The sequence below is a fragment of the Trachurus trachurus genome, assembly GCF_905171665.1.
Source record: "Trachurus trachurus genome assembly, chromosome: 10".
Lineage (NCBI taxonomy): Eukaryota > Metazoa > Chordata > Actinopteri > Carangiformes > Carangidae > Trachurus > Trachurus trachurus.
Window position 1 is genome coordinate 15,275,842 of NC_139894.1, and position 243,793 is coordinate 15,519,634.

At 41.7% G+C, this 243,793-nt stretch overlaps 4 protein-coding genes across 9 annotated transcripts; 1 reads left to right on the forward strand and 3 right to left on the reverse strand.

The window, feature by feature from the left end:
* Positions 1-63,870: 63,870 nt before the first annotated feature.
* fgf13a (fibroblast growth factor 13a) lies at positions 63,871-161,835 on the reverse strand. Of its 4 annotated transcripts, none has more exons than XM_083980577.1 (7): positions 161,725-161,835; positions 159,733-159,895; positions 112,686-112,853; positions 85,422-85,532; positions 79,697-79,800; positions 69,262-69,460; positions 63,871-65,863 (listed from the first exon to the last, which is right to left on the reverse strand). In XM_083980577.1, exons 2-7 carry the CDS (start codon positions 159,779-159,781, stop codon positions 65,727-65,729), a joined length of 768 nt encoding a protein of 255 aa, XP_083836703.1. In that variant the 5' UTR covers positions 159,782-159,895; positions 161,725-161,835; the 3' UTR covers positions 63,871-65,726. The 4 variants fall into 4 exon arrangements, with proteins under 4 accessions (XP_083836703.1, XP_083836702.1, XP_083836704.1 ...); XM_083980576.1 differs by having other exon boundaries at positions 161,620-161,827; XM_083980578.1 differs by lacking the exons at positions 159,733-159,895; positions 161,725-161,835 and adding an exon at positions 139,635-139,726.
* Positions 161,836-171,666: 9,831 nt separating this feature from the next.
* On the forward strand, positions 171,667-175,186 carry f9a (coagulation factor IXa). Its single transcript, XM_083981347.1, has 8 exons — positions 171,667-171,784; positions 172,020-172,201; positions 172,286-172,310; positions 172,533-172,646; positions 173,087-173,221; positions 173,311-173,633; positions 173,734-173,857; positions 174,352-175,186. The coding sequence occupies exons 1-8, from the start codon at positions 171,679-171,681 to the stop codon at positions 174,939-174,941; spliced, it is 1,599 nt and encodes a 532-aa protein (XP_083837473.1). The 5' UTR covers positions 171,667-171,678; the 3' UTR covers positions 174,942-175,186.
* A 45-nt stretch (positions 175,187-175,231) lies between these two features.
* Positions 175,232-198,371, reverse strand: mcf2a (MCF.2 cell line derived transforming sequence a). Its single transcript, XM_083981440.1, has 30 exons — positions 198,085-198,371; positions 193,194-193,262; positions 192,917-193,031; positions 192,414-192,504; positions 190,773-190,892; positions 190,172-190,288; positions 189,699-189,848; positions 189,248-189,363; positions 189,000-189,114; positions 188,714-188,833; positions 188,408-188,599; positions 188,096-188,287; positions 187,766-187,937; positions 186,448-186,524; positions 186,186-186,271; positions 185,979-186,045; positions 185,778-185,893; positions 185,358-185,427; positions 185,170-185,262; positions 184,883-184,975; positions 184,623-184,748; positions 184,284-184,505; positions 183,253-183,345; positions 182,835-182,913; positions 181,930-181,993; positions 180,531-180,631; positions 179,126-179,238; positions 178,101-178,213; positions 177,747-177,850; positions 175,232-177,640 (listed from the first exon to the last, which is right to left on the reverse strand). Exons 1-30 carry the CDS (start codon positions 198,194-198,196, stop codon positions 177,600-177,602), a joined length of 3,339 nt encoding a protein of 1,112 aa, XP_083837566.1. The 5' UTR covers positions 198,197-198,371; the 3' UTR covers positions 175,232-177,599.
* A 1,197-nt stretch (positions 198,372-199,568) lies between these two features.
* Positions 199,569-243,074, reverse strand: atp11c (ATPase phospholipid transporting 11C (ATP11C blood group)). Of its 3 annotated transcripts, XM_083980993.1 has the most exons (30): positions 242,491-243,074; positions 226,565-226,684; positions 224,999-225,088; positions 220,325-220,405; positions 219,047-219,154; positions 218,152-218,280; positions 217,311-217,399; positions 216,640-216,690; positions 216,158-216,222; positions 215,953-216,034; positions 215,714-215,864; positions 214,052-214,249; positions 212,893-213,063; positions 211,955-212,154; positions 211,711-211,782; positions 211,535-211,608; positions 211,338-211,441; positions 211,067-211,248; positions 210,084-210,350; positions 209,816-209,993; positions 209,606-209,708; positions 209,353-209,498; positions 208,979-209,038; positions 208,082-208,209; positions 206,675-206,810; positions 206,502-206,567; positions 206,292-206,395; positions 206,019-206,175; positions 202,619-202,650; positions 199,569-202,340 (listed from the first exon to the last, which is right to left on the reverse strand). In XM_083980993.1, the coding sequence occupies exons 1-30, from the start codon at positions 242,515-242,517 to the stop codon at positions 202,304-202,306; spliced, it is 3,408 nt and encodes a 1,135-aa protein (XP_083837119.1). In that variant the 5' UTR covers positions 242,518-243,074; the 3' UTR covers positions 199,569-202,303. The 3 variants fall into 3 exon arrangements, with proteins under 3 accessions (XP_083837119.1, XP_083837120.1, XP_083837118.1); XM_083980994.1 differs by lacking the exon at positions 202,619-202,650; XM_083980992.1 differs by lacking the exons at positions 199,569-202,340; positions 202,619-202,650 and adding an exon at positions 204,300-205,160.
* Positions 243,075-243,793: the final 719 nt, after the last annotated feature.

Consider the following 243,793-nt stretch of genomic DNA (forward strand, 5'->3'; position numbering starts at 1 on the left):
CTTTTTTAATATTGATGCTTCGGGCTCCAAAAAGCTCCTCCAACATTAATGTTGCACTAACTCTCTGAACCAGTATACGTTACTGTCAGCCCTGCCCCCCTTATCAGCCATGTTTGTTTTTGCTGGTGTTGTGCTATCAAAGGCTAACTGCTTTACAGCACCTCCTGGTGCTCCCCGGGAGGAAACTCTTGCTTTTGGAATAAAGAGTGCACAGATTTAAAGGTAATAACAAGAGTCTGTTTCGCTATGTGTGAAATTTTTATTATATTGTTCTTTCATAATTTAACAAAATGGTGTGAACTTGTGATAGTATTGTTGAAGGGAGACCGTATCTGCCTGAGTATGGGGCCTTTAAAATAAGATGTGAGGGATTGGGCTGATGGCTGTTGGTGTATTTCCAAAGAACACCTTCACACATTCGGCAAGTAACTTCCTGCTCACTACTAATGCCCTTTAACTTTTTTTTTTTGGCTAAGCCTTGACTATATGGCAGATGGAGCATTAACTGTGACATGTCTTTTTTAAGCAGTAGTGTGGAGTACTTGTTGTCCAAGAAAGATACACTGTAGTGTGGCCTTTTGCTCTGCAGCTTTGCTTATGCTCTGCTTTGGTGCACTTGTTCTGTCCTGAGCTGCCTGTCCTTCAAATCCAGGGCTTAGTACGAGGTGGGGCACAGAGGCAGGATAAGGGCTGTCACTGGTGCTGCTGGGGGTGCCCACACCAGCAGTGCATAGGAACTAATAGAGACACACGCTGGCAGGACCCTGCCGACCAAGCAATGAGATGTCACCATAAACAAGCTGCAGGAAGTTGGCAGTCAACTCCCTGGTTATATAATGCTGACCCATATTTTACTGAGAGGAGGATTGCAGGTCTCTCTCAAGTGTACTGGACAGATCTACTGTATGTGTCTGAAATTCTGAATAAAATACAACGATCAATATCACTGTGCGGTAAGAGTCTCCAGCTTCTTTTTTCACATCTAGGTTTATTTCTATCATTCTATCTCAGTAGAGATGGTAGACATTTTCTGACATAGCTGCTAGGGAGTAAGGTGTGTTTTAAAAACACGTGCCAGCTACTGAATCTCCTCACTCACCAGTTGCATTTGCTCTTTCAAACTTGCGTGTCACAGTCCTTCAAGTAAGCAACAGCTCCAGCAGTAAAACATGCTCAGGTCACATATCATGTGTGTCATCTCTGCAGATATTGAGTGACATACAGCAGATATGTCAGAAAGTGAAGCATGGCAGCGCTCAGCTCAGGAGAGTGTTGTGATGTGATGTGTCATGATGGAAGGACAGATAATGCTATATCCAAAATATACATCAGCAGTCAAAATAGAGCGCTGATAAATAACAAATAGCTGGCACAGATATGACTGCATGACTCCCAATCTGAATGGAAATGTTACAAGTCGCAGGAGAGCAGAAGCGGAAGAGTATCAACTATATTCAAGTAAAGATGTCGGTTAGTAAACTACAAAATATTTATATTTCTGACAATTATTCTCTTATCAAGTCATTTTTTAATTTACTCTTTAAGTATATATACCGTTTGATGAATTTTTCTCACAAAATATCTTATTTCAGATAACCTATATCATAAATGTGTCGATAAAGTCCAAAAGCAGGAAAATCAATCATGGGCCTAAAATATAAAGCTGCTTTAATTTGACGGTGTGAAATTGAAGCGCCTTTGAAGAACATGCACAAAACCCTATTCCCTATTTATTTCTCATCAGTGGTGCAGCTCTGACACGTCTCTTTTGTACAGTAGAATTGTAGCTGGGCTCATTGAGGCTACATTTAAAGAAATATGTGACCAGGACCTTCAGGTGAATCAATTTAAGTGGACAAAATGAAAATGGGGGCCTCTGTGATATATTCAGGCCTCCGACTTCGTTTAATGCTTTCTCTTACAGATACTGACACCGTGTCCACAATGCTCTTAGTCATGATGATGATGATAATGATGATGTTGATGATGATGATGATGATCATCATCATCATCTGCATCCTCTTTTCTGTGGATTCTGATTGTTAACACACACTTAATATCTATCGTAAAACAAAACGAAACAAAATAGTTCATATGTGAAAAATAGTCGTTGGGAAAAAAAACTGATCGTTTGGATAAACAAGCTCTTAAAATAGTAATTGATAATTGTGATAACAACGATGTGTTTTCGCTTTACATTAGCAGCACCAAAAGTGTAAGAATATTTATTTTGAAACTTTTAAATGTATGGTGTTTCTATAATGACGAAAACATCAAAATACGAGTGCAGCATATCAAAATAAATAGTGACAACTTCAGTTTAATTTTTGGGATAAGCAGTAAACCATAACCAATGATTTTATATTAATGTATATGTGGAAAATTAAATGAAGACACATACGTAATTAATTTGACATTTGTAGTTTCATTTAAAGCTGTTGCTGTGGTGTATGGAGTTTTTGTTTTATTTTAGTTTAGTTTATGTAAAAAATATATATTTTTCAAAATTAATTTGAATTAACAATATCATAAAAAAATTAGTTTTATTCAATATAAAGATGTCAATTGAAAATACAAATCAACTTTAGGATGAAAGCAATGATAAAAAAATATCTATTTTAGTAGCATATATGTTCAATTTTTATCCTATTTTTAGACATGACAAAATTATTAATTAACATACTAATACGGTAAGTAACTCTTTTCTTTAAAAAAATGTAATTATGAAAATTATTGCTAATTAAAATTAAAACTTTATAATGTCAGTGTCAGAGTAAGTTTGCATGAACTTGATTTTGATCACTTACACACACCCAAATACTTTTTTAAATGAAGAGACACTGTTATAAACGGCTGAAATAGTTTTTTTCCCCTGATTTCAGCAGATGGAGAAAAGAAAGTTATCTGAGAAGTTTTCCAGCTTATGTCAGACAAATACAGTATCTGCGAGAACAATTGCAAAGTAATTATGCATACTTTGTGTTACTTTAGCTGTTTGTTGAAGAAGCCATCTGTTTATAAGTTTCTTTGTAATTCTTTTCAATTGTTTTTACATTTGTGAAACTTCACGCGCCACATCAAAAGACAATGAAATTCATTAGCCCCCTATTTCAAGGTGGTATCTAATTGCCAGAAGATTCTTTTATTTCAAGTCTTTTATTTCTTCAAGGAACATTGTCTAGAATGGAAGGCTCTCATCATAATCTAATAATATGCAACGATAAATAAGAACCAGGGTTTTTGATCAAAAACTGTGAGTCAAATCAGATGTTTCTCTCAGATTGAAATGTGAAACTTCTTTCAGCTTGCAGAATGAAAGGCCACCATCTGTTTTTCATATGTTCATCAGTAGAGAGGACATTGAACTGTCAGCAGTGTCCCTCCTACTTATCAGGACACTTACACATCCCCACAACACAAATCGTCAATTGTCTACAAGTCTTTTGTGTTGTATTTACATCACTGGGTCAACAGTGCTTAAAGAGTGAACTATAAACATTTGCCTGTTGATGGAAATGAAGTCGATAGGAGTCATTTTATTTGAGCTTACAGCTGTCATGTCTCTGTAAAATTTTATTTTATGTTAAATCTGTTTAAATACTGATATAAAGTTGTCCCTGCATTTTTCTTTCTTTCTTTTCTTTCTTTTGCTACCTTAACCTTCTTTGACCTGTCAAACTTTAAACATTATAGAGCACCCCTCCAAAGCACGTTCGCCACCATAATCTAAACTTTAAAACCTGACAACAGGGGGAAGGTATGCTGGCAGAGAAAGTTACCAGTCTTATCTTATCTTTAAGTCTCAATTACAAAGAAAACTATCTCTCACATGATTTTCCAAAGTTAACCTAACACACGAGGAAAAAAAAGGTGGGTGGGTGGGGGGGGGTTTGAAGGCTTTCCTTGTGTCATACTATGAAGACTTTCAACTGCAACGAGTCAAACAGACTTTCATATGAAGCTGTCACATTTTACTCATCTCATAACTCACAATTCTGGATGAAAATATTTACGTAGTCACTCATTCTAACACTGCAGTCTGCTGAGGTGTGCAGCATTGTTATTTACACATTTTATCTCTAAATTGTGCGAACTGTAAACAATGTCATGCCAAGGAAACTAAATTGCACATTTTAATAGTCAACCTGAGGCTGTAATGTCAGGAAACCTTCGAGAGTGTGAATCGCTCGTACAATACAACACGCACCTGAAACTGTATTTCTGAAGCTGTTCAAACGAACTGCGCAAAATGAGGAATTCTGCGAGCGTTATGCGATTTAATGTTCGTCTATGATCTATAAAGTCAGCTGTGAATGTGTATCTTTCATGCAGCATTCAAAGACTGTCAGCTCCATCTTCTTCCTCCCCCTGTTAGCTTAGCAACAGCGGCCATTTTGTCTGCATTTGCATTGGTCCAAATGTCTTTCTCAGGTCACACCACATTTCTTTGAAATTCCGGTCAGGAGATGGTTATTTCTTTCAGATTTTGCAGGAGCGAGATCTCTTAATTTGCACCTTTAACCGCGATGCACCAGTGGAAAATGTGGATTATATCAGGCATGCGCTGTGCATGCACCAAGCTGTATTGCTTTAATTTCCTGCTCTGAATGTACCAGACAGTGTTTAGTATTAGCCACATGGCTGTCAGACAAATACACATGCATACAAGACCTTTTCGTATGCACACAGAGTGGGTGTGCACACACACACACACAGATGCACGCACACACACACACACGCACACACACACACATACACACACTCATAAAATAGGATGAGCTGATCCCTTCCTTCGAGTCTGCATCAACCACCCACTGCTCCCACCACCACATACGTAGTCAAGCAACCACAGGATGTATAAACCCAGCTGTCCAGAGAGCACCGCACCTTGTTTACTTGTCTGGAGTGGATGCACAGTGGCAGAGTGGACCACCACCATCCACAACGGTTCGTCTACCAACGTGCATTCAGCTCTCACCTCTTACTGGAGCCCTAGTCATGCTGTATGGGTGAGTAGCACAATCTGTACTTTTTACCCAAGTCAGTTGCACCAAAGAGAAAACCCGTGATGGACAGACCTGCTGAAGACTGTGCTCTCTTATGTCTTTCAACTCTTTGAAAATCTGTAATTTACACACACGTCATCAATTAGTCATAGTTCTACCAATTAGTGTCTTCCTTTTCAACTTTGGCAGAATAATTCACTGGAAATCAATACATTTTTAATCTAGTGTTTCACAGAAGCAGTTGGCTTGGGCTACCAGGAGACTACTGTAAAACACTTTCCTCCAACACTTTTCTCTGCCTGAAATAGAAATGACCACACTGTATATCCTGGAGAAAGACAATTTCCTGCACAAGATCTTTTTTTTTTTCAAAATCACTGCATCTTTATAAAACTCCCTCATAAAAGCACAAAGATCAAGAAAATAAACACTATTATATCATAATGAAAAAGTGCTGATGTGTTATCTGTCTCTGCCTTCCAGAGGTCTGTGGGCCCGTTGTTACTTCACAGGCCGAGCTGCCATTCCTCGCCATTATGACGCACTTACATGTACCAGGTACTCATTCATCGGTGCTGTATGTTGTTGCAGACAGCCGTGCACGTACACAGACACACACACACACACACACACACACATACACACACACACACACACACACACACAAGCCCACACAGACACTCACCTCTGCACTGCTGAAACACACCACTATGGAAACACTGGAGCCTCGTCTGACTCTGGTAAGGTCCAAAACGTCCATGCACTGGGTACAGAGGGGTAGAAAGACTGTCTGGGAGTGAGGCCCGGAGACTGGGCTTTCTGTGTTCCCAGAGAGCTGCCCTGACCACCCTGGTAAATATAAGAGAGCAAATCCTTTTCAGGTTGAGAGTATGACACAGGACTGCCACATAAATCAGAGCAGGCCCAGCCCGGCACAGGCTGGGAGCACCATGGGAGTGGTAGGCGGCTCTATGGTGAGGTTTTTGGTGAAGGATTATGGATTGAGACGTACAGCTGGGAGGCTAAAGTTACACTTTTCATTACCACTTCGAGGGGGTCTTGGCTGCCTGGAAGCCAGTCAGATTTGTGAAGACCTCTTTCTCCCCCTGGGATGGTTGTAATTCTGCAGGCACATTCTTCACCTGAGGATAATTGTTTTTGATATGGCAAAAACAATTTGGCGAAACGCACTGGGAAATGCTTTTTTTTCTCTTCTTTTTCTTCTTTTTTTTTTGCCGACGGAAGAATGAAAAAATAAAGAAAGAGGAGAGGGCATTGTGAAAAGTCCTCATTCACTAAAAGACCAGAGTAAAGAGAGAGCAGTATGCCCCCTTCTGGCTCTTTTCTTCTCTCCCTCTTTTCTTCTCCTTTTTTCTATGGCGTCTGGAGATGTGAAGAAATGTCTTTTGATCAGCTCTGACAGAGCCTGGGCCATGTGAGGAGGGTGGCTAGCGGGACTCTGCCAATCCATGCAAGGCAAAAATGTTCCTAATAAGAGAGTAATAAGCTAACGAGTGCTGTGTGTCTGTCTGATCCACATTCTGGGTACTGTTTGTGCCAGCACACACAGTGCCTTCTGACGTGTACCCAGTTCTCATCTGTCTTTGGGCTGTTTGCCAGGTCACTGCATTTCACCTGGCCAGTCCCATATGCTTTCACCAATGCTGCAATAGTTTGAAATTCAAGAACCTTGTAGGCACCAGAGAAATGAAAGTGGGAGTATTCCTGTTTCTGATATTACACATTTTGCGGGATAGTCGGCGTTCAGAATGTCTGATATATTTTGTATTTACTTTGCTGTAAGAATATAGGTGGAAAAATAAAGTACAGGGTTGGGTTTTAGCAGAGCAAATGTGTCTCACCTTGCCCACACAACATCATCTTGGGGCTATTTCCACAACTGACTGCTTCCATTGTATGTGAGGGTTTGAAGTGGTCACATATCAAAGGGCTCTGTCTCTGCAGGGTGGATTCTCTGGTGCTCTGTACAGCACAACATGGAGATAGTTACCTCTCACAGCTTCTCACTGCAGCATCCCAGCCCAAATAAACACATCACCTCCACTGCAGGGGGAGGAGGACAACAGCACAGCTGCCAACCCCCTCTCTCTTTTTCCTACCCAGAAGCAGTACCAGCCAAGTCCACAGTGCTGCAGGGCATCCTGAGTATGAACAGGTGCTGTCTTGGTGGAGCTGGGCTTGGTTTTGGGCCTGTCTCTGGGCCTGTGCTCAGGGCTGGATGTGTGAGGGCTGCTGAGCTTGGACTGGCCAGACTCTAATGGTGTGTTGGTGAGTTCTGGGCTCAGCGCTGGTAATTATGGTGGAGAGAAGGCGATTAGGCAGTGCTAAGCAGCCCAGCGAGGGGGACGGGCCCACGCCCAGCAGGGAGGGGAGTCCTGCCACGGGAGGGACCAATCAAGTGTAAAGCAGAGCGCAGACCCTGGGCCTTGGTTCAGTGGGAAAAGGCTTGGCCACTGGTTCAGAGCACCGCAACTTTCACGGATTAGTAGAGACACTATTCTGAGGACTGAAAGGGGGAACACAGCACGGAGGCAGCATCAATGCATGTGTGCACGCACACAAACACACGGTCACACAGCCTCTCTCTTTCTTTTTCTGTCTCTCTCTCTCGCACACAAAACCCACCAACAGCTGGGAGGAGGGCCACAGCCATTGCCATATTACCATAGCAACGGCATATCTCACATTTTAGCCCAAATGAAGACACTTTGGGCTGCAAGACGAGATATTTATTCTTCCAGTTAATGGAAGTATTTTAATAATTACTCTCCGTGCTTGTGAAACGCTTTCCCCTGAGTTAATGAGCTGCAATTGGAGGTGTTTGGTGCATCAGACAGGCATCTTGTCATTTTGTGAATTGCAGGATCTCTACACCGCAAATTTCACTTGTGTATTTATGTGGCAAAGGGGCTTCCATATCTGCCGCAAAGAGTTTCAAATTTTGGTTAATCTCCATTACTTCCTTAGGTCCACTGTGGGATTCAGTGCTAACAAATGGATCGCATTTGAGGGAAGCAGTGCTTTCAAGTAAAGTGATTGCAGTTTGCTCAAATTAAACATTTTTCACTGTTCAATGCCTTTGGCAGGTCCAATAACTTTGAAGAATGATCTTATGCTGTGCTCCACATGCATTAGATCGTTTTGTCAATTTGGTTTTTAAACGTAATTCTTGAAAAGCAGAACCTGGAGAGCTGTTAAATAGTGGGACTGGGCGCTCTGTGAAAAACAGGCCTTAGTCATGATTAGGTGACAGAATTACTTAAAGAAGATTTGAAGAAACCAAAGTGTAAAAGTGATGCAAACTGCGTCAGATGCAACACTTCTGAGCAGCACACGACTTATCTAGGAGTCTTCTTCTGACACTGTTTACACAACAAACAAATTAAATAGACCATTTCAATCATTGTGTTGGCAGCGTATTGCCAAATCACACCGGTATACCGTACGCTGAGTTAGTGAGGCAAGCGTATTTGCAGTCATAACACAAAGTGTAACTTTCACCGTAAACATCTGGCCTTGACTGCTGTTGTTGAGGGATAAATTGGAAGCTTTCATCAAGCATGACAGCGTATTCAGTTTTCTTCGGTGTGCTTATTTTCTCTGACTGTTTTGGTTCAGTTTTGTCCTCATTTTGGAGAGAGAGTAAACACGTAAATGGTGACTCTGATTTGTTTCTAGATGGGATTGGAGTATGAGAGCTCAAAGTCCTATTCTATTCTCTCTAATGGCGTCTCTTCCCCAGACAGCCCCTGTGTGTGTATGTGTGTGTGTGTGTGTATGTGTGTGAGTGCGTGCAGATGTATGTGTGTGTGTGTGTGTGTGTGTGTGTGTGTGTGTGTGTGTGTGTGTGTGTGTGTGTGTGTGTGTGTGTGTGTGTGTGTGTGTGTGTGTGTGTGTGTGTGTTTGTGTGTGATTTAGCATTCTTTGAGATGAGGAGAATACGCCTGTATCCAGGGGCCTCCTCCCACCTCACCCCCCAATCCCATGCTTGCTTTGGGTACTGTCATCCTGCAAAGCTCTCTCTTTCTCTCTCTCTCTCTCTGACACACACACACACATACACACACTTCCTGTCTCTCTCTTGGTCTCTCTCTCTCTCTCACTGAGCATTTCTCATCATGCTTCAACTTTGAAGTCACAGCTTTCTCTTCCCCTTTTTTGTCTCTGTGTGGCTTTGATGCACTAACATTCTGTGAATAGTTCCTCTAATGCCTGGATCCTTGTGCCTCATTCTTCCTCCTCTGCCTGAGAAGGAACGGTGAGTCTCTTGCCTTTGAAACGACGTCCATAAATTACAACTTGTCAAGTGTCATTTTCCTTGTTTACAGCCATTTTGGGCTCCCACTCCCTTATGTTCCTCTCTTGTGTTTCACATTTAATTGCACCAATAATGTTGGTGGTGTTCACCAAGCTCTGCACATGCAGCTTGTTGCCGCTAAGGGGGTGCGGAAACTATTAAAATATTTTCCAGGCTTTGCGAGTTTTATGTGTGTAATTTGTGTGGATATATCCCACTGTGTTACCACCAACTAGGAGAACAGAATGAGATTGTGCTGTGGCCCACGTTACAATGGTGAGAGGAAGTCAGGAAGAGACAGAGGGAATGGGCTGAAGGTGAAGAGAAGGAGTGAGAAAGGAAGAGAAGAATAAGAGAAAAAAAAGAAAAAGAGAAGGAGACTTAAGTCTGTACAGGAAATCTGCAGTAAGTGTTCCTAAAGAGCTTGTGTTTTTCCTCCCCTGCACAAACAGCTTAATTTATTGCATGTCTGCTGAAGTCAACAGCCCTTTATAACCCCACAATAATTTCCCATATGTTCCATATATCACCGCAGAGAGAGAGGGCAGAGGAGAGAGGGAGAGCAGCGAGAGAAAAAAGACTGAGGCAGCAAATATGTTCAAGACCCTACACACACTCATCCACACACACACACACACACGCACACACACACACACGCACACATGAAATCTGGCCAATTGCAGCTGGGACAGTACCCTCGTCTTAATCAGATCCGCATTGGTATGTGTGGATGTATGTGTTATTCCCCGCGCACCACTACACCTGTGGGTGGGCTATGAAATATTAAACACTCTTGTTCTGGTTGTTTACTTTCATCATTAAGGGAGAGTCCTTGATAATAGAAAACTTCTCTCCTCTGGATCTGCAGCAGGGAGTATCTTGTAAGGGTCTGGCACAACCTCCGCTTCTCCAGCAGGACCAGTTTGTTCTTGTCAAAACCCATGTGCCACGACGAGGCTGATGAGGTGTAGGTGTTCTAAAATAAGAGGGATTTGAGTCAGCAGCCCTCCAAATCTCCTTAGTTTCAGTGTTTGCAACGAGCAGGGATGGGCTGAGTTCTACCTGCGTTCTGGTGATAGGCTATGAGTAATGTGGGTCTATGTGTGTGTGACTGTGAGTATTTGCATGCATTAATATACATGTTTGTCCACTTTTTTTTTCATTTAACTTAATTTCATTGCAGGCACATAAATAGAAAACACATTTGACCTATTTTATTTAGCATTTAGTATCTGACCTTAAACAAGCTATAATTTTGCTGTAGGCACATTTTAAGAAACATGTTTATCCGTGTACGGCATTTATTAACAATATAAGAACATCTCCTTTGAGCACATTTTATATCATTATATAACCATGTTTGACACAAGTATCATTAATTATCTGTTTTTTTCAGCTTCCACATCCCACAGGAGGAGTTATTGACAGATACAATATATTAATAACACCTCTATCTGATTACTACACTATATATACTGTATATAAACTATATATTAATTAATTATTAAATGTACACAGTAACCAATAAAGTAGGAATGATTTTTTTTTTTTTTACTTCAACTCATGAAATGATTGTGACAATGTCATTTATTCTTGATAAAAAGTGTATATCTTCTCAAAATATTATTGATCAATCTCTTCCAAACATATCACTGTGAATAAATAGAGGAAAGTGTCTGAAAACAAAATGATTACAACTGTATGGGCAACAGTGTATAGCCTACTGTATATAGTCTGTTAAAGAAGAATATATCTTAATACAGACTAGCATAAGAAAGTGTTTTATTTGACATTTAAACATGTGATACATGAAAGCAAGCAATAATGTGACATAGTATCATGTCAACATTGTCTGCTTGTCAGCTATATTCAATATATTGTTGTAAATAACATATTGCATCTGTACATACAGTAGGCTAGATTTGGAAAGACAATAGTTTATGGTTTGTGGGTTTTTTTCTTCTTATTATTATTTTTATTTTGGAACTTGTGTTTGTATTAGTGTCCTTTGCACAGCTGTGTAATTATATGGATGAGCACTTGACCCACACCAGTGAAATGAAGAAACAGGCAGCCCCCTGTTGGTGTGGCTGATACAGACAGCGACGGGACAGGATTCTGAAGGTGGGGGCCAGTTGGTGGGGGGTGAGGTTGTGGGTGTCAGAGCACCGATCGATCCCCAGCTGCAGGTGGCCGAGCAGGAGAACAGCGGCAAGCACTGCAAAACCTGTCCTGACTACCAAGGAAACTGCATACAAAGGCACACAGACACACACAAAACAGCGCATATGGAGGGACTATACGCTCCAGCAATCATTGGATCAGACAGATGTACTGACTTGAGAAATAGTTTGGGGTATGAGAGTTGCTTGATTCAATGGTTTATTATGATCCTCATAGAGAGCGCCTGATAGTTTGATGACTTCATACATGACAACAGAGCAACAGCTGTAAGGAACCCTTGGAAAATAGCTGTGTGCATGGCAAAAAAAAAACAATGGGATGTCACTGTCACTGCTCAAAAATAATTTAACAATCACAGCTTGAACTACAGACAAAGTCAAATATCTATGAAGACTTCAAGTGAGGCAACTGGACTTGGTTTTGGATGCTTGAAGATGCTTCACCCTACTTCAGTTCTTGTGATTCATGATTGATAACAAAGCTCTATTGTATTAGTCATTGTATGTTTTCAAGCCCAGAAAATTCCCCCCTTCAAATACTGGATGGAAATTGTGTTTGGAAATCGTAGTTCTCCTTTTCGCAGCGCTATACACCACAGCACCATCATAAATAAGAAACATTATAGCTGATCATACACATAACATCTATCAGCCAGTGATAAAAGAGTTAAATCTATTTCCCTCCACTTATCCACAAATGAGTGAATCATCAAGTTATACGCTGAGAACAGCCCTATCCCCTGCAACTGCTTCTTCATAAAGAAATAGGTTAAGCCTTGATGTTTAAATCACAGGCAGAGTGTAAATCTCCTAAAATCCCTTCATGCTTGTTAAGACAAAAAGGGTCTTGTTTGGGAATATGTCTTTAAGATCATAGTTTGTAGTGGCAGCAGCTTCGTTTGAATCAATATACGGTGCAGTGGATGCAAAGCTAAAAACAGAGGACATGAGAAAGGAAGGAGCCAGACAAGACGAATGACAGCAGTTTGCTTTAAAGTTTGTCTTCCATGAGAGCTCTGGCAGCTCTGCAGACTTACAAGTTAGCTTAAAATGAGAGAATGATTTAGTGTTTGGGTCCCTGGGGATGGAAACTGTCTGGACACAGTGTGCTCAATAGCAGATCAATATCTCTACAGTATCAACCAGACCCAACCTGGCTCCCTCCTTCCACTACCCAAAGCCCAAACAACATGAAATGAAATTTTATTTGATGTTGCTCTGTCGGCAAATGATTGAAGGTTGCCTTAGGCTAAAGAGGATTTGGCAGGAAAAGAAAACTTAAATACGTGACTGGTGCTTAATGACTTATTGTATTTACAGGCTCTGCAATGAGCAAAGAGCACAGATGTGTTCATCACAACAACTACCGTATCCTAATTCAGGTCTATTGCTGTTTAGTCTTGATGTAATATATTACCTTGTTATTGTAGGCCTGTGCACTCTGGGCCAGGAGGCAAAGGGGAGTTTTACTGCCCCTCCAGAATCGAACAAACAGGCTTTATTTGCCCTTTCCTACTGACACACAGGGAACTTATTATCCCTGACGTGCAGCAGTGAAGAATTGATATTTAAGCAGTGATGAATCCAGTATGTTACAGCTGAGGCTACCAGTCTGGCTCATGACTTGCTTACAGGAGTTAGAGGGAAGGGGAAAAATCGGATCCTGCTTGAAATCCTGTCTGCTCACTGGATACTTGATGAAAGCCATATACTCTGAAATTTATATTTATGCCCCCCCTAGGAAGGTATGAAGATTCATGGAAGAAATGTTGCACTGGCTTGAAAGGATTCATATGCAGCAACTACCACTTGCCAGATAAGAGGTTTTTTCTACTCCACATCACTGTAGGATGGATTCCTGTAACATGTAGAAAACAAAGAGACAGAAAAAGAGGGAAATGGTGTAGTTGATTAGAGGAAATGAATTAAATGTCAAGGACTTCCCTTCATTACCAGGAAGGCCTTCTCAAAACTCTTGCTGGTGAAAGAGCTCGTGTGAATAGGCTGCAGCATTCACCCACTATCCTATGCAAACAAGTTGTCCAAGTACCACATTGTTTCAAAAGACCTTGTGACACACACAAAAAAGCGGGCAATGTCTTGGACACACATGCTATCCCAGACTCTTTCACGCCCAGGCTAAACGTTTAGCCACCCTGGCTAATTAACTGCTGTGAAAGAGCGCGCATCAAAGGGAGGCAGAATTTGGAGTCTCTCTGACCAACCCTCGGGTCCAGAGGTCAGCCCTCTCCAAGACAGAAGTTAGAACGTCCTGGCCCCAGACCTCTGGACGCTAACCCTTAACCCCTGCTAGAGCATATCAAAGCTCGGCAGCAGAGAATCGCACAGACGTCCCCCAACAATAACAGGAGGACATCAAAGAGCTGGTTGGAAAAAGACGAGAGGAAAAAAAATAAAAGCAAGCCAATATCAAATTCCCTCTTATTCTGCAGATATTCCAAAAGATGAATATAATTAATCTCTCCAAGTTGTCATGGGTCTAAAGGGCCCTTGCTGTGCTGCAGCCTCCTTGGGGCACTTGAGGAGAATTATGTGATTAAACAGACCTGTGAATTCTGGACACAGGCGGAGAGAAGAAAGCTTCAGTCCTCTTCATAATGCCCCTAATGAAGTGGCTGGTGGCTCCGTCATCCCTGGCTGGGCCTTGTGCAGCCTGTTCACAATCTGTCTAATGACAGAGCGGGGGCTGCAGAGCGCACCAGTGCTTCCCAATGAGCCACAAAGGGAGATCACAGGCTCCATTGTGGCTAGGCACAGGAGCTTAGCACTCATCAGGCCCAATAAACCTGTCTCTAGTCAGGGTAGGACACACCCCTCCGCCGCCAGCCAAGAGCCCCACACAGCACACTCCTTCCGTCGCTCACTCTGTCATTATGACATCAGGGTGACACGGCCTTATCACCCGCTGAAATACGATGCGCACCCTCCCGCACTACTGTTTATATTTACATGTTGACACTGGAATAACAAGCCTTTTCTCTCCTTTGGCCATTGCGGTTGTGTGTACTGTAGTGCAGATAATGTATGGGTATGTATCTGCATACACTGGGTGTTTACTTGCCCGCCCTTTCGCCCCCATTTTAAACAGTGCCGCTCCTCTTGGCCTGGGCTGCCTCCCAGAGCTCCTGCCAAATGTATGCAAATGAGCATGTCCACAATGGTGCCCACAGCTGCACGCAGTCGGCCAAAGACAGAGGACAAGGCGGCCGTCCCTTTCATCCGTAACCCCTGATCCCCTCTCAGTGACACGTCATGTTCACCCCAACACTGGTCCCCGCCAAACAACCATGTCGCCTCCCAGCCCAGTTACCCACACCCCTACAGCCTTTCTCCACACACACACACACACACACACACACACACACACACACACACACACACACACACACACACACACACACACACACACACACACACACATAGATGAGCCTTTGGCCTGGCTCTTAGGAACATTGGACAGAGAGTGCAGAATCTGCTCAGACGTTTTGCATCACGATCCACATACCTCCACCCTGTCGATGGCCCTTGAACCTTTGTCAGGCCAAAGTGAAAAAGGAAATGTGGGGAAAAGTAAACAACTTGTGTCTTTTTTTCCCTCCACACTTTCTGAGCAGGCTTTCCTCTGTGGTCATTATTTGGGTTAAAATGACTGTGCCGGGCGGACGAGGACAGAGGGAGGGAGGAAGGGGGAGGAGGAGGAGGAGGAGGAGGGTTATCCAAAAAGAGTGGGGGTAAAAAACCTGATTGCTTTAATCTCAGTGCTCGCGGCGCACCCCTTTTCATAAAGCTCTTTGGCCGTGTGATTCAGACCCAGGCCCCAGTGTTCTGCGCCCCACTATTGTTCTCACATGAAAATCAATTCCCTTGAAGACCCTCCTTAATCCCGTTTTTGGCGTCAACAATGGCCACTTGTGCACGGCCCTGATAGACTAAGAGCTGGGATGATGCGGCTGTCTGCTCTGATTCCAGCCCATTCAGGTAATGGCGGCCTTCATCACTTTGTAGTGCCAAGTGCAGGACTCAACAGGAAGACGTTTGCGATCATAATTTCCTGCAGAGCAGAGGCCCAGGCACCCTACACACCCACAAGACTTTTAATTAGGGCAGACAACCACAGAGATTAGAGATCAGTCTGTAACAATGACTGTCCCTTTGAACGGGCCTCAGCCTCTGTCCCCACTGAGCCCATATGGAGAGCAGAGTGCCATGATCACGCTAATAACGATCACCACAGCAATAGCACAGAACAGCCGTCTCCACACCGGACCACGTATCAGCAGATCTGCGCAGCTCTGTGAATACCAAAAATAACAGTCATATTGGCAGTCAGACTCAGTACTGCCCAATAAACTCGAAAATGGGTAAAAAACAGTGTAAAAGAAAACACAAGTTATTATTTTTTTCCCCCATCTAAATTTTCAAAGGAGGATCAAAGCTTCTCCCGAGGTGTCTTAAGGACAAGCCAGAATGGCTTCCTGCAGGAGTCTGTTCATAATTCTGTTTTTTTGGTTTCAGGTAGACTTTTAGATCCTGAGCTGTCTGCAAGCTGTTTGTGTCTTAAAGACAAAAACAGTCATGTCTTGGCCTGTCAGGTACTGGGTTTCGACAAGTTCTGATGTCCGCTGATCTTTTTTTATTGGTTTCATACATCAAAACAGTACAGTTTTTGTGATTGCTGGACTCCAGATATAAGCTTTGATGCAGCCTTCCTCTAACTCTCCAAAGACCAACAGGAAAGGCAGCAGAGAGCAGCATCACAGCAACAATCCCCCTTAATTACAGTCAGAGCTATATCTAAAAATCCTGATGAGGGATACAAAGGCTTAAGTCTACAGAGGAGATTTCATTACTCGTTCCTCTCCTTACCTTTTCTGTGTTTGGCAAAGAAAAGGAACAAAAGAGGAACCCTACTGATTGAAAACTAGCAGAACAGTGAAACAACAGGACACAACTGATCGCTCATGCATGGCTGGGATTAGGATAAAAGTAGAAAGAGCATGGAGAAGAAAGCACACAACAAAAGAAACAGGGGACTGACAAACTTTTTTCTTTTCTTTTGTGGTGAAAAGGATGGAATGAAAGGTCTGGTCATATGAAAAGATAGAGAGAGAACGATTACCAAACAGAGGCAGTTCTTTTTAGCCTCTGTACGCCTCCACTCTCGTTTCTTTTAACCAGCTACATGAAAGATGAAGCTCGGATCTCTGGTGACCAATATGAGACAAAAACACTAGATAAAAATGAATTGTTTATTGTCGTGATATTAGTATTTAATTCATTCATTATTTGTTTAAAGGCAAGTCAGATGTGTGCCAGCCATCTTCAGTGTGAATTTCTAAAAGCCCAAGAATGGAACGCTGTGATTCCCATTGACCAACTGGCTTGTGAAAGTTGTTCATTACACACTAACTAACAAGACAGCACTCTTTTCAGCCCCTGCCTCCACGAAATGGAGATCATCCAACAATACTCAGAGAGCCTATCCTGCCTTTGGCCTCGGTTCAAATTCTATTCTATTCTTTATTTATCTCCCTCAACAAAAAAGGAGGGGAAGGCAAGTGATTAGAATTTCTGTCTTTGACTTCTCCTCGTTTAAGGGGTTATTTGTGAATGTGGGGAGGTGATGGCTACGCCTCTATTGCGGCCGGCTCGTTTTAAGTGGTGCACCACTCATCCTCCCTCAGTTTGGACCAAGGGTTAGTGAGGATGAGGAGGAGGGGGGACATAGTTAACTTGTCTGGAGGTGAATGAGGTCACGGTGTGAGTGTGAAGTGGAGCACAGGCTTCCTAGATAGGGGTTGAAGAATTTACAGCTATTGTCAGGATAAACGCAAAGACTTAACTCACATCTGAACACAGCCAAGTGCTTGTGTTCCATTAAGTGGAGGGTTTGTATCCAAAATAATTGGGTTAAACTGTACTATACTATACTCACACTGAAGCAGACACCTTTTACTGTTTGTCAAAGGGTTCACTGGGCCTAGAAGTGATAAATAAGACTTGTCACAAGATATTGGCACAGTGTCAGCCAATTTGACCTCAAATTTTGATGCACTGAGGACCAAAAGAGATATAACTGAAATACTTCCCCTAGTAGAATTAGACATGTACAGATATCTAATATGATGTACAAGTTGTGTTTTGTTGAAATTGGCTTTACCTCCTTATTATTTGTAGTCCCACAGATTCTACTGTTGCATGTGTAAAAATAATAACAATAACTCCAATTTCCTCTGCCAAATAGTGGTTTCTTTTCCTCTGACCTTATTAACACCCAATATGTAGAAATGTATTAGTGTTGCAACTCTTCCCTTGGTCACAAGCTGGACTTGCACATTTGATAACAAAATACAGAAGTCGCCCTTAAGCATTATCCCTGACCAAAATAAAGACATATTTCTTGTATAATACGGAATGGGTTATATATCTATTCATTTATTAACCTACATCTTACTTACAGATAATAATACATGTACTACACTGTGTTATTTGTGAGGTCAGTCAGAGTTCTGCCAGCACAGATACAGAGAATAAAATTAGAAGCTTCATAGAGGATGAAGCAGATTTTTTACCCATGTCTTATTGTCAAGTTCCTGTGAAATTGGTGGGTTGAGGGTTGAGATGTGGTTGAACAGGGATGGACACTCTCAGTGCTGTTGGCTGACATTGGCCATGACAGAGGTCTTTTGAGGCACATAGGAAACCTGCAGGAAAATCATGGTTAAAATTACATCTTCAGTATCACAGCGAAAAGAAAAAAAAGCATATACATGAAAAGCCATGCAGTTACATGAACATGAATTTGGGTTATTGATGAGGTTAGAGTAGAATATGCAGTGCACATGTCTAACTGTCTTTCTTGTGCTTCAAAAAACTAGGGAAACAAGGCTTTGGCTGAAAATAACCAGAGTTTTGCCCGAAAATATGAAAGTATCTCCAGTGAGCATTGACCAACGTGGAATAAGACAACAATAGCAGAGACCTATTTGATGTCGTGTTCAGCCCCATCGCAGTGAGTCTCTGGAGCACATAGAAATCCTAGAAATACAGTTCAGAATAAATGAGGAAGATGAGATCATAAGTAGTTGCTGAGAGAGAATCAGTGACCAGCTGTGGATGTTCCTGTCACAAATACACACCGCAGTATGAAGGCTTGCGTGTGGTTTGCATTTGCAAATAATAATTACAGGCTCACACTCTAAAATATTTTCAAACATAAAAAAAAATCCTGATCCAAGTTTTTTTTGTTAGCTCATCAAAGCTATTCTTGATAGAGTAACCACTTTTTTTATGTAAGATTTCTTTCATTTTGACATCTGTATGTACAAACTGTATGTACAAACATCTGTATTTCAACAGTAAAAGGCTCACCTGCACTAAGCAATAGCAATCAGTGGGCATTTTTCTGTATCTAATATGATAATCATGTGGGTTATTCTCATTTGAAGAAACATTTATTTAAAAAAAAAAAAGAAAAAAAAAAGACCTAATCATGCAGCCAAAGTACACGTCCTTACAATGTATGAAACCACTGATGTGACCAAAGCAAACATGCACAGACATCAATCAAAACGCTCCAGACTTTCAGTCAACAGGGGAGACATTGTTGCACGTTATTCATATGTTTGCTTAAGTGCTCCTTTCTCTATTGAGGAAGCTCTCCCTATTATCCTGAAATATAAACCACGCATGTTGTCAAAGTGGCTTTCTGGAAAACAATAGTGTCTGTCCCCGAATGCCGGGATTCATACTGGATCCTCCTGTGCCACCCCCGATTCTCTCGCATCTTGTAGATGGCTCCTCTAATCACCATGACTGACTGACCTTTAGGCCGGTCCCCCTCTGGGATTTACAGCTTTCACTGGCTTGACCTTTGGCACCCAACACTCCTACAGACACTCCCTTCACGTGAATCCAGCCCCGGAGCTGGACAAGAGCCACTGCTGGCCGATGTGTAGGCAGCTATGGCTACCTCAGCATGTCAAAACCTCTCTAGGTGGTATGATTCAGTCGGTGGTTCATTAACCCCCACCTCCGACCACCTCCTCCACCCCCCACCTCCACAAAGAAAGTTTCCCCTTTTGGCCTGGAGCAAGGTAGACCTGCTTAAAGCTCGGCCTAATGACGTGTGCCATGGTAGAGGAGGCTAAATGCCACCACCACATGTGGGGATGATTACAGGAAGTGGTGCAGAGTTGCAGGGGACATAAGGACTTTGGGGGCGGGTGTGGGTGTGGGGGACTCAGTTGGGGCACAGAAGCGGTGAATTCCCAGAGGCCATTGTATGGGGCAACTCAGCAAAAGCCCCATCCTGGCCAGGTCACGCAAATTTAGGACCCTATGAAATTTAGGTCTGATGGGGGGTCATGCTCTCTTAATCTTTAATTAAACAGCCCCCACACTTTGTCTCAGCAGATTCTGAAAAGAAATCACTGATCTTCTTTTAGGAGGACGTCGATGCATAAGTGGGACAACACTGCAGTTTTGGAGCTTTTGAATAAAACCCACCAGGCTCAGTGTCAGGTCGAACTTCTTATAGTCTACAACCTTACTCAGCGTAACGCTCTTGGAAACAGTAGCTAAAGTAATACAGCATTTCCTCTTTGGGGGCCAGTTAATCACCACTGAGCAAGCGTGTGTACTGGAGTGTGAAGGCACCGTTTCTTGCACACTTCATAATGAACCTTGTTTTACTCCACTGCCCCACCCTGCCACACAGCCACAGCAGTCCACACAGCCAGTCCTGAGATGGCTTTTCTTAGGCTGCCCACACTCATTGGAAGAAAAAACAAACGGTCAACTTGAATTATGATAAAAAAAAATAATAAGGATACCAGGGTTGTCCTTTGCTCAGCAAACAGTTTCAATAAGAAACATCTCCAACACCTTTTATTTAGACTTGGCACGGTGAAGCCTGCTCTCCCCACCTCTCAGTCTATGAGACTTAAGACTTCAAAGGTCACAAGTTATTATTTATTGCCTTGTTTGACTGTGGCTAATGAAATCCCCAGTGCCTTAATAGAGCAAGTTGGTAACCTCCTACCCAATGAAGTGGTCCTTTCTCTCTTTTCTCACAGACAAACAAAAACAAAACAACAAAGGAGAGGCGGTACATAAAGGAGCTTTGGTCAGATGGGTCACATGCTGTCCATTGAGTCTCCGGTCCATCAAGACCATTCAGCAGGCTCTATAAAACCGGCAGGCTGCTTAAATACCTGACAGTAAGAAAAGAAACAAAAACAAAGAGAGAGAGGGGGAACAACAGATAAAATAAATAAGACAGCCCCTGTGACTGATGTGTATAGATGGTGCCGGAGAGTCACTGACAATTCAAGAAATGTGGCTGTGGCCACAAAAGGCGGCTGGAAAATACTGAAGGAGCTCGCTGGGCACATTTTTTAGGCCTCTCCCACTTGGACCCCCTTTTGAGTCTTTGTCTCTGGTCTGGGTCGATGAGAAAAGTCAATCACAAACACTTGGCTGTAGAGTCTTGGTTTTCCTTTCCTTCCAGCAGTTAGTCCCCCAGTATTAAGCCAAAACCGAGATATGTTTACATAACTAATTAACGATGGGGGATGTCTATTCCAGCAAAACAACAATGAAAGGAACTAGTAGAAATACAGTGCTTTTCCTGTCATACCCTGATTAAGATGTTACTCATATTTTAGCCTGAAAATATGGCAACATCAAAAGATGAGTGGAGAAGAAAGATAAATACTGGGCAGTGATTAAAATCCATATTTATGCAGCCCAATTTTCCTTGCGAGGGAATTCAATGTGTTGGTTAGCTGGCTCCATTTGATCTGTGCTGAGAAAAGAGATGTCTGAACCTCGGGGGCCTGTGATCCCAGGCTAATTCATGGGCAAAAACAGTCAATTATATTGTAAATTATGGGGAGAAGGGCGTCAAAATATTTGAACAGCACAGTTTTTTTTAATGTAGATTTTTTTTTAAAAGTCTGTGGAACACAAAAAAGTGAAAATAAACAGGTTGGATCAGTGAGCATTTGGAGAATGTGATTTATCAACACTGACGTTTAATCATAGCAGGATAATCACACAGTTTGTGCGACAGTGCAGCTCTGCTCAAGCAAACAAACAAGAAAAAATGACCTGAAAATACCTCCTATACCTCACACAGCACACAACGGTGACACAGGAATTCTTCCACAGACTTTAAAGAGTGAAGTTTACATCAATGCCTCTACAATTTACTTCTTTGTCTACATCTATTTATTTATTTTTTACTGTTGCAAAGAATAGGCAAAACAGTAAGATGCTGTTTATATCTACCCCCCACCCCCCTCTCCCTTTAACAGAGCCCCAGAAGAATTCAGGCGCTTCCACTACTCTGAGCAAAGGTTTCACAGCCTGCGAAAATAACAGTGGTGGCAAAGTTTACTCTTTATTTATTTGAATGGGAAATGTTTTCATGTTCAAGCCAAGGAATAAGTGTATCACCACCCACTCCTCGTCCTCCTCCTCCTCCTCCTCCTCCCCAATACTCCATGTTCTTGCAGTGTTTGCTCAGAGTGTCAGAGTGTGTGTGCCCTTGGGCTGTGTGAAGAGCACTTACCCTGTGTGTCAGGCTGAAATCCAGCTCAGTCCATGTCAGATATCAACCCTGTAAATCACAAATATTAACAGAATGTTGCTCCGGCTGCTGTAAACCAGTCTGCAAGAATTCACACACACATCTGGGCTGTATAGTCTCACCCTCTAATCCAGGCTGAGGCATCATTTCCATTGCACTATCATCTCTCCACAGTGAGATATAAACGGCAAGACTTCATCAATACCGCATGCAATGAGATATTTTGTCTTAAATTTCATACTGATTGATTGACAAGCCCTTGACTGGAGTAATAAAATTATAAATCAAGCTCAGCGGTCATACAGTAAATTAAACAGTGCGCTGGTGCAGTTTAATTCCTGTGGTCAGAGTCATGTCAAATTTTCTTCTTGCTGACATCCTGTGAAAATCACGTATCTCCAGATTGGCCACTTTTTCACATGTCAAGGAGAACTGCACTGTTTGCAGCAAATTAGATTTAATTTTAAAGGGCTGCGCTTTTGTAAACTCATAGGAACATCTCTTAACTCAGAATATAAACATTTGGAGATACAAATTCTTCGCTGCATCACAATTTTATGCTTTCATCAAAAGCACGTCTCAGATTTAAAAAATTTAGTGCGCAGACACAATTGAAACCGACCAAAATTCAAGGCAGAAAATAGCAGGTTGAGAGGACTGTCTGCATCTGGTCGACCTCAGACGAGCTTCAGAAAAGACAAATGATGATGTGTTCATACCTTCATTCCACTATTTTCCTTCGTTCTGCTTTTTCTTGACATGTGTGTTCCGAAATTGAGATTCCACTTTGTCACTGTGGCCAGTGGGCAAAAACTAAATACCAGTTAATTCTCTGCTTGAAATAGCATATACATGAGTAATCATCTGTCATAATCTTGGCAATGTTTTCCAGTAATGGAATAGATATTATGTTATTTCTTGCATGATGAGATGTGGTTGCCGCTTCCTTTGATCTCGTGCACTCACCAGGAAGAAGTACATTAAAAGGTTCATGAAATCAAAATAAAGCCTGAATTGGTTTTTAGTGGGGCGCTTAAATGAAAACTAAAAAAATAGCTTTATGCAAAAACATCAGGGGCGCGTGCACGTGGTGGCAATACCAACAGCTGTCTCAGTCTCATATAACCTGCTTTCTGATGTCCTCATTTGAAATGCAGTGCCAGCCAGCCGGGCACACTTTTATTAGGGGATCACGTGTAACCTGAAAATCCACACTTTTAGGTTATGCTTTTACATGTGCTCAGAGATCACAGTCTATAAAATAATAAGCATGTCTTTGGTCATATTGCTGTGTGGTCAGAGGAAAGATGAGGGCTCCTTTTAGTGCAGGGCTGAAGTCAGGGGGTGGCTATTTGAAGTGAGCACAGAGAGCTGGGTTTGATTGGATAAATCCAGGGCTTCACAGAGGAGCTGCCCCTGGTGCAGGAGGGGGAGAGCAGATCTTTTTTTTTTTTTTTTCCTGTGGCACTTTTCCCCATACAAGAAAAAAAGATGGGCACTGGAGCTAGGCTGGAACGTGATCATAGGCCAGCACCAGACCAGAGAGCTCCCCATTAAGGTTTTGGGTTATAAACAGCATCTGTTTCAAATGGGGCTAAGACTAGAGGAGCACTCGGTCCCTCTTTCCCCCTGCCTGTACCACAGATCTGGCACAAACCATCAAGTCTCTCTTCTCTCCCCTTGCTTCTGCCGTCTCATCTCCTTGCGTCTCTATTCTCCCTCCTCTTTAGACTTTTATACGCCTCCTGCTCATTATGGCCTTAAAAGAAAAGGATTTATTTAGTGCAAAAAAAAGCTCAGCGCAGCATAGGCGTGCATACTGGTTTGTGTTTTGTGCCATAACTTTCAAGAGTAGTGCTGCCTGCAGCTTACAGAGCAACACAAGTGACAACATAAACCACAAAATCACCAGCTTTCTTAACTGGTTTCTGTAACCTTGTCCTTATCCCTGTAAGCACAAAATAAGGGGGACAAGGACAGTGAAAAAGGGAGTGAAATGTGGAATACAGTGGAAAATAGACCTTACAGGTTCTTAGGTAAATAGCCTAATATTACAGTATAAGCAGCTTTTCAGTTGTCTTAAACTGTGGAGTTCTCTCGGGAAGGCTCTGAAAGAGGCTGTGTGCCGCCCTCTGCTGGACAAGATGTGCAATTGTGTTTGTTGGTACTGAGTATTTACTTAAGGAGATAATGTGTGTTTTTTGTTTTGTTTTTTTCAGTTTACTTGCTCTGATGTAGACTTAACTGTTTCAGTCTATGATTTATTTTTGATTGATCTGATTTGATTAATGGGAGGTTCATGCATTGTGCCACTTGGTTTGGAATGAAAAAAAAAACAGCATTATTGTGTCAAGTATGTTGCATCCACCCTGAGACATTATAAAGCCAGAGAAAGGCTCAAGAAGCCTCTGCCCAGAGTAAACAGGAAGTGTGTTATATTTACACCAAAACCCCACTAATCCTTCCTCTGTGAACTGGTATCATTAGGGACTAGCATGAGAGCGTTCTTGGCAAGTTGCCTACTCAAATAACAGCTATTAGGGTGCTGCATCGTTTTCTATCCGACACCAATGGACATTTGATGCTGGGTTCCTCCAGGAAAATGTAACTGCAATTATTTGGACATTCAGATTCACTAGGGAAAGAAAGAAAGAAAGAAAAAAAACTGTTATTTTATTTAAATCCGCTGTGCTTTTGTCGGTAAGTGATAAGGTAGCTGATTTCAAGTTGAAAAGCTAGAGAGAAGGTAGAGGTAGGCCTTTGTTCCCACTTTGCTGAGTGTGTGTGCAGAGCTCTAAGCTGCACCTATTTGAACACTACGTATTAATGTTTAGAGCAGCTTGAGGCCCCCGGAGTGAGAGAGGGAGAAGAGAGGGGGGGGGAAGAGAGAGAGAAATAAAGAGTCTCCACAAAAAAGTCACTGCTTTGTCTACTCAGAAATGACATGACACAAAGTTGCTGCTTTGTTCTTCGCCTTTTACGGTGTGACAGCTGAGCTGCGATAAGAAATTCGTATGGGGGAGTTCGTATGTACACTCAGCCACTCTCTTTCTGACACCCATGTCAAAATAAGCTCTTGCAAAACACATTTTTACCCCTTTGGTTTCCTTCAAATCAGCCAAAGGAGGAAAAAAATGACAGCGTGTCAAATGGCCCACTCCATGACTTAAAGGACTTTCTAACAAGACAGGTCTACCGCAGTGTATTAGATTGGCCATGATGCTTGGCACGAAAGGTTGGGGGAGGACTGGCTTACACTATCACAGGACACTGTCTGGACTGGGACTGGCAAACAGATGGTCACCTGGATTAATAGAGTCAATTAATTCATCCCATTATGTAATTAAGGATGGAGTCTGATGAGCGGAGTGGGCCAGGCTTGGCCTCCTAAGATGTTAAGCATCTGATTTATCTCCTAAAAAAAGCAAAGTGGCGCCAGTTATCTATCAAACAGCACCACGGTGAGGGGAACAACTGTTTAAATCATTAGAAGTTGAGGAAGGCCACACCTGACCTGTTCAAATTACAAATTTTTGAATTTTATTTCACTATTTGCCTTTATCTGTCATCTGGTAGGAGGTTGAAATTACCTAATGAGTCTAGGTTGGTCAAAAAATATAGAACAAAAGTCACTGTAGACAAATGTAGACACTCTGTGCCCTCTCACAAAGGGGTCTTGAGTACCACACCCTTAAATATGAAGGAAGATATTGCTATAAATATAATTGTTGTGAAAGGAAAGATGAATAGACAGAAAAATAGATAATCTGCTCTGACTTTATGTTATGCTTATTACTTTATTCGGTCCATTACTTAGTGTCCTGCACAGTAAATGTAGCATTAGTCATAATCACATTTGCCACTTTGCTACTACAGTTTCTCCACTAGAGGGAGCCCCGATGATACAGCTGCAGCTCCTATGCCTGCACTGAGTAGGTGAGAGGTGCAGAGAGGATCTGAGGTTAAAACAGTGTTTTGAGGCCACGGCTGATGAAATGTCGGATCACAGCGCGAAAGGGGTGACATGAAAGTGTTATTGTCTTTTTGTTCACTGCATGCCTTCCTTCCCCGCGATCTGTGAGCACATCCATTACATCTGGATTCAGACAGAATTAAGTAATCTTCATTATGTGGCTTCCTGTGTTATTGCAATTGCTTTTTCAAGTGCATGCAAGTCAGCCCGTGTGTTTCAACTATTGTATAATAAATGTGGCATTTACTCATCTGTTAATGATTTATAATGAGTATCGGTGCTGAAACAGTCAGTGTGAATTGATTTCCTGTCAGGATCAATACATTTGATCTAAAGCTGTCACTGGTTTTCTAATGTTTAAATTATGAATCTTAGTTCTGTTCTGATGAAAGATCCCTTACAACAGACAGACAGGATGAAAGCAATGCAACACCAAACTTTATAAAAGCTCTTATACTTTTTCTTTGTGTAACAGTTACAGAACAAAACGTTTCAAAAGCCAAAACATGTAGCTGCAGCACCAAGAGGCACGTGTCAGGTGTAATCCCTTTGTTTCAGGAGTGTCTACAAACGTGACATTGTGTTACAGTAATGTGGCTGAAGGAGGACAGATACAGAATACCAGGAAACCACTCAGATTGTGTCTTTGGCCAGACATCTCTCAGTGGGGGGCACAGTCAGTGGGGGTATGTCCGGCCGAAGACCTCCTGTGAGACTGGGGGTCACACACACACACACACACACACACACACACACACACACACAACACACGTAGACACGTAGACACAGACAGGAGCATTTTGTAATCTCAGCTACTTCTATTAATTACCGCTGTGTAATCTCCCAGGGTTTTCACACATATCAAGAGTTGGCCCTGTGCTCATTTAATTTAATGTAGGTTAGTAAGAAAGGATAAGAGGCAGGACAGTTAAGCTGATCTCTCCCGCCCCCTTTTCCTCAGTAGCCCACTGAAAACCCAGCCCAGCCAGAAAAGAGGATGCTGTCTAAAGACATGACAAACTCTTAGTCTAGCCGGGTTGCAAACTGTTAAATGTCTAAGAACAATGTTGGGTCTGGATCCGCTGACCTCTCTTTGTTTTTGCCCTAAAAGACAGTCATTTTGGGAATGGCTGGATTAGACGGCTTGTTTATGAGTGTGTGGAGCCTCAAGGTCTGAGTGATGCAAGGAAATAGCCTGGCCCTCAGTATAGCCAGTAGGGTGTGTCTCAACTGCCCTTTGCTGGATTGCATTTGCTACATCAAAGAGCCTTATAGGTTCTCTGTGCTTATCCCAGAGCAAAGCTATCCAGTACAGAGTTTAGTTCTCACTGGGGAGCATGGGAAAATGAGGTTAGTGCAGCACACTCTGGAGGTTAGAGAGGAGAGGAGAGGAGAGGAGAGGAGAGGAGAGGAGAGGAGAGGAGAGGAGAGGAGAGGAGAGGAGAGGAGAGAAGCCAAGGTGGCATGAGGTGACACCATATTTACACACTATATTTTTAGCTTTCACTGTTCAAAGCCAGTCTGTGAGGCGCTGTAATTAAACATTTCAAACTTCACTTGGCACTTAACATTCCTCAAATAGAAACTTAGCTGCAACATGAAAGCTTTTACCCAACCTCAGTAGAACAGTTGAAAGACAAACCTGTCTTCCTTTTTGTTTTGATCCTAGGGAGATGTGACAGCTGTGTAGAGTGAGTAGAGACGTGTCTTTCAAATGCCAGCTCCGTGTTGATCCCAAGTCTTGCTATGTAAATACAAACTGTACCAGGTGAGATAAGACATATCACATTTCATTTCATTTCATACATTTAACAACTATGGGTAAGTCTATGGTCTATCTACAGTTCTGTACCATAACAGTGAGACACATAGATTTGCATTTTTTCTTTAAATTCACAAGGATGTCACACACATTTTCCTCATAAATTAGTTCCATGTTTTTCTCAGCAGATGGCAGCATTGCACATAAAATGCAAACACCAGAGAGGGAACAAAAAATCAGCAACTTGTCACAGAGGTTATAATTAATTCCAACTACCTCCTTGATGTATTTATATCCTCTGTGTTTTTGTTATCATCGAGCGACAAATGACACAGGTTCTTTTGTGGCAGCCAGATAATTTTTAATGCTCACATAACAATGACAGAAAACAGAGAACATGTTTTGACATGAGTCTCATGGGACTGTTACAGCGTGCACCCTGGTCCCCTTATCATCTCCCAGTGATAATATCTTTCTGGGAATAGACAAGCAGAAGCTGCCGTGGAAAATGTACAAATATAAAACATCTTAAAAGAGGTGGAGATGTGTTTGAGATCCCTTGCTGCACAGAAAACAACAAGAAGAGTTGCTGGCCTATATTATTCAGTGGTCCTGTCTTTTCTTATCGCCCCACTTGAACTGAACAAAGTAGTAGCCGAGCCTTGAACCTTCCACATGCAGCCCTAAAGCCATATACTAAAGAGCCTTTACTTGCTGTTGCGTTTTATCACATTGGGCTGGTTATTGACCCTTCAGTGTGAAATGGATCGGCCTGATAGGCTGTAACTCTACAGGGAACATTTCCACTTGTGAGGGCTAACCTCTGGAGCCACTTTGTGAGCACTAACACAGGCTGTGGTTGACTGTGTGTGGATGACTAATGCACCCAAAAGGAAATAGGGGCCAAGCCGAATCAGGAAGTTGGTGCAAAAATGAGATGATGTGATTTTTCTGAGGAGGTGGAGGAGGAAGAAGAGGGAGAGGATTGGCACACTGAACTAGTGGAGGAGGTGTGGAGCTGTTAAAAGAAACATGACCCTAGGGCATTTTCCCATTGCAAAGACCTGTGTAAAGTGAGATAAGCCAGACCACAGGGGGCATTAACACTAGAGTCTGTGGTGTCAGAAGTTGATTGACCAGGGTTAAACCCAGAGAATATCATTGGATAAGACAAGGTGAGTCAGGTGTACACTGCTCCTAAACAGACACAGTTCATTTTAGATAACCTCTAAGTGGCTTTCTGCTTCTTCTGGGGTCATGCAAAAATATGTGTCAACCTTCTGTGAAGAAAGGGAAACAAGACAGATTTGCTTGTCTCTCCTGTATAGGCAATCTGTGTGGTCTTGCTCTTACAAAGGTTATGGCAAGTCAAAAACTTTAACTTTTGACTAACGAACCTTGCAATAACACTTTTTAAAATTACCCTTAGGAGAGATTAAGGGACTCCTGATGTTGGTCATAAGCACAGCATGGATTCAATCTATCACATATAAGGTTAACTGCAAATGACAAGGGTTTAAGCATAACTTGAATGTACACTTTCTTCATTTCTCCTGTGTCACTATTCATTTTGCCCTCACGGAAGATGAAAAGTACTGTAACATCAAACACATTGCCCCCCTCCATCCATCCATCCATCCATCCATCCATCCATCCATCCATCCATCCATCCATCCATCCATCCATCCATCCATCCATCCATCCATCCATCCATCCATCCATCCATCCATCCATCCATCCATCCATCCATCCATCCACCCATCCATCCATCCATCCATCCATCCATCCATCCATCCACCCACCCACCCTGCCAGTCAGAGGATTGTACTGAACTCCATTTAAAAAAGACATTTTCACACACACTCCTCACAGCTCTGAACTTTTATCATTTCTGACAAAATCATTCACACTGTTCAACAAAGGAAGATGGATCTGTTTCACTCCTGTTCTTCTTGTTCACTGTCAGCAGAGGCTGGCATGACCCAATGCCCCGGTCTTGGCCCCCGATTCCTCACTCTCCTGCTCTTTTGAACATCCATGATGTTGAACTCAAATTAGTTTTCTTGTCACCAACCTGTCGTAGATGAGCGATTGATCACGATATAGCACGATGATACACAGCCACACTTCACATCCTCCCTGATTGATCAAAATGACCAGTCTTATGTAGAGGGTGTAGCCTTTTCTCTCAGGCTCACAGACGCTTTCAGGTTTATAAAAGAGATCTACGTATATCCGCAACCTGACATCCAACGTTGTCAGCCTCCACAGACCCGGCATGCTGTGATTACATAACCAGAATCTGAATATGGGAGAGAAGACAGGGAGGAACAGACATACTGTACTGATGATAATGATCTAGCACTCCATCCTAGCACTGTATCAGCCTCTGATAATACTGGATGAACAATAGATCAGAGACACCAACTTCAAATTCAGATTTCTTTACATTCTTTGAAGGTTGAATAGATAATATATCTTTTGATGGTGACACTAATACTAAAATTGTCTCTGCCAATGCAAGATAGCACCTCTGCAGCATTTGTAATGACTTTTTAAATAATGGCTAATCTAATGAAGATCTCCCTCTGTGATCCGACTGCAGTTAATAATTAATGTGCAGTTAATAAAACAACGGGTAGATAATTCAAATTACAATACAAAGATTAGAACGGTCCTCATTTGTGTGAAAACTCGCCAAAGACCTCAAGGGTCGATTAAAATTCACACAGTTGCCCTTTAATAAAGCAGTGGCAGTTGAGATGTGACCTCGACATCTAAGCTGAATAAGTGCCTTGATAATTGATGAATACATTACTTATCGAGCTCAGATATGTGAATTTAAAAACCTCCAAAAAAACAAAACAAAAGGAGGCTCCATTGATTTCCTGGCCTGGCTTTTGTCATTTCTTTGAGGAGCAGTGGTGCATTTTTTTTGTTTTTTGTTTTCTGTCTATTGATTGATGACAATAACTTTCCCATCTAGCTTAGCCACCTGCCATCTGGCTGAAGTAAAAATGAGCTTGTGATGCTGTTGTGGGAGAGAATATCTCTTTGCTATTTGTGAAAATGCCAAATATTTATACTGTGTGAACAAATGTGAATTCAGGCCACTTAAACTTAAAGTTATCTCTCTGCTCTGGAGCCAAAAGAAGATAAACTTTATGCCTTTACACTTTTACACAGGGCACACTGGCTCCTCCAGGAGTCCTTTTTATGGGCCTGACTGTGTCTGATCATCATGTTGTGTCCTCCTGGGAGTGATGAGGTTGGGGTTAAGTGCTGTCAGAGGTTAGGTTAGGGTGAAGGCCATGGGTGACATGACTGAGCTTGTAAATCACATGAAGGAAGCAATGAGACAGAAAGAAAGTGAATACCAATCTGTGTTGAAGGAAGTCAAGCATTTAATGCCTCCTCTGCTAACTGTAAAACTCTGTGACCAAAGGCTTATTGGTGCTACAACAGCTTAGTGGGCCAGATGGAGGGAGAGAACAGAGGGACTGGCCTGTGATGTGTCACTGAGGAGCGGACAACACTGACACGGACCCCTGGTACGTCCCCTGTGGAACTTAAAAGGGCTCCAAGTCAGCGACAGCACCATTAATTTCCGTCCATAAAGCTGTAACAGTAGGTTTCTTGAATGGAGGGCGGCTCACTATTTAAAGTCTACAAATTTAAGATTAAATCAAAATGATCACCACTGACCATGTAAATACTTCCACATACAGACATCAAAAATAAAATCTAATAAAAACAATTTAGGTCATACTGTGTGCGTGTTTGAGCATGCGCATACACATGTTTGTGCTTTCAGTGGCAGTGACACAGAATGTTTGTGTTGTGGGCTCTGTCAACATGATCACAGTAACTACTGACAACCTGAATCAAATTCCTCCTCGACAGAAGAGTAAAGCAGGTAAAGATATAACAAAAGCAGGATTTAAAAAACTTAACTGGAATTGATTATTATTTGTGTTTGCTGTCCCATAAAGCCACCTTCGGTCTGCAAACAGCATCTAGAAGGAAAAGACATTGTGAAAGTTTCCCCCTCCTGACATCACTGATATGGCTCACAACAGAACATGCGGTAACAGGGAGACAGTATTTCCACAATCGTCACAGGACATCAGACATATTATTAGAGATTTAGCACACTGCAGTGGAAAAGAACAAAAGGCTCCAGGTCATCTACACGATGTCATATTGTTCTGTTGCATGAGCTGGTTTCCACCAAGTGACTAATCCACAAAGGGAAGAGACAGCCTCGCAGTAATATTTGCAAGAACACTAAAATCATCTCCAACACCGTGGTCACATTCAGGTACCGTAATTTTCAGCTTTTGTGTAAATTGTGTCTTTGTGCCTGTCTGGTTTCTTTAGAGTCTCGGAACATTTTCTGTCTGACCACGCCCAAGCCTCACTCCCCCCACTCCTCGCCTCAACCCCTCCATCCTCTGCGCCGCCTTTCCCTCCCACAGGATCAACCTCCTTCTCAGTGTCTCTCACGGTGGCTCCTCAGCTCCTGTGCATGTTGTCCTGGGTGACATGAATTAATGATAGCAGCAGAGGCTTCACAGAACAGGCTCGTCCATTACATAACCCAGGCAGGTCTGCTGCAGTTTCACACAGTTTTTTGACACTTAATGCACAGCACTGTACCACCACACCTTCCACATCTGACCCTTTTTATCCTTGTTCCTCGTCCCCTCCTCTTTACCACTGCACACAACATATGGTGCAATGGGTATGCAGCCATATGGCAAGTGTCACAAGTATTTATCCAGAACCTGTGCGATGGATATATTTTTGAACACAAAAACTTGGCAAATAGAGCACTGCAGTATATGAAGAGAAAACTGTGTATATGGAGTGATTTTAGAGAAAAAGAAAAAAGAAAAACTTCTACAATTGGTCACAAAGGCAAGCATACTATTCTGTCGCTAAGGAGATGAAGGCTCAATTTTGCTACCAATTTGAGGGGTGGGAATCTGCAAGTCATCTCTCTAGTGCCATTAGGCAGCAGAAAGCTATTATGTGTGATCGTTAATAGAAATTCACCTAGGGGAAGCCTGAATGCCATGGGTCCTCTCTGCACCTGGATGCACCTTATTACCTGTACTCTGCAAAACCACACAGGGACAGGGTAACTAGGCACTCAGCAGTTTTGTTAGAGTCCTTTAAAACACCAAGTGAGCTGGTAAATTCTCAAAAATATCCACCCAGAGGTTTTTCCAGGCAGTTAACAGAGTTTATAACATGTAGTCTTCAGAACTTTAATAACCCTCAATCATGATAATACAGTTCTTATCCTGACTAGACTGAATAAGATGAGTGGTAGATGAATCTCCCCTTTGAAAAATGACTTTTTGTGAAGTATGAAGTGTTTTATAGCAGCCTGTGCTGAGCTGTTTGGTCTAACAGTTCAAATTTAGCATTGTTGTCGGGAATGTTTTGATTCATCCCACTTGCACAACAACCTAATTAAATATTGAGTAACTCCTTGCAGAATAACAAACCTACACGCTGCCCGCTTTTGTTTTTGCTTGCACTCTTTCCTTGTTTCTTGCATGCTGGACAAAGTAAGTGCACTGATATGGAACAAAATTGGTGCACTCCAATACTGGGGATTACAAAACCTACAACAGATGTAGCAAAACACCCTACTATTTCGAAGCTAGATATCAGTAGACATAGGATCCAACTGAGATGGGTACTGGCACAGTCTGCAGAAGATGCCTCAGGAAACTGTGCTGTCTGCCAAGAGAAGAAAGAAATTGTACTCTTATATTTCAGTATGGTGAATTTGAAAAATAATGCAATAGAAGAGCTGGTGTGACAGTGATGATCCAGCATCTTAGATGATCAGTCACCATCAAATAAGTGTGTCATTTTTTTCTTTTCTTTTTTTCAAATTTCTCCCGGCCTCTTGTAGTTCTTTACCTAAATTTCTGACGGACTCCCTTCTCTTTCTGTCTCGCTTCTGTCCTCCTGACAGTCCCTCTTGCTTCTTCTCTCTCCCCCCACCCTCTGTCTGCCCCTCTCCTCCCCCCCTTATCCAGATTCACAGTACAAGGCTGCAATTAAAGCTGTGATAGGCCATTAACAATGGATTAGCCGTAACAATTCCATTTCCTCTCTCCTCATGTGTAGTTATCACAGAGTCAAATGCTCCAAACCTCTAATTATAGGCTCTTTGAATCATTGTCTCAGGACAAAGGGCTGGGCTGAATTTGAAGGTGTGTGCCAGTTTTAATTTTTAATACTCAGGTTACTGATTTGCATATTGTATATTATTACAATATTTACAGCGGTTGTGTATTCATCTAATCTTTCTGTTTGTTTTGTGTTTCTTCTTTTCTCTTTCCTCAGGTTTCCTGGACATGCAGTGCGCACTGTGCAGCCCTGCACTCACCTCAGTGATCTTAAATTCAAAGGGCTTTTAATGTACACACTGAAGCCCAGGTACACACACACACACTTATGCCAAAAGAAAAATGATTTTAATCTATTCGGACCTCTCCCATGATGTCAAGTTTGCACAGCTGTTAAAAAGTCGGAAAAGCATGAAGAAACACTGTGGCTGTAATGGAAGTGTCATAAATAGTTCATAGCAGTTTTCCTGCAGGCAGCAGCACCTTGCAGCCTTTGAATTGCTGCTTGGCTTTACAGTGGGAACTCCTCCAGAATTACATAATGCACCAGAAGTGTGTTTTGTTTGCCAATATGCTGGCACACAATGTGAGAGGTGCTTGCATGACATGAAATTAGTGCTCTCTCATTCTTACACGCTGACATAAACATATGCAACACAAAATTCACACGCTCGTATATATACACACTTGTCTTCTGTCTTCTGCCCTTTTAAGCAATAAATAAGGTCTATTTGTTTTTGCAGGAATATGACCTGGCTTTGTCTGTGTGTGTTGACTGAGCACAAAAGCCGGAACACAAAATCACATGGGTCTGTGTATGCTTGTGTTTGAGACAGTAAAACAAAGTTATCTGGATTTATCTTTCCAATAACCCCTGATTTGTGAAATAGATATCCGTATGTGATTCCAGCTGAAGTGCCCACTTCAGTGCAAATCTCATCACTGTGCATGCTTGGAAGACATTATAGAATCTAAAGCTGTTTATGCTGGAGACAACAACCTGCAAATGAAGCAGGGCATTTAAATGGAAGCTGTGCAGGAACACAACTAGTGAGCATGTAAGCCTGAATCCCCTGTCTAAATATTTCCATTGGACAAGCCCTTATTTAGACATCATTTGGGGAGGTGCCTTTGAATGTTTGCCTGAATGCATATTGTAGAGTTAAATCACAACAGAGCGTGAAAGAAGTTAATTGAAAAGAAGAGGGTTGTTGGAAAAACACTACATTGCCTCTGTACCGATTCACTGCTTCCCCCTCTTGTTGTCTCTGCCAACACTGAATGGCCATAAACAGCCACTGAGATGCTGTTTGGAGAGGGAGGACATTATGAAACCAGTCCACTCAGGGCTAATCACATTTCATTTAAAGTGACCAATCACCAAGATGTACATTTACAAATTTCTTCAAAGTGTAACCCCCTGTGACCAGCAGGGGTGGTCGTGATACATCACGCTCTGTGGATCTTCCCCTTTGCATCTGGTAAGGGAGGAGCTTCAGTATTTCTAGGATTTGTTCATATTCGGGCCTACAAATGCACCAGACTGTTTGTTTGCAGATCTATGCGCCAACCATCATCTGTGACACAAATTTGAGGGCGGGGGTGGGCACATCTGGGCTCTGGGCTGGCTTGCTTCTTCTGCGGCCACTGCAAACCAGAGGCTGCAGATGGATCAATAATTAGATACCCAAATAAAGAATAATCTTGCACACCACTACCAGACTAAAGCTTCAGCCTGTAAACAATTCATCCTGCTCACAACTTTCACAGCATCTTGCCTTAAAGGCTGCAGTGTTGGGTAAAGCTAAAGCTGTGTGCAAATTGGTTTCTGCAAGTCGTTAATTCTGCCTTCGAAATGACTGGACCCAGGCTTCAAGCATCAGCCAGGATAAAATGCTCTTCACTGTACACTGGTTATGTGAAGAACAAGCAATGAGCACATCAAATATTACATTTTGGAGCTGATTTCAACACAGTTAATGAAGCTAGGATGGATATGGATGAGTAGGATGAGCGTTCTGCCTGACGAATGAAAGAAAAAATAAGGTAAAAAAGGAATTGCCTATTTTCATGTCAGCATTTTTTTTCTCCCTGAGACAATCTGGTCATTGATTTCCACATTAAGCAGACCTTTACACTAACATTGTTCCCAGACGCTGCTCAGAGAGCTTATTGATTGTGGTGGACAGCCAGACACCACAGATGCATCCTCAATCACCAATAGCAAAATTAAACATGTCCTTAGAAATTGAAGGGTATCTAATTCTAGTTTGAGCTCCGGGGGACAATGAGCATTGGTGTGTCGAGAAACAGATAGACAGAGGCAAATAGATCCTCTGCACATTTCTAGGTGAATCACTCCTGTACAGTGAGAGGATAGTGTGTGTGTGTGTGTGTGTGTGTGCATAACGATGAATGGTCTAAATTGGTTTGAATCGTCTAATGTTTGGATGGAGTACAATTCCAGACAAACATTATGGGATTTCAGTCATTTTCCTCCACAGAAGCCTGACATCAGTTGTCGGCTCGTGTCAGGTCACAGGATGTAAGCACTGTTTACACACATTCACAGTACTGTGGAAACTCACCAATGGTCAACAGACAGTCATGTGATACTTTGCAGCCAATCTCTCCATGCTGTCAGTTCCTCCATGGTTGAATTGTTGATTATTGGATTCATCTGTTCTTCTCACAGAGAGGCTTCACTGTGATTTATGCTAATTACAAGAACATTCTTGTTTATCTTTGGGCAATACGACAGAACAGTTGTAGTTTCACTTGGAGAGCTGCACTCTGTCCTGCACACTCTGTCTACAGTATGACTGTGTCCACGTCATCGGGCTTCTGTTTCCTTCCAGGCGACAGGATGCAAGGAAGTTGTCACGTGTATTGGTTACATAAAGTTGTAGCTTTACTTAACCCTTAAACAGGCAGGAGTGGAAAATAAGATGCAAAAAATAATGTTATGTTATCACTCATCTCTTTAGGCCCTAAGAAAAATATTTCAAAATTCAAAATATATATATATATTCAATATTTTGGATTGGATGGACAAACTGATTAATCCAGGTGTGCCTGACCATTGTTGTGAGGTCAGACACACCTGGATTAATCAATTGGTCCAATAATGTAAGACAGGAAATAAAGGAGCGGGCTTATTTCAGGAAGTTGTGGAGCTGTGCATAAAGCCCATTTGCAGTCAAATTGTTTTTCATCAACAAAAATTGATCTTCATTGGGTATCCCCCCTCCCACTTTACATTGTACCGTGACTATTTCATATCGTGAGCCCTATGTCGTATTTCGTAACGTATCGTGAATTGACTATTTGTTACACCCCTAACTACATACATACCACCAGTTATTATTTATTTTTAGCTATTTATAGTCCGTATTTATTGTTGGGTTGTGTGTGACTGGTTCTGTGACAGCAGTTGACCACATCCTTTCTTTTCCCATAAAATGACCTAGCCGAGATGCCCTGCTTGAAAATAAAAATATTTATTTAAGTAAAATACAGTTATCCTGTTGTAATGGGCAAAGCTGTGCATGATAATATCTGATACTGCAGTAACTATTAGCATGCCTTCCAGTTTGAAATTAAATTTTGAATAATGAACATTGACCAAATTTCTACCCCTAATCTGGCAACGTATCTCATGGGATACATACATTTCAAAAGCTGCTAAGTAACACCACAAACACAGTTGGAACATTTTTTCTTCATGAGAATGTTTAGACAACTGTTCTAATTCATTTTAGGAATTTAGATTGTTTGTTTTATTGAAAATAAGTATGACTAATATATGATTAGTTCCACGGAAGGAAGCAGGTTCTCCACCACCGGCAGCCATGATGTTTTCAGATCAGGCTGACAAAACGATGAAAGATAGCCTGAACCAAATCATATCATCTAGATGCTAATACCAGACAAGACTTTTGATAAATGCAAACTTCATTAGTGAAAACCTCCCAGCACACCCCCTACAGGATGTTAAAGTGGGTGTATCTCCTGGTGCACGTTGCCTGTTCATCCTATGTAGACAAGCATGGTCCTTGGAGACCTAGATACACCTAGCACTGTCTGTCTTCCTTTACATTAAATGGTTTTTGGATTACAGTCAAGTGTGGCTGTGTTTACTAGTCTCTAGCCATTAACATTAATATATCTAGTATACTATGAAATATAAATCTGGATGGATGACACCATGTTTTATGTAATTTGAGTTGAGTGTATCCCCAAAGGGAAAAGAAGTCATGCTCCATTTACAGTGTAAAATACATCATTGCAGAACACAAACATAGACATCATCTGACATACACATTATTCTCAAGATACACTACATCAAGACTGAAAACAGAAATGTGAGGAGTCAACTGTGGTCTCCATGACAGCGAAATCCAAAGGTAGGCGTCGAACTATTCACCAGGGATTGGCCCCCGCAGTGTGACCCTGATCAGTGGAATCAGTGGAGCTGAGCTACTCGCCTCCGTTGCCCCGGACTTGAAGCCAGGTTCTGGGATGCCCGCTCCTCTGCTCCAGGCTACAGCCTTCTCAAAGGCATATTAAGTCTTGGGTTGTATTATTAAGGAATACAGTCCATACACAATTATAGTCTCTTGCATGCTGTTTAGTGTAGAATATAGAAGCCAGTGGGCAGAATGTGTGGGATTGGATCTGCATATTGTACTCCACTCTCTGTGTGTGAGCATGATGTGGTTAAAACTGCTTGACATATAAAATATGCATTAGTCTTTAAGTAGGTCATGAAATGAGAGAAGATTTGACAGGCTTGCAGATGTTTTCACTCTGTGCATTTACTATATTGGTGTCTGTGTATGTCTCTGAGTGAGTGTGTGTCTATCTATCTATCTTTTAATGTGGCATCCCCAAGATGCTCGTTTTGGAGCTTTAAAAAAACAAAGTGGTTAAACCACTGGTATGAGAGTTGTATATGTGTGTGTAAGCATTTAGATTTCACCATCAGATGACTGTCTTCTATGTGCCCAATTGGCCTGTACTACAATATTTCTCTATGCTTTATATTTGCACACGTGTACTACAGGTATCACATTACCTAGCCTTGATCGGGAGAATGTGACGGAGCATCTGGACGGATTGCTTGGCGAGCTGGCTGTTCAACCGAAGTGGGGTGATCGACAGGGGTGTGTATCGACCCCCTGTTGAGGCGCAGCAGGAGGGTATGTAAAGGTGAAGTTCTGGGTCTCAGGGTCCACAATACAGGCCCCCCGGGGAGGGTAATCACCATGAGGCCAGCAACAGTCATCACAGCAGTGGCCCCTCGTCACAAAGACTCTCCTCTCTAGAGACATGGCTGCGCCTTTGTGCTCCCCCTCACTCTGAGTGTGCCCCACTCCAGGGGGCTTGAGAGGCACCACAGGGTGCCCATTAAACCATTAGGAGTGGAGGATAGCCTTGACAGCCTGATACACAAATATGCACACACACACACTCACATACAAATACACACAAGCGTTTGAAACCTACACATGTACTGTAAGTACACAAATGCCCTGAGATGACAAAAGCTAAGTATTGTTCACTTAACATTGCTGTCAGCCATTTAGAGCTTGAATGGCAGAACAATCTGTCATTTCTGTTTGCTCACTCTCTCACTGGGATGGCTAAGTCACTCACTGACTCACTGACTGACACGTGCTCAACTCTAATAGTTTATTGCCATGTCACCCAAGATGATTGAGATTTGCCTGTCACATTGTACTGAGACGCAACCATACATCACAACTTGATCACAGCAGAGAACACCATTATGCAACATCAAGCCAACACAGGATTTCAGTCAGTGCTGATAAAAAAGAGACCATACTTGAAACAGTCTGTTGATCAGCTGTTAAATTACTGGGATGTATTTGACAGCTTTAAGGTAAGTGCCGTCTCTAGATTAGGTTGGTTGCACTTGAAGCTCTACCTGCCTGATGTGTTAGAGAGATCATAGTTTTTTTTTCTTTTCCTTTCCTCATTATTGCAGACTTGTTACAGGAGTGGTACTTATTCTGGGTTTATTCTGGTGGCCATGCCAGTGTCAAACAAATGCGGAAGCAGTGAACACACTTTTAATTAGTTTGTGAGACATGATTATTGGGTTTGACAACTTGTTATCCGCAGTGACTCAGTACATCAGAGACACAACAATACTTAAACTTAGAATTAAAGTCGTATCAGAGATCTTGTGGAAAAATTAAGGGTTTTATCTTTCAGAGCAATGGTTGCACAAAGGAAAATTGGTGAAGCACAACATTGGAAAGATGTTTACTGTATTAAACCAATATGTCTGTATCTTGTTATCAAACTAGGTGATGTAATTTTTCAGGCACTCAAATAAGTACCTATACTTAGAGAAAGCAAGAATCTTGGTGGGTTGTATTGGCTGTAACACACTGGCAATGTAGCCGTGGTGTTTATTTGGCAAAGCTGGGTTCTGGCTCCATGTCCTGAGATAGTAAAAAGTAGGTTACCATTAACGAGAGAGGGGTGGGTGGTGGCTTAAATCAGTTCCAAATCTGCAATAGAATCCATTAAAGAGGCATTGCATATTGGTATCATGCTCTGTGATATGTGCAAGCCTTGACACCCTTGACATCATTGCCCTGTAGCTGTCTCTAATTTGTCTTTGTCACCAGCTCATGGTTTTTGTTTTCCGCAGCCTTTTGAAATTCATAGCTCAGACGTTTACCCCACCAAATGCTGTTCGCAAAGACTTCATATTTCTCTCTACAAAGCAACCTGACTTCAACCTGCCATGTTGTTGCTAAAAACAGTTTTAGTTCGACTGTGTACACTGAAGAGCTTGGAGAGCTTTAGTTGGAATATCACAGTGCCATGTCACTTAAGAGGAGTCACAGTCTCTTATTATCCCACTATGGCCAATACATGCACAATGTTGCACAATGCAGCTGTCGCTCCCCATGTGTATCAGTGAGCTTTGGCCGCCCATGAACCTGTCGCTGGTTCACCACTGTTCCTTCCTGTGATCACTTTTGATTGATACTGACCACGGCAGAACAGGAACACCCAAGAGCTGCAGGTTTTGAGATGCTCTGACCCAGTTGTCTCGCCATCACAACTGGCTCTTGTCAAATTGGCTTAAATCCTTACACATTTTTCCTGCTTCTAACACATCAACTTTGAGGACAAAATATTCACTTGCTGCCTAACATATCCCACCCACTTACAGGTGCAATGATAAAAGTGTTATTCACTTCACCTCAGTAATCATAATGTTATGCCTGATTGGTGTTAACACCAGTCAAATGATCACACCCTGCCCCCATAATAAGCCCCATACTGCACGTCCCAGTGGTGTAGTGTGAGAGCATTAACGATACTATAGACTGGTTAATCATATTAATTATTAGTGGTCACTGAGACGTCATTTTTTGGATGTTGTTTTGCATGAATAAGGTTCATATTTAATCATACCCATGTAATGATATTACAGGATTAACGATAATTACAATGTGAACCAGGATAGATTTAAAATGGTGGCTTATAAAAGAATAGCAAAATCAGCAGAAATTATATATGCCTGTAATTTTTATGGTGAAACAATTTCATACTCATCACTATTTTGCATGATGTAAGAATGGAAAAATGGTGCACGTTATGCAGGTGGGGGCTGGCTCACTCATGTGTCCCATTATCTCATTGATGACACCCTTAGACTTCATAGTAATGGCTAGTATCTTCTAAAGCTGTGTGAATAAAAGCATATAGCCCAGCATATAAAACAAGATAATGAAAATGGAGGGGACATGAATTTTGTTGTTCATTTGAAGCTTTTTTCTCAACAACAACAACAACAACAACAACAACAAATAATAATAATAATAAATAAATAAATTGATACACATTTTGCCTCCATAGGCCTAGCCTACTCTCAAGATTTAGATTAAAAACACACAGAAGTAGAACAATCCACACTTGTGAAAAATAACCTAATATTTTGCCAAAATTAGCATGTTATTGTATACACATCTTGCATTCTTGCGCTTTAAAAAACAAACAAACAAACAAACAACAACCACATTTTTTTTTAGAACAACACCGTAACACTGACGAGCCCACAGGAAGTGTAGCCTACAGGAAGTGTAGCCTACTGAGAAGCAAAAAAAAAGAAAAAAGAAATCCCTCTAATTGCTACAGGTGGACGTCACGTGTCAGACGCGGTGGACTACAAAAAAAGTTTTTTCACTCTGGCTGGATTGAGGACTCTTCGGGTTTGGTTGTCTGAGTTATTCTTTCTGGGGCGAAAGCCTCTCACTGCCAATATGGACTAAGTTAGCTAACGTGCTATGCTTGCTGTTACTTGAATGAAATGGATTTTAAAGTCGCTAGTCCAACTTTACAACATTTATTAGCCTCCTTAACGTTATTCAAGAGCCACGGCTGAAGACGCTTGGTCCCAGCGGAAGGTGAACCAACTGTTGGACTAAACCATGTTGACTGCGGCCGAGTGTGTTCCCGCAACCAGTAACAAAAGGTCAGAAGATGTCACATCTCGTGGATCTACAAACTGTAAGTGCAACGTTTATTTTCTTATGTTTACGTGCTGCTGTTTGTGTTTGTTGGCTGCCGTGCCAACTTGGCTCATTGTTACAGTATGACCTCTTCACTTGTGCATTGTGTGCAGTGCATTTCGCTGTGATGTGGCTGCTGAGTTGTCCTGTTGATCAGTGATGAATCTAGTTCTTATTAACTGAGCCCATGGTTTAACAGATGGATATTGGCTGTGTTTTTATTTGCATTGTGTTTTGCAAACCCATTTCTTCTGACTCTTTGTGAGATCCTCCATAACTAAATGTGACACACACACACTGACTTGAGATTAAAGCCAGGCTTTATATCTAGATGAACTATGCCTGATTATTTAAAATTAAACCACCTCCTGCATTGTTTAGCCAGTAAACTGCAGCTTTGGTGAGCTTTTGACATGTAATATGACCATGAGAGATGCCTGCTTGATTGCCACTGTGTACATATAGCATGGAGACTTATGTATGCATGGATAATAATCCATTGCTTTCAGTCATCTTTATGAAGTTTGTCAAGAATATAATTACACAGTAACAAGCAGTGACAGGGTGAGAAGCGTTGTCTGTAATTAAAATTTCATAGCTTAAAGTTTTAGAAGCTTTTTGCTTTTTGCTACATTTTTCAGTGTCATTCACTGACTCTTAAGGGCCCCACTCAAACACACACAGACGTACACAGTAGTTTGTTCTCCTGGTCTTTTATCATCCTTTGATTAAACCTATTTTTATATGTTTGACATAAGGTAATAGAGGTTGTTTGTGTTTTAAAAAAAAATAGTTAACATGCCGTGCAGCTGATAATTTGACTGAATTGGCATTTGTTTCACTTCATTCTTGATAGAGGTCACTGGCACCAAATCTTGGTAAATAGGAGAGGCAAACCTCAAGAGTGCTTTCATGGTGTAATTCAAGTTTCAACCCCCCCCCCCTTGATTGTTTATCCTGCTCATGTCTCCACCATTTTGCATTGAACCACATAAATGTAAAGAAAGACAAGGGTCCGGTCATTTAGAAAGAAGATGAGTAATGAACAACAAAAAAGGCAAGTAGCCAAGGGACTTGATTGATAGGGCAATAAAGATTATCTAGCAATTTTCATCAAAAATGCATGATCGGAAGGTTGGAATAAAACGTATAATGTTGTGCTATGTGCTCCACTTCCATAGGGGGCAGTATTTGACCTCTTTGCCCCCATCCTGTTAATCCTATTGTTGTGTTGCTTACATTCCATTATTTATATGTGCATTTATTGTTGATATTGTTAAAATTGATAGCAATGACACAACCGTGGCTAAAGCAGCATGTACAAATAACATAACGAAATACAACAGTAAAAATAAATGCATTCGCTGCTGTGGGAGAAAAAGAAACAACTGTGACAATTTCACAGTATCTGAAGATGAATGATGTTCACTCAAGGATTGTGCCAATTGCCAAAGCAATAGAGCAATACAGCTGGTGAAACATAATAATCCATTTAAATACACATTTAGTCTTGATTTTGACACAGTCACCATTTTACTGGTGTTTTATGGTCACTGTGTTGAGTGTTTTCATATCAGTGAATAGATTATTTTGTGTTCTGTCAGTCTTCTGACACCCACAGGAAAAGCAGGAACTCTTCTACAGTAGGAAATAAACTCTCAAAAGGCGCTGCCAAACATACAATATTGTCACACTCGCATCCTTTTTATTTTGGCTTTTAAACTGAGCTAAAATAGTAAAAGCAAAAAAGAAAAGAAAAAAAGAATTTGTGCCATTTAAAAAAATGTGCCTGATTAGTCAGTGTGGCTGTAACCTTTATCAAATGGCAGATTGTTTTGTTTGGTAACAAATTTTAGTGCTGATGCTAACAATGATTAATGATGACATCATGTGTTGGCCAGTCCTGGGTTGTTGTGTATTTACTGCAGGAAGGAACATCTGTTGACTAGTAAGCCTTTGTGTGTGTGCATACAGTATGTGAGTTTGTGTGTGTGTGTTCGTGTTTGAATATGTGATGGATGTGGTCCGTCACATTGTAGCTTATAACATCAGGTTGGTTTCAACTGCCTATGTAGGTCATTGCCTCATTATTACGCATGATCTTGTTTGTCACAGTCTTTGGCTGTGTGAGAAGTTGGACCCTAACTGACTCAGTTAAATACTTTCTTTTCTTTGTTTATGATAAAAGTTACCTAATTGGATGCTGAAAAGAAGATTTTTCAGATCAGTTTAGATGACTGAATACCACAGGATGACTGTATATTAAGTTGAGGAGAGAGAAATGTAATGTAAAACAACTCTATTTTCCTTTCAGACTTGTTTTAGTATAGATAACATAACAAAGGTGGCTCTCTAGGAGCTGAGCTGAGCTGAGCTCTAATTGCACATCTATAGTAAGAAATCATGGGAATTTCTTCTGTGACACAAACAGAAAAACACTCAATACTTACGAATATATCCTGTCAGCTGGTATTCTACACGGCGTTAAAGCAATTCCTGCTGTGGACAATTACAGACCATGATGTATAGCTGTGTGGTAAACGCATTGCACTCTACAGAAATGATGAATTGCATGCTATATTCTTGGGAGTGAATCAATACATTGAGTACATAAAACGGTGTCGTGCAGCACAAGACATATTCAGTACAAGTTTTGCATCACCGGTTCATTTTATACTCTGTCTATATACACCGCCACTAAAGCTCTGCTCTCGCTCATTGTTAAAGTGTAGTTCAGCATAGCCAAGCAGCAGCCCGACGCCTGTGGTTAATTTTTTCAGTTTAATTTGACTGGCCTCTTCCATCTCTGTCATCGGAGCGCTGTTTTTGGACCTGGCTTCCACATTATTAATAACACTGATATATTCTCATTTGGCCTGCCAGGGGAAATGAATAATTCTAATGGGCATAATTCCACCGTCGCTCCAATTCCCCCTGCTTAGCATGTGGAGCAGGATGGATGAGGTGTGTGATTGAGTGGTACAGTGACATGGATGCAGCGATTAAATGTTCTTAAGCTGAGCTATGAACACGACTGAAGGACCTGTATTTGCTGTGTGAGGAAAACATTTGCACACACACACACAGCATTCACATCAGAGATTTGTTCAATCTAGCGCAACAAGAGAGCCAGCATTGGGGGTAGTGTGCTGTTCAATGAGTAATCAAGTCATAATATAATGAATATTAATTAGCTTATATTAACAAGGTTCCCTCTGGCCAAACAATGTTTTAACTGTTCAATAATCTGTGGGAGGTCAGCCAACTCAGTTCTTTCCAAACACAAAGAAAGCTTGTTTATCATGATGAAGACTCTATTTCCACAGTCGTCTGCATTTCATTCTGTGTTTTCCATCTCTCCTTCTTTTGACACACTCTCTCTCTCTCTATCTATCTATCTATCTATCTATCTATCTATCTATCTATCTATCTATCTATCTATCTATCTATCTATCTATCTATCTATCTATCTATCTATCTATCTATCTATCTATCTATCTATCTATCTATCTATCTATCTATCTATCTATCTATCTATCTATCTATCTATCTCATCACTCTTTCCAGCCAGTATTTTGGTTAAAGATAACTCAGCTCTTCTCCACCCAACTTTGACAAATATATATAATCAGGCTTGGGGAGTAAAGGATTACATGTAACGGCGTTACGTAATCAGTGTTTGTGTGCTGCCATCTTGGCCAGGTCACTCTTGGAAAAGAGGTTTTACTGTAAATCTCAATGAGTTTTTTACCTGGTTAAATAAAGGATATTGATCAGGATTTAAAAAAAAAAGGTAACTGTAATCTGTTACAGTACGGGAAAAGCAGACAGGCACAGTGTGCATGCATATCAACACTTTACGACACAACACGTGTTGTGTTGTAAAGTGTTGATATGCATGCACACGTGAAATGATCCTGTAGCCTCCATCTGTGTGTTCTCTAATTTCCACACACCGTTCTGTCTCCATTGTGGTTTAGCTCCGACTGTCGGAACAAACCATCCAGAGCGGCTTGAGACCTCAGATCACAAGGTCATGGGAGCACCACCAGCTACTGTGATAACAGCAGCTATGTATAAAGTGAGAATAAAATGTAAACACCAGATCACTTTGCCTTACTGGGGTTGATTTGCTGTTCATACTGTATATTATTATTTTTTTACTTTCTGTTTGTGTTCTTGCAGAACGGATGTTTCGTATCATAAGTCCTGTCAGCTTTAGAACCCTCTGACCGACCGTTGACTCGTGGTTTGTGCCGGCGGCTGTAACTAATGTTGACGTGATGATTTTACAATCATGAGTTTCTCCATTGTCTTATGTTTTCTCTTACAAGTTTTGTTCAGCGAGATAATCTTCACATATGAACACCTTTTATACCATATTTGAAGCTTAAATGCGATCGCCAGAAGTAATGGCTTTAACGGACTACTACACGGTCGCATGACTTTTGACGTCACCACCACTGCTTTCGACTGCCAGCGCTCTCGCCTGTTCGGGGGTGATGACGTTTAATGTCCCAGACAGGGTTTGTAGTCATATTGAGCAACTTGTTAATAACTGCCTTTTTTTATGACACGTAAAAGCTTCAAAATTCACAAGTAGGGTATTTACTGACATGCTTTATGTCGTAGAACAAAACCTGAAACTTGCTTAAGCTTTTGTTGACCACAGACCTAATTTGAGGTATTTTACCAAATCCCATTCAAAAAAACGTATTGACTTTTAGACGAGAGAACCGGAAGTGCTAAAAGCGCTAACAGAGTTCCAGGTTTACTGGCAGACTCTATTGTAGAGTGGAAATAGATTTAAGAGGAAAAATAAGCTTGGTATAGTATGCTTTCATTTTGTCCTTTTCCTGCTCACATGTTTACACTCATACATACTATACCAGTCAGTATTAATGACTTAGGTATTTGGCAAAGAGTTACCGTAGATAGAGGGTGGTAGAAGTTTTTCTGTGTGTTTCATGTCTCATGCAGTCTGGCTATGTTTAGACTTATCTTACCCAGGGTGAGAGCACAGGTCTGTGAAGTTATTAAAGTTCAGAGTCGTGGGTTCAGTGATCCCGTGGTTATTGTTTTCAGCTGCCTCCTCTGCTTATCTCTCTTTCTCAACTTTAAAATAACACCATGCACAAGCGCACATGAACATGCGCCGAGTTGTCCTAATTGTGCATGATAACACGTTAACCTAAAAGCACAGCAAATACATGTCTTGGTACTGGAAATGGATGGGTGTAATCATGCATGTGTGTTATATTTATGTTCATATGTTAGTTTTTTTGCATATTTAAAACATAGTTTCAAAATATTTTGACTTTTTTTAAGATCATGATGGTTTATGAGCCTGCAGATATAGACATGGCCCTTTGTCAGCCAAACAAAATTAATCTGAACAAAGAAGTACATCATTCATACAGTAACTGCACTAAATAGGTTTGTGATATGATTGCTTTTTTAAAACAGTGGAAACAGTTGGTAGTGGTCACAGTTACAGTAGGTAACTGGTTATATTGATCAAGTGTGGGACAGAATAATCTCTATACAAATTTTGGTTGAATAACTCTTATCCCTTTTTGGATATTAATTTGTACTTAAAGCAGAAGTGAGTGGTCCGGTCGTTTTCGCTAATGCTGCGTTCCAGGCAGGCTTTTGAAATCGTAAACTACAGCTTCAAGTCACAACTTACGACTTTGTAGCGTTTCAGGCAACCCACTCGTGTTTTTCCGACCTGTTTTACCGGTGAAAGTCACTATAACGGCCACTCGTAACTTCCGACCGGTGAACTCGTACCAGATTGAACTGGTACCACTTCACGGTCGGAAAAATACGAGTTTCCTTGAACGCACCATAACAGTCCTCGTCCCTACGTCGCCACATTCACGGCGTTCCTTGGCTGCACACACAGCCCTGCATGCCGTTCTCTCTCCTCATTGGATAAAAACTGTAGGATACGATAAATGTTTTCTCTTCGGCTCAGAGCAGAGCAGAGGGACTGAGAGACCCGTGTTTCAGACCAAACACTCTATGTAAGTGATTGCTGTCGGAAGATATACTGTAACTATTTAAGACTTATATTAACACAAATATATCACTCACTTCTGCTTTAACAATGGAAAAATCATGCTTCTGCACATACATGTTTAGACTTCCAAAATGTACTCTATGTAATAATTCTCAGCTTTTTATAGGCAGGTGTGGATAGAGCAGCATGCAAGTCAGGGAAGAGTTTAACAGTACATCACATGGGGTCACCTTGGTGAATAGATTTGCATACTTGCCGATTCCTGAATCAGCTTTGTAGGCATTTTCAGCACTAATACTGGAACCAGAACAACTCTTTTTGGATCAGGACACTGTATTTCTTGTAAATATTTCAAATCAAGTATCAAGGTCCTAAGTCTCTGCCATTTTGGTGGAGACAATGCTGCCACATAAAAGGCTAAAGAACCTGCTATGGTCCAGCCATAAGTCCCTACAGAGTAGACTGGTGTGTGTGTATGCTTGCACGTGTGCGTGTGGACAGGATAATGATGACAGGAATGATATGACACATGTAGGCGAGGGACAGTGCCTGTGTGTTCTTGGAAACCTGCGTTGCTCCATCTGCTGCTGTTAGGCAACCAGCTGCCTGCCTCCCATTGGCCCAGCAACACCAGCCACAACTACTCTGAAACCATGGAAACCGGCTCCTTTTTGTGGGCTGCCCAGAATGACTGACCCCCCCCCCACCCCCCTCCTTTTTCCTTCTTCTCGTGCTCTTTTTGCAAATAATGCCAAGGGTCTTTTATTTTGAAGATTTATATGAACTCCTCTCCCTCCTCTTGATCTGCATTTCAATTGTTACAAAGACAAATGTAATCCTTTACTGTAGCCAGTAAAATGGGCTCAAATTAAACACATTCACTGTCAATACAGTGTGGCACTAAGAATGAACATGCTTTAACCAGGCGCATCCACATTACACACCCACTCAACACAGTGTCCTGCCTGCTCGCAGGCTCGCTCGCAGACGCATCAATTCTAGCCATACGCAGAGCCCTGTTAACTTTGAACCTAACAGTCGTCTTTTCTCCCTCCGCCTGAAGTAATCACGACTGTGAAGGGTCCCCTCCATTCAGTCAGGGGTTCTCTTCTCTCCATCTCCTGTTGAGAGATTAATTATCAGCAGTCAGAGCTCCAGGGACCCCCAGGGCCCCAACCCACCACCTCCTCAATCCTTATCACCAACAGAGATTTCACATTCTTTACTTTACAGTGGACATCGGTCCACACAGTACACCAAGCAACCAAACTGGAAATGGCAAAAAGGCACAGAGCATCTCTGCCTCTATTCTGAATCTATCTAAATTTCATTTATTTTATTCTATGTACATATGGGCTTTCCATATGAATGCTGTGTGAACCCCCCCCCCCCCCCCCAAAAAAAAAAACAATGTGACACCTTGATAAACATTGTTACAATGCCCAGTCTTAACATGTTTTGCAAACTCCATCCTATAATGCCAGATGCATTAAAAACCCTTGTTGTGAAATTCTGTTGAATATAATGGTGTATTACTGTAACTATAAGAGACTGTGAGGTGAGCTCTGTAGCCTCTAATGCAGCTGGATGTATCGTGTGGTCAACAGTTTCTGAGATTTGGTGTCCAGCACCTGTATCCTGATGGTGATTAAGAGCAACAGCTGACGCTGTTTTCATAAGCTGTAATTAATGAGCATCTGGTTGTGTTACAAACAACAGCACTATTTAGTTTATTGCAGATATGGGTAGTGCTTAGACATTACGACCGGGAAATACACAGTACAAATGCTGTTGGCTATTAAGCTGGCATTTCTGACATTAACATGATGAAGGTGCATTTAATAAGATGTATTAAACAACAAGAGCAAAGCAATTCTAGTAAGCACTTTGACAGGCTAATCTTTTATTAATTTTCAGTCATTGCTGAGCCTTGTTATTCAGAGAAGGCCCCCTTAGCATGCATTGAGTTATAATGAAATCAAGACAAATGCATCATAATGCGTACACAACCACTTTCTTTGCACAGTCTTCCCTATCCCAGGCAATACAAGACAGGTTTAGTATGCATTCATTCTTAACAAACATCTGTCATCTTCTCAAGCACATTTCTTCTTGTTGATATTTTTGTGAATTTAGCTTGAAACAAAACAAAAGAAAAAACGATTTCAAAATTGTATTTTGCAAGCACTTAATCTCGATTTTGTGATGATTAATGTGGACTGAACCTGCTTACCTGCCAGACCTTCAGTGAACATAACCACTGACTACAAAATGGTTGCACCAAATGTAAGAAATGCAGTAAGAGCCTAGAGTGGAGAATACGTCCTTAGACGTCCAAGACAGTGGAAATCAGTGTCATCACAGTGTGACTTGGCATGGCACCAACCCAGGCCCAAACGGAAACCCTGACTACCGTTCACACAAGACAGAAATATTTGATCACACTTCAGTCAGACATTGGACTAAATAGCATTTTTTCCCCCAACAGCTGCCAATGGCAAAACATCTGCTGTTACTTCACTGTCTGGGGTGTAGCCAGATTTGCAGTATGCTTAAAATTTTAAACTCACAGCACGCCCCGAGTTTGTCTGCCATATGTGACTCAATGTTGACAACAGCATCTTTATTAAATTGGCAGAGCAGATTCAGAAAGACAAATGTTATGTCATCACTCAAGAGTAAGTGGAATCTGCTTATTTTAAAAGACACTGATTAATTAATAGTATGTATCTGTACTATGTTTTACTATGTTGTTACATTCTCTGGTGCGTGTGCCTGTGTGTATTCCCTGCATTTGTCCTATATAGACACATATCCCTAAATTGTCAGGCTAAATGACACTGACGATGTTGGGCAGTCTTTTATGTCTGTGTGGGCCTGTATTTGCAAATCTTTGTGCACAAACGTACATATGTGTCGCTGATTAGCAGTGGGTGGCAGAAATGCCTTCTTCTTGCCAGCTCACCCAGTGAGGCTGGCAGACAGTGCTGCCTCTTGGTGAAACAAGCTAAACTCTCTGCTTCCCAATGTAAACACTTGATGGCATTATATTGGTGCAAGAGCAAATAATTCACAAATCACATCTCATTTTTATATTGTAAATAAACAATGCATTTTCTTCTCAGAAAACTGTATTTTTTATAAAACATTTTCTGTAAAGATAGATGGACTCTTTAAAGAAATCTGCTATCTAGGTGCTATGATTGATTTTTATATACTGTGAAGCACGGTAGTAAATTGCAGTACAAAGTGGAATTGGTTCTTTCCCTGACATTAAATTATACTGTATTTGATAGTAATTATTAACAACAGTCCTTTTAATGGGGATAGTACTGGCAACTGAGAGTTAGCGATTCTGTGAGTTTCATTGAATACTGTTAACTTATTCCCAGCAGATTTATGGGTCTCCACAGGCTGCTGGCTCCAGCTCCACTTAGAAAGCTGATGGACAGTTGGCCAAGATATTGACATCCTGGTTCATTTGAGCTTAGAAGCTGAGCTGTTAATGGGCATTTAAGCCACAGAAATCTAAGCATGTGCATTATTTGTCCTAACCACAAGTCCCACTATTGACAAGTGGAATCAACACAGACTTATCAGACAGAGGAAGGGGAAGGTAGACGGGATGAAAGCAATTTCCACAACAGCATGGAACTGGTGTGAAGCACAGAGACAACAATCACTCCAAGATGAAGACTAAAGATATGAAACGTGTGTAAAGAACAAGAACGCTTCAGCTGGAGGGAGAGAGAGAGTCAATTGCACAAGCGATAAGACCAGGAGATAGCACAACACAGAGTCGTGAGAGAAACGGAGAGAGGGAGTCTAATGGTGTGGAAGAGTAGGCAAGACGGTGGCGAGGTGTGTGATTAGAGGAGGAGAGAGAGAGAGATAAAGATGAGAGAGGAAGAGAAAGATCTGCTGTTACGATTGTTGGACTGATTTCCCCGACTGGGTCTTTTCAAGCAAGGACTATATACCATTGACAATTAAGAAATGAAATGGTTCACTATGCAATGTTTTGTAATTGTTTCCATCATATTCTAGTCAATTCCAGATATCACAATTAAAATAATTTTATTGTTGATTTTTCTGACCAGATTTAGGATTGTCTCAGGCATGAGCTTGATGAATGTTTTGAGCACGAAATAGCTTGAAAATGGTGAGCACTGCAGTGTTTTTGGATAGCACTGATCATTAATTGAGATTTCTGACCAGTAAATGAATGAGTTTATGCATTGTGCAGGTGCACATCATTTGGATATGCATGGTATGGGTAATTACATGAATAAGCGCACGTACAGTTCATGAAAATAAGTTCACAGTGAGTGTACAAAACCTGTACAGCGAATGCGATGGCACAAACACAATGGAATTATACAGGTTTAGAAGACCCATAATAACCTGCAACATGCTCCCCTCATACATCGTTCAATTATTGCAAACAGTCAAACTGTGATGGGGTTGAGGACTCCCCTACAGGGAGCTTTTTATGTTGCCCCATTTTTCCATTGTGTTCATTTTCTAATTTGTGTCCCCTCCCTTCATCGCTTTCCTTCCTTCTTTTCTTTATCTTCTGTTCACTTGCTTCATTCTCCCATCACATGCTTAATGTCAAGGCCATTTACTTGTGTGGGGGTGTTGCTGGTATGCATATGCAGAGGCGGAAATAGCCTTCACAAACTGTCATGTTTTCTAAGCAGAGCAAATTGCTTTCCTCAAATATCAGATCAGTAAATCACACATCCCACCAATATGATAAGGGCAGCGATATTGATTCATTCCTGGACCTTGGCTTGTGGCAGTCAATTCAGCAGGACATTAAAGCCTTTCTTGTTGTTTTGACAAGGACAGATACTACATCTTTTACTCATTCTGTTTTAGTCCTGCTTTTTACCACTGATCCATGTTTAATGTAATATCAAAACATTATGACACGCATTTCATTATTAGGGGGCGGGGGGTTGCGCATCAACAGTGATGATACTCAGAGTGCTGAACCCAATAATCCAGTAAATGAAAAATGGTAGCAGATCTCAAATTGCCAAGTTAAGGAGGCGGACAATGTACTCACATTTTACTTCTTTTAATAGCTCACATCAAAAAACAAACACTGACGCGTTTCGGCACATGGCCTTCTTCAGAGCATTTGATATATACAATCAATTCAGTCATTTATACACAGACACACACAACAAACATTTTACATTTTTGGAAAGAAGAGACAAACTTAACCCAAGAAGCTTTTTAAGTCAATTTGGTTCATAGTATTGAGTGTGTATATCCAGAACATTTCTCTCTGAGCCAGTCTCTTTAAGATGTCACCTCCTCTATTGGGCATCATGACTTTTTCAATCCCACAGAACTTCAGAGAAGGTGGACCATGATTGGCTTCAGTGTAATGTTTTGCAATTGCATAGTCCATATTACCTGTGCGGATTGCAGTTTTGTGTTCTGATATTCGTTGTTTGAGGGGTCTTTTAGTTTGTCCTATGTATGAGAGACCACAGGGACATCACAGCATGTAAATCACGTGGGTTGTTTTTAGGGCTGGGACGATATGCTTTTGTCTCAATTTGATTTAAATTGCGATTTGAATTTAACCAAGTATTGCGATATATTCTCCACGACACTGTAGGGACGGAGATCTTTGCATATGAAATGCGCAATTGCTGTAGTTACCCTCAACGCCTTGTCTGATCCTGGTGATTGAATTGTCTTGGGGATCTCCTGGGCCATCCTCTTTCCTCGTTTTCCCTGCCTCATTTTCCTCACATTTCATTATGTGATGTCAGTCACTGATTTTATTAGATATTCTGAAGAAATCCACTCTCGCATCTGTCTGCTTGGATCTAGACACATTTTCTGGTCAGACAGGCAGTTATCTGAGTTCTCATATTCCCACAAGCTCTCTTGTTTCTTGTATCCTGTAAATATACTGTTATGTGGTGGTTGGGATGGGGGGAGATTGGTGCAGGAGTGGATGATGCATGATGGAGGACTGGAGACAAAATGTTTTCCCCACACGGCCATGCTGTCTATGTTAAAGAATTTCACTTCCCTAAAGGTCAATCCCTCTGAGTTTATAGTTGAGAGCTCATTAGATGTCTGAACTTTGTGGTCTGGCTCTCAGAATTGAGGTGGCATCACGCATTATGTTGTGTTGATGACTCTTCTGTTCTCCTCGATCGAGCCTAATAAACTATTTCAGTATAAGACATCCAGGACTTCTTCTTCCTGCATCACCTCAGAATTTCTCCCTAGCAGTCTACTGTACTGTTGCAGCCAGGGAAGGGGAAGAATGCATTTATGCTGCAGAGGCTTCATAAATATTGAATGCGGCCCCTGCCTGCCTCTCACCGCCTGCCTGATTGCTGGACTGCATGCTAACAGAGGTGAGTGCTGGTTGTCTGGCTCGTTCGCTCCCTGTTACGTAATGCCTGACCTCATCCGCTGCAGTGAGGCAAGAGTTGGGATTCCCTCCTGCTCATGGAAACAGGCAGCGGAGAGAATGGAGGAGCGAGACGGACGGGAGGGAGGGGGGAAAACATGCGGCAAAAAGAGAAAGATGGGGGGGTTATTAACAAGAAGAGTGTAGAAAGGAAGAATGTGAGGAGAATGTGTTCTGATGGAAAATGAAGAGAATGTGATAACAAAAATCAGTAATACCAAGAAATATGTACAGTATTGTATTCTTCACTCTGTGGTGGAAAATATGAATTGTGTTGTTCAGAATTTGAGTGGCTGATTATGTTAAATTGAAGAGGTGATTCATCGTGACTGAGATGATATCATGGGTATGTTAGTCAGATAAAGGGAAATGAGTAGTACAGCAAGTGTGTTTCCTCTTGTCCTGAGGGAATGACTTTGCTTTGCAGGAATGAGATTTGAATAAATTGAGGTTGAAAGTACTGAAGCAAATCCAGTTGGAGCAGGTAAAGATGTTGCAAAATCAAAAAACAGAAACATTGTTGAAATGTACTGCAGTTGCATAACACTCATGCTGGTTGTTTGGACATCTCCTGAATGAGTAGAATTTCAAATAGGGTTTCAAGTGGCAAAATTAGTTGGTGATGTCCCTGTCTGTGAGAGATGATGACATTTATTTATATCGCAGTGTGGCAGGTAGGTGCTGCAAGCTGTAGAGAATATAAAATTGAACAACTTAGAATAAAGTAAAAGAAATATGGTTGGTAGGTCAGACAGAAGATCAGTGCATAGTGCCTACACATTAGGTCCATACAAACATCTCAAAAACATGACTCAAAAGGTGCCATAAATGTATTATTAAAGTATATAAAGTAAATATAACTATATTAAAGTAGATTAAATGTTTATGATCCTATTCTCTTATGACTCACAGCCATACAGCCCCAGGCACTTATTTGTTTTCTCCAAGTAAATTGGCAGTTAGCACTGAATATATAGGACACACAAAGTCTCAAAATCACTTACACCCCAGTTCAGTCAATATTAACCTTATTGCACTTCTTCATTGCCATATCTCGTATCACTCACAAAAGGCAAAGTGCATAAGGAACAGAACAGAGAAAGTTGTGTTTATACACCTATACTAAACAGAAGCACCACACGTAACAATAGGCCAATTCTGCTTCAGTGCTGGATACACAGCATATTTCTCATTCCCTTGAAAGACCAGCCTATCACAGATAATGTCATATCACATGAAGATGTCTATGGATATTCTCATTCATCCAGGTCATCCTTATCTCTGGGCAACAAATTGAATTGAAGGCACAACGTTTCGCCTCGCATCGGTCTGACTAGTCCTCACTAGTCTGACCAAGACTAGTGGACTAGTCAGACCGATATGTTGCGAACTGATGAAGCCCCTTTGATAAGAGGTGAAACGTCTTCCTTGACAAATACAAGTCCAGTTGCCTTCGATTCAATTTGTTGCCAAGAAATCACATCAAGATAGTTTCACAGAGCTACAATATTAAGTCTTTGGCACGGAAGTTAATCCAACGTCCCTGCAGTTAACATCAGGCTTTAGTGTCAGTCCCTCGGATTCAAAGAGGAAGAAATTCTTGCCAGACAACATTTCACTGACATTTAATAATCCTTCAGGGAGAACTGCATCATTAATGAACCAGAGATACACACTCTCTCTAGACTTTAACCCCAATAGACCACAGTATAATACAGCAATAGTTGAATATTTTTGGCTGTATTAGCCTCCATATTATTCCAATTTTGTTATTTTTGTGCAAAAGTAACTTGAGGCATTTACTGATCACTTACTGATCATGGAAAGATCGTTGTTATTTTACTAAAAGCAAAACACCCACACAACTGTTGTTTTCCTGTGGTACAGCAGATCTGACTTCAATTCCCCTCCATTCTTCATGCATCTATTCTATTTTTATATCACATTTGAATATTTTCAGAGAGCTAAACATTTCATTATACTGCAATTTTACTCAGGTCAAAAACATATAGGTGTGTACAGGCATCCTTGATTGCTTTTCACGTAATTTAGAATCACATTTTAATCCCTATACAGTAGACAGAGTTTGCTGCTAAATGCATCTTATATACAACAGTGCACCTTTAGCTGACAAAATGGAGATTGAGTAGTTACTGTAGGTAAAACATGTAAGACTAGATGTTAAAATAACCGTAGTATAATATATGAATATCCCCCATCATCACCTCAACACCTTTCCAAGTGATAAGACAAGCATGTCCAGAGTTTACATAAAACAATACATACAGACAACAGTTATCCGCTTTTATTTTTCTCTCTAACCCTGGGCCACTATGTAGACAGTAAAACCTGCAATGCAGCAACCACAAACAGAAGGTAAAATATCCATTGTTTCCTCTTTACATTATTCATAATTCATGTCCAAAGCTGCTCTTCTACTCCATGTTATTAACTGGGGACTGTTCATTAAAGTAATGGGTTGATCTCCTTGTCTGGATTATAATAGTGTTAACCGGACTTTCCTGCCTGAGACAGAGATCACTGATTGGTTGGTTCTAACTCTACATCCACCAATGATTTTTTCCCCCTTCAGTCTAATAACTCTGTTTATATAATCTTTGACATCATGACTGGTCTTTTGCGTATATGATCCAGGATAAAACATCCTGAAGGTCCAGATGTACAGCAGAACTGACAGGTGTGCGAATTAAAATGTAATCACAGGATTTTTGCAAAAGTTACTCAGACCAGACAAAGGGCTTTTAATAATGGGTTTTTTGCGTAATTCATTATACCGTGTGGTCTAAATCTGTTATCTAATACAGTGAAAATACTATGTAATGCTGATGCCATTTTCCTCTGTCTAGCGAAACATCTGTGGATGTTGAAATGGTTACCAACAAAAACAAAAAAGCTGAGATTTCCTCTTTTGAAAAGTGATACTTGAAATAGGATGGCTCAATCTTTATTAGTCTTTGACAGCATTGTTCCCTGAAGACACAGACACATATACTGTTTATAGGAAGTATTAAGACAGTGGGTTTTTCAATGTTTTCATGCTATCCATCTGTCCGTCCATTGGGGATAACGCTGATCTGAGGCGGTGTTGTGGACAGAGGGACGTAGGGCCAGGGTACACCCTGGACAGGTCACCAGTCTATCACAGGGCCAACAAATAGAGATTGACAAATTCACATGCTCACATTCATACCTATGGTGAATTAAGAGTTGCCAGTAAAACTAGTGTGCATGTCTTTCAACTTTGCATGGAAGAGTCTGCATAGGCACAAGGAGAAGATACACATTTTCATACCATATTTGATTGAAATTAAATAATGACAGTTCCTTTTGTCTTGCATACCTAGAGCTTATATGAATTTTCTTTCCTAAAATTCATGGTTCCCAGAGACTGAATTCCATTAACTTTGGTGATTTTCATCTCCCAACACCAGTGACACCACGTTTTATATGTTCTATGAAATATCTCGACATCAGGAATTAGGAAGATGGATTTGCATTTTGTACAGACACTTACAGTAGGATTCCTCAAAGCCTAATGACTTTGATGATCCTCCTGCAGCACCACCACAAGATTGACTTTTATGATTTACAGTGACATGTCTCGACGTCTGTTATGTCATCACCTGACTATTCATCGGGTCATAATTTTTTTTGTTCAGTGCTTTTGGCACCAAAAATAACTCAACCCCTGGGCCAGTTGCAGTGCTGAGCCTGCTGACAGTAAGGAAGTGAGGAAGAGAGCATTTGTCTTTATGTAAAGCACATTGAGTTGCCTTGGTATGAAATGCGCTATATAAATAAAGATGCCTTGCCTTGCCTAGATAAGTGAACTATGAAATACTCACAATCTCTCTACACTGTACATAGTCCCAATGTGGCATTCCAGTTATCCTATACAACAACACATCCAAAGTGTTAAATACTGCTCAAGTGAGGAATGATTTTGACCACCTACAGTAAGTAAAATACCTGACCCCCCCAGTGCATCCAAGTATGTTGTGTCCTTGCTAAAGAAGACTGGGGTCAAAACATGGCTCAAGGAAGATTACAGGTAACAGGTTACACACCTATGTCTTGACTGTGAATGGTTTTCTGCATTACTTTCTTAAATAAATTAATTATGTAAAGGGCCACAATTGATGTGCTGTTTATCTGATGAAAATGTAACTACGGTCAGATCAAGGATTAAGTGTTTAATTTCAAATCCAGTGTGATGTGCTTGAATACAGAGCCAACACAGGACAAAACTTTCACAAACTCCGTGTTCTGATTTCTTACCTTTTTTAAAAGTTTCTATTTCAATAATCACAAGTGGGTTGATCTCTAACCCTAACCCTCTCTGACAAACAATGCACATTAAATCCAACTATAGCTTGAAGAATGAGCAGGAGGTGACACCCCAGCTGTACTGCACCTCTAATGGGTGAAGCAGTAACGTCCAATGCTATTTGTGGTAGATGTTATCAACATGCGTTCTATGGACAGCGTGTCTTTCCCATCTTTTCCGCCTGTCCCTGGTGCTCTGATGTGCTGGTAGCTTCGATAAGCAGAGGTGTGAGACACTCTGCAATCAGTTGAGAATGAAGCTACTGCATTTTCTGTGCCAACCGGGGGCTCACAGGAAGGATGATGGAAGAGAGGTTGTTAGAGGAACAAATGGGAGTAAACTCTATTTGGATTCTTGGCTCCTAGAGACCCGGGTGTTAGGTACTGAGATGCCCAGCGAAACAGGGTTAGCTGCAGGGTATTTCATTCAGTTTCATCAGCTTTTTCTTGAATGAGCTGAAGGAATGCAGAATGTTAGTGAGCCTACACCTGTTCTTTATTTATTTTTTGCTGTGCACTGATTTTACACAATGACTAAACTATTAGGTGTCACTCATTTCTCCCTGTTTCTCCCCTAGGAGGTCTTATATTCAACTCTATTTACTAACACTTACTGTCTAGGTTGCTGTTAAGCCTTCCTATCCTATCTCTTTCTCCTCTCACATTTTCTTTGTTACTCCGGCTGATTTTTTATTGGTGCATGTCTCCAGGGTGTAAGAGCCATATAGCAATTTCTCCCAGCTGTTTGTCTTAGTAAAGTCCAATTTTCATTTTAATTGGAACCTGTAGGTATTGACAGTAAAGCTCCATGTTCCAACAGACCAAACATGTCATTGCCTTTTCCTCATTTAAATTTTTAAAATAGCATATCAATGTATAGAGCCAGACGACTGGTAAATTGTCTACAACCAATGGATAAAGGAGGGGGACCAGTGGAAGGGAAGTAAATGAAAGCTGCAGCTGCCCCTCGTAGGAGGTTTCTGCGTCAGCCTGTCAATTAAATTTAGTTGTCTTAGGTTGTACAAACGTCAATATTTCTTGGTAGCTGCACTTAATTCAGTTTCCTGTATGTTAAATTGTGTGCAAAATGCAAGGAGCAAATGAGTCTGGCTTGTTTCATAATGAGTATAATTTCATGCAGTGACTTCTTGACTGGCAGGTGGGAAATTGTTTTCTGTGTAATGCAACTCTTGTGACAACACTGTTAGGAAAAAGAAAAGGAGAAAAAAAAAGGATCATAGAGTGCAATAAGACACAACTGTAACATCAGCACTGAAAGTGGTGGAAAACTCCAAATCCCAGTGGCATGGAAAGAATATGAACAATACAGAGATTTAATTTCATCTTTGACTTTAAAACTGTTGAGTCTAATGATTAAAGCAGAAGTGAGTGATCCGGCCGTTTTCGCTAATGCTGCGTTCCAGGCAGGCTTTTGAAATCGTAAATTACAGCTTCAAGTCACAACTTACGACTTTGTAGCGTTCCAGGCAACCCACTCGTGTTTTTCCGACCTGTTTTACCGGTGAAAGTCACTATAACGGCCACTCGTAACTTCCGACCGGTGAACTCGTACCAGATCGAACTGGTACCGGTCGGAAAAATACGAGTTTCCTTGAACGCACCATAACAGTCCTCGTCCCTACATCGCCACATTCACGGCGTTCCTTGGCTGCACACACAGCCCTGCATGCCGTTCTCTCTCCTCATTGGATAAAAACTGTAGGATACGATAAATGTTTTCTCTTCGGCTCAGAGCAGAGCAGAGTGACTGAGAGACCCGTGTTTCAGTCCAAACACTCTATGTAAGTGATTGCTGTCGGAAGATATAACTATTTAAGACTTATATTAACACAAATATATCACTCACTTCTGCTTTAATAGAAACATTTTATATGCCATGTGAAGGGGTTGTAAATTGTGCTTGGTAGATTTGGCAATTTTTAATAATGGTGTCTTTGCTGTAACTTTATATTTAATTGCTGATATGTAAATCTTGATGAATAATTTGTTAAATATTGATACAATAAATAATTAAAGAGATTATTTTATGAGCCTTGACGTTCAAGGCATAGCAGTTTATAGAAGCATTCATGTCATCTCTGTCCATGACACATGCACTGAAAATGAAAACAAAGCACCCGTGCATTTGTGAAGGAGATGACAAAGACAGAGAGACAGGAAGGGAGGCTGGGTGGGGGAGAGGAATGGAGCCAGTCAGCCTGTGCTGGCAGTGATAAAGGGTAATGAGTTATAACATTCACAGGTACACAGTGCTCACATATCACAGCTCCATCAGCTCTGTATGATTAGTGACAGATTATATCAGACTGCTTTTGCTCAAGATCTCAAATCCTTACACACTGGAGTGGCAATAGATCTGCCTCACACGTGTGTTCATGTGAGTGGCAATGTGTCTGTGTGCATGAGACACCATCAAGATTTGCATCTGATATGATCTTTTTTTTGGGGGGGGGGGCTTCATGACGACTCATTAGTCTGACCAAGTGAAGGGCAGAATAACTGGTCAGAGAGAGAGAGATAAAGAGAGCACAGTGGCTGCTCCTCACATCACCATCTCTGAAGACGGCAGGCAGCCTCAGTTAATAAATTGGACTGTCCCATGCTAATGAATGGAGTCTAGAGATGGGCAAAAGGAAATGAAGGGAGTAGGGGGATGTCAAACTACATGAACGATGAAGTAGCTCATATCAGGGCCTATATTACAGGGGCCTATTAGTTCTCCTGTCTTTGCCGGCAATGGGTGTAATGAGGCAATCTCCAAGGACCAAATTGATGCCTACTCTATAAGAGAGAGTTGTACAATAGGCTGTAGCAACCAGCCTCTTTTGCTCTTACACTTTTGTATAATGACATGACTCACTGGCTCATATATTTCTATGCCTGTTTAAGGATACTTGAAGTTCATTCTATATGTGAGCTACAGTACTGTATTTGTCAAAGTCAGATTCAGAACAACAACCTACCTTTTATCCATCGCACTGCACCTTATGGTTCTGTGTTCTTTGTCATGGTCCTTATCAGTGTTCACAGGTCTAGATGCTAACTGTCTTTTTGCACATTTGTGGCTCTCTGGAGAGAAAATCTAAACTTTCCAACTGCATTTTATGTGTGCAGCTGTACAGTATGGTGCTTATTGGATTTCTTGGATCACAAAATACACACAGACTCGTAACTTATGTTCATAACTTTTGTCAACTAAGAAAGATAAAGTGGTAAATGTACACTGCTAGCAAATATCTAAATTGGCATTATGTACTGTAAGGTTTTTGATGATGAATGTGATCTTATTACAATTACAGCCATTGTCGAAAGTAGGTTTTTACCACTTTAATCCATTGACATAAGTTTTTGCATTTTCTTAAATTAGGCTTTTATTGTTTTGCTATTCATATTCTTGCATTTCCCATTGCACCCTGCAATAGTAATAGCAGTCAGTCTGACTTTTTTTTATGTTGCGTATTCTCTCTCTCACATTTTGATACCCTTTACCCTTATCGTTGCTGACATGCACTGTGCAGAGTGATCATGAACAAAACCCCTCATTAAAGAAAGTGCTTCTTTCCGTGATGACAGAGACAGTGAGAGAGAGGGCTGACCTTATTAACAGAGCCTGGTAGGTTAAAGCAGTGTTATGGCATCATTCAGATCAGTCTTTCACAGCTTCTCTTAGCACTGACTCGCCAGGTAATTACTACCTCATGTCACCTACAAAGACCCTATAGCGCTGAAGTGTTCTAATTTTACCCATCAAATAGGATTGTTGTTTTTTTCTTCTTTTTTTGGTACTTGCTTAATTAAGTAAAGACACATTTGAGCTTGAAGTTTCCCTCACTAAGATGGATTCCTGAGGCTGTTGGGTCTTGGTATGTGATCTTGGCCCACTCGTGAGTTCTTCCCTTATGAGAACATTTTCAACATTTTTACTAAAACCAATCTCAGGGCCAGCCTTTTGGGAAGGAAGTGATTTTACCTACTATGTGGTGTTGTTGAGCCAAGGCAACAATGATACGGAGACAGGGAAGAGTCACTGCAGCAGAGCAATTTCCATGTATCTAGTCTTCGGAGGCATTGATTTATTAGACAGAATGGGCCTTACAGACCTGTCCACCAGCCTCCACTCTGAGGCAATTATATGGTTATATCCCACCTCTATGTGATATAGTACATTGGCATCCACAGATGGGAAAGTTGCCGGGCATCAGTGTATGTTCAGGGATTCCCCGTGGGAACAAGCTTTTTCAAACTAGGATGCAGCACAGATGATTCCCACCTCCCTACCATCTACACCACCAATTATTACAGATCCTGCCAAGTAAAAACTTATTCCCTGAACCCAGTTTTCTCTCTAATTGCGATGGCTGACTCGGTTGAATAAATAAGACCACTAATAGGACAAAGAATAAAGTCTGACACATTTTAAAAGTATATCTTAATATAAACATTTTATTCAGTGCATTTTTGTGTATACAACAAATAATAAACAACTGGAAGTTATCAGACAGCCACAATGTCTGCCTGTATATGTTGTTTTATCAGATTTAGCCTGGTAGTTTGGAACACATGATCCAACATGGGTTAATACACATAGCCTACATCATGCAGCTCTAGACCAGAATTTCCCTGCTTTCTCCCATGCAACAGATAGGTTCACCTAATACAAACCACCTCCGGAGGAAACCAAGAAAAGAAAGCCTCCCAGAAGCATGTACCAGAAAGAAGTTATGTAGCTGAAGGGAAGAGTACATACTGTAGCCCACAAAAAGGGTCCTTTTTGTACATAATTGTGTTTGTACATGCCCTGTGCAAGAAAGGGAAGATGTTCGTTTTTGTATGTTTTTTTGTGTGTTTTTTTCACTTTTACAAATATGACGTGTCCTATAAAATGTTAAGCCACCTAAAAGTCCACAGTATTCTTTTTTTAAATATAGAAAATATTGTCACCACAATAAGTTACTCAAACACATAACAAGCATCCTGGGAAGGGGCTTGCACCATATTCCTATGGTGAACTTTATCAGTCAATAGAAGCTGACAAAAAAGGATGGCGAGGGGGTGTCGAAGTATGACACAAGCACAGAGGGAAGTAACAGATCACGAGGACAAGAGACGGAGACATTGTGAACACAGCGGTAACAGAAGGGAATGGGGACATAGAGTAATCGTTTCATACTTCGATCATCGAGCATATCAGCAAAAAGCACAACATCAAGCACGCTGCCAACTCCAAAGTGTTTAAAATCACTTCCTTTGTCCACTGTTCCTTTTTTTCCTGCAAAATCTTTGCTTTCTTTCATCAAAAAATGTACAATGAATTTTTTTTTTCCAGCTTTGCCTCTATACTGGCTTGGTTTTCAGCGGCTTAAAGGGAAACTCTTTCATTCTGTCTTTGGTGTGCTGGAACCCCTTTCAATGATGAAACGGCAACAAAAATACAAATACTGAACAATGACAAGGGAAGAGAACAAGAGGGGACAAACAAAACCAGTTATTAAATAAAAAGGTCTGCTAATTCAGAAAATTAGCAAAAAAAACAAAAAAAAAACAAGGTGCAGCTGTGGCATCTCTGAAAAAAAGAAAAAAAAAACTGCAAGAGAGCCACACTGTCCCTTATATTTCAGGTCAGCTGAACATAGGCTTCATTTTCCCATGCTAGAGAGCTCAGTCTCTGAGCGTGTGCACTAGGACGCAGGAGAGCTACCGTCTGGCTGGCCACAGTCCCAGCAGCTCTAGGCTGTGCCACACCAGGGAGTTTATAGGCTTTGTATTCACAGAAGCATGGATGAGACAGAGATCAGGGCTTGCACTGTACCACTGTAGCCTTGTAGACCAGCACCTTCACTGGCTGCCCTGTACGCCTACATGTCTAACTTCCTGTCCCTGTCTTTCAGATGCACGAGTGCTTGGTGTCTACATGACCTAATAAAAGTTACTATTTGCAGGAAATTAAGAAAAATAAAATAAGACAACGATGAGCTAAGTGGTACGCAATCATCACTGGAAGAGAGTGATCAAGGTAATAAATAAATAAATGTCAAGCCCGAAAGAAAATGTTTTAATTTGTTTTTTAAGTCCAGAATGGTTTATGTGCTGTTAAATCTCTTACTTTTGATGCTGTTTGAGACAGAAACAATGATTGACTAGGATGGAACCTAACTGTGTTTTCTTTTTTTATTGATGATGTCTTGGTGTTTGTGTGTGGTTAGTTGTCGTAGCTAGTCCTGAACCGCTGATCGGTGTGAGAAGTCTGCTTGGATTCACGCTCTGCTGGAGGTAAGGTTTCGTGGTTCGGCCACAGGCCTGGATTCAGCTACCGGGCTACGTCGACTCATTCTGGCTCACGGCTTTACCCCCGTTGAGCACAGCTGAGGCACTCCGACTCTTGGTGGGCGTGCCGCTGCCGGAGCGGGAGAACTCTGTCAAGTCATGGAGGGATGGCTCTCTGTACATTGCCACTGTGGAAACACAAGACAAATCAGAATCAGACAAACTGACTTTTTTTTGAACATTCGACAAACTACAACAGAAAACTACAACTTTGACTGTAGATGACATAGATGGCAGTCCATTTGGTTATCAGCACAGGTCTTCCGATAGTATGATATAAGGTTTCACTTATAGTTCCCTGCAAACTGCTGAATCAAGAGATTCCAGCAAACCAGGTTGGTGCTGATTTGACTTCATTCACAGCACGACATTATAAATTCAGGAGTTGCTAGTGCTTTAGCTTTGCTGTGTATGCAGCATTGGTCCAATATGCACCTCAGCAGTGGCTTTTCAGAAGAAATATCAGTAATCTGAGGTTCACAGTCTTTGGTTTCAGGATGTGTCAACATCATTCTGCCTCGAATGCTATTTGATGTTCATTCCTAAGGGAATCTGTGGCTGAAACAGCAAATGCAGTCCTTCAGACACTTCACTTAGCCCAGCATTTTTTTGTTACAGCAGCAATCTAGAGACCATCCTTGTGTATACACGTCAATCAATGGCAGGGAAACTGCTGATGATTGGTTAATAACAGTATTGTATTATTATAATGGTGGGCAACTGACCTCAGGATTACTGCATCCTCTCCGCCACACCACTGATGCTGCTATTTATTTTTAAACATAAATCATCCACCTAGTCATTTTTCACATTCTTCCACCCAAACCTCACTGTCTTCTTTGACAGACGCCACTTGACAGACTACTGTACACGCTATCCCGATAAAGAAAGCTCTTTGTGTTTGTCATCAGGGCGTACTGCAAGAATTCTAAGAGGATTTTCCTGTTTGGGTTTGAATGACGTGAGTTGAACTTGTTTCATCCAGAGGAAGACAGAATGAGAGGCTGTGGGCTGAGGCTCACAGACTGGAACCAGAAGAGTAGTGAGTAATGGCTGGAGGAGATGCCACTGCCAATGCAGAGACAGATTCTTAATTGGTGCCCTATAACACCGCTGCCTGTGAATCTTTATGAGCTGCTGGAACAAATTCTGCTTTATTTCTCTTCCGCTCTCTCTTTTCCTCACAGAGCTGTTTCCAAACCACCAGCTACATTTGGAATTTACATTATGTAAAGGGTTTAGTAAACACGGTGCAGTAATGGATAATTTTAAGTTTCTACAAAAAGATGGGGTGGCTCACAGCAGAAGTTGGATATATAATTCAGTTCATTTTTTTAGGGGTCACACGCAGTGAAGCTCTCACATTGTGTTTCTATTCCTTCTAATTCATAATATTGTTCTTCATATTATGCCTTGGGAATCTATGGTAGCCCCCACAATTCATTAAATCATTAAAAAAAGTTTATTAAATTGGGCCAAATGATTCCTCGAATGAAACTGAGCTCAGAATCACATGGTACATTATCAGTTTTTGCCACACTGGATTCCCTGCATTAATGGCTTTCATAGGAAAAAGTTTTTGTTGGTACTTTTGACAAGATTTGGCCAATTGTAATCAAAATTGTCACATATGGTCTTCGGACCAACCCTGACAAAACCTGTTTATTGATTTCTTTGATCTGCAAAAGCATTCATCCATCAGACCCAAAGGTGCCAAACTAGAAGGAAACTTGCTGTGAGTGCTAACAACCCTGTCCTTGACATCATGTTTCCATGAAAACTCTGCCATACAGGGCTGATTGGCCACCACATGGCAAAAATACTATATTTCAGCTCTTAGTTAAACTACATAAAAGGCAACTGAATGACAGTGGTTTCTGGAATCTGTTTGAATTTCTGTCTCATCTATCCAATTTCTATCTATTCTTATTTCGCATTAAGCAAGGCAATCATTCTCTGACTATTGCTCGTAAGTGTGTTTGAGACCCTCCTACATGGCCTGTTAAATGGAAGTAAGAAGCTATTATAGTGATCTCGGAGGGAAGACATGGATTCTAAATGAGATGCTGGTTGGTAATAAGTTGTTAAGACGTAAGAAGGGGCAACATCAAATTAAGAATTTTACTCCAACGTGCTGTGAAATCAATACAGAATATCCAGAAACCTCTCACTTAAATAGAAGATAGTTTTCACACAGATGTTTCACTGTGTGAGAGGGATGTGTCTGGCTAAGCAGTCATTTAGTGTTTTGTTTTGATTACATTTTTATAAGAATAGAAAAAATATTGTACAAAAATTCGTATTTAAATTTTCATAGTTTAAACTTTACCCAGTTCACCTAATCCTGAATCCTTATACTTTATCTGATAACATTGAACCAAATGGTTAGACTAGGTGCATTATCTAATTATTGACCTAGGCAGATACCAGTAATAACCCTGCAATGCTACTGTAGTAGGCACGTTAATGTGAGCACACACAAAAGAATGTAGTGAAACTAGAGCCCCATGTGACAAATCCAAGCTACTTGACAATCAACAATTGTAAAAAAGAAGAAGAAAAAAAAAAGACCTCTTTTCATCATTGTCGAAGTATTTTGCACTGCAAGGCTTTCATTTATTACACAGAAAAAAATGATGAAAAAATCTCTTCTTTTATCCCACTGAAGTGGAAACAGACTCTTTCTCTGTGTCTCCTTTCTGTTGACAGGTAAATCTGTGTCTTGTTGAAGATGAAAGGACTGTGGCCTTTTCAACAGAGCGAACAGAACCATTTCTCCATCTCCCCACCCTGTTTCTTCTGTTCTCTATAGCCATACTACCACATGCACTTTTTTTTGAATGGGAAAGGTTCTCTGCGACTTAACTGTAAATAAAATAAAGTCCTAGGTGCTACTATTCAAAGCTTTTAACCATATTGTTCCTGCTACGTGTGCTCACAGACAAAAGCTTGACCTCATTCTGCAGTGTCATATGGAAAACAACCCATTTAGTATTTAGTAAAAGGATGTCCACATGAACTGAAAGCGTAAGGGAGGGGGGCTTTTTGTGGTGGAAAACAACTCCTTTGCCAGCTAGAAAAGTGACTTTGCTGAATAGTCAAGAAAAATTCTTAATAGATTTTGTAGTTACAGCAACTTTATCTCTGATGCTGAGCACCACTCTTCTCAAGTTGCCAGCATTTTCCATCAGATCTGCTTCTTGGATGGTCTAAAGTAAACAGTTTCAGAAACACCCCTCCCACCATGAAGTCCCATAAACAGCAATCAGGCACTTCTACTTGCTTCACACTGTGATTGGTTAGCTGTGCAGACGTGGAACAGTCTGACTGCCTTCCAGAAGAGACAATACTGATATGGTGTCTGTCCTCTCTAAGATAGCCGGCTTTTCACTCCCTCTTTTGTAGCCATTATAGACACTTGATTTCCCACATGGTTGGACAACACATTGTTCAAACTACTCGTCGAGCATAACCTGATTTGTAATGTTGAACAGCAAAACGTCAAAGTCGATCTGACCATGCTTACCCTTAAGAGGCTTGGGAAGGAAGTGGGCTGCTGGCTTGTTCTTCTTGACATGATTCCCCTTCATGATTTCTCCTTCCTTGTTCAGACCGAGGTACCAGCCCCTGCCCGACTGCTGCTGCCGGTATATCATGGAGGAGTATGTCACGTAATAGTTCTCGAACACTGACTCCTTGAATTTGCACTCTGGTGTAAAGTGTTCCTGGGAGGGGGAGAAGAAGATACAGTGTATAGTAGTTGTTGGACAGTAATTCACAAGATCTCAAGAGTCTTTGACATCCTGTTATGAAGAGAAGCAGTTGAAATGCAATAGTTAATTACTTGAGTGCACAACTTAATAACGGTACATTGCGCTGCACGTCCAACGCACACTCGTGCAGGAAAAGAGCGTAGGAGCGATCTCAAGGTTCAAGCCCTTACTTTAAGATTTTTATCTCTTGAGAATCTTCTAAACCTATTCATTCCATTTACTGTCGTGAATAATGTAGTATAGAGCATAGATAATAGTAATATGACAGATGCAGAGGAGCATTAATAAAAACATAAAGCAAGATGAGTACTGTATATTCTCATTTTGCTCCTAGCTGTTAATTATGTATGGACAGTTCATTATCTCAGTTCATCAAGTATGGTCAACTGGATTTGTGATTCTTGTTGGGAGGTATTATAGTATTTACCTTTTTTAAGATATAAAAATAATTTCAATGCTTTTACAAAGGGGATTCAATATTATCTTGCAACCCATGTGCACATGGGTAGTGCATGCAAGGTACGTGTCGACCTATCTTTGTATGCTGTCAGATTGCTTCCTTATCTCCTTAACTAATGAACTCGCTGTGGGATGACTCCTTGGAGACATAATTTTGCTGTTCATTTTCTAGACTCCATACTGTGCAAGAGTTCTCATCCTTTCTGTTTGGTTTAGAATCTGGTGCCTATATAGAATTTGGTCATTAATGCGACAAACACGTTGTGGCTGACGTTTTATTTCCCCCGAGGCAAGGTTTTCATGATTGTGTATCTAATTTGTAGAGCTGTTTGGGCAGTGAGTCTACAAAACAGTCTGATTCGTTAGAAGAGAGTTCTCCTTGAGAGAAATTTAGGGACAACACACGAGGGAAAGGCAGCAAATGACATGTGAAGCTATGAGCAGTTAGTTGTTTTTGACACGCTGGTAACATTTTCTCCTTCGTGTGCAAATAAATAAAAAAATACATGCAATATACACAAACATCACCATAACACACAGTTGGAATAACCAACTCGATGTCAAATCAACTCAATGAATTTTACAGAGTGAGCTGTCTTGGAAAGAGAAGGATGAGTGCCTCTTTCGGACTGAAGCAGGTCTATCAAACACATTGCTTTTGTGGGTGCGGGTGTGAGTGGTGAGTGTGATGACGTGTCCTCAGGGCCAAAGACTCACAGTGAGATCATGACAAACAACATGCCACTAACAGACAGGGAGTCATCTATAACAGCCTCTCTGTTTTTTTTTTTTTTTGGTTCAACAGCATCACTCTTCATGTGCAACGCTAACAGGACTTCAAAAGACTGAATGAGGTTCATGTCTGGTGATAATGTGCTTTGAAGCTTTTGTCTACAAAGCAGCTAAAACGTGCAAAGCAGTGAAGGGTAATGGGTTGAAATGTTCACTTGTTGAACTTGATAAAAGACCAATAAAGCATATTGCTCTCTCATGTAGTGGCTTTTGTTACGCCGAGTTGGATAGCCCATTTAAGACACAAAACCCAGACGTACATAGAGTAACAGGCGACCATCATTCGTCAGCCTTTCTCACTGATGTTGCCTTCACAGACCTCACCAGACAAAAATCTCTGACAGAAATGGAGTGAAAGTCACAGGAAGCTTGTGACATATCACATCAATGGGATACATACTGTTGGCTCAGCCTTAGTTCTCAGTCAAGCTGCAACATCACAGGGGTACCAACCACTCCACTCAAATAAATGCTAAGCCCACAAGGACGGCTGGAGAACCAGCTGGGAGCTGTTACAGATCAGTAAGAAATTTTCTCCTCAATCATTTCCTAATTTTATCCAAATAGTTTTAGCTCCAGAGCTGAATGTGAAGATTTTTCCCCCAATAGGCTACGGTACATGTAAAAAAACAAAGAGAGACATTAGATCCAGTTTGACTGAGACTGCACATCTTTAGTCTTTGTGCTTGGTTTTCAGGAGTTGAGTATCTGTGTTGATGCATGTCTGAGCTTAGCTTTGCCTTTAATCTCTGCTTCAGTCCAAGATTGCTTGTGTGCCTTGTCTGTGTCTCCAACTTGCCCCTTGGTGCCTTAAATAATAATTTAAAAAAGAAGATCTGGTTGTATCGCCAGCTCTGATGCTACTCTCCCAACGTATTGCAACAATTTTGCAGTTGTAAAAGAATAAGCAATTATTTGCTGCATGTATTAAAAGAGCCAAGCTAAAGAAATAATTCCTGTTTTGGCCCTTCCCGTAGGCATCTTGGCATTATCCTTCTAGTGTGTTGTCTCTTTTGTATCCCTCAAATGATGGTGTCTTTGAAAGAAAGTCAGTCAGATGAACCATGGTCTGTGAGTTCTTAAGTGGTTAGCTACTAGTATTAGACTGCTTATCTAGTCTTTGTACTTCATTGTGCAAACAAGTTACACAAAGATGACAAATACACTCTATTTACATGTTTCTGACGTGCTGTTCTTTGCTGCACTTTCAACTGCCAGGTCAAAGCTTTTGTTTAAACCTTTGTTGTTTTCTCCCTCCTTCAGTCAGATTCATTCGCTTTGTCAATCACACTGTTAATTTCTTGACTGTTTAACTTCGTCATGTCCTTCTTGCTGTATGACTGTTATTCAGCCTGATTAGCAGCAGCAGCAGTCTTGGACAGGCTGGACAGCGTCCATGTCAGTTATGCACGAGCAGCAATTGGAAGCTACACAACTGCTGCTCAGTTGTGGAGCCAGCTCTCGAGCCAGGAGTTCTGTTCTACCTCTAATAATGAGCTTATGTGGATTTGGCTGGTTACACTCGCCCTGGAGAAGAATAAGAGTGTATTGATAAACAGACAGATACAGGCACATTTGGAGCCAAGATGGTTGGGAGGCTGCTGGCGGGCACTGCTGTATTGGAGTTGATCTGTGGAGAGCAGGCTCACTCATACTGACACGAGGAGGGGCCACAGTGGCAGGGGATCCCCCAATTCTATTCTAACAGGGCTGTGATAGACAGAAACATTCAGATGCTTTTGAATGGGGTCCAGTAGCAACTTCGTCAGTCAACAGCATATCTATTGTTCACTGAAACCAGTCTCCCAGTAAAATAAAATAAAAAATCCCACATCACTTTAATCATGGCTCCGGTGCCAGATGGAGCAGGAGGAAATCACTTTAGAAGTAAAAAAGCAGGACACTATCTGCATCGAAACAATATCCGCCTTGTCATCTCCCTCCCCCCATGTGTCTAAGGTGGTTCGGCTAAATGGACTTTTAATGATCCCATTACACTACATGGACTTTTCCTTGAAATATGCATTTATGACACATCCTTGTCCAAATGATGCACAGCTGGAAACCTCACTCACCAATATCCAGACAAGCGGTTTTGGAAAGAAAAGAGAAATTATTCCAGCACTGTTTCAGCATATTGTGTTAGGAGGTGTACCCCTCTCATATAGAACCGACTGGGCAAAAGGAAAATGAGTGCTATAAAGGTTTTTATGGAACGTACGAGTCTGAGTGTGCCAGCTCTTCCTATTTCTGTAGCTATGAGAAAATTTGTAGTTGTGCTGATGGGAGCTGTGCGATACATTTTGCCAAATTTTTATTGGAAAGGAGTGGGCAAAATTCACAGTCCATCTGTATTCATTCCTCTTTTCTCAAGCATCAGTGTGTGGGTTGAGCAGTGTTTTCATTTAACTTTGTAGACCTCCCCTATCTTTACAAGAAAGTGAACAAGAGGATGAAGGATTGAAAACTTTACTGTAGCTTCTCTTCATGTTCTTTACCAGCTTCACTTCAGTTGGCTACCTAATACAGTGCCAATAGTGACATGTACGTTTATCTTGTCTTCCTTAGCACTTATGTATCAGTTATATCGGTTTATTGTTATTTGCTACAAGGTGACTTACATATCTGTGTGTGTGTTTTTCTCATCCTTATCTGGGGCTTGGGATGTCAGAAACCTACTTTAGATTCCACTACAAAGCAAATATTCAGAGTATGTCTATATTTAAATTATGTTTGATTTACTTAAGTTAAAAGCACAAAAGCCTTCTTTCTTTTTTTTTTGTAAATTTACTGTGTAAACATTTTCAGTCAGTGTCACCTCCAAATATGTCTGTCTGTCTGTCTGTCTGTCTGTCTGTCTGTCTGTCTGTCTGTCTGTCTGTCCAGCACATATCGACTCTTGTCTCTATAAATGAAGTGAATTGTCATCTCTTTTGCAAAGACCAAACACAGGCAGAGACTCTTATGTTTTACAGCTAGGGGGAATCCCTGCTGAAGTTATGGCAGTATTGCCTGAGCAACTTTACGATGCAACTGCCTATGGGGAGAGACAGTTAAAGAATGATGCAAGTGTTGAATGTAATATACTGAATAATGTTTCCCTGTCATTTGAAATGGGATTTAAACTCACTGCGCTCCCTATCTGCCAGACTTTGTGTGTTTTAGCACGCAATTACACATCAGCCTTAGCCACACCAGCCACATTACCCTTATCACATCAACGGTGATAAAGGTAACTATCAAATGAATATTCCATTAGCAAGGCGGCTATGTCAAGAAAACCCTCTCAGTTATGATGCACTCTCAAACAGCATTCTGTTGGCTTCTGGGGAGTAATTACAGCTGAATAATGTTTTCCTGATCCAATCAGCAGGAGGAGAAATACTAGCATAATGGATCTGATCTCACAGTAAAGATATTGGCCGGACTTTTCACAAGACAAGCCAAATCAATGCTGCGTACTGCATCATGTGTATTCAGCTGCCATATCAAAACTTAAATGACACCAATTATGCCAATGGAATCAGGGACTGAGTGCTGTTCTAGTTTCTTTGAAGCCACATCAGTGATTGTGAGACTCACAAAAGCTAATGCTATGGCTGGTCAGTGAAGACAAATCTTGCTAAATCCGGCTTTTCAATTTCCCAGTCTTTTCAGTAGAGTGGAAGTGGATTAAAAAGCACCTTTTTCTTTAGCTAAAGATAAAGTACTCATGGAGTTCATTTGTTTGGGAATAAATTGGAGAGCTTTAAGCTTGTGGAAAAGACCCTCACAAATACTAAATACAAATAGACAAACCCACACAGGGTACACGCTCAGGCCAGGAGCGCACACACACACGCAAACCAGTTAATGACACAGCTCAATGGAGTGAGACCTTGCAGCAGTGGTTATTTACCAGCGGCATTGTGCTTGCTAAATGGTTGAAAAGGTATGGCTGTGAGCCAACTACATATCAAACAGGAGCACACTAAAATACATGATGTAAAGGCACAAGAATATACAGACTTCTTTTATACCTTTCAGCCTGTATTTTCTACTGATCCTACATGCAAACAATGAATAATATTTCATTGTTGTGCCGTGCGTGCCTTCTTCTTCCTTAATACACAATTAAAGTGACTCTGTTGACACATTATTTGGAAAATAGATTTCATACCAAACGCCTAGACAAAAATATCAGGAATATACACTGACTTCATGGATATAATGTGAGTGTTGGCTTTGCCTAGAAGCCTTTTCTTATCTTCATCATTCTTTTTCATCTCTGCACTCTCCACATTACCTTTTTCCACCATAGTCCTTTAGATGGGCATACTGCATATCCAAAGTGCTTTTATAAACAAGTGAGGATGTGATGGGTTCAATGTTTTATGTAGGAACTCTTTCACAGGATGCATAACCATGGCCACCTTGTAAACCTCGACACCAGCCTGATAAATATTTCCTCCCCAGCAGCCCTGAACTCTCCATTTTACACAGACTTGCGCAAAGCAGTCGAGACGAGACTCAACTGGAGCCTCAGTGACTCACACTAATTCAAATGTGACCCGCCAGGAAATTAATAACACCACTTCAAAGGCACCTCATAAGATATGTGGACACCACTTAGCTCAGGGTCTAAAAATATAGCCACAGACCTGAAAACATATCAAGAAAGTGCAAATTAATCTATATTTGTTTCAGATTCAGCATAACTGCACTTCTGTTCATATGTATAGAAGGTGTTGGATTATTATCTGTATTCTCTTGCAGAATATTTCAGATAATGCTGACAACATGTAGCACACTTTTTTTTGTCTAGAATAAAATAACCCTTCTATAGTTCTGCTGCTGAACTTGCATCACAACTTCTGGAAAAGTAGAAGGGCAAACAAGAAAACAGAGGATAGTAAAATAAAAATACATATTAATTGGCTCTTCCTCTCCCACACATTGATACTGATGGATGAATTATTTTCACTGGTGCATTCTGCCTCACCCACACATGTACACTCTTTTTCTCACTCCTCATTTCTCTCACTCTCCCTCTATCTTGTTCTTGGTGTACATTCCCTGCTCTTAAATATGGAACTCACAGCTGTATCTGAGCAGAGAGCTTATATGCATCATGTGAGAGAACTGAGTCTATGTTGTAAAAGCCTCTCAGATTAATGCCAGCAAAGGAGATGCATAACATTATCCTTAATCTAAACATACATGTACATTCACGATCTAGCATGCATTGTCGTTAGTATGATAGAACTAAATTGACTATGCATGTAAATCATCTGAGTCCTATGTATTATATGACACACGTTCACTCACATTTCCACTCATGCATATTCTTATGCAGACACGTGTAGAATAATGGTCGACATCTAGATCCCAGCAGCAGCACTCCCCAGCAACCCGACATCCTCCCACCCACCCCACCATCCCCCACCCAAGATACGTCATCTGTTGTCTCTCTACTGTTGATTGGGAATCTCCCTCCATACAGTACGCTTCCAGCTATTGGCTAGTTTTAATGTGTGTGCTTTTAGGCAGCACTTTACCATAGCAGCAATCCCAGCAAGACAAGGCACTAAGGCAGCAAGATACACATTCAATTTAATTCAATTCTCTCTCTAATTTAACTGAAATGGGGAGCTGTGTAACCCATCCCCCAACTGCATTCCTCCAGTGTAACACACCTAGAAGATATACTGTATTGTTTTTCCCAGGAAGACTGGAATTAAAGCAGCATAGATGAGTCGTGCATGCAACCAACAGCATTATCTCTGGAGTGTAGCTTTGTAAGATCACAATTTGACTAAAATAAGAACACATTTATACATCAGAAAAAAAAAAACCTAAATAGAGTAAAAAGCTAATTTGCTATTAATCTTTATTCTCATTCTGTTGACTGCGTCTAGTGCTTTTTGAATCCTGGTTCCAATGTTAGGCCAAGATATCAGTGAATCTTTATTCAACTTGGTCTGTATCAATAGCAATAACATTAGACTGTATTACGTATATACATAGCATTTTTATAATGGATGTCCAAAAGTGCTTCCAAATCAATGATCAATGCAAAAATAAACCAAGCAGTGACACAATATGATATGTAAAAACAAAACAAAGGCAGTCTATACTGGCACACTGTGTGCTGCTATTTACATATAATGCAATTATTGCAGTTAAACAAATCTTTCAAGTCTCATATGTGCGAGTTTAACATTTTAGAAAAAAACCCAATCTCAAATGCAGTGACTCATTTAGCCTTAAGCTTGGAGCAAGCTAAGACAATGGGAACATGGACCTTAAATCAAGATAGGTGTCAGGTTAGTCCCTTTTAGATGACCTACAGTAGTCAAAAGCTTTGTAGTGACACTCTCAATCACCAAATAGTTACTGTCTCATCTTGAGATACAATAGGCCTATTTTGGTTAAAATCAGATGTAAAACATAACTGGATATCATCTGTACTGCAATAACAAGATCTAGCTCAGTGCAAGGGGGATTATGTAAAAGGCAAATAAAGTAGTAACCTAGATAGAACCGATACACCATAAGGCAAATTGCACACACACAGTGAAGAGTAGCAACTGAGAATCTGTAGGACAAGAAGGTGTATAGGGTTTTACCCAGAGATACCAAACCACTGCCCAAGTCCCTCAGAGTGGAGTACCATAATCAGCAGTGTAAAGAGGTGCACTCAGGATCCAACAGTGCCACACTACATTACTGTCCTGCGGCACTCTGCATTAAGATGTCAAGGAAGACTGTGAGGAGCTGTTTCAGTGAAGTGTAACAGACAGAAGCAAGGATGAAATTTAACATGAATATAATGCCCATCTAAAATCATTGTACTCTTCTTTTCCTAAAACCGTAGCAACAAAAGACAGTTGAGAAATAGTGTACCGTACTTCTACCACTGCTTCTCTCTTGCTCGTGGAGCCTTTGTCAGCGGGATCCGTCTTTATTAAATTAATCCTACAGCTTGCTGCATGTGCTTAATTACTGACAGCCCAGCTCATATCATTAAAATCACTCACTGGGAGCTGTGGACTGCTGGAGTGCCATGTTAAATACAGTGCGTGAATGTGTGTGGGAAGGAGTTTAAAGAGTATGTTTTATTTCAATTATTCCTCTATGTTTCCCGCAGGCATTCTTAGCTAGGGCAACCCACATGGATATGTTGTCAAACAAATGCTAGCACTCATTATGAGATGTAATTATAGACAGACAATGCAACATTCACACTAGGCCGCCGTGATTATGTTGTCAGTCTTTTGGTATTACAAGTATTGCACTTAATGAGATCCCTGTGTCTAAACTTAACTTTTAACTAGAAATTTGACTTTTATTTTGAAATGGGGATTTAGTAACAACATGACAACAGGGTGCCATTAAATGCTGAGTGACAGGTAAAACAACACAAAAGTGTTTCTTCAGCTGCAATTATGTCTGTGTTCAATCTGTCAGATAAAGCCCGACTGTGTTGTACTGTTGTAATTGCATAATTGTTTGTCTACAAATTAAAAGTCTCCAATCTTAAAATCATGCATATGTGAAAAATAATGTGGCACATCTGAAATGTACCAATTATCAGAACACAGGTACATGTTGACAGAACAGTTATTAATGTAATGCTACTGATTCCATGCAGAAATAATTACCTATTCATTCCTCCAAAAGGAAGGCAGAGAGAACAACACGGTCTGGAACACAGCCTTGTGTTAATTACAGTGCAGTGAAATTTACTTGATCAGCTATCAGGCATTTTATTTATGCTTCACTGGTGTCAGTGGTGCATACCTCTCCTGATTGGCTAACAGCTTTATGGTACGATGCAATCATGTTTGCACAGGTGTACCAGCTGACTTTAACGTTTTGACAGTTGTCACCGTTATTCTACAGATAACTACATGATGCTGCTTGCTGATGTAACTGTCCCCTGCTCCTCCATCTCCTATTCACTACTGTATGTGCCATCGCCGTCTTTTCAGAAGAATCCTTGTTGTGTCTTTGGCTTGGAATGACAGCTCCCTCAAAGAGCAGAACCCTCTTTCACCAAATCTAACTGTCTAACCTTTTGCAGTTCCTTGACTTGTAGTGATTGTGACTGAATCAATGCTTGGTGAGAGCCAGCACTTTAACCTTGTTGATTAAAGAATTTGCGTGTGTGTGTACAAGACAGGGGCCAGAGGGCCAGTTTTCCTTCTGTGTTCATCACATTACTGCCTAAGCATATAATTAATAATTTGTCAGCAGCAGTTGCAGAATAATAAGCGAGTAGATCATTAGGTTTTCCTTGCTTGTTTCTATCAATCACTATTGTGTCTGCCTACTGAGACCTTTACCATACAGAGCAATCTTTACTAATTTGACTACGAGGATTGTCTGTCAACAGTGAACGTGTGTGTCTGTTCGCCCTCTGGGTGCACATCCAACCGCCCTGTCAGTCCTCTCATAGATGCCTGCCAAACAATGCGATGGTGGCATTTGGGAGGAAGACGAACAGGCACATTGGTCGGCCGGCAACTGAATTATTCATAACCTTGCACATTTAATCAAAGATGAAGAGCCAGCTGTCGCGATCAGATATGTCACCGCTCTGCCTGCTTACACAATCCTTGAACTTTTTATTGACACTGAACTATATCAGAAAGTGATTCTGCTCTTTCATCAGGCTCAGGATGATTTTGCGTCTGAGTGGGCAGAGTGTGAATTAGTTACAAGTTTACACAAATAATATCAAATTTAGTAGAAACTAATGTATGAAGCCTTAAAGTAAAATATATCTGCTATTGTTTTCAAGTATGCCGTCTACCTTTTCTTAACATAGTATCTCAGATGTCTGTCAGAGATCCAGCGTGTGCTCTGTATACAGCTGGACTAGAAGAACAGCCACTAGAACAGAAACCAGCAGCCAGCCCTACAGACATGCACACAAACATACACAGCACTTACTGATGTGTACAGGTAGCCCTCACTGTTCATAGCCAGATAGAGTTTGGTCTGCACCCCCTGGATGGCCACCACTCGCAGCCCCACTGGTATAAGGTTGAACATGGCTGAAAGAGACAAAAGGCACAAAGTGTAAGTACATTTTACTGCACATATCCATGTCAATTTAGTGCACTTTTTATATTTTCTTAAAGAACCAGTCAATTGATCAAAAACACAAATATATAGGTAATGCATATTTGAAATTTACAGCCTCTAAAAGGTGTTCAGGGTAACTTTTAGTGCCATTTACCATTAGGAGTTGAACTAACTGTTATTAGTATTCACTGTGTGTCGGGGTGGAAGAGTGAGTTGTGAAAACAATACCACAAATAAAGGTAAGACGTGAGCTCAGCTACTGTGTCCCAGGGGTGTTTTTGCAAAAGCAAATGAGCAAAATCAGACACAAAACAGATAGGCAGTTAAAATTATTTAGTTTCTCATTCACACATATGAACCAAAATCATAAGCTTAGTAAAGTTAGGCTTAAATATTGTGCAATTGTGCAAACACAATACGTAGAAATCACTGAACCGATGTCTACCAGCAGTCATTATGGGCCTTGTGATGCTGCATTACATGTGAGTGCAGGAAGGGAAATAACTTACTTCCATACATGGACTTCATGCTAATGCTCAAATTCACACGCACACACACGTACACCAGTGTAAACGTGTCTGTGACCAGCTGGGCTGCTGCTGGCTCCCTCACACCCTCACCCTGCTGTGGTCACAGACACGTTTCCACTGGTGTCAATAAGGTAGCTTACACCTCTACCTAATTAACATCGGCCTCTACTGTATGTGTGTGTGAGTGTGTGTGTTTCATAAGATGCTGGCAGGGAGCCCACAGGCTGAATAGAGGAAAAGCACATGATCATCCACCTGAAAGTCTGTAGTCGTGCCTCTGTTCCCAAAAAAAGAAAACTTCTCGCCCATTGCTCTGACTATTGTTGGACATACTCCCAAACAATGATGCCATCACCGTTGGTGTGAATTTTTTGTTTTATCCTTTTGATAGTACAGTACCACATGCAGTAAATAATGTCCACAGCAGAATTATTACATTCCTCTCAAGCTTCCCTGTTAGTTATTAATACTGTATATTATGATGTTCGGATAGAGCTTTTCAAATTTAGACACGAGAGGAGAGATTAAACTAAATCCGTCGGAGTGTGCCCTTACTATAGGCCCTCTTGTCAGCTGCTTTCTGCAGACTCCTTTGAACAAAAGTGCACTATAGAGGCTTTATGACCGACTATTTCATCTGCCCTTACTGCTTTAACGCTGTAGACCAGCTTCTCTCTGGCCCTTCATTGTAAACAACAGCCAGAGTAATGCATAATGCATTTACTTGGTGGCATAAACAGGCATTGGCAGCATATTCTTGGTTCAGTGAAAAAAGGTTTTAAGAACCACTCACTCTGTGGCTCTGTCCACTCTCTCTGCCTCGCCCTCTCCATCTTCCTCTCTATCTTTCTATCTATCCCTGTCATTTTGAATTTGAATTTGAATATTGGTTTAAATATACAGAGACGATGCACATTAATAAACATTTCTGTAAACATGCCGGTTTAGCCAAGTTGGCTAATTTTCAACCGTAGTCTCTGGGGCAGGTGACTTGAGCACTACAATAATTAAAAATGCATAAAAAAAACAAACAAACACAAAACAGTACTATGCCTACTTATAAAGTACAGTATACAATACAATATATTACAGTGGATACAATAAAATACCTTCATTACAGTTTCAGAACAGATGGTCACATACTTGACCGTCTCTCAATTTTTTTTCTTTTACCTCTGTTTTTTTATGTGAAAAGACTCTCTTGATATACACTCTTATGTTCTCATAGTCCCAATGAACAGTGTATATCAACAATACCAACAAAAATGTAAAAATGGACAGATACATTTTCCATGAGTCTCTTTGCCAGCCCTCTAATACACACTGAATGGGGCCTTTACTGGTTAGAAGGTGTTAAAGCGATAGTTCACCCAAGATTGAAATTTCACTCGTTATCTACTCACCCTCATGTCGACTAAGGGCTGGGAGAAGTTTCAGAGTCCTCCGTGGCTTCTCTGAGTTACAGGGGGTCTCGACGTAGCAGTGCATGTCAATATAGCGGTTGCAAATGGATACCAACTGTCTTCGTAAAAAAAAGGACACACCAAAAAACATCCAAATACCTCCATGCTGCTCGTATGTAATGTCTGTCTTGTATTGAAGTCCCGAAATGCGAAATTGTCCCAAAATTTTTTTAAATAAGTCAATTTTTCAAGCTTGTTTTGTAGTGGAAGCTTCTCAAAGCTCAGACCCTGGTTCGCATTTCGGGGCTTCAATACAAGACGGACATTACATACGAGCAGCATGGAGGTATTTGGATGTTTTTTGGTGTGTCTTTTTGTTACGAAGACAGTTGGTATCCATTTGCAACCGTTATATTGACATGCACTGCTACGTCGAGACCCCCTGTAACTCAGAGAAGCCACAGATAACTCTGAAACTTCACCCAGCCCTTAGTCGACATGAGGGTGAGTAGATAATGAGTGCAATTTCAATTTTGGGTGAACTACTGTATCCCTTTAAGTATATACTATAGGTGTGTAGGCTTGTGTGTAATAGGATTTATCAATACAGTTGTTCTCAATGTTGAGTATTTTTTCTGTCATTAATATTATTTATTATTTCATCTTGATTCTAGCCTGTCTCTTTCCCCCACTACATGCATCTTAAACTCAGTATAGAGTGTGGTTGAGTTACTTTCTCAACTAACTTAAACTCACCCCTAGAAAATTCATGCATCACTTTTCCAACACATAGTTACTGAAATTCATATATAATAATAGAGCAGCAATCAAAAGATGGCTCCCCAGGGAAAGACACACACACATACACATACACTCTATCTTGAAGCTTTCAAAATGACAGATTGCTGTATCTTTTTCGTGACTGTATCTCTGGTGTATCCTGCTTTGGCAGCTGTGTACAGAAGATGCTGCCAGTAAAATGTATATCTCAAGCAGATAAGATGTACTATTTACAACCTCAATATCTACATTATTTTTAGATGTACTCTACACTAATGTTGTACATTCATTAAGTTGAGAAACCAATGATCACCTCAGTGCTTGCCAAGTTTGTACTTAATGACTGTCAACCAAAGACAGAAACTAAGACAATATAGATTTTAATACGGTTTTCTAACCTGAAATGTTCTTTCAATCCTAATATAAACAATAGTTACTTAGTGTGTCATGGTGGATATATGGTAAATTCAACTACAGTTTACTTCAAACATTTCTAAACATATGGTTGGAAGCTCTCATTGTGCAGAGATGGTGTTTTCATAAGCCGTCTCACTACTTTGGCAAAGCAACAAGATTTGCAGATTTCTTTCAAATATAGAATAAACATACAGATCTGTATACAGCATTTGGGATAATTCTGCCTTGTATGTCGTATAGAAACGTCTTGCTATGTGAGCCTTTATAATTGCCACCCTTCTCACTCTGCGTTGCTCACTGAGTTTTCTCCCTTCATACTCCCACCACGACGCACACGTACACATCTGCAGTCCACTTCATTTCAGGAGGATTACCAGCCGGTGTGCTGATGGAGATTTTCAAGGGGGGAAACTCAATTACTTCCTGGCTCCTAGAAACACCTGAGCACACTGAAGAGGACGGCAGGGCTGCCACCCACTCACAGACCTTTCCTGGTGCAGAGAGGCACATGGAATAAGAAGGGTGAAGAGGCCTGAGGGACAGTTTTCACAATTGCTTGCAGGCTGGCTCCATGTCTCAGTTCCACCCACTAACTAGTCTAGGAATCTTGAGAGATTTGGTGCGACAATGAATCTGAAAGTTTTCCACTAATGGCTAGTCACATTTTAAACATTTATCTTGTTACTCATTCTGGGAACAGCATGCCTGCAATTAGAGAAGCCTGAATTTGACAGTACAACAAAGTATCTGAGCTAAAAAGTAATCTGTTGTGACAACATTACACACCACTACTGTGGTCTGATTACTGTTCCACTGCAGTGGCTCCTTTTTTGGGGTGGGTGGGGGGGGGAACTGGGTTATATAAAGAAAAAATACATGGCAGAGGTAGGTAAATTATGCAAGACTCTTGTACCAATAAAAACACTATATGTCATTTGTTTGAACCATGATGTGAATTACCGGACGGAAGACTGGCTAACGTCTCAAATTCTTGAATTCAACATCTCAGGTATTGCTAAAAATAGATAGGAAAAATTGTCTTTTTAATAAATGAATGCAAACTTTTGAGTCTATTTATAAAGCCAGGACAAGACTGAAAATGGGACTGCTTTGTTCTGAACAGTACCCTCTCATTCTCTCTTCTTTGTCCCTAGATACCCAGTAGGTTTGCTCAGTTGTGATGCAATGCATGAAAATGGCTGACTCTGTATAAAATGAGAGGGAATTGACAAAGATTTATGAGACTTGGGTTTGTTATTTCTGAGGCTGTTTGCCTTTCTAATGAAAATGTCAAAGAAATATCAAACTTCTTTTATGACCACAGCCCAGTGGCCAAGGCGTCTTCGCAGTATGCTACAGTGGCAAAGATCAAATCCTTGTTTATGTGTGCGTGTGTGTGTGTGCGTGCGCATTTGAGTAGGTCCTCTCCCACCATCACAAGACACCAGTAGCTCCAAGAGGACTTTGCTCTCCGTCACCATGGAGACAAGTGCACCCAGCGCCTAACAACGCTATTTTTGGAGCAGTGCAAAGAGCTTCACTCTTTCTCCTCTTCCTATTCAGCAGTACTCTCTAATTTTCTCTTCAAAAACTATTTTGGTGCCAATGCGGGCCAGTTGTTATGCAAGTCAACAGAAAAGTGAGTCCACGCAGACGTGATGGGTGGGGTGTTTGGTTTGTGATACGTATTCTATTGTGTGTGTTTCTGTGTGTGTATGTGGTGTCCATCGTCATTTGTACTCCTGCACATGGTCTGCTCTGTGTAGTATTTAACTTTCACTTTGCTATCACTTTATTTAGGAAACAAACTCTACACAAATTATAAGGTGTTGTTCTGCCTAGACAACACCCCATTTGCAAAGAGCTGCTATTTCTATGTAAGATACTCACGCCATCTCCACTACGGGACTAATTGAATACAGAGGTACTAATTCAGAGGCTTCAAAACTGTTTACATCCGATTAGTGTTGGGATTAACACAGTAAGAATTACATCAAAGCTGTTTCTGTGTGCCAGATATTTATTTGAGGGCAAAGCTGATTTCACATAGGTCACTAACCACTGTACTTTCACTGTAATCTTTAAACGCATGCAGTGTTAACTGCATTGCCTAATTATAAGGTGGTCCATTTCTGCTGTATTGTCAGCAGACAAGTGGCTGTGCTGTTACTCTTCCATTGATCTCCTTTTAATCTGTCTATTGGAAAACAAAGAGCTGGTGGGTGTAATGGCAATGATAGGGATGCATCAATACATAGTATTAGACACAACTAGCTCTCAGCACTGAGGCAGAATGCAGCATATACTGTATAATCAAACACAAGGAACACAGTGTTAAGCATAGTGTCTGGAGTGTATAGAATTGACGGTAGCCAGGTGAAAGCTTCCCCTTGATTAAAGGACAGCATGGTAATAAATGTGATTAAAAATGAGCTTAGCAAATATTGGCTTGAAACCTACTGTAACCATTGTCTTCCTCCTTCGTTCCGTCAATGGTTCCATCTGCCTGCAGCTGCAGGTGGAAACCTTGTCGACTGTACAGCTTCGTCACAATCCCCTTCAGCTGGGGCTCTGTGAAAGCAGAGGGGAAACAGGGACAGGAAGAGACAACAATGAAACCACATACTGTAGAAAGAGGAATGCGATGTCACTCGTAACAATCTAAAAGGACATTTTGAAGCTCTGCTTTCTGTTGACTGCTTGCCGCCATTTTGGAAGTTCTTGGAGCGATAAAATCCAATAGTGTGATACATATTCGGAGGGCAGGAGGACGGTGGAGCCGAGTTGGGATGGAAACTACAACTAGCAATTACAACAGCTAAGTAACAACATGCCAGAAGAACAAAATTAAACAATTAATATCTGAGCTTCTTGTGGAAAAGAATACAGAACATTTTAATGGAATTCCTTTTGGTACAAAGAATCTGGTCATTAGATGAGCTGCAATTGAAGACACTTTCACATACAGTATCCTGACCTGTTGTGGTAGTTGCTGCTTTTGAAACAAAAGGACAGACAAAGGCTGGGGGGTTGTGGATGTTCTATATGCAGACATTGTCCAGAGTATATGAACAAATTAAACCAAACATCGGGTGAATTGAAACAATTTTAATGGCAATTATAGAACTGCAGGATCAGACACTGAGGTCCATGTTAATACTAGAGGCAAATGGCACAAGCAGTTTGATCGGTGAGTCCACAATCCATGAAAACTCACAAACCGTTTCTGTGTTTTCTCAGAGTCTAGAACAGAGGTGACTAAAAAGTCTGCTTGTGGCTTGACAACAACAAAATCAGATCAAATGGTATCAAATTTGAAAATGGCTTTTGGGGAGTGTGGTGGCTCAGTTGTCGAAGATGGCTGCTGCATGTTATCTTTCTTTTTCTCTCCATGAAACTGTCCAGTAAATGTTAAATGACAGAAAAAAAATTGGCTTTTATAAAACTACCTTGGTTTCTGGACAACCACATTGTATTTCATATATTGAAACTAAATCAAATTAGAAATCTGAACTTCAGTAAATGTGTAATAGTCAGTACATCCTAGAATATCAGTAAAGGACACTGAAATTTAAGTGCAAATTGAGCTGCTTATATCCAGTATCTGTTGTATATAAAAGTTGAAACAAGGACAGGAATATGGAGTGACGATAAGAGCAATAGTTTTTCCAGTCAAATGAGTGAAAGCTACAGTACTAAGTGTTGCATAATAAAATCAAGCATCACTAAGTCTAAAAGACAATAGTTTAAAGTGGCAGAGCATTTACTTTTGAAGTGGCAGGGTAGCCTGTCTGTGTTACATTTGTGTAATGTCTGATAAGAGCTAAGTGCTCTCCATTCCCTGGTTACTGTCCCTGGTGGAGTGTCCTTTACTGTGGCTAACCACACCTTTCATCTATCGTTTCATCTCACTTACCTTTCCCTACTGCCATTTCTAGCCTTACTAAGGTTACTTTTGTCATATAGAAGGTTAACTCGGTTCATACACTTGGTATATTGCAATTATTGTGTTTGTGTTCATTCGTTATCAAGTTGTGGCACCTAGACAATACAGAACTGTTCTGAAGATATGCATCGGCTCTGTAGTCAGATTACTGTCACACACAGACATACATTTAGAAATGTACATATGTCAGCACGTGGTGTGAACACAGCAGCATGCTACAGTAGCAGGCAATACTCTGATGTCCATGCATTGTGCTGCTGACAGTTCACAGTGTATTTCTGAGAGATGCCAGTTCTTTGTGTTTAGTGAGGCACCATCTGTAAGTCACACACAGACAGCGCCTTCTACTTGGCACTTACTGCTTCCTCCACAGGATAGAAATGGAAATTGGAAGTGAGAGGGGTGCAAAAAACTGTAGGTGTCAAGTTGTACCAGATTTTTTGTTCAGCTTAATGTCCAAACTTGAAAATGTCTTGATTGACTTGCACAGGACCACTTGCTTTACTTTTCCTGTGTTTATTCTTCGCCCAGTTGCTTTGATACTGAGTGAGTGGTTTTTAGAGTTGGTTAGGTTTATAATGTTTAAGAAACTACTGTAAATAAAGTTGTTTGTTAAACTCCTCAATTTTCAAAATAAAATACAGTTGACTGTTGCATAATAGGCAGCCTGCACCTAATTACTGTGAAATATATATGACAGCATATAGAGTTTATAGAGAAACAAGTTGCACAGAAAATAGGTGGATGGTACTGAATAAAGCCTGGAAGAAAAGAGTAAGCAGAGTCTTGAAAGCCTGCAGTTATCATGTCAACACAAATTGAGAAACTGATGCAAACTGGTGATGCAACTAACAAAAGGTGAGCTTTGGGCCTGAGTAAGATGTGATCAACTGAGATGTGCAGTCACTTCTGCACCCGATTTATAAGGGAGTGGATGCCTACAGGCTACAGAGACACAGAGACTCACTGTGATAATAAGAGTGCTTTAATGAGAGCCACCCTGGACCTCAGCTCACATGTCTGGGGACAGTAAGTTTTCCACTCATAATAGGCTACCTCAAGTGACCACCTTAGTTTTATTTCTACCCGCAGTTTTCAGTTGGATAAATTATCATCATTTCAACAACAAAGAACTTTGCAATACAGGGGAATATAAATATTGATCTAAAAGTCAAGTCAGCTTGAAATTACGAGTAGAAGTTGCAACCAGCTTTTTAAAAATCAATTCTTCAACTTCTTATGTCTTGTTTGAGATTAATTTTAAAAGTTTAGGTATACTCAGTGGTACCTTACATAAATCTGAGGTATTAATCCACTGTGGGCACTGATGATACAGAAATGACCAGTGGTGACCTGTTTTTCCAGTTTGATTTCAAGAGTGAGAAATTGCAGTTAAGTCTTGAGTGATTTGCAAAATCTACATAATAAGCACTTTTGTGTAGTGTGGACTAAACAACGAGTAAATCATCAAGGATGAAGCATCAGTTTGGTATTTGCCTGAGCGCAGCCTGAGATGCCAAAGGTGACTTCTCTGTGGACAAACTTCATGAGGGAGCCCCCTCATTCTCCCACCAACTTCAGCAGGGTCATCAATGTTTTGAATGTTATGTAGAAATGGAACAGTGAGTAATATCTGCCTCGTTTAGATGCAGTTTTTCAAATATGATGGCGCCCTACAATACATGGAGATGAAATGGCACAACAGACCTGGTCGTCTCCTTCTCCTCTTCTTCGAGCCAAAGAGTTTAACTCGGGAGAAAACGTTCAGTCGACTGGGTTTTTCACAGGTTCCTTTAGCTTTACTGGGGCTGCTAACGCAGCGGCAGGCATTAGACTTCTCCCGCTCCCTCGCCTGCCTTTTTTGTCTTATGAGGGAGCTGGCAATCGCTGCAGCCATGGCCAGTTTGGCAGCGCTCTGGGAAAAACTTCCGGAGAAGCGTGAAAATAAATCACCTCCTTTGAATCCAGGAAACTGGACCCTGAAGGGAAACGTCCAGTCGCAGTGGAAATAATCTGTGGCAACTACAGCCGACAGGTTAAATAAGAGAATATGCAATATAGACTATGAAAAACACCGAGAAAAATAGTCCCAGCAGTGCGGCGAAGCCTGTTAGATAATGTCCAAATTAATCATTTTTCGTTAACTTGGGCGTTATTCAGGAATTATCCGTTGCATCTCCGAGAAAAAAGTGAAATTTAAAAAATAAAAACCACACGTTCCACCGTGAAGCTGTACAAAGACTTTCACCACAGCACGCTGCATGTTCCTCCAACTGTATCATTTTCTCAGCATCACAACAAGTACGCACAAACCCAGTCCCTGTAAGCGGTTTTGCATCATCTCACTAAACTACATGACCGTGCACATGGTATTCAGGAAAAAGCAAGACAGTCGTGAATGAAGCTCTGTGCGCAGCCATAGGATGGAAACACCTGTTTGTATAGTCCCCCCCCTGATCCCTCAGAGCAGCTGCTGCCGTCAGAAAGAGACTTATCAGCGCGTTTCAGAAAGGAAGCGTGGAGGACGGGAGCGAATCACCGAGGAGATCCCACTTGTTTTTCTGTCTTTGGTTGAATCGAGGCAGCGCAAGGTAAAAGAGCAGGAGGCGCCTCATTGTGGATGCAGTGTCCGAGCCCAGCGCAGCGCACACACAGCTGAGCTGCTGCTCTGAGCATCCCACCTACTGTACAACCTGGAGAAGGAGCGGCGGGGAGGAGGCACAGGAGAGGGACTTTTACTATATCGACACACAATCCCAGACCATGTGCACAGTTCGACAACGAATATATCCACATTGGCCGTGATGTGGGATAATTAATATAATACCCTACAGCCTACATATTAAGACGGCGGGGCGTGGTGGTGCACGGTTAGGAGGCGGGGAAGTGGCAAAGAGGGAGAAGGACAGAGTAGTTCTACCATACATATTTCATTAGACAAGACTAAACAGCAAGTCACGGGGGAAAAAAAGTTAAGAACTACCAATGCAACTTGGTTGCTTATGAAACAGCAGGTATAGCACCATCAGACACCAGCAGCCATGTTAATACAAAATGAATGAAGTGCATTATGTTGTGAGAGCCCCAATTATAACTTGTTTTTCAAGAAAATGCTTGAATACCCACGCCGTCCCCCCTCAAAATAGCTATCCTTGTATAACTTTTCAAATAGGCCACCACTGGTCAGTTAGAAATGTGCAATCCCAACTGAAAAGTGTGGTAGCCTGTTGAAGTAACTTCAGTTCATGTTTTGACACACTGACACTGTCATGTCTACGTCTGACTGTCTCTGCCTTTAAGCCTCAGTCCGTGCATTGACCACAGTTAACAGTCTAACCAATGGTGCCATCTACAGTCCTCAGACAAAACTGTCACAGGCGCTGTGTTCATTCCCCCCTGATTAATAATAGACCCCAGTAACATAACCCAAGACTGATTAAATAATAAGGCCGGAATCTCGCGATACAAAAATGCACAGTCAACAGTTCTCTAAAATTATAAAGAAAATTTCAGCTCAAATATTAAAATTCTGAGGCATGAAGTCACTGGAAAGGCGCTAAGCAAAAACCCTTGGGCTAAAACAAAGAAGTTAGAAGACGCTCAAACTGTGTGCTCTGCTTCAGCACCACGGACAGCTCCAAGGCGCCCAACAATGTCAACACTCGTCATAGATAAAACCCTGCCAAACACCATCACTACTTAAACCATAAACCCTCTGGTGGAGATACCTGAAGTTTTTCACACAATAAAAAATTTAAATAATTTTAAGGGAAAGGTGCAAAAACAACAACAAAAAAACAAATGTAATGTGAGGAAGCCAGCAGCCTACCTGATACAGATTTCCTCAGGGGAAAAGTCATGATTGTCTATAGGAGCGAAGCTTATAGCAGCGCCTCGGATACTTGCAGACAGTCCTCGGTGGTGGAAGTGAAGACGAGTAGGCTATTTCTACATTCAGCAAAGTTCAAACCATTGTCAGACAACTGTCAAGAGGCGTACAGTAGAAGAGAAAGCATCGAGGCGTGGCCACCAGCAGGAAGATCATTACAGGACATTAGCGACATGCCATTATGACTTCTAAAATGCTCATTAAACATTCATTTTGAGGTCTTGTTGATCTGGCAAACACGGGGTTGGGTGTGCTCGCCTGTATCTCTGCTGCCGACGGGGGCCGGAATGAAGGAAAAAGTGATCGAAAATGAGACGCTGAGATTGTGTGCTACTTCCTTCTTGAGAGACTTTGCTCTCATGTTACAAAAACTGATGTAAAATGATCCGATAATGCGTTGACTAAACCGGTTATACAGGCCCGGTCACTTTGGACGGGAAAATATCGATGTACAGTAAACTGAGACAATAGTATGCATTAGGCAAAGTGTTTTTACAAAGACATTTATCTGTTCTGTGAAACTTTAGACGCACTTTTTTTTCTCCTACAAATCGCCCACTCAATGCTGTGATTAACCAAATATGTCATGACATTGTTTATCAGCATTAAGACTTAAATTACTGCCACCACACTGCATGGAGTCTGGTGTCTTGGTTTGCTTGTACGACTCTATTTCATATTAGTCCAATTAAATAAACCATGGTGGTAGATGGAGAATATTGGTGTCTTCTGCGTGTCTTCTGCAGGACCAGTACCGAAGGTACCTTGGATGGTCAGTGGACCCTGGTTTCCGCTGACTATGCGCGGTTATGGCCACTAGATGGAGCAAGTGGACAGGCTATCAAGAGCAGCCTATTCACCCTAAACAAAAACTCAGTTATCAGTTAGATATAAAGGCAACATGAGAAGAACAGGGCGTCACTGATGACTGAATACAAATTTTTCGAGTTGGTCTGGTCAGATTGAATAAGCATCCAACTCTAAGATTAATTTGATTCAACGTTAATAGTTGTGATCAGAAAATTCCATCATATCCCATTAAAAACACCATTATTTCTAGGGTTTGTCTACATCCGCTTTCTCTGCTGGTCTTACTAATGGTAAGGGTGGTTCTTACAGAAACAGTGTAAAATGCTGACCAGTCAGCCATGCTGAAAGTAATTTTCTGTCCTTATAAAAGGTTAATTCACTTTTGTGGTTACATATTGTTCGTCTACATAGCAAGATAGAAATATAATTGTTTTGGAGTCGATGTCAATATATTGATTACAAGGGATGTGGTTTAATTCGCGTTAGATATACTATGGAGATAAAAGCATTTGTTTCTCCATTTCACTGTTATTGATGTTCTCCTCAGATGGAATCTAACCTTTAACCCCAAACAGCATAAGAAACGATAGTGGATAGAGGTTCATTCAAGGACAAACTAGGCTTCCTAGAAACATCAATATCTTGGGAATCGCTGGCACCACAGGGATAATTTTAACCTACTAGACTTAGAAAGTCACAGAGCTGTTCTTAAAACCAAGAGCAAGACGATGTTGTAATTGTATGACTTCATATCATCAAGTTGAAATGTTAAAAAGACGTTTTGCATTTGAGAGATTTGAAAAATACCTTTAAGTCAAATATAATTCCCTCACATTAACTTTGCAATCACATCTGACCAAGTTGAGACACTCAGAAACAGAGGTATCTGATGTTACAAATGTGAGTAGAAACTTACCACAACCATATAGCAAAGGTGCCCAGCATTACTGTATACCATATGCCATCTAAAGTCAGTTACAGCCCTTTTTAATGCAGCACCTTGTAAAATGTGACCTTTGCTACATCTCTGTTGCTGTACAGCAGACGTACTGTGTTCCTGCCCTCTGATATATGTTAGCGCTTGTGCACTCTGGAAATTGTGCGTAATGAACCTCTGTACAACCTGATTCACTCTGCAGCACACAGCATCCATGCCTGATACAACCAGATAGCGCTAGAGCAAACACAGACAGACAGATGTGTGTGAACAGAAGCAGATCCCAGGTTTTACCTCAACCGTCCCACTATACTGATAAACTGGGGGTCATCACTCAAGTAGACAGTGTGGCCATCAGGAGGATGGCTGGGTTTATCACTGGATGGCAGGAGTGGAACTGGTGAGATTAGCAAATGGCAAAGACAAGTAGGACAAACAAAAATAGTAGTCTACACCTCAAACAAAGGTGTTTTTTCTTAATTTCTTGTACTCGGAAGTCTCTAGAGAAAATATAGCTCTATTTGTCTCTTGTCTTTTTGTGAAATGAAAGTGGACGTTGGCTGAATTTGACAGAATTATGCTAATGTGCAAGTGACAGCTGGCTTCTGAAGAGCTCTGCTTCTGTCCAAAAAAAAAAAAGTTTCTGGCCTGTTCCAACAAACACAAGAGACAAGTGACCTCTGCAACCAAATCCTGTAGTTGACATGTAGATCACAATGTCAAGCAAGAAATGCACAATGACACACTGTAGGCTTGAGGCTATTTTCAGTTATTTCCTCACTCTTGTGCTGCAAGTGTATGTGTATATTTGTGTGCGTGTATGTGTGTACTTAGTGTGTACTTTGGTTGCTTGTGTGGCAATGTGCCATGGGTACATTAATTACTGTAGTGCCCCAGAATGCCAGTCTACTGTGGCCTCCCGGGGGCACCTTCACTGTACTGTAGTCACACACATACTGTACACACACACATACACTCACTACTACTGTACATGCACACACAGTTAGAGAGTGAGAAAATAATTGAAAACAGCTAAGAGCATTCAGTACCATCAGCATCCATTATATTGCAATTATAGTCTGTTTAACGTGTACAGTACATTAAGGTGTAATGTTCAAAACTACATTACAGCTTTAGAGACTCTGTTTAGCCATATAATGAAAGGTTTTCATTAACAAATGTTGATCTAGCCTACATTAGACACGGCATACTTTACTGTTCAAAATCAACCGGAAAAATACATATATGTACAACATATACATACGGTATGCCAAAAGCTGTCACACAGACCCCATAGATCCTAACTTGCTGTCATTTCTGTCTCTGGCCACTAGAGAGCAGAACTCTGGAGGGAGGTGTGCTGCCAAGGTTGAAGAGTGTGTCGACCTTTGCATTATTAAATATAACCAAACAATTAAAGCTATCTTTTCTTATTAATAACCTGGGGCTGTCTTGATAACACCTAGAGTTTAATGATTTTTTTTTAAATTAGGAAAGAAAAGTGGCTTTCAAGGGCACACATGAATAAATGGGGAGGTTAACCTTGCTCATGGTGGTTTAATTGATAGCTTTCATGTGACGTCACGGCCCGTATGGAACGCCCCCCTGGCGGTCAAAACAATCCACTTCCCCGCTGTCCGCGGATTAGGACAAGGCAGAAAAACACACACTGCTCCCTGCTGCTTCAAAAATACCGGTGTTATGGCCCAACTGGTGTCTGATTTAACTGGTTACCGAACCGAACAACAGCTGTGCTGCACTTCCGTCCGCAGATTTGTCACAAATTCACAAATAAAGCCGCAGTTCACATGTTACTGCAGCCAATATGCGTCTGTGAGTGAACCTGTTCCGCCAATCTACAGTCAGTCAGCGCCACACTACTCTCACTCTGCACAACACTGCACACTATGACAAAGCCTGTCATGTTAAAGTTACGAACTAATGGAAAACACTCTGAAAATACGCTAAACAACACCGGTCATCGTCCTCGCCGCGCCGCGGTCGGTCCCGACCCTCGTTACCGTGTCGCTGCCGCCGCGGGCGGTCCTGCTGCCGGTGTCCGGTGGCGGGCGGTCCCGCCGGGTTACCATCGCCGCCGCCGCCGGTCCTGCTGCTATCGGACCGCCGTCATCGTTGCCGTCGGTAGCGGTGCGTAGCAAAGCTCCGGGGGGTAAAGGGGGGGCAGCTGGTCACCGTGCAGCCCAGCTAAGGGCTCTGGTTTGTGGGTGAGAGGAGCAGGGAGCCTGGGCTCAGTGGGCTGGAGCTCAGCTGTGGAGCTCAGCGGAGCTCAGCGGAGCTGCGGTACCAGGACGGTGTTCCCGTACAGGAAAGTTACAGGTACATTTCTACCACTTCAATGAGTTCAGAAACATTATTTTAAGATAAAAAAAAAAACTACAAAATGGGGCTTTTAATCAGAAACCAGTTGAGCCATAACACCGGAGGTATTGGTTGCAAGCGGTGGAGGATGATGACTCTCCACCAGGTAATAAACATCGCCCAACTGGAGCTTCGGCAGGGAACTGGTCATTTTAAACAGCTCGTATACAGCAGCTGGTGTTGAATATGGGTCACAAGTGCCCAAAACTTCAAAGTTGTTTTTATATCTTTCTTTCTCGGCCGCTGACAGATGATTTAAGTCATTACTCGGTTGTTTGTCCATAGAAAGTCCATTGCGGGGCCACTTTGGAATGTTGCTTTTTGACCGCCAGGTCCCTGGGAAGTGACGTCAGTGAAAGCTATCAATAGAGGGCAAAGTTGCATACGAGGATTGTACCACTGATCGTATCGAGTAATATCTTCATGTACCTTCGGAGACTGCAGTAGCAGGATTTTTATTTTAACCTCTTGGTGCAGAGTGAGGGGATCAAGTGAGACATTATCAGAGGAAAAGGAATGATCTCTGATAAGCTCAAAGGGTTCCTGCTCAAACCATTCAGCCCCTTGGCACTGGCAGCGCTCTGCTGGCTGTCTGCTCTTTGTGTGAGAGCTCATATAGTAAATCCACTACAACACCAGCTTGCAGCATGCTAGGCCAGCAGTGCCATAGTGATACCATGCGTTACCATGGAGACTGCACATACGTAATAGAGGGTGTGTGTGAAAGATAGAGACGGAAAGAGGGAGAACGCATACTGAGAATGGGGGTTGGGTATTACAGAACAAGAAACCATCAGGGCTCCAGCAGAGGAGGGGGCTACAGTACAGTCATGGCTGACTGGCAAGACCCGTGGCAATGACTGTGTCACCTATCCCCCTGCTGGAAGCACAGGGCAGTGGTTGATGCATGGAAGCAAGGAGTCAGTAGACTGAAACTGGAGGACATGAGTCCCATTATTTCTCCCACTGGGTAAACCAGGATGATCCCCACCTTGGGGACAAACAAGCATGCAGGCTGAGCGTAGAGAAAGTGCCTTCAGCTCCACCATCAGAGCGAGCCAGCACTGGGGACCAGTTATGTCACAGCTTTTTATATCCTGGATCTATTTAAATATAGATATTAAGATATCATCTGCACTGCCTCATCATTTGGTGTTTAAAGTACCTGGAAGATTTGTATTTAAGTATTTGTCATTTATTCACAGGGTTTTTTTTTCCTGTTTTTAGTTGTGGGGTTAAATCACATAAACCACAGTTTTTGAGCATCAATCTATAAGATTGATATCTGAGCTGTGTGCCAGTCTGCTCCTCATTAAACCACCAATACTTCTATCTCTCTCTTTAAAATGGTAAAACTAATTAGGAGCAGACAGAATGCCTGGCATTTGTCATCTAACATCTCATACTTTGTATAACAACTGGCTTCAAAGTCTTTGTCTGCTGCTTGCCATATTTCTCCTCACACAGAGAGAGCAACTGCAGCGCTTTTTTTGCTTCCCATGCCAAAGAAAGACGGTTTTATTTTATGCATCAATAAAAGTTAAATATGGCACTGAAACATAGAACTGAAGCAATTTTGAGTTGAGCATCTGCCAGACACTTTTTGTCTTTGATAATGATACCAATTGCTGAGGAGGTGCACTGCTGAGCAATTGTCATACATTATTCTTTCCAACTTGAACCTTCACTACTAAATGCAGCAGTCATTAGGTGGAAGCAAGGTGACATTTAATTTCATCCTCCTTCATGTCAGCCTCAACCTGTTGCACAATACAATGAATATTTCATCATGCAAACATAACATTTTGGATAATTACCACAAGTATTGTTGCTCATTGTAACATCATAAGCTTGTGGATGTGATGAGAATTCTTGCTTTTTATTTAGAGTCAAAGATTGTGGCCAAGACAATTTTATCCTCTCTAAATACATTAAAAAGAGGATCATCAAGTTCAGTTTTCTGCCATTCATTGGTTGTTGAAATAACATTACGGTATACAGTTTAAGCTTGACAGCACCAGGCTTACATGTTATTACTCAACCTGTGCTGTCAAAGATGCCCCTTCCTTGTGTACGTTTTGACAGAAGTTATTAAATGGCACACACCGGTGAATCTATTTACACAAGCTTAACACTACAAGCTATCATTTCTAAATTTAACTGCACATGAAGGGCCTAATTTATCTAAGAAGTATACCGTAGGTTCTCACTCCTGTGTCGGTCTTAGTGTCTGTACAGTATGCATATGCGCGTACGTGTGTGTGTGTGTGCGCGTGCAGGACTAGGCTGTAATGACGTGGAGAAATCTCAATCAGAGGCACCAAACGGTGTGTGAAATGGCCAGTGTTCAGACAGCAGCCTGCTCAGAATGACTAATGCTGTAGCAGCAATGTGCTCCCATTACCCCGACTCATATAAGAGTAAAACTACAGGCCACAGAGGCTTTCTGCTTCTCTTGTCCTCTAACCACCTGACCCTTACTTCTCTCCAGACTTCAGACAAAGAATATTTTGCATCACTTTACTAAAATACTCAAGACTAGAGAACTTAAAGACCTTGTAGCAAAATCTCTTTGATAAAAAAAAATAGAGACATGTCCTATTTGGCCCTGAGGTTCTCTGGGCAAGAATATGAATACGTTTTTTTTTTCAACACTTTGTGTGTGTGGTGCAGATGCATATTTGTGCAATGTGTGTGGATGTGTCTGCCAACTGCATGACCCTGCAGCTCTGAGGTCCCTCGGTGGATTGTGGGTGAATCATGACCAGTGTTGTTGTAAGCAGGAGAAAGGTGGCTAAAAGCCCCCGTGACTGATTGCTGCTTTGGGAATCCAAGATAGTGTAAATGCTTCAAACAGCAGCCGGTCTAAAATCGCAGTATAATATTGATTCAATAAAAAAGGCTTGGTTAAGATCTTATGGAAAGCAGCACAGTTTTACAGAAGGCTGAAGTACAAACCAGCTTCCAGGTGCCAGAAATTTAGCACATAAATATATTGTTGACAATGAGCCTGGTGCACATGATGCTTGTTTCTAGGTTAGCTACAGCACATAGTCTCTGAAGCCACATTACTGTTCCCCGAGCCAGCTGAGGCAGAGCGAGTGGAAGATGAGATCTGATGTATGCACACATCCACTTGTGTATATACAGTACACAGCTCAACAAGCACACATACATGCATACACCACAGATACACACATGCACACACACACACACAGCCAGCCCACCAACTCTCTAAATGCCTGTTATCAGAACGACATCCAGTATCTATCATTGCCAGCATCACAACAGGAGGTTGATGGAGAGGGAAATCAAGTGTGGGAGATGCTCCTTTGCCAAAATGGATGACTGAACAGTCACAGTCACATGTGTGAATCAAAGATGGTGAGTCAATGGACGCCCTCTGGCAAAATCCATCATGGTGAGCAGGCTACAGAGGAACAGCATTTAGGAGCTGAAAGGCCATAAATAACAAAATCACTTTTATTCTCTTTCAAGTTATCCCTCCTCCATTAAGCAGCAGAACACACCCAGGAAATGGGCTCTCGTCACAGTGAAGAGGGACATCTGGTATCAAAGAGAAATCAAGGAGGCGCGCTGCAGCCAAAATGTAGAAGCTCAGACTTTCCAAAAGTTTGGATTAATAACTCCATGCTAATTATATCCTGTCTAGCATGAGCAGTCTTAGTCCCAGAATACAGTAAGTGATGTTGTCCTACATATCCTTTCCAGTTTGACACATCAAGGAAGGGAATGGAGTGAGATTAAAGGCATCATCTCAGACACCAGCTGGCTTAAACTGTCTTCTTACTGATGGAGACACAAAGGAAGCTCTGAGACTGGCAGAAGAGCACAAGGTCAGGCTCACTTCTTTTTTAAGAGCTGCTAACTTGAGACACATTGCAGTCTTAGGTGATAGACACTTCCTAATAAGGATGATGAAAGAACTTACAGCTATTCTTGAAACTAGAACTTCAGCTGATTTAGACGTGGCAAGAAAACAAGGTCCTGACAGATGTGAAAACACTTGGCTTTTTCTTCTTCTTATTCTTCTGCTCACTTGGTGGGAAGAAGAAGTGCCGACACCTTTCGAGGTATTTGTAATGAGCACTGTTCTTGGCCATTAACCAGGTCTTCGTCCTCGGAATAACCCCATCACAGTCCTTGTCTGGCCTCAAGAATAACTGTAAATGTTATCCAATGAAATCAAATGTGCTGTGCAGTGAACTGGATGTGAACATTAATGAAGCTCATTTTAGTCCAGCCACACACTCTGTATTTCCCCCATGACGCTGATGCATTTCCTCGAGGAGGAGGTTAGGGGTTTCATTGCTCTGACAGGGAAATATGGCGCAGTGATGTCAGATCAGACAGATGGGAAAGATGCATGTTGTCGAATGCTTCTTCAACTGTTATGTATACAGTAATGGATGAATGGCCGTTCATGAATTTTAAACATGTGGTGCTACATTTGAGGTTAAATAATTGCGTATAATTACAAAAAAGATTAGAATGGGTGTACACATGCCAGCATGATTGCATGGTTCAGATTGGCATGGATTATTTCAGTATACTTAAAAGATCGACGTGTTAGGTGGAACAGATCGGCTAAGCTGGAAGTGACACGACAGGAGACATGACTCAACTGATGGGAGTGGGTGGGTAAATAGGTCATGTTCCCTACCCAACACAGAGTATCCCACTTTTCACTTTCATTCCCTGTGCTTGTTAGTGTAGTCAGCACACAAAGAAATCAATGGAAACATAATGACAATGGATGGTAGTGGACCAGTGTTTGGAACATAACAGGTGGGAGGAGCTGTGCAGAGCTGATAGAGAACCCTACAGAGGTATGAAAAAGTAGGCCAAAAGACAGCAGTTAAAGCTGTAATGGCTCTCTGAGGTTTGTAGCAGACTTCTAATATGAAATACAACACTATTACAGAATAGCATCAGACTTGTAAAATCATAATGAAGCCTTCAGTCATAACACAGTGGTACCTAATCCTTGTGCCAGCATTACATCACCCTCAGATAATAACATGAACAAATGCCTCGTGATTTGTAACTAGTAGTAACCACAGTGCTGTATAAATAATGACTACTTTCAATGACTTAAAAACCTAAACTTAAGGCTTTGTGTATCTGTCCTGGGCAGTAAAAACTTCTGGACTTCACAAATATCAATAGATTTTCAAAGATTGTAGGGTAGAATTCTTCTTTGCTATTGCCATTGCCAAAGTTAATATTATTAGGATACTCTTCGACCATCCTATTGGTGAATGGGTCCCCTTGAAATAATCAGTTTTCTTTCTATAAGTTTTCTTTCCCATAGGGGAATGCAGGAAAAATACACCAGAGAAAGCAAACATTATTTCACATGTACTCATTCATGCAGATTGACTGTGACTGTATATAGTCATCCAATCCTTCATAAATTAGACTATCAAGAAATGAGAAATCAAAAGCAAGTTTATTTGTATAGCACTTTCCCCAGATACAGTATTAGTCACAAAGTGCGTCACAATCAAACTTAATTAAATCAAATGAAAGCCAGTGCACCATCTTGTATTTATTCTTCTTTTTGATTTGGGTTGCTAACAGTTAAATAGGAATGAACTGTGTGCAATATTCATGCACACTTCAATTCTGCTGTCTTTACGAACCCATCAAAAAGGATGAAGAGGGATCCAAAGGCAGCACATCAGACTCCTCGCTGCTGTGCATGCTCAGTGTTAGTCTGTGTTGTGTTGTACATCCCTGGTTAAAAAATGGTCTGGCGGATGATGTGGTAGTTGTACCTGCGCACAATTTATTGTCTGACTCACAAGTCCCAGCTGTCTATAACCACTTCTCAGACTATTGCACCTCTCCCTCATTGGTCCTTAGCTCAGTGCCTTTCAAACAATCAATATTTCTGCCTGAATCCTAGAAACTCTACGGGTTAAACATTGCAGCAGGTTTATGGGGCTATTTCTGTTCACAAGATCTGCATTCTAGGTCCTGTCTGTCACAGTGGCAGAGGTCATACCAAATGGATTATATTACCCTTAATTCACATGATGTAGACCTGTGCTTAGTGGTTATTTTTAATCATTATCAGTCAAAACACTTTATTTTGCCTTTCATTTTTTATATTAAAAAGAATTATCTGGATCAGCTGTTGTTGTTTTTTTCTTTAACTCACTAAAGAAAGAAATTCAACAATCTGTTAAAATCCTTGCAGTTACTTTCCACCTTCTATGTAGATACTGGAAAGAGTTCCTCCTGGATAGGAAGCACAAAACAGACACATTTCATAGTAATTTAAGAAATGAGAGTAAAAAGATTGGATTAATTTAACACTGAAATACAGAGGGGAATGAGCGTGGCTGAGAATGAGCCATCTGACTGATGTTTGGTTTATTCTTGGAATGACAGAGAAGAGAATAATAGCACAGTGTCCTTGAATCTATTCAGGCTGCCCCTTCTATCAGGCCCTACAGCCAGATCGACCCCTGTGGCGTGCAGTAAGTCAGAGGTCATGCTTTAACATGATTGAATGATTGCACTGAGCCCTCTGCTACCGATTGAAGGATCAGTGCAAATGACTGGAGTCCATATTATATTACTAAGGCTAAGTTTCCCCTGTAGCACAGCTGCTGTGGTATTGTGTGTCTGAAGCCCCATCAGTTTACTGAAGTACAGCTGCCTCAAACATGCGCTTGTATTCAACAAGTCACAGCAAGTGGTACAGCTGCTTCACATTGTAGGAAAAGAGCTATTCCTGAATCTCTAGGCATGACCTGTGGTACGCACCATCATCCAGGGTCAGTATGTGTGTGTGTGTGTTTGCAATTGAGGAGATAACATGAGAAGATTAGGACATATTAACCAATGCTTTGGCAGTCAGGAGCACAGATTAGAGATGGGAGGCTGCGTGACACTGGCCTGCTGTGATGATGGTTTACATGTGATCAACAGTGCTGCAGAAGGACTGCCTCCCTGTCTGTCTGATTGCTCCCCATTACATCATACCCAACATGCATCTGAAGCCTGTGACATCCTACACCTTTGTGAAAACTGCAGCTGCTTCCAGAAAGAAAACCAGCAAAGTGGTTGAGAAAGAAAGACAAAACAGGAGAAACAACATAGTCATTCCATATGTGTCTGGAGTATCAGAAAAACTCAGGAGGATCTTTAACAAACACCGTATCCCTGTGTATTTCAAACCCAGCAACACACTCAGACAGAGACTGGTACATCCCAAGGACAAAACACCACACACCCACAAAAGCAATCTGGTGTATGCAGTCCAATGCAACGAGGAATGCAAAGACCTCTACATTGGAGAAACAAAACAACCACTGCATAAACGCATGGCCCAACAAAGGAGAGCTAATTCCTCAGGACTGGACTCTGCTGTCCATTTACATCTCAAGGAGAAATCCCACTCCTTTGAGGACAGCAATGTTCAAATTCTAGACAGAGAGGACAGATGGTTTGAAAGAGGAGTTAAAGAAACCATCTATGTAAAAGTAGAGAAACCATCCCTCAACAGGGGAGGAGGTCTCAGACACCACCTATCTCCAATTTACAATGCTGCCCTTTCATCCCTTCCCAGGAGATTCAACAATCTAGCCTCAAAGAACAACAACTGTTCACAAGTGGCAAGTGCCTCCAACGACTGTCGTTATAACAACATAGGGCACTAACGAAGTCAAAACCAACTTTCCATCAAAGACAGTCACTTAAACGACTGTCGTTGGCACTTGGAGCACAAAAGGGAACCAGTGACATCATCACCCTTGTGAACGCCCACACAAGAGGTTAAATAGTGAGTCTCCACACCAGATAGTTGGACCAGTCCCAGCCTGGTCAGTTGCGTACATGAACTGATGAAGCGTCTTGGATGAGAGGTGAAACGTCTTCCTAGACAAATAACTAAGTCCAGTTGCTTTCGATCTAACCTCCTTTGAAATACTATGACCTGGGCAAATGAGAATATGCACCGGCTTGTTTTATTACAACATTCAAACAACACGACTGCCTCTGTTAGTTCACATTTTAGCACCATGACCTATCTTAACCCTTCGAGCTCATGATTTCTTTAACCTTTGGTTTTTGAGTGTGTGTGGGAGGGAGAGAGAGAGAGAGAGGGAGGGAGAGAGAGAGAGACAGAGAGAGAGGAAAAAAGAGAGACAGCTGTCAATGTATGCTGGCAGGGCCTGATGAGATGTGCGATGTCTAATTATCTCTCCAGCCAGTGGATTAGCGAGCTAACGCTAATGGCTGCCATAAGGCCGTAGGTCCCAGAGAACACATGCACGCTCGCGCACACACACACACACACACACACACACACACACACACACACACACACACACACACACACACACACACACACACACACACACACACACACACACACACACACACACACACACACACACACACACACACACACACACACACACGTACATCAGATGAGACAGACAAGTGCAGCAGTTAATTCTCCTAATACAAAGAGGATAAATGTGCTGTGTTTTAATAGTACTTAAAATCAAGGATATTTTCTAGACAATGTGTTTTGAGGAAAAATGGACTTCAATGACATGTTACTGGAGCCAGTAGGAAGCTTTTAGGATGGCATTTGGCAGATGGCTCTGTAGACCTTCCTAGACTGGACAATGCATGGTTGGCTGAGCTGGGAAAATATTTGGTACGTTGGTAAATGTCTTTGTTGCTGCAGTTCTTGGCGTGTGTAACCATGTGCATTTGTATGTGAGCAAGCATCCTGCCATGTGCACGGCAACACCTGACAGCTGAGGTTCAGCACAGCTACACAGATGCAACACCTCTATGTTGTTATTTATTCAGCCCAGTGCGCCGGCCTGTCTTGCTTGGTCGCTCTTATGCGTGCTGTAAAATTAGATTTGAGTCTCCGATAATGACTCACGGGCCTCCTGTTCGCTGCATACTGATGCAAGACACCCGGCTGAAGGTGTGTGTTTGTGTACACGGTGTGAAAGATGTGTGAGGAGCGAGGCTGTGCGACACGGGCGCGCTACACTCTGCTGCAGCTTGTTGAAGGTAAAGGGCATATCATACAGGCCAATTGAGTTACTTATATCAGGGCTCATTTGACAAACACCTGCAGAGGGTAATGTTCACCTTAGTGAAGAGAAACGCTTGCTGGAGGGAGCTGATGAAGGGGAGAGCACTGCCAACGGGGAAGCAGGAGGGAGCACTATTTGACAGTTGAAGAATTACCATTTCATTAACAGTATGCATTATTAATATCTCACCCGTCTATTGTCCTGAAGCATACATTTACGATGACCTTGAGAGATCGCACTGGGCCACTAATGGCAGACAGAATATGATATAATGTTTGAGAAAATTGCTCTACATTTAAGTGTTATCATGCTCAAGTGTTCAGCTTTTCTATTTCATTTATCTTCTCTGGCTATTTATTAAATAACTCTGGTATCAGTCTGTGTCATGATACTTGATTTGTGATGCCGTGAATGAGGGTAAGAGGTCTGACGCGCCTGTTCATATCACCTGCTCATATTACAATATAATACATTTGATTAAGCAAACAGATAGGGGTGAAACATTAAATTATGTAAGCATACATGCAAAAAAAAGGCAAACAGCCATTATGATACATCATGGTGATTAAATATATAACTTGGATGCTTCAACTGTTTTTTCAACGGCTATTGCTGTTGCAAAGGAGGGTTGTCATTAAATTGGCTAAGGCAACTGTGGGACACCCTGGACACTTTCCAGACGTTTAACCTCTCTTGAGAAGGAAGTAAATAAACAGCCTGTCTTTAGTGTAATACAAAAAGATCCAACCAAGAATGGGAAACAAGGGAAAAGGATAGATTTACTGTCTGGCCAGAACAGGATTGAACACGACTGGTGTTACAATGACTACTGATCCGGTTCTTGAGTAAAGGTTGTTGAATTTAAGCTAACCAACTTGTCTCCAACTTCTGGCAGCATCTCTGTACACTACATCCTGGCTATGTGGAGGACAGCAGAACTTCTCTGGTCCTTAATCTGTGTTTCATCAGGCTCCTTAGAAGGACCAAGCTGTCTTGGGGGGCTGGCAGGCGACATGATGGGAGAAATTGGGTGTCTGTATGAATCCCAGCCAGCATTAGCCCAGGCCGGCAGCCTGGCACATTACTTGGTGACCCCCTGAGATGAAACATGCAAGGGCTTTACATAATGCTGCCAGCACCCAAGAGGACCCTCTAACTGTCTGTATGTGTCAGAGCCAAACTTCCCTGTTGTACTTGGTCTCCGCCAATGTGATGCTTAGGCTCTTCTTGTGTCCCCTGAACAAAAATTAGGATGTCTAAGGAAGTTTTAAGGTCTGAAAGTTCAATCACAGAGCAATCTTGAGTGTCAGGTTAATGTTTTAGATTTCACTCACCATTACAGAATTGACTATTATATGCAACGAGTGGGACAAAATAAACTTTATATTGTTCGCTGCTGAATAAACTATGTAATGGTGACACTTAATTTAAATAACCTCATTCAAGTCTTTGGCTTTTGTATTTCTTTGGCACTTTCTATTGCAGTTTATTTAACAGCTGACACATAGGACAATACCTAAATTGGAGTAGATGTCTTGCTTTTAGTGCTAACATGATGAAGAGGACTTGCTGACAGAAGCGAGTAACTGAATGCCAGAGAAACGAATGAGGATACAAACGAGTTACAGGTTCAAAGAGTTGAATTGAGCCAGTTAATATGGTGTCAAACAACCGCGGTATATACCTTGAATATCAAAGGCTGTCAGATAAAAGCATGTAATACAGCTTTAAAACTCGGATGACAACAGCAAAAAAGGGAGAGGATTTGCTTACAACTGAGTACATACTGTACAAAGTTTTGTTTAAGTGAAGAGGAAAAGGGAGCACAGAAAGGGCAAGAGGGAACAGTTGCTACCAGGGAATGTCTCCGTAGTGACTCGGGGAAGGAACAGGCTGATGAATAACTAGCAGAGGCATGCTGCAGTGTTGGCAGAGGACCAAATACTGTACATAGTGTGCAGCCTATTGACTTTGACTGGGATCATGTGGGGTTCTAGATAGTATGAGGTAATTCTTTTCCCATGGTGTATGGCCTCATGTCATAATACTAGAGATGCTGAAAATATATGTTCCAGTGCAGGAACAGCTTGTCAAACTCTTTACCCAGTAAAAACGTATTAAAATAATTTAAAGATGCATTAATCGTGTAGAAATTCTGCATATATGAGTTCTGGGATGGTCTACACTTTGACTTAAACTTTGACTGACTTTGACTGAAAATGATGACACAAAGAAAAAGAAAAAAAGCAGTTGATGCAAACATTTGGATCTTGTTTGTACTGTACAACGATGTTCTATCAAGTCTTACTTAAAAACGAGACTCAGTATTTATTGTTTATGTAATATATCTCTGTCTAAACTTCTCCCTAATACACACAAATTTGCATGTGTGCAGTCTCAATCCTGGCAGCTGTCAGGAGCTACTTTGCTAGCCTCCCATTAATGTGTTGCTGATTCAGCAGTTTGCCTCATTACCCCAATTAAATAGCTTAACGCTTGTTTACTCTGGGGAAAACTTACACAGTGCTTGTGTCACAGTCACTATAACCTGACTATTCTTTTAATTGTTCCCATTTAGCTGAGATTTAGAGCCGGCCTGTATTTAAAAAGGAACCTTACTGAATAAAACAATAATACTGCAAGTCCATTAGTGACATAAGCTGGGATTTTAGTGTCAAGCTGGGTGAGGGTTTGTCATAGCTGAGTCAGGCAGTCATAATGATGGGGACTATGCGTCCAGAGTAAAGCTGCTAATGTGGACATGGAGAATAAATGCATACATTGCATTTGGATTTCAAAAAATGACATATTACTACTGTAATCCACTTGTGTTTTTGTACTTTGTGATATGTGCTAAATATGAATTCTTCCACAGTCCATTAAAATAAACAAATGCTGGGATTTTTTTTATATAAGGACAGATATGAAGTCATATTATGAATTATTTATACTGTATATTACTACTATACACAGCACTGTATATTACAGTTTGACTGAACAGATATGCACTACTGAGACGAAGCCTCCCACTGATCAACCACTTCCTTCCACTGCCTCCTAGTCCCATGTCGCATTCAAACAAGCGCTCAGCTACAGTCAGCTAATGATGGAAAAGGTAGGAAGGTAGGAAGAAGTTGTAATGAGGGAGATGATTTGTTGCATGTACAGTCTATAATGTGCCTATAAAAAGCACTGTGCTTTTATTTTGATTTGTGAAAAAAACAACAGAAGCTCAGGTCAACCTTCTTCCTAAGGCACAGAGCAAAGTTTGGGTACTAGTGCAGTGCCCGTTAAAAATGTGGCCATCTGTAAGGGTGTTGTTGGGCAACCAATGCTGCAGGGTGTGTGGTCAGTTGGTCTCGCTTGTTACTGTTGGTGTTTGCTGCTGCTTTTCTGCTCCAATAGTCTCTGGTTGACGTTAGTGCTCTTGCAATTAAATTCCTCCTGGTGTGAATGTTCTGTAAGTTGTCAGGCTACTACTCTGCCCTTGTAGTGGAGTTCAGTTTTTTTCTGCACATCAAACAACATTTACAAAAATGATGAAAAGCTCATCCAAAAAGCTTGACACTTGACACTGCACTTTTGTAGGTCCTCAGTAAAACACCCACGGAGTTTGAATTTAATTAGATGAGCAATTTTTGAGGAAATCACAACAGTATATAAGTCAACCACAGTAAGAGTACAGGCCTCTAAGGCAGATGTATAGAATCACTCATAATATTCATTCATAACAAACCAATCTGCTGTATTTATGAATAAAATAGTCCAAGCTGTTTGCTCCCCTCATTGTGTTCTGTGTGGCTGCTGCCATGAGGAGAGGACCTGGGATGGGATGCGGAGGCGAATAAAAGAGAAGTGCTAATTAAATAATAGACAATGATGAAATGTAATAGGCCTGGCAACTTTACTCTGCTTCACTTCCCCGACATACTCCTGAGTAGCTTCTCGTTGATGTTGTCATATACACCCACTCCTGCTGTTTATTTATGCCCCAGAGGAGCCAGAAATTAACACTATATAAGCATTTGTACATAAATCTAAGGTGTTCAATCTTAAACTAGTTTTTATGCACTGAAAGGTAAAAATACTGCATGTGTGATGATGATATCACACCAATGGAACATGCAAGCTGTTGAGGAACCACTCCTCTAAACATGTGATAGTAATTGATACAGAGCTTATCTTCCATGCTCTTATTATGATCAGACCTCGAAGCTTATCCTTCAGTCACTGTACATCTGGTTATGAGTGAAGGTACAGCATGTGCTTAAACTTTAATATGATGCAAATTGCACTTTTAAAGCTCTTACAGATGACCGGAGAGGTCAGGTAAGCGGAGCTAAACTTACAGTGCAGATGTGACATTGACACTCTCCTGCCAGCCCACTCTCGCACCAAATCACTTTATCATATACATTATTTATTCATGCAAAGTCTAAACGCATCAACTTAGACAAACAGAGTTGTTGCTTTTATGCAGAAAGACAGACTGCAAAGGAAAAAAGAAAATTAAACAAGCTGCTTAATTGGAGTGTGAGTGCATCCTGAGGCTGAATGTGTTTCTCTCGTCAACATTGCAGTATAATGTGCAGGAATCTGTGAGGCACTGCAACGACATTCTCTGTTATAAGGAGCGATGTTGGTCCCTTAAATGTAATTGCGCCATGTCAACTTTGTGGTGAATCACTGCCATGCATTTTGCATTGGGTGTGGAAAATGAATGGGGCTGCTTCTTATTCCTTTTGCACTTGGGCTTTATATTTTCTTGGCTGAGTGGGCAGTAGATGAGTTATTTTGTCAATAAGGCAAAAACAGATTGGATAGCGGCCTGAACGTTGTGCAGCACAGCACAGGTGCTGGACCTCATTCTGTCTGCAAGAGGGAAGTCACATTGTGAATCTCATTATATTGTTTTAGATCTTGAGATTTCTAGCACCTCGGAGCTCACAGTTGATTAATGCCATAATAGGTTAAAGTGATGGTGGGGGTTATTTGAAGTGTGGTTGTGTGTAGAACTTCTACATAGTCGGTTTATTACCTGCAGTAGATCTGGATCTGTGCGCTCCCTGCTTGGGGAGGTAGACATGAGTAACAGCACAGAAGCTGAGCTGCTGCTGTGGATGGTGTCAGTAGAAAGAAAACATGCTTTTAGGTACTTCAAAAATGGGCAATATTAGGTGAAGTGTTTGCTTTATTTTGAATATTTTCCATGCTTAATGTCGCCATCAAACAACCCTTTTGAATTACTGTACATGATCTTCTTCCCATCTCAATCGACTGCAGGTAACAGTGATTACACAACTACCTCACACAACCCTGTGTTTAAAATACCCCCTTTAATTGGTGGCTAATTAGCTTTAGTTGATTTACAAAGTTTCATCGTGGCCTTTTTTTGTTTTCTTTTATTCAAAAGTAGATATTCTTTGACATTTGTGGGATTCGGTCCAATTAAGTTGTTCATCATTTAAAAAACTTCTTGAATCTAAACTCTGCAATGAGGCAAAATTTGTCTCCGTCACGACCAGGACAGCCTCAACATCAGTGCAGAAGAAGTGAAAATATTTCTAATTAACCACTGAGTATTTCACCTCAAATATGGGGCAACAAAGTCTCAATAATTCCGACTTCAACAAGAAGAAACCGTACACATACTCCTTACACTGTATACTTCTGTGTTTACATCTCTATATGGATATCTGTCTGTATGTATATTGCAAAGCCTTAAAGTATAAACACAAAGTCTTGCAGTCATTTGAATTATGGATGGGGTATTTACACAGTTCTGCCCCTCAGGCACCACATTTTCTTTCTGCTGTGGAGAGACAAAACAGAGCCAAAGCGAGAGGCAGAAGCAGAGGAAACAAAGAGTGACCTGGGAATAGACAGGAAGAGGAATCGAGAGGTTGTGACACAGACCGAACCAAAGAGAGCGTGATGGGGAACAAACTGTGATTGACAGCAGGCAGCACGCACAGGCCTGAGGACGGAGGAAGAGAACACAGACGGTGCTCTCTGTTTGTGTTCTTCCGCTCCCCACAGCTCTACAGAGATAAACTGATATGATTTGAACTCATCCTCTGGGGTGCTACAGTTCAAGCTCATGTGCTGCTGATGTGCTATTCTGTGAAGCACGTCTCTAGTGACGTGTGAAACCAGTTTCTTGGTCTCTGTGTCAGCCACCTCAATGAAGTGTTGGGATATGTATCAGAAGAAACAGACTCAGAGGAAGTGATACTGCAGATTACCGATTCAGTCAAAGTCTTGTTAGGTCTTGACTGAGTGTTTGCACCTTTCAGAGCACAAACAACTGACTGGACAAACATCAATCACATCATACAGTGAGGTATCTGCAGGTCTTGGAAAGTCTTAGAAATTCAGTTCCCTCAAAACAAAAGACCTTGTAATATTTGTATTTGTATATACTTGTAAGTATTGATGGGTCCATATCATGTAAATTATCATTACATCATTGTTATTGTTATATGGAGATGAAAAATTCTCAAAGTACTGTATTGAGGAATTGTAGGCCTTTTGTTTTTTTTTGCCTTCTGTCATTCCTCAACTGGCTGTGACAAAAAATTAATGAGCTGAGTTCTATGTGGTTAAACTTTAATTTTGACACTGAATGTCAGAAATGCAGCCTTTCTGATTACAGTACTGTATGTATAAAACAGCCAGTAGCCATAACAATCCAATGTCATCAAACCATGTAGGGAAAATAACGAATCAATCAGAGTTCCTGACTGAAGAGCCACTGCCAAAGTCCATTCAGCGCATAGCTACATGTTATAGGATCTATAATCCGTGGAACGCGATGATGATGAAAACCATAAAGTGCAACACAAAGCAGTGGGAATGTTGTTGCCATGGTAACGTGACAAGGCTGGTTTTCCTACTCAGATGTCTCAGAACATACAACATCCTCAGTTTATCTTCACAAAATAAATACTAGTTTTTGCATAAATGTAAGTGTAAGATTAAACCAACACCTAGTGTGTGTGTGACTTCCAACTTCCGTATCTGGGTATATGCATTTGTTGTAGATCTTGTCTTACTGTGTGTGTATGTATGGCATACTCCACACATGGTTTAACACAGTTTCCTGCATCATGCATCAAAATAAATGACGTCCTCACAAAACGGCTTACGCAACAGCTGTAGTCTCCCCTTCTTCCTTTGTAAATTCAGTCACGTCCAACTGGAGCTGCAGCCAAACTGAATAATACATCTGTACTTCTCTAGCCAGACCTCTGCTACAGATTCCACTTCTTTATCACACTCTCTCTCTCTTTCTCTCTCTCGCTCTGACAAGGATAAGTGCATGTGCTTGAGTCCTTCAGCAGTTACACACAGACAGCCTTCAACAGGTTAACTGATGTCTAAAGTGCAGGAATGCCATACCAAACCGTACTCTCTTTTAGATACAACAGAAGACAGAGCAATACATTGCAGAAAACACATCAGTAGTGAGATAATTCATATCTTACCTATCAGGAAGTCTGCAAAGGAAAGCAATTTCTACAATCTTAGCGCTCTATTGAGGGATCGATGATAAATGAGGCATTCAAAGAGCCTGCCAGACAGTGCAGGATATAGTAGCATGCTTGGAGCACAAATTTTTAATTTTTTACTTTACTGCGTTGCCTAACTGTACAAAAGCTGATAGTATAAACAGTTGCGTAGGCACATTGTCATGCTGCTGCAAGCGCGAAAGGGAACAGAGGTAAGGGAATAGGTGAACAGGGTTGCAGAAAGGGGACGGAAAAGTTAAGCAGGTAGGGAAGGAAGGAGGGGAGGAAGGAGAGGAGGAAGGAGAGGAGGAAGGAGAGGAGGAAGCATTGAGGTGGGGGGCTGAAGCCACCAAGACTGTAGAGCCACAGGCAGAAGCATTAAGCACAGGGAACAGGAGGGAGAGCGGAGGTTTGCTGACTTGCAGTTTGTAGCTGACTAGACCACCATTTAGTCATGAAAATGAAACTGCTCAATCTCACATTGTCTTCAGGACAGGAAGATAAGACTTTCACCTTTTTTGTTCTATGAGGCCAGCTGAAGTGGAAGTACATGCTGAAATTGCCAAGTCATTGAACTCATTAGGGCGGCAGCTGCCTCCATCTATAACGCCTTTTTCTTCGTGCACTTTGTTTTGGTCTGTGCATGCGCCTCGGGGTGGCAACGACCGAGTTAATGGTTTGGGGTAGGGAGGGGTGGGCGGCAGGAGCTACAGATGCTATGCTCCTCCGTCCAACATAAGGGGTGCACAGACAGTCTCTCACACACACACACACACTCACACACACACACACACACACACACTCGTAGAAACACACCACACTGGACAGAAAGAGGTGTCCTCCTACAGGTTCTCAGCAAGCAAACATGCCCCAAGCATTCAGTCCTATACTATGCTCAGACACACACACAGGCACTCACACCCTCACGCACGCAAACATGCGTCTGTGCACAAACACACACATGCTTGAAAAGGGGCAGAAGCACACCAGATGCTCTCTAAAAATGGGACAGGAATGAAAGAGAACTTAGTTTTTGAGGGGCGGAGAACTATCAGTTCACACAGAATATGAGAGAGAGGGGAAAACAAGACAGGAGTGGGCAGGGGAGACGAGGAGCATCGGCAAATCAAAACAAGGAGGGGGTGCAAACAAACCTTCGGGCTCTGAGCTCTCTTTGTTGACGGCTTGCTTCAGCGGGCAGCAGAAGATTTCGTGACACTTAGCACGAAAGGGGGACCCTTTACTCCTTATATCCGCGGAGTGGATGGAGTCCTGCCGTAACATAATGTACTCCTGGGTACCTGGGGCAGCGTCATCCTGGACTGTGGTGGTGCCATAACAGAATGAACTGGGGTTAGAAAACTCACCACACACAGAAACATAAAGAAAACAACAACAACAGCAAAAAACACAAGGCAGAAACACAGGCAAATGAAAAGACATTAAACATTGGCAACAGCAATAGCTATAAATACCGTTACTATAGCACATAGTGACAGAAGGAAGGACAGAAGAGAGAGAGAAGGACAGAAAGAAAGAGACAGGCTCAGATCAAGAACACCAAGCTCACAAAATAATTCAAAATAAAACAATCAAAAAATAAAAATAAAAACAGCAGGGGATAGTTAAATATATCCTTGGTTACTGGAAAGGAAGAGTGATAAAATAACACAAAGGGAAGATGAAAGGAAACAAGAGCAGTTCAATGTTCAGAATCAGTGTTATGGCAGGCTTTTACTGTAGCAGGCACTGAACCAGGAGCTGCTGCACTCGAAATGAGGTGATTGTACAGTCGGTAGAGAAGTAAAGAGGTTGTGGGATTGCAAGGCACGCGTGCAGTCAGCTACTGTACACACACACCAAGTCAGCCTCACTGCGACTGACTTCAGGTGGTGGGTGGTTAAAGCCATCCCTCCCCTCTTCACAACATCCACTCCATTTGTTGTATGAGTTTGGCAAGCAGATGCAAAAGCATGCACAGGCCTCCGCCGGGTCACGCTGCGGTGGCCACATTTACCTCAATGGAGTCATGCTTACTGTGAGTTACATTAATGAGAGCTTGTGTTGTGTAACATCAATCTACATAATATGTATCTATAGGAATTCTGTCCTGAGATCCTGTTAAAAAAAAAGCCTGTCTGTATGTCGGACCTACTGCAGCTGTCCTCTTCTGGGCACAGTCCCTGCTTGGCTTCGATCATTGACCTATTTTCTCTGTGTTGATGGATTAGCTACAAGCGAATCAGCCCAAATAAATTGTATCTTCTTTCCCTAATGGCTTTGAGCACCATGCCTCTCTTTGACACATTTACTACTTGATGAAAATGACTATAGTGAGGGCTGTTAATCAGTAGCAACTATCAAACCACCATAATGCTTAATCCCCCCTTTATTTGTAACACGTATGTCCAACAGAATTGAATTCCTCCTTCTTCTGCGTACCTAAAATCACCAGAAAAAAAATTAACAACAGCATTGAATATTGACCCATTTTCCCTATCGCACAGTGTTGCTCTTGATGACCTGATATCCACTGTTTTCATACGGTGAAAATATCAAAATCTTGTTCTGCGTGAAGCTAAACCTCAGACAGCTTTATTCAGAAAGCCGAACCATGAATGGATTAGAGTGCCACCTCGGTTTCTACTCCTGGCAAGAATAAATCAAACTACTAAATACGTAGACGGACTCCCACACAACAATTCCTCCATGTGCCGTACTTTCACACATGGGTGCACGTTTATCTCCCTGTGACTCAAACACAAACATAAACAACAACGAAAAAAGAATACCACATGTACTGGAGGCGCATGGGTTTATTTGAAAAAGTCTTTAAAGGGACAGGCAGAATTATAAGATACTGAAACAAATGAGCAGAAACAGCTGTGTGGTGGAAAATAATAATTAAAATTCAAGGGCACAGTACTTGAAAACAACATTAAAAATTACTTTGGTCCATGTTGACGCATAATGAGACTGTAATCAAAGCTTCTTTCTTTTTTTTTCACTGTATGTGAGTGTTGTTTTATGAATGAATCCAGAATTTATTTGACTACACTGCTCTATTGACTATTGAGTAATAATCAGACCTGTGTGGGTGCAATGTTACAAGCAGCAAACTACAGAAAATGTCTGCTCTGTATTCATAAACCCGACACACTCACCCTTGCTGGTGCCAGCTAGGAATAAAGAGCCAAAACCGTTTATAAATGATATGATAAATGGCTGTAGGTCTGCTTTCATTCATAAAACCCTTTTTCACACACAAACACAGGGTGTATTACATTCCAGTGATCTGTTCTCTAAAGTGGCCTTTTTTTTCTTTTATGTGTCTAAAATTTTTTAATAGATGTTCACATAGTTAAAGGTTTTGGCGTTTTGAGGCAGCATATTAACTCAAATGCCTAAAAATGTTCAAATATCTGAAAGTATCGGATTCAATACATGAACTTTCAATAGAGAATTGCAAATTGAATGATCAGGGAAACACTATGTTCAGCTGAAAAAAGTGCCTTGAATGGGAGATCTAGCGTCCTGCACTGTATTTGACCTCCAAAAACACAGTCTTAGCAAGACTCATCAACTGGGCCACACGCGCTTGAGATAGATCCAAAAATGAACATTCATATGCCAAAAAGCGCAGATCCACTACCAGTATCCAGTAGTCCAGCTTTTGCCTGACACAAGCCTCCTTAGTGTTTTTTCCCCCATAAAACATACACACACACACCAACAGGCAGCAGATAATCAGGGTTCCACACACCCAATGCAATTAATCACCACATGCCTTTTCTCCGGGGGGACTTATCAGTATCTCACTGTCTCCTTCAGGCGTCTGAATAACCTGCTACACACCTCTACACAAACAGAAAGCCCTGAAACACAGATACTAACCGCCGCAGCCCCCTCACCAAGAAAATCACAGCAACACTGAAACTTTAATGCTGCCTTAAAATGGCAAAGAGGAGGACCGACTTTCCTTCCAGGAATATGACCCCATTCTCTGCTCCTGAGGCACAGAGGTGCTACTACTGTACATGAACCAGTCCAGTAGACACTTGGCTAAGCTAAAATAATCTGCCCTTTTACCTCCTCACAGAGAGATATAAAACAACACTGATAAGAAATAAAGTCAGTGACACTATTTCCCTATTGCCCATACAGTGAGGTTTGTGTCATCTGCCAAACACAGACGCTAAGGTGAACTGAGACACATCCACAGGTGAGCTGTTAAAGAGTATATCTTTACGCTCTGTCACAAACATTAATGCAGTCTGCAGTCTGAAGTCGCTTACACTCCTTCTCATCCTCACTATCCTGTCTGCTCATGTGTAAGTATTCCCAACTGAACTCAGCTGCTGAGGTGGAAGATAATATACATGTGTGGGAGGCAGTGACTTTTGCAAACTTTGAAAAATGTCTGATTCCAGTCAACGTTTTATTAATGAGCTCGCTAACTGCCGGCTCATCAGAGGTAATAAAAATGAATGACGGTGGGGCTAAGAGAACGAACAGGGGAAGGTTGGGCACCATCTTTTACAGCCTGTCTCCTTCATCCTTGCCCCAGCCTTGATGAAGAGCACATATTGGAATTGAAGGATTGCGTGATGGATGGCACGGCAGGGCCTGGGACCTCACTCTCTATCAGACCAGCCACTCAGAGTGAGCTGTCACCCAGGTTCATGATAGGCAGTGATCTACAGGCACCGATGTTGCCACACTGGACCTTCAGCAGGCTGCAATAGATGTCCTTGCCCCTTTTTCTGGAATAAATCTTATAGTAAAGGAAAAATGGGTACAAATAGAGGGGAGGGGGGTTGAGATGCATCCTGCTTCGGAAACGTGCTCATCTATTTAAGGCCCTTTTATGAATGACAGGGCATACTTAGGTTTTATGTCAGCAGTATGGAAAATGTGCTATCTATGTGGGCCGTATTTACCGTATGGAGTATGGCGCAAGTGATGTGCAATGACTGTGTTTAGGGATAGGAATCTAAAACCGCTCCCCATGCTTATCAATCTCTTTTATTGATACCATGGAGGTTGGATGAGGCTCCACAGAGCCTCCACCTGCCTCTTGTTTGAATGGTAATGTTTATAGTTGTGATGCATGGATGAAGTGGAACTATTCTTCTGGTAATGAAAAGTTAGGATCAACTCAATCAGAGTGAATTGCAGGAACAACGATGAAATAAAATGCAATTTGGTGTCGGTAATAATAATATAATAATAATTCATTGGATTTTTATAGCAGTAAATAACAGCAGGCTAAGCATCTCTCATCTGTCTGTCTCTCTGACCTGACAGTGAGTCATTTTGCGTTTCCATTTCTTGATCATAAAATGTGACATAAAAATTAAAAATTAAAAAAAACAAACGATTTATTACATTGCAATATCAATATCAAACAGGCAACAGTGGTTTAGTTACAACTCTGGACGAATGTAACATGGACTGACACCGACTCTTGAATAATAATGAATTTAAAATGTCAATTAGATGGGCACTCTGGGCAATATGCACATGCTCTCAGAAAATAATAGCCATCATCTACTCAACCATGCCATAGTATGAATAATATTCTAAAGGGAAATCTGAGTGAGCCTCTTTGAATGGGCCTGATGCAGCTGATAAAATGAGTAATAAAGCTGCATCCATCGCCTACAGGCTTATGTTTATATTGTATAGCCAAAGCTGCAGCCGTTGTGACTATGTGGGCTAAATCTGTACAAGCCTCTTGTTTTCCACACAATAAATTGATCAGGAATCAAAAAAGAATTGATCTGATTAGCAGAATTGCTAATTGCATTGGTAACAATAAATGCTTTTCCTATTCCCCATCAATAATATCTTGTCAATTCCCATCTCTTACTGTGCTGTGTGCGTGCTCATGGGTGGATACATCTGTATGATGGATGAGCAGGCTTAATGTGGCAAAGCGTCATCAGTGACACCCGGGCTCAGAAATGCCACCTGCGTCATGTTCAGACAGAGTTCAAGGACGGGTGTAATCAACTGAAGCACTGTCAGGTCCAGAGAAATAAACTACGCTTCCATTTATGAGGTGCAATCTTCACAATATACTCAAGTCATGGCTTATATCCATCAAGAAAGTGGAACGCTTTCATCATGACTTGACAAATGGCATACTCACTAAATTAGAATCAGAATTAAGCACAGAAACAGGTCTGTAGCCTGAGGTTTGTGTTTCGAAAATAGCCTGGCCTGGATGTGGTTTTACAAGGAGCAGAATCTAGCACATTGTCTTCTGGGATGCCTTCGGTTCAGCGTGGCTTCATCTTGAGAAAGAATAGTTTTATTTTGGTTGTAAGTCACCTTGCAGGCAGCGGAGAAAGTGAGACGAGTTGAACTTGAGGTTTTCTTTGAAATGCGCAGTGAGCTTGCATTTTTATTTGTGCTCTCACACCCCTCTGAGCTCATTGTTTGTCTCGCTCTCCTTTTTTGTCTCTTTCTTCCTCCTGCTCTTTGTTCTTTTACCTTTTTGATACAGAGGCTGTGGTGTGGCATGACTATTATTGTAGCTGTTTGTAATCAACACATCAGAAGAGCGATGGCAACAAAAATAAATACAAAACTGCAAAGAATAAATCAGCAACTTCAGTTTCAGATCTCACTGTATGAATGATGACACCAGGCTTAAATATACCTCCATTGTTATTTTTGGTAATATATCAAAAACATGTGAGAGAGTCTAATTCCATTAATATCAATTGTGCATACAGTAAAAGAGTATAGAAATATAATTTCCAGTTATTCTGACAATTACTCAAATGCAACACAATAATGTCATGGCTCCAGTCATGCTCTCTGCGCCAAGGCAATTCATTTAAGCCAATATGAGGTAAACAAGCTATGAATTTGCCTCAGAGGGCATTCAGCCATTTTATTATGCCTCCACACTGCCAACAGCCGTGGCCCAGAGGGATTGTGTTTCTATATATTGATCCCATTGTGATGAATGTGATATCTTAATAACCTGTTGAGGTAATTTCATCAAATTTGGTACAAATATTCACTTGAACTTACAGTAAGGATGAACTGATTAGAGTTTGGTGGTCAAAGATCAGGATCACTGTAATGTCTAATTGGATGTAATTGTGATGTGTTATAATTAAACAATCAAAGGTCAATTTCCCTCTGACATCATAATGTTCTGCAAAAACACTGGAGGTACTGTATAAAAAAAGATCCTTACTACCAACAACAGGTTATTGATATTATGGCTCTTCCAATACCTCCAGACCCCTGTAGCAGCTGTGTTTTTGCTTTATTGCATTACACACAATCCAGGGCAAAATTGAAGAAGCTGTGGTGTTTACATTTTATTTCATAACCTTGTTCATGCAATACACCCTAAATGGAAATCATGTATCCAATCAGATGGACTCAAGTGGACACACGTTGTGTTATTTTAAGGCCTGTAATTTTAGTTTATTCTATTTAACTTGTTTTTGCATGCATTTCCATGCATGCAAAAACATGGAATATTGCACAGGCGTGTGCATATTTTTCTTCTTTACCATATGAAACGTGACTGCAAAAGAAATTGAAACAATTGTGAATTAAATCAAGACCTACAGTTAGAGTTGATGTGATTTTCAGATGCTGTGGTGAATTCAGACATATGGAGCAACCTTTTGAGGCACATTCAGGCTCCATGATGACGGGTAATTATGGGAATGGTGCACAGAGTCATATTGAGAAGACCCACACATGTACCTGTAGTGCAATGCGGGACCCATTATCCGAGGGCTGGTTTGTGAATAAATGTGTCTGTGTGCATGTGTGTGCTTGAAGAACAGTGGAATGAGCAGGTGGTAAAAGGCAAGAGTAATACTGGTGCCTTCCAATATTTGCTGAGATGAATGTGATGAAACCATTGGTGAAGGCCATATGATAGACATATGCAGCGCTCATATGAAAAAGTATTGATCCGACATCAAAGAGTGGCCTTGCAGAGAACCCATTTTGCCTTCATTCTGACAGCTTCCTTAGCCTCAGGGTTAGTGGTCCGTGCGCACGCTGTTATGACTCCCACTTCATGAGTCAGATGTACAGTATATACTATGTTGTGTGCCATCTGCTTATGTGCATGTTTATGCATGGTGTTGAGGGGGATGGGGTAGAGGCGCAGAATTGAAATGGTTTCCATTTCCAGGAACTGATGTGGCTACTCTTAGTTATGCAATTGTGAGCTGGGGTCAGGGCCACACATACAGTATAGTAAAGTCGTCAAAATGGTGCTGTAATATCCACTGCCACATCGAATGACAATCATGGTCAAGCCACAACTTCTTTTAACCTATCTGACCTGTGAGCTGTTCAAATGCAGCAAAATCTACTTTGAACACCTTAACACTTATCACAGATTGTATATATTCATATCCAAGTCATTTTACTCTTTAAACTTTAAGAAAAGACGAGCAAAAATGTCTGACAAGCTAATATAAAGTCATACAGTACATGTAGCAGTGCCTCTGTCTTTATTATCCGATCAATAATCTCACATATCAAAATCTGCCAGTAACAGCAGCATTAATATATATATTAATATATTTATATTTTCATTATAATTCGATCTTGTCTTGAATACCTTTTGTTCACTTCTCTTGATTTTAATGTACTTGTGTTGGAAGTGACACCACCTTTGCTCTTTAAATCCTATTTCAGGAGACTGAATACTGAACACAAATTTATAAATAAAAAAAGCAGTCCTTGCTTTACCTTTTCACCCTGTAAACTATTTTCACACCCAGTAGTTTTATAGCTAATGGAGGTTTAAATCCCTGGAATGCACCACTTGACTTGAAAATATGCCAAGATGAGAAAAATCAATATGAAGAGACTATTTAGGTCCAAACTCACTCACTTGCTCTCTCCCTCTCTGTCACACATACACATATTGAATACTTTTTGATCTTCACTATACTGCTTTGGATCCTAACACAACACATAAAAACTGACGCTCTCGAAGAGGAAAACAATGAAATGAACAACTAATTTATGGCCTTATAGAGTCAGAGTGAGATTTGCTTTAGCGTTTTCTTCAGATCAGAGCATCCATTGACCGCTTTCTCATTGTTCTTTAGAGCATACATGAATGGTGTTCTGTGTACTGTATGTCCTGCTGATAAAGCACGGCTACTTAAGCAAAAGACCATGTACATGCACACGCACACATAAATACAAATGACCCAAAAATATGTTGTCACGCATACAACCTCCGTCCCTATCATGGATTCACATATTTTATGGATATCATGTCAACAGACAGGGATCAAACACACTCCTGCTAAGGCGGATTAATGCGAAGGATACCTTCCAAGGCAATTAACAGCTGACGAGAGCAAATAGGATTGTGAAGCATATAGTGCAGCCTGCCGATCATTAGGCCTTTGAGATCTGAAAGACTGAAACACAGTGGGAAGAGGTTCAAGTGTAATAGGATCAACAAAGCCTGAGCAGTAAGTGACACCAAGTAGCTTATGATATATGTCAAATCTCACATTGACTCTGAAGACGCTGTCAGACGTAAGGCGTCACACAATAAGGTTGTGTGGATGGAAGGACGTCCATCTTCCCGGTGGTTTGACACCTCATGATAGTGCGTCCGTCAAGGATTTCAACAGGAAACATCTGTCTGCTTTTATGCATAAGACGATTACCACAGTGTCGGCTACCTCCTCCACAAAATGATCTAGCACTGGTGCTCCGTGCACTGTTGTGTCTCACAGTGCCAAATAAGTCATCCACCCACACGTGTGTACAGAGATGTACAGTAGACATAATGCTTATATACACAGTGGGGAAAATAAGTATTTGATACCCTGCTCATTTTTGGTCTTATTTCACTTGACCAAATGTAAACATTTATAACCTCTATATGATGAAACTATTCTATTTTTGTTGATATTCTCTCTCTGATAAAATAAACTTACCATAAAGCTATAGACCATCAATTATTTTGTGGCGGAGCAAACTTACAGAGAGAGAGAGAGAGAGAGAGAGATGAAAATAAGTATTTTCATCACTCTATACACCTTATATGACTATTGTAATATTTTCATCACTATATATATACCTAATACATTACATTGAAAACATTTTTTATATAACTTCAAACAAAAGATTTCTTGCAGCTTTGAATTTGTAAAGATCTTCCATATTTTTTTCTAGAAATACTTATTAATAGTCGTAATCTTGACCTAATGTATCGTTCCTTATTATTGTTCCAGCACAGAATGTGAAATCACACAATGGGGAATTATTTTTGACCTCCACATATTATATGTAAAAAAAATAAAAAAAAAAAGCCTAACAAGCCAAACACAGGCTTATCCAATGACTCTGTTTTCTTGGAGGTGAAATTTCATTCAGTAACAGAAGAGTGGCTGTGTACTTGGCTCCAAGCAGCACATTTGTTGATTCACAGTGAAAAGGTCTATGCCATATTCAGCTGTATATACTTTAATTAAATTCTCAGCCAAGCTATAAAGTATGAAACAAATGAATCACTGTGGGATATTCAAAGTTCCCTTGTTTTAGGAGCATAAAAACATATACAGTAGTACAAGGACAAAATAAAGATGAATCAAATATAATGTTTGTTTTTTTCACAATAAAGGAGCAGATAACATTAACCAAAATAATGTTTTTAACAAAGAACTAGAACAGCCAAGTTTATTTTATTTTAGACCAGAAGTAATTGCTGAAACTAAGTAGTGACAGCTGATAGTAGTGTACCACCGGTGATGTTTGTTACTTTAACCAGCGAAAGTGACAACTGGTGCCGGCTAAAATGAGCAGATGCAGCTCAATATTTTCTAAACTGATTTACTAATGACTATTAACTCCAGGGCTTAGGGAAGCTGGGTATTCTTCCTTTCATCTCATTTCCCCTCTTTGTCTTCTTATTTCTCCACTCACACTCTTATTGGCTGCTTAAACCACAAAAATCAACCAGCATGAATGTTTCCTTTTACTTAGAATCTAGAAATTGTGATCTTGTGGGATTTCATAATAGTTTGAAGCGGCAATGGAAATAATTCTGTAGGTACTGAATCAACTGGCTTGTGTCTGTACAGAAACATTCTTGATCGCAAGGCATACGAATAAGGAGCCACACAGAGCATGACCTTGGTCAACAAAGAGAGAGCAAATCATAAATATAATAAAGTATTAAATTTAATAAAAAATATTTTTCCATAATGATTGCCCTCCACTAATATATAAACAACTTTAAAGTTTGCAAAAGCCTGAGTGACCATAAATGTCGAACACACACACACACACACACACACACACACAAACACACACAAACAACCTCTCTGCCAACAGAAAGCTGTAGTGTGTTGCGTAACATGAAGCGATCTCAGCATGAAAGAGAAGGAGAGTCCAAACTGTGATATCATGAAACCCTGGATATGTGTCAGCTACATTTTAAATATAAATCTTCAATCAATATTCAGAGATACGACCAGAGACCAAACTGCTGACAACAAGTTGTGGAGTAGCATCATATTGACATTTAAATACTGTCAAATTAATCATTTTAACCCTCTGAAGGCCACGTTAAAAGTGTAGGCTACTCTGTTCTTGTTGGAATAAATAGCATTATATAATGAGAACAGTATAGTTGCTTTCAGCGAGGTATTTAGCAGGGGCACCGGCGACCGTCCCTAACCTTCTGTTCTGTCACAACCCTCGGTGTGCTCAATGATGTCTCAGTGCACAGCTGTCTACAGTAAGTGCACAACCCGCTCCACTCCCATCCATCATCACAAGTTAATGTTGGGTCGACAGGTTCTGGCTCAGTGCTGCGTAACACATCAGCTCTGCTAGACACCAAAAACTAAATGCTCTTTAGTAATTTTAAAAAATATATCAGTCTGACTTGGCAAAACACTGTTCAGCTCAAATTATGGTAACACTGTAGATCCATTCCAAACAGGAAATCATAACAATCAGTGCAAAGTTTCGAGTAGTTATGCAACTGGTTTTGAGCACCATATGATCATATCACAACTAAGCCTTTGCAAGTTGTGACAAGCCTCTTTATTAATTACTTCACCAAAAAAAAAAGTCCCTGATCCAAGCTTCTCTGCCAAGAACACAGTCTTTGGCGGAGCAGATATGGAGGGCAGCGTCTTCCTCTGCCCTCTGCCAACCAGATCGGATCCCAGATGGGCATCAAAACCACACACTCTTGCAGTTTATTAATGCACATTTACAGCCCTTCCTGTTCATTAGAGGAGAGAAGGTAACAGAGGGAGAGGGGGTGGAGAAGAAAAGAGGAGGAGTGAAGGCATGTGTACAGTTTTAAAGAACAGGAGTAATAGGTGGAGCAGAGAAAAGTAGGGTGACCTTAAAACTCCTTCAGTGTGAGTCTCGGCACTGCAGACTTCTTACTGAGTGTTTGGAGCAAACACTGCAGAGTCTTGAAATCTGTCAATAATGACATTGATGTGGTCAATAAAATCACCCATGTTGCTATAGTACTTACAGTAAATTAGAGTTGTTGTGCATCTGTTAAATTCAGTTTGATCTGAATCTTGCCACTAAATTAAGATGCACAGTTTTCAAAGTGATCATGGTTTTTACTTAGTTTCATTTCAAAATGGAACATTTGTTTTTTTAGTCATAATTGTGGTTCCTATGAATAAATATAGTGGGTTTGAACTTGTTGTTCTATTGTGTTTTAGCTGAACATTTCTGTGTTTAAATGTAAGTTTATTCATATTGCACTCACTGGAGTCTTAAAGGGATAGTTCAACATTTTGGCAAATTGTTGTTTAATTGTCAGTGCAAGCTATTTTTAGAACGGCGGAGCAGAGCCGCGAGTTGCTCAGAGCTACGCTACAGAGGCTAATGGAATTTCTTGGTTTCCCTCATCAAACTCATCAAATACACCATCCAACAATGGGCCAATTTGCCAAAATGTTGAACTATCCCTTTAATACGCATTTGTAGAAAATGGTTCCTGTACGTCTTTGCTCATGTAAAGATGTTCTTTGCTGCCAGATGAAGATGAATTCCAATGACCAATTAAACCTCCGGTGAGCATCTAATAACCACCAATAAAACACATGATAAGCTCTACAGCATTTAATAGGCACCGGCTTTATGAAGCTTGGCAAGCTGTGGAACGCTCCACAGTAAAAAATAATAATCAAGCTAAATTGATTTCCAGTTGTTTCTAGTGTTCACTCAGCATTTTTTAGAGGTGTTTAATGTGTTTGGATGGAAGAACATGTGTTTTTTTGTTCAATAGTGCATTTCTGAGTCCCATCACAATAATGACTGTGTTGAAGCTGGGTTAAATAAACATTGTTTCATATGTCCTCTTGGATTATATGGTGTGTTAAGACACGTTACTAATCTGCTGTTTATTGAGACAGAGTTTTTTAATGAGGAAATGAGTCTTGAGGCAGTGGTTACGGGTGCTGGGAGTTGCATGTCACCCATGATTTTTACATGATGCTTTGTGAGTGTTTTTAATTATGCGTTAATGACTTATACAAGTGAACATGTTTGTGGCTGAACCAGAACAACAATCATATAAAATCATATAAAAATAGCTGGAGGAGACCATGGGAACAGAGAGCTCGAAGAAGACAAGTGAGAGGATCGAACATTACACTCTTCCTCTTCTTGAATAGAATAAGAAATACACTATCGGAGAAAAAAGATTATGCTGGTATTATGACTAACCCTTCTGCTATATTAACAGGTGATGAACACACTGTAAATTCCAATTGACCCAAGAGTCCCAACTAGCTTGGCCTTGATGCAGGATTACATAAAGGATTCAAATCCAGGCATTCAGAAAGAGGAGATTTAGGAACAGCTACCGCCAACGCTATCTGAATCATCAAATATATGGGATTAGTGTTTGATGGCTCAGTTTCCTGATGATGCATTTTGAGAGGGACAAAATCCACACACACACACACACATGCCTTAGTTGTGTCCAGTTGGGAAAACCTCCAGGCATTTGTTACACTTTGTGACGGGCTCCACAACAAGAGACCGTAAGGGGAGGGGGGGAGAAACACAAGAAAAAAACAGGAGACCACCAAAATCTGTCTTACTGTCTCGACTCTGTGACGACAGTGATCCATCAGGATCCTAGTGACAGCAGAGCTCACCAGTCAAACTTCAATCTGCTGTAAAATTCATTGGTTTTCACTAATTCTATTACAACCCTACTACTCACTGTCATCTTTTGAAAAAGTGTTTTATAAATGAAGATGCTAATCCTTTACACATTTTTACAAAATTACATTTACTGCAACATGGGAAATTGGCTGATTTGAAAGCAACGACTTGAAAACATCCCAGAAATGTAGTTAATCTGACCCAGAAAGATGTAGAAATAGATTCCTGCTGAAAAAGAGATTACTGTATATAGACTTTTCTTTTCTTTTTTGGCAGGTTTACACAATGACCGTCTTGTTTGCTGCAGCAGTTAGCAAGTTATAATGCAATCACTAATTCTCATCACGTCTCGTACAACAATACAAACTGCAACAAATGCATCATCATTATCATTTTCCAAAAAAAAAAAAAAAAAAAACATTTTCCAAGATCTGTGCTCTAACTCGGATACTATTCACTTGCAGCTGTTCCGCAGCTTGAGCGTTTCCGATCTCATCAGCCAAGTCCCAGCTGTTAAACCTACAGTATCATGTGCTCAACACACACCCCCACACACATACCCAAATGGTCAACTAGAAGAAAGGGGGTTAAGAGGCACGATGATGTTGGTGCCAATGGCAGTTATCAGGATTAATAATACCAGAATAGTTGTAGTGTATATATAGAACAGAATAGTTGTCCTATCTGTGCTATACAGTCGCCCAAAGGGAGATCTAGCGCTCGGTACCGCCCCAGGTGGGAACGTATCAGGAGAGACAGAGTGACTGAGCACAGGCCATGTCAGCCACCGTGGCGCTGAATGGCTTCACACAAAAATCTCACTCTAATCTCCTGGTTTGCCACAAGAACACATGCTACTGTAGCCGGATCACAACAGATGCCTCTTTATGTCCTGTATGTTTGTGTGTTGTTTTGTATTGAAAGGTCATTTAACCAGTCAGGCTTTTGCCTATAATTAAATGTTTTGCTCTGTCTCATGACTTTTTTATGAGCTTTGTATCCATGAATCTTTTAGTGTCCGACAGAGGAAGTCCATAGGAAAGGTGACTGTCTGATTTTTGTCATCCTGTCTGAATGCCACACTACCTCTGCTGACAGACTGTCCGTCCGTACCATGAAAACAACGTGTTCTGTGAGATCTGTCACTTTGAAGAAATCACACCAGAGCTGGAGCGTTGTAATAATGCCCAAATCACAGGACAACAGAACTGATCACAGTATCTGCCCGGCTGTTTGCGGGGAGGTCACAATCTCTGCTCATCTTGCTTTTCATGTTTCTCAGAACAGAAGTTACACAATTTTGCATGTGTGTCTGTGTGTGTGCAAAGTGTATAATATGCTTGTGAAAGAATATCACAGTACATACTGCAATGTGTGTAGGCAGGCTTGTCCAGGGAGTCCATCTGCCCAAGGGGCCTCAGGGCTTCTGGAGACTGTGCATGAACACGTGTGAGTGTGTGTATGTGTATGCGTTTGTGAGTGCAAGTAGATGCACACACACTGTACCTCCATCCAGATTTTACAGTGTTGGGACCTGTACTGTAGCTTGAAGTCATCATATATGTACTTTAAGTAAGTAAGTGGATTGACATTTTCAAGGATTACATGTTGCAAAAGTTACCGCCATTTGTGACACTGGATTGACAGTTGAATGCAGAGAGATAACTGTATTAGGGAGTTATTTGATGTTTGAAACAGCACAACAATATTTTCCATCCTCTCATTTACACCCTTCCCCCCTGAGCCCCCCGTGAGCCATGTCGAGTGCACTGGTCTTATCCCCAGTGGCACTCTCTCGGACTTAACACTAATTCACCACAGCAAAGGCTGTCCAAACACATGTGCACACAAGCCTCCACACCACCAACTTCAGGGCGCTTCTTTATCTGTGTCTGGCTTCAGCTAATAGCTCTAGATGTTAATTGATTATGTGTCACCCTGGAGTGAATGCAGAACAACAGGTGAATAAATTAGAAATCCTCTTGAAGGGCACAGAGAAAATCATGGCAGATGAAGTCTGTGGCCTTCTATGTAAAAAAAATTGTGTCACCAGATGCTTTCAAGCTGGCAAGACTGTAAAAACTATTAATATTCAGAGAATATGACAAAATAAGCAACCGTTGTGTGAAAACATTAACTTAACTGGGTGTGAAATATAAAGTACAGTACCATGTCCCTCTGATTTACAAAATACGGTATGTTTTAAGTAGGATGTTTAACCTAAATCCTTAAAAGCAAACAACTGTTTGGACCAAGGGACGGTATAATGAATAAAGTATGGCAACAATGAGCTGCAGTTCTGAGCTGAGTGCAGTTCTGGTTCTGACTCTGTACCTGTGTATGTGTGTGTAGGGAGACGACTGGGGCATTAGTAGATGCTTCCAGCGTTTTATGACTACACAGAACCCATTACACAGTTGAGGAGTACAGCAGAGGGAGAGGAGGGGGGGGGGGGGGGGGGGTGTAGGATTTAGCTCTACACCAAGACATGAATTATGCAGTCAGGCCATACAGACGTGTAGCTGTGTATCTTTTATAAATGCCTTACAGAGGGAGAGCAAGTTAAACTTACATTTCCTGCCGCCACTCAGCGCTACACATCGAGAGACAGAGGAAAGGAGGAGGAAGGAAGAAGAGAAAGGGAAGGGAAGGTATCTGAGCAGAAGCTTCTGGCACCACCCATGATAAAAACTGACATCCGAGAGCGATGCAGCAAAAAGAGTTCATTCCATCCCTCTTACACAGCCACCGCACTTGACGGATTTAAAACTGATACATGGAGCAGAGTTCTCCCTCCCTCTCACTTTGATCCTGAGTGAGGGTTTTACAAGAATCGCACTCAGTCATAAGCATAAATAGGGCAGGGGGCACCATCTGTGCGAATTTGGAATGAATGAGGGGGTCGTCGTGTTAAGCCCTGCAGATGGTGACCTATCAAAAACAGAAGTGCTGTAAGTGGCCACTTCATTTTTTATTCAAGCATTATACCCTGTGATTTTAAGGACAATTCACATATGAGAGGTCCACAGAGGATCAGCTGGATTGTGTGTGTGTGCGTGTGTGTATGTGTGTGTGTGACTAGGTGTGGTGGCATGCAAAAGACTTTATATGGAGAAAGAAAAAGAAGTGAGAAAAAGAGAAAAAACTGTGCGCGTGTGTGTGTGTGTGTGTGTGTGTGTGTCCAACACGGAGTCGAGCTCCAGGCTAGGTTTACTATCTGGTGTTTACAGAGAGCCTGATCAGAGGGATTACAATTACACAGGAACTGCTTAAGACAGCTGCTTTACTCAGCGTTATCAAACCACCCACGCTCGCCATACGCTGACACCCAATAACACACACACAACAAGTGGTAAATGGAAATCTACACCCTTTCCAGTATTTACGAGCACTTGTAGTACCAACAGGTGACTAACCAGGGTGCTGGTGGATTTTATTGACGCCGTTTCTCCAGACATTACTGGCATCCATGCATTTCCAGCAGAGGAGACTAACGGTGTCTGAAAATAGCATTATATACCAGTTCACACAGTGCCAGATTACAGGTTCTTGTAACTGTTTACTACTTAAAACACTAATAGTCTCCATGACAAGACTCATCAATTAAGTATCCAAAGTTAAATTTATACCAGACACAGTACTTGACTTTGAAGGGAATAACAGAGCTCCAGCAGTAGATACCCATGTCATATGGTTTGATTTATAATCCAGTGTCTGCTATACAACGGCTGTTTATGTCCTGTCATTAACAGCTGATAAAGAGATGTCGTCACTGTCGACCTTCACTAGGAATCGCATAAACTTATAGAAGAAAACAAAAGGAGGCACATGTTATCTGTAATGTTTTTATATTCACACAGTAGTACCTCAATCCTTAAACTCGTTAATATAAACCCTAGGATACGGACCCTAAGACCAGTTCAGTCTAGAAAATGTTCATATTATTATTGGTTCAATGAGAAACACAACAATTTTCTGTTTCAGCAGACTCGGGTCAGCTCCACAGCTATTAAGTAAATCAAGCGTACCACTTTTAGGCTGAACTGGCTCAATATGTGGGACATTTGCTTAAACCCCAGCCCAGCCCTCTGGAGAAATGTTGCTGATATACAGTAATGACAGCGGAGTAAACTAAATCGCTGGGGGTTCACATGGGTCCTTAATGCAAATATACTTAACACAGCGCAAATTTAATCCTTAACACTTGGAAAGCGACAGGAACCAAAAGCCGCAATATTTATTGATATCATGTGAGAGAAAGAGGATAGTGGGAGGTGAAGGAAAGCACCAGTTGTCGATGATCCCTGTGTGAAAATGGTTTGTAACTGAAAACCACTTGTTACCCCACAGTCTTCCAGAACAGTCTACACTGTGAGGCCTGCCGGGGAGCAGCTGGAGAGCCAGACCAAAACGCTCCGTCTCAGGTTTTAGCTCCAGCTTCATGCTCTGTTTCTTACTGTATATGTAAGTTAATTGATTTCATTTATTTATTCTCTCATTGCTGGTGGATGAATGGAGTAGCTAAACTGAATTGAATACCTCGCCAGCACTTGCATCTTTTTCCACCTGCGTTACTGTGTTCTTCCCTCATTAATGCCCCCACATCTGTTTTGGATGTTTGTGTTTTGTATGTATTTCAACAGCCACCTCCGACAAGCAGAAGCCAAGGCCACAAAAACACTTAACTGTTTCACAACACAGCAGATAATCACCATGACAACATCCACAGCTTAGAAGGAGAAAGCCAGATAAAAAGGCAGGAGTACTAGCAACGCTGCAGTGGTGACAGAAATCAGATGAGGCGGTTTTTCCCCGTGGGACGTGGGCTATTAGTGCGGTCAATATTTGTTTAATGAGGAGTAGTTGTAACAATTAAGCATTAATTGCGACATCATAGTTATCTGCTCTCATGCCTACGCTGTGGAGTAGATTGTGAGTGGGCTTCACCTGCCCGCTTCGTGTCAGAGCTGATTCTCATCAACACACAACCGCCCATCATTCAAAACAAGCAGCGGTGAATTAGCATGCATGCGAGGGTGTATATCCTGTCAGTGCCAAGAAAGTGTGTGCATTCTTGTCAATACTGAGAGCTCGAGTTTTGTACTGTTCTATGCCAAACTCCTGCAATAAGACACTTTTGTGAACGGCTCCCCTGCAGCACAAATCCCTGTTAACCACACTATGGTATGGTAAATATTTGATGGCCATATATGTGCAGCAAAGGGCTATTTGCAGCAAGCAGTGCTGACTTTGACTCAATCACAGCAAAGTGCACTTGTGCTGTATATTAGGTGCAACAGATTAGGGAATTTTAGTACTGCTTTTGTGAAAAATGTTATGAAGCATACATAGGTCTGAAGTTCATATACTTCACTTGTTAATACATGCTGAGAATCACTGCGCTGATATAATGTATCTGCAGCAACATGAACCTATTTCAGTTTCGTAGGTGAGTTTGTACTAACTGCTCTCTTGTTTTTAAAATCAACAGGACACTGAGAACAATTGCTAGGCTGCTTCACTAGACCAGTGAAAATGGTATTAAGAGAGAGATTCTTGATAAGAGCATCCATTTCGTCATGTTATAATGGTTGTATTGCTACAGGGCCAGATGTCCTGCTCCACTGAGATGAGGAGATACAGTACTGAGAATAAACCCAATATCCTTAGTGCTTCATAATATTACAGCACACAAACATTAGTGATGATTATGAGTGCAGCATTTGAAATCATGCAGCATGACTCACATCGCATGTGATGATCGATAGCATCATTTCTTGTAATTACAGCCAGAATTTGACCTCATCATGACACAGAGTATTATGCAGACCAAAGTCAATATCACCTCTAGGTCAATCACTCGCAAAGGCTATGACTCTTTTCTACAAAGGCTTCAAAACAACTTTCAAGGTCTGTTTATTAAATGAAATATGTAGATTTTTAGTGCCACTGGGTTAATGCTCCGAGCCACGGACAGCTATGAAATAGCTGCAGAGGTCATTCATTAATCAGGGAATCCTCTGATAATTCTGCAGTTAATATCTCCCATACATTCATATGAACTCTCTGTGAAACCCAACCATACACACAGGCGCACACACACACACACACACACACACACACACACACACACACACACACACACACACACACACACACACACACACACACACACACACACACACACACACACACACACACACGTGCACGCAAATGTGCCTGCACTCATGCACTCACATGTAATTTTATGTGAATGCAGTCACACACAAACAGCTGACAGCTCCTCAATGTCAGTTCTCAGAGAAAGATGATCATGTTTCTGTCTGATTAGCCTTTTCCTGACCTTAAGATCATGGGTTTGATTCCCATGTTGACAGAGTCCATGGGACTCTCAAAATTCCTGCAAGGAAATTTTCTAGTATATTATGCTGTACCTGGTTTCTATATTAAGATAAAAGATTTAAACAACAAATTCAGTTTTGATAGTGTGGAGAAATTTGTTTTGGGGTTTTTTTTATTTTATTTTTGAGAACTGAGACAATTATCTTTTCTTCTTCTATATACGTAAATTATTACTCATTACTCTGGACTCTTACTTGTGTAAGAAAAAATTTACATGTTTTTATTTTTTTTCATAGACCAAGTCATTCATTGAATAATCACTAAAATGATCACGGATCGGTACCTCAAACTCTAGTTTCCAGCAGGTACACTCTGTCCAGGGACTCACAAGAGACAGATTTTTTTATAGATACTGGATAAAGCTGAACCAGCAGAGGCTTAGAGATCCTGACGTTTAGTTCCCATTAAGGGTCAAGCTCCAAAAACTGTGGATTCTACTATTTCCAGTGTCCAACTAGATATCGTCTGCCTCCTAAATCCTCACAGCTTTCTGAGTACCACACCTCCTGTTTGTAACACCTCTCTGTTAAAGTTTGATCACATCATCAGGGTTATTTTATAAAACGTAAGAAACCTCCACATCCACAGACAGACATTATATAACTGCTTTCAATGGCTAAGTAGTCCTCCTAGGTAGACTGACGGTCATGTGTAAGTCGAGTGCTCCTTTATATAACATTTTGGTCACTTCCCACCAATGTTCATAATCACATTTGATTCTAAATCTAAATTAAGTTTACAGTAAAGGCCAGGTCCCACTTTCACATCACAGGCTCCATAATGTTATTTGGGGGATTTTGTGTTCTCTGCTGGTCCCTACTGTATATGAAGGCTTTCCATCACAGTTATTATTAATGTCAGAGCAGTAGACCTCAGCCAGTGAACATGAACATGCTACTACTGGTGACATACGGAGAAGCTTACAACTGTACACATTGTGTTCACAGACTTTACAACTGCTGCTTTCTCCGCACTCTATCAGGTCTAAATCTAATACAGACTGGATTAGCCTTTGTCCTTGATATGACCTAACCACAAACACTTCATTATGGCTTGAGGCCATAAAACCCAGAGGGACCGTAGTTCAGTGCATAAAGCACCTCTGGTCCAGTGCAATTCCCCTAACTGAACTTTTCCAGCATAACTCTGATTACCAGGGTATGTCAAAAAGCCATTAGGGTCAAGTAGCTATTCTACATGGTGAGCTTTTTTGTGTGCTTCACATTCTGTTTAGTTTGGAATGTCAATCACTATGGATTTGACCGGAGATGCTTTAGAGTAAAATAAGGAAAGATGGAGGTAAAGTGCATATTACTCTTAATATAACATTACCGCATAGCAGGGCCATCTGAACAGCAAGATTTAATAATGTAGGTTAGCAGAACTAATCAACAAAGCAAGCAGCGGTGGTTTTCTTTGACCTTTGATGCTGCTGGCCTGCAGTTTAACCATCCACAGGGGATTGTGGGTAAAGCAGCAAGAGATAATGGGAGGTGTCTTTCAGGATTGCACCATTTTACAAAGGAAGAAGCAGACGCATACAGACAGAAACAAATGAGAGGAGACCTATAGAAGACACAGACGGAGAGATAGTGGCCGACTGAAAAAGACACATAAGCAGATTACCGGCTTATAGAAAAAGCACTCTTTTGATTTATGCAAATTGCACCTAAATACATATCCATTTTAAAATATCTTTGTCATGTACTGCGCCAACACAGAGAGCCTGTTGTTTAAAAAAATTCATAAAGGTCATATTTTTCAAAAATAATTGACTGTTGGGTAAGACTAAATAGAGCACAGTGAGGCGTTGTAACCCCAATGACCTGCTTACTTTTTCTACCCAGTTGTAGAACACACTTGTTAGTCCCTCCACCTGTCACACCCCGGCACCTCAGAGGTCACCCTTGCAAAAGAAAGCGCCATGACCAAAGGATAAGGCAAATACCCTGGAGCAGTCAGCACCACATCACTCCATCCATCATCATTCTCCTCATCCTCAGCATGCCTTCTGGTCCGCTCACTGCCCTGCCCCTTGACCTGCACCATAAACAGGTGTAATGACACTCTGTGGGAGCAAGACTGTGAACACTGAGCCCCAGGGCCGAGAGCATGATGACAGCTTAGTGACCAATCAATGCCTTAAATAAATCTGGTTCTTCAGTAGGAAAACTAAGCACCACCTTGGGTTTAATGATTAATATTGATGACGGACTTCAACTTGTGGCACTGACAGGCCCGGAGAGACTGTGTGAGCCGATAAGATTACTGCAGTTAGACTTCTGACCTTGGGAAAGTGTTAATGTAAAGAGACAAGAAAAGATAAAGTATTATGTAAAAAAAAATCACAGCTCTAAGGAGTCCAATCTATATTTTTATAACATGGTTTGTCATTTCCTTGTTTTCCCTTCCTGTCCCAGTTTGGGATGACTAATTCCCCCTGCACTGCAGTGTCCTTGTTAACTGTTAAATCCCATTGTTAGACCAGGGCGAGGTGTACACCACCAACCCTCTCCTCTTATACATATGGACACACATTTGATTTCCCTAAATGTAAGTGCTGAGTAGCCTACTCTTAGAAATCACTTCAAGAAATATTCCTTGCATTTATTGTGACTATTTTCCATTTAAAAAGGAAAGTAAAATTTGCTTAAAGCAGAAGTAAGCGATATTTTTGTGTTAATATAACATAACAACATAATCACTTACATAGAGTGTTTGGACCGAAACACGGGTCTCTCAGTTGCTCTGCTCTGAGCCGAGGAGAAAACTTTTCCTGTACCCTACAAGTTTTATCCAATGAGGAGAGAGAACGGCATGAAGGGCTGTGTGTGCAGCCAAGGGATACGCGTGAATGTGGTGACGTAGGGACGAGGACCAATAGATCCATGACGAGGGCGGGGGCTGCTAACTCCATCGGCTGAAGAGAAGTTATGGTGCGTTCAAGGCAACTCGTAACTCGTGTTTTTCTGACCTGTGAAGTCGTACCACTTCGATCTGGTACGAGTTCACGGGTCGGAAGTTACGAGTGGCCGTTATAGTGCACTTTCACAGGCAACAGGTCAGAGAAACACAATTTTCGGGTTGCCTGGAACGCTACAAAGTCGTAAGTCGTGACTTGAAGCCTCAAAAGCCTGCCTGGAACGCAGCATTAGCCAAAACGACCGGATCGCTTACTTCTGCTTTAAACAACATATACACACATCTTTCTTTAGCCTGTCAGTAGGACAGCAATCACAACCAGTAACAGCCACCTATGTTTGATGTATGGCTGGAATTATGCTTTGTCTTGCCTATTTGCTCCACTGCTATTCAATATGTCAATCTCCATGATAGGCACAGAAATAATAAAAAGATGGCGATGATCGTGCCTCCAGTCCTCAGCTGCATCCATGATCAAACACTCAATATGGCTGTCATGGGTCTCTTCTGATAAAGAGATATAAAAAAAGAAAAAGTAAAATAGCAAAATAAATGTATTTTTCATCTTCTGTGCAGGTTAGGTGTGAACACCAAAAACGAGATTCAAAAATGCAAATATGGCCGCATTGATAAAAACAGACCTTTGAAAGATCTTGTTGCCCTGCTTACGTGTTGTGTGTTTCAAATTTGTTAAATAAAGAACAAAAGACAAAAAGGGAAATAAATCACAGCGAGAGGCATTTTTTTCTTTGTGATATTCAAATGTGACTTTTCAGAAATAGCTTGTCGTCAGCTTCATCCACTTTAAGCTCTCGTCGATGAATAATTCAGTGAAATTCAGCGAAACATTTACAGGTGAAAATGAGCTCATCCACACACTCCCTTCCAGTGCTGCATCACAGCCGACAAAAATGCTTAAAAAATAACACACCATACGTCGTCACATGCATCCACAACTACGCCTGACATCAAACACCAGCACTCATCCTCTACATGTGCTACATCTCATATTCTGGTGACACTCTACAAGAGAGTGGGCCACTTCACACCAATCCTCCATTTACAGACATGCATGCTGTGTTACCATACTTAGAATATACATAGGCTTGCCTATAGCCTACATTATGACCTAGATGGGAGAAAAGAGGGGCAGGGAGGAGACTTAAACACTTTTCTCTGTCTGCTGTCTCAGTAGAAGGACCTCCCTCTCCGATACACGTAGTCACTTAATGGGGTCTTGTTGGTGTGGTTGTGTGCGAGCGAAGATACACGTTAATCCTAACTCCCCTGCCACCAGCACTATGACCACCTCAGCAGCCACACTCGGCTCAGACAGAGAGCATGCTCATTAAAGTCAACAGCCCCATACATGAGCCTATGATATGGCAAAAAGCAAGGCTTCACGGGAAGTTGCCTGCTGCATCCAAGCCTTTATTTAAAAAAAATGGCTGAGGAGAGCAGGTTTCTGGCTGGAGAGGATGAGAATTGTCAAACCACATAAAGGCACAGTCAACAACTTCTGAATTGCAAGGTTAAATTGACCAGTTTGAGCTTAAGTGGACTGAGTAACTGGGCTAGTCTGATCTGGTCTAATCTGGGCCGGGTTGTTCTGGGTCTGTCTGTTGACTGTCCCCTGCTCAGCGCTGCCAGTCTGTACCCAGAGGGCCTGTTATTTTGGGAGCTCAGCTGAGAAGAGATGACAACATCATGGACTGCTTAAGCTGCTTACATTTCCTCAAGCACTCCCAGTGCACCCTGGGATCTACACCCTCGTGTTGCTGCTGTCACTGTTGCTCCACACACGTCTGAATGCATGTGAACATGCATTGTGTGCACATACAAAGCAGTCACACGCACAATTAGGAAAAAAAAGCATTTCCTGTTTGGGCATCAGTCGTATAGTGATGTCACCTGATGGATGTGTGCAGATCAAGCCGAGTGCAAAACATGAGGACAAGTCAGTGAAGCTTGAAGATGAGAGAATCCCAGAAGACTATAGAGAGGAGTGGGATGGGGTGACACAGCAGTGAGGTGATGGAAAGAGGAGTGTGTGTGTGGTGGGGGGGTGGGGCAGGGTTACAGGTAAAAGACACTGTCTCAGATTAGGGTTGATTTTTAGACAGATTTGACATTAGTGGGAAACAATGCTACAGCTTTTCTTTCTGTGCAATATTGTGCAGTTTAATGTTCCATTTTTACAGCAGTGAATTTACTGTTTTTTATTGGTCTATTCAACCATGCTATCCACAACCTCACTCACTTTAGGTGCCTAGCCCTGTGCTTTAGTTGCTTTGGATCACCTACTTTTTCTGCTCTTGTCCCAAACATGTCTGCTAAATGAACACAGGGGAAAATGTTAATAATAAGTGGCAGGTAGACTAATGTATATATTTAAATAACTTCCAATGGACATTAATGGTTTGCAATAATAAGGTCATAAGCATCAATAATCTCTGATCACCACTATGCCTTGAGTTTCATTTGTCTTAATCCTAGGAGTTAGGAGCACAGTGCGGGTAAAAAGGGCTTTTGGACAGGAGTACATAAAGACAAAATGATGTTGTTTGAAATTGAATTGATCATGAATAACCTAATGATATCAAGGTCCATGCTAAGTGAATTACTTGTTTTTAAAAAGAGAAATGCTGCCTCTCCCCAGCTATATGCAGTATGTAGCACATATGAAAGCTTTCAATAATCTACCGATATGCTGGATTGACTTCTGTTGACAAGTGACAAATATTAGTGAATTAAATTTTATTTATATGGAATAGTCCTGTTTAAATTAAATGAACTGCTGCTTTACTGATTTTTTTGGGACAACCATTTCAACAGTTCCTACAATATGCGATATGCAGAGTTGAGGCAAGAGGTGAACCGGGGTCATGGTGTAACCTGTCAAGCATGATTATGAGAGCTGATACTTTTACAGCAGTACGGTGTACATTTTAGGAGATCGGTGTCAGGCTTCAGTGTCAGACCTTACTGTAGATGAAAAGGCATAAGGGATCAGGAAAACCTTTGTGAGACGTCACACTAAACGGCCTCAGAAAAAAAGTAATCGGACCAAAAAGCCTCAGAAAAAAAAGCCGTCAGACCAAACAGCCTCAGAAAAAAAGATGTCAGACCAAACAGCCTCAGAGAAAAAGGACAGTCCTCTGCAGTCATTGCTCCTCAACTTTGCACTTGTACCTCCAGCCCTCCTGACACAAAAAACACAAACAGGCCACTAAAAACTTCGGGTCCAGGGTATTACAATTCAGTTAGCAGAGCAACATCAAATTTGACAACACAGAGTCTAAATGTCTCTAAAGGAGGAAGAGGACGAAGTCAGCAGCAGCGTGTTATTCTGAGTCTGATGTTAAGAGAGTAAGTTGGAGTGGAAGTGACAGAAGGGAAAGTGGACGGGCAGAAAGATTTAAACCCTTTCTAAAAAAGGGGGGACTAATGTGCTGTTACAGTGGAATAAGTCATAAGAGGACTAAAGTCCTGAAGAGTCTTCTGAGGGTAGACATGGACTTAATATAATAATATTTCTCTGTTGACAGACTATCATAGGAAGACACTTGAATAAGGCATCAGCCTCTACTTCAGACACTTATTTGCCAAATCATTTGCAAGTCTTGCAGTAGTGTAACTGTGTAAATGTGTGTAACCCCTCAATCACCATGGATCTGTTCTTCTTCCTCTTTTAATTTTTACTTGACTTGCTTGGTTACACAAGGGTTAACCTCGAGGGGAGACACAAGTGAGATCAGTCGCAGGTTATCTGTGCAGACATTCATCAGCATTCAGACTGCTTCTGGCTCAGACAGCACCCTACAGCACAGCACGCTTCAAAGTGGGAGACACGGAGAGAAGCAAGAGGAATGAGAGTGAGAGAGAGTGAGAGAGAGAGAGAGAGAGAGAGAGAGAGAGAGAGAGAGGCTGAGAGAAACCCTCCAGCCAGAGAAGTCACGTGAAGTAACCTTGCAAGACTACATGCATGGGCCGCTGCTATGAAAACTATGACCATATATACATTAGCAGAAGCGTGGGTGCCACTCACATGTGAACATTTCTGCATTTTATATTAAAAATGCCACCTGCTTCCTGTTTTTTGTTTTTTCTGACTCACGCCTTTATAGCTTTGTCTGTTTATAGCTTCCCGTCTAAAAGGTCAACTCAGGTCTCAGGATTCAATCCAGGAAACCTTTCCAAGTGCAATGACAAAATATTTGAATACAGAATCTAGAAATCATTGAAATGATGATTATTCAGGATGACTGCAAATGTTATCCTACTGTCGTGTTTTCACTGACGTCATTCGTAGTAATCTGAGGATGATGCTGTGCCTCCAGAATATGAGACTGAGAATGAGCGTGTGTGGATCATTCTTCGTTACCACGGGGCTGTGACTTCATTCACGCTACAATGTTCACGCTACAACACATGCGTGCATCTGCATGCAAATGTACATGTATATACTCACAGGCAGATGTGCAGACGGTGACATACAGTACACGGTGACATTTCTACATATGATTATGGTCTCATGAAATCGGACATGCACACACTCACAGTTTGTTTACAGTAACGTCTTCAGAATAAACTAAAATTACCTGACTGCTCTCCCTCCATGTTGTGTATTAGGTGACATGCAGGAGCATGGGGTCCCTCAGCAGCCCAACACTGCCCAGACACAGCAGATGGGAAAGCCATTAGGTCTGTACTAGCTCACACAACCCCTGCCTCTGAGGGGTTGCTTTCACACAGCCTGAGGGTTCAAACACCTTCAAAATAAAAGCTGGGACTTGGCTTTCGAGAAATAAGACACCTATTCGATAACGAACTTCTTTCTGTTCTTTGTTCCACTTGTCACCCCAGCACAGTTAATGTGAACACTCAAACCAACAATTTTCTGACAGACTGTGTGCAAAGTACCATAACCCAATACATTTCAGAAAATTCAAACCACAGGGCATTTTTTACACCATTGTAGTAAAATAATAGTGAGTTCTGCCAGACCTTTGACTGCATAAACATAGTGTTTAACTGCCAGTGCGAGACTGGGAATTCATAACATTTCTTATACTGAGTTGACTTTGAAAGGTCGCTTTACTCACTGTGGTTTCTCCCTCATGAAGAACTGTGGCTGTGGTCACTCGATCAGATTTTAGGGTAGAAAAAGTTAGAAAAAGCCCAGAGAAACTTGTGAAATCACTTCTGCGCCACAATTCACTTTTCCATTGTCCATCTGTGTACTCAGTATGTTCCAGTCCTTGTTTTGCCAAATTAGGAGTAAATAAACTGCTTTGGTGGCTCTCTCAAGCCCCACCAGTATTACGGTAAGCCATATTTTGGCAAAAGTAAAGTCTTTGCAACATACTGAACATACAGATGGAGAGTGTGGAAGTGGATTATGCTGCAGGAGTCTCTCAGAAAGGTCATGTGAACATGTTTTCATTTCTCCACCACAAGAGTTGCTGCCATGGAGACTATTCTAACAATTAATAACTCACACTGGCTGCTGTTGTTTTTTCAAGGGCATGAGCGTTTAATAATCCAAATAATGATTTAGAGGGGTGTTATGTGAGATGGTTGCCTGGCTGACCCCTGTATCTGTTACAGTACTTTTAATAGATTGTCAAAATGAATTGCACTCCCAAAGTGGCGCGTATTCTTCTGGATATCATTCTTTTTCTTTCTGTCTTTTTTTTGTAGAACAGCAAAAGGTGAAGAATGCATCCAGGTAAACTGTAAATACCGTTTTTGGGCCTCACAAAACTGCTCTTCTATTATTATGCTTTTAGCCTGAAGCACTTGTCCCACTGGGCACTTGCTCCTGGAAGAGCTCCTCCTGAGTACACAATAGAACAATGAGTCTGCACCTCCCTCCCCCAGTAATCATATTCATCTGCCAAAATGCCACCAAATGTTCGATCCCATCCCATAATTTCTTATCTCCAGGATATCTGGAAGAAAGTGGTTTGCATTTTCAAAATAAAGCCGTACAACCCAAAAGTCCTTGTTGGCAAATCTCCTGTAGAAATAGTATAAAGTATTTATACTCAGGATCATTTACATGGAAGAGGGGGGGTTTAAATCCTCTGGCAACTTGTAATGGTTGAGTAATTTAATCTGACTAATAATCAATTCTGTCTCCAATTAGGACACCTAGTTGTAGCCCTAGTCAGCACTTTCATCTCTGCACAGGCTTCCCCCCAGGGTCGGACCTCTGAAGAGATTTTGTGTAATGTAGAGATGGGACACTTTAATTTGATGCTAATGAACAAATCCAGCTACAAGACCACCACAGCCTTGAGAACAATGTGGGAGAAGGATTTAGGCAACTCTTTTGAATAATGTGATTGGGATAAAATTATTGGTTTTACCAAACAGGTCTCTTGAGACATTAGAAGAAGGTCAATACAATTTAAAATTCTCCATCAATACTTCTGGTACCATGGGAGGTTACTTAGACAGATGCAGTCCTATTGGAGAAGAATCCATGAATATATCACATAAATGGAGTGAATAGATTATAAACTTTTTCTGGAGTTATATACACTTGAAAGCCCTGACTCCGTCAACCGGTTCAGACAAGCAACATGATCAGCAAACACATAATAACAAGAAAGTGGAAAGCTGCAGAAGGCTGTTATTTCAGGAGTGTTGTAAGGTGGCAGCTTTTTGAAAGAATGTCATACAACCTGATAAACAAGGCAGGAGAATACAATAACACATGGGAAATGTTTCTATGAATTTTGTGAATTTGTGGGTACTGTTCCTTTGAACATCTTATTTGCGTCTGTAAATCTACCCCTTCAAGGTGGTGGAAGTTGTGAATGTGGAGGAATGGATGTAGTGAAGGCACAAAAATGAACAGATGGACACTATTTTAATGTTTTCTCTACAAGGACTATGAATCTTCTTGTGATAGTGCTGTGGACATCAGACAAGTTAGCTGCCCTTCTATTCTTTCTTTTTTGTGTGCAGTTGATATATTTGTCGCTTGTTTTTCTTTGCTGGTTGGTTGCATTTTAAGTCACGAAAAAACAGGAGTGATTTTGGCTGGAGTGTCACTTTATACTACCGTACGGTTCCCTACCTCTCATTGCGTAATTCTAATGAATGAGACTCCAATGTGCCTGAGCAAAAGCTTTGTTTCTCTTAAGACTTCAGTGCTTTTAAATTGAGTGAAGCTTGTGCTGTCTATAACCTCCACAGGAACCTTCACACAACCCACATAACCGCCTGTTAACAAGCCCAAACTGACGTGATTTAGCGGCGTGTACGACAGCCTCAGCATCGCCACCATCGGGTCATTTTTCTTCTATTTTCCTGCTTTCATCTCCCCTTCAATCAGCAGGCAGGGTGCCGTGACACAACTACTCATTAGTAAGCAGCAGTGGGCAGGCGGAGATCGCTTTGCAAAGACAAACAACTTAATTAGTAGCGGCACAGCTTTAATAAGTTCGGCTCAAAATAGTTTGGAAAAGCGGGTGAGAAAAATAACATCATCAGCACAGTAATTATGTCTGGGCAGGATTTGGATTTCACATTTAAAGGGGAGGGCACAATTATTGTGGCTGGGGTTTACTGAAGCTTTTACTGTATTGCTGCTGTTCTCCTGGATGCCGTGTCAACAAGCCAACAAGTGACGCAACTGTTTATATTCTAATAACACAATGTTCATGAGCTTTTAATAATGTGGCATTTATCTGGGCAGACAAGTCGCTGCTGTGAACAATGATTCGCTTTATATTCTTAATCTGAAAAGCTCAGTGGAGACGTATACACCTGCATTGACAATCTACATCTGCTTTGTGTGTGTGTGTGTGTGTGTGTGTGTTTTTTTTATGTAAGAGAGATTGTGTGTACTTGTGTTTGTGTTCATGCTCAGACTGTAAGCAGAAAAGAAAGAGAGGTGCTTTGCTTCCTTTACACAGCTTTTTATCCATTTCAAAAACACGGAGATGATTGAATAAAAACACATTGTGTTCCGTCTACGCATCTAGACACACAAGCAAACGTATAGCCAGCCTGCCAGACGAGGCAGAGCTGGAGCATAATCATCAACCCCGCCACTGGCAGGGGCTATAGTAACCTGATTTTATCATTCCACTGTCTCTACACTGCACATTGTAAACTACGAGGGTTTAGATTCACGCAGGGCAAATTTGCTCTGCGTCTCCTTTCATTCAATTTGTGCTCACGGTCTGCTGGTTATTAGAGCCTGATTATTAAGGTAGTGGCTAATTACGCAATCAGGGACTGGCTTCTAATGCGCAGTTCACTGGGGTGAATTCATCTGACAACAACAAACTCAGAGGACAGGCATGAAGAGGAGATGCTGCATAAAGACAATAATTAAGATTCAAAAATATTTACAGAGGCCACAGATCAGCTGCACTTGAGATAAGAGTATTTACCACTCATAAATGTCTGTACAATTAATGCAATAGGAGCCAAGGAATGCAAATTTAATACAATGAAATGGACAGTTTTGAGTTAGTTTCACAATAATGTCCCAGTTTAGTTGCGGCTTTGTAACAGTTTACATCCATTAAAAGCAAGTGCTATCCCATGGCGAACTTTAAATACGAACTACATTCTATAAGCTTTCATCTGCTTGTAAAGTGATGTGGTGCCATTAAGTTTAATGAAAACCTGCTGAGTCAGTAGCCTGTCGCAGCGATTAGCGTGTTGGTTTGGATTCCAGCATGGGTCAGGTCACTTGCAGCAGCAGGGTTAGTGGTTATCGCAGAGTAGGCAGCTTGGTTCCCTGCAGGGTAGTAGGAACCCAGATACTTCTGAGTGTATGTGTGTGTGCGTGTAGATGTTGCATGGGTGGGTGAGTGTTGCTGCGATGCCACGGCCAAGACAGGATGGAGAACCAGAGCCAAAGACAAGAGACTTGCAGACCAACTCACAATGAGACTGAGCAGCCATCTGTCCCTTAGAGCTTTGCAGCACAGAGTGTTAAGCACCCACCCACTCACCCCCCCACACACACACACATACACATACACATACTGTACATGCACATAGTATACTCTATTCCCCAACACATTTAGATGATGGATACTCTGCATTTGTAGCATGTTGTAAGTATCATGCTTAAGCTCTTCTTGAATCGGTCTCTGCACTGCGTCCTACTGGGTGAATCCATGAATGAATGAAAAAATGAATGAATAAATCTGACAAAGTAAAATCAGTGTTCAAATGGTTGTGTTCATATCTGGCAGTCCACTAACAGGCATCTGCTTTACTGTTGTATTGCAGTTATTTTCATCCACACCAAAAAAGGATTCAGGGCAATGTCTGTTATGGAAATGCCAATTTTCTTCTCAAGACTAAACAAAATATGGAGAAAATATGCAATAAATAAAGTTTAATGACCCGACAGACAAAAATATTATTCTCTAATTCCTTTTTCTTTTTTTCTTTTTGCTTTCGAGGTGTCTCGAGCTAAGAAGCCATGCAAGTGTTTTGTTTTTTTTAATGGGTGTGATGACTGATTTTAGAACAAGTGTGAGGACTGCCTCCACACAGTGTTAACACATTCTGCTCATCTCACCAAAAATGCCCACAGGATCCAAATACAGTTTTTTAGCACAACACACTAACTTACAAATATGTAAAATGATCTCATGAAACTGTTGCAGCAGCGTGGATGTGTAGAAATGATGAGGTTCAGATTGGTATTGTTTTAAAGGCTGTTCATCAGAGCCCCAGTCATTAACAGTGTAGCTCTGACAGGGATTTGCATGTTTTCACTGGTGTTATGAGCATTAAGGCATGTACTATACTATAATCACGAGTGCATGTGAGTGTCTACAGATCTCCACAGTACCTAAATTATTCATGCTCCTGTGTGAATGTGTTACAGTTTAAGTGCATGAAAGCAGATGTGCATAGATTCATACACAAGGGCCAGTCTGCACCTGCACAGAGGACAGCGCCCTCCCCTCCTCCTCTGGTCCTACTGGTCAGTGAAGGTTCAACTATGGTGCAGAAGGCAAGAAAGAAGAAAGGAGCAAGAGAGAAGTATTGGGAGAAAAGAGAGGGAGCATGAGGACAAACACTGGGTGCATGTGCAGAGGAGGATGTATTGTGAGGGCTAGCTGTACAGTATCTATATAATTCAGTCTTTTGCAGAGATACAGTCATTATATATTAAACTACCAATTATTTTATCCAAATAACTGACAAATAAATCTAAAAATTCCTGGACAATCATCCCAAATCTAATTAAAACTGGAGTGGGAACCTTCATTTTTGCCAAATTGAAATGATTATGATAATAAAAGATGTTTCTTTTTTGTCAATTGACTTATGGATCAAGAGACTGATTGTTCACATGCACGCTCGCACACACACACACACACACACACACAACTGATACATACGTTTTAAAGCGATAGTTAACATGAGGTTGTGTGAGGTTAGTCAGTGTGTTTCCTGCGGTATATTTGGAGCAGTATGCTGCCACTTCAGAGAAGCAGATGTGAACACCAGCACAGAAACACAGTGATGTGCTGTTGTGCATGGGGCCATCAGAGAAAAAGGTGTTAAGACACATATCATCAGTGCTTTATCATCCCACAAAAAAAATTCTAAGTGAATTTAACTCTAGAAACACACTGTTTTGTCCTTAAATTGGAGGATCTGTCACAAGCAATCAGAGGGTCTGAATCAGAGGCTTGGTTGTCAATTGTTGTTTACCCAAACATAAAGCAATTTAAGGGAGAAAAAGTTGGTCTTAATTATTTAGTGACAAAAAACAGACAGAAGGATGTGACCAGTCAGATATTTAGTGCAGCAGAGGCTTTGCAGCTGACATAATTTGTAATGTGCTTAGGTTTTGCTGATTCGGAAAATATGTAGCTGTTATGGAACTTTAAAAAAAAAATTACAAGTCTATTAGAGACACAGGGACATGAAAAATGAAAAAGAGGCCTACGAGGGTTAAAGCCCGTTTTTTGGTGTGTGTGTTTACATCTGCTGGCCCAGTGCACAATAGCACAGTGTGTACCACTGCTAGTGTGCCATGTAGCCTGCTGCTTCTCTTAACGCTGATCTGAATGTACTGCAGGTGATACACTGACTATGCATGACTACCTCACATAACCCCACAACAAGTAAGCCAGACCTTCCATTTAAAATCATACATGCAAAGTGTAGCACACAGAAGACCATTGCAATACACCAACATGAAAGAGAAAAAAAATTAAACAAATCAAATCTGGGCTATGAACAAACACCAGATGCCTTCCATTCTGATCCACAGTGTACAGCCAAATACAGAGAGAGCCCTGCAAAATCCTGAGATAACACTGGCAAACCAGACTGAAAACACATGAACACAGACACACGCACGCATAGATATACAGTCAGGTCTACACAGACAGTCATGTGAAAACAAGAGCCATCTCAGTCTCTGCTGGTTGGGGATTGCAGTGTATTTCCCTTCACTGTCAGATATTCTAAAGGTTGCTGTGATACAAAGGTCTTTGTACTATGAATAGCGCAACAAAGATTTGAAGAAAAGAGATATATATAAAGAACACGTCTGTTGTGTGAGGCAGGGGGAGAACAACTGACCGCATAATTGCACAGCACACCAAACACAGGGACATGGCATAAAGGTCAGAAAGATGAGGATTGGCTTGTCACAACTATGGAGCCTTAAGCAGCTCTTTATTGGACCTGGTGTGCTGAAGCTCATCTGCTCTTTTGAAATGACATACTGTAGACCACTCGCTGAAGAGTGGGCTAGAATCAAACTGGAATCAGAAATGAAAAGCTTATGAATACTATTTGAAGGTATTAGTCTGGGAAACCACAGTAAGTGAAGCGATTGTCCCTGTCCTAATTTTCCACTGTAACCTTTAAGCAAAGCTGAAGCATTTAGTCATTACTGCAATGTAACCTTTTCATGTCGCCTACAGCACTGTTCATCTTCTTTATGGTAGCCAGTTCTGCTGTTATGGATTACTGTTAGATCACTGACTGCCATCTCTCACTCCCTCACACTCCCTCACACTCCCTCTCCTTTGTCCCTTTGCTTCTCTCTCCATCTCTTTATCTTCCTCTCTCTGTACTGCAGTGTAGGCAGAGACTTGTCTCCTCTAATTACCCTGAAAATGATGTGATCATTCACCGCAGAGAATCTCTGATGACATCTGACAAAACAAAAAGAAAAGTTTGTCAGGTGAGAAACTGAATCACACTGCAGTCTGGCTAAAGGGAGGTTAACCTGAGGTTTGTGGAACTATAGCACCAGTGTGTGTTTTCAGCCATCCTTACAACATCAAGTATTCATTGCTAACATGACAATGTGGTTCTGTGACGCCATGTTTAAATTTGTATCGTGTGTGGAAATGAATAACAATGCTAACACTTAGCGCAACTAATACTGGGATGTTTATTCTTCTGGCTTCCTGCCTTAAGACAGGTGTTGTTGGATCAACCAATCAGGTGGCATGATGATCAAATTTGGAAGTTGTTATCTATGGTTAGCCATAGCTCCTCTCTCTGCATAAATCCACAGAGGAGTTTTTTGAGAGAGGATCTAAAAATGAGCAGAGCAAGCTGTAGGTAAACAGGGTTGATGCTGTTCATTGATGGCACTTTTTATCATAGATCAGTCGCACAGACCAAAGTGTCACATGGCAAAGACAAGGTCATTTGGTATTTTCATCCCTTCCTGCATCAAAATCATAAGATTCAAGCTGGAAATCTAAGTCACTTTATATTACAGGTCTTGTTCTGGGTTCAATTATCCTCTTATTTTTCAGAGATTGTAGAAAATAGTGTTCATGTATTTTTTGATGATGTTTCTTCATATTGAGCCCAAATAGATGCTACATCTGGCAACACTCTTGTGTAGAAAGTAGCTGAGGTTTGTCGCCCGATTTGCCACTACAGTAGGGGCAAAGGTTGAAAAGTCTGTGAGTCTGGCAACAAGTTTACGACCCCACTTGTCCATGCCAGTTAATTTTAAAAGAAGAATGGCCAAAGGACAAACTCTAAAGTTGTCTCAGCAGTAATGTAACTTCATGACTGAGTCACACAGCATTTGCCTGACTAATGCTCTAACTTGATCACTCACTCACTCACTCACTCACTCATGTACAACAAATTTAAAATGCCAAACCAGTCAGTGCAACATTCAAGGTTGTAAAAAACATACAGTAACATACAGTTACTTTATATTTGAAGTTGTTAAACATCTAACTATTTTGCGACTTAGCACTATACGTTACACATCAGATTTCAAATGTACAGCTGCTCCCCAGTGCACCAAAATATCCTAACACCAAATGTGTGTAATGTTAACACCGCATGTTCACAATCCCCAACTTAAACACACACACAAACACACAGGACACACCTCCACAACACCACCCCAGAGGACCGCTCATTTACTGTTGCCTTCCCACCCTTTATTTTCTAATCAAGTGTGTCTCTCCGTACGGACTCTCTCTCTCTCTCTGGCTCAGAACGTATGTTTGTGTGTGTGCATGTGTGACGGCGTTCGCACCGCTGCGGCCCCCAGCGTATCAAAAGCGCATGTTAGGAAGGCACCTTGGTATCCACCCCCCATGACTGACGACTCCCATGCTGATTGGGGCTTTGTTGCCGTGGCAGCGTCTCATTATGTAAATGATGTCTCCCTGATGAGAAGGAGGCAGGCACAGCCGTGATGTTCACTGCTCCAGACTGTGTAAAATTGGCTTCAGGGACCAGTGAAGGATCGCTGCTATATTTAGCAGTCATCTTAACAATGTCTTTGTTCCCCATTCTTTCACACATCCTCGAAACAGAAGGCTCGCTCACATTTAGTTCTTGCTTCATCATTTTCACACAGGGAGTGCTAAAATATTACTGAAATTAACACACAAGCGCACACAAAAGCACACACCCACATTTCATTTGAGAGTTTGACATTTACTACTTCAGGGTTTCATATAGCGTGATTTTCAACCATCCACCATTTTATCAGAATTTCTTTTATCTTTCTCTCCCCGTTTAATATTTCGCTACGAAATGTATTACGCTCACATTCTCTGTTCCCGTCATTGCTGAATAAATGAGCTTTCTCTGAGGAATGGAGCTAATGGCTTTCTGCTATAGATCATCCTTCATTTTCCAGCTCAAGAGGAGCGAGGGCTGCGGTCATTCAAGACATTAAACATGGCCCAAAGATGTGAATCTACACAGTATGGTGTATATATGACTTTAAATTAGATGAAGTTATTTCCTTTGCCCTCCTTCTCAGTATCTCTGTGTTGGTCAGAGAAGGCTCTCAGCTGTCTCTCAGGATGTCAGTGATTGTGTCCATCCTCCTCCCTGTCAGTCAAGATGCCTGGAAGCTTGAACAAACACTTGCTGTTGCCTGCATCCTGCATCCTTCACTCAAGAGACTGTGTCCATATCTCCACTCTAATGAAACTGCTATTTTGAGTGAGCGACCCGGGGATCAATACGGTCAATAGTATTAACCTCCAGAGTGCACAGCATCTCTGTGAGGGTTGAGGAGGGGGACAGTCAAGACCTTAATTAATGAGCAATAACTGAAATTGTTTACTCTTCCTCACACTTCCTGCCATGCAGCAGCTGCATCCTCTCTTCTCATCCAGCTCACCAGAGCTCAGAGGCTACATCCACACTACTACATTTTCATTTTAAAACAAAAGACGATCTGCATCCAGATAAGCATTTTAGCTTAGTATCAGAAATGATCTGTGTCCATACTGTACTAACACACCTGAAACACATGCATACATTGGAATCAAGTACACTGATGCCTGAACTAGTGTAAAGGAACAAGAAGCAGGTTGAGTTTGAGCTGCACAAAAATACTACGGAGCTTCAGTGTTCAAATGCAGCAATGACAAGTGTCAGTAACACTTTTATTTTATTATTCATGTCACTTTCACCACTGGTAGTAAAGGCTGATGACACCCAATCAGAGACAACCATGGGTGTGTAGGACAACATCTCAGTTTTCACCTGTCCAGACTACAACACACCACAGTTTTCAGAGTGTCGGCAATGTTTCTACCACTCTACATGTTCAGTGAGTAATACAAATAACTTTCAGAGTGAGGTTTTTTTGTTTGTTTGTTTGTTTTTTTGAATGGAGATTTCCACATGTAAAGGTTGGGAATGGATTGTGTTGCTGCTTAAAATCCCTTCCACACACAGATTAATCACAGATTAATTAATATGAAGTAGCAACTACAATTTACAGCTGGCGCTTAAGTGGCAACTGCCATAATAATATACAATTTTAAAAATGATATACAGTAGTGTATGTCTGAAAACTGCCTAGCTTTGCTTTGAGAAAATATAGTTTACATCATAGTTTTCCTTTAATGGTTTCCTGTGATATTTTGTACAGTGCTCCACTGTGTTTTACATAATACCCATGGAGACAGGATTTGGACAGTTTCTCTTTTAATCTGCAACACAAACAAAATACTAATAATCCGATGCAGTTTTCAGCCAACATCAGCACTTCAGAGACATGGTGCACCAGCACAATGTCAATAAAATAAATGCAAAACAACTATATCTTTAAAACCCAACCTGCTCATTCCCCACTGCCGGCGTGGATATTTACCTGATTACCTGAAACTGCTGGCTGCTATTTGTCTGTGCTGCCACACACTTCACTCACACTCCGTGCTGTGCAGTTTCCAGGCTTTTAGCAAAGCACGGTTGGGCATTTTTGGATCAGCCTACATAAAGCAATTGCCAATACCTTTATCTCCCTCAATCTACCAGTCCCATCAGGTCAGCTCAGGACCTCCATTCTGCTTTTCACACTGATGGTTCCTCTCGTAGGCAGCGAGCCCTGCTGAGGTGGAACACTGATTTGAGCTGAAGAGAGGCTCCGTTTGTAACTTGCTCGTGAAATGAGCTGTGGGATTGGAGAAGAGGAAAAAGCGGGTAATCCTGTTAACTATTCTCTGCATGTGTGCAGAAGAGATGGTGGTCTGCTGTTGTGGTGTCTTCCTGGTGAATCACCACCACTGAGACTACAGCCCTGCTCAAAGTTAAGAAACTGCCAATCACTGATCTGCATTCTGCTCAAACGAGAGGCAATCATTCGCCCTAACCATCGGGGGCCACAGGGGCTGCTGGCCAGTTAGCCGCTGTCTCTCAAATCTGCTCTGTTGCAGCCTGTAGCTCCTGTTTATTACCACTGGTCCGGCCTTATCGCCTCCCTTTCTTACCTCGCCTTAATCCCCCTTTATAATTTTCACCAACTTTAATTAGTTCATGTCAAGTGCAACTATTAATCCTGGGCATTATTTAAAATATAGAACCCAGTAGGCCATAAAACCTTTGAACACTACATGATTTTGAGACCTTGACTTTGCACAGAAATATTTCACTGTCACTCAGAAAACAAGCCCCTCTTCAATCTTTAACACACAGTAATTTTTGCTCCAGTCCCTCAAGGTTCTGTGTAAGTTGTCTTGGATGACACCAGCGACTCAGGGCTTCTACAGTAACCTTGGGATCCTGTAATTGCTTCAGTGACCTGTTTGTGGCCTCGAACCCCACAATAGCTCTGCACAGTATCATGCACGGTCTCTTGTAGTGGTATTAATAATGTAGCTATGCATGGAAAACTGAGGAAAAAATGTGCACCGACCCTCAAGTACAAGTCTGGGTTTTACTACTTTGCATTTGCAACACGTTTTACAAAAAAATTGAACTATAGTCATAAAAAACAGAAAAAAAATCCTTGAAGGACTGGATTCAATTTCAGTTCATGTGCATACAGTTGAAGGTTTTCAAATTTTCAGAGATGTCTTATTCTGAGATAAGTGACGACGACATCGCTAGCATTCACCTCTTGCAGAACTGCAGGTGCTACGTACTGTACACACACTGAAAGTGAGCTCAGGGTGGTGTGAAGGCTTACAGACAAATGAGTCAGCGCCGCCACATGCTCGGCTGAACAGATGAGCTCTTTCCTTCATCTTCATCAACAGCTTTTGATCTGCGGTGAGCCCATTAAGGCTCGGTGTTGGATTGCCACATGACTGGCAAAGGTATATATGGGTAAGAAATTATTCCATTTGCCATTTGTCATCTGTGCTACATAATGAGTGTAAAAAATAAAATAAAAACTACACAAAGCCATTAAAGTGCACTCTTCTCCAGAGCAGCAGTAGAAAGCAGGCCAGATGAAGGAGGAACATGTAAAAGAACAGTTTTCTGCTGATGTCATCTTTGTCCAATTTAGGAGATAACGAGAAAAAATTGTCATGTCGTCCACTTCCTTGTTATATTAATACTGTGCTTCGAGAGGAAGACTGCTAACCTCCACTGGCTTCTAGATATGAGTGGTTTTAAGAAAAGGCTATTAAGCCCCATATAGCTGACGCCTTATGTCTTATGACCGTTTTTAATGTGCAGTAATCACAGTCATCCCACTCTGAAATGTTGCCATGCTCTGGCCCCCGTGGAGAGTCATCATTTATTGTTATCAGGGCAGTTTGACACACATAACCACAATTATGGGGGATTATCTTTTAGATGAGATTAACTACTGCTGCACGGAGTGCATTTCTGAAAGTAAAATTGCAGTAATCCAGAATCCACAGGTATCAGATAATCCCACACCTATTTGTTCTGACTTCTGATCCGTACCATTATTTTGATGAAAGAACTTGGGTGTAGAAATTAGATTATTATCATGAGCCGTGTTCAGCATTAGAGGACGGCATTCAAATCTGTTGCAGAATGAAAGGGATTTAATGATGGAGCTGAAATATTATTTGGCTGCAATAGATAGATAGACTATAATGTCCGGTTTAGTGCTTAATGCTCTAACTCCAACAAACTTAATAGAAAAATAATAAAAACACTGTTGAAAAAAAAAAAAAAACTTTTTCGCCTCGTAGTTATGATGTCACTTATACACAACCATTTGGTGGTTTGTGAGATTACAGTGACACACAACTGCATCTGCTATGGTGTCTGTGTATTCCAGTGTTTAGGGGCAGCAGCGTGATTCAGCCTAGTGCCAGATGTTTTAACATTCATGGCCATTTTGTTAATGAGGATTAAAACCCTTTATTCCCTCTGAGTGACAACATTTGGAGAGGGAGCCAAATGACACGACCAACTTAATGTCTAACAAGAGGAGTATTACCACATCAAGAAATGACAAGGAAAGAGATGACTGAGAATAACGCAGAGAGAAAGGAAAAAGCTCCACCGGTGACAAGTTCTCACTGGCTCTGTGGCCTCGCGCATCACAAACAGAGGCGGACATGTTGCAGTGGGAAGTGAGGGGACAGCTCCCAAAGCCATTCACCTTAGAAGACATGCAACTCTGTGGATTAGTGGCAAGATGACTAATGTGCCAGAACAGCCAGGTATTTAGAGATTTTAGAGGCCAGAGCTCCTCTGGCACTGATGATGAAAGATGGAACGTGAAGTCAAGAGGAAAGATTTTTGCCTGGGCGCGTTGCAGATATATTTCACCACCACTAATTGATAAATAATAAACTTATTCCAACATTGTGGTTGGCACACTTAAAACAACACAACTTTCTTCTCAAAACTGTGAAAAATCTCAAAAGAACACAGGCTGGAAACCAGAAGCCAATCGCAGGGCAGCCAGTGTCACTCAGAAACCGAAGCTGACAGAGGAATTGAGGAGACGGGCGCAAGTCAGCGATGGAGACTGGCAGATCTCTGATGCGAGGCGAGCCAGTTTCCTCCAGGCAGTGTGGCCGGATCTGCGTCAGTACCAGGAAAGCATCTGACAGGGAACAAGTCCTCCATCCTGACACCACTAATACTTCCAGCTGAACATGTCCTCACAAAACCCAATGTTTACATGTGCCAAGCTGTTTCTGCTGTGTTGGATGCATTGTAGGGAGTATAGAAGTGAATGAGTTTCATCTCTTTTACTTTTTGGACAGAAGTGCCTGCTGCGTTACTGACAGAGAAAGCATGACACCACATTTTAATTTGTGCTTTGGTCTTTAAAAGTAAAACTCATGACACGCCGTGACGAGATTGGTGCAGGTTACTTGAAAATGCGCACAAAGCCGTTCTGACAAGTGGTAGTCAGTTCACATTGCACAGTTTCTATGAAGGATAGAAATGAAAAAGCTCTGAAAAAAATATTATGAAGATGACCCTGTCAAATAGCAGAAAATCCTGTGAGCTTGCTGCGTTCAAGATTTATTTGGAATCATTTTTCCAAACCCTAGGATTAGAATTTGAGGCCCCCCCTTCCCAAAAAAAATGAAAATCTCTGCAAATACGAGCTGAGGTTGCACACACCAGTGCGACTGCATGTGCTGCTGTCCTGCTGTAACCTGTCAGTGCATGCACAGCAGGATGCAGACATCAACACAGCAAACAGGAATAAAACATAGATGTTGTAACTTTCAGTGAGAGGCGACAATAAAGTCTGACTTTGCAGATATTGACTCCGTCTACTGTGATGTCATAATTAAACAATGGCTAAATCCTTCGTTGACCACACACTATTCAAAAAGAGGCTTCTCAGAGAGCCAGCCATTAGATCGAAAGATCTTAATGACGCTGTAGACACCGTGTGGTTTTGCCGATGCGATTAGAGCAGGTGTCAGTGTCGAGGAGGACAGAGCTGCCTGCATTGTGATTAATGAAGCAGCTCCAAACTCCTCTCTGGGTATTTATTGATTTACTTATGTGGCTGTGCCTGGCGCTGAATTAATCTGCCTGTAAATATGCAAGACTCCTGCATTCTGTTTCACTCGGACCTGCAATGTGAGACGGACATGAATCCAGTGGCTGACACTCACGACCCAGGAGGGAAGTCTATCAACGCACTGGACTGAGATGGAAGTCTGAGGAGAGTGACATGAGTGCAGTCAAAGTTCTTGGCCCGCAGGAATTTAGGATTTATAATCGGAAGGAAATATGTTTTGGAAAAGTCATAGACATTGGCTTTCTTATACTGAACACATCAAATGTGACGGCAGCTGTAAGATTGGATTGTATAACTGTCATGAGGCCAAACAGTTAGGATGGAAATGTCTGAATAATTGATGCACAGTGCATCATTGCAGCACCGTTATTGGGGAATAAACAGTTCCTAATAAGAGCCAGAGTTTCCAGGCTCTGTAAAGCTGTAAAGTTGAGAGTGTTTATATGTCATGCTTTGACACATCACTTTGTCTGCACAACTTAGGTTCACAAGGACAAGAGGAAACTAACACAACGTGATTCAGTGGTGTTGATTTTGGAGCTCTGATACACTCACACCACCTTCCACCCCGCCACGTCTCTCTCTCTCTCTCTGTGCCTCTGCATACGTTCTGTTTTCACGTGCTGCTACAGGACGAATTATTCTGGCCCTTCAGACTCAGCCACAAAACAGATTACTGTCACAAAACTAAGACTTGCCAACCACAAGAAAATACCCTGTCATGACATGACAAAAAGTGACTCTGCCACTGAGCAGCACAGTTTTAATGGCACGTCAGTTTTTGATATGATTACTCCTTTGATCCAACACAGAGAAAATATATTAATTCGTCATAATTTTATTTGAAGGGAAGTAACTTTTGCGAGTTTTTTTTTCCCATCCACTCAATTCCTGTTCTGCTTCTTGCTATCAACTTTTTTTCAGAACAAACACTGTGTTAACACTACATGACATCACAGCCATACTGTATGTTGCTGGGTCATTTCTATAGTTCTACCAATCAAAATATACTGTAGTTATGGATTATGTTGAGTCAGTAATCATCTTTAGGTGGCTGAACAAACTAGTCCCATGTTTCATACTGTGGGCGTGTTCATTTTGAAGCTGTGACAGGTACAGAAAGATGTACATACTGAGAATCATGTCAGTGACGTTTTACATCGTCTCTCTGGAGTTTTAGCAACAGTTTGTTTAAAGCCTGTGCAGCGTTTCCCCCATATGTTCCTATCTACTAGCTGCTAGCTCAGTGACAGAATGGCTGCCTGGTGCTGTGCTGTTAATACAGTTCATACTAAAAAAAAAATTTCTAAAGAGCCATGCTGGGCGCTTAGCTCAGGGTGGTAACTGTCTCGTGAGGTCACAAATTTACAAAAGTCCTGAAATCACGTTTTGAAGCTCTGTTTCTGAATACAGGCTGTGTGTATTTCTCTGTTGACTGAGAGCTTGATAATGAAAGAAGACATGGGAATATAACTTCATCCAGTATAAGACCTTTATTTAATATGGGGTGAGTGAAGCTGAAAACTTGACAGATAAGGGATAAAAATCTAACATAATGATTCAGTACTCTCCTACAGTATATCATTGTATGGCCTGGTAAAGTAGCAGAGATAACTAAGACAGTCTGAACTGAGTCCCAAAAATATTTTCAAAATGCTGAGAGTGCACAAAAGGAAACATGGGTATCACCTTTGTTCTGAAAAAGCAGGGCAGTCAGGAGCTTCTCTAGGCCAACAGCTTGTAGGAAAAGCTGCGGAGATGGCAGCTGGTTCCGGCTTTAATGGACTGCTTCCCTGAAATAATTTGTGGGACAGGTGGTTGCCAATGTTGGCAGGGTCAGTGCTGATATTCCCTGCGCAATTCCCGGCTCTTGTGCCAGTCAAGTCTCTGACTGAGGGCAGCTGGCAGCGAGTGAACCTCTCAGGGATGGGGATAGTGAACTGCAGTTTGCTCTTTTGTGTTGTTTTCTTTTACCAGCTTTTTGGCTCTCGGCTGTGCATCTATAAAACTAAGACAGACCTTTTTCAGAGGGTTCTCGGTTAAGGTGAAGAATGTTTTTGTCTCATCCGAGAGTTTTAGAGATGGTGCTGCTGCCCAACAGCTTAAATGAGTCAGCCACTCGCACAGTGCCATTGATTTCCAGCGGGAGATGAGAGGGAAAGTTGGTGTGGAGGTTAATCTACAAATCAATTCTTTTGAGCATATCTTGCTCAGTGTGCTGTCAGCAAAACATGCCAAGCTAAGTCCTCTCCCCTGAAGTGATTTATCATAGCTTCATAACTTAGCAGTTATTGTGGATGTGTGGATGTTTTTAAATCAATTTCCAGTCATCCTGTACAAAAGCATTAATTGTTTTCAGACAGACTAGATGCTTTGGTTACGAGCTCTTAACTCCCATAGACTTTAAGTAAGTCTTTCCCAAAAAATCAGGATAGACGAGACTCGGTTAACAATGGTTGTCATTAAAGCAGAAGTAAGCGATCCGGTCGTTTTGGCTAACTTCTTGTCAGCCGATGGAGTTAGCAGTCCCCGCCCTCGTCCCTACGTCACCACATTCATGCGCATCCCTTGGCTGCACACACAGAGAGGACCGCCACAGCAGAGCAGAGTGACTGACAGACCCGTGTTTCAGACCAAACACTCTATATAAGTGATTGCTGTCGGAAGATATAACTATTTAAGACTTATATTAACACAAACATTCCGCTTACTTCTGTTTTAATCTGACAGGAGTTCTTGCAGATGCAACTTCATTGTACAGTAATGCATAATTGTTAACAAAAAATAAAACATGGGCCTATTATGTAATCTTATCCTCAAATTAAAGCAGATATCAGCTTCACGGCCGTTTCGGCTAATGCTGCGTTCAAGGCAGGCTTTTGAAACCGTAAGTTACAGCTTCAAGTCACAACTACGACTTGGTAGCGTTCCAGGTAACCCGTAGCTCGTGTTTTTACCATCCTGTTGTCTGTGAAAGTTCCCTATAACGGCCACTCGTAACTTCCGACCCGTGAACTCGTACCAGATCGAACTGGTATGACTTCACAGGAAGGAAAAACACAAAGTACGAGTTTCTTTGAACGCACCATGAGTTAGCAGCCCCCGCCCTTGTCAGGCATCAATTGGTCCTCGTGCTACGTCACCACATTCACGCGCATCCCTTGGCTGCACACACAGCCCTTCATGCCGTTCTCTCTCCTCATTGGATAACACTTGTATCCCACAAGGAAAATTTTCTCCTCGGGTTACAGCAGAGCAGAGTGACGGAGAGACTCGTGTTTAGGCTGAAATACTTCATGTAAGTGATTGCTGACGGAAAATAGGACTATTTAGGACTTATATTAACAAAAACATTCCACTGATATCTGCTTTAAGTTGCATGTGACTAAAACAAACCCTGATATACTGTACATAGTTTAGTTATAATGAATAATTGATACCTCCTGTATTTCGGTGGTACAGGGCTTTAACAACAATATATTCTGCATCATATGTATTCTCACTGCGTGAAACTGTCCTCAGCTTGATAAGTTAAAATATTCTGATCTCACTGCTTCATTCTCTATTAATCATCGGCTTCCTGTAAGTCTGGAGGACATGAACTCGCACAGCCCAGGTGTAAATGAAACGAATATGAAGAAGAACTAAAGAAAAGTTTCTGCACACTGGCTATGTTCAGTCCAGGTGCCATCATTACTGTGTGAACCACTTATAGTAACATCAACAGGCTACGTCATCACTATCGGGAGCAGTGCTGCCAAAATAAGCCAATTAGCTTTATTGATTTGCTGTGAGCATCTTAAACAATGCCGGAACCTGACAACAAGGGGACGGATCCAGTCTAGTCGCTATAGGCTACTGTAAATAAAGAGGTCGGCTGCAACGGGCAGGCTGCCACAGTTTAAGTGCAGGTTGTTAGTGTATTGCGTTCAGCACAGTCGTGTTTGAACGTCGACCGTAAAGATAGAGTCATGAATCCTGATTCCATAAAAGCCACAAAGACAACACAATTCAGGTGTTGAGGGTGAAATCGTTGCCTGTGGGTCTGGAAGCACAATTACAGACTCGTCATTATCAACCACTACTTGATCTATTATTTTCTAATTGTTGAATCGGAGGAAAAAAAAAAAAAAAAAACAAGCACCAAAGACAAAAGGTGCAGTAATGTGTGTGCCTGTGCGTAAAGTGTCCCCCGGTGTGGAGATGGAGCGGCTACAGTGATTAGTACCGCCAGGTTTCTCTGGCAACCCTGTCTCCGCTCTGTCTCCATGGCAATGGATAGGCAGTTTACTTCCTTTTTATTTTTCAATTGTCCCTATCCGTAAAGAGCCTGATTTTTATAATCATTATTATTATTTTTTACGCCATGGGGTCATAGGGAGTGAAAAGGCTCAGCTGCTTCATGATAGCACAGATGTGATGCTGAATGTGCGGATGAGGTGCGAGCGAGAGACACAAAGGGACAACTGAAGAGGAAGCCAGTGGCACATTAGGAAATCACTGTCGCCGCTCCAGCGTTTTAATGTTTACTTTCCACCTTTGTGTGCGCAACCCGTGCCAGTTGTAGCCCACAGGCTTTGCACCGCAACGCAACGACCCCTCGGCTTTGTCTGTAGTCTACCTGTCTACGCGTTTCTCTCTGACTGATCACCAAGTCAGTGCAAGTGAAGCGTGTGATCTGGAACCAACACATCGTGCAGCATATATACATACAGGCCTTACGGTCTCCTACGGTAGCAGCTGTCTTCGATCTCACACATCCACATGCACCGTGCTGGGGAGAGGGAGGGGGGGGTCTCACTCATCCTGTGGTTTCTATTGTTTGTTTGTTTTTCCTCAGAGTGATTTAAGAGCACCATGCAGGGGGAAATGAATGGGCGCGTGGTCGCGTTAAAACCCTGTGATTTTTTTTTTTTTTTTTTTTTTTTAGGGAGGTAAGGAGTCTGGTTATACACAAGCCAAGGCTCGCCTCTTACCCTTGGAAGCATCCTTGTCTTCTTTAGGCTTCGCCACTTTTCCACTCATAGATCCCAGTTTGGATGTGTAATTCCCGGTTTAGAGAAGAATCGAAATCCTTTTAATTGCTGGATGTCCTCAATGAAATCCGTAGCAGAGGTTCCAGGTGCTGAGATAAGGCTTCTGTGAAGAGAGGAAGTGTTCATCATCACCACCACCACCATCATCATCATCATACAAATTACGTTTTTCCTTTCATAACACAATACAACAGGAGGCTCAAAAACGAGACAATGGAGTGTGGGAAGCTACTCGGACTGCAAGGTGTTTATCAATTGGTTATCAATGAAAACCTCCAACTATTGATGCACTGTAAACACTCGCACGCCACACGACTGAGGGAGACCATATGGCTTCAATAAGCACCAAAAGAGTCGAGTCTGTCTTTGCTCTGTGTTTTTGCAAGATACCTACCTTATCTCCTCCACGTTTTCTGCTACATCAATGCACATTGATGAAAGGAAACGCTCCCACCACGAATCCCGTTATGTTGCATACAAAAAAAATCACGACCTGCTTTTACTGTGACAAAGGAAGAGGAGCAAAAAAAAGAAAAAGAAAAGAAAGAAGCTGCGAAATGGAGCGCAGATGGTTTTTGTTCTCCTCCTCCTCCTCCTCCTCCCCGAGGTTTTCAATCAACGTTGAAACGGGGGAAAAAACTACAAGTGGTATTAATGAAGCGTCCTATCTACAAGCAAACCCCGGGAGAAATGCCATCCAGTGTAGCTTCTGCGACCAGGTTCTCTTGTCTGTGGCTTTTTTCCTGCTGACGAGCTCCTCTGCTCCTCTAAACGCTCGGCAGGCAGAATCAACAGGATACTCAACGTGAGAGCGCTCTCCCTCTCTCTTTCCCTCTCTCTCTCTCTGCCTCCCTCCCTCCTGGTGCCGATTCACACCGTGGACATTATTATTGTTTTTTCACTTGGGTATCACTGGCGAGATGAGAACCTCTCCATCCATGTAAGAGAGGAAAAAAAGAAGAAAAAAAGCATCCTGTGTGTGTGTGTGTGTGTGAGCCGTGTTGTCGATGAGGTGGAGAATTAAAGCAGGAGGCTGTGCTGCATGGTGCACACCATCTTGCTGTTGCTCTCATTCAATCGCCTTTGCAGAGCCATGCGTTTTCCCCCCCATTCACGTTCAGTCCTGCGCATTTTCTCCTGACATGATCTGGAGGTGTTTGCATTTTACTTTATATTGAATGCAGGACATGCACGTTGCAACAAATGGTTCCTGGGTGGAAGACAAAACTGTTAAATGTACATTTTTGTCTCGTTTATTTTATGATTATGGGTATTTTGCCTGAACGAAATATTTGACTTTTTGATAATATTTGACAACAACCATTAATTGCTCATAAAGTATGTGTAGCATAAAGAGCACTGCAACTAGTGGAAATAACATGCTACAATTTAGGTACTGAATGCATCACTTGCCAAAAATCTGGTCTTTGCCTATAGCCTAATGCAAATGTTAGCACTGAGTAGTGGGGTAGCAGATGGGTTTAAATTGATTTAACATTGATCCCGACCTCTAAATTTAGCTTGTTTTTAATGTAAATCAGCTTATTTTCATGATACAGCGCAGGTGGCTTATAAATCTGCTTACGCCTGCTTCAAAGGGCTGACACTTAAGATTTGTTAAGGTGAATGAAACGGTAGAAACTGAAGTGCTGGAAAAACAAATTGTGTAATATAGAAACAAAAATTTACCCAGATAGATTTACCCAAATTACACAAACAGACATATTTGTTTCCCATGCAAGAAGTTGGTTTTATTTGCCTGAGTCTGACTCCAGGACCAGGACAAGAAAAGTGCTTGATTTTAAATCTTAGAAGTGATGTCCTTACCTTTAAAACCTGTGTGTCATCCTTGATTTAGACTCACGTGAAACTATCCAGCTCCAAATGGTGAGTGAGCCACACTGACAGTCCAAACCCAAAATGTTTTCTGACCTCTTTTATACGAATGTTACTTTTATTCAGAAGTCCCAGTCCAGTCCCAGTCCGATCTCTGCAGGCTTTGTGTCACACCTCTTGGCCTCGAAGGTCTGTTAGCACTCAGTGGCAGCAGAGGAAAGAGATCTGCGGGTTGAGGGTTACAAGATCTATATGGATGCTATTTTTAGAGGAAACTGGAGCCCTTTCAAACTTTCTTGACATGCTCAAATCTTCCTGAGACGTTTAAGGGTCACTGTGGCCTGTTCAGCCTGTTTCAGTGCCTCAAAGGGTCAAATCATTGTCTTTTGAAAGCAGCCTTTACTCTGAGTTCAGTCATTTTACCGAGACAAATAGAGCTCCAATGAAGAAAAAACGTTTTATCTATAAGACTTTCATGTATCATGTTAGACTGAGAAAGATCATTAAAACATGTTGTAATGCTTTTATCCTAGACAGTGTGTTTCATCTTTTTATTGGGTGACTGTTGCTGTCATATTATAACCTCCATTATTAACAATACTGACTGAATGTCTACAAATTGGCTTGTTGAATCTTACTTAAAGATTGTAAACTGAACAACCTTAACACACTGATTTGATACCAATTATAGCTTTGTAATATTGTATTTGGTTATGACAGCGTGTGTGTAAATACATGTCTTGATTTATACCCATTTTTATGTATCTTTATTCTGTAAATCCTTCATGGAGACAGCTAAGTCATAGTCCATGTGCCTCTTCATGCCCCCAACAGTCGGTGCAGAGAGCATCATGTTTTCTATCTGTAAATCCGTCCCATTCACATAAACACAATATCTCACTAACGCCTGGAAGGAATTTTTACAATTCTGGCACAAGCATCCACCCTGACCCACTGATGAACTGATTCAAATTTTGTTGGCAAAGTTAAAAATTCAAGGTCATTGTGAGTCACAATATGTTTTTGGCCATAACTCAGAAACGTACTTGCTAATTATGACATTGAACACAAATGTTTAATACAGTAGGATTAAATGATGAGGGGCTGATGTTTTATATCCAAATGGTCAAAGGTCAACCTCACTGCGACAACATAATATCCTGTAAAAAAAAAAAAAAAAAAAAAAAAACACTACCGGACATTATTGATTGCTGTAACCTCAGGAAGGGGAGAGAGTGACTATATTTCCTGCAACTTGACCGGTTAGTGGAGGCACGCAGGCACAAGTTATTTTTATTAAATCATAAATTGAAGCCCATCGGCCACTTTCTGTCCCCAGCTTTTAGAGTTTTTTACTCGTTTTTTTTTCTTTTTTCTTTTTGGAGAGCATGTATTGATAAATTCCTTTTTCTTAAATCATGAGATCTGACAGCTCATTAGCATTCAGCGGTACTGAGAGTGTGCATGGTTATTATTTATGATAGCGGCTATCTTAGTACCAGAGCGGAATCGAGAAGACTGTGAATCAATAGCAGCTGACCACTTGCTGGTTGTGGAGGTCAAGGAGGTTACACAGAGCGGTGGGGGGGGGGGGTTGTTGGTGGTCGATGACAGGATGTCTTCATAACGGATACAGTCACTTATTTAGCCTCTTGAAACTATACACTGTCATCACATATGCAAAACACAAACGATGCTTACTGACCATGAACAATACATTTCAAGGACAATTTCTATGCAAACTGATGCCTCACTTCATCCTTAAGGGTCAAAACTTGACAGGTCATCAAACCATGGCAAATCATTAATCTAGGTTAAATCAATCACAACATGTTCTTAATCTTCTTAATAATAAAATTGATATATGAATCAAAAACTGAGCCAAAACTTGCACTGATGGAACAAATGGTTGTGTAGTTTTGTTACGATGTATTTTAAATTACATTAACATGCCTGCAAATGTGATTTGTGAGTTGTTTAAGAAGCATTACAAGTGCTTTTATGTAACTAAGATGGAGTAATTATGAACTAATGAGTAGATCAATGGAAATGAGGTAAAACTCTGCCTGGACGTGTCCGTGTACGTTGCGAGGGAGGTATAAAGAGCGAGGGTTAGAGAGTGTAAATGTCAGTGGATTGTGTTCCCACTGTGTCCATGGCCTGTGGGCCCCTTTTGACCTTTCTAACAGGGCGTCACACTACAGTGCCACATTCACCTCCAGCCTGTTTAAAGCAAAGTCCTGCAGCCCAGCCCTGGCCAGTGCAGCAGCAAACTCCTGATTCACTCCACTCTCACGTGTTGTCACATCACAGGCCAGTGAATAAACCTAAGACTCCTCTGCTCTTCTGCTGATTGTAGGATTTCTGCTGGAAAATGCACCTTAATATCACATTGACTGGTGTGTTTTTAAGCTCTTTTTTGTCATGTTTAACCAGTTCCCATGGTAAATGTCACGTTAATACATAAACCTAACAAGCTCAGCTGCTGTAGCTGTGAGAGGTGTAAACCTTGAACTGATGAGTACCTCTCTATTAGAACTCATTAGCATATTATGATATTTTCAAGTGTACGGTACTCAGTAGTATCATGTTTTATTAATGTTTCATGAAATATTTATTAAAATGCTCTTTTGGGAGGCAAGTTAGGTAATGATTTTATGATACCCATTCCCATCCATTTGCTCATGTAAGTTAAGTCTGATCATTTCTTGAACTGCACAAATGCATTAAAGCATAAACTGGCTCACATGGAAACGTATTCTGGAAGATACTCTTCAGTTATTATTGCTGCGTGAATGAACAACTTCACAACTTCAAATTTCCTCCTACCTCACTGTTCACTGTCTTCTTTCTTTCCTTAGGCCTTTCATTCTTTTCAGAACACAATTATACTGTTCACTGTGATACATGTTTTTTTTCTTTTCTTTTTTTCTTGCTACACAGACTGCCGTAAAAAGGAGATTGTTCACAAGAGGAAGTTCAAGGTGTGGGAGGATTGTAGTTACATTTGTGCTATTAGGTGGTTACGTATTATTTTCCTGAGTGTTATTTAAGCTAATAAGGTGATGGGGACTTTGTGTTCCAGGGAACAACAAATTGCTGGAGGCGGCTCGATGGCATTTGGTGAAGAGATTACATGTTCTGACTTTGTTTGCATGAGTGTCCTCTTCTTCTGACATTTGTAAATCTTGCGGTTTTAGCAGATTTGAGACCCTGTGAAGAACTGAACATCTGAATTATGTTTTAGTTATTTTTACGTATCAGTTGAACTATGATTAGATTAAATTCATGACAATGAATGAATGAATGAATGATTATAGAACTACATAGCTTGCAAAATTACATAAGACCTTACTGATATTTGTCCTTTTGTCCACCACCTAATTGTTCCACATATGTAAAGGGACAATTTCATTTAAAACACATTTCTTGAACCAGATTATTTTCTTTGGAAAAAAAAAATCTGCACATACAGTAGATCTTAGAATTTAGATACATTTAGCAAGATCGGTTGTTTTGCTAAAGGTGTGTATTCATCAAGCAGTCAGTTTAAAATCAATTTCCAATTGCATGGATAACAGCCACTCTCCCCATTCGGCACATTGAGTTGATTTATAAATGTCTTGCATTGGATGACAGAGCAACACCGGACCAATAGTGAAGGAGCTGCTTGATATGTGACTCGGCTGGACTGAAAATCACCCAAGGTGATATTTGTGGAGGAGCCAGTGTGTGGATGCTTGGAGGGATTAGTCCCAAAAGTCATTCAGTGAGGGTGTTGGAGGGTGATTAATGCCCCGATATTGTGCAGCAGGGGTTAGTTATCGGCCTCTGATTGTAGGTGTGAGCTTGATTGAAGCTCTGGGTGTAACTGATAAGGCAATCACGCTTGTTCTGTTACAGGGACAGTTATGACCATGGGAACAAGCTGGAAGCAGAGGAGTGTTTGTAAAATGTGCGTCTGAATCTTGTTTAGCGCAGATTAAATTTATCACAATCTTCTGTTTCACACTCGAAATGTGCTAATGGTTCCATGAATCATTTGCATTTAGCAACGCTCACTGTCATCAGAGTGTAATTGACAATTTATTGCTGTAGGGAGAAGAATATGCAACGTAAAGCAGGAGAGGTCAGTGTCGTGTGTGAGGCCACATCTAAGGCAAATATAATATTCATAACATGTTGTCATCATGAGTGAATACAATGAATAGAAGCAGACCAGAAATTGCAGGATAATAAGATAACCAAGGACTGGAAGGCCATAGAAATGTTTGTGCATTTGTGTGTGTGTGTTTATGTGTGTCCATATAGGTCTGCACATAAAAGTGATGGATTTCATCAAACACTACTCATTGGACTGTTGCACCTGCTCATTTATCTCTGAGCCTCACAGAGCTCTGGTGCACTGACCTCAGTTTCAAAGGTCAGAACAGGGTCAGTAAGTTATTTCAAAACTATACAGGTCAGGGTCGAAAGGTGTGACGCACTGTCGTATTTCTGTCACGTCCCCCTATAACACACCACATAATTGACTTGGCCGCTCACCAGATTGCATTTTTATATCTCTCATGCCACAGAGTCGGGGTATATTTCAACTGTGGGACAGACGATCTACATGTATTTGGTGCAGCTGACACTCTGCCATTTACCGCTGGTGATGAAGTCCTCATCAGTCCAATGGCAAGTGACTTATTAGCACCTGAAGCAGTTGGTTTTTTTTTTTTTTTTTTTTACAATGTACAGGGTGTAAAGTTGGAAATGATTTATTATTATGAAAAATTCATTTGATCCGTTTCCACCTCATTGGCTCCGTCCAATGTAGCCTTTTGCAAACTCATTTCTGACATTCAGTGGAAAAACAGTGAGCTTCACAGGCACTTTCTGACCAGGAGGGATGGGAGCTCCACTTTTCATTAACGGTGGCTGAACATCCCTGAGCCGGCAGCGTCTGTCAGCTCGCCTGCATCACGGCTCACAGAACCAGGAGTGGATTTCAGCTCTCATTTCTTACGAACTCACAGTAGCACCGTATTTCTGGGTCACTATTGTCAAGCAAAGCTATATCCCCCTTTAGCTTTACCTAGTTTCATAAGTTTAATATGGAATCCATACCCAAGAGAGGAAACACCGTATTAGTGCATCTTTCTGGTGTTTTGAACTTGAATTGAGACTTTTATTAATACGTTAACCTACTTTTCCCTGTGTTCTGGTAAAGGATTTATTCATCCACCTTATAGACACAGCAATCCTAGCCAAGTTGTTAAGATAAATCTACAAAATATGAAACTGTAAATGCCAAAAATCCCTTTATGTTGTTTATGTTGCCATTTCTACTACAACTACAGTCAGTGGTGTTCTTACCCTTTCTTTCTTTTCTTTTTTTCTTTTACAATTTACTGGCAGGGTTTCATTTGAAAGGTCTCCAACAGTCTATTTAAGACTACTGGACTGTGACTGGTGTTTTGAGGCTGTAAATCCAAACACTACCTCTGCGTCTTCGGCAAAATACCAAGCCAATTGTTAAAATGTCAGAGTGTTTGGCTTGGTGAGGACGCATGTGGGCAAGCGAGGGGAATGGGTGCGGACGCCAGGCTTTCAAATTACAGAAATTAGTGTACTAATTAAGGGAGTGCGACTCTCTCAAATATCACATTAATGTCAATGACTTTATCCATGAAGAGGAGGCAATGGAGGAGGAGGAGGATGGGGGGTGGCTGTGGTGGTGCTTTGAGGCCGGGGGTGTTTCTTTTTACAGCTCATATCACAGGAGCTCCCTGTGGATATTACTGTACTGTATGAGCTCACAAGAAGCGTCTTTGAGTATCAAACATGTATCACATTCACTTCATTTATAAGTGTATTATAACAGACCAGTGATTCAATAATGATAAACCATATCATGATCAACCACAGCATTGGTATCAAAAGATTATTAATCCTCAGTCTATGTGGTTTGTGGATTGATTTACGTTTGGACTGAGTTTGGACTAGCGCCCATCTAACTGTGCTTTAAGCTAAGATAACTCTCTCCTGGATGTTGCATGATACTGTATGTAACAGTCAGACATCAGAATGGTATTGATGGATATTTATCTTTCCCAAACTATTGATTTCAACACGCCAGTCTATGTGAGTTTGCAGTAAATTCACTTGCTTCTTTTTTGCATTTACTTATTTTTGTTGAACATTGGCCATTCCTTCATCATCTCAATTTACTCCTGTTTGTGACTAAATGGCAACAGAGCTTTTAGTTTCTCAGTGGAATTTCACATTGAATAACCAGTGTCTTTGAATCTGCCTGTTGTGACAATGTGTTCACTTCAGACATGTGAATGAAACTGATGTGTATCAGGTGTGTGATGCTGCTCGCTCAGCCTTCAGCTCTTGTAAAGCGCTCTAACTAGCTCAGGGCCAAAAAGACCACCATAAACACACCTGGATGACTGAGTGCGTGCGTCACCGAGGCGTTTACACACAGTATGTCTTTGTTCTCACTGCTAGCAGCTGTAAACATGCATGAGGAAATCAACATTTGCATGTTATGGCCTGAAGCTCACATCACACCTGGAGGGAATTGTTGCATCATTCAAATTGTGTACAAACACCACCAACACTTAAATTCTGTCAATATAAAATGTCTTACACTGCAGTCAATTAAAAACCAAACCATAATCCAGTCGCGGATTAGTCAGACTGCAGGCAACAAAGTATCTGTCTTAATAGTGAGTACCGGGGAGCTGCTGCCAGAACACATTGAGAGTGTGATGAGTGTGGATGTTGGGGTCACTCTGGGAGAAAGTTTAGCTGCTGAGGTTACAGATAGTCCAGACACAGTAAGCTTTGACTGGCACTGTCAGCGTCTAGGATGGAAAATCTGCTATTTTTTCCTGCCTTTCATATTTCAAATCGCAAACACTTGACAGCACTGGAAACATTAGGAAGTTAAATTTAGATCTGAAAGTTATTATCAATGAGGCCAGGGCTTTATTTATATCCAGATCATTGATTGTGTCTTTAAATATCACAAGAGTTGAGTTGTTAACTTCAAATGCATCATCGCGCAGATTTTCCCAGATCATGCAGACCTTGTTTGAGCTTTACAAACATTCAGATTCCCGCTGACAGAGGAAGGGTTTACCAAGGCAAAACATAAGCTCTCAGCAAATGACAACGTCTCTAAGGTGAAAGACCGAGTTCTGGGCTGCCTGATCTCCCCCGCAGCCCAGAAGATACTGTACAGAAACAATCAATAGCACTGAGCAAGCATCAGAGTTTCTATTATCTGCGAGGCCCTGACTCGATCCCCCACTGTAGTGACTAATCTAATTGGAGCCGACACAGACTCCCCAGCTGTGCGGTGCTGCCAAAGAAAGAGAGAAGACAGAGATGTCTGCGAGATCTTCATGAATCAATAGTCAGTCACAGGCAATTTTACTTCCTTCTATCCATCCATGCATCCACATCATCCATCTAACAGAGTCTTGTTAGCATCCCCTCATCTCACAACTCATCACCTCGATGCAAACAGCAAAAACCATTGTTAGTATTTTCTCATGGACATACTGTATAATACTAAGCTCAATCAATGGTCTGTATCCACTCTGCTATTAAACCAGGCTAAGTGAAAACTGTACCATTTAGGGCTGTCAAGCCCACAGCCTCTCCACCAGGCTCAGCAACGACTTACATTTAGAAATATGACTCAATGACAACAGTGCAGAGTGTACCTGCTGTTATGTGTTGATCTAAACTTGGAATAGCTCCAATAAATTATGTTGCATCAGGCATCAGAGGTGCTTTTTTGTTTCAGCGTGAACACTCCTATACCTTCTTTACTCTTATATTCATCCTGGCAGGGAATGATGGAGAGGCCTTTGTATTGAGCAGACAGTGTTAATTACTCAAGTATGAATTATTCAGCCTTTGAGCAATTCAAGATAAATGCCTCCAGTCGATAAGTTGCCAGCACTCGAGAAGACTTTGGAGTCCCTCTGGGGGGATTTCAGAGCCAGTGATGGGTTGCATCTTATATGCCAGACCACGGAGTGACACCAGAGTTAAATCTCCAACTGGCGAGCTGAATCAGCACAAGCTCCACATCACCCACCCCGGTCACTGCATCATCGTCTTAGTTATTGATTAACCATGTTGTACAATTATGAGAGGGTATGTATATGGGATTGAAGGAAATGTTAGAAGTTTGTTAAAGTAAACACATGTTGAAAATCTCTGAAGTTCCTATGATTGGTTTCACTGTAAATGGCTTTTTCTGACATAGGCTACTTATACAAAATAATGTATTACACATTTTCAATAACCCATCATAAAAATGATTTAGATTTAAGCACAAGCACATCAACTGAAGAATCCTTGCATCACAGATGCATGCATACCTGTAAATAAATTTCCATATAGAGAGAGCAGTGTCCTATTAAAGATAGTGTTATAGTGTAATTAAATGCTTTTTCAGTCACCTGTGGGACGGACAATCCTGTAAAAACAGCATCCAATCATCTGTAGCGTGACGTTGAAGTCAATTGGATCGTGATGTGTCAATCAAGCTGCCGTCTCTGTCCCTCCTCTGTAGGTACTGCTCTAGTCACTAATCGCGTCGTGGTTTATTATGTCATGTGTTTTCTTTCATGTGAATGAGCCGTGAGAAAAAGCTGGCTGACTGTTGACAGTATCGCAGTGACAAGCGACAGTATCACCTAAAGCCGCGGCGCGAGCGTGATACCTTTGCGGCTTCACCTTGATGTGAACCCAATGCTGAACAAGCTCTGCGTGCTCCTGAGCTCTGGAGGCGTGGCTGAAGAGAGAAGTCTGAGGAAAGGGGCTGGGACTTTTGACTATTGACTATTTTAATCAGAATTGCTGGTTGTTTGCTTATGTTTTATACAGCTCATGTTGACTAAATGTAAAAAGATAAATAAATAAATTGAGAAAAATTGTCAGAACATTCCCAATGAAGTGAATCTTCCCTCACACGCAACATAACGTAGGCCTCAGCTCATAAACACCTCTACTAGATAAAGTGTAACCTGGATATTCTCATTCATCCAGGTCATCGTTCTTTTCTGGGCAAATTGAATCGTAGGCAACTGGACTTGTATTTGTCTGGGAAGACGTTTCGCCTCTTATCCAAGGGGCTTCATCAGGCTTCATCATTGGCCTAAGCCCCTTAGATAAGAGGCGAAACGCCTTCCCAGACAAATACAAATCCAGTTGCATACGATTCAGTTTGTTTAAACTTAGCTTATTTCCTCAGCTCTTGACGTAAATCACCATGTAAGGGACACAGGATTCTTCTCTGCTGTAATGATAATGGGGTACACAATCTCATTACCAGTATCACCGTATCGCCATTGTTGTGCTATATTGAATGACTGAGGTGTATGACCGCCATCTTGTGGTGAAACGCCCAAAGTGCATTTATCAACCATCTCTGACCAAAACAAGTTGGATTTTTCCTGAAAAGCACAACTTCAGTGAATATTAAAAAGCTGATGGCTGATGCCAAATGTAATCAGACACATTTAAACCCAATTCAAGCTAGCATGACGAACTCACATTTCATAATCATGATATGGGAGGACATGTAAAAAAGAAAAGAAAATAAAGAAAGAAGAAATAAATAAAATAAACTACCATTACAAACAAATCCAAATACTAATACGGAATGAAGAATATACACCATAACATTTCGAGCATCACCTATTATCATCTTAGAGATGTTAAAATACAATGGCATAGTTAAATGCATTAAAACACACTAATCAATCTGTTGTTACAGACAGAGTGTGAAAACTGGACCGTGACCAGAGGGGACAGTGAGGACATATGTTTTCATAGTAAGACACAAGAGGAGAAAGTCTGGGATTTCTTTGAAGTTGGTTAATCATTTGTTCTGATATTCTGTAATTTCTTAATGTACAAATAAACATGCCAGTGTATATTTGTGTACTGCTGACACAGTGGAGGTTTTTTTTTTTTCAGACAAACACAAAGTGTGGGTGTACATGTGCAAACAGAGTTTTGTACTTTGGAGTGATGTTCCAGTGTGTGTCTGTCGAGACGTCACAGCAGTTTGGAATGGAGCTAGTGTCTTTGTCTTTGCTGTCTTTGTTGCTTTTGGGCTGTCGGCTGGGCTCTGGAGGTATTTTAAGATTATTTATGATGCTCATAAATAACTTCTCTCCAACTTGAGGTTTATTTCAGTTTTGCTTTTTTACATCTGAAGCATTGTTAGTGCACGTGACAGCTTGAGGAGTGTGTTTTTGAACGTCACTGATACTCAGAAGAACATCTATCAACTGCATTTATTTACTGCTGTTATCTGTGAGATGAAGACAGGTATACTAAAACATGGACTCTGGTTATATTTTCCCCAGCTCCAGCCTCAGGTCCGGTGTTTCTCTCGGGTCAGGCAGCTGACAGCGTTCTGCGGAGGCACAGGCGCGCCAACAGAGGGCTGTTTGAGGAGTTTCTCCAAGGCGATTTGGAGCGAGAGTGTTACGAGGAAAAATGTGACTTGGAGGAGGCCAGGGAAACTTTTGAGAATGATGAAAAGACAGTACGTTTGCTTTGTTATTATTTTTGTTATAATTTGTCTATTTTAACCGGATGCATTCATCAGAGACTTAACTTTGTGTTTCAGATGGAGTTCTGGGCAGGATATGTCGGTAACACAGACAGAAAATGACATACAGTATATGTTGTCATTACTTGTGTGATGTGCTTGTTTTTGGTGACTGATCATTTAGAATCAGAACACATGCTCTTATTTTGATACACAGATCTGTATATGCTTATGTTTCTATGTAAAGATGCTTCATAAACATCCCCTGCAAAATGAAGCTAGCAGATGACCGTCTGCTGAGTTACTGTGTTCTGGATCTGTGCAGATGGCAATCAGTGTAAGCCTGGTCCCTGTCTGAACGAGGGCTCATGTAAAGACCTTATTGGCTCCTACACCTGCACATGTCTGCCTGGCTTCACTGGCAGGAACTGTGAGATTGGTGAGTCCAAGTCCTGTGGCTGGATTTAAAAATACAATCAAAAGAAACTGGATATGTATGCTACATGATACAAATTTGTTGAGAATATCAGATCAGATCAGATGAGATGTCAGTCTCAAACGATAAACAGACCAATGCTCTCCCCCTGCCCCCTCCCCCTGTTCTTGTTTCTAAATTAAATCAATGGCTTGTATCCAGCTCCAGTCTGGTTTTAGGCTCCAAAATTAGATTAGCCTTTTTTTGGAAATTCTATAAACAGCAGCCAAAGCGCCGTCTCTGTGAATAGTGGCTGCATTTAGCTCAATCACACTGCCAGAGGTGCCCTACAAAGAGTTTAAATACACAAGTTCTTATGTGGTAATGACAGCTCATTGTGTATATAGTATATAATAGGAAAATGACCAATAATAATAATAATTTCTATATCTTTTCTTCGCCAGTTGTAGCAAAAAGATGTGATGTGGATAATGGCGACTGTATGCACTTTTGTGTGTCAATGGGAACCTTTGGATCTAAATGCCACTGTGCGACAGGATACAGGCTGTTGGAGGATGGGGTCAGCTGCGTACCAGATGGTATTGATACATGCTTCACAAATGATGAGCTAAATGTGTTACTAATGATCATTAATTCAATGTGACGCCTCCTTTCCTCACATTACCAGTTAAATTCCCATGTGGCAGAACGGCCTTGGCAGAGGTACGTATAGCCACAAGGACTCTGTATGACTTGGGGAACTTCAGCTTGGAGAGCACCACCCCACAGGTCAACTTCACCACCACTACACCCACTACACCCACTCCCTCAACCCCAGCCAGTACCACAACATCTTTACCACTCACAACTGAGCCTGCAGACAACCGACCCCGTCGGAGACCCTTCCTGAGGCTGCTCAGTGACACCGACACCTCCTCAGTGGAACCGATTCGAGCAATCAAACGCATTGTAGGTGGTGAGGAGGCCACTCCAGGAGAGATCCCATGGCAGGTACGCTGCGTTACAGGGAAATGTGGGAAAAGAAACGGCAGCTGTTTAAATGTCCACCTTTTACATACTCACAGCTCTTTTTGTCCCTCCTTTTATTTAGGTGGGCTTGGTGTACCACTCCACCCGTGACTTATTCTGTGGGGGATCCATTCTCAGGCCAAGTTGGGTTATCACTGCTGCTCACTGCCTGGCAGAGGCAACAGGCACCTTTTTTGTCAGAGTGGGTAAGAGTCAATGACTAATTTCACCTCTGTTGGAGCAATAGCTCTGTATGGTACACTATAACATAGAGTTTTACCAGTTTTCAGTTGATTCATCAATTATTATAATCAATAACTTACACATTCAAAGAATTATCTGATTTTAGCTTTTTATTTGTGGGGATTTTCTTTTTTTGGTCAAACAGGCTAATGTTAAGAAGCTGCCTTTTTGTACGTGGTCTTATACTATATCTTACAGGCCGAATGGATGATCAAGCTTTGCTTCCTTCAGCCCCTTCCCTTGCACAGTATCATTATTGTTTTGTTTCTTGTTACATAGATTGTTTGTCTTTTGATGTGCTTGTTTGAGACAAATAAAAATCAAATCAATTCATAAAGTTGACAGATTAATCCAAAACAATGATTAAAAACTATCATTATTGCAGCCTGTTAATTTATTGTAGAGTAAATCTACAGGGTGAGTCCATTACTTCCATCTCTAATATCTCTCCCTGCAGGTGAACACAATATCTACATCAGCGAGGGCACAGAGCAGGATCACGAAATATTGGAGCACCACCCACATCCGCGCTACAACAGAAGTGTGAGCTTGTATAACCACGACATCGCCCTGCTTTACCTCAAAGACCCCATCACCTTCTCCACAACCGTGCGGCCCATCTGCATAGGGCCCAAGGCTTTCACGGAGGCCCTCGTGAAGAACTCCTCCCCGGCTACGGTCAGTGGCTGGGGCAGAACACGGTACATGGGATCCACGGCGAGCACGCTGCAGAAGGTAGAGGTTCCCTTCACAGATCGGACAGAGTGTAAGCAAAGCAGCAGTGCCAGGATCACTCCCGTCATGTTTTGTGCGGGATACGAAAATGTGGCCAAAGATGCCTGTCAGGGTGACAGTGGAGGTCCTCATGCAAACAGCATTCATGACACGTGGTTCCTCACAGGCATCGTGAGCTGGGGGGAGGAATGTGCAAAAGATGGGAAATATGGTGTGTACACCCGGGTGTCTGTTTACTACCGCTGGATAGACCATGTTATGGGATTAACTAAACACAGGCTGGCATTTGATGTAGATGATCTTGATGTTTAAATTTAAAGGTTCTATATTTAATAAAATAAAAAGGAGCATGCAGTTCTGAATTTGACTTAGAAGGGTTGAAGGTGACTTTTAAAAGACACCCAGTTGAGTTAGGTGACAACCAGCTCCACCTCTGGTTGCCTTTGTGCTGACAGTGAGTGTAGCTGAAGAAATGCATGTGATTTGTAAGTAACTGACTTAACTAATAAATTCCATCATACTAATTAACTACAGAAACAGTCTATGTTATAAGGGGGGGGGGGAGATATGAAGAAGAAGATACTTTGATGCTGTACTGTGCCTTTTGTACTAACATCAACTAATATTAACAACAAATTCATGTCACATCTACAAAACAGCGAAAGACAACACTCCCATCTGCTGGAAAACAAATGTACTACAAGTTCTGGTATGTAGTGGCAGAGAAAGAGAAATTATCTTTGTAAATCCAGGCTTCAAGTGATATGTGACTAAAATTTCACAAAAAGAGAAAAGTCTGCATATATTTTATTATACAAGTTGGCTTTCATTCAAACAAGAATACAGAAATAATAGATTAAAGTGGGGTGGGTGACAAAAGGCTAACTGGCCTTAGCTTTTAGTCAAACATGCCACCATGCACTGAATTATTTCATTTGCCGAAACAGAACAGTTATTGCAATAAATAGTTTATTTTATTTGATTATTTAATACAGAACTGATGCTGTACAAAAAGAAGCCAGTTTAGAACAGTGACTGAGTGACAATACAAACCCGCTTAATGCTCAGTTGCCATGCATTTTCATCTTAAAGAAACATTCAGCAACAAGTTTAGGCTACTTGGCTCATCAAGATACATAATAATTCAAGCAGGGATTTTATTGTTTTGTTTCCAACCTGGAAAATGTGTGCGAACTCTGCAGCATTTTGGATTTTCAGTTAAAGAAAACATCAAATTTTGTCATGTAAGCTAAAAGGCAAAAAATAAAATAAGGGATTGTTTTTGTGCAGTCAAGCATAGCTCCTGTAAATATATGAAGACAAAATTTCATACGAGGCTGCACGGATACCTCACAATGTGAAGGAACAAAATGACAGCAAAATAAATAAATTAACAACATAGGTAGTAGTGCGAAGCGGCCCCTGCTGCTTTCCAGACTCATTTCCATATCAAACACAGTGTATCAAAGGCAGCCCTCCGACTGGGGCCTCGATTTGATGTGGTAAATTCATATAAGTCTGCAATCAATATTTAATTAACCGTTCGACACAGAGGGTGTATTTCATGTTGGCTGTATGATCCCTTTTAATGCGGAACCCCGAGATTAACTGAGCTGTAATAGTGAGGAGGAAACAATCTGCCTACGTGATGGAGGGACACAGAGCATAATCTCCCCCTTTCTGTTTCTCCTAATCTGCCTCACCCCACCCCGTCCCCACGCTGTGACTGACAGCCGCCTCCCAAAAGATCCTGAGGAGAATGACAATGTTTGGTGCTGTGTGGCACGCGCCTCAGATTTGTTTACCGCACCCACCGAGGAATACGTTGCCATCAATCTTCATCATGTCGGCCTCTGTCTTACATTACCGTGGCTGACATGTGGTGGGTACGACTCCCCCCCTGCCTACCTAACACGTCGCTCGAGGATAAAGAAAAGGAAATAACAGCATGAATAAGGGCAAATGCACAGTGATAGAGGTAAAGCAGCAAGCAAAAGAGCACATTCAGTAGACAATAGGTGGCTTTTAGTCTCTTTTGTCCTTCCACCATATTATTAAAGTGCCTGTTGGGTATTTGTGAGGTCAGGTTAAAGCAATGACACGCATTTGATTTCGCAAACAGTACATATAGGAGACTCCAAAAAGAGCAGGAATAAAAAAAGGCATTATGGCATGGCACATTTTGGCATTTTAACTTCCTAGACCATAAAGAAGAATTTTGCCTTAAGGAATGAAATGTAAGAAAAATACAATGAAGTAGTTTGATGGAAAATGTCAGCTACCACGACGACACGAGGATGAAACACTGAGGTACAATAAATGTTAAAAATTATATTGTGTATGTAGAAAAGTCACTGCTTTAAGAAATATTTCAGGCAAATCCTGGGTAAGCATCCGTCCAGCACACACCAAGACAAACAGGAACAAACACACACACATACATTTACACACACACTTGGAGACACTGTAACCTCAAGTTTTTTTTAGCTGGAATGAAGAAGGGTTGGAAAAATTTCCACAGTTTGCAAAAATGACCCACTCCTGCAGCAGCAACCTCACATCCTGGCTATGAGTGTGTTGCAGATGGAGCGCCAGAAGGAGAAGATATTCATCACCAATAAGTAAAGAGGAAGACCAATCAGGAGCCAGGGATCGGCTATTGATTGTCCAAGAGGGCTCAACAGTTCCTGTGCCTTTTGCGCTGGTGCCAGTTCACACATTCGCCATCAGAAAACACCAGCCCAGTGGATTGGGGGGTGGGGTGCGGTGGCTTCGGGTTGATAGATTCCCACTTTTTTTTGTGTGTCTTTTTAATGACTGAGCTGTGCTGAAGAAAGCAGACTGCACCAGGGAGTCAGGAGTGGGCGGCTGATAGTGCATCAGTTATGAGACAGCTATGGCTCAATATGTTCCTTCTGTCGGTTCATCATCCACAGGTAAATATTAGATTCACATTCTGTGCTTTCTTCTCTACGGGGAGCTCAGCTTTCTCGCCTTCAGGTTCCCCGGATCTACAAGAAAATATAGAGACTTTGAAAAAGAAAATCAAAGTGAAGAAATACAAGATCTCAACATTAGAGTGTATTGTCATCATGAAACTCATATCTTTTTCTTTACCCCCTAGTCTGGAGGAGTGTCCTCGGCTGCTGTCTCCTATAATCAGCTGCAGGCTGGCAGCTGCGATGAAGCCCTCTTGTCGCCGACTCAGATTTTTCACCAGCCTGAAGGATGAATAGTGAGAAAAGATGCAAGTGATTTGAGAAACAAAGGGGGTAATTACATAAGTACACTTTGGTTGTAGTCACCAGGTTTGACTAGACTTGTGACAGAGTAAGTGACATTTGCCACATGTTGTCTTTCTTCCTAACTCAACATGCACCTGCACATATGGGACCAGTTTGGGGGATCAGTCTTCATGTGGCAGACTAGTTTACAGCACATGTTGTGTGTCTTTATTTGCTGAAAACTCACCAGCGTCCCTTGTTGTCTTCACATTGCAGTTGGATGACGTCCCCACACTTGATGGTGATGCTGTCTGGTCCGTTTTGAAGGCAGTCGGCTAAAGCCCTGTATCTGCCTGGAGACTGACATATTAAAAGAAAACTGTATATAAATAAATGTTCACTTAATTTGTGCTTGACAGTTTTCCTCCTAACTGTTTTAAAAGCAGGTGTTACAAAGAAGGCACAGTAAGCACAAACTATCAAAGAGGTACAAAAGAGCCACAAGAATGAAAGAATTAAAACAAAAATAAAATAAAAACATCAGTTCGGAAAAAGTGAGGGGATTTAAGTGTATTGTGAAATATGTCAGTTCAAGTAGACGGTGTTTTTCGAAAAACAAAGAAAAACCACTCCATTTTCATTCAAAGACACAAAACAGGTGTCTTTATTTGGGCTCTGAGAACCAGTAGACATTTGTTTCTTTACCTGAGGGACTATATGCTACAATTTGGACACAACTACTCATAAATATTTAGTAGTAAAGAGCTTTACAATTAAAAGCACCTGACAGGTATTCAATGAGGAGAAGCCAACACTGACATGATGTTATTTGTTTAGGGACAGGCTGCTTAATTTTTAATCTCAAGCTGAACTAAATAAAAAAAAAAGAAAGAACGACTCAGCCATTTCCAATTTGAAACACAAAATGAAAACTACAAGACTTTGTCATGTGAAGAGAATTTGACACACAACAGCTGCTAAACAGAGTTAGGCCTTTAAATGGGTTACTGCTGTTTCTAATATAGAGGAGTTTTTCTCCAGAACAGCTATAAATGGACTGATCTTGGTGCGTAAGTGTTCAAATTTAGTTTCTGATGTCATGACCACTGATCCTGTCCTCCTGTCATTCTCATTGCAGGGCAGGAGATTGTAAATTTAAGATTATTTATTAGACTAAGATAAAGCACTGAAAAGTCTAAAACAGACAAGGATGGATTGTTTTGCCGTTTTATGTATTTTATTGTCTCTAATGTAACTTGTGTTCAGTCTCACCAGATGCACCAGAACCTCCTCCTCTGTATCAGACGGGTGGAAAGCGTCCCGACCTCCAGACCACTCCTCCAGACCCTCGCAGATGTCTACCGAGTGGTGAGCTCCGGGCCAACCTGGGACACACATTTACTCTACATTTCCTTTGGCTGTTAGAGGTACACATCTTTTACAACACTACGCCTTAAAGATCCTGTAAAGCAAATTTGCTCATATGTTTGCAAGAACATCATAAAAGATTGAAAAAACAATTCCTGAAAACGGCGCTGTACTTTGTCACTGTAACTATGCACAGTAGTCTTCAACCTTGATGTTGTATGTGTCAGGTTTGATGCTTTTTTTTGTTTGTTTTAGAGGTCTGGTGTCAAGTATTGCCCGGAAAGCGAACCACTTTACAGCTGTGAGTTAGAAAATGTAATGGATACATACTGTAGCAAGATATATACTTTATTTAGCGAGTATTCACTTGTGCAGTAGCTCAGTAATACAGTACCACAACAAAAAGTTATAACAGTAAAAAAAAAAACAGTAATAAACTGGATAAATTGGGTCTCTGTTTTTATAATTGACAAAATAAAAGGGTATCATTCATGGTGAGTGGATACAGATTTGGCAAAAATTCACCAGTGTTTGGTTGGTGTGTGCTTGGCTGGCCTCTCTTAAAAGTATTTACAGTACACACTGCGAGAAGCATAATATGAATGTGTAAAGTATAACAACGTCTGACCCTTTTGTTCCAGGACTGTTGTAGGACATGCGTGGAGTGAGCATTTGTCAGCCCTGCCTTCTGTCCCAAAGTGCATCTTGGATGTGACAGTACGAACAATGATGTGTTGTTATTCAAATTTCTGAAAGATGATGGGAGGAAGAAGATATGGATTGCTTTTGTAAAAAGCCAAGACTGAACAGAAGTTAAGCTCACCACCACAACTGTTCCCGACACCAGGTGTGGTTTCAGTGCTGGCAGCGGTTATTTTTTCACACCTGTGAAAATGTCTTTTTATATACTATATTCTTTTAATTCAAATTTGATATAGTGTTTCATAACGTTGCATAATTTTCTGCTTTACAGAATCTTTTAAGGCCCTATGTAGATACTTAGTAACTACTGTACTACACGTCTACCCCTTTGTCACTTACTGGGAATTTAACAAGAACGTAGAATCAAAAGCTAATCTCAGAAGCTCGCCCTTGTTCCCCAAAATTCCTCGATGGACCTGCTTCTTTAGGTCAAAGTAGACCTGAACTGCTGAGGGGGGAAAAGCCAAATATCTGCATCAGTTTACGATTAATAGGAGAGTCACTCACAGTGTTCACAGCAGATATGATCCCAGAACATTTTCTGTGATGTAGTTACTAAGTATCTACTTGATTACAGGATATGTGTGAGGGGATAGGATGTACTCACTCCTGCGGTTGTGCTGGTGTTTAGGGGAGTGAGGCTGGGGGTCTGGACTGCTCCTCCCCGACTCAGTGTCTTCTGAGCTCACTGACGCCCTCTGCTGCTTGCTAGGTGAACAACACAAAACAGCAAGTGTCAACAAATGCAGAGTAGAGTCGGTGGACGGACTCAGGGTAGATGTTATCCTCAGCTACAAAATCTAGAGTCAGCTCGTAATTCCTCAGTCTGAGGGAGTAGAATAGCTGTCCCCAGATCAGTGCCGAGGAGCAACTCTGCCCTGTTGTTTCCCCTAAACAGCCATGACCAATCAGGCACCAGCCAGACAGCAGAACAGAGCACAGAGCAGCCGTGTGCAAGCTTCTCTGTAAAAGGCTGAGATCAGGACTCACAAACCACTGACTGACACAGTGTTCGCACATGTGTCAAACACAAGGGAAGATCTGGTCTCGGTTTATCAACATCCAAATTTAGAGATTTGCTCACTGTTGTTACTACATGCTGAGTCATGATGTTTCTCGAAAGCAAATTCTACTGGAGCTTGATCAGATCTCAAAAAACGAGCCCCATCTTAAAAAGCAGCCGTCATGAGGAAATTAAGAAAATTTATGGAATGAAGCCAGAATGCTTTTCTTTCTGTTTGCCCTTTGCATTACATGCAAAATAGCAAATCTTGAGATGCAGAGGTTGTTTTTGTTGACACTATGTTAGAAATACCATGAAAGAGCTGCTCAGACACAGGCCTCTTAATGTGACAACGGCATGGGGGGGGTCAGTTATGAACCAGAATGAGGCTATAAAAAGGGTTGCAGGTGGCGATCAGTATGCAAACATATTAGCCCTGGGAGTTTGGTCCCCAAGTTGGGTCAGGTGGGTCATGCCAGGCTGAGGCAAGGTGAGCCAGGCTTAGTTTACCACTGAGCGTTAGGGCAGGTCAGTGGCGCTGGGGGTGGTGACGGGGGCGCGGCCGGGGCCGTTGCCGGGGGGTTCGGGGACGGGGGCTCCGGGAACGAAGGCACAGAAACACGTCAGCCGACAGCGAGACAAAGTCCAGCCCCGGCAGACAGCCCCTGGGGACCCCTCTGGACGGCCGCATGCCCCTGCAGGTGGGGGGGATGGGAGGAATGGGGATAGGCAACCAGACAGCAGTGGACAGAGTGGGGGGGGGTCCGGCCCCCCGTTCTCACACACCGCCACGCACTCTCACAAAGCCTCACCACCACACGGTCACATTCACTCAAGCTGTGATCAGATGTGAAAACTCAGCAAATGCAGAGTGGTGCATGTGACTGCATGTGTGTGTTTGGCCTGTTATTGTTGTACGTTTGTGCGACTGTAGCACTTAAAGTCATGCGCTAAGCACACTACTCTGAACACTGTGTCTAGGAACAGACCAATAGGCACTGACCTCTCAGAGAGTGGCGGAGACAGCTGCATGTGTTCAACCATTTGTCCGTGCTGATATGCTTCATCTATGAGAAGAGGAAGAACAAGGTACTATAAGAGGATGTGTGAGAGAGGTGAATCTCTGAAGTTAGTAAGTGGACCTTTGCTCTTGAACACTCTTTACCATATTTATTTAAAGGGATAGTTCAACATTTTGGCAAATTGGCCCATTGCCATAATCCCTATAGTCATAGCAGTAGGTTCGTTACCTTTATTTGTCGGTGCAAGCTAAGCTACGGAGGCTAATGGGATTTCTTGGTTTCCTCAAAAACAACTCTGTCTCGTAACGTTCTGTTATTGTCTCATAGCGTGGTGAATGTGCAGGTCACAACTTGTCCACGAGAGCGTTTTGGAGTTGTTGGATTTTGTATTTGATGAGTTTGATGAGGGAAACCAAGAAATCCCATGAGCAATCCGTAGCGTAGCTCAGAGCAGCTCGCAGCTCTGCTCCGCCGTTCTAAATATAGCTTGCACCAACAAATAATGCTGCGTTCACATGGAGTCCGGTAAACGGCAGACGGCATGCCGGACTCCATGTTAGTGGACGAGAGAACGACGGTAAAACTTGGGGGAGCACGGCAAAAAATACCGTCGCCGGCAACGGCAAACGGCAATATAATATTTTAACTTTTGCCGTCTGCCGCGTCAACCGAACATGGCGTGTGAGTACGAGTATGTTGGCGTTGCCATAGCAACATGGTGACGCGTCTTGCCGTTGTGCCATGCCAATCCAACAGCCGGACTCCATATGAACGCGGCATAAAGGTAACAAACCAACTGCTATGACTATAGGGATTATGGCAATGGGCCAATTTGTGAAAATGTTGAACTATCCCTTTAATTATTTAATTCTACATGTTCACAAACCTCTAAGCAGCTTCTGCTGGTTGGTTAGGATTCTGCGCAGCTCATTGAGCCAGGCCATCTTCACCTCCAGTGTTGGTGCCTGACACACAACAGAAACACCACAACTAAGGCTAAACAATATGATCAGTTAATCATAACATTCACTACACACAATATTTCTTTGTATTGCTAGCTGCAATGTTGCCATGTCCTCTGTTAGGCCTGTATTTACTGTAATGGAGCTCCTGTTTTCAAAACTTTGAGTATTTTGGTTTGTGCTGATGATGATTTCCAAAAGCAATGGTAGTGTTTTGAAATGTCTTGCATCTGACATATCTGCCATTTCATCAATAAATATGAATATGTGCTGAATAATCAGTCGGGTGCTGTCTTTACCCCGCTGAAAACATTGTCATTGAACTTTTTTTAGACTCCTTACCTGAACTACATACACTTCCTCCCTGCCACTGTACCAGATCTCAAACTTTTTCACATCTCCCTTGACGTTTTCTGTGATCCCCACAGCAGTCATCTGCCAAGAGACATACACTGTTTACACTGACACGCACATACACACAGCATTATGACAAGCGGCGCAAACAGCACCTCATACATCATGTAACACATCTGTCCTGTCAGAACACAGACATTCACACTCAGAGACACACCTCCGCTGTGCGACTGCTTCCTCCCCACATCCTCAATAATAAATCAAGAGCAGCGGCGGCGGCAGCTGTTGGTGTGACACCCTCCGCACAACAACACACAACAAAAGAAGTCTTGCAGGAATACAGCGGATTCTGTGGCCAGCTGAGCAACTTACGACGACACAGACACCCAAACTGTTTGTCTCCAGTAGATCACTACTAATCCATACTATAAGTGGTTGTATGAGATTAACTTTATCAGTATCAGAAAACATGTGTTATATTAAGTTGTTGTAACTTTGGAAGCGCGTCAGTTAGAAAAACACCATCAGTGTTTATCTATAGCACCGTTTTTCAGGTTTACAGTACATAGGCTGTACTACACATAAGAAATAAAGTGAGCAGCAAAGTGAGGTTTTAAATCATCATTATTTATGTAATGTTGTATAACTTATCCATCTGTCAAAGACACAGCGTTGCTACGTAGAGCATATGGCCACAGTGCTGATTACTGTATTTTATAGACACCACATAGTGCACACAGTGTACACTTGGCATTCAGACACCAAAATAAAATGGCAGGAGGTAAACATTGTAGCAGAGAAAGATTGGTTCCAGTAATAGCGATTGCCAAAACAAGTGTGAGTTTCTATTTCAATGAGAGACCACAAGAGTAGTCTGTAGATTTGTATTATGATTTATTGTAAATAACTGATGCATGTCTTATTTTTTGGTATTTATTGGCCATAACATATTTAAACTAGTGGGTCACAAATACTGGTGTATACCTGTAATAGACACACAAAGAAAGACACAAACCAACCTTGAGACAGTGCTTGAAGCTGTACGAGGGCGTCTTGTCGCAGCCATCTCCATGCTCCTCCCTCCGCTTACAGAAGAGCAGAGCTCTCTCGTATAAGAAGAGGTGTCTCTGCATCGGCTTGAAGCGAGCCAGCTCCTTCATGCGCGTGGAGCCTTTCTTATGGCTGATCCACACGCTGAACGAACCCTGCATCAACACGCGGCCCAGCTCGCAGATGTCGCCCTGTGAATAATGGAAGGTAAATCCTTTGTTGTGAAGTGAAGAAAGTATATTCTCTGCAAAATGCCCATCAGAGCACATTTATCAGAGTTATGGAATACAATAAAAGATGTGGTTCACCTCATATCCTGTGATAGCTATCTGATGCATGGAGTCATTGACTGATTTGAGCAGGTCCAGCATGGCTGTTAGTGCCCCCTGCAGTTCAGAAGTCCCCTCGCAATCTGTACTGTATTTTAGCAGCTCCTGAGAACACACACACACACACACGTAAAACAATGCATAAATACAGTAGGTAAAACAGTGTTCTCTAGTGGTAAGAACTCACAGTAATTATTAAAAATACACTAAAATGCTTAAATTTGTTTCTGGCCTATTACCTTAAGCAGCAGCTGGTATTTGGTGAGGCGTTGAATTGGTTTCAACAGGTAGGAATCCAGGCCCAGTTTGTGCTCCAGCTTTTTCTGACATTCCTTCACAAGGACGACGAATGAAACCAGCATGAATGTGATTTTTGTCAATGACAGATTTCAACTTCCCCAGTGTAATTTAGTCAGTTTTGACTCAGTGGTGTTAATCAGATTAGAGCTGTTCACATAGAAATAAACATTTACATTACTGAAATATTGTCTCGCATGACAACAAACACAAAAAAACCCAAACTGACCAGAAAGAAGGCACAGTCTGAGAACTGTCTCCACAGCGCCTCAGAGCGGGGCTTGTTCTGACAGTAGCATTCATACATTTGGAAACTCTCTTTCTGGAGGAGTCGGAAAGAGATGTTTGTTGAAAAAAAAATGATGAAAGCGATTAAAATATGAAGAAGCTGCAAAACATAAATATTTATCATCTTACCCGCTCCAGAAAACAAGCTCCCACAGCTTCAGGAGCCTCCAGGCAGCTTTCAAGGTCCTGAAGAAAGACCCTGGATCCAACAGAAAGTCAAAGGCCACATGTCAACCTCAGTGCATGAAGTGGTACTGTAGATACTTTGGTTTTACTACAGACATAATACAGAGAAGTACTACAATGTGTCTATTTTTTATACATATTAGGAGAGTAATAAGCATCAAACACAATTTGATGTTTGACTTCATCATTTTTAAATGTTTATTCTGCTCCTAATTGATACTTTTTTTTTTTTAACATACAGTAATTATTTCTGTATGAAAGTGTGTGATGGTTCATCTATTACATGCATTATTATACAAGCTCATCTTTGTAGGTTAGAATAGGGCTACAGTGTATGTATGACATGGGTCATTAATCACTCGCCTGCTGTGAAAATTGTAGATCTCAGGCATGTTTCCAAAGAGGATGTCTCTCTTGCTGCGCAGGATTGGGGGCAAAAGCCCCGACAGAGCTGGGTTGTCCATCTCAGCCTTGTAGCCCTACAACATTTAATTAGAGGTTTATGTGATAAAGACATATAAGAATTAAATGAATAAATGTACAATGAATGGGGTGTTTTCTCACCAGCAGCACTGACAGCAGCTCCTCAACATAGATTCTTTCAGTCTCTACAAGTTCCCTCATCACATGGCTGAGATACAGGCATACAGAAGTAGACAAAGAGAGAGCCAGAGGGCATCATTAGCACTGAACAAAGAGAATCACAAAGCAAACAACATCAAGAACAGTATTAAGGACAGACAGATGGGTGGACGGAGGCCGAGTCCTCACCGCTTCAAGAGATCTGGGCTGTCCTCTCCCTCTAGACCGTAGGACACACAGCTCCGGCTCTCCTGGTAATCATGAATCACCTCTATCTGAACACAACACAGATGCAAAAAGGGAAAATGTTATTGCACGATGCCAAATATTGCACCAAATGGCACAAATTGGAAGAGATTTTTTTATGTATGACTGTGAGGGTTCAATGAAGCTGAAATAGTGGGAGGAAATGAATACATAAAACAAACACATAGATCTCTTTTTTACTTACTTTTCGAGGGTTGGGACTCTTGCGGGACGTTCTCTTCCCAGGAAGAGAGATGTCAAATGTGAACTTCAAACCATCACCTGTGAAAAACCAGATCATAAGCACCAGTAACTCAAAGAGTTTGAGTATCATTCACACACAATCTATTTCTATATACACTGATTAGGCATAGTGCGCTAGTTAATTTAAGCGCCTATTCTAAATCAAAAACATTGTTTTTGTACACATTCTAGGGATGTTTGCCCTCTCTGTGACCTTTCTTTATTCCACAATAATTAAAAAAACATAAATCACTGATGATGGACATTTGAGGTAATCGATGATAATAGTCAGCTTCCTCTAAAGGTCTGACCTGGGAACAGGATGTATAGATCTGAAGCGGTGTTTGGCATTAGCTGTCGTTGTCCTTTTTGATCCTACTGTAGCTGCTGAATCCTCACATGCTCATCCAAGTCGAGTTTTGTGCCTTTGCATGTGCCGTGTTAATCAGTGGGATGTACGCATGTATGTGCGTGCATGTACTGGATCAAGTCAATTAAAGCTAAACCCCTTCTTCCTTTATCTCCTCTCCTAAATAGGTGGTGTCCTGGGTATTGAGGGAACCTCAGAGGGTTTCGTGATCACTCTCAACTCTGTTTGTTATGACTCTCATTAGAATGGCTTCCTACCATGGAGAACAAAGCCTTAAAGACATGAATGGGCACAGAATAAAGCGTATTTATCATTTAACTTTCATGCACTCACTGGTTGGAGACACATTCAGTCACACAGCAGATAGAGTCAACTAAAAAACTCGCCAGATTACACATACAGTATTAATTGGGTACCAGCGTATATAGCTCTCTGCAACTTCCCATGAGACATAAAGGGAGATGAAAGGTTCTTTAATGTACTGTATATGAACCACATATGGTTCTATGGCAGCAACTCTGACTAATAGAGCAGTCAGGTATATCCCACTGGACTGATTATACCATCTACCGTTGTTCCAGCTGGTCTGTAAAGGTGGCCTGCTAACCCTGAAGCTCATTCAGGAACACCTCAGGCTGACTCAGTGGGACCCTGTGATGTGTTAATTTGAGCATGGCGCCTAAAGCAAAGATGCAGCAGGGAGAGGGATTGGTGCCAGGCCATAGGGGCTGGAATGGGACCCCATACTGGGCCTGCGAACCATGGGAGTGTTTGTTGGGAGTTCATTTGGGAAATGCCTACTGTATATGTTTCAAACTAGGGCAGCTAAATATAAAGACTAATGCTGTTTAATTAGCTGTAATGTTTTTTTTTCCTACAAGTGTGGTTTGTGTGTGTGTCTGCACTGTACCATGCTTTGGGGAGAAGAGCGGGGACTTGGAGCGTGGTGGGTTTTCAGCCCTGGGAGCCACCAGTTGGATCGGTCGGACGTGTTTATCGGCCAGCTTCCTCAGACAAACCTGTCGGTTCTGGATCATCTGCTGCACTGCTGCATGCTTCTCAAATGTTTTCCCAATCTGGGCCTAACAGATAAAGGATACAGGTGTAGGAAAAAAGGGTTTTCACTTATAATCTAGTACTGTGGGATAAATGAACTTGGAAATGATGGCACTAAGGTCATACTGTGTATCTGAAAACTGTGGTTCTGTCAGCATAAAGCACCATAGTTGTGTTGTCAGACCTGCAGCTGAGGACTGATGACAGCCTCATATTCAATTGCTAAGATGTCTGGTTCTGTGCTCAGCACAGATGGCGCCCCCTCCAGGAATTTCTCAATATCCCTTAAGGCAACCTGTGCCCCCTCCTTTGACTGGAAGTTCTCCACCAGCTGATTGGCCAGCATAAATGCTCCATCATCACACCAAGCCTGGGCCTGAGGGTAGAGAGCAAATGACATATCATTATATATGTGTATATACTGTATATATATAGTATAAATACAGTATGTGTGTGTCCTGATGTGGATGTAAATAGATAAACAATGTCTCACTACCTGACCGAGACAAAGCAGCAGCTGGTGTATGTGCAGAAGTCGAGAGTGTTTGGTCTTGAGAGCAGCATTGAGTGTATCACAGTAGTGGCGAAGCTCGTTGCAGCGCTGCATAATGAGGGCGATGGCGTAGTGATGACTTGCTGACAGCTGGTGTCCGTGAAGGATGATGATCTGAGCTCGAGACATCACCTCCTGACAGAGCCAGCAGAGATGCAGAGGGAGGACAGAGTCCGTTTTATTAAGCGCGCCGTCATTAATAAGCGCAGACGTTTACTGATGTTGACAGGGAGAAAGAGAAACGCTGACCTGTGCGTTGGACTCCAGACTGTCCAGCCTTTTGAGAGCCTGTTCGGTTTGAGCCAGAGTGTCTACAGATACAGACAGCTCCCTCTCCTGAGCCATCAGATGATCCAGACACAGCTCCATCTAAACAGATAAACACACACCATCAGGTCCACACAGAATAAAAAGGGGCTAAAACTTGAGCCTGGGGACTGCACAAGACAAAAGACAATATGTATGGTGTTATCCTCTGGGGAGTATGGAGACTTATAACACACAAAAAGATATATACTGTACATGCAAACCTTACCTCCTGAAAGCTTTGTTCATATCTGAGCAACTGCATGTACTGATGGAGTTTCAGATGATGCTTCTCAAAGAAACCATCAAAGGCTGACTCCATGTCTCTGAGCTGGGCAAGAAGCCTAAAAATAAATAATAACGGCAAGTAAATAAGGTTTATTCTTCAATCGCAGATCAATGTACCTTTTACTGTAGCTACTAATCTGAAAACTAAATATGTACAAGAAATAAAAAGGCTGCTCAAGGATGTCTTACCTCTGTACTGTCTCCCAATCCAACTTCACATCCCACTGGGAGTCCTCTTCCTTCTCTGACGTCTCCAGGCTGGAGAGAAGGTGACGACCCTCCTTTGACACTGACCTGATTGCATCCTGTTGAGCAGCAAAAATTGTGCTTCATGGAATACTACTGATGTACAAATTCATGTCTCGTTTGGATAAGTCTGAGAACACTATTATGAAGGCATTAGCCAGCCCTAGGCAAAGCTTCTATCAGTATACACCTGGCCCTTGAAACACTGGCACAACAGTCTCTATAGGAGCTTTTAAAATTGTTACATTGTTTTTTCTTTACTACTGTAAAGAAAAAAACTGTTGTTTCTCTATGGACTTGTCTTTATGGACCTGATCTGTGTCTGAAATAAAGTTACATTATTATTATTACTACTATTTTTTGTGGCAATTTCATTTGAAAACGTTCAGCTGACCTTGAGTTTCCTGTACTTGTCAGTCTGACACTCAAGAAGATGCTCGATGGCCTTCCCCTTGTCAGGCAGCTCAGTCTCTGCCAGCTCAGTGCCAAATCCCTGTAGCATCTGTGCAATGTCTTTGACTGTGACAGCGAAACTCTCAATAGCCTGTTGTGGAAATAAAACGCACACAAACACACAAACAATCTAATACTGGTGTTTACATAATGCATGCAATTGTAGTGAAGATCTTGCGTGTTGAGGAGGTGGGGGAACATTTATGTACACAGCTCAGTGGATTTGTGTCAGCTCAGTCTCTTGAGTAAAGAAAACTCAGAGGCACTTGGGTGGAATAGGTTCATTTCATATTCATATATACTGTATGTACACATAAAACATTCTGCTGAGTCTCACAAACATAAGAAAATCAAAAGAGATGATGAAGTTGAATCTTTTTGTCCTAATAAGTGTCAGAATTGATCTCAGCGTACCGTTCGTAACACAATCCAGTCACTGTGACAGTAGTCCAGAGTGCCTCCAAACTCTGACGTCAGCTGGTTTTCACTGATGTAGTGCAGCAAGTCTGTAACAGAGCTCAGCATCACCACCTAAAGGTGCAAAAGAAACACAAAAAAAGACACTTTGTACTTTTAACATATTCACAAGAGTGGTACATTTATTTATTTTTTAATTCTGCATTTATCATTTTTTGGTTGATGGTTGCTCTATGAGAGACTAATTAACATATAACCCTGTCAAAATGTTATAATTTCATTTCTTTATGCTCATAAATATTCTAAAAGAGGCAGTGTTCGCCTGCTGGCTCCTTTTCAACTTTGGCAAGATGTTCAAAGATGTTTGATGAGATAAACTGAACCATATGGCATGAAAAAGACTTAATCACATGCAATATGTGAATCTGGAAAAGGACGCGACAAACATCAGAATTTCACTGATGATTTTCCATAATGTTGTAACATGCTCAGGGCCTTTATTTTGTTTCAGTAGTTTAAATGTTGGAAATGAGGGCTGTGATTAAAGAGAGAAGCATGATGTTGTGATGTGGGACGTGTTTGGTAACAGCTGCCTTACTGGCATCTTTAGCATGAAGTCCTCCTGGCTGAAGCGAAAGCCGAGGTCGGTAACAGTGCGGTGGAAGAAGCTGGTGGGTCGGAGCACCAAGACCAGGTGGAGGTTCCCGGGGAAGGAAGCCTTGAGGGAAAAGATGAGCGCTGTCATATTACTGATGTTGCATAACAGTGAAGGATGACTCAGTATAAAAGAAATACTATGGATTACAGCTCACAACAAACATAGTACAGGCACTAACTCCTTTTTGCATATTAGCAAAGAGAAACAGTATTCCTCCATATCTGACAGGGGCGTCTCAGCTCTCTGTCACTACTGTCAGTCTAATGGATCCATGCTTCAGTCTCTACACCACTCACACACTTCATATGCTGCATTTCATCCACAAGTCATATGAGGTCATTGTCTGAGTTTTTTTTTGCATCATAGTCAAGTCACATAGGACAGATTACAGCATAGGCTATCAAGTTGTGATTCATTGCAGATGACAAGGACTGAGATAAATCACGATATGCACATTAATACATAGATACTGGCACACTTGCATTATGTAGTTGCAAGTCATGTACTGCAGCAAGATTGATAAGTGGCTACTTCTGATACCAACAACAACACTGACATTCATTTGCCCCGACTCGACCTCGGAGATCGATTGCTCAAGCTTCAGGTTTCAGGATAAACACGCATTTAACAGCTACACGTCGTTCTGATCCGCTGCCATTCAAGGTTTTTACGCACAGTCAAGACAATTGCATGACTAAGCAGAAGTGCACCGTGCACCGCAGTGCTGCACCCGCCGACAGCAGCAGTCACAGCCTCTCCACTGCCGCATTCACCGTAACCACCCGCCCCCCCATACAAAAAAATAAAAAAAAACTTCCCCCTAAAACTCTGCACACAAACTACTCAGCAGCTCCTGAGTCGTTACCGGGGTCCTCCGGATCTTCGGCACTCCCCGCCGGTAAAAGCAATCAGCCATGGTGTTGGAAGTCATCGTGGTGAGAGGTGAAGTTCCCGCCAGTCGGTTGAAAAATTGACGGCCGTACAGGTGAGTTGTATGCGGCTCCCCCCGGGGCTGGCCGAGCCACAGCCGCAGCCCCTGCCGCCGCCGCCGCCGCTACTGCTGCTGCTGCTGCTGCTGCCTCTCAGACAGAGGGTGGCAGCGCTGTCTGCAATGTTTCCTTCCCTCCCTCCCGCCCGCCTGCCTGTCCGACTTCCTCCCCATCCCCATCCTCATCCTCATCCCATCCTCTCCTCAGCACCCGCGTCATCACACACTTTTTGCTTACTCATACATTTGCAGCAATATGCAACGGGACATTCAATTCAAACAGGCAACTCTTAAACAACACTACATGCAGCGAAGAACAGAGCAGAATGAAAACACTATATAGAAAGCCCTGATTTATGGTAGCTAACCGGACAGGTTCTCAGTCAGCACCATGGACAGCAACTCATTAATAAAACAACAACCTGAACGCTCAGTCACGTAGCTCACAAGCAGTGATGGATGTAAAAGACAGTGTGGCACTGAGCATGATGTCTGAATAGCAGAGCACATTTGTAACTCATCACCACTTTAATAGCAGATGCACCTAGACGCAGTTTATCATTCACCTTGGTGAGAACAAATCTGAAACTCACTGCTATCCTGGCCAGTGCAGTTTTGATAGATGCCCATGTGTCCAGTCTTCGGTCTAAAATGATGATAAATTTGACTCCAGGTTGCCTCGTTCTGCAAGAAAAAGGATTAGTTGGATATATCTGCAGTGTCATGATGAAGAATATAATGATTCAGGAAAATTAAAAAAGGGGCATCCTGTAAAGAGCATTTACATATAGATCTGTCAAATCATTTCATTTATATCGCTTTGCCACTCCATACATTACTTCTTCATCATCTGAACCTCTCTGCAGTGACACATGAGGGGGGGGAAAGCCTGCTCTTGATGTAATTCAAGATTTCCTACTCTCTTGTGGGGAGCGAAGTTTGGGCATAGAGGGCATCGGGAGGACATCTGACTGACACAGCCGGGTGAGGAGCAGTGAAGGCCAGCTGTGCTCAGAATATAAGAGCTAGACATTTGGTGCACTGCAGAGAAGGAAGAGGGAGAAACTCAGGCAGGGATGAATGAAGTAGGACACACCGAGGGATGAGCGTGAGGTATGTAAAGACTTTGGCCAAAGCTTCCTCTGGAATGTCGCTGAAAGCAGAGCATTCAGGGAGGGTGATGATGACACTGGAGTTTTCCCCACGGCCCCCTGGGGGAAAAAAAGATATAAGCAATCACTTTCTGTATAAGACATGTTATAATGTCTTACACGCTTTGCAAGTGCTTTGAAGTAATAAGATGAAGACAATAACATTCATATCAGACAAAATGTGTCTAATATTTAACAAATCATTAAATTAAAAGGTTTCACCTGACAGATATGCCACCTGTTTCTCTATGTAGCCTCCCACCTCCTTCATGCTCACAGGGACAGTCACCTCTGGAAGGAGACAGACACATTTTAAAAACTAAGGTTTGAGGGAGGTAGTGATATGCACTGCAGAGTAGCAGAAACACAACACATTCAAATTAAAGGATCCATAGGTGCAAAATAATGTTGGCAGAGAAACAGCACCCTCTTTTTTGAAGGGACATTTCTACCATAGCAACAACAGTGAATCTTTTTTTCCATTTAACTTTGGACATGAAAGCAGCAACATTTAAAGAGTAAACTTACCCAAAATATCATCTGTCAACTTTAATCCAGAAATAAAGTTCACATCTCACAGAAGCATAGGCAATCTGAGCCTGTATTGAACTTCCTGTTATTGTTACATTATTAGATAACACTTGCTAGTGTTTCATGATCACGACCAGCAGATAGCTAAGAGAGCTGTGGCCATATGTAAATCAATGCATTCTTGTAGTAGAAGTTTTGGGCTGGGTTTACTGGCAGATGGCCCACGTCTCATGCACGTTGGGTGCCATTAGTGATTTATAATACGAGGAGTAGCCAGTAAATGCATGAGGTCTGCAGTCAATGCAATTCAAAAAGGCACTCACGACTGTCCTCTGGTGAACCAGGAAACATTCAGCTGGATGGGTTTGACTGCAGACACATTGGCTCATGCATCACGAAAAGTCTGTGCTCACATTACATTTACAGCACATTTAATGCATCAAATGGATGATCATATCTAGAGTATAAGGGACACTTTTAGGCTTTATAGGCGTATTTGTTCAAGTTGCATTACAAAGGAAATATTATGTTGCTAACAAATACAGAGAGAGAGTATAATATAATAAACAACAGAAATAGGAAGAAAACTTAGATTTGTTACTGAGGCTTGAACTTGTTTAAACCATGCTAAACTACATGTCCCTGCCCTTTTCAGTGGTTTACACAACAGATTAAGAGGCACGCAATTCATCATCGCCACATCAATAATGGATAGAGACATTAAATATGAATTACAGCAGAGATAGAAAAACATAGTCAAAAAGAGATGATAGAAACCATAAGAAAGAGAGAGCAAAGGAGGTGTTATTTTCCATGAGTCCACTGCAGTAATAGTGTCCGACAGGTTGTCAGGAAGCAAGTAATGAGCTCTACTGGTACCTGCTAAATATTTGATGTGTGTCTGTAACAGAGAGGAGCTGAGCCAAGCCAGGCCACAGCAGGACCAAAAGGTTGGCCTGTGCACACACAGTGTAGACACAGGGTAAAGTTACTGTCACACTGGAAGAGTTATATAACCGTTTATATCCCGGTGCCACGGGACCCTCAGGAAGTGGAGACAAGTCTTGAATAAACAAATGAGACCTCATGTTAATGTACATTTTCCATTGAGGTAAATGCAATGTGAGGGCACATTCTGCTGTGAATTATTTACACAAAAACATCGTCGAACAGCACATGACTGGATAAGAAGCCGACAACATCTGATTAGAGCTGCTGTGACTGCACTGAAGTCAAGCGCGCACACACTGCAGTCCTTCTGGTGTTGATCAAAGGAAGATTAGCCTGTGCTGAAAGCTGCGTCGCTTTTAAATAGACATGTTTTTGAAGATGTCCTCCATCCACTGTGCCTGAGCTCATCTTATCACTAAACGCATCGGACAACACTGCCAGATAAAGTTCAACACGACTTCGGCCTAAAGTGAAATTATATAGGAAATAATTAAAAGATAAAATCCATTAGCTTAGCTAATTGGATGTAACTTTATGGTGTGTTTAAATTCAAATGGAGGTATAATAATTCATTCTATCATATAATTTCAACAGCTAAAGCCTGAAGATAAATGTTTATGTTAAAAAATATCTTAATCACAAACCATAGTGTCATTATGCTTGTTTAGTAAATGTTGCGGTTCCCTTCCAGCTTGCATTATGACCTTTCCAGGTGACAGGCAGGATAGTGCAACACGGGCGAAAATCAAATAACCTCTGTTTGCTCTTGTGTTCTTACACACAGAGAATGAGCAGTGTTTGCCAGTGTGGATGGAAACTGAGATTCGCTGCGAGTCAAACACACTCAGACTCAGACCAATCCTTTCAATCTCCAAAGCTGAGGCTTATCTCAGTTGTCCAAACAGTGATAAACATCTACACTGACTTCACTACACACAGCTCCTACTAAAGCTTTAACTTTTTCCTCTTTTATTCCTTTACAACGTTGAATCACGATGCTGTTTATTGGGCTCTCTGAGAAGCCTTTTATGTCCACGTGAAAACAAATTTCTATTTAGGGGGTTGTATTAGGACTCATAGGAGTGTGTGCATACATTTTACAGACACCATTCAAAGTCAATATTATGAGGTTGGCAAAGTATCAAACCCAAACATGTAGTAAATGTTGGATGTAGACAGTAGATGTTGGAACATGCCCTTAGCTTGATTACTGACTAAAACAATCAGTGATTGGTCTTTTCAAAAGGGAATAAAATAATATACTGTATTTTTCATACCACCGATTCATGGTAACAACAACAGCACACCTGATTCACATAGTAAAGTCTTAGTCGAGCATGCACATACCCGACATGTCTGATTTGACCGGGACACAAAAAGCGGACACATGTAATCCCCTCACAGAGCAAGAAATCCCTTCTTACATATACAAACATGTTCACAGTACACAGAGACCTAGCTTCACACTGCTTTTAGGTCATGAGATATTTTGCTAAACAAAGCTTTCGGTGCTGAGGGGATTAGACTGGTGGGTGGCTGCGTTCTGATAGGAAAGGGCAGAAGGAAATTGCGAATTTCACTGGTCGGATGTGTGTAAACTAGAGCTCGGTGGTAAAAACCCTGAACAATGGCTTCACAAGGCTCTGACTCTCAAGGCCCCAGTGCCTGTGACGTTTAGCACCCGTGACATGAGCTGTGTGGTCTGATTTCGGTATCCTCGTTAACAGCCAATTGTGAGACAGTGATTGGATTTATAGGGTAGGTTTTGAATACACACAGATCAATGTCCTTTGAGGAAATGTTGTTTTCTGAGGAAATGTACTTGTTTGTACTATTAACTAATTGTTGGCTAAGTTCCTTTTTGTGACTTTTTCATGCGCGGTTTAACCTTAACCACTTAAAGCAGTTGATTTTTGAAACACTAGAAAGGTTTTATATGATGTTTGAGCAACGAAAGGAGTTGAGACGTCTTTTCTAGAGGGATTTGAAAATAAAAACATTCGAGCTCCTGTCGGATCCTGAATGATCAGATTGCATATATGTCCCAAAAGTAGCTGAACCAACAGGAAATATCAATACTGGATTGACAGCATGTGTTAAAGCAATTGAAGTGTCTGAAAAGTGCCAACGGACATGGAAACGACAGCTGGAGTGTAGCTGAAGTTGAGTGAGGGAAATTCTGCTCCTCCTGTGCTATGAGCTGCTGCCCTGTGTCACGTTTAGTGATTCATCATGATTCACATGACGTTCTGTTATTATGTAATTAGACTGTGTTAACTACAATACTGCTGGGAAAAATCATGATTTTAAGCAAACTGTATTTAGACTGTGTTCCAGTGGGAGTACAGTCTCCTACTGGGTGTAGTGTGACAACACAGTCATGAGGTTCTGTGTCATCAGGATAGTGTAAATTGAACATTTACTTTGAAATCCTTGTATTCTGTAAATGAACTGAGGACGGCTCAGACATTTAAGGACAATTGTGTTGGAGCAGAGGTGATTTAAAACGATGTTGAGATTGATTTTCCGCAGGTGCAGAGCAGAGAGGGCACATGAGGGATAATATATCATTAGAGTAAATGATGAATGTGGGTTTACTGGTTCATACAGCAGTCTGTTCTTTATATATTCGTCGCTGCGTCTCCTGTAGGAAGATTATAGGACAAAACCCAGAGCGCAGGGCTCACATTTCACACTTCACCTGGTATAAATAGAAACTCAATGTGGCCTTCTTCTCTGCTGTCTCCTGCTCACACACCCCAGCACAGGTACAATGAACCCACAGGAGACATAAAGAGGCAAAGGGCCATAAATTAAACAATAACTCAAGGCTGCCAAGATCCCAGAGTAATCACATTAGCCTCTGGAGGAAGCCGCTCCATGAAGCTGTCAGTCGCATCAGGGCCTATTTCTGCTCATCATCGCTCTTTCATTCTCCATTTTCTTCGGACATTTGACAAGACTAAACTTAAAACTAAAACTGACTGACACATTTTGAGCATAATTTTGTTTTTGAAGCTATGAAAAAGATCATAACCCTTTGCCTTTCTGTTCTTAATTCAGATGCTATTGAAAACAGGAAGTGTTAACAGTTTAGTATTCGCATTTCAATACATACAAACACAAATACACCCCATGAGCAGTGAAACATGAATTATACATCTCATTAAACATCCTATTTGTTATTCCCAGGGCGTTAGTTGACATCACTGCTATGCATTTTCTTCCATTACTAGCTCATACTGGTGTGCAACCCTCAGTCTACAGATATATTCAGGCAACAAATGACATTACTATGGATAAATATTTGTCCATCTGTGTGGGCTTAAAATAGCTGACATAATCCCTGCAGTGGCCCACAGTTATAGCAAAGCTGCAGGAACTGGCACATCAATAATACTGAAAAACCAAAGACAGTGTGCGGTTTTCCAGTTACCTCATGGAGTGGTTCTCACAACTGAGGAATCAACATTGTAAATCAAAGTGAATTAACTTCAGCTCAAGTACAATACATGGGTGCACTGTGCTGAGGAGAGAAATGTGAAATGCAGTAATGGAAAATAGTTTATCCAAAGGCCTGAGAGTGGCCAGCAGAAGTTAAATGAGCACTGTCAGCATAGTGTGTACTCACGCTGCAGAGTGGTCTCAAGCTGAGAGCCAGCCTGCAGAAGGCAGTGGTAGCTCTCCATCTCCTTGGTTTCTTTCTCCGGCTCTCTCTCCTCCTGCAGTGAGGCTGGGCCCATTCCCCTCTGCTCCGACCGCCGGATCAGGCTCGGAGTACTGACGCTGTCGTGGGAGGTACTGACACCAAGTCCAGGCCTCACATCCTCTTCAGAGTCCTATAGCTTCCCATGGTGTCTGCACACAAGAGGCTGGATAGTCACAGCAGGGGAAGGCGAGGTCCACCTGCCTCTGCGGGTCCACAGATCCAGATGGGACAGCTCCCTGAGGCTGCTGCTGGATCCTCGTGACCTTGAGCTGCATAGAGAGCCTCCACAGTGAGCAGCACAGCTTACACTAGAAGACCTGTCCACATAAGCAGAAAACAATGGCTTGTTGTCCTGCTGTGGCCCAGACAGGGTGTGATGTGCTCTATGCCTCATACACACTAGTGCAGATAGACTGTCCCGCTCTCAGCAGCAGCAGTCAGCTACTCCAAAACAAACAGGGCTCCATCTGGCCACTGCTGCCTGTCTCCCTCCCTCCCTCTCCCTCCCTCACTCGCCCCTCCCCTCTCTGTCTCTCTCTGAGCTCTAGTGCGTCAGCTCTGCACTGAGCAGAGCTCGAGTCAACTTCTGATACCCTGCCAACTCCCTCCCAACTTTTCCTCTCACTTGACACTACTTCATACTCCCTTTTTTTTTTTGCTGTTTTCTATGCCATCAACATAACACTGACTGTGCTACAATTCTGCTGCATTGTTTGGCTGCCATGTTCATGACCCCACTCTCTCCAGTTTTACTTTAAAATAGACACGCACACACACACAGCAGAGAATAGAGCTCTTGTAAAAAGAAAATGAAAATCTACCCCACCCTCGGCCAACAAGTTTGGCCCATGTGAAGCTCAGCCTGTAATACACAACAATCACATTCAGACAGAAGAACAAATATGAAAGGGTGTCATTGTGTACTGTATGTACTGATAGACAGAGCCTTTCTCATTCCCCACTGTTCAGCCCACAACTACTCTACCCTCTAATGGATCAGCGCTCCTCAACAGTGGAGAATAGTTCATATACATCATTGTAAACCTCCTCTATACAGTGACTCACTGTGCTTGATGTTTTCTTGATGTGAAGCCACACATGGGGCCGTGGAAGAGCAGCAGTTCTCCGTCCTGATACGCAGCCACTCAGCTGATCCAGCTTAGCCTCTCAGCCATCTCATTAGAGCACAGCATCTGCTTAGTATGGTCAAATGCACACACAAACGCACTTCAAGCCGCCCACACAAACACACATCCTTATATCCTTAGAGCCTGCTGACACAACAACAGTAGAGAGTAAGGAAGCACTGAAAGACGTCGGTGTATCTTCAAAACATTCTGCTTTATTACAGAAAATCTTCAGGTTTTGACTACACTAGTTTCAAAGAGGTACATTCAGCTTGGAGGTTTGGAGTGTTGAGGCTGGAGACCCTAAAAGGGCCAGAGGTGGTGGGGGGTGTCCCTGCTGTGTGAGGCAGGGCTGCTGAGGTGCCTGAAGGTGTCCACCTCCACCCCTCACAGACAGGGACAGCATCCACAACCGCAGAGCCTCTCGTGCTTTTTTTTGGACATTTTGATTTTCTTACAAAAAAGTGGCTGGAAAAAGGTTGCATTAAAAATACAATCCATTCTTTTTATACTTTTCATTAGACAGGCAAAACATTAGATTAGAAGAAAATAGCATCTCTGATGTCACTTAAAGGTTTTTTTTTTTTTTTTTTTCATTAGACAAAGCAGGCAGCCCCTCTCAAGTGAGTCCTCTCACATCCAGTATATCCGGCACAGTGCAGTCTGGAGGTGACACATCACAGAATAAAGAACAGTCTCCTCCACAGGCTTAACATCAGAAAAACAGAGCGTCTTAGTAAAAAAACGTCACTGAAAGGTGTCAAAAGTTTTCCACTTGTTAAGAACAAAGCAACATTAACTCGATTTAAGTGTCCTCTTGGTGTTATGACTACCTGCGCCATTCTGCAGATGAACTATATCAGATATGTCAGGCTACAATCAGTGGTGCGAAATACAATACCAGTACTAAAAACTACTGTACTGGGGTTATTGTTGGAGCACGGATTAGTGAAGTAGTGAACTATAATTATACCAGACGAACAGATTCTGTAACAGTTGGCTGGAACACAAAACATAAGTGACTTCTGGCAGGTGCTCACCAGAGTTGGATCACCTGTAAAAGGAGTGGCATAGGTCCAGAGGTCGACGTTGGGATGTTGGGAGTATGTTTGGGGGGGCTGCCTGTCTTTGTATGACAAAGACTATCAAATGGAATTGGCAAGGACTCACATCAGGGCGTAACACAGGCTAAACTCGACTGGCACAAAGCTGACCACTCTCCACAATAAAAAAGATTTATGCAATAAAAATATAACATTTGTGAGTAAAATTACATAACAATAAATATGCCAAATAGACAATACATATTTGTGTGGGGGAAAAAAACAACAACAATCCAAAACAGTATCTTAAAGTGTTTGAAATCATGGCATGTTTAAATGGAATGTATGAAGCACTACACACAACAAGTTAAAGGAAGGAACAAGAGGCCAAACTGTCAACTCTCCTCCTGAACGTCAGCAGATTTGACCAGAAACAGAAAAAACAACATGGAGCCTCACAGTAGCATAAACTATGCTGACTCTGCAGGTCTGGACTTTGGAGGTTTTTTCTCTTTACACTCCAACTTCAGCCTGTCTGAGACAAATTACACAGACTAGATAATGGATAATGAACATAAATACCTCATTTAGGCTTTAGTGCATGTGCGCATTTATGTGTACGACGTGTGTGGTTATTCATGTGTGTAATGCTCTCACCTATCAGATATGTGCGTGCTTATGCTCAGGCATATATTCATGTGCCTTAGTGACCAGCTATGCAATGAATAAACCTTCCTTAATAGTGCAGGAAATGTCTAACTGAACTACATCAACAAAGTTCAAGTAATCCTGGTTTCCATTACACAGGCATTTCTGGCTTCTCTCATCCAGTACAGTAGCACTTACTTTTGTAACACACATACACACACACACTGAGTTGTCACTTTCAGGTCACAGTCGTGTGGACAGGATCCGATAGCATTATGTTCGTCTTTTTGGCTTTGAGCAGGTGCTGTCATACATCTCTAAGCTATATACAGTTCAACACATATATTAATCTTCTCATTTTAATTGGACTCTCTTAAATTATCTCTGAGGTTGGAATATTTAGGTCATTCTCTAAGCAATGTCCCATTACCAGAATTTGCTTAATATCTCTAATCTATCTTTCAATCTTGCATCCACACACGCACACTTTTTGGATCGAGTGGTAATATAATCTCCAATATCTCTTGTTTATACTTTAGTGCTCAATAGAGACTGTAGATTCACCATCAGAAACAAATAATCATATAATAATCAACCGTTCGAACTGTTGGTTTGTAGCTCTGAGCTGGACTGAAATCACGCTGGGTAACTTCTAGTTTTGATCTACTAGCACGTGGGTGAGTGTATTTTCTGAAAAAACATGATAATCGTTTAAAGAATAATGTTGAAAAGCGTAATAATTGTAAAATTGTAAAGTAGAATAACCTGTGTAACCGCTGAGAATGAGATTATCATGTCTCAATAAAAACTTTGCAGAATACAGTGACTGAACATCAGTGGAGTAAAGCATTCTTTTGAGCCTTCTTTCATGCAGGTGAACCATTCTTGGAGTGGATATTACAACTGCTTGTTAAAACACAGCAGTTGGATAGAGCTACTGACAAGGCAGCCGTGTATGCATTCATTTATAAGCTAGTATTTAAAAAAAAAGGTAAAAGTAAAGTAGGTAAAAGGAAAAAAAACTCATGCCTGTCATCTGAGTAGATATTTTTAAAAATAATGCAGGGCACTGCTCTGCAGGCATGCGTGGGGGGTTAGGAGCTGCTGGGATTGGGCAGAGGACGGAGAGAGCAGAAAGACACAAGTCAAAAGACTGCTAAATCCCTTATCATCCCTTCCCCCCAGTCAGAACATCTCTCTTTTTCTTTTCATTTTTTTCCTCCTCCTCTTCTCAGATCAGCTCTGACCCAACAAGCGCGGGATCCTGAATATGGCTGATGTCACCGTTGTTGTGAGTCCTCGCTGCCTTTTACTCACGCTCCTTCAGGTGCTTGTAGGACAGTGGTGTGACAGCTGCGATCTGGAAAAGTGAAAAGAAGACAGATTTTACTTCTGTGTTTTCAGCGCGAGCTTGTGCCAAAAGGCAGACAACGATGACAAGGCATCTGGAAATCACCCCAAAATCATCAATGAAGTGGCGATTGAACACAAACACCACAAATCACTAAAATTATAGCCATCCCGCCACCAGTGACAAGCAGAAATTAGTAAACGCCAGTTTCACCCATGTCTATTGATCTATTGAAGCTCAGCAGGGACATTGAGCAGAGGGGTTAGGTTTGCCTCTTTGTGGTTTACCTGGATGTCTGTAGGAGCCCGCCTTCTGACAGCTACAGGGAGAATAAAAATGCAGATTAAATCATGAAAGGTGCTGCAAAATCTTAAGCTCTGTGGTTAAGTGACAGATTTCGGTGACCCTGGTCAACAGTAAAGGGACGACATTGTGAGCGACATTCAGACCTACAGGGGTAGGACAAAAAATTAAAAAACACCTCATTTGACATGTCCAAATCTCTATGTATGTATGTATGGCTGATGGAGACTGGAAGCAATTCATATCTGTTTTTTGATATAAATAATCATGTGAATTAATACAGTCTATATATAACGAACCACAAAATCAATAGCAAATTAAAGTTATAACAGTCAGATAATTGTTATGTCACCCTGCTTCTTTTCACAACAGAATACTTATTTCCACCAATTCAATTTCACAACACCAGGTTTATCAGCAGGTTTAACAGGGAAGAGCTGTTTTTTTGTGATTGGTTATTTGCTCATTCAAAGATCTGGTGGTGAAAACGAGGCAATTAGTGCCCAAAAATGCCATTGTGACCTAAAATTTTGTAACAAACACATTATTTTCCGAATATAGATTTGTCTGTATTTATTCAGATTATTTATTACATAAAATGTATTCAATATTTATTTAGTTTTTCTATGTGTTCCTACTACAGTTTCCAAATTTTATATTTTGCATCGTTTTAATTTGTTGCCCCCGCCCCTGTAGGTAATGCAGCAGCGTTTGGCCTGAGGTTAAGGCAGCATCACATCATGCAATGAGTGAAGGTCAGCACAAATGGATCCATTATTTGCCAAGAAAATAAGCAGACGACAACAACCAACATGGGTTTGGATGTGCACACATGACAAAACGGTCAAAGAAACCACCATAAACACCAAAATACATAAACGTCGGACCGGGGAAGCTATAACCACAGACCGGCTCTGTTCACACTGTCAGATAAGAATACCCAAACAAACTGACAACGACACCATACAGACACAATCAGACATTCCCCGTCCAAAAATAAGATATGAAATGGACTGAAATCAAAAACATTCAAAAACTGGGATTGTAAAAGCACATAAAGGAGGTAAATAAGCTGTGCTTCAAAGGGAGGCTGAAAGGAGCATGTTTTTTTGTTTGTTTGTTTTTTAAATGTCACATTTGCAACATTAGCCCTGGAGATGCATTCACATTATCAAAATGCACCATTTGACAATTTATATCTCATATGTTGACACTTTTTTTTTCACATGGGGTTGCATCTCTTCAGCCAGCCAATAGCAGCTCACACAACACACAACACCACACTGGGCCTTGCTGGATATGATCCGTATGCCTTTGATTCTCTTGTTAAAAACTCAGAGTTAGGGACCGGGACTGCTGGACCGGTCGGTTGGAGGGGAACAAGGTCTTTGATTGGCTTAAATGGCCTGGAGGTGGGCTGGTACCTGCTTAAAAGACAGTATTGGACTCATCTGAAAAGGTTCTCATGAGCAGGGGTCTGGCTGAAGACCTAGGAGACTGGAGGCCCCCCTCGCTCGACTGAACCAGCTTCTTCTAGAAGGGTGAGGCAAGAGACACCAATGACATCACTACGCTGACAGACACACACACGCACTTTGTCTCTTGCACACAGACATACACAGGGAACAAGCACATACAGACACAAAGACTGGAACAAAACTGGACAAGGTGGATAATGAAATTCTGTTCGGGTGCCCTTTTTTTTTTTTTTTTAGATACCTTTCCTTGCAATAGTGATTTTCAGACGCCTTGACTCTATTCCGGCTAGTCCAGATAGTCACAGGGCCACTATCCTTTCAGATGTCTCACAAGAATGTTCGATGTAACACGCACGCTCGCACACACAAACGCACAGACAAAATGCAGTGGCCCGCAGGGATTGTGGTGAGGATCCAGGATGAGGTTGTTGACTTGAGCCTCATGCAGGTAAGTTTGGGTGTTTTGACGTGCCGCATTCACCTGACTGGACATGCGGAGGCAGCAGGCATTGGAGCAGCACAGGCAGCTGGGAGGAGACACTGACTGCAACAACTGGACAGACAAGGATGGAAGACTGGCTGCACGCTTTCAGCTCGGACACCTGGTCCTACTCCACACTGCTGGTAGAGTTGGGCACACACCCCAATGACCAACATTCCTCCCAATTTAATAAACATACATCCAAAGAAAAGCACTCGAGTCAAGGTTTAAGGATGAGGCCCTCCGAGGAAGCCATACCTGGAGGCAAAATCTCTAATTCTAAATTATCTGAAGTAATCTATCCGAGTGGGGACTGTAAGAAGCTACAGAACAGCCCTAGATACTTAAGAGGGGAAGGAATGACTAACAGTGGGAGAGGAAGGACACAACAGGTAGGAAACAAGCAAGACTGGCAGACACAGAAACTCCGCAGGAGGAGTCTTAAGTATAAGAACTGACAATAAGGAAAAAGAGACCTCAGTCACTCCACGAGAAGCTGTGAGTGCTAGGGGTCTGCGACAACATGAAGATAGTAGATGTCCCCGAGGAAGGAAGGCGATGTTTCATCTTTAGGGAGACAGGTCCAGAGAGGAGGAGAGAAGAAATAATAGGGTGAGTGTGTTAAAGTGCTAAAGCGAGAGTAGAAGGTAGGAAAACAAAGTTGGAAATGAGAAGGTGATGTTCTAAAACAAAAAGTGGCCAATAATCTAACAACTATCAATTAAATATGGCTAACGCCCTAACAGATATATCAAACGAATTATTATGTACATTTTTGATTGATCCTGCCACTTTGATAACTGACAACACTCTGGTACGACTCCCCTCAACATGTGCAAAGGTTTGGTTTGGTTTATTACTTTCTCCAAATAAAACAAGTCTAGACATGATCTTAAAAAACAAATGTGGAATGCACCGAACAGCACACACACACAGCACCAAACATTTCCAGCTGCTTGGAAAACATTAGCCTCATGGGGAGCTAATTGTAATAACAAAACATGCCTGGGAACGTTGTCTGATATTAAATCCTGAACTTAAAGAATAAAGAAAAAAATCCAAGTCCTTGTTCCTCTGTGTTAATGGTTGGGTCATCTTTACAATAGAGAGAGAGGTGTGAGTGGAAATGGCATCGCTCTGTAGGTATAGACATCTGTGTATTTTGCTTCAGTCGGAAATGCATAAAGAATGGGCTCCATTAACACGAACTGAATCCTTGAAAAGGCAAATGGTTAAATTGTCACAACAAATACATGGAAAGCTGGAGGGAGGGAGAGAGAGAGAGAGAGAGAGAGAGGGAGAGAGAGAGAGAGAGAGAGAGAGAGAGAGAGAGAGAGAGAGAGAGAGAGAGAGAGAGAGAGAGAATACAAATGTGTCTGTCAGTGTGTGTGTGTGTGTGTGTGTGTGTGTGTGTCTCAGCTCTACCTGTCGAGAGTGGGGGCCGCGGGGCTTGCGGAACACCACAAGCAGGATCTCTGGCAGTAGACTGAGGAGGATGAGCAGGATGATGACCAGCCAGGCCGACACCGAGCTCAGCATGTTGGCAAACACAAAGTACAAACGCTGCTGCCTCAGGAAAGGCCTGCAGGATAAAGGACACTGGTTTTCACTGGGAGGGCTACAGAGGTCCCAAAGAAGTTAGAAAAACAACAATAAAGGATTGCACCGTTTTTTTTTCATCCTGATTTGTTCACTGACCATATTATTCCTCCCCAGAAGAAGCTGAAAAACACATAGAAAGCCAGGGATCCCCAGATTACAAAGTGGTTGATCCACGTCCAGTGTCTCGTGTCCAGAGCAAGCTAGAACAGCAGAGAAAACCAACTGAATGTACATGTCTGAAACCCAACACGCTTCACATTTGCATTTTATGAGCTGGGATAAATAAACAACAAGGGAGTGCTTTACCTTTAATGTGACGGTGAAGACAAGGACAGTGAAGACTATTGTTCCGTAGGACCAGTTCCCAAAAACCTGGATTTAAATAAGACAAATAAGCTGGTGTGCTCAGTAGACAATGCTTGATTAAGTTATTTATGTGTGTGCTACAGATTCAGGCCGAATTAAATCAGACAACAGACCTGGCCATTGTCCTGCAGTGCTGGGTTACTGAACAGATACCGAACACCAAAGAAGAAGAGCAAGCCATGGAAGACTCCCAGTAATGTCCAGTAGAGAAACGGTCCCCACCGTAACATGGCATTCTTGGCAATCTCTCTAGAGAATATCATTGGAGAAACATGAACGAACCTATTGCTTTACAGTTAAAAAAAATAAAATAAAAAACTACATATACATATACACACACAGTGCCTCATAATAACAAAGTGAGAAGAAGATGTTTCTTCCCCCTCTATGCGGGATCTCTGGAGCTCAGCCAAAGTATCCATCAGGTTCTTGGTCAGGTCTCTTTCCAAGGCCATCTCTAGGAAGAATCCTGGTTCTTCTTCTATTTAAAAGTTATTGAGGTCACTGTGCTCTTGGGAAACTTCATTGCAGCAATTTTTTGTGACCTTCCCCACAGCTGTGCCTCGACACAGTCCAATCTCTGAGTTCTGCAGTCTGCTTCTTATTCCTCATGGTTGTTTTTTTTTGTTTTTTGTTTTGCTATGATGCACATTTTCAGTTTGGAAACCTCAGATGTATGCTTTTCTAAATCCATGTCAGTGCAATGCCCACTTAAATTAACCATGTCATAGCATAAAGTTTGAATACTTCAGTTCAGTTTCACTTCAGTTTAATATTAAATCATTTTGCAAGAATTTCCAAAATTCTACTTTCACTTTGTCATTGTGGGATTTTGAGTGTGGGCTGAGAAGAAAAGAGATGTTTGTTTTTACTTAGATAAAATGCAACATAACAAAATGTGGGGGAAAAAAATAAAATAAAAATTGAATGGGTCCAAATACTTTCTAAATACATGTAATTGCAAAAAGTCTCTATTAAAATGGGAAATGGGGGGGGGGGGGGGGGGGGGTAGTCAATTGTAGTCAATTTATGAGATAACGGGTTGATAAAAAAATAAAATTCCCAGTTAGTATAGTAATTAAATAGTTACGATAGGGCAAAGCCACACCTCCATGTGTGAAGAAGCAGAAGCTAAGTTTGGCTCACTGGGAGAGAGACTGTGTAACTTGTTCACTAAGTTTCAAATTTTACACAGTGCATATATAGCTATGGCAAAAATGTTATGAAGATACAGTTCAGCCTACACCTCGTTTCAGGCTATAATCACTTTATGATAACTTGCCAACTGAAAGTACTTGGGGTGCTTTTCTGTCTCTGATTCGTTTATTCACTTATTTTTTCAATTTAAAACCGAAAAAACTAGGCCATTTATCAGTTTATTACAGATCAAAACAAGCTATCCTGGAAAAGATCTACAACATAGAGAGGAAGTTCTTAATATTATTTATTGGAAACAACTAAAAAAGTACGTCTACATTTATCATGGAGTTTACTGTGGAAGTGAAGGTCCCCAAGTTTACCTGTAGAGGGTAGCATTGTCCAGTAGAACCTCAAGGCAGATGTGCTGCTCCAAGAGGCTGTAAGCCAGGATGGGCATAGAGGTGAAGCAGATGTTGTACATCGTCAGATAGGCCGCGTCATACAGGGGCTGGGGAGGATGGGAGGAGGAGGGGGAGTGAAGGGGGAGGGGTTGGCAAGGAGGGGGAGGATGGATGGGGCAACCGGGGGTTAATATTATGGAGAGGAAAAATCTCATACACACCATCATACTTACACATTCAGTATGACATATAGACACGCTTATATACATCTTTCATGTTCTTATGAAAGACCTAAAATGGCGGAGGGAGGGTGAATGACATATTCCCCCTCACCTTTTACAAACAGACATGCCAAAACATGATCTATTATTATCTTAAATCAATAAATGGATGTTTCTGTGTCAGAAGTTTTTACGTGAACATAGTACCACAAAGTATTCTAAATTTATCCAGGTTTTTTTTTAAATAAACAGTCTTCTCATTAATAACCAATGAATTCATTGACGTGATCCAAACTGTAATCAGGTCATCTGATCCAAATACATTTAGAGTATTCTAAGTCACTGTGTTTGTTACAGTGCGACAACAACTATGAAAGCTTATACAAGTGCCACCATGATTTCATAATGTCCGTATGATATACCATGGTGGCAGAGTATGATACACATCTGTATTACTTTAACGCTGCTATGCAGTCAAAGTCAGTGTATAAACATATCAGTCAGAGCTCAAACATCCCAGGGGCAGTGAGGGAGGGGCAATCTGAGGGAAAGAGTCTGGCATTCAGGAGGACGAGGACATGTGGATTCAAGGGACACTGCCTCCTTTCATGTTCAGAACATCTTTGAACCTCAAAGGGCCTCGGGACGTACTCACTTGCTGGGAATAGCCGCAGAAGAACTGGTACAAAAACTGAGGTAAGATGAAGCAAAGGTTCTGCAGGGAAAACAGAAAGAGAAGAGTCTCGCACACTAATGGATAAAAACATCAAAGGACATCAAATGCATTTATAAGTTCCCACGTGCTTATTAAAATAAAATAAAAAGAATTAAAAAAAGAACATAAACCTGAGTTGAACCTACAAATCTGTGTAACTTGTTAAGACAACTGTCAAATTTATGTGTCTTCACCGCATTGTCCTCAAATCAAGTTAGTGTGTGGGAAATGCAGGTTTGGCAGAAACCCAAAACAAGTTCTTAGCCTAAAGACAGATAAAAAGTTAATTTGGCTGAAGCATCCGTTCCTCCTACCTTGTAAAAGAAATACTGCACCAGGTGTGCAATGCGAACATAGTACAGATGCCCATGAGCCAACAGAAGTTTCTTGAGGTGCTTCAATTTGGGGATGGCATAATCGCTGTTCCTTACTGCCTGCCGACCCTCTTTACCCTTAATACCTGAAAACACCAGGCAGGAAGCAAATATCACACACCAGCTTTACCAAAATGTTCCCAATCCCTCAATGTGGAATTAATTAGTGGTGTGTAAACATGAGATTTCTTACCAATGCCAACATGTGCTTCCAAAATCATGCTGACATCATTGGCACCATCTCCAATTGAAAGAGTGATGGGGCTGCCTTTGGAGTTCTTTACCATTTTAACTATCTATAGAAGGAGCAAGAAAGAGGGACAACATATAACTGTGAAAAAAAAACCTTCATTCAATCCTTCAAAGAATGGATATTTTCTAAATTTTAAGTGGTTGTCCTGACCTGTGCCTTTTGTAGAGGAGCCATGCGGCAGCAGAGCACACTTGTGCAGTTTTGACAAATCTGCAGGAACAGGTTCTTGTAGCGACTCGAGTTGGATTCAGGTGAGGAGTTGAGCACCATCGACAGAGTGGCTCCATCTATGATGAAACCATAGTCTTGGTTTGCAGAAGACCAGCTCCTATAGCACAGAGCAGAGAAATTTGATCAAGATCTATTGCCAATAAGATTAAGTTGGGTTGAGCAAATTATCCAACGTGGTGGTACCGACCTGGTGACACCGGCCTTAACTGGTGGCGCATCCTGCACAGCTTTCCTATGATATTCAATTAAGAGGTCATGCAGCCGCTCCTCACGCCTCCTCCCTCCATCCTCCAGGGTGCGCACTGTCAGCTCCAACAGCTCTGTGTTTCTCTGGAACAACCTACAGGCATAGCAGGTGGACTTTGCAGTCTCCATTTTGTCCCCCGTCAGGACCCAAACCTTGATGCCTGCCCCCTGCAGAGCCTCCATGGTCTCTGCTGCCTCCTCTTGAAGCCTGGGGGATAAGAACAATAGAAAGGAATGAGGCACAGCAGAGATTATTTATCCTCTTCTATTCTAAGACGCAAAGTCAAAACAAGGATGTTGTTTTTCTTGAGCAAAGGCTGAATAAGAATGAGGGATTTTCCTCAGACTGGTGTCACAGGGAAGTTGTGAGTCATGAAACACAGGTTACACAACATACTTGTACTTTGTACTTTCTACATTTTGTAAATGAATGAATAAATTAATTTATTACCAAAGTGTGTCAGATGAAGTGTGTTGATAAATACTGATGCAATAAATTCTTAAATCTCATTTGTGATCAGTAAGTGGCTTTTGATTTTCATCAATACTTAAGAAAATAATAACTGCTGCCTGTTATCAAGTTCTTTAATCTTGAACTGCAGTGGAAGGGGGAGAAAAAATGACCTATAAAATACTATCAGGAATCTGGTGACATGTTATAAAGGGCATTAAGCAGCAAAATGGTGATACAAGGTCTCTGCTGTAAAACTGGAAGTGATGAGTATAAATATAAATAAATAAAATATAAATAAAATAAATAAAGGATAAATATTACACTGGAGAAATAAATTCATTACAGAAACCATAGAGAGTTGATTGACAGTTAAAAGGGTTTAACTGATCTTTAATGAGGTGGAGGAGAGTGAAAGCACAACAGCAGCATGAAAGTTTACTAAATGCAAGTTGTCTCATGTGAACACCCACCGATCTTCTACAGCAGTAGCTCCGATCAGACTCATCCCCGTCTCCACTTGGTTATAAACGGCCATGAGCTTCTCTTCTCTGTCCTGCAGAGCCAGTCTGGCCTCCTTCAGTCCTTCATCTGCCTGGGCGTACTCCTCAGTGCTGAGACGTTTGTAGGCCACACACAGTGTCCGGTAGCCCTCCTGAACAGTGACATGCGTTAGAGAAAAAAACAAACATAAAAAGAAAAAAAAACAAGCCAATTTAAAATTGCTTTTTGTATGTCACTCACTGTGGCATTACGCTCCACATGCATGCGTATCCTTTCAACCTCTTCCTGCCTGACACGGGGAAAGATAGAAGAGTCCGCTCCCTTACAGAAGAGCAGCGTGTCACCTGGAGACAAAAAAAAAACACACAAACTCATGGTGAGTGTTAAGAGCAAGCACTAAATTGCAGTCTACATAATAACAGTAAACTGAAGCTCACCTGATTTGGACCTGACTATTACACTCATCCGCCTTCGCACTGGGTCAAAGTTCAACACATGAAGCAGTTCATACCTTTATGAAGTACAAAAAAAAGAAAAAGGGTCAAGCTGTGGTGTACATGTGTAAAGGGAAGAATATGACTTAAAAATGTTTTGTATGAAATTAGAGACTTACATTTCAACATCATTGTTCCTGTTTAGAATTTTCATGGTTTTACTTTCAAGGCCCAGAAATGTGAAGCCATACCTGCAGATGGAGACAAATCATCATAAATGAGTAATTCATGTGCTGAATGACTGAATACAGAAGTGAAATGTATAAATATGTAGGATTTCAAATACATTCTGTAATGCTCCTATTCAACAACCTTGTTACTGTCACATAATTTAAACTCAATTTTTAAAACCTTTTCTCTTACCTCATGGCACCCTTGACCAGAGCAACCTCATCGGGTGAGGAGGCTATAAAGCCTCGCTGCTCCTGTGGTGGGTGGAGCACCTCTCCATCCACCCCCAGGCCATCCACCTGGTCTGTCAGTCCGTCCGCTTGGCCTGTAGATTCCTTCACCTGGACTGTGTGGCACAGACACAGGGCACGCAGAAACAGCTCTTCCTTCTCCTAAGAACACAAAATGAACATGATAAGCGAAATGCAGTAACTGCCATTTGCTTAACTTTTTAAATAAGGTCATCCAATATGTTATTTTCTGCCACTAGGGGTCTCGAAAGTTTGATGACATTTTGATTAGCATGGGATCATGGGAGTAGATGTCTTCACCACAAGTGCTGTTACTGCAGTCAGCAGTCAGTTCTTCATTCTATTACAACGTGTAGTTAAAAACGACCAAGATGTAGAAGTGTGTCGTAAAAATGTGGCTTCAAGATGTCAATTTGGACTGCTTTTGGCAGACAACCACAACACCAACGCATGCATAAAGGGGATTTGACGCCATTAGCAACCAAATGAAATGGACCATTAACGTATAGGCACAACTCAGCAAAATTATAGAATAGGCCGAGTCACTTTTAGACAATTTAATGTGGAAAAGTAATATATTATGGAGCCATGCAAAAAGCCATATACAGTAGCTTAGATAAAGACCTGTATTTACAACCAAATGATTAGAGCCGCTTCTTATCAACACCCATGCTACTGTAAAGCGTTATCAGGTGTTCTCATGTCAAGAGCATGCAGCCACTTTGCTCACCCTCTGTGTTCAGTGCATATGTTAACATGTCATGACAACAGTATGTGGGTGACCTATGAAGGGTCTTTCTGAGCAGCGAGCTATGTAATGACCATATGTTGCTGCTTGTGTGACTTTTACAACAGATGGAGGGACACCACAACACTCACCCTGCCAGCTTTCTCCTGTAGTTTGCTCACAGGTCCATCTGTGACGCAGAATCCGTCCAGCTCTGAGCTCGCGTCCCGGTACTTGTACTGGAAGCCGTCGATGCAGCACTCGATAAACTCCATGTTATTCTGAGTGAGGGTCCCCGTCTTGTCTGTGAAAACATACTCCACCTGCAGGCAATGTGATAAAAATACATGACGCATTTTTCCAAACCCATAACATTTTAGTTGCCCATTTAATGGGTTCCAACAATAAGATTAGGCAATTACTCCCAGAGAGAATCACAGTGCATTAATCAGTTTAACGAAGCATCGACTTTAATTGAAATAATCATCTTGCAAACCAAGTGTGACTGATTTATGGCAGCTGAGTCTGAGTTGGAAGTGAGATGAAAAAAAAAAGAGAAGTCAGGACAGCACAGCCAATCTGGTGCTGTTAGAAGTAGCTCATACTTTACAGTAGCACTGTTAGGTTCACATTTCTGTCGGTCTTAATTTGGTTTTTCCTGTAATTTCCCTTTCTATTATTTCTTTTTTTGGCTGCCTCTGACTAGCCTGGGTATACCCATGCTGCCTTACGCGCAATTTTATCCGCTCTGCAAGTCAATTTACATTGAGATGAGGTCTGGTGTTAGCCAGGCTAGCCTCTGACTGTACTGTATGTAACAAAAATATTGTTCTTTTCAGCAGGAATGACATACAGCTGTTCTCTACATTAGTTAATTATTTCACGCTTAATAGGTGTTTGGAAAAGGTCAAACAGATGTGATATAGCATTAGCAAGAATGCCAAAGTCATTATTTGCTCCATTGTTGTTCTATAAATTACACATGCATAATGTATAAGGAGGATACAGTTCAGAAAAAATGCATCTTAACAATTTTTTTGATAATATAATCAGGGTTTTCTCATCTTTCTAAAATCACAGAAGAAATTATACAGTGGTATTAAAACTGTAAACAGACTAAAGTCAGTGAGGAACCCCTTTGATAACTTTCCTGTTCCAGGACACTTTGTTCTATTCTCTTATTATTCTGAAGTTTTTAATAGGCAGAATTCATTATTTAACAGAACAACAAGTTTTAATAACTCATGGGATTGCTGATTTTATAGAAGGTTCTTTCACAATGACATCTTGTATCATTGAATTTTGCCTGACCTGTCCCAGCTCCTCATTGAGGTCTGAAGTGTTGACCAGTGCCCCCTCTTGGATTTCAGGGTCAAAGAAGTCCTTGTCCCATGTGATGAAAAAGGATCCCAAAAACTTTTGCATCTCCACTGTCACATACATGGACACCGGAATGATGAAATTGAAGAGCACCATGAAGGACAGGAAGTCAGTGAACATCTTCACATACTGTTGGGAAAAGGAAGGAAGCACGTTGCATAAATTGAATTCAGCTCCTTGATTTATCCCTGCTCATAACTAATATCTAAATAAGTGCAGTGTACAGAATGTGTTTTAGAGTAAATCACATTAGTACACAATAACATCAGATACATGTAGGAAAGATTTGCTGGCAGAATAAACCTTTATCTAAACTGCACCCCTTGTGCATAACATACACTAAGTGGCTCACTTGGGAATCGGTAATCCTAGATTATCCAAACAACAAATATAAGACATTAAGCAATCGCAGCGTTGAATCACAGTGTTCACAGTTCATTGAGGGCTAGGGCAGCCAGTAAAATGGACCATGTCACAATGCGGGTCTGCAGTGGCCATTTTGCTGGGAAGAAGTTTTAATAGTGTTGATCTAAAGAGGCTCAGGCCCGTAAAGAGCTTTAATACGATGAAAAGAGCCGTGCCCCCTGATGTTACAACTACAAGCCATCAGAGGGTAAGTATTTACCATATTATACACACGATAATATACTGATGCAATGGTAGCAAGACCCATTAGCTATTCTTCTCACAGCAGGGGTAATCCCTGTGAAGCTCTAGACATGTACACTATTACTGCACTTATTTCAGTCCCAGTGGCAAACATCTCAGTAGAAGATATAGGGTGCTGAAAAAATACGAGTAAGAGGATTAAAATAAGGAATATTTTTTTAAATGTGTTTTCTATACTGGCATTCAGTTAGGGCTGCTGCGGTGCCATTCAGACTCTTAAAGGGATAGTTCACCCAAAATTCAAATTTCACTCATTATCTACTCACCCTCATGTCAACTAATAGCTGTGAGAATTTTCAGAGTCCTCCGTTCCTTCTCTGAGTTACGGGGGGGTCCGCGCAGCAGTATTTGTCCATATAATGGTTGTCAATGGACACCACGTTTCTTCGTCCAAAAAGACACACCAAAAAACATCCAAATACCTCCATACTGCTCGTCTGTAATGTCCCTCTTGTATTGAAGCCCCGACATGAGAAATTGTTCCGCCGGTCAGTGCAAATCACGTGAGATTTGCACTGACACAGGCAGAGCAGTGAACCGAGACACTGGGAGCTTCCGCTACAAACAAGCTTAAAATATAGACTTATTTAATTTTTTTCGGAACAATTTCTCATCTCGGGGCTTCAATACAAGAGGGACATTACAGACGAGCAGTATGGAGGTATTTGGATGTTTTTTGGTGTGTCTTTTTGGACGAAGAAACGTGGTGTCCATTGACAACCATTATATGGACAAATACTGCTGCGCAGACCCCCCCGTAACTCAGAGAAGGAACGGAGGACTCTGAAAATTCTCACAGCTCTTAGTTGACATGAGGGTGAGTAGATAATGAGTGAAATTTGAATTTTGGGTGAACTATCCCTTTAACTCACACTTCACTGTTCTGACAACGAGGACGGGCAAGTAATTAAAATATGCACTCACCAGAATGCTCTCCTTGTCTCCCTTGGTTTTCTCGTTGTACCAAGGCTCATCCTGTCCGGGCTTGCTCTGCCACACATACTTAAGTGTAGTGCACACTAGGGCCTTGCTCACCAATATGGTAAGGTAAACAAGAAGGAAGGCATTGATAGACCTGAAAATATAAGAAATCAAATGAATGAAAACCAAAGGTAGGTTATGTATTGTCATGTATTGCTAACATCCTTTTTCTCTCAACATACTTCTCCACAGCAGAGCGCTTCTGAGATTTGCCCTGGTAGTTAAGAGCCATCTTTGTCTCCATGCCAGTGTAAACTGCAACACCTTGAGAAAGAGGAAGGGGAAAAAAAGGAAGGACAGTTATTAAGATACTGAGCCATCTCTTACTAATATAAGATACTGTGATAAAGTCAAAAGTCAAAAGTCAAAGTCGATTATTTGACTCACCACAGATTTTCTGAGTATTCTTTAAAGTTGCGCCTTTCAGCAGCAGGTTTTCTGGGCCCAAAGACCTGCGCAATCACATCAGTACATCAATCAGTTAAATACATACAGAAGCTGTGCAGTTCACAAACTCTCCTATTCTCTAAATGGAAACCTGGCAGGCAAGCTGGCATCCACTTTAAAATACGCAGTGACAATACACATAGACTGCAGTCTGGGCTTACACCAGTCCCAGCGTTCTTGAGAAGGACACTGGCATTTGTTTCTATGGTCATTACAAAGCAGTCAATGATAAATGCCTGTGGGAGTGCCTTGGAAGCAGTGGCTGTAGCCATGCCAGCCTGTTTTAATTTTAATGCTTTTCTGCAATGAAGGATCAATGAAATAATGATTTGTTGGTGATGCAAAGGGAAACAAATGAGTGCTTAAGCAACTGTGTTTTGATTTTGCTCTCACTTTAAGTAGCCTGAAACGAGTGCCCTCACCTCACTGTCGGCTCCTGATTATTTGTGTAGATGTGCATACGGCCAACAAACCTGGAACAAAATTACATATACACTCAGAAAATGTCATTTGTGAAAAAAAAAAAAAGTACATGTATTTATTTTTACATATCATTTTATCTCCCACCACTAGTGAATTTGAACTTGAGGTGTCAAATGCAATTCATGCAGAGTTCTGACTGTAAGCAATCGTTGACCTACCAATCAGGTGCAGGGTTTTGGGAGCCATCTAATTACCGGTGGTTAGCCCACAGCACAATGTCAGTTGTAGTGAGTCTGAATAATAAGCTTTTGGTGTCATGGTGTACTTAGCAGGTCTCAAACACTGCCCTGATGTCTGGATAATTGACAATGTTCCAACTGCTTGCCCCAAGGGGGAGCCAAAGGCTGTCTGTTGACTGAGTTGATATCTCTACAAGTGAACAAGAATAAACTCTGTGCAGTTGGGCAGATCAAGCATTGCTGAAAATACCAGCCCCACTTCAACCAGAAACCAACCAAACATAAGTACACAGTGCTTTGCCAAAAATCTACAGGTCTGACAGTTGTGTATGACATTTTTAACTGACACTGAGTTAATCCATTTCCCAACAAACCACAAGCATCACAGTCTTGTTGTGTAAATCTGCTGGGGCCACATGATGAGTGCGTACTTGTAAAGGTCAGGCTGTGGCTGTTCACACTCGATGGTGGCGTTGAGAGATTCCAGATCCCTTTCTGCATCTGGCACTGTGTAGTGTGTCTGGGCAAGAGGGAGAGAGCGTGAGCAGTGAGTTTTGAACTGACAAAATGGGAAGACAAAAGATTCCCCAGATATTGTGACTCACACCTGAGAATCAAAAAGGCACAAACACATTTTCTCTCAGGAAATATAAGAAAGAAACTTCCTTCAAATCAAAATGGACGAATACAACTGTTATAAAAGTTCCACAAACGTGTTGCACTGTTGCTTTGCTTTCACCTGTTGTCCAGTTGTTCCTAAAACACAGTTTGTTTTTGTACAAATGGAGGGATTGTACAGACAAGAGGTTTGTAAGTAAGTAATTTCTACACTAAAGTTACTACTATGTACCATTTAAGGTTATTCATTAGACTTGTCCAATTCAAAAGTTACAAACTGCAAAAAACATTTGACTTGTAGTTTACATACAGATTAAGAATGACTGATTGAATTTATTTAGTCATTTAAAAATACATATAACGTTGCACTGCAGTCATTACATTATCAAAACAACATAGTTATTTACATTCTGGTCCCTCCCAGAATTCCTCTATTCCTATCCATACAATCCAACAAAAAAAAAATCCAACTAATAATTATATTTTAATTTAATATATCTCTATAGCCATCCTATTTATAAGAAAAAAAACACAAGCATTACAACTTATACATTTCAATGGAATCTTTTTTTTTTTCAAATCAAAACTTTGATGGAAATACTTTAAAGCATTCGGTTATGAAAAAAGGGTGGACAGCAGAGCAGCCTGTCTTACTTTATGATTGGACTCTCCATCAAGACTTGCTGTGGTAACGAAACATGTGCCGTCATCTCGACTAGCTTGCAGCAGTATCAAATCACAGGGAAAGGTCTCATCTTCCTCCACCTCTACAACATCCCCAACCTGATCAAAGAGACACATTGCCACTTGTAAAAACGGTTCACAGTTTGCTTCTTCCCACCTCTCCGTATAAGCACGCTGCAAATTTCTTATCAAAGTTGTTGAGGCTAATATGTTGGAAAACAAATATTGGATTAACACAGCAAATATGAGCATCGATGTAGAATTCCCTGTCGGACTGCTGGCCAATATTCACTCATCTTTCAGCTATGGTTTGGTCTGCCGACTAATGACAAAGAATCTGGCTCTCTTCAGCTTGTTAAATATTTACTTGCGCTCCACTTCCTTTAGCACTAGGAGGTAGCTCACAGCTAACTTGTGTGAGCTCCTGTGCTGAGAGCAGCTGTCCACAGCTTTGCACAGAGTAAGACTGTTTTGGTTTTGACAGCTGGATGCTGATTCTCAGTGGTGCCAGCAGCACTAGTAGCCCTTTAACAAAACCAGGAGTCCTTTGGCTCAATTCAGTTGTTAAAAAATAGTGTTTAATGGATGTTCAACCTTCTGAATACCCAGAAATCTTTGAAAATATTGTTACTGTCAGCAAACAGATAGGAATGTGTTTAAAAAATGACCTGCACTAACCACCCTGGATACATAATTACCACCTCAACCATATTTGAACATCTAATCAGTTCAGTAGACAGAGCATGTTCTCCCTTGTGCATATATTCTAAACTCAGTCATGTCAAGCTGCCGACAGCGATTTTCAAGCCATGTCTCTAAGGAAATATTTATTCCACTGGATCTAAGCTAAGCTGCTGAAAGGTACCTTGATCTTCTCACTCTCCTTCCGTATCCTGCGGCCGTCCTCCAGCACTGTCACTGGGTATTTATTCACCTCATTGTCAGCCTTGTGCCGTAGCCAGTCCTCATAGCCCTGCGACAACATATCAACATCAGAATTGCATTATTTGCATAGTACAAAAAGTAGTACACAAACTGTGGTGTTTGTGGCACAGGACAGGATACTGAAAGCTAACATAGCCACAGCAGTAGATATGCACATAGTAGAAGACTGACAGGAGCTCTCACCAATAACACAGGGAGACAGAAAGAGATGTACGTGCATACAATAATCTTTACATTAAGTATTTAATTATTACGTGAAAAGATTGCTTGCAACAGCAGAATGGGTTCTTGTTGGTCTAGCAGTGCATTAGAACAGTATACCATGAAATAATACTGAGTCAGGTAAAATAAATAATTCCTGCGGCTGCAGCAGCATAAGGCACAAAGCCTAGTGTAGACTTCATAAGTACTTTAAGATAGTGATGGAGATAGAGGATGATGGTGCAGAGATGTAGAGGGTAGAGAGGGAAACCAGGGTGTGTGCCAAGGCAGAGCTGGAGCCAGAAAGCGGGATTACTGGGAAAGGTGATAGGAGGAGAGAGAAAGTCCAGTTGAGTGATGCAGAGAAATGATGCCAGGTGGATGAAAGCGGGGAGAGAAGAGGAGAAGCATTCCACGGATGGTCAACTGAACTACACAGCTCACTCCTGCCTGACTAATAGGGTCGGGCAGACCGCCTTGGTGTCCCACTTCAAAGCCTGGCTGTAGGCCGTCCAGCGCTATCAGTGCGCCACATATATTTTGAGAAGGAAGTCCACCCACTATTGTGCATTTCAAAGCCCTCAGCAGTGGTCTAACTAAAAAGTCAACCCGAAGACAATACATCTAAAGCCGGGACATGCAGGTTGTAGAGTCACAGAAACGGACACTCCCCTTGATAATCTGTATCTCTATAATAAACCTGCTTTCTCTCTCCATTTGCTCACACTCCCAGAGAGCCCATTTTGTGTTCTCCCAAATCAGAGTTCGCCAGTGGAGCACATTAATACAAAACCCAAGAGAGCATTAGTCACGTACTTTATACAAAAATCATAGCAAGGGAGTCATGAAGGCAGGGGACTTATTATGTTATATAGAGAGTGGGGGAAGGGCATAATGTAATGAGAGGATAATGAGGGGGAAATGAGGACAGGGCAACAGAAATAACAATGACATGATTACCATCAACACTCATCACCCTCATTGCGCAGCGTCTCACCTGCTTGATCGCCGTTACTGTGATCACAAAAAATAAGGGTAGGCCACTGGTGACTGGGCTGGTGGGCGTATCCACTATCACCTATTAAGAGAGAAAAAAAAACAATTCAGAGAAATGTCAAGTTAACGCTCAATGACAAACACGTGACCTTCAAACTGAAAAGCTGTGCATTGAATATTATATATGAGAACAAAAACTTGCAGCAGCAAATGTCAGTCTTGTGGTTACAAAAGGAGGGGTGTGTGGCAATGCTTTAGAAGACGGGGCTAGCCCTCTAAATGCAGGGTGTAGTCTGTTTCTGCCGGGCGTTTCTACTATTCCCCAAATTTGTTCATCAGTAAGAATCACAGGATTACATTTTGAAGGAAAGGAGGGAGGTTATGGACCAAAGAACTTTAATTAACTGGGCCGGCGACAGAGTGCTCAATCTACACGCATGCCAACGCTTCTGTGTATCTGCCAAGGCATGGGAGAGGGCCAACACAAAGCTTTGTTGGACTCACCTTGCCTGATTGAACTGTGTGTGAAAGGATCCAATAGTACAGTATGTGTGTTTGTGTTGTTTTTTTTGTGTGTGTGTTGTAATTAAGAATGAAAAACCGTGAGACCAGTGATCAGGTAATCCTAAACAGTTTAGGAGCAGCACCTGACCGAGGCTCCCAACTAAAGCCCCTTCACATAAATGGCCTTGTGTGTTTCCGCATTTCTTAAAACCATCATAAGATGGATTTAGTGTGGCATTTCTGATCCTGCAGAATGCAGACCGGTCTACCCCCCTGAGCCGGAGTGCGTATTACAGCACACACGGACGCGGTACATCCAGCTCGTTGGTATTCTGACCGGCAGCACTACAAGCTGCCAGATAGACATCAGCTCAAGTGAGAGCAGGAGATGTGTTTTGAAGCAGTCTCCGGTGTTTTCCTCACCTGTGCTCAGACTGAGAATAAAACAAATCTGCTGCTCGCTCAGCAATCACAGACAAACACAAACGGAACTACACACACACGCACACACACATAGTGTACAAGGGCAGTCAGCTGCTAGCCTACCCAAGCTTTACTGTGATTACAATTAACTGGAGATAAATCAATTACCAGGCAGAGATGGGCTGGTGCACATCGACCATTTGGAGGAGTGCAGATTCAGAGGAGAGTCTGCATTATATTTGTAGTAGTTAGCGATTCCAGTGAGAAAGCAGCAAAAGTAATGACAGAGAGCCAGAGGTGAGAGCACTCACGGCTTCAGAAGAGCAGCGCAGTGTGCGCATTAAGATGGGATACGAGGCCATATGTTAAGCGTAGCGCTCCGTACACCTTGCACAACGCTATATACCACACAGTTTACGGATTATTAAATGCCTCTTGAGAAAAGCGTGGTTTACCATGTTAGCCCTCCACTGTTTGACACAGCGTTATCGTTTAAAGAAGAGGAGGTACAGTACAGGTGAGGTGAAGACTGGAGGACAGTGATGAAGCACTTTATTGTTTCCTGTGAGAAGTTGGTAACTCCCATCCAAATTATTATCTACATGAGTGAACTGAAATGTGCCTTTCCACAGAAAGAAAAACAGCAACTACAGGAAGGACAGAAAGGACTGAGTGAGGACAGTGTGTCCCTCTGATGCAGCAGCCAGATGGCCAAACATGACAAAGGCTGACCACCGCATAGAGAGAACGCTTCACAAAGCCAACATTCAGCCTAATTGTCATATCACTTTGATACATCTTTAGATCTACTACAAAATACAGATAACAGCTGTTCAATTGTGGAGATCAAAGGAGACAAATGTATCTTTTTTTAATGTAATTCTAAGAAAATATTTTATTTTACCTCACAACAATACCATGTAGTCACACTTTGTGTGCTTGTTTCAAGGACGGCCAACCCTCACAAGGGTGAGTGTCTGTAGTGTCATTATTGAAAATGCTGCAACAGGAAACTACTATGAAAACAACTAACACCCACACAAAACCTTTCGGCTACTCTCCTTCTGCTAGACAACACACAATTGTCCTCAAAGCTTGTCCTTCTCTGTTTCTCGCTGCTGATTCACAACAACCGCCACCAAACTTCCAGATGGCGAAAATACCTTTCCTCCTCTGCACCAAATGAAAAGCCCCCAAAAAAAAAAAAATCTCAGCAATAGGAGTGCGCTGCTGCTGATGTGCTGGTGTGATATCAGAGCAGCAGAGCGGAGCAGCACGAAGCCCTTCATCTGAGCCGGGGAAGTGTGTCAGAGCGAGCAACAGACAGCAGGTCCCCGGGGTCCCAGGGGCAGCGCTGGGGGGCCCTCGCATCCTCCTACCACCTTCATCCTCTCATTCTCCCTCTTCTCTTCCCCCCCTTCTTTTTCTCTCCTGCTCTCTCATTACCGCTTCTCTCACAGTGCTCTATTCCCATTCGATCAAATTCAAGCAAAGACATGCTGGGCTATTTATAGGAGGGGTTGTGCTTTTTTATCAGCCTGTGTCTATTTGTGGCACTCCGAAGTACAGAGGGCTTCCTGGCTGCTGACGTCAGCAGTGCAGCGCTGCAGAGAGATGGGGAGGAAAAGTGGGAGACAAAGGGAGAAAGAAAGACAGAAAGAATGAGAACAAATGACAAAGATGGAGACAAAAGGAGGGTGGGACCGTTTTAGACAATTCGCAGCATTTAGTTGTCGGTAAAGCATTTGCATGATAACTCTAAGGGGAAGTGAGAAGGTTTATTTCTGTATGTGAAAGGCAAGGGCGAAATGCATGTATACAGCCTGTGTACCTGTTTTCTCTCTCTCTCTCTCTCTCTCATCTTCACTCTGACATAATAACAGGCTGCATGGGAAAACTGAGTGGTTAGGATAAGGAGCCCCTCAAGAGAGGCTGGATTAGTGGAGAAACGCCAACCACACTGCAGCTTGGGTAAACACCATCAGCAAACCCAGGACACCCACTGAGTCACATCACATGCGCAGGCACATACACATACATGTAACGTGTTCACAGACAAACAAACATTCCACACTGCGCACATCCCACACTGATAATCCTCGCGCGTACTAAACAGAAATAGGCAGTTTTTGTGAGTGATGCTAAAATGCTTGGTGGTTTACTCCCACGTGAGTGTGCTGCATTAGCTCACAATCATTTCACACGTTAGCTCACAACTGCTCAAAATGCAGCAGCTATATCCATTAGATGAGGATAATGTAGAGTTCAAGCAAAGCAGAGAATAAAGTCTGGCGTGACAACTTCAAATACAGGTGGAAACAAGGGGGAGGATAAATAAACACTGAAATTGATCCGCTATTAGCTTGAGAATAATGGAGTAACTCTGTGACAGCTGCACAGCGATATTTCTCAGTTAGGTACAGAGCTCTGCATCTGGGAGCACTCACTCTTTGAGCTCATTCAGTCAGTATGCGACAAGAGAGAGCACATCCCTCCCGAGCAGGTCCAAAACCAGCAACTGTTTACACTAGAGGGCTGTTTGCCACCATAGTTTATGTTACTGCTAAAACGAGAGATAGTTTCCATCTTCATGGATCAGAGAAAAGGGACAGAGAGAAGGAGATGATGGAAGAGCAAGAGCAGATGTAAAAAACAAATCTTCTTTCTTTTTTTTGTTCTCTGCTTCAAATAGGCCGGAGAGGAGAGGAGAGGAGAGGAGAGGAGAGGAGAGGAGAGGAGAGGAGAGGAGAGGAGAGGAGAGGAGAGGAGAAGAGAGGAGAGGTCACTTAAGAGCACAGAGCAGGGGAATAAGGATGCCAGTCAATGCACTTTAGTCAGCACCAGCTTACAGTTTCCACTTATGAGGATAAGGCAGGCACACACAACACAAACTAACAATGACAGACACACAAAGGGAATTTCAACATCACCATATAAGACCAACAAAAATATGCTGAGGTAGTTTTCTTTCTTTTCGTTGACAGAAGCAATAAGAATAAATGATGATGATAAATTAAAGAACATGCTTATTAAAGAAAAAAAACACGTGTTTATTCTGCATATCTCCTTTGGGATTGCCCCAAGCTATTGGATTTTTTTTTTTTTTTTTTTTTTTTTTTGGGGGGGGGGGGGGGGGGGGTTGAACATGAACATTAAAATAAAACTTTCTCAAATACAGATACATCCTTTCAACCTTGTAACCTTATTGTAAGGAAAACATTTACAAACAATCCCCATTAATCAGCATATATTTATCAATGTACATATTGAACCTGAATGTAACCATGTGTGGTAGGTGGGATGAATATATGTTCATGACTAATCTTGACTACATCACAATGGAATTAGCTTCCTTTAATTTATATATATATATATATATATATATATACATATATATATATATATATATATATATATATATATATATATATATACACACACACATACACACCGGTATATGCATGTGTGTGTAAGTGCCCCTTTGAATTTGTCATTTAATTCACTTACACCTGCACCTGAAGACAGCTGAATTAGAAAATGTTAAACAATCAATTGGCCTGCAGTGAAACACTACGTCGTCCATCTCTCAAGAAATACGCATGTACACATAAACACACACACACACATTGCTCAGGCCTTCAGGCCAAAGTCACAGACAAAACAGACAACTGTGAATTTATTATTTACCAGTGATAACCAAACCTGTTATCTTTGTTTGGTTTGGAACAGTGTCAGAGCATGGCCTTACCTGCACCAGGAAGATGATAAGGAAGTAGAAATTGGCAATTCTTCTAAACTGTTCAAACAGGTTCTTTGGTAGAAAGTTCCAAACTGTATACTGTGGGAAAGGGATGAAAGAGAAAACACGCATGTAAGTCACAGAAACTGCTATTACTGTACAGTCTGTGTGGACTGCTTTTGGTTGCATAATTTTCCTGCATGACTGTCCCTATTCCTTTTTTTCAGGCAAACTTAGGGAGGTTAAAGAAAGGCTTGGCAGGGAGAGAGAGATTAGAGGCATTCAATATTCACAGACTTGCATACGTGTATCCTGACTGAGCTTTGGAAAGGAAAGAGCAAAGGCAACTTCAAGAGCCTGGAGTCTCTGTTCCACTGCCTAGGGAGTTGGCCCTTAGGGGACCACAGGTATTCTACTGATTCAGATTAGCGATTCATCTCCTTCATTTGGCTACCCTTGAATGCAGAGATGAACTTATCAAGGCTGGTGATGGTTTCTGTGGGTTTCCTCGGCTGTACCTGCTGATACCATCAGGGCTGAGGTAACACTTTTATCCGCTTAAATCCCTGAGAGCCGGCTCAACAACAACACCGTTAGTAACTTTGTATCGCAAAAACAAAGCACAAGGGTGAAAAACACAAATAATACATACGCGTGCAATGCATGCACGCTTGAGACACACGCATTCGCACAGAAACAGCAATAAGGTGCAATTTATGAAGGGGAATGTCTGCATGGGGAAGAGCGTTGAAATGCAGAGGCAGCAGAATGGCCCATCTCATTTTAGCCAGAGAGAAAAGAGAGTGAAAGTAATGAGAAAAGGGGGGGTGGCGGTGGCGAGGGGGGCTGAAAGTGTTGGTGCAAGCAGCAACAAGAGCAGAGGGAGGAGAGGCGGAGACTGGTCATAGCAGAGTGCAAAAAGCAACAGGATGATGGAGAGCGGAGGCATGGAGGAGCATAAACACTACAGCCGGGGTAATTAAAGACTGTTTACCCTGACATACTGGCAGGAGCCCATTGATTGGCCCTTCCTCACTGGGACCCTCTGCACCACTATAAATCCTACTGCCCCCCCCTCGCTCTCACACCGCTTCCTCCTACCTGTCACTTTGACCCTTCATATCAGTAAGCCAGCCGCACAGCACCTGCCTGAGCCGGCCACTGACACAGGACGGGGGGGGGGGGGGTGGAGGAGGGTTTAGACAAAGATGGAGAGGGTGAGGAGGGGATCAGAGCCAAGGGGGAAAAGAGTGAATTGCCCACCCTGCCAGTATATTAATAGCACCCATGTATTTCACTGCCACTGCTCCCCTGACAGAAAAATAATCGCCTTCCGTTGGGGGAGCAGAGGCAAGCGTGTGGAGAGACAGCGGGAGGAGGGATGAGGAGAGGAAGACACGGGAATGCTCAGGATCGTTCAAGAGTTCATTTTGCATTCCAAGTGTTAGATAAGAGCGGGAAAATGCCTGAAGGCACTGGAAAGTAATATACAGAGGAGCTGAGAAACCAACGGAGGTATAAGAATTTCCTCTCCGTATACGGCCAGACTGAAGCCCCGGCATGCGCTTGTCTTACCTTGGAGGACACAATCCTGTTATCACAGAACTTGGGTGGGATGATAGCCTCATTGGTGGAGCCTGACTGATGGCCGACATAGATAGTCCTACTGTCAACTCTTCTCTCATCACCGCCAAACTAAAAAGGAGGAAACAGCAGAGGGGTGGGGTGAAAGATGGAGAGAGAGATAAGTAGGAAGTGAGAAATGACAGAAAACAAATGTTAGTGACTCTGGGTGATTAAACATCAGAGAACCACCCCAGTCACATCTGACAAATTCAACCAAAATGTGCATCATGTAAGAAAAATAACTCGAATGTAAGCCAAAAATTTGCACCACCACCAAATACACAATGATCACAAAGGGTTTTGTTTCCAGGCGTCGAAGGCCTGCATTCCGCTCAGGTCAAGAATTAAAAGATTAGATTTTCTACTGTGGTGCAGAAAATTAAAAAGTCTTGAAAAGCACTCTGCTGGAAAACTGTTGAGCACAAGCCAATAACTCATAGTGGGGACAAAGAAAAGTATGACAAGGGTCAGCGCGCCGAAATGGCGATTGTGCAGGAACTATAACTTAATTTCTTCTCCCCCAGGTGGCCACTCGTCGATGATAAACTGGCAGAGAATGTGGCCTGACAGAAGAAAAATGCTGTGCTCAGATTTGAACAGCTGAGCTACGTTGATGAGCACACACACACACACAAATTATGTATATGCACACACACTTGAAGACACTTCTGCAATCAGGCCAGGAGACAAAAGACACACCACATTCCCTTCAATATGAAGTGGCCTGCGCTGCGCATTCCTCTTCCATACAAGGTAGATGGGGTGAATCACAAAGCCAGCAACAAGAAGCTGGGTCATTGTCATAACTTTACAGGAGCTCTCCTTATGTAAATCCCCAAAATAATGGCACAAGTGATGACGCAACAAAAGGTACAGAGGAAAGAAAACAAGGCAAGAGATCGCTGTGATTAATTGTCTCCCTTTTCCGTCTTTAATTTAAAAGCCGTTTCACGCACTGTGTGGAAGTGACTGGGTTCATTTTTCTGCGAGTGAACTAACCTGAGGCTGTAACCTCAGTTCCTCTTTTTGGGGGTAATTAATTGTTTCACTTTTCCATCTTGAATTTCAAAATCCCTTCGCCGCACTGTGTGGAAGTGACTGGGTTCATTCTTCTACGTGACGTAGCCCGGGGCTACAACGATACGTCGCCGTTCAACTATAAGCGGGGACATGAATTCATAGATTCAATGTTCTTTTTAGGTTCGTGAAATGTTTAATTAAATGTTTCTGCAAAAGGTTATCAAGCTGTATTGCTGCAGCTTTACAGTAACAGCGGTGAAGAAATGAGATTCAGTGTTATCTGGCTTTTTAATGAAGTCAACATCAATGCCAAGACTGCTCTATTATATGCGTGTAGTGCAGCAGGACCACGATGACTCACTGTCACTAAAGAAGTTTATACATCCAAACCCACAGCTGCACACAAGCACACACCATTTTTTTTCTGTCTTGACAAAGCCGAGAAAACTTGGCATACGTGCTGTTCGCTCAGTGGCCTCAATTTCCCTCCTGACACCACACAAGAGGAAGCCTGACGCTTGAGGTGGACAACCACAAGCGCTGGAGGACCATGATAGCAACAGAGCCAGTAGACTGGATCAGCCATTCACATTTGTTCCTTATCCTCAAGCGTGTTTCTCATCTCACTATGGATGAGGACCTTCTTCAGTGGTGAACTCACGGATCAATCAATAACCATTCTTCAGATGTTACTGTACCAAATCAAGTGTATGAGGTCTTTCTTATGGTGTTGCTAATTAATAAGTAACTGTCTTTCAATTTAATCTTTAATTTTCTTCCAATGAGAAAAAAGATGACTATTTGGGCATTGGTGGTGAAACAAGCTGCATCTTGCAATGTGCTGTCCTCTGCAGGATGTACTGTACTACAATACTGATTTGGTTCACTGTCAAAATGTATGCAAGTCTTTGTTTATCGTTCTTTTTTGTTTTTGGTTAATGAGATCAGTTTCACCATGAGAAATTTCCCCAGATTACCATTAAATGATTTAATCTTTTCTCCCGTGACAGTCACAAACATTGTCAAAGCGAGGAGCCTACCCAACAGTTTTTAAATAAAGTTGTGTTCTTGGCTCAAGTGCGTGTTGGGCAGCGTCTGTAAATTATTAAGGCTCTGCAGGCAGAGGATCTGCTTTATCTAATATAAAGGCCAGCAACATGTTTGTTGAGGGGACACAGAACCATGAACATCTGACCCTGGACCAGTGCCAGGGAATGTGTGAATTACGGCCACCTGGACAGCAAGCTGCCCGAAGTCTGCTCCTGACAAGAGGTTAGATCAAAGAATAGCCTAAAACACTTGGAGGCCTCATTCATATGCATGTGGGGACAAAAACAAATTACATAACTCAAGTTCCCATAATAATGTACTTCTAATTAAAGGTCTAATGACACAAAATAAAGGCCAAATTCTGAAATATTTACCATCATCTCCCCAGTCCTGACTAGAGAGGGGAGCCAACAGGCTTACATAATGCTCCCTTGTGCATGAGCAGCTATGTTCACACCTCAGTGTGGCTGTCAAATCTACCATCCCCTACCCGCGTGGCACACACTGACACTCCTTCGGCACAACCGGACGGACCTGGCTGCCAGAGGATGAAAGGAAGAGAGGGAAAGAGTGGGAGGATGAAAAAAAAATGTGAGAGAAAGGAAGTACAACAGGATCCAAGGACACAAACACATCCAGGTTTTCTATTTCAAACACTAACCAGCCCTCAGGAGGAGGAGTACGCCAAGAACACCCCCATGGACTGCCATTGTTCGTTTATTTGAATGCAGTGTGTCTGGAAGTTATTCTTCCTCTGTACTCTGAAACATGCCATTTACAAATGTAATAGCAGCGTTCCCAGCATACAATCCCGCAAACAATAATATGGGACCAAAAAAAGCAATTACGTACAAAGGGCTGCGCAGACAAAACATAAAATGCAAGCAAGGAACAATTTACAAACCAAATTAGCATCGAGTCAAAGGACTCGCAAAGGGCTCTGGCTTGTACTTCAGAATTACAGGTCAGACAGTCAACAGTATTAGTTGGCTGACTTCCACTAGTGCCAGTTCACTTGTGTGCCCATCTCTTTAGGATTGATTATGCATACAAGAGCCGCAATAATGCACAGTTTCAAGGTTGCAGGCCTATGAAATAAACAGCCACTAATGTTTGTATAAACTCAGCCGTATGGCAGCTTACATAAAGGAAGCTCTGGTTCTCTGTGATGATTCTCAAAAAGAAATGTTGGCACCTACACACGCATTATTCAAGCTGAAAATGAGATTCCATATAAAATGAGCAAGTAGCCCATGGCCCCAGGGTGTTAAAGATAAGAAAGAACTATTGAACGGCCATTTATTTAGTGGCGGATTCACTGTAAAATATAATGAGGGTCAGACCACGGGGCCCGCTTCATTTTTGAGGACTTACGTGGTCGCAATGCTCATCTCCAAAATAGTGAGCTAAAGGCCACGCAAGAAATGTTAACGTAAGTAAAAAATGGAACTGATTGCATTATCTTTGCCTCATTGTCAAAGGTCAAACAAAGCCATTCAGTGCCAATGATGTTAGCTAGTAAAGTAAAAGTGGCCAAGAGTCAAGCGCCAGTATGTCAATACCAAAGTAGCTTCATCCTTGATATAAAAGCATCAGCTTCAAAACCTGGATGGAGATCAATAAAGTAAACATCCAGTGCTCAATTGAGCAGAGATTTAATTGCTAAGTCAGAAATAAATGGTGCATTAGAGAATTGAGTATGCCTGAAACTTTACATTAAATTATGCTCTAAATTAAGTTATGCACACATTGTGAAATGAGCACAGTGTGGGACAAGGGGGGTGGGAAGGTGCTCCACAGAGAGCGGGGAGGAATGTAAGACTGCATTCAGCCACTGCCAAACTCCCAATGATGACACGGGTCTGATGACACGGCGTCCTGTCGCACCATCTCACTATTCACCAACTATCCTGCTTTGTCACAATCTGCGGGCTGTTATCGGAGCGGGCGCGCTGGGTACTCAAAAATTACAAGTCCCTGTACAGTGTGATACAATCCATCACAGCAGTCACTCCCAAGTTCACCAAGGTTGTGCTGAAAATGTTGGTGGATGTTTTAAAATTGTAAGTTTGTATGATTTTTAAATGTAGCTGACATTCAGATGGATGTAGAGTCATTGCTGGTGCTGTTGCCCTAGATGCTGTGTAGTGGACTGAATTATAATTCCTCTATTTAACACGAAATGCAGCTCCGAGTCTTACAAAAACTGAACATTTTCACTTATTTATACTTTTTGCAGAGCTAGTGTTCACAGCAGCTTAATAATAATAATCATAGCACCTTTCATACAAAAAGTGCATCTCAAGAAGGTAGTTGAACATAACAACCCTTTGTCAAGGCCCCGCCCCCCACGGTTACTGTTGCTAGGTTGGACAAACAATGGTCACGGAAGGGTTAACTCCCATTGGAAACCATTGAAAATTAGGCAGATTTAAATTGCTTCTAAGGAAAATTTGAATTAACTTATACATCAGAAAAATAGTGTCCATGATAGAGGACAGACGTGGCTCAATAGCGATTGAACGGGCATTACCTGACTTTTCCGAAAAATGGGGAAAAATCATTGTTTTGGTCACTCACTAGCTAGTAGCTAACGACGCTAGCTAACGTTAGCTACAAGCTAACGCTTAATCTCCGCCGATCTCCCGTTTCTCCTCGTAAAACTTCACAAAGTTCAAAAGACATTAGTAGCGGTAATGTTACGTTTGCTAGATAACTTTGAAGGTATTAGATCTTCTCTGTCTATGAACACGACCAGAGAGTGGACTGGAGGATGAATGAGCTTCAATAGCACAAAGTACAGCCAGGGAAAAACAGGCTCACTTCTCATGAGGACTGCACAACAACAAACAAAACGATGCAATTAACCCCTGACCTATGCCTAGAGCTCCCCCTAGTGGACCACCCCCAAACCCTATTATTAAGCTCAACTAAATACATAACAGAAGGTTAAAGTAATATGTATACAGTAGCCTACATAGGCTAAGTAAAACTTATTGATGTCTTGGGTTTGGAGAATGGGATAAAAATGACTCCAGGAATACGTTCCAGATATCGTGAGTCGCTATTGCAGGAACCCCAGGCACATTTGAACCATATTGAAAAATTATAAAGTAGTTTTTGTCAAAAAACTTGCTGTCTACCTATCTCATTTCATAGGGTATCATGCCAGAGTTGTCCAACCTTAGAATGTTGCCTATCACGTGACATGGGGAGAAGCGCTCTGATTGGTGGAACAGCAGACCAATCAGAAGGCCAACAAAGGGTCAATTAAAGGAGACATATTATGCCCCCTTTCCACAAATTAAAATAGTTCCCAGGTGTCTTAAAGACAGATCTGTGACATGCTTTGGTCAAAATACCCCAAGGATCAAACATCACAGCTCTTTTCATCCTCTCAAAACAGCCCTGATCAGAACGGCTGGTTTCAGTGCCTGTCCCTTGCAAATGAACCACTGCTTGCTGCGCCCCACCCCTTCTACCGGCCCCAGGTAGGGGTGGGGTTATGCAAATTCGAATCCTTTCCTTTCGAAGACAACTGAGGGAACAGCTCGCAGGGTTCGACATTTACGGTTGCCCGATTGCCCGGGGCAAGTAAAAATTACCGGCGGGCCAGTAGAACCTGTGCGGACTTGCCCGGTCGGGCAAGCACCGACTCAGATTTTCTTATTTTTTATTTTCGGACTTTTTATGCATTTATTTTGAAAGAACAGCTGGAGAGAGACAGGGGAGGGGGAGAGAGAGAGCGAGAGAGAGTGAGAGGGGGGATTGACGTGGAGCAAAGCGACTGTCAGGTGGGATCGAACTAGGTCGCTGCAGCGGGTGCTCTACCAGGTGAGATAGGCTATCCACGTCGCTCGCGGCTCGCCGTATTTAATCGGCGATTTCACCGAGCATTTCACTGAAGGTGAGCGGCGTGATGCTGCTTCATTAACGCCGCCGCTTCAGACTCGGGGCAGACGCACGCAGCAACAGTCACCTGTTACCGTTTAGTTACCATACCCCCCCCCCCGTCGGACGATCGCCTTCATTCATCTCTGCATCCTCTCACACACATACACACCACAGAGAAGCGCGCATGCAAAACAGCAGAGTATGGTGAAGGCAAAGGAAGCTTTTACGTTTATTCTTGAAAATAGAGAGGGTGTTTGCCCCGCGGATTTGGATTGGAAGTTGATTCCAAAGAAGTGGGGCCCGATGGCAAAACCCACTGCGCCTCCTACACTACTTTTAGAGACTCTAGGAACGACCAGCAAGCCTGCGTTTTGGGAGAAGCAGAGTCCTGTTTGGGTGATAGGGCACTGTAAGTTCCTCAAGACATCGAGGGTGCCTGGCCTTGTAGTGCTTTATAGGTAAGGAGGAGGACTTTAAAATCTATTCTAAAGTTTACTGCGAGCCAGTGTACGGAAGCCAGAACAGGATAAATATGGTCTCCTTTTTTTAACACCACACAGGTGTCTGTGGTCACATAATGTTGTTTTAGTTCATTGCTGTTGTTTCGTCATCCCCCAGCGCACCGCGAGGTGAAGCCCCGTCTCTCCTGGAAAGATAGTGAATCATCTCAGTCTGGAAACCTGTCAGCACCTCTAATGTATGTAAGCTGGGCAGAGGGAACATCCTGAGATGAGTGGGTGAGTACGGAGCTTCAACCACAGTGCAACCCAATCTGTCAAACATAATCTCAGTTACCTCGCCTAAGAGCAACATGAGCAAGGTGGAAGTGAGGGTAATATGGGCAAGCACTGCAACTGACAATTATTTTCACTGTCAGCTCATTTTCTTTATTACTCCACTTATTGTTTTGTCTATGTATAAATCATATGCCTGTTTATATATCTATCTAAGAAAAAAGTCTATGTGAAATGCCAGAAGATAGTGGATATTTTCCAGAGCCAAATCCAGATGTTGCCATTTATGGCGCGCTAGTCTGTTAGAGAGCACACGGTAGCTGGTTATGGTTCTTCTCAGGACTGCAAAGTGTATTTCTGACGCTTGCATTTTTAGTTGTTAAGTTGGTACCAAAGTTTGTCTGAAGCTTGGCTCCAACAGCTAACATGTGCATCGCCAGACGAGGCATGTTTGCCTTAAGTTTATCTGACAAGCATCTCTCAACAAACGGCAAACAAAGATGATTCCATGATGTGTGCAAGAAAACGGGCCTGGTGACAGCAGGTGTGACACCGGCACAGCCAGAATTATTTTCCCTGACAAATAGATTTTGTGGTCAAATAAAATCAATGCTGTAACTTTTTTTTTCCTGGCAAAAGTGCTGAGGCACATTGGAGAAAAAATATAAGCCCAAAAGGATACAGGAGGTTAAGCTTTGTTCTGATCTGTCTGCTCTTGTGGTTTTGTAACTTTTACAGAGGTACAGAGGACAAAACACCTAGCTCAGGCAGTACAGGATGCTTAAAAAAAAAACACTTAGGAAATCTACTTAAAACACATCTAATGAGGTGTAGGGGAGCTGTGCGGAAAAAAGAAGAGTGCACCGGGGATCTATACTTGCTCTTCTTTATATCCTGCTCGTGTACTAATAACACTCTGCAGTGTGCTGTGAACGACAAGACTCGCTGTTAAGCCCGTGTTCCCATTTGACCTTAGTATCCGTTTCATGTAATTCTCTGAACAAAACCGACATTCAATCTAATTTCTCAGTCACTAGTACGAGAAGAGTGGACTCTGTGTGCGAGCGGCTCAGTGCTTTATCATATTTAACGACTTAACTGCAGCTTATCAAGCCAATCAGGCTTTTATGATGTTACTCTGAGTTTACATGGATTCCCCACAGGTCAACCTTGGGTGTCTGTTAGCCCAGTATCTAATAACAGAATTTCCTCAAGGAAGTGAAACCATAAGAGGAGAGCCCTAAAAGAAGGTGTACTGTATGCCGTTAAAGTAAATATAGGCCTGAACATCAAATGGTGTTATGACAATAATGGAATGAATAAATGTCGGAGCAGATGCCGAACCCCCGGTAAAACGATTCAAGAAATGTTGTTGACAGCAGTAACAGCAACATAAAGTTGCCTGTATGGCAGCCTGAATAGAGTTGAGTGATGAATGTCTGAATGCGAGGGGAAAGTTGCACGCATTGAGTCAACACTGTTAGTCACTGCGGTACTCTATCTGGCGCCCGCCTCTCTTTCATTCTCCCTCTCTCTTTCTTGTCAGCCCACTTGCCTGTCCTCTCCCAGCATGCTCACTCCATCTCACTAATTGTAACTCTCTCAGTTTTGATTACACATCCCAGTGCTCATTGCCGAAGCTGCAGAGAATTAACACGGGCCACAATATCTTTTGAAGAAAATATAGCACAAAGACGCGTCGGCCTCAGACCAGAATTAAAAGACTGTTCTACAATGACTTTTAAAAGTATTCGTATCTTTGTGGCCTTTTCCTGAGCAACAAGTGAGTGACTTACTAAATAATTACTCATTCGGTCTCATTTAACCATCTTATTCAAACCACACTGATCATAGGAAAGCAATGATAAATCTCCTCCCATTATTTACACTGTATCTGTTGGTCAGAAATGACACTTTTTTGATATATAAATATCAATGAAAAAATGTCCCGTGCACAGCAACTAAGTGCTTCTTCTAGGTGCCAGCTGGTGCAGGATAAATCACAGTAAAAATTCAAAAAAGCTCCAGCGCACACTAGAGCATAGGATAGACAAGATTTATCATCAAGTTTTTTGAATTTTTAACAATGAAAAAAAATGTCAGTTTAAACACTTTTGCACACTGGTTGACAAAAGGTGCGTCGGAGGAGAAGAGCGTCATGGGCTGGTGAAGAAACTCCCGCACACTTTTTCCCTCACTTGCAAATTTTTTTTATTATGCCAACGTTTCAGTTGACCGTCAGGGCATCAAACAGAATTGACACCCTGACGAAGGTTTCTATAACCGAAATGTTGGCATAATAAAAAAATATTATTATCTAAAAGGTGTAGAGAGGAGGCTCTGATTAACTTATTGTTAAATAACTTAGAAGATAAATGACAATTTGTTGAATATCATCCCAGTGGGGAAGAAAATGTAAAAAAAAAAAAAAAAAGTATACATTTGGAAACATAACAACCATTCTGGACTGGTAAGAGAGGAACTGCACAACTTACTGTTGACATTGTTGTCAGACTTCTTATTGTTGCGATTTCCACGTACTGTGTCGCACTTTAAAATAATATGTTGACAGTTGAATGGACTGGGCCACAATGCTATACATCTCAAAACAAAAGGGGTTTCTCTCTAAAAACCCCCACATCAATATTCATTAACAACAATATTACACAAAAGGCTACCATAACAAGGAAAAGCCGAGTCATTAGTTCATAGTCAAACGATAACAGGAGTTACCTCCATCATGGATTCACCAACACTTGGCCTGTGGCATAGTCTACAGAGCCCAATCAGAGGCCACCCTCTCCTCTGTCCTGTGTCCTCCTCTGTTTGCACACACTGATGTATAGCCTCACAGAGTGGTAACAGTCCAACTTGAACTGATGGGCTGATCCTAAGGAGCTGTTGTGGATAGGCAAAGGCTCATTGTTCTACTAGCATCCCTGCAGCTGTACAAGACACAGAGCGTACTGTACCATGGGCTGGTACTGGCCTACATTACGCTGGGTCCCTCGACAATGGGGAGGAGGGGAAAACTCATCTAGACCTCGCACTGGGAGCTGCTTCCTCAATCATTCGGCTGCTTCAAAAAGCCACAGATGCGTGTGCTACATACTTTTTGCAACACATGTGATCGACTGACACCCTTTGACGCGAGACGTCGAAAAAATGACACTTAGATATGTTGTGAACTGCTCACTGGTTTCTGTTCATGTGAATAGAAACTATGCAAGTCTTGGGTAACAGGACTATTAGCACCATGACGAGTCAACTGCACCACCAGAGAAGAGGGAAAAAAAGACGTGGTGACTAAAAGAAAAAAAGAAAAAGGGCAACAGACATTTTAACAGGAAACGCATGAGCAAGTCACACATTGCTGACAAGCGGTCGGAAGGTCATTCACATAACTGAGGCAGTCCTTTCCTTGAAACAAAGCCTTACGAATACTACACAAAAGACACAGAAGTAGAAACTTCACAAGACAACCCCGAGGACAGGTTTTACATTCGCTGGGCAAGTTATATTTTAACTGGTTTACAGTCACAGGGCAGTCAATTATGGAGGCTTTGGTTTTGGATTTAAGATTACATGTTGTTGTAGCTCCTTCTCAAGCTTGAACTTTGTCCCTGTAGCCATCCTGTAGGCAAATTACCTCAGTAAGTCCTGGAGAGAAATGACAAAAGTGCATTATTTCCTCGGCTTCTTATGGAGAAAACCCCCAACACACACTTTGTGACTCAAGACCAGGAAAAGTGAGCACATTTCGAGCTGCAGCCTAGTCACACTTTAATCTATAATTAAAGAGAATTTAAAGTGGTGTGGCCATAAATGGAGTATGGTTTTTCCAGCCAAGTGCACATACTCCGTCTATTCTGTTTTTGTGTGTGTGTGTGTTTGATACAAATCACCAGATTCAGCTACTCAGATGAAGGTGCTCGATCCAGCTGTTTGGTTACAACCCATATGCTCCATAGAACAAACTGCACAACACAACAATTGTTTTTACCCCCCTCCCCATGCCCCTTCACCATGTCTGGAAAAAAGCCATTTACGGTGAACCCCATTGCTGACAAGCTTTAAAAAAAAAAAATCTCCATCTCAGCTGATGTTGTTAATCTTTAATCATGTACCGGCTACACTGACTGTAATTGCTATTCAATTAATTATCCTTAGACACTGCATAGGAGGGTAACAAGACTAATGACAAAAATCAATGTGGCTCTTTCCTTCCTCTGCTCAGGGTGCATGTTTGATTTGAGTACAGGGTTTTTTTTTTCCACCCAGCATTTCCTCCCACTGAACTGTGACCACATTAAAAAGACTCATTTTTCTCCCTGGGACTGAGCGATACTGCCTGCTGCCTAGCTGGGAGTTTACAGTGGAGATAATCATTGTAGGCTGTTGCTTAACCTAGGTGTTTGTGCGAGCATGCGTGGGCTGTGTGCACGTTCGTATGTCTTTCAGCGTTCATTAAATCCTCACGTGGACTTTGCTGCTCCTCTTCTCTCTGTGTCAGCGAGTACCATATCATTTCAGGTGACAATGAAAAACTGGGATGACGAAAAACATCACAGATGCTGCCGTCTCTTCTCTTCCTCTCTGTGCTTCAGACACAGAGAGCGAAAAAAAAAAATTCATCCCCCCGCACACACATCTCAGCATTCTCTTCACATCTCACTGCGAATGCTCTGAGTAATGCTAGAGCTGGAGCATGGCAGAGAAAAATATCTGGGTGAGCCTTTATACATATATGGATGACAAGGATGCATTTTGAGTGCCACTAGCCTGGCAAGGATACATGGGTCCGGAAAGGGAGGAGCAATGTGAGGAGAATTCAAAATAAATGAGGCAACCTGAATTATTCAGAGGTACAAACTGAGAATTCAACATAGCTTTTAAAAGGAAGTGGAAAATTGCCACAAAAAGCCATCCGTGGTCCCCCTGTATCCATCCTGAACCGCCCACTCCGATGTTAACCGCTACAGGAAGCCTGATAGAGAGTGTCCATTAGGTGGAGAGGGAGATGGAGAGGTGCAAAGAGGCTACAGGTCCATCCCCTGGTTTCACTCGTTTCTCAGGTTTGAGTCACGCAGGACTTTCTGGCCTCCCTCGCTGTATTTCATCCCCCTGCTATCCCCACAGCCACGCTAAATATATTTATCATCCTTGCTGTGTGTTGCAGATGAGCTCCTTTGGCTGGTGGTGCCATTTACTGGGCACAGAGCAGGAGACCAGACGGAGAGAGAGAGAGAGAGAGAGAGAGAGAGAGAGAGAGAGAGAGAGAGAGAGAGAGAGAGGGAGGAAGGAAGGAAAAGAAATCAGCGTAAGCAATTCTGTTCGCCAGCCACTTCACGGTTGCAAGACTAATGGCGGCAAAACAGAGCACAGCTCTAATCAATACGCATCTCTCCTAATCAAACAGGCCTGATAAATCAAATGGCCCTGAGTGCCTTGTATGGTGTGTGGCCTGCAGACGCACCCTTACCCTAACTGCTCACCCAAGAGTGACGACTGTGTTTGGGGACTGTGGTGTCTCATTAGTTAACCAGAACGGCTCCTAGTAGAGCGCACAGCTCCACCAAGCCCAAACATGTTCTCCCCCTAGGTTCATATTGTTGCCTGGATCTTGTACAAACATTTAGATGTCAACACCGTGAATATGCATGTAAAAATGTATGTATTTTTTTCCCATCAAGATCCATAAATTATTTCCTGTGAAAAGTTAAGGTAATAAAAGCCCCAAATGCGCTTCCGACAGGTTTCACTGACTGGTTGGAAATGTAAAAGCGAGACTGACCTGAATGTAACACAGAAAACACACCCGCAGTATTCTGCATATTGTCGTATACATTGACCCAATACTTGAAGATCAGATGGAGGTACTAAAATGTGGAGCAGTCACTAAAAAAAACTCTTCTCCAATTTCTGAAAAACAAAAAACCATTAAGTCTGACCTTGTGTACTTTAACAGGAAAATTCCCTTTGTGTGCATATCGTGTGCGCTCTGTGAACATGTCAGCGCTGCCTGCACTTAGTTGTGCTGGTCAGCCGGGTGCAGGTTTACACACGTTTGTGTATGCAAACATGACAATCACACTTGCCATCAGCTGACCTGAGAAACAGGTTTGCAGCGCCCCGAGGTTTCCAAATGCATTTCACATGCAATCCCTCAACACCCCTCACACAGAACAATTCCCTCCAGGTGAGGGTCTGTTTTACTAGCGCTTGGGTCACAATCAAGTAGAGACTCATCTAACACCAGCAGGCCACAGAGCGTCAGCCTGCAGAGGGTGGGACAGACTGAAGAGAGATGGAGAGGAGAAAGAGAGGGAGGGGGAAGCCCTACTGAGAGCGAGAGAGGGGGCCGTAGTGATGCTGTACCCAGAGCAGAGGCAGAAAATATTTTAGACTTCACTACGCAGGCCATAAAACACAACTGAATTACTATGACAGAGAGTTAAATGGGGAACCCCCACCCACTTGGAATCCAATCTTCGCCTCAAACGGTGTACTTCAAAGATAAACCAGGCCAAAAGAAAAACAAAGCTTAAAGCATCAAACATGTTCCACGGCAGGGGAATAAACTTTTCAAATGTTACATCAGTAGAGAGCTCATGAGTCAGAATCTAACCACTGGCAAAAAACCTCTAAGCTAGGATCCCTTCTCCATGATTTGTTTGGAGCATGTTTTCAGATGTAACTTAACAATATTTAAGCATCATGCAGCTTATAACCCCAACAGGCAGTGCTGCATTTAAACATACCGGTATGTTACAAGCGCAACATCCACTGTGGGCTTGTAGCACTGTGGTGGACTATTAATCAAATTCTTCCGGCTTGAAAGAACATGCTTGATTGGCAAAGGCCATAGCAAAAACTACAGTCAATGTTTTTACTTTTTGTAAATGTCAATTCCAACTGATATAGCCTATGTCATATCACAATCTGCCGCATATTGCAACCATTAAACAGTTAACTTTGTGAAAAACATCAAAGTTTAATTGCACACGTTTCCAAGGCTACCACCAAGAGCCATCTTGGGGTGAAGGTTAACGTTCACATGGCTGCTCTTAATGCGCTTAGGCATTTCTCTGTGTCGAGACAGTTAAATCTGAACCAGCCTTACTTTTTTTTTTATTTGCAAGATCAAAATACTGGCAAACTGCAGTTTTATGAGATTCCTGTCCTTCCTTCCACCTTGCAGCTTTGCAACATCTGGGCATTAGCCTGGGGAGAAGGGGGGGGGCTGCCATCTGCCAGGGCCAGTGGTGGGCGGCTGCATAATATCTTAAACATAACAGTTAACTTGCATTGTGCATTACTAAAATATTAATTATTAGTACAACCAACTAGTATTTCTGGTGCTGACTGGTTTGGGTAGCATCACTTAATTATTTAGTCGACTAATCGTGCACATCCCCGGTACTGAGGTGCAGCCTGGGTGATGCTGTGTTTTATATGTGGTGGCTGTTCTGCTTGCAGTCAAGGCAGGGGCTCCCACAATGAATACTATCAAATTTCCACCAGGCTCCACCTCTCACTCATCACACTGCTGCCTTCAAGGGCTTGAACGAACATCAAAGGCAACCGTGTGATTTTGCATTCTTGTCAGAGCATTACAACCTCTGGAGATCCCCCCCTCCACCCCCCGATGAAAAGCCCAGCCCCAACTCATTCCCTCAGCCATCTTTAATGATTTTCCAAAGACACACTCAGGGTTTAGTGGCACAGTGCATCATCATAGTGGGAGAGAGTCAAGTGAGAAACACGAAAGCCTCCTTCTGTGTCTTTTGCAGTCACTCTCTCTCCCTCTCTGTCTTCCCCCCCCCCTCTCTTCATGATGCACATGCACCTCCCATGGGCAAGGGGAGGGTGGTGTGAATCAGGAGGCAGAGAGCCAGAGCAGAAGATAACAGCACTGTGTGCATCAGTGACAGTGTGGCTGACTGCTTCGCACAAAATATTATTTACAGCTCACACTGAGGAGAAATTACAGCAGCAATCCTCTCCAGAAGCAGGAAAATCAGCTGACCTGGCAACACTTAGAGAGACCAGGAGGGGGGTCAGGCACTATAATTATTATATTGCTTCTCCTTATTCACAGTCGGTATCTATACTGCTCAGATAGCCTGTGGGGGATTCAACCCACTGGTGACAACAGGTTACTGGCGCATAAGAGGATGATAAAGAGGCAGTCAAGGCAGTTTAGCATTTATAAACCTGGCCTTGCGGAGAGTAACTCCACTTTCAACCAGCTCACTCATGACTGATTAATGTATGAAGGGCAATGAAACCAATGGATGAACTTTAAAAGGGTAAAGCATTAAATTGACCAATTGAGAAATATGATGGCAAAGCAGTTCATGTTGGCAAAACACCAACTTCTTCTGCTGAACAGAACCAGTGACTGGATATACAGCAACATTAGAGAATAATGCAACGGCAGCACAATTAGAAACTGTCAACTGGTTATCATCTTCATCTGCAATTAATCCCCTGATCCCTTTAATTGATTACTTGTTGAGTCTTTGCCCTGTTATAGGCTCTGAGTGAGAGGCCAAGGTGATGCCTTCACATGTCCCTGTCAACTTTAGGAGGTAGATTTGGGAGAACAGGAAAAACACAGCCGGTGACAGGTGGGTTTGTTAGTTTTACAGCTGTGTTTTCTATCCATGTGATGAACAGATTAGTTGAGGTCCACTCCACACACAGCAGACCTCCTCCTCCTACAGTAAAACAAGCCCTGACAGCTGCCGAGCGTGGAGTTTTAATGACTCTTCTGGTCATCTGTCGTGACTTCCTGGCTGGCCAAGAAAGAACTTACCTAGTTATTAGCAGTTAGCAGCTAACTGACCCACCACCAACCCACCAACAACAGCAGCCACGGAGAAGTGAGGAGGACTAACAGCTGTTTCGTGTTGTCAGGCAGAGTGAAGTAACAGTTTGTCACCAACGGCCAGTCCCCCAGGCAACAATTAAAACTGCTAGGAGGAAATTGCTGGAAATTCCAGACCCACATTCTCTAACGGTAGAATCACAGCCGTTTAAAAAAAAAAAGCTAGCAAGAGTAGCTGGATGTCATAAGCTAACAGTGTGTGAATGTATGTGTGTGAATGTATGTGTGTGAATGTATATGTGTGTGTCTGTGTGTGTGTAGTTGTTGTGGCCAAGCACACATACCAAACGGTTCAGTCTTCTCCGTAGCATCTTCTTTTTAAAATCTTCTCTGATTTCACAACGCTGATGAACTCTTCTGATTCAACAGACGCCTCCAGGCTCTGCTTCAGTTTCTCGGAGAGGGAAGAGGTGTGTGTGTGTGGAGGAGGGGGGGGAGGCAGGGGCTGACTTTACATGTATGTTAGTTAACCTGCTAGCTCCTTTAGCTATCTATTCTCTACTCTAACGTTAGTTCTAGCTATATGAAATACCGCAGCGACGCTACATCGTGTCCATTTTGTTTGGTTTCGGTATCTTCTTCGCACCATTCGCATTCTCTCTCCCCTGAATATTTTCCGCGTTGCGGTGTGGCTGGCTACTAGTCGCGCTTCCCTTCGCTCACGGCTGAAGCAGTCCCTGGCATTTCGCTCTGCGCCCTGTTGCTGAGACTCGTACAAATCATTTGTCGCTCTCAAAGAAGTCTGCCTTCGCCTTCACTTGGAAAACTGCGCACCGACACCTTTTGGAAAAACTTCCTCCTCCTCTTCCCGGCGCCCGTGCACACAGGTCCCTTCGCCTCCCTGTCAAACAATTTACACTCCAGCAGCGGCGGCAGCAGCAGCAGCACCAACCCACAAACCCACGTTCACAAGCTCCACCCGGCGAAGGTGCGGCGGCTTTCGCTCACATTGCATTGTGGGTAATGTGGTCAAACTCCGAACTACAATATTTCCTATTCTCCTCCTGCGTGTCCTATAAAACAGTGGAGCATGACAGAGGTTGCAGTTTGTGACTGCACTTGAGGGATTATTGAGAATTGAATAGAAGCCTGGTGTGAATTCATTCATTCTCTTGGTAGAAGATGCAGAGGGGATTTTTCCTGAATGACAGCCCGCCCTCAACAACAGATGGATTATAAACTTTAGCTTCATATTATAGCCTACAAATATCTCAGCACAAGCAAAAGATGCAGCTTTTGTGGGAAAGTATACAACAGAGAGTACATTTACTACTACTTATCAACAAGTGACTTTTGACTTAGGCTATAGCCTATATAAGGCTACAAATAATTATACACTATAAACGTACAACAAGGTGAGCTCCAAGTGTATTGATTTTGAATTATTAAAAATGAGAAGTGGTGTAGGCCTATAGGCTGCCAGCTGCAATGTTCAAAGTAAATTATTAAAGTGAGTGAAAGAACTGTAAGTTCATGTAAATGAGCTTTAAGACATGAATTCAATTGAATTTAGATTATCCTGATTTGTAAGCTTGTCATCAGCTGTTTTTGGATTTGTCATCATCAGAGACCTTCCCTGGGACCTTT

Coding starts and splice junctions, on each gene's coding strand:
- fgf13a (XM_083980577.1), bottom strand. CDS start 159,781: ATGAGTGGAAAAGTGGCGAAGCCTAAAGAAGACAAGGATGCTTCCAAG. Junction 85,533..112,685: donor AGAGAGCTCAGAGCCCGAAG/GTTTGTTTGCAC, acceptor CTGCTTTCACAG/AGCCCCAGCTGAAGGGGATT. Junction 79,801..85,421: donor GGAGGAAGACAATGGTTACA/GTAGGTTTCAAG, acceptor TGTCTCTTTCAG/CCATGTTCAACCTTATACCA.
- f9a (XM_083981347.1), top strand. CDS start 171,679: ATGTTCCAGTGTGTGTCTGTCGAGACGTCACAGCAGTTTGGAATGGAG. Junction 172,202..172,285: donor TTGAGAATGATGAAAAGACA/GTACGTTTGCTT, acceptor TTTGTGTTTCAG/ATGGAGTTCTGGGCAGGATA. Junction 172,647..173,086: donor TGGCAGGAACTGTGAGATTG/GTGAGTCCAAGT, acceptor TTTCTTCGCCAG/TTGTAGCAAAAAGATGTGAT.
- mcf2a (XM_083981440.1), bottom strand. CDS start 198,196: ATGGGCCCAGCCTCACTGCAGGAGGAGAGAGAGCCGGAGAAAGAAACC. Junction 192,505..192,916: donor TACCTCACGCTCATCCCTCG/GTGTGTCCTACT, acceptor TTTTTCTTGCAG/AACGAGGCAACCTGGAGTCA. Junction 187,938..188,095: donor TCATCAGTCCTCAGCTGCAG/GTCTGACAACAC, acceptor TTTATCTGTTAG/GCCCAGATTGGGAAAACATT.
- atp11c (XM_083980992.1), bottom strand. CDS start 242,517: ATGCTACGGAGAAGACTGAACCGTTTG. Junction 216,691..217,310: donor CCACAGCCTGACCTTTACAA/GTACGCACTCAT, acceptor ATTTTGTTCCAG/GTTTGTTGGCCGTATGCACA. Junction 206,568..206,674: donor CACTGCAGGACAATGGCCAG/GTCTGTTGTCTG, acceptor ATTTAAATCCAG/GTTTTTGGGAACTGGTCCTA.